General features: G+C 36.9%; 4 protein-coding genes across 5 annotated transcripts; 2 read left to right on the top strand and 2 right to left on the bottom strand.

Annotated features, from left to right (window-relative positions):
- Positions 1–61748: 61748 nt before the first annotated feature.
- On the top strand, positions 61749–79258 carry PRG4 (proteoglycan 4). Its single transcript, XM_080823879.1, has 13 exons — positions 61749–61758; positions 62329–62427; positions 65146–65268; positions 66537–66656; positions 69540–69686; positions 70263–70382; positions 71850–74537; positions 75176–75253; positions 76281–76417; positions 76891–77047; positions 77510–77707; positions 78188–78313; positions 79064–79258. The coding sequence occupies exons 2-13, from the start codon at positions 62355–62357 to the stop codon at positions 79159–79161; spliced, it is 4065 nt and encodes a 1354-aa protein (XP_080680005.1). The 5' UTR covers positions 61749–61758; positions 62329–62354; the 3' UTR covers positions 79162–79258.
- On the bottom strand, positions 79213–146370 carry TPR (translocated promoter region, nuclear basket protein). 2 transcript variants are annotated; one of them, XM_080823877.1, is made up of 52 exons: positions 146187–146370; positions 145524–145832; positions 143839–143943; positions 141353–141426; positions 139653–139749; positions 138418–138521; positions 137654–137818; positions 136867–136959; positions 136382–136462; positions 136216–136303; positions 135321–135461; positions 134812–134903; positions 134351–134548; positions 131935–132042; positions 130744–130970; positions 129730–129893; positions 128953–129086; positions 128718–128866; positions 127108–127270; positions 125728–125862; positions 124710–124850; positions 123647–123812; positions 122282–122448; positions 121149–121301; positions 120655–120771; positions 115243–115446; positions 114955–115139; positions 114405–114552; positions 110387–110524; positions 109945–110076; positions 108643–108773; positions 106913–107123; positions 105628–105771; positions 105100–105298; positions 103776–103981; positions 103511–103572; positions 101194–101402; positions 100161–100433; positions 99315–99463; positions 98235–98318; positions 94671–94871; positions 93710–93841; positions 93403–93493; positions 91175–91359; positions 89706–89774; positions 89497–89591; positions 86637–86743; positions 85360–85455; positions 85077–85233; positions 83040–83158; positions 80032–80127; positions 79213–79408 (listed from the first exon to the last, which is right to left on the bottom strand). In XM_080823877.1, exons 1-52 carry the CDS (start codon positions 146254–146256, stop codon positions 79353–79355), a joined length of 7320 nt encoding a protein of 2439 aa, XP_080680003.1. In that variant the 5' UTR covers positions 146257–146370; the 3' UTR covers positions 79213–79352. The 2 variants fall into 2 exon arrangements, with proteins under 2 accessions (XP_080680003.1, XP_080680004.1); XM_080823878.1 differs by lacking the exons at positions 141353–141426; positions 143839–143943; positions 145524–145832; positions 146187–146370 and having other exon boundaries at positions 138414–138521; positions 139653–139740.
- On the top strand, positions 146300–186086 carry ODR4 (odr-4 GPCR localization factor homolog). The gene is made up of 14 exons (XM_080823880.1): positions 146300–146604; positions 149145–149265; positions 152238–152375; positions 156049–156144; positions 158663–158769; positions 160446–160482; positions 161264–161404; positions 161943–162038; positions 163084–163149; positions 167312–167440; positions 168138–168234; positions 172931–173116; positions 182426–182536; positions 184104–186086. The coding sequence occupies exons 2-14, from the start codon at positions 149167–149169 to the stop codon at positions 184169–184171; spliced, it is 1371 nt and encodes a 456-aa protein (XP_080680006.1). The 5' UTR covers positions 146300–146604; positions 149145–149166; the 3' UTR covers positions 184172–186086.
- Positions 186087–208410: 22324 nt separating this feature from the next.
- PDC (phosducin) lies at positions 208411–217309 on the bottom strand (the record flags this gene model as incomplete). The annotated part of the gene is made up of 3 exons (XM_080824445.1): positions 208411–208935; positions 212396–212547; positions 217249–217309. 3 exons carry the CDS (start codon positions 217307–217309, stop codon positions 208411–208413), a joined length of 738 nt encoding a protein of 245 aa, XP_080680571.1.
- Between the last annotated feature and the right edge of the window lie 71049 nt (positions 217310–288358).

Below are 288358 nucleotides of genomic sequence, written 5' to 3'. Positions count from 1 at the left end.
ACAGGCTCCCTGACCTTCCTGATGGGGTACCCTCCACAAGTGGAAAGCAACATTATGCTTAATTTCTTCTCCACCAGCACAGGGTCAGAGCTCTACTTCTGCCTAATACAGACTCCGTGCTCCCTAATTTAAAAAAAAAAAAAAATTCTAATGGGGCAGAGTCAATAGAAGAAACAGAAAAATAGGGGTGCCGGTGTGGCTCAGTGGGTTAAGCCTCTGCCTTCAGCTCAGGTCATGATCGCAGGGTCCTGGGATCGAACCCCACGTTGGGCTCTCTGCTCAGCAGGGGGCCTGCTTCCCCCTCCCCCTCTGCCTGCTTCTCTGCCTACTTGTGATCTCTTTCTGTCAAATAATTTAATAAAATCTTTTTTTTTTAAATGTTAAAAAAAAGAAGAAACAGAAAGATAAAAAGTTAAATGACAATAAAGAAAATCTTTAAGGTCATCCAAATAAATATTTAAAGAAATGGTGAGAGAAAAAAATCTTTGGAGGAAATACTATCACATCACTGGCTGGGATCTATATGAATGCTCACATATTCATCACAACCTGTGCATGCTGACGTGCCAGAGACTGCCAGTTGATTGCTAAATAAGATCTTTCTGGAAACGCAGAGAGACGCCATCTCCTAGTTGCCCTAGCAGTTAAGTATTGCTGCATGACTGAGTCTTGCCAATGGGATGAGAGCAGACGATAGGTATGGCACTTCCGAAAATGGCTCACAAAACCCCCCATGGCATCTTTCATTTTCTTTCCCTTTTCTGGCTGGATGGGAATGCAGATAGCTCTCAGGGCAATCTTGGAAGTCAAGCAATAAAGATTTGGAAGCCATAATATGGAAGAAGCCCATGAACCCTGACCACCTCTTTCAGGAAGAGCTGGTTACCAGTCGGGTGACCAACTTGTTCCTGTTTGCCAGGAACTTGTCCAGTTTTAAAGCTGAAAATCTCACATTTCCAGATCCTTTTCCATTCTTGGCCAACCAGGACAGTAGGTCACTGTTACAGTCAGGAGCATCCGCATTAGAACGTTAGGTAAGCTGGATACAAGCTTTCATTAGGAAAATGAAATTTTCCCCACTGAAATTTGGGGATTTATTTGGTAAGGCAGCTTAAGTGTCACTTTGACTGGGACCAACACGTCAGGATGGTCAGTGGTGTTCCATACTTAGTAATGTGGAAGAAAGGCGTGACAGAGACATATAAAATCCTTATAACCGCTTGGTATGTCTGAAATTTTTCTCCACCTTTTGTTTTTTTTTTTTATGAAATCATGATATTAATGTTGTGTTTATACAAGATGATTTATGAGTTATAGTTTAATTAGTAGTTTGAATTTATCTGGAGGACCGATAGCTATTCTGTATTTATAGAAAAGAAATCATATATACACTTTTAAACTGCAGTTTAGTATTTATTTTCCCAGTGATATATTTCAATAGTCAAGGTACACTTTCTCCTTCCCTCCCCAGCCCCATGCTCAAACACGTACACAGCCACATACATTTGTGTGGCTGAAAACATATGTTATCTGGGGTGTTTGTTCACGCTAGCTTCTCCTTATCTATTCCCAAAATGCAAATGCTAGGGCCTGAGACAATAGTAGGTTACCTAGAAGTCAAGACTGTCATCCTGTAGGCTCCTGCCTCCAGAGACTCTCCTTATGCTTCAAAGGATCTGGAAGAGAGAGACCAGTCCATCCCAGACCTCTCTTGAATGGTACAATTATGACAGTCTCTGCTCCTGATTAGAAATTAGCCTTGGCAAATCATGTTCTAAAGTTTAGAAAGTTGCACACAAGCCCCAATCCGGATAAGAGCTTCAGCCAGCAGAGCAGAACAGTTCTCCCCACAAGTTCTCCCCATCTGTTTATGGTAGGGTACTCACACCCCTGTGCTATGTTCAGTGGGGGAACACCCAGCCAAGTCGGCCAGGGTCCCATTGATGGAAGTTCTTTCAATTCCCACTTTCCTTGCTGGTGTGACAATGTGGAAATTAGGGCTGTGGTAGAACCATGCTACATAACAGTAGTGAAGCTACTTTGGCCGAACACGAGGTAATCCAGAATGAGTCTCAGGATGGAAGATGCTGGGAAGAAAAGCACTCTACATGCCCAGAAGGCCATTCACATATTTGATCTAGATCTTAGGGATAAAGACAAAATCCTCTGCTACAGCTGCTCCTATGGGTACTAACAATGCTTTGGAAAAAGATAATCTCTCTAATGGGGTACCTGGGGGGGGGCAGTCAGTTAAGCATCCAACTCTTGGTTTCCGCTCAGGTCAGGGTCGTGAGATAGAGCCCCACATTGGGCTCCATGCTTGGCATGGAATCTGCTTAAGACTCTCTCTCTCTGGGGCGCCTGGGTGGCTCAGTGGTTAAAGCCTCTGCCTTCGGCTCAGGTCATGATCCCAGGGTCCTGGGATCGAGCCCCGCATCGGGCTCTCTGCTCCATGGAGAGCCTGCTTTCTCCTCTCTCTCTGCCTACTTGTGATCTCTGTCTGTCAAATAAATAAATAAAATCTTAAAAAAAAAAAAAAAAGACTCTCTCTCTCTCTCTCTCTCTCTCTCCCTCTCCCTCTGCCCCTGGACACCCCCCCTACCCCGCAATTGCTCTCTCTCTGTCTAAAAATAAATAAATAAACCTCTAAAAAAAAAGATAATCTCTAGTTTCACAGACTCTCTCTCTCTACGGGATCTGACCGTTGATATAGTGCCTATCGATTAGTTCACCCGACAATTCACCTCCACAACCATCTCCCTGAACACTTCACTCCAGGAGAACTGCTCGGCATTAGATCTGATGTTTGCTGCTTTCAGAGCTGAATTATCAACTTTTAAGTGCGCTCGTAGTACAACAGGGTTAATTCTGCCCTCTCCTCAGAATGAAGAGGGCTGTCCTCAACTATTCCAAGGTGGGTTCTGTCCTGCCCTATTCCAGTGGTGGAGACCTCTCTGGTGGCCAGCACTGCTGCTACACTTAGAGAAATAGACACCTGTACACGGATCAGCATGGGCTGAAAGCGTGTTGTACATGGATAATCTGTGACTGTTATAAGGAAGGGCATGTTTGCTGTATACGTGTGTTACTGGTTTGTATGAAGTACCTCAGCACTGTATGGACTTGAACTAAAGAAGATTCAGCCAGACTGTTCTACTGGGACAAGACAGCCACCCATTTTTCGGTCAATTGAAAGGACAACAGAGCTGAGTCACTCCTGGTGGAGAAACAGGGTTGATGATGAGCAGACAGACGCAGGACAAGAGGAGCTCAGAGGGAGAGGGGGTGTGACTCACTGGGGAGGTCTCACATCTCTGATCTCTGACACACTCTCTCTTTAGGGCTGGCTGAGCCGCTCCTAATGAGGAGATACGCGGGCAACTCATGGACGGAGCCTCTGGGAAATGACTCCTCTGACCAAGGGCGCAGACAAGAGCTGAAGAACGTGGGTGGTTATTGCCGACAGAAAGCCAGGCCCTCATTTAGGGACACTGATGACCCACAACGATCTTGAGGATTTCCCAAGAAGGGCAAACAGATGAAAAGGCAGAAATGGGCTATTCTCACCTCAGTTGCCCAAAACACTCCGTAGCTTGTGATATTGAAATTGTTTAGTTATTTGAAGCTGAGTACCTGTAAGTGAAAGTCATACTCTTTCAAGGGAATGAATTAAAAGCGTGATTTCCAGCACCACACAGCCCGACTTGCATCCTGTGGGGGTGCTGGGCAAGTTACTTATGTTCCATGGGTCTCAATTGCCTGATCTATAAAAAGGAAATAATCATAGTTCCTAAGGTCATAAGCCTGACAGTGAGATTTAAATATTAGTACATCTAAATTACTTCCTAGAATACCTGACACAAAGTCCTCATTAGCAATCAGTTAATTATCATCATCATCACCATCGTTTTTTGACGACTTTATTTATGTATTTGTTTATCAGAGAGAGAGAGGGAGAGTACAAGCAGGGGGAGCGGCAGGCAGAGGGAGGAGCAGGCTCCCCACTGAGCAGGGAACCCAATGTGCGACTCCATCCCAGGACCCTGGGATCGTGATGTGAGCCAAAGGCAGACCCTTGATTAAGTCACCCAGGCATCCCCATCATCATCATTATTGAGCATCTGTGTGCTATGGTAATCTATCTCCCAGGTTTCTGGGTCAGGGAGCACATATGGCTTAAGAAGAAACCAGAATAGTGCCCCTAAGTGGTACAATCAATTAAGCATCTGACTCTTAATTTTGGCTCAGGTCATAATCTTGGGGTCTGTGGGATCAAGCCCCCCCTCGTGCTCTGTGCTCAGTGTGGAGTCTGCTGAAGTTTCTCTCTCCTTCTGCCTCTGTCCCTCTGCACACTCGCTCTCTCTCTCTCTCTCTTTCTCTCTCTCAAATAAATAAATGTAAAGAAAAGAAGAAGAAATCAGAGGAGCCGATTAATCCCTAGAAGGCAGGTCACTTGCTCGACGTCTTTAGCGTAGATTGCTTAATCCCAGCCATAGGAGGATGTGGGCACCAGATGAATGAACAGCAGTAACCCGACCCTGATTCACGCTGAAAGTCTCTGGTGGGTCAATACGTGTGATAAATACGAACAATCAGTGGGTTGCCATCCACATGGAGAAGGTGAAAAGGAGGCAGGCAAGAAGTAGCAAAGAATACACAGAGAAAATCAGTCTTGACTAAATTATGACATTCCGCTTACACTTTCAATGCCCTCCTCCTTTCAAATCGGCACCTGACCCCACCCCTGACATCCCTTCCTGGCATCCTATGTGTGTAACTACTTTGTTGCTCACTGATCCCGAATACAGGGCCAGTCGATAACTGCACTCATTCCTTGTGCAGATTCTGCATTTAAAAAAATGAATCTCCTCCATGACCCAGATACTTCCCTCGCACCCCTCAATCACAGCGCGTTCTGTGGGCTCCGGTAGGCATCTCACTGTTTGGCAAAAGACATCACAGGGTACAAGTTCACGTGTAAACTTTAAATCATCTTCCCCCTCTGTAATAAAGTACAAGATGTTCCTCAGTGTGCTAAATAAAGTCTGCTGGATGACTCCAGAGATCGGGGAGGGATCCTGAATTCTCACAAAACAAGCCACTAAAATTCCAGTCTTTAAACTAAGAAATCATATATGAATAAGAAGACCCTTGGTGATCAAAGTCTCCCTTCCAAATAGTCGATAAAATCCTGTGCAAGAGGAACATCTTGTGCTTCATGAAAGAAAGGGAGAAGAGGAGAGGAGAGGAGAGGAGAGGAGAGGAGAGGAGAGGAGAGGAGAGGAGAGAGTCAAGAATGGGTCAGTAAAATAACCAACTACGGACCAGGGCCATGGTCTTTTCCTTTATGTTCAGTTCAACTCCATGGACAGGTGGCTACGTGTCTTTTATCATCATCCTTTAACAAGTTAGTTAAATATGTCACTGGATGTTGTCCTAAGAGGAAAGCAAACTCTAAGTGTAAGACCAAAGACACGAACAGTTTTCACCCCCACCTCCAACCCAGCCACTGATTTATGTGATACAGTTAAGGCTTCAGTCATCCCATAAGAGCCAAAGAACATTTGCTTTCCTCCAAAAGACTTCTTCTGTGACCTCAAGAAGGTCCACCTAGCCCCTCAGAAATAGGTCTTCTCTCCATCTCAAAACCTCCTAAAAGAAGCTGTGGCTCATGTTTTCAGGATCTGGCCATCCGAGAAGACCCTTCCTAACGAGAAGCCATGATTCTTCTAGTGAAACAGATCCCATTCACATAAGGAAGGGGTGATTTTAATATTCTCAAGCGATATACAGGCGCATATAAAAATTTCAAAACCTCAGTACATTTGCTTTTAAAATAAAGAAAAAAATGAGGGAGCGCCTGGGTGGCTCAGGGGATTAAAGCCTCTGCGTTCGGCTCAGGTCATGATCCCAGGGTCCTGGGATCAAGCCCCACGTTGGGCTCTCTGCTCAGTAGGGAACCTGCTTCCCCCACTCTCTCTCTGTCTGCCTCTCTGCCTACTTGTGATCTCTGTCTGTCAAATAAATAAATAAAATCTTTAAAATAAAGAAAAAATGAATTTTCTCTACTATAATATATACTATATACTATAATATATTTCTGTGTGTTCGCAGCTGACGAGATTTCCTCTTGGGCATATTGAGCTGTGACTTCCAATTCAGGACATTTGATTAAAATATGTCAAATTAAATTACTCACCATAATTTTCAAACTAATGTGAATTCCCTCCAGACACATTTTTATAATTGTCTACATTTGTTTCATTTCCCCCCTCTCCGAATGATTGGAGGTGCAAATCTCCCTACTTTATGGTTCTTCGTAAATGGGGAGGTACAGTTTATCCCCCCCTTCTATAATTGTGTGTCTTGTGTAGCAGAATGAAGAAAACCTGATTATCATTTTCAGGAATGTGAGTCTCCTCAAAATTGGCACTCCTTAAAGTATTTTTATGCCATAAAGTAGGTGAACAATCGGTTAATTATTATATATTGTATAAAGCACAGAGCTTACCCTCATACCCAGTGTTCCACCATGTTTGATCTGAGCAGCTCTGTAAATGCCTTACATTTATTAGCCCATTTAATCCTGAAAGTGGCCCTCTGACAAGGCAGTGTCATAATCTCCACTTTACAGATGAGGGACCTGACCCAGAGAGAACTGAGTAACTGCCCCGGTCACCAGCTCATCGCAGCAGAGTTGGCTTTCAAACATAAAAGTGGCTTGTTTTCTTTAAAGAGTTTATTTATTTATTTGAGAGAGAGTGAGAGAGAACACGAGCAGGTGGGAAGGGGCAGAGGGAGAGGGAGAGGGAGAAGCAGACTTTCTGCCAAGCAGGGAGCTCTATAAGGGACTCGATCCTAGGACCCTGGGATCACGACCTGAGCTGAAGGCAGACGTTTAACTGACTGAGTCACCCAGTTGTCCCTCAAGCATGTGAATAGTTTAGCATACAGAAGTCCCTTTTCTTTACTACCACACCGGGCTGCCTCCCTAAACTTGTATCATTTGACACCACCATTAAAAATTTCAAATACACAGAAATGATCTTGACATTTCTCTGTTGATAAACCTCATATATGCCCCCACTGATCCAAATGTCCGGGTGTTATACATTCTATACCTTCAACTCACCGTATGGCGTTTACGCTTGTGTAACTCTCACTAGAGAATCATAAATTCTCAAGGACAAAAACCACAGTTGATTCCTATTTGTTCCATCTTTTGCCCCCGTTTCTAACAGCCTTCCTTGACTGTGCTAGGATTTGTGCAATATCCATGCAGGAGAAGAAGAGGAGGGCGCTGGGGAGTCTGACGGGGTGGGGGATCAGCATCTGAGTGCTACCATCTAAGAGTATAGGAGTTCAGTTAGGTTTCAGTGAGAAGCAAGTACATTTATCCCAAAGGCCAAAGGGATTGTATTGTTGGAAAAACAAAGAGTTAAGAAAATGCAAGAATGAGGGCACCTGGGTGGCTCAGTGGGTTAAGCCACTGCCTTCAGCTCAGGTCATGATCCCAGAGTCCTGGGATGGAGCCCCGCATCGGGCTCCCAGCTCCGTGGGGAGTCAGCTTCTCCCTCTGACCTTCCCCCCTCTCACTCTCTTTCACCCTCTCTCTTTCTCTCTCTCTAAAATAAATAAATAAAATCTTAAAAAAAAAAGAAAGAAAATGCAAGAATGATATAAGACTGGACATATCATATACTAAATGTCATTCAGTCCTCTCCTACCCCACCAAAGCTGGAAAGAATGTAGGAATTCAATCACCTAAACTCTCCTTTGACAGATGTAGAAACCTTGGCCTGTAGAAGTGAAGAGACTTGTCTAGTTTCACCAACTGGCTAGTGATAAAACCAGGTACAGAAACCAACTCCCCTGACCTCCCACCAGAGCCACCGTATTACATCACGAAGCTCCTTTTCAGTCCGCCCTGCCTACCTGAAACCGGGCAGCTCCTGGTTTCCTGTTTAACATAAAGATTTCATTTTGTCACCAACCTACTGCTGCCCAGACCACTGAAATTGGAATCTGGAGTAAGAATCAAGTCATCGGTATCTGTTTTTATACATTTTTAAAGAGCATGTCAAGCTTATACGAAAGTGGAATTGAGTTCAATAGAAAAAAATCACTCCGTTTCATTAATTAGCCATCTTGCTTCATCTGTATGTGAGCTCCCTTCTTCCATCCCCTCCGGTTGGCTTTGAAGCAAATTCCAAATGTATGTTATTTCAACAGTAAATACTTAAGGACGCATAGGACTCTTAAAAAGCTAAACCACAATATCATTATCACATCTAAAAATATTCACGCTAATTCCTTGGTACTGGCAGATATCCAGTCAGAGTTAAAATTTCCCTGATTGTTTCACTAATGTTTTCAACAGGATCTGGGAGTGCCTGGGTGGCTCAGTCAGTTAAGCGGGGACTCTTGGTTTGGCTCAGGTCATGATCTCAGGGTTATGAGATCAAGCCCTAGTGGGTTCCCCATTCATTGCAGGGTCCACTTTGGATTCTTTCCCTCATCCCCCCCCTCCTTCTCTGCCCCTCCCTCCACTTGCACATGCTTGCTCTCTCTCTCTTTCTCTCTCTCAGATAAGTAAGTAAATAAATAAATAAAATCTTTAAATAGGATCCAAATAAAATCTATACCTTCCAATCATGAACATAATTTTTTAGCTACTCCTAATTTACAGGTTCCTCATCCATCAGTCTCTTCTTTCCATTCTTTTTTTTTTTTTTAAGATTTTATTTATTTATTTGACAGACAGAGATCACAAGTAGGCAGAGAGGCAGACAGAGAGAGAGTGGGGGAAGCAGGCTCCCTGCTGAGCAGAGAGCCGGATGCGGGGCTCGATCCCAAGACCCTGAGATCATGACCTGAGCCGAAGGCAGAGGCTTAACCCACTGAGCCACCCAGGTGCCCCGTCTTTTTTCCATTCTTAATTTGAAGAACCGGGTTGTTTTTCTGTAGATTTTCCCATAGTCTTTATTTTGCTGATTTCATCCTATAATATCCTCTGCCGTGTTTCTCTGTCCTTTGTATTTCCTCGTTGTCAGAAATCAGGTAAATCATCTTATTTGGCTCCAGTTTCAATTTTTCACAAGGATGCTTCATAGGTAGTGATGCATATGTAATGTTTGGGTGTCTGTTATTTTGTTGGTTGGTTGGTTGAAGATTTTATGTATTTATTTGAGAGAGAGCGAGAGCTAGAGAGATCACAGAGGGAAAGGGAGAGGGAGAAACAGACTCCTCACTGGGCAGAGAGCCTGACACGTGGCTCAGTTCCAGGACCGTGAAATCACGACCTGAGCCGAAGGCAGACGTTTAACTGTCTGAGCCACCCCGGTGCCCCTCGATGTCTCTCTTTGTGATGCTACTAACAACCATTGCTTAGACCCAGTAAGTCACTTGGGGTTGCAAAATGGTGGTATGCTAATCTATCATTCCTTCCATGACTATTAGCGGAAGAACTTTCATAAAGAGAAGTTCCCCTTCATTAGCTCTATAGTGACCTTGAGGACTATTTCATACAGGAAAAGCAAGAAAATGCTTCTTTGCCTTTATTTGCTTCCTTTAAAATGAGCAGTTGTTTCACTGGCAACTTCCAAAGGTGACCATTAAGTGGTGTTTTTTTTTTTGTTTTTTTTTGTTTTTTTTGTCTTTGGGCACCATTATTAGCCTGTGATGTCAACATATTTGATGTGCTTGAATACATTACAACTATTATCCTTATCGAGAGATTGTACCATCTATGGGTTGGTTCATGCTTTTTTTTTTTTTATATGACCCTAGTAATATATGAGAGTAGTGCTATCTTGCTTTTCACAATAAGGACAGTCTCATTTTGTACAGTGTCTGCCCAGGATTTGGAATCAGCCATTTTTATCAAGAAGCCCTGGTAACTTTTATTTATTTATTTATTTAAGATGTTATTTATTTATTTGGCAGAGAGAGACACATCTAGAGAGGGAACATAAGTAAGGGGAGTGGGAGAGAGAGAAGCAGGCTTCCCATGGAGCAGAGAGCCCAGTGGGGCTCCATCCCAGGACCCCGGGATCATGACCTGAGCCGAAGGCAGACACTTAAGGACTGAGCCACCCAGGTGCCCCGAAGCCCTGGTAACTTTTAAAGGGACAGAGGATTTAGAAGACTTCTGGCCCTGTGGGTATTCAATATTACTGGGGTGGCCTTTGTTTCAGGACCTTTTGGTGAACAGAGCTAGATAACACTTATTTTTAAGGTAAAACACATGTTCAATTCATACTTTTAACTCCAGGTCAAATTAGGACTATATGATATTTATTTAACTTCATCAATCTTAATTTATATCTTCTTTCTCTCCTGAAAAAAAAAATCCTTATTCTAAGCAACACCAACATAAATAAACCATTAAATTTATCCCACAATTACACACAACTGCACCTACAGAAATACCAACACTGCCAATAACAGTATGATTATTGAATACATTTTAAAATATTGTTACAACTGTTTTTGTTACTAGGATATATTACACTAGGAACCCACAGACACATTGCTGTGTTACAAAATCATTTGAAATAGTCCTTCCCTGTTGGTTATACCGCTAACTCAGTACACAACACTCAAGTGTTTTCCTTTGTTTTTATATTAGCGACTGATATTTTAATTTATGTTTACAAATATATCAAATATTTACATGATTTCAGGGGTAAATCTACACAACAAAATATATTCACATAAGCCTAGATTTTATTTTTGTTCCATCCACCTTATTCCCTCCACCTTCTTATTGGTAACTACATTTTTTTAATGTAATAGTTTCTCTTACTGTATACATAACATTAGTAAATATATTTACAAACATTTTTGTTTTCTTCTCTTTCTTAAATAAAAGAAACAAATATGAGAAAACACAAGTAAGGGACGCCTGCGTGGCTCCGTTGTTTAAGCATCTGCCTTTGGCTCAGGTCATGATCCCAGGGTCCTGGGTTCAAGTCCTAAGTAGGGAAATCTCTGCTCAGCAGGGAGACTGCTTCTCTCTCTGCCCTTGCTTGCGCTCTCTCTCACACAATCTCTCTTTCTTTCTTTCTGGCAAATAAATAAAGGAAGAAAGCACAAGTAAAGGTAGGTTGAACAAGATATAAAACTGATTTCTCTCTTTCATGTAAAAGTACATTAATGATTTGGTACAGCGGCTCTGCTCCAGAGTTCTCAGGAATCCAGTTCCTTCCAGCTCACTCTTCTCACATCGTGAGGGGCAGCTTTCATGCTCATGGCCCAAAACGGTATTATCTGTGTTCAGCAGCAAAATGGAGGAAAGAGGCAAAGGGTGCACATCAACTCTCTATTTTTTTCATGGTTATTTCTTATTTTATTGGACTGATGAACATCTCACCCTTCTGAGACGTAAAGCTAACATAGGACTAAGAATGTAGAATAGGAAAGGGGGAGAAGCCATCCACAAATTTGAGTCGACAAGAAAAGTACATAATTCTCTGGGTTGGAATCAGGGGGGAAACCTGTTCAGAGCTGAAGGGACGTCCTTGCTTTCTAACAAGAATTTCGTAAAGGTTCTACTAATACAAGGGTCAGTTTATGGAAAAACTCCATATAGCACAAAACCCCATTAGGCAGGGATAATGGGCAGGATAGAAGGCCTGGGGCAGTGGGGGCAGCTGCTCCACAGCAGGGATCGCTGGGCTGGCGGCCGCGGCTCAGGCCCAGAACCTGTAGGGAGGAAGAGGCTGGAAGAAGTCTAGAGGCAGAGGTTAGTGCATTCACCCAAAGCCCTGGATTTCCAGTCAGTCTCTAGGATGCAGATGCTTTCCTCACAGAACGTCAACTATCTCCTTAAAAAGAGTCCTGTGCACTATGGAGTATGATGCCTCCATCAGAAAGGATGAATACCCAACTTTTGTAGCAACATGGACGGGACTGGAAGAGATTATGCTGAGTGAAGTAAGTCAAGCAGAGAGAGTCAATCATCATATGGTTTTGCTTATTTGTGGAGCATAACAAATAACATGGAGGACATGGGGAGATGGAGAGAAGGGAGTTGAGGGAAATTGGAAGGGGAGGTGAACCATGAGAGACTATGGACTCTGAAAAACAACCTGAGGGTTTTGAAGGGGCGGGGGGTGGGAGGTTGGGGGAGCCAGGCGGTGGGTGTTATGGAGGGCACGGATTGCATGGAGCACTGGGGGTGGTGCATAAACAATGAATTCTGGGGCGCCTGGGTGGCTCAGTGGGTTAAGCCGCTGCCTTCGGCTCAGGTCATGATCTCAGGGTCCTGGGATCGAGTTCCGCATCGGGCTCTCTGCTCAGCAGGGAGCCTGTTTCCCGCCCGCTCTCTCTCTGCCTGCCTCTCTGTCTACTTGTGATCTCTGTCAAATAAATAAATAAAATTAAAAAAAAAAAAACAATGAATTCTGTTACACTGAAAAGAAATAAATAAAAAATAATTATTTTTTTTAAAAAAAGCGTCCTGTGGAAGCGCTACATGACACTTCAACTTCCATCCTACTGGTCAGAACAAACTAACATAGGCACCTCTATTTTGAGTGGCCATGTGCCCCAGCGAGGGGAGTTTATCAAAGTTGACAAGTGTACCAATAGGCAAAAATTCATGGTAATCCTATATATCAATAACAATGAGAAAATTCTATATAAAAGTTGCCAAATATAATATCAATAGACAAAAATTCAAGATAACCCTATGCACCAGTTATAGTGAGAGTATTCTATCTTAAAAAAAAATACTGTTTTATAGCATGCCTCCTCTATCTACCTCTCCTTGTCTTTGTTACTGTAGATCTGGCTCCTGTAAACACTTCTCCCTGGCCTGCAGGCACAATGTTAGCATTTGTCAACAGGGGGCACTAGTGGGTTACTATAAGGCATCCCAGGGGAAGAGCTTGTCCTCCTGGTTTTAGGGTACCTTCCTTGTTTCTCTATAGTTTGGATGTTCACGGTATGAAAGAAACTCAGTGATGCCCACCTTTCAACAAGTTTTGCTGGTACCCAAGGCAGCGACTTTTTGCCAGAGATGTGTGGGAGAAGCACCCACCCAGCCACCCACTGGTTTGTTGGGCACCTCAACAGCTAGATCCCTCCTTGCCAGGCACTGGCTCCCTAACAACCTGCTCACCTAGCTCAGTCTTTAGCTTCATTTTGAACTTCTCCACCATTCAGTGAGTCACAAACACTCTCCAATGAGAACTGATCTCAGCCTGGGGAGGAGAGCTCTTGTAAATGTATTCTTCCTTTTGAAAATTTCCCTAAGCCCTAAAGGTAATGACTGCTACCTACATTTGCTATTTTTGTATTGTTTAGAGTTCTGTTTTGCCATTTTTATATTACTAGTTAATAAATCTTTATATTAAATTTTCTTTTTTTACTTACAGTTCCGATTTCTATCTTCGGCATGAATTCTGACTGAGACAGATGGCAATGCAAATAAATTAAAACCCAGTAACTAATTCAACAAAAGATGTGCAAGATCTTTCTGGAACGGAACGAAAAGCAACTTTATTCAAAGACAATAAAAAGATAAAAAAATAAATGAAGAAAGAGATACCACGCTCATAGATATAAAGATTCAGGATATCATCCATTTTTCCCAAATAATCTATGGAGTCAATATAATTACAGGCAAAATATCAAGGTATATAAATATATTAGATACGATTAACTAAGTACAATAGATAAATACAATTACGTAAATATATGAGCTATAATTAAATACAATTAATAAATATAATTTAAATAGATAAATAAATATTTATGAATACCTACTACCATAATTACATGATTGAATAAATAGATAAATGGAGGAAAAGAGACAAATTTTTCATTCAGAATAATTCAAAATAATTTACATGGATACACACCCCCTCAGGAAGGTGGAATATAACTTCTCAATGCTTTAGTGCAAGTTCTGCTTAGTGACTTATTTCCATAAGGTATGGAAAAGGAGAAAAAAGTAACTTTAGAGTAGAGCAACTTGGCAAACACTACCTTTAGCCAGATGATCAAGGTTGACATTATCAATGATGAGTCCCGTTGATAGCATATATTCTTTTTTTAAAAAAATTTATTTATTTATTTGTTAGAGATAGAGAGAGAATGCAAGCAGGGGGGAACAGCAGAGGAAGAGGGAGAAGCAGACTCCCCACAGAGCAAGGAGCCTGATATGGGGGATTAATCCCAGGACCCTGGGGTCATGACCCAAGCTGAATGCAGACGCCTAACCAACTGAGGCACCCAGGCATCCTGAGAGCATATACTCTTGATATGATTTCACCTCTGTGATTGTCCTCCCTAAACCATAACCCTAGTCAGATCATGAGAAAATATCAAATAAAGCCAAATTAAGAACATTCTACAAAATGCCTGACCAATGCTCTCCAAAACTATCAAGGTCATCAAAATAAGGAAAGTTTGAGAAACTGTGACTGTTGAACTCACAGAGGAATCTAAAACAGATGACTAGGGGCACCTGGGGGGCTCAGTTGGTTAAATGTCTGCCTTTAGCTCAGGCCATGATCCTGAGGTTCTGGGATCAAGCCCACATCAGACTCCCTGCTCAATGGGGAACCTGGTTCTGCCTTTGCCTACCACTCCCCCTGCTTATGCTCTCTCTCTCTCTATCTGACAAATAAATAAATAAAATATTTTTAAAAATTCAATTTATTTAAACCAAAACCCTCCAAAAGCAGTTCATGTATTTCTCCCATGCAGACTTCTGACAATCACCAATATGTACTCTGTATACATGAGCTTAGCCTTATAAACATGTATATTTCACATATAAGAGAGAGCATACAGTATTTGTCCCTCTCTGTCTGCTTATCTACATAGTATCAAGTCATTGAGGTCCATCCGTGTTGTTGCAAATGGCAAGATTTCACTTTTTAATGGCTGAATAATATTCCATTGTGTATACATTTCTTTATCCATTCATCTATTAAAGGTCACTTAGGTAGTTTTCATACCTTGACTATTACAAATAATGCTGCAATGAACATAGGGGTGTGTATATCTTTTTGAGTTAATATTTTCATTTTCTTTGGATAAATACCCGGAAATGGAATTGTTGGACTGTATGGTAGTTCTAGTTTTAATTTTTTGAAAAGCCTCTATAGTGTTTTCCATAATGGCTGCACCAATTATGTCCCCACTAATAGCATGCAAGGGTTCCCTTTTCCCCACACCCTCACCAATACTTGTTATTTCTAGTCTTTTTAATAATAGCCATTCTAACAGGTGTGAAATGATATCTCATTATGGTTGTGATTTGCATTTACCTGATGATTAAGGATGTAAAGAATCTTTTAAAATACCTATTAGCCATCCATATGTCTTCTTTGGAAAAAATGTATTCAGATCTTCTGCCTGTTTTTTAAGTGGAATTTTTGGGGGGGTTGCTATTGAGTTGTATGAATTCTTCATGTGTTCTGGATATCAGCCCCTTGTCCGGTATACAATTCACAAATATTTTCTTTGATTCAATAGGTTGTGTTTTCATTTTGTTGGTAGTTTTCTTTGCTGTCCAGATGCTTTTAGTTTGATATAGTCCGACTGGTTTATTTTTACTTCTGTTGCTTTTGTTTTTGGTGTCAGATTCAAAAAATTATCACCAAAACTGATTACTTTTTTTCTGATGTTCTAATTCATCTTTTAGGCATCTATTGCAAAGTGACTGAAAATATTTACTCTTCGATTCTTGGAGGGAATATGCTTGAATATTAATAGTGATTACCTCTGGATGCAAAATTACAAGGGCTCCTGTTTTATTCTTTACACCCTTTTGTACTTTTCAAAAATCTCATTTAAGAGCATACATATCTCATACAAAAAGATGCTATTAATGTTTTTTATTAATTCGTTCAGTAAATATGCATTTAATATCTGCTCTGTCTAGACACTGGTGATTTGTTTATGAGCAGGACTGACACTACCCCTATTGCCTCAGAGCTTACATTCAAGGAGAGGAGACAGAAAATAAACACGAAAGAAAACCCTGCTGGCTTGGATGTGGGGTGGGACTGGAAGAGAGGAGTCAAGATGGTCTGAACAACTGAGACTATGATGTCATTTATGAAGAGAGGAAGAAAGTGTTTCAAATCATTGAGAGGTTATTGATCAAGTAATACGTGTGAAATACACACATGAAAGACAAGTGTCATTGGGATTGATACTTGGCTGAGGACATTAAAATATTATTTAATTCCCTACATCTCTCCACATCATGAAAAAAAATGTTTTTATTATAAAAATTTCAGTCTAGGGGCGCCTGGGTGACTCAGTCAGTTAAGTGTCTCCCTTCGGCTCAGGTCATAATCTCGGCATCTCAGGACTGAGCCCCAAGTTGGGCTCCCTGCTCAGCGGGGAATCTGCTTCTCCCTCTCTCTCCACCCCTCCCCCGCTCCTGCTCTTGGTCTCTCTCTCTCTTTTCTCTCAAATAAAATAAACAAAATCTTTTAAAAAAATTTTCAGTCTAATGAGTTAAGCACTATTTATCAGAAGAAAAAATTTTGAAAACTAAAGGATTTCTAAATCCTATAGCTCTTTGCAGCTTAGGATTTAAATTTATTAACTTGCCTGAGATGCTGAAAGAATTGGGTGTGCAAGCTTTTGAGAGGCATTTTATAGGGTCTCTTAACCAAACTCATTTTACTATCTACCCAAATTTTTACAAAAGCCCCAAGCATCCTCTAATTATAATTATTCTCTGTACCTCAATGTTGTATCTCAACCAATCTCCTTTTCATTTCAAAGGCAAGAGAGTACTTCAATATAAGAATCAGAATTTTTTTTAAGATTTAATTTTAATTTTTTTAAGATTTAATTTATTTATTTGAGAGAGAGAGTGAATGAGAGAGAGAGAGAAAGAGAGAACACAAGTGAGGAGGGGCAGAGGGAGAGAGAGAAGAGGATGACCCTCTGAGCTCAGACTACCCGGCTCGATCTCCAGACTCCAGGATCATGACCTGAGCCGAAGGCAGATGCTTAACCGACAGAACCACCGTCTTAAGATCTCATACCGTGTCAGTTACTAGTAGATTCATAACATTATTAAATATTAACATAGGTGACTGTGGCTTATCAGACATCAAATGATCAAATCATTTTTACACATGGTCACACCTAAGGAAATAACCTGTACTAACGTTCAAATAGAAAAAAAAATTTTTTATATCATTTTATGTGACAGTCATTGGAGTGTCTCTTCAATTTCACCCACACCATGGTCTCCCTTCTTCCCTTGCAATGCCATTCCCCCTCCCCATCTGCTCTGTAGTTGTTACTCTTTGTATTGTTATTCCACTTTCGCATACATCCTGGGGGGGGGGGGGCTCAGTCCCCTCACCGATTGGCCTTTGTTGACCCCTTTCCTCCTGATTGAGTCAGGTGCTGCCTTATCCATAGCGCTCTCCTTCGCTTCATCTCTCTCCTGGCTACATCAAACTTGTTTACCTGGCTGCGTCCGTTACTGATTACCAAAGTCCAAGGCACTGCTAGGGGCTGCACATACAGCGTTAAAGAAAATAGTCCCTATGTGCAAAACTTTTAAGGAAATAGAGCTTTTATAGTCCATCTTCACTGTTTTTTAGTTACATGAATAAATGAATTAATTTGGAGACTAGATAAAATCACTGTTATCACAGAGTTGGTCATAAAAAATTTACTTGGGTGAGCGTAATTATCCTTCAATACTAGTGCAGCAAAGCATAAAGAAGGCTCCAAAAGCTGAAAATTTTCCACGTCCATTGACCTAGAATCTTGAAGAAATTAAACCACACTTTCAATTAAAAGAACCAGAAAGCAATCAGAATATGAGAAAATGAGCTCTTCATAAAAATTGAATGTGCTTTTCAAAGTCCTGAAACAGTCTTTTTTCAGGTCATAAATATGTTCTGTTTTATTTTCACCTTTTTGTGTTTATGTGTGTATGTCATGCTTTTAAAATCAGTGCCATATGGTATAAAAACTCGTAACTAAGAAGTCAAAAACAGGTTCTAGTGTAATCACCATCATTTCAGATCTTTGAATGAGGTTCTTAATATCTGTTAAGTTTCCATATGCAGCAAATATGTTAAAGATATTTGTCCTTTTGTCCAAAAACAATGTGATGAGGTTTGGTTGACCAACCATAGGTATAGAAATCCATCAAAACTTGACATTGACCAGAGAAACATACTTTGCTGGAGGTAGAATATCATTGCTGTCTGTGGTAGGCACAATAATGGGCTCCCAAAGATGTACAAGCCTTAATTCCCAGAGCCTGAGAATGTGTTATCTTCTGGGGCAAAAGGATTTTCGCAGATCTCATTAAGAATCTTAAGATAGAGAGATGGTCCAGGTGGTGATGAGGATTTTCTCCTTGATCAAACTCTAGCTAGGCTCCTCTGAGCCCTCTTCCCAACTAAGCCTCTGTTTCTAACAGCTTGAGGCTACATCCCTAGGATGCCTCTAGCCCCCAGTTAAAATGCCTGCCTGAGAAAACTCAAGCTGACCAAAAGAATTTACTGTGTGTTCCAGCCAGCTCCTGAAGATAGAGCCCCCTGTCTTGCAGTCTTGATGGGAGGGGACGAGCCTAACTTTTCAGAGTGCTAGTTAACAAACCCAGATGGTCACGTGGACCAACCCTCACTTCCTGCTTCTTAAGATTTTCCATTTCCCTGACTGTGCGGAAGCCATTCCCCCACTTTCCTCCCTCAGTCTCCCTCGAAAACCTCCAATTACCTCTGCACAGATTGGAAAGGAGCTCAGCTCTTTCTCCTACCATCAGCAGTCACCGAATAAAATCTGGTTTCACGGCCTTAATTAAAGTCTGACTGCATTTATCTTTGACAGTGGGCCCGACATAAAATCACCAGGGTCCTTATGAGAGGGAGGGGGGAAGATCAGAAACCAGAAGAGGAGACACCCAAAGCAGAGATGGTGATCAGCTGTGAACCAAGGAGTGTAGTCATTCTCTACAAACCGGAGAAGACCAAGAAGGATTCTTCCCCAAGGCCTTGAGAAGGAATTCAAGCCTGCTGACCATGGGATTTCAGCCCCATAAGACCTTTCTCACACCTCTGACCTCCAAAACTGTAAGATAACAAATCTGTATTACTTTCAGACACTAAGTTTGCCGTGATATGTTACCTAACAGAGGTAGGAAACTAACAAGCCATCTGTGCTCCAAGATCAGCCCAAAGTGTGTTAATGTCATATAACCACCAGAAATAGGGGCTCCTGGGTGGCTCAGTGGGTTGGGCCTCTGCCTTCGGCTCAGGTCATGATCTCACAGTCCTGGGATCGAGCCCCGCATCGGGCTCTCTGCTCAGTGGGGAGCCCGCTTCCCCCTCTCTCTCTGCCTGCCTCTCTGCCTACTTGTGATCTCTGTGTGTCAAATAAATAAATAAAATCTTAAAAAAAAAAAAACAACCCACCAGAAATAGCCACCTTATGGATATTTGTGACCATGGACCATCTGGAACTCGTGGCGGGCTGGTATCAGCACATTTCTAAGGAGTATACCCTCAAGTAGGTCTGTGATTCAAAATTACGCATCTTTCTTTGGGAACACGCAATACATACTGGATACCAGAGAACTTGCATAAGACTGAGTGGAACTTCTTGACAGACATACAAGGGTGAAGTCATGATCATTTTTCTCAGCACTTTGAACAAGGCTGATTCATTTTTTTTTTTTTAAGATTATTTATTTGCGAGAGAGAGTGCAAAAATGAGGGAAGGGGCAGAGGGGAAAGAATCTTCGAGCAGATTTCCCACTAAGCACACAGCCTGACGCCGCGCTTGATCTCACGACCCATGAGATCATGACCTGAGCCGGAAGCAGCCCCAAGGCTGATTCATCTTTACTGAAATTGATTCCCTTCACAATTGCTAAGGAAAATTCTAACATATAACGCACTTTTAATTAGCTCTGCTCTTGGGGGCAATGTAATAAAATGATATACTGTCGGCCCAACACCAGCCTTCTTATAGAACCTTTAAAGGGCTGCTTGTGTTTGCTTGGTGTGCGGACCTATGGAACGGAAAGAATAATGGACTCTTCTCCCAGAAACAGCATCGAGAGACCAGGCAGGCAACAACCAACCAGCAAGTTGCATGTTACCTTGGTGCTGGAGGCCAGATTTCGATTTGATAATTCATTTTCCCTCTCTTGAGTTTATTTATTTTTTACTTTATTTTTTTTTAAGATTTTTAAACTTATTTATGTGAGACAGAGAGTGCACAAACGGGGGGGAGGGGCAGAGGCAGAGGGAGAAGCAGGTTCCCCACTGAACAGGGAGCCCATCGCAAGACTCCTGGGATCATGACCTGACCCAAAGGAAGATGCTTAATCGACTGAGCCACCGAGGCAACCCCCCCTCTGTAGTTTAGATTGCCTACACTCTTGCATTTTGAGGTGTTTTTGTTTGTGGTTAATCTTGAGAGGCAACTATATTATCAAATGCCAATATCCGCTCCTTTTCTGTTTTCTACTCGCTGATCTGATACATTTCCATAGTAAATGTCTTTCTTAGTTAATATGGTTCAGAATAAATATCTGGCCTAAATTTGCCCAGTCTTTCAGATGGCCATTCACATTCCCATTGATCTCATATTTCCCTAATACTCTTTATTTTTTCAATTAACATATAATGTATTATTTGCTTCAGGGGTACAGGTCTGTGATTCATTAGGCTTACACAATTCACAGCGCTCACCATGGTTTCTCCAATACTCAGGCTTACACAATTCACAGCGCTCACCATAGTTTCTCCAATACTCTTAAATGTATACTTTACAATCTCTAATATTTCTGGCCTCTCACAAAGAAATTTTCCCGAGATACACGTATAATACGGATTGTGCCCATTTCTATTCTGCTCCGTTCTCGCCGGCCACATCTGGGAGAAAATAACTGAAAAATCACTTATTTTCAGGACTCTTCCCAGTGTTAGTCTAAGTTCAGGGATATTAACAATTCAAACTGGATGAACGCTTGCAGCAAGGGAAATGGAAATTATATTTTTCTGGGAACTTCTATGTTGTCACCATTAAATCATACTGTGAAATGGTTTCAGATTGGAAAGATTCCATCTCCCGCAACATCGGCCCTGTGGCTCCAACTGGGCATTTTCCTTCAAACCATAAACTTTCTTTAGCTTATTTTACATTTCAATTAACTTCAGCAGGCAAATGGGTAAAGAAAAATATTATGTTTCAGCTGTAAGTTTGGAAGGGATTCTGTTGTGTCCCTTTGAGGATTTTGTAATGGCAAAATTGCATTGACTGCAAACAGCCCTTCTTTTAACAGATGTGCATGATACACATGGTTTAGGAAGGAAACGAATTATGGTCTGCAATCCATTTGTAATGAAGTAATGTCTCTAAAATGACCATTGACATCCTACCTTCTTTGGTGGCAAGTTTTGCAAAAGCAACAGCTCAATGAATAAATTGGTTACTTCAACTTGTGCAAGGTTTGTAACAGGTAATTCCTCTCATGAGTGTCTTAATGTTTCTTTAATTAAGGGCTGCATTCTAAATTAATTAAAGAGGACCCCAGAGGAGAAACATCGAGCTGGCAAACTTAATTATGAAGCCTTGGGGTGTAACAAGTCTCTAAAAGTTAAATTTAATAAAACTGGCTCTGCCTTTAAATAAATGCAAACACCTCTTCTAGAAAGTCAAATTAATTTGATTACTCACCGTGTTTGGGAGAGCGAAGCCCTGGAAAAAAACTCATTCTTGCTATGAAAGAGTTTGTAAATATGTCAGAGCTAGTTTGCTGGTTTTGTGAAAGAACTTTAAGGATAATAAAATAAAATTAATTTTTAAAAATTATATGGTATGGACTTGTGCTTCTAGGAATAACAGACCAAGACTTCCACCAAAGACAATCAGAAAATCTGGACAAAATCTTTTTGTAAAAATGGCTTGATGGGATCGGAGTTAATAAAATAGTGAAGAGTTACCGAGCTGGAAGCCAGTGGAGGACATAGGCCTGGGAAGGGAGCTGGAGTTTGGGGTCACTTTGCTCTTGGGGATGTTTGCCAATCCTGAGAGCCTCACACTTCACAGCCTCACATGGCTTGGGAAACAGAGAATGAGGTCCAGAGTCTACCAGAAGTGTCCTCCATGAACGTCTTTCTTCATTTTCAGAATGAGAGAGTTGCACCCTAAGATTGGGGTGAAATAGAAATAAATTGGCCTTCCGAGAACCTGAAGTTCAGCTTCGAATTATCTCAATGCCTAAAACTGGAATAATATGAAGGAGGCAGACAGAAGCAAACGTAAATCCATCCTGGAGGAATATTACATCTTCCTAGGACTCTTATCATCTCAAGAACTTTGTAGATATGAAGGCTGGCATCACCGAAAATAACCGGGCACATAAAGACTTGTGACATGAATAAAACTAGAAGCAAAAAACCAAATCAATGGGGACCTTCACAGAGTGGAATTACCAGATGTGAACTCCTAAAAGCTGGGGGAAAAAAGAAGAAGGAAATGTTTTGATCTCTGGGTTATTCCGGTGAGAAACACCAAATTGTTTTTTTTGGTTTTGGGTTTTTTTTTTTTTAAGGGTTTACTTATTTATTTGTAAGAGAGAGAGCGAGAGAGCACAAGCAGGGGGAGTGGCAGGCAGAGAGAGAAGCAGGCTCCCCGCTGAGCAAGGAGCCTGATGGTGGACTCCATCCCAGGACACCATGTCATGATCTGAGCTGAAAGCAAATGCTTCACCAACTGAGCCACCCAGGAGTCCCTGGAAAACCAAATTGTTAATGCATCTTTGCTTTCAGATTAGCCAATCCAGAACGCGTCCCCTCAACCCTAATCCCTCCTCAGAACCAGTCAACACTAACCCAAAACACCCCATGGTTTCTTCAAGTGGTTCTCCTTGTTGATGAACTAAATAAAAAACCCTAACTTTAAAAGTGTATTTCTTGTCATCTTTGGCTGGTAGCTTTGACACAATTCAGTGAAAGAGTTAGGATCATTTCCCTCCGTATATGATGAGAAAGTCGTGATGGCTTTCCAGCCATTGTAGACACAACAACTTAAGAGAAAGAACATGACATCTGATTTTTTTGAGAAGTGTGGGTCATCTAAATGATCTAGGGAAGTTTTAGACACTTAGTGCCTACTTATATATCTGAATAAGCTAATAATACAACTGTATAATTCAGTAATTCTTTTTTTTTTTTTTAAGATTTATTTATTTATTTAAAAGAGAGAGAGAGCATGCATGCACCTGAGCAAGCAAGGGAGAGGGGCAGAGAGAGATCACAGTCCTGAAGCTGACTCCCCACTGGGCAGGGAGCCCAGCACAGGGCTCAATCCTACAACCTGAGATGGTGACTTGAGTGGAAGTCAAGAGTCAGCCACTTAACCAACTGAGTCACCCAGGTGCCCCTATAATTCGGGGATTCTTAAAGCTATATATAGCCATCAGGTCCTGGAAAGAAACAAAATAATATGACATAGACACCAAGATCTTAGTGCATCTAACACAGACAATGAGGTCCTTCAAATTATATGCAAATTTTTTTATTTCATGTTTGAAGTTGTAATTTATCAACTGTAGGTTAAGAAAAAATTTGCCCTGGCCACCAGCTTATAGTTATTTACCTACATGAATGCTGAGAGGTAATATTATTTGATTTCCATTTTCTTAACTTTTGGGGGCTTCTCTAGCTGCGTGCCAGAGATAACATTCTCATCAGTGACTGCATACCAATAAAATCTGGGGTGATTTTCAGTTCATCCAGGATTGTGAATCACTAGTTTACATGTCTATAACCTAAAACAAAAATAGAAAACCTTGTTTAGGAAAATGAACTTTTTTTTTTTTCAGGTTAAATTATCCTGTTCTGTGAATTAACCAAATAACTGAAGCCAGGTTTAAGTCACAAGGACAATAAACATCATTTTTATAACCAAGAGAAAGGTGCCATGTAGATCAGATTTTCCACTGTTTTTCTTTTCATTCGACAAAGATTTATTGTGTGCCTACTGTAAGCCAGGCCTTGTGCCCTGGAAATAAGAGTCAACGAAACAGACATGTTCTCTCGAGGACTTTCTGGTTTAGAGGAAGAGCCAGACATTAACCAAACAGTCATACACAGAAATATTTAAGTGGCCTGTGACAAGTGCTATGAAGACACAGTACAGAGTCCTTCGAGAAAACACCTAGGGGGCACCTGTTCTGGACTGAAATGTCAGGGATATTTGAGTTTGAGATAAAATGTTTCAGTTGGAAGATTAATAAAGTGGGCAAGAGTCGCCCAGAAAAAGGAAAAAGTATGTGCAATGTCCCGTAGAAAAGTATAGGGTAATGCTTCTCGAACTTGAGTATGCACATATGAGTTGTCTGGGGGTTCTTATTAAAAGACAATAGATTTGAAATGCAACACAGGATAGAAATCAAATGTGAGACGAGAGAAATTAAAAATTTAAAAATTTAAATTAGTGTAATTAATTAGTTTAATTAATTAATTTAAAAATTAAATTAAGGGACGCCTGGGTGGCTCAGTTGGTTGGGCGGCTGACTTCGGCTCAGGTCATGATCCCAGCATCCTGGGATCGAGTCCCACATCGGGCTCCTTGCTTCGCAGGGAGCCTGCTTCTCCCTCTGCCACTCTGTCTGCCTGTGCTCACTCTCTCTCTCTCTCTGGCAAATAAATAAATAAAATAAATAAATAAATAAATAAATAAATAAATAAATAAATAAAATTAAATCCTTGACCTTTACAAAGAGGTCATTCACTATCTGTTCTATAAGGCTGTGTGTAGGACAGGGGTGCAGGTCCTAGAAATAATAGAAACGGGGGGAAAAAAGCAGTTTTTTATGGGATCCCTTTAGTTTCATGGTCTCATTGGGAATCTCTCAAAAACTTTTAGTAAACTTTTTTCTATATTGTTATATAAAAGATTTTAATGAATGGACTTTGTTTAGCAGTTAGTGGGTCCTTTTAATGAGATAAATCATGTCTCTTTTAAATTCTGGGAATGTTTTTCCCATTATTTAAGAATTATGTTCACTTCAGGAGCACCTGGGTGGCTCAGCTGGTTAAACGTCTGACTCAGGTCACGATCTCAGGGTTGTGAGATGGGCCGCGCTGGGCTCCGCACTCAGAGGCGTCAGATTTCCCTCTCCCTCTCCCTTTGCCTTTCCCTGCCGTCGCTCATTCTCTCTCTCTAAATAAATAAATAAGTCTTCAAAAAAAAAAAATGTCCACTTCATTATATCTTTTCTTCCCTGTGTGTCTTTTCTGTCTCTACAAACAGTGGAAATTTTGTCTTCCATGACCTTTTCTTTCATATGGTCTATATTTTGTCCTTTTGCACTGTAGCTGAGAGAAACAACTGATATGAATTATGAACATGACAGTTTTTTTCTCTACTGGGTCCAAAGATGCCACTACATTGGCCTTTAGTTTTACCTGTCAGATCTTAATTTGTTCAAACTCAAGCTGATTCTGTTTTAGAATCGTAACTCTGTAACTCCTTTTACATAACTCCAAAGACATCATTAATTGTATTTGTTCTAAATTCTGTTCTAATTGCCCTACTAACTTGTTTATTCAAGTATGCTTTCTGCCATTCCAACCCCCCCCCCCCCGTGGTGTGGCGTTTTGTAAGCAGAAAGAGTTAGGGGTCCCCTGAAAAAGAAAAAGAGAAGACAAAGCTTTCAGGACACAGAAGAAGTCATTTTAGACCCCCCGCTGTTTTTGTGATCTATGCCCAAGGACAATACTTGCAGAACTTCCTTAGGGGTGTTGGGAATTATTACAAAGGAACGTAAAAACCTCGGTGCTTAAGGATTTTATGGAAACAAGAAAAATGCAAAAAATAACAGTCTCTACAGGCGAAGAGCTAGCCTGACCGTATCAGACGTAAATCAGTAGTAAAACTCCCAGTGCTTTTTCAAAAGTAAAGATTGACAACACACATTCTGGGTCAGTTTTTGCAGAAATTAAACGCTGTGAGTACTCCAAAACGGGACTGACTGGAGCCAGAAAATTGATGATACTGACCTTGGCTGGCACTTGTGACTTTGATCAACTAAGACCTGTACTCTGTCAGATAGGAACGGCTTTTGCCCCAACTCTGTACTGAGGTCTCTTTGCCAAGCCCATTCATGAATATGCATGCACCCTGAGTTTAAAACTTCCCCAGTTTTGTTGTTTGGGGAGTCACAGCTTTGGAAGTTATTCCTTGTGATGTCTTTCATTTGCTGCAAATAAAAATTACTTTCTGTGAACCAATCCCCTTGGGATAGTCTCTATCTGTAACTCACCAAGGAGCAAACTCACATGAGTTAGGTTACATTTTCTCAAATATTTAATGATATGCATTCGTGTGCTCTTCTTTGCATTTAAGAATCTCTCCTAAGCTGTTCCGTTGTATCTCCATGGGCAGCCTGCTTAGGAAGAAGTGTGGTCTGCACTCACTTTGCTGAGAGTCCCATCCGTCTTGCGACCACAGAGGGGTGGATTTATAATTACATTTCAGATTTTTCCTTGCTTCATCATTCTTCACAGTTTCTGATTTCACCCTATTTCTTTTTTTTTAAAGATTTTATTTATTTTATTTTATTATTATTATTTTTAAGATTTTATTTATTTATTTGACAGACAGAGATCACCAGTAGGCAGGGAGGCAGGCAGAGCAGGGTGGGAGGCGGTGGGGGAAGCAGGCTCCCTGCTGAGATCTCAGGACCCCGGGATCATGACCTGAGCTGAAGGCAGAGGCTTTAACCCACTGAGCCACCCAGGCGCCCCATGATTCACCCTTTTTCTGATCCCCTTTTTATTTTTGAGTTTACTTATCTAGTAATAATTTGCCATTTTTTAGGGACTTTGATAAGACAGAGATGTAGCATGTATTTAATCTATGACCTTTAAACCAACTTCATAATTAATTATTCGACATTAATTTATGTTTGTGTTCCTCAATAGGACAACAATACATTATGTAGAAAAAGTGATGACTCACTTTTCTGTAAAGATAGATGTATAGAAGGATGGAATGGAATTCACAATCCAGAAATAGACATATACATTTATGAACAATTGATTTTTGACAAGGGTTCCAAGATCATTTACTAGGGAAAGAAGAGCATAACATATAGTACTGAGGCAACTAGAAACCACATGAAAAAAAAATGAAGTTAGAACCCTCCTTGACAAAAATTAACTGAACATGGATCAGTGACTGAAGTATGAGAACTAAAATCATAAAACTCTTAGAGGAAAATGCAGGAGTAAATCTTAACTAACTTGGATCTAGCTATGGATTTATCGACATGACACCTAAAGCATGAGCAACACAATAAGAAATAGATACATGAGATTTTGCCAAATGGAAGATTCTTGTGCACCAGAAGTCAGTATCAAGGAAGTGAAAAGACAGTCTTGCACAATGGGAACAATATTTGCAAATCATGTATCTGATATTATCCAGACTTTATAGAGAACTCCTGTAATTTAACAATAGAAAGATAAATAACTCAGTTTAAAAACGGGCAAAGGTTTTGACCAGGTATTTCTCTGTGCTCCAATCAGGTGGAGGCTGGAGGTGCGGGCAATGAAAGAATTCACTCAAAGCGGAACAAAGGAGATAGTTTATTGACTACACTGTGAGGGAGCAGCGAGAGACACACTGAGAGGAGAGGACAGCAGTGAGAGGACAGTGAGAGGACAGCAGAGTAGAGACTGCCTGCCAGGAGTCAGTGGTGGGGGCTAGCTTTAAAGGGGAAACTGTGGAGGTACGAGAAGGTGTGGAATTTTCCTTTATTGGTACCTGTGCCTGGCGGTAAGGAGCCCATTGGTCAGCTAGGGCCTATGGCTATTTTTTTTTTTTTAAGATTTTATGTATTTATGTCAGAGAGAGAGACAGAGATAGCAAGAGAGTGCAGAAGCCAGGAGGAGAGGGAGAAACAGGCTCCTTGCTGAGCAGGGAGCCCAACGTGGGGCTTGATCTCAGGACCCTGGGATCATGACCTGAGCCAAAGGCAGACGCTTAACCAATTGAGCCACCCAGGCACCCTGATTGATTGATTGATTGATTGACTGTTTTTGTTTTGTTTTGTTTGTTTTGGTTTGGTTTTGATTTGGGTTTTTGTTGTTGTTGTTGTTTTAAAGAGGGAGTGCATGCAAGCCGGGGGGGGGGGGGGGGGGAGGGGCGGGTACAGAGGGAGAGGGAGAGGGAGAGAGGGAATCTTAAGCAGGCTCCACATCCAGCTCCAGCTCCCAACCCTGAGATTATGACCTGAGCCAAAACCAAGAGTCAGATCCTTCACCGACTGAGCCGCCAAGGTGCCCCAAGAGATTTTATTTTGGACAAGTGGGAATGTTTTGAAACTATATAGAAGTGGTAGTTATACAACAATGTGACCACCCTAAATGTCACTGAATTGTTCACTTTCAAATGGTTGATTTATATTAAGTGAAATTCACCTCAACAAACAATGTTTTTAAAGCAGTGACTGGGGGCGCCTGGGTGGCTCAGTGGGTTAAAGCCTCTGCCTTCGGCTCAGGTCATGATCTCAGGGTCCTGGGATCGAGCCCCACATCGAGCTCTCTGCTCAGCGGGGAGCCTGCTTCCCCTCCTCTCTCTCTGCCTGCCTCTCTGCCTACTTGTGACCTCTGCCTGTCAAATAAATAAATAAAATCTTTAAAAAAAACAATTATAAAGCAGTGACTGATTTTCCACTTCCATTTCTGGACTAGATGGAGTAGACATACATTCTCCATTCTTCCCACTAAATGCAATTAAAAGCCCTGGATGTTATATATAAAACAAATATAATGAAACTCTAAAAGGTACAGAGAAAATGCCAGACCATGTAGGGGAACTCTGGATTGCAGAAACAACATGGCAGTCTGGTTCTTCAGTTTTCTTTTTGCTTCATGTGTCTTACACCAGGCAATGGAGAAGGAAGAAACTTGGAAATCCCAACAGTACAGATAAAAAAGCCCCCAACCAACCAACCAACCAACCAACCCAACCAACCAAAGAAAAGCCTCCTCTTTTTAGCCAAAGGACCAAGAAAGGGGAGCCTGGATTTCCACCTTCCAGAGAAGCCACTCTCCTCCTCATTGAGTGGTGTCAGAAGAGGTCTAGTGGAGTCAGGGCTGTCTCTGTGTGGTGGTAACATGGTCACCCCTTACAGAGTCATTAGGTCACGTGGGGAACAGGAATGACATGAGACCGTGATGCTCTTTCCAGGCAAGGTGAGATCACTGGAGGTCTAGCGTGACAGGAACACCCATCCACACCCAGTTGTAAAGCGGAGCCCTTCGTCACCCCATATAGCAATGGAATCTGGACCTCCATACCTACTTAGCAGTAATGCAGCAGCACCCTCGCCCCTCACCGGAGTCGTGTCAAAGAAAACCTGCTGAAACAGAAGGTGGAAGTGAGATTTAGAGTTTCATGACAGAAGATCAAAATGTCCAGGTTCAAACAAAAACCGCTTGTCATACGAAGAACCGGGAAAACCTCAACTCGAATCAACAGACACTGAAACCAAGGTGACAGAGATGTTAGAATTCTCTGACGGAGATATTAAGACAATTTTAGAACTGAAAAAATACAGGAACTTCAATAAAACACCGAATGGATATGCTCAACAACAGAATTGAGGGACAGAAGAAAGAATCGGCCAATGTGAAGACAGAACAATAGAAATTATCCAATATGACAACAGAGAAAACAGACTGACAAAAAGGGAAGAGGGCCTTAGGGGCCTGTGTGGGTATAAACTACACAAAAGATCTAACATTCATATCTTCACAGTCCCAGAAGGAGAAGACAAAGAGAAGGGTCCCAAAGGGCATTTGAAGAAATACTGGCTGAAAATTCCCCACATTTGGCAAAGAACCGGAAACTTAAAGTTTCTTGAAACTGAGTGGACCCTGAACAAGTTAAAAGAAAACATAGTAGAATATCTTCCAGATATAGGCTTGGTAAAGAGTTATTAGACAGGATGCCAGAAACATGATCTATAAAAGAAATGATTGATAAGTTGGATTTCATCAAAATGTAAAATATTCGCTCAGTGAAAGATCCAGTTAAGAGGATAAAAAGGCAAGCTAACGACTGAAAGAAAATATTTACAAACCACATATACTACAAAAGACACATATCTAGAATGTTCAAAAAAAAAACACCTCTCAAAATGCAGGAGTAAAAAAAAAAAAAGACAATCCTTTTTTGGACAAAAGACGTGATGTAGGAGCTGACAATACTAACTCCATCTTTGAGCCTCCATCTGGTTCCTGTTCGCGCAATGACTTCTCTCAGGACTATTTGTTCTGGGTCCCTGGGACATTAATACACATGCCTCAGAAATGGCCACCAAGGTGGGGATGGGGGAGGCTTGGCCTCCCAGGAATCTGTTAGAAATAGCATAAGTTTTCCCTTCCTGATGCATAGCAACTCCACAAGATCTAATTAAAGGCTAGCCATCACCTGGATGCATGCCAACCCTTCCAGGTCACTGCAGTCCCCCTTCCTCCCCACCCCTTATTCTATAAAATCTGTGGACTAGACTTTGTGGAAAATAGCTGTGCAGCTACATAGTTACCCTGAATAAAACACAGTGTAAGCTTTGCGGAGTCTCCTGCTTTGTTTTCTGGTCTCAACATGCCTTCTAAGTTTGAGGGATACTTTATTGTCCCTCCCCCACCTTCTAACACATAAAACGTTATTTTGCTGAAAAGAATGTACAGAAGTCAAGTAAGCACATGGAAAGATGTCCAAGATCATTAGACATTAAAAAAATAGAAATTATAGGGTGCCCGGGTGGCTCAGTCAGTTAAGCGTCTGCCTTTGGCTCAAGTCATGATCCCAGAGCCCTGAGATCAAGTCCTGCATCGGGCTCCTTGCTCAGTGGGGAGCCAGCTTCTCCCTCTCCACCACATGTGCCCTCTCGCATGCATACTCTCTCTCTCTCAAATAAGTAAGTAAAATCTTTAAAAAAATGTAACCATAAGGATCAGTAGATGTAGAGTACACTCTTCACTATGTATAATCTTTGCAATTTCCTCTGAATCTATAATTATTTTTAAAAAATGGTGACTGTAATTTGACAGCTATTTAATTTGAGGGAGCTTTAGTCATGTTGTCTAACAATTTAGCTTAGCCCTCTGGGACATTTGGTTGAAATTTGAATGAATTACCACTAGATGACACCATAGGTTGCATAACCAAACCATCAGACTCTTCCCTAAGGTTTGAAATTTATTTAAGCTTCTATTGTTTTTAACTATATCATTATTTTAGAATTTAAAAGATGGGACTCATAATCAGATAAAATTTTACTCTTTGTTTTTTTTTTTTTTTAATTTTTAAGTCATCTCCGCACCCAGCACAAGTCTTGAGCTACAGCTCTGAGATCGAGTCACATGCTCTACGCCTCCTCTCTGTTGATCTAAATCTCATTTTAATTATGTATTAAACTTTACAGATTTTTTTTTGGTTTTTAGATTTTTGGTTTCACTAAGAAAAATGTTTTTAGTAATAATAATAAAACTTTTATGCTTTAAAAAAGAAGTTTTTAGGGGTGCCTAGGTGGCTCAGTGGGTTAAGCCTCTGCCTTCAGCTCAGGTCATGATCCCAGCGTCCTGGGATCGAGCCCCACATGGGGCTCTTTGCTCCGCAGGAAGCCTGCTTCCCTCTCTCTCTCTGCCTGCCTCTCTGCCTACTTGTGATCTTTCTCTGTCAAATAAATAAAGTCTTTTAAGAAAAAAAGTGTTTAAAAGCACCTCCTTGGAGGTGCTACTCTGTGGCTATAATGAAAGATGAACAATGGCAAAAATATCACTAAAGAACTCTGAGAAATGTGAATCCTATGAGTTAAGTTACAAAACAGCCTTAGATCCAAGGGATCTGCATGGGTCTCCTCAATTTGCTCCAAGGGTCTAGAAGTGCTGTCAGGCCAAGTAACCCCACACCCACCTTTTTCTTGAAGGTATATCTGTATTGAAGTACAAGAGATATTATGTGAGGTGACAAATACATTCCAACCCCAAAACTTGGTTCTTGTTACGTTTTTCTGGAATGATCTCTTGCCAGATGTCCACCCCTTCACTTTATACAAGTCTCTAAAATGTCATCTACTCAGAGACGTCTTCCCCGAGGCGCCCTATCATAGAGAGCATGCCCCCTCACACACAAGCACCATATTTCTCTGTCCATGCTATTTGAGTTTTTTAGTTACTAGTACTAGTACTTTGGCATACTTTTTCCTCAGGGTAGGAATTTTGTCTAATCTATTCACCAATCCCATCTACCTACTTCGGTATAAGCACGTTAAGGAGATAAATGATCAAATAAGGGAGATACATGTGATATGAGTACGTAGTACATCTTGAATAATGGTCTACATTCCCAGTAAGCCTGTTCCTGGCGTCTTTTCCAGACATTTAAATATCTATCAGCAGGGGCATCTGGGTAGTTCAGTCGGTTGAGTGTCTAACTCTTGGTTTCGACTCAGGTCATGATCTCAGCGTTATGGGCTCGAGCCTCTTGCTGGGCTCCACACTCACTGGGGAGTCTGCTTGAAATTCTTTCCCACTGGCCCTTCCCACTCTGGAGCACACACACTGGCGCACGCGCACTCTCTCTCCAATAAATAAATCTTCAAAAAAATAATAAAATAAAAATCTATCAGCAAAACATGTCTTTTGAAACTCTTAATAGCTTAGTATTTAAAATCAGTGTTTTCAGTGAGTATAATTAAGCCATATTTTTAAAGGGCAAAGAATATCAAAACAGAGTAATTAGGTGTCAGTGAAACTTGTAAATTTATAAAAGATTTACAGCTTTAATTAAATTTTTATATTGACTTTACTTTCTGCCAGTAAAAACCAAAACAGTTTGGTTTAGCTTGGTCTTATGAAAAACACACAAATCTTTCTTAATATAAAATAAGTACAAATCAGCACTAATATTGCTTTTTTCTTCTCAGACAGGTAATATTATCACAATGATACTCCATAATATTGATATACAAATTTAACACTCATGCTTAACTACCACCTCCTCATCAATATATTCTTATTATATGTGGGAAAAATTATATTTTCAGTCACACAATTTTGTTATCTCTTTAGGAGGTCATATGTACACTGAAAAGTGAGTTAGCTTAAAAGGGGGGGTGCTAAGGAGTGCATGATTTATATTCTTAGACAAACCTTACAATTCTACCATTCAAGGAAGTTCTGAAAACACCATGCTAAATTACAGAAGGCAGACCCAAAAGGCCACATGTTGTATAATTGCAATATATAGTGTCCAAAATAGACAAATCCATAGAGATAGAAAGTAGATTCATGGTTGTCTGGGGCAGGGGCAGGGAGAAATGGGGAATAGTGAATAAATTCTAAAATCAGATAGTGGTGACGGTTGCACACATCTGTGAATACAGTTGATCCTTGAACAATGTGGATTTGAACTGCATGGGTCCACTTACATGCAGATTATTTCAATGAGTACAGTAAACATATTTTCTCTTCCTTATGACTTTATTTATTTTTTTTTTTAAGATTTTATTTATTTATTTGAGAGAGAGAAAGCACAAGGGAGCTGAGCGGGGAGCCCAACGTGGAGCTCGATCCCAGGACCCTGGGATCATGACCTGAGCCCAGATCATGACTGAACCTCCCAGAAACCCCTTCCTTCAGACTTTAATAACATCTTCATTTTTGTCACTTAGTATGACTATTCATACATCTTCCTGCAGAAATATTAATGTGCTTCTTTATCAGATGCCATCCCGGACCCTGCTAGAGGTGTTACCTATTACAGAATGGGTTCACTGTTGACTTTTCTAAGGTGCTAGAAATTCCGAGTTCTTAATTCTGAAACGCTTCAGGTTTCCGAGGTTTTTGAAGAACAGCATAAAACTGCATTATTACCAATAATCATTCACATAATAATAAATACTGAACTTTAAATGTGGTTCCCTTCTGGGGACCAGGGCAAAGAGATGCATGTTTAATAAAGAGATTAGGATGGCGATATCTGGCCTGAAAGCACTCTAGGTCCCCAGAACCAACAGGGACTAATGGACGATCTCTGCAGTTACCGTTATCTAAAGTTGGTTTGTAAACCAGGTTTGGTACCCGATTCACAGGAGTCAGACCTGTGCGGCTGACAACTCCTCCCCCTCCCATCTTTAATCTTGACCACAAAGAAAATTTATCCCTCCAAGAAATGCTTAGAAGGGGGCGCCTGGGTGGCTCAGTGGGTTAAAGCCTCTGCCTTCGGCTCAGGTCATGATCTCAGGGTCTTGGGATCGAGCCCCGCATCCGGCTCTCTGCTCAGCAGGGAGCCTGCTTCCCCCACTCTCTCTCTGTCTGCCTCTCTGCCTACTTGTGATCTCTGTCTATCAAATAAATAAATAAAATCTTAAAAAAAAAAGAAAAGAAAAAAAGAGAAATGCTTAGAAGTGTTATTTTTTTTTTCCTAAACACTCCTTTAATGGGACCAAACCAAAAACACACACTTGTACAATGAGTACTTCTAGTGTAAAAATCTCCACCATTGTTTGTAAGAAAGCCTAAAGTTTCTCTTAATGAGAAACCAGCGGGATGAAACCTGAAATAAAGGGATATCAGCATTAAGTCAATGGTTTGTTGTTGTTTTTTTCCTGTTAGAAAACAGACATTGTCAGATTATTCACTTCAGTGCTATCGTAAAACAACCTGTGGGTCTCTGAAGACTGTCAAGAGATTATTAGTAGCTCTTGGCCCTTGTTTTTGTAAATACTAGGTTGAGGGGGGAAAAAAAGAAAATACTAGAATGAGGTTTAGTGACAATAACAAAAATTTCAACGAGGTGAGACTTGTTGGGAGTTGAAAGATACAAAGGACCCCTGAAAATATATTTAAACCAAAATGGTTTGGGTACCATATACAAAGGCCAGTGGTTCCCGCAAATGGTCCCGGAACCAGAAGCATCAGCATTACACGCACGTTTGTTAGAAACGCAAATTCTTGGACCCCACCACGGTGTTTCTGAATCAGGAGCTCCACTCAGGGTCGGGGAGCATGATGTTTTAAGAAACCATTCAGGCAATTCTGATGCATGTTGACGTTTGAAAACCACTGGCCTGTGCGAATGTCCCCACATATCCCAAAGTACACTGGGAAAATATTTTTCATGTAGAAAATCAGGCTGCACACTAACTGCATCTTAAAGGCTCTGAGTAGGACTGCAGTGAAGGAAAAAAGAAAGCGCGGGAACCCAGGAGGACTAAAGCAAAACATTACGGTGCCCTCGGGGGCAGTTGGTTGCTTTCCTGGAGATATAACTTCAGTGTGCAGAGACCAAATCTGTTTTTCCTTTAAGCACTGTAGTAAAAATTATTTTTAGTGATAATTTGTGTTCTCTTCTTGCCTTGCTGGGCAGTTATTATTGGGCACATCTGTCCGCCTGCCTGTAATGGGGTATAGTAAGCTGCTCTGGTCCCCAGAGGGGCCCCACATGGCTTGGCAACCTCTTTCTATGGGAAGGCTTGGTTTCAGACTATTTTCCCTAAAGAAAAACAGGGATATGAGTCCAGCCAGAGACAAGCTGCAAAGACTCAGAAGCTGGTACAGATGGGGTTCATTAGCAATATTTGAAAAAGACCAAAGAAAGCCAAGAGGGGAACATTCTTCCTCTTGTTCACTCTCATTCTTCGTATGATATTCTTTTGTGGTATATCAAATGCACTTGTTGCCCTTTGAACATCTGTTTACAATTAAGGAAGCAATTAATGGTTGAAGAATCTGAGAGTCATACTGCGGTCTCTAAAACAGAAACAAAAACAAAAAACCCATCCTACTTCACACCGAGGCTCCAAACCTCAGTTTCAAACTGATCTTGAAGAAGTAAACCATCCCGGAGGCTTCTAAAATGGAACCCTAATTGTGCTCTATTAAGCAAAAAAAGTTACTTTCCGTGCTTAGCAAATGTAGAGATCAAGTTATACACTTGTGCCCTATCCTCTTTTTGTTTTTTATAATTATTTCTTGAAGAGTTTATTTATCTATTTGTCCGAGAGGAAGGGAACAAGCAGGAGGGAGCGGCAGGCTCCCCGCTGAGCAAGGAGCCAACGTGGGGAGCCTCGATCCCAGGACGCTGGAATCATGACCTGAGCCAAAGGCAGACGCTTAATGGACTGAGCCTCCCAGACGAGTGTTTACTCCTACGTTAGCTGTTCCTTTGCACATTCTCTCTCTTCTAACTTACATTGTACGGATCATGTGTTTTTACCGTGCTGCTTTAAATTTCTAGAAATAATACATAAGTCAAGGTTAATTTGCATTCTCCTCTTCATTCTTTTTTTTTTTTTTTTTTTTTTAATATTTTATTTATTTATTTGACAGACAGAGATCACAAGTAGGCAGAGAAGCAGGCAGAGAGAGAGGAAGGAAAGCAGGCTCCCTGCTGAGCAGAGAATCTGGATGCGGGGCTCGATCCCAGGACCCTGAGATCATGACCTGAGCCGAAGGCAGAGGCTTTAACCCACTGAGCCACCCAGGCGCCCCCATTCTCCTCTTCATTCTTAAAGATTAACCAAGTTCTGTTTTTTCCTTCAACATCCTTTATACTTTAGTGAATATTTTACTGATTGATTGATAGAGAGAGAAAGAGAAAGAGCACAAGCGGCAGGGACAGAGGGCGAGAGACTGTCACATGGAGCCCAATGTGGGGCTTAACCTCACGACCGATATCATGACCTGAGCTGAAACCAAGAATCAGTCGCTTAACCACCTGGGCACCCCATAGATTGGAGAATGTACTGTATCTGCCTCATGGCAGGCATCAGAGATACAAAAACTTATATCACTTTTATCCTAAGTACTAATAGAACAATTAGGTAGATAAACTATGCAATTATGGAAAATTCGAAGTAAGTAACACAATGGTGATATGAAGAAAGGAATGTGATAAACAACATTATCAAAATGATTTGCAATCAGATTTCATAGACAAAGACAAAGATTTCATACAAAGCTGCCTACGTTGTTTCTTCTTGACTTAAGATATAAATCGAAAGGAAGATGAAAGATGGAGAGATGCTTTGTTTAAATTTAATACGTTAGTGGCTCAAAATTAGTGCCAACCATATGAAGATGTAGTATCTATAATATGTAGGTAGCACTTTAAAAATCAAGGACAAAAGAATTAAAAAACCTGGTTGAAAAAAATTTTTAAATACAGGACCAGATAATTCACACATACACACACACGAAGACATAATAATGGCTTTATAATAGGGAATGATGTTCAACCTTACTTATAATTAGAGAAATGCAAATTAAAACTACACTTAGGTTGGCAAAAAATTGAAAAGCATGGCAATATATTCTGGTGGTGAGTATTGAGAAAATAAGCTTTTATATATTGCTAGTGGATGTTTTGAGGGAAAATTAGCAAATTCTAACAAAACAACATGACACTTAATTTTTTTAATGTAATTTTTTTTTTTTTTGAGTAGTCATCACAGCCAACCTGGGGCTTGAACTTACCACCCTGAGATCAAGTGTCACATGCTTTATCACTTAAGTGCCTCAAGCACTTAATTTTTTATTTAGTAATTTGATCTAGTTAATTCCAATTCTGGCAATTTACCCTGAAAATATACCACCAACAATACAAAAGAATTATGCATAAGGTTATTCACTACAGCATTGCCTATAATTGAGAATTGCTTACGTAGAGAACAGTGGTTGGATAAGTGATGGTACCTCTGAACAATGGAGTACTACACGACTGTAAAAATAAGAAGTAAGATCTCTATGAACATTACAGACTATTTTCCAAGATAATTGTTAAATAAAAATTCAAAGTGCAGGGGCGCGTGGATGGCTCAGTTGGTTAGGTGCCTGCCTTTGGATTAGGGCATGATCTCAGGGTCCTGGGATCGAGCCCCTGGTCAGTCTCCCTGCTCAGTGGGAAACCTGCTTCTCCCTCTCCCTCTGCCTCTCCCCCCTGCTCAGGTTTTCTCTCTCTCTCAAATAAGTACAATAAGTTAATAAATAAAATCTTTTAAAAAATTGAAGTCCAAATAAGTATTTGTAATATGAAGGGAGGAGAAATAAGAAAATATATATTTCTGCTGCACTGTGTAAATAAACAAAAACAAAGGATGCATAACTCTGAAACTCCTAAGACTGGTTGCCTATAGGGAACAGGGATAAACATGGTGGGAAAAGGGAAAGGGATGTGGGAAAAACAGAATCCCGCTGAAGGGGGATGTGGGAAAAACAGAATCCCGCTGAAGGGGGATGAAACTAACCTAATAACTTTTGATGAAGTGGGAACCAAGCTAACCTAAGTAACTTTGGATAAGAGTATATTTATTTTTTTAATTTATTTTTAATTTATTTTTTATGTCTTTTTTTTCAAAGATTTTATTTATTTATTTGACAGAGAAAGATCACAAGTAGGCAGAGAGGCAGGCAGAGAGAGAGAGAGAGAGAGAGAGAGAAGCAGGCTCCCTGCTGAGCAAAGAGTCTGATGCGGGGTTTGATCCCAGGAACCTGAGATCATGACCTGAGCTGGAGGCAGCGGCTTAACCCACTGAGCCAACCAGGTGCCCCTGGATAATAGTATATTTAAAGAATATACTCCAGGGTGCCTGGTTGGCAGTCGGTTAAGCGTCATGTCCGCTCAGGTCATGATCCCAGGGTCCTAGGATCGAGTCCTGCTTCGGGCTCCCTGCTCAGTGGGGAGTCTGCTTCTCCCTCTGCCTCATTCTTTATCTCTCAAATAAATAAATAAAAATATTTTAAAAAAAAGAAATAAAGGACATACTGCGAAGTTAAAGACAAAAAGAGCTACCCAGAAACACAGCATTCAGTTAGGAGATTTGTTTTTTGTAAGGATATGGGTGAGCACTTCAAACTACTTTATGTGTATTCTAGGAGTAAGCAAATAAGCAAATATATTGTGGATAATGAGAGCCAAGGTTCTATTGTTGGAGAGAGGGGTCACAAATAAAGAAAGGCTAAGAACAGAACGAACACTGTGGTGGTGGGTTGAGGTTGAAGGTATCAGCATGATCTCACGGTAGTAACACACATGCAGATGGATAGAGAGAGAGACGTCGTGTGTGAGTGTGTGTGTGATTTTTTCCTCTGGTTCTGACCTCTGAGAGGGCCTCGAAGCAAGGACATCCCAGCACCAAGGACCAAGGGGTATACCCAGTGCTCAGGCTTTGGTTTCTAAACAACATTCTCAAAAAAAAAAAAAAAAAAAAGAGGAAAATGAAGAGAAGAGAAAAGAAATGAAAGTAACTTACAGAAATGGTTGATTTGAGAGCTGCAGGAAAAATACAATACTGAAACATCCCGCAATGCGAGAAAGTAGGAAATACCCAAAGAAATGATGGGGTTATGTCTAAAGGACATGGAACCAACATGGAAGGATCCCCAATGGCCAAATGTGGGACAATTTGAATAATTACATAATGATGTAATAGAGTCTAATCCATTTAATCAAATAAGAATCCAAGAGTCCATTCTGAATAAATAGGAAAACTTCTCCTTCCAGTAGAATCCCAACTAATAAATGTAGAAGGAATGAAGAGATTGAACATCACTGTTTGCCAAGAACCACTATAATAATTGTTTTAGGCAGAGATCACCAATGGATGCTAACATAGGTGGATGAAAGCCTAATGAGAAACACAACATGTGGTCTTAAATTATTTCCTCACAAGAGACTTATTAATTACAAAGTTTGTTGTGTTTTTTTTTTCTTAAGTAATTTTACACCAGAGAAATCTGGCCCTAACCAAATACCCCTTGGGGTGATTCATGGAGAAGACTATATTCCTTCTGTGTTATTCTTGACAAAAATGCATAATCTGAACATAATCATGAGGAAAAATCAAGCTAACTCAAATCTAGAGGAATTCAACAAGATTACTGACCAGTATTCTTTAAAATTGTCAAAGTCACTATTTAAAAAAAAAAAAAAAAAACTTGAGGAACTTTTCCAAAGCAAATAAGAATAGGGAGACAGGACATGTAAATGCAATGACTGTCCCTTGGGTGCCTGGGTGACACAGTGGCTGGGCATCCAACTTGGTTTCAGCTCAGGTATGATCTCAGGATCATGAGATTGGGATCCCTGTAAGGCTCTGTGCTGAGCTCAGGGTCTGCTAAAATTTCTCTCTCCCTCTCTCTCTGCCCCTCTCCCTTGCTCTCACTGTCTCCCAAATGAATGAATGAATGAATGAATGAATGAAGGCAATATATGATGTTAGATTGGATCCTGGGCTAGAAAAAGGATGTTAGTGGAACAATGAAATAAAGCAGAAATAAAGTCTTTAAGTTAAATAACAGTACAAAATAATAATATTTCTTAATTTTGAATTGGTAGGGGCATAAGATGTTTACACTTAGGAAATCTGAGTGAAAGATATATGGGGAATCTTTGTATCATTTGGCACCTTTTTTTAATAGGTCTGGAATTATTTCCCATGAAAAGTCAAAAATATTTTTAAAGTAGTGCTTTTTATTGATAATTTTCTTTCGATAATATGTTGGAGTTACAAGAATGTACTTTTTTCTTCAATAAAGCTTCTTATTTTTTACTATCTTTTTTTTTTAAGAGAGAGAGAGCAGTTTGGGGTGAGCAGAGGGAGAGGGAGAGGGAGAATCTTAAGCAGGCTCCGTGCCCAGCACAGAACCCGACTCGCGGTTCCATCTCACGATCCTGAGATCAAGACCTAAGCTGAAATCAAGAGTCAGATGCTTAACTGACTGAGCCACCCAGGTTCCCCTAAAGCCTTTTATTTAATTAAAAAATGCAAATAATAACCATTTTAATTTTTGTTGGAATTGTCCACATTAAGGAAGGAAGGAAGGAAAAAAGAAAGTTTGCCATTACTAAAGTCAATGAGTAATAAATGTAGTGGCCCACAGGCCAGAACAGAATCCTGTGGATAAAATACAGCATATATTTCTTCTTCCTTATGCATTTAACACAGAGGATATAAATATTAATTGACTGTCGGTGACGGCCGCAAAGAGAAAAGAAGCCACAAAAAAAGTAAGGAGCAGTTTGGTGTAGGAAGAGTAGAAGGGTGGGGCCATTTCAGCCTTTTATCTTGGTGACCATGGTGGGTGCATTCACCTAATCAACAAATTTCTGGGCACTGAGGCCTAGGAGAGAACAGGGATAGACTAGACATGAGCACTGCTCTCAAGAAGCTCACATTTGTGGGCAGACAGGCACCTGGGGGGTTGGGGGCTTTTGGGGGAGGGGGTAAAGGAGGAGCCCTGTGTATATTGGCATACACAGGGCTACTGGAGGATACCTAACCAAATGTCCTGCTGGTGGAAAGGACATCTAAGTGGAAACTATAAGGGCCAGAATTCCTAACCCTACTCGAATCTTTTCCGCTTGTCATTTCCTTCATGATGACTGGTTGCCTCCCTGAATCTCTGTTCAACTTACCAGTCATGGTGAAGGTAGGATCAACCTTTACTGGGCCTGAGAAGGGAAACAACATACCCAAGGAAAAGTGGAATTGAGTGAGAATATGGACAACCGCAGGAACCAGAAAAGGCTCGGTATGGTCGGCGCAGACTGATAGGAGCGAGGCGGGAGGGGTGACCGTGTAAGGTGAACAGATGCCAGGGCACGGAGGACCTTATATTCTGTACTGAGCTGTTGGACATTATTCTGAGGACACGGGGGCACGGCTCTTTCCAGAGACTGATTGTATTTCAGTGTGTAAGTCCTCAGGAGTTTACAGTTTTGTTTACAGTTTTACAGTTTTGTTTACAGTTTTACAGTTTTGTTCACGGAGTGTACAGTTTTGTTCTCTCCGTCAGAGCAACTTCCTTCTGACTAATGCTGCCCTCCAAAATCACAGTGATCCTACCAATTTGCGGAGTTTCGTGGACTGCTCTGATGATTAGATGATAAAATCAAACATGAAGATCAAAAGAGATTGTCTTAGCTAAGGAAGATTCTTCTGCCTCGCACACCAGCACTCAACAACTCTCCCCAGGCTTCTTTCCTTCTGTGTTAGAAACTGGCTCTGCCTCTGAATCCAAGGATTTATGGTAAGTAAACATCTCCACTTCCTCACAAACATAATTGTGATGAATACTTTAAAAAAAAAATAATGGGATTTCCAGTTTCCACTTCTACACGGAAGGAGCCTAGAAGTCACTCCATCCTAACAGGTAAAAAGCTAAATAGCCTAAAAAATCAACTCTTTTTGGATTCATGAGAAGTGAGCTCACAGGACAAACCACGGTGCCCCAAATGGGAAAGCTCTATAAGTGAATACAGAGAATCGCCACTTACCAGAGCAGAAACCCTGAGCTGAAACCTCTGTGGGAAATAATACCAGCCCAGAAAAACCAGGACAGTAACTGACAAATCCTGGAGGCGCAGACTCCACAAGGTGACTAAGCTAAGGGAAGGGGGTAGGTTCCCATCCTTCTGTGAACTTTACCTTAAAGAGCCTGACCAGGTTGTCACAATAAATACTAGCAAAAAATCTTGTGCTACCCTCCGCTGGTGGGGAAAAGAAACCATTTGAAACAATTTTGAAATACACTAGAGCACTCTGTTCTCTTTCTTTCTCCCCCCCCTTCCTTCCCCCTCCCTCCCTCTCTCTCCCTTTCTTCCTTTCCCTCCTTCCTTCCTCCTTCCCTCCCTCCCTCCTTTCCTTCCTTTCCTTCTTTCTTTCTTTAGATGTATTTATTTGAGTGGGGGAGGGGCAGAGGGTGCAGGAGAGAGTCTCAAGCAGACTCAGCACTGAGCACAGAGCCTGAAGCCGGCCTCCAACTCACAACCCTGATGTCATGACCTGAGCCAAAATCAAGTTGGATGCTCACCCAACTGAGCCACACAGACGCCCCTAGAGCACTCTGTACGTACACTAGCTGCTCTCAGGAGAAGCTATTTAACCAGAGGGTTTTTGTTTTTTTTTTCCAGAGGGGTTTTATCAGAGGCTGACTGAGCCAGGGGAAGGGAGATACCCAACTCCAGCCTGTTCTAACCATCTTGTTCCACTGTATGTGTGCATTTGGGGGTGGAGGTTGGGGAATCAGGGAATCACGTGGGAAGTTCAGAGTCCAGAGGTAAAGGTTCACCAGAAGACTGTGACCGCATCATAAGACTACAGAGCCCTTCCTCTCCCCTGAGGCCTCATCATCACATTACTAAAAGCTTGTTTACAGCAGTTCCGTTTACCAAGGACATCATTTCTGGCTATAAGCAAAAATTACAAGATAGAACAAGAGACAAAAATACAGTCTGAAGATACAAAGCAGGTAGAACCAGATATGGCAGGGATGTTGGAATTATCAGAGCAGAAATTTAAAACAACCATGATTAATATGCTAAGGGCTCTAAAGGTCAAAGTAGATAGCAAAGTAAGCAGAGAACTGGAAAGAAAGAACCAAAAAGAAGTGGTAGAGATCAAAAACACTGGAACAGAAATGAAGACTGCCTCTGACGGGCTTATGACTAGACCCAACACGGCTGAGGAAAGACTCTTGGAGGTTGATCTGTCATTATACATACACTGGGGGTATCAGTAGAATCCTTCAAAATTGTAAAGCAGAAAACAAATACTGGAAGAAAAACAACAACAACAACAACATAGAATATCCAGAAGTATTGAGTAGGGACAGGCAGGGTTAGGCAGGGAGAGATAGGTGAGGGTCGATGCGATCTGGCCCACTAAAAATCCCAGAAATGCTGAGGCGTAATGAAACCAGAGATAAGGGAACACAACCAGACCAACTCGTTTGTCTTATACAAAGGAGAAGTAATCATGATGCTATCACTGGTGACATCAAAAAGATTTAAGTTCCCTGGTCAGTTTTCTATGAAAGACCAACCATAAAAGCCCTCAGGGGCAACCCATTTGGGATCCCTCTCACGCTCGAGAGCTTTCTTTCTGTTCTCACCATCGCTCGCTCCTTAAGTAAACTATCACTTCACTCTTTTGTGCCTGCAAGATTCATTCTTCGACTCCACGAGATAAGAACCCTGCAAACTTGCAACATTTGGGGGCAACTACAGAATAGGTAACATGCCCGTAAGAGGAAGAGGAGGAGAAGAAAGGGAGAAGGAACAGAAAAAATATTTGAGATAATAAATGCTTGAGAATTACCCCCAAATTAATGTCAGAAGCCAAAGTGCAGATTGAGGAAGTTCAGAGAATACCCAGCAAGGATAAATGTCAAAACAAAACAAAACAAACACACTATACCTAGGCATGTCGTAGTTTAAAAATCCTGAGAGAAGTCAGAGGGACAGAAAACCTTACCTACAGAGGAACAAAGGAAAGGATTCTGTCCGACTTCTCAGAACTCTACAGACAAGAGTGTGGAGTGAGAGTGCTTTGGAGGGTGGAGAGAAAACAATTCAATGCACTGTGGAATGGGGTAATTTTAAGGTTTCCAAACCGGTCAAGTGCAGAATCAATTCTGAGCAGCCCGACTGAAAAAGCATAACACCTCTCACAGCTTGATCCAAACGGACTTTCCATTCAGTCTTCTTACCAATTGCCACAGACACTTCATAAAATTACTCACTGGAGGTGGGAGTGTTTTTCAATTTTATCTCAAGGGTGTGCTCTACTTCACTGGAAGAAAAATCCGTTTCCATCTTACCTACCAGTGGTGTAAGATTCGTTGCAGGGATGCTAAATGCTGTTAACAACCACCATTGCCCCCTCCAACACAACTGAAGTGTTTTTCTTGTTAATTGCACAATCTAATGCAGAGGCTAGGAGAGGGAGCTTCCAATCCGTACACATTCAGGGAATCAGGTTTCTTCCTTGTGGTGGCTTGACATCACCTAGGACTTTGGAGCCCTCTGCTTTGGGCCAGATGAAAAGGGGTATATATGGCTTCTGCCCGTGATCCATTACAATGACAGGGCCACACCCAATCGTACAGAATGGTAGTCAAGGCAATCCAGCTGCATGCCCAGTGTCTCTCCTTTAATTTCTATGTGAGAACTTGCCTTAACTAGCCCCACATTTCTGATTTATTCCAGTAATGTTTTCGTGAGATGTTGTGAGAGTCATACGCTATCCTTTAGATATTGACTGGACATTGTCATGCCTTTCACATTCATATTACAAACCTTCTAATATATTTGTTTTCTCATAAGCTCTTTACTGTGTATATTATTTCGATATGGTGGACAAGGAAATGAGAGGTGTCATTAAAACCTTTTGAATACATCTCCTATGTCTTTTTCTTTTTCTTTTTTTAAAAGATTTTATTTATTTATTTGACAGAGAGAGAGAGATCACAAGTAGGCAGAGAGGCAGGCAGAGAGAGAGGGGGAAGCAGGCTCCCCGCTGAGCAGAGAGCCCGATGAGGGGCTCGATCCCAGGACTCTGAGATCTTGACCTGAGTTGAAGGCAGAAGCTTAACCCACTGCACCAGCCAGGTGCCCCCCTATGTCTTTCTCTTAGCAAAGAATTGATTTTACTGATTTCTGGAAGTGTTTGAGTTATATGCTACACTTGATGTGACTCAAAAAACTATTGATATTAAGCCATAAATTTAGCCTTCAACTTTCTAGCAAGCAATATGAATAGTTAAGTATTATTTGATCATATACAGATCCTAATTATTGATCATCAACATTATTTGGGGAATGGCTGTGGAAAATGGAGGAGAGGATGAGTGAGTTGGCAGGAGTTACTGAACACAAAGGAATCTCTTTTCTACTTCTTGTGAAATTATCACAAAAGTGCACCAACTTATACGAATGCTGTATGTACTGATTACATTTTTTTTGTGAAGGAGAAGAGCTTCATAGTAAAGTTTGACTCAGGTGAGGGTTGGATGGGGTTCCGGAGTGGGGAGAAGCCCAGTAAGATTCTAAGATGAAATTGTACAAGGTACCCTTGAACTCTTCTGATTCCAACCTACGCTTTTCCTTCTCTTCTTGAAACCCAAATTCTAACAGAAAATGTCATCTTCTTTCCCATGATCATCTGTTTAGTCTCTGAAGACAGTCTTTTTATTATCGAATTTGGTATCACATCAAGTAACTCTTAAAACTCACGCAGTATAAACAACAGTGATAATGAGAGGTAACGTTCCCTGAGTGTTCACTGTGCAGTTAGTATTATTCAAATGTTCCATGTGGATCACTACAACATCCTTCTAAAATTAAGTACTATTGGCAGAGACAAGTTAAAAAAATCACCCAAGTTCACAACAGTGAGTAACTGGCAGAGCCTAGAATTGAGTTACTTTTTTATGGGAATTTTCATATAATACTCTTCCTATCCACAGGGGCACTTTTCAATAGCCTTTAAAAGTTTACTACAGAGCACAGATTAGATTACAAATTCACAGTTCCCTGATAGTTCACAATGTAACAGAATGCCTTTTTAAAACTTATGTGGAACAAAACAAGTACCTTGCTCATTTTACCTCGTCTGTGTGTTATCATTTTGTTTACCCAGTTCCTACTAAATATGCCTACTTATTAGGGACAATGTCGTATATTTAAATATACAAAGTGTTCTGTTCTATCTGGATTTCTCTCCAAACTTCCATTCCTGTGCCGTATTTTATGATTATACAAGTTAACATTCCTAATGGTCAGAAACTTGACTCGTGTCGCTCCTGCTTGGTGTTGAATTGGTTACAAAAGAGCCGGGTTCCTTTTCCCATAGTTTAGAACTGAGGTGTGAAGCCTAGTTTAATAAATTCACACAGGCAAAGGCTGACATTGTAATTGCAGTTACGAGTTTCCATGTTTTTTTTTTTTTTTTTTAAAGGGGGTTTTCTTTACTTGAATTGGACATTTCTTAACATCTGAAAAAGACAGTTAAGGAAAACTACAAAAAAAATATCCAGGTTAAAATATGAGAAAGAGGGGCGCCTGGGTGGCTCAGTGGGTTAAAGCCTCTGCCTTTGGCTCAGGTCATGATCCCAGGGTCCTGGGATTGAGCCCCGCATCAGGCTCTCTGCTCCGCGGGGAGCCTGCTTCCTCCTCCTCTGTCTCTGCCTGCCTCTCTGCCTACTTGTGATCTCTCTCTCTGTCAAAACAAAAACAAAAACAAAAACAAAAACAAAAAACAAAAAACAAAACTTAAAATATGAGAAAGAAAACAGTCCTAATCTTGAGCTGGGCAGAAGTTTATGATCTAATGTGATGAGCTACTCCTTCCAAGAAATAAATCAGAAGTGTACTTGATAAACTTCTATGAGGTGAAGAGCCACTTCTGTTACACGCAGCCCTTGTCTCTCAGCCCTGAGAGAAACCTAATAACCTATAATCGTTAGTTCCTCAAAGAGTCTAATGAGTTTAGGCGAATCTAATCTAACTATGAGTTTAAACTCTCTGTTTTCCTATTAAACACCTCTACCGGGAGATGCATCATTCGGTCATTTTCTCAGGGAACATTTTCCTGGCAGCAGGCTTGAAATAAAATTTTGACTCCTTAGAATGACTTTGTCTGGGACATCGGTTTGGAGATATATTTTTTAAATCTTTTTTTTTAAGATTTTATTTATTTATTTGACAGGGAGAGAGATCACAAGTAGGCAGAGCAGCAGGTGGGGGGGAGAAGGCTCCCCGCTGAGCAGAGAGCCCAAGGCAGGGCTCGATCCCAGGACCCTGAGATCATGACCTGAGCCGAAGGCAGAGGCTTAACCCACTGAGCCACCCAGGCGCCCCGGTTTGGAGATTTTTTTTATTGGACTCTGTGATTTTTATTAAAATTCAAGTTGAACTGAGGGAGGTAACAAATTTTATTAGCTGCATTGTTGAATTTACTCCTTTCCTTTCCAAAGACTAGCTTTTGATAGGATAACTTTATAGGAGACCAGAGCCTCAGGACATTGATGCCTGAGGAGAGGAAAAGGAGGGGGGAGGGTTGCTTAAGGGAAGAAAGTATAAGATTCAAAAGTCAGCATAATTAGAAAACCAAGAGAAACGGAACGCAGTTTGATATGAAGTAGCTCTCTCCTACTCCTTGACTGTAAACCCTAAAAGTCAAGGGTAAGTTATGGAAGGCTTCCAGTTTATGGAATATTGCTTATTTAATACAACTTAACTTTAAAAAAACCCTAAATTTTCCTGTACATCCTTTATCGCAGGGTGTTATTTGCTAACTCCCTATGTACCGTACAAGAGCTAAGAAGAATGATTTAACTCTGATGTCAGCCCTCTGAATGACCGGAATAGTGTTGCCTTAGTCTATCTTGACATGAACTATAAAATGTATATTTCTGAAAATACAAAGATATTTTTAAATATAAGAAAACTCATCAATGTCACAAAAATGTATTATGTTATAATTATTTTTATTATAGTTATATTCGTTGTAATTATAAACTATGAATTATAACATAATCCCTTGACACACCAATCAGTCATATAGCTTTGATTCAAAAAGTAGAAAAGACACCTCTCCTGACTTCCTGGTTTTTCCAAACACAAACATTTGTCTGTGGAGAAAAGTTGTAGGTGGTATATATTTCCAGAGGGGTGTGATCAAATGTCCACCAGATGGCACTGTATCTAGTCAGGTCTTGGAGTGTCCTTATCGCCTTCCCTTGCTCAGCTCTATCCTGTTTCTACCCCACGATTGCTACCAATCTGAAATGTCCACTCACTATTCTTGTTCCTGGACTATCAAAGGGGTTGGGTTGCCTCCCACCTCCAACCTTTGTATGGAACCACAAAAGATCCTGAATAGTCAAAGCAATTCTGAGAAAGAAGGACAAAGCTGGAGGTATCACACTCCCTGATTTCAAATTGTAATACAAAACTATGATAATCAAGCCAGTATGGTATTGGCATAAAAATGGACATACAGATCAGTGGAACAGAACTGAGAGCCCTGAATTAAACCCATACGCATGTGGACAACTGATTTACAACGGAAGAGCCAAGAACATACCATGTAAAAAAAAAAAAAAAAAAAACCAACCATCTCTTTAGTAAGTGCTATATGAAATGTAGACAACCACAGGAAAAAGAATGGAACTAGACCACTATCTTACACCATATACAAAAATTAACTCAAAATGGATGAAATACTTGAATGTCAGACCTGAATCATAAAATTCCTAGAAGAAAACATAGATGGCAAGCTCCTCAGCTTCAGTCATAGGGATGCTTCTGTAGCTCCAACTCCAAAGGCAAGCGAAACAATGCAAAAAATAAACAAATACGATTACATCAAACCAAAAAGTCGTTGTACAGTGACAGAAACCATTATCAAAACAAAAAGGTAACCTACTCAATGGGAGAGGATTTCACAAATCATATACCCAACAAAGGATTGATATCCAAAATATATAAAGAACTCCTATGATTCAACAACAAAAAGCCCAATTAAAAAATGGGTGAGGATCCTAACTGACAAGTTTCCAAAGAAGACATGTAGATGGGCAACATTCACAAGGAAAGATGTTCAGCATCACAAAAGATTAGAGAAATGCAAGTCAAAACCACAGTGAGATATCACCACACACCAGTTAGAATGACGACCATCAAAAAAGACAAGAAATAACAAGCATTTGAGAGAATGTGGAGAAAAGAGAATGCTCGGGCACTATTGGTAAGAATATAAATTAGTGCAGCTGCTACGGGAAATAGCATGGAGATTCCTCAAAAACTTTAAGACTGGGGCACCTGGGTGGCTCAGTGGGTTAGGCCGCTGCCTTCGGCTCATGTCATGATCTCAGGGTCCTGGGATCAAGTCCCGCATCGGGCTCTCTGCTCAGCAGGGAGCCTGTTTCCCCCCACCCCTGCTCTCTCTCTGCCTGCCTCTCTGTCTACTTATGATCTCTCTCTGTCAAATAAATAAATAAAATCTTAAAAAAAACCAAAAAACTTTAAGACTGGAACAACCACACAATCCAGGAATTCCACTTCGGAGTATTTATCTGAACCATCCAAAAACACTGATTTGAAAAGATATATGCACCCTTGTGTTCATTGCAACAATATTTACAATAGACAAAAAATGAAAACAACCTAAATGTCCATCAATGGATGAGTGGATAAAAAAGATGTGCTCTCTATAACAGAATACTACTCAGCCATCAAAAGGAATGAAATTTTGGCATTTGCAACAACCTGGATGGACTGACCCTGAAACTATCATGCTAAAGTAAGGTAGATAAAGGCAAATGCTATATGATTTCACTCATAAAAAACAAAACTATCTCAGGATGCCTGTGTGGGTCCTCAGTTTAAGTGTCTGCCTTCAGCTCAGATCATGATCCCAGGGTCCTGGGATGGAGTTTCGCATTGGGCTCCTTGCTCAGTGGGGGGCCTGCTTCTCCCTCTACATGCTGTTCCCCCTGGTTGTGCTCTCTTTCTCTCTGACAAATAAATAAATAAAACCTTTAAAAAAAATCTAAAACCAGAGCAAAACAAACAAATAAAACACATATATAGAGAGAACAGATTGGAGGTTACCAGAGGGGAAAGGGGGATGAGGGGAGGGCAAAATGGGTGAAGGGAGTCAATTGTATGGTGTTGGATGGTAACTTTAAGTGGTGATCCCTTTGTACTGCATACAGATGCTGAAGTACAATGTTGTACACCTGAAACTTACAAAAGGTCATATACCAATTTTATTAAAAAAAAAAATGCAAGTTGAACCCAACTTTCCTTAATGCAATGAAACAGAAAAGGGATGTTCAGGTGAAATTCCAAGAGCAAAGGGAGAGGCATAGCAACTTCAGCCAGATGATATAAAGTGACCTATTACCCAAAAGCTGCTGTAGTTTGTCGACCGATTTCTCATTATCCTTTCGGTGAGTCACTCTGGCTGTCCGACTTCATTCCGGTTTGTAACAGTGCATCACTTATAAGAATCACCATCGAGAAAGAAGGAACTGGCCATAATCCATGAACAACAAATAGCCATTCTTACTTTTTCATTTTGTATTTCAAAATTTTCACTTTTTAGAACTGTTTTCTTTATATCATGATTAACTATTGTTTTCTTCAATGATAAAATAAAGTATAAACAACAACACCAAAAACCCACAATGATATCTCTCCAGTCCTAAGATACCTCAACCCAGGACTCTGGGTGGTAATGTCGTCTCATTATTCAGTTTCCTTAGAAGTAAAATATTAGAGGGGGGCCTGGGTGGTTCAGTAGGTTAAGCGTCCGCCTTTGACTCAGTCATGATCCCAGGGTCCTGGAACTGAGTCCTGAGTTGGGCTCTCTGCTCAGCGGGGAGCCTGCTTCTACTTCTGCCCTGCTTGTGCTCTCTCTCTTTCTCTCTCTCTCAAATAAATAAAATCTTTTTTTAAAAGAGTAGAGTATTAAGTAGTTCATATGTAGCTTCTGGTTTTGCCAAGGACCAACCATGACTACACAGACACACAAACACACACACACACACACACACACACGCATGCACACACACAGTTGACCTTCAAACAATGCGAGGGTTTATGGCACTGACCCCTATACAGTCGAAAATCAATGTATAACTTTTAGTACCCAAACTACTAATAGCCGACCGTTGACCAGAAGCCATACCGATAACATAAAATTGATTAGTACACATTTTGTATGTTATATGTGTTATGTACTGTATTCTTACAATAAAGTAAGCTAGTGAGAAGAAGATGCTATAAAGAAAATCATAAGGAAGAGAAAATACATTTACAGTTTTGAAAAAAGTCTGCAAATGAGTGGACCCGCACAGCTCAAACCCATGGTGTTCAAGGGCCATATATATATATATAACTTTTAAAGAATCTGCTTAACAAATTCATTGATATCGAAAGCCTTTGTGGACATAGCAGGATTTATTACCATTTATGTAAGGAACAGGGAAAGGAGGAGTTGCCGTGCACACACATAGCACCAGACTTAATAAATCTCGGTTAGCCAGTTGCTGTTTATCTAAATTCCCCCTTCAGTCCCGCCCTCATCCCATCAGAAATCCGGTCTCTCTCCCTCTTCCCTCTAACACGGCACTAGCTCCCTCTGCTTCCTTCTACCTTTTTTTTTTTTAAATGCAGAGTACCTGAGAGCTGGCCAGCTTTTACTTTGCTAAGGGCCTGTTAATTTTTTTTTAAAAAGATCTTATTTATTTATTTGTCAGAGAGAGCACAAAGCAGTGGGAGAGGCAGGCAGAGGGAGAAGCAGGTTCCCCACTGAGCAAGGAGCGGATGTAGTACCGGATCCCAGGACCCTGGGATCGTGGCCTGAGCCACGGGGGCAGACATTGAACTGACTGAGCCACCCAGCCCTCCAGCGCCTATTGAGTCTTATTCCAACAAGCCAGTCTCTCTCAGGAAGGCAAGTTGGGGGCTGCAAAATGAGACGTTGGATAAAAAATAGTAACTTTTCCAGATCATGATGTTGCATACTCGTTTCCCTACTTTCCCATGTGAAACTCATTATTTAAGATCCCCAAACAGAGTCATAAAATAGCTCAATTGGTTTTGCAAAAGTTTAAACAATTCCAAGTTTAGTTTTACTGGCATTCGTATAAATTACTGGGCTCTTTTCCCCTCTGGTATTCCTACCTGCCTCCCCCCAGATGGGAGATAGAGGATTCTGTGCAAGACTACGTCACCTATTTACATCGAGACTTATCTCTTTTTGGCCTTTCACTTCTTTTCACCGTTAAGTCCCCCCACATTCCTCTTCTACAAGAATCATGAGAGAGATAAAGGGTGGCAGACAAGAAATCAGTTTTTGGCTACTTGCCTCAGCTTGACTTTCTATGATCATCTGCTAACTTGCATATCTAGTTTATACTCTGCAACTTAAAAAAAAAAAAAAGAACCCAAGCAGACAGCAGGAGTGTTGTTTCTTTTTCTTCTTTTTTTAAAGATTATTTATTTATTTATTTATTTGACAGACAGATCACAAGTAGGCAGAGAGGCCTGGCAGAAAGAGAGGGGGGAAATAGACTTCCTGCTGAGCAGAGACGAAGTCTTGATCCCAGCCAAGGACCCTGGGAACATGACCTGAGCCGAAGGCAGAGGCTTTAACCCACTGAGCCACACAGATGCCCCAGCAGAGTTGTTTCAATGCTAAGAAGGCTGATTGTTAAGTTTTTTGAGTTCTAGGATCATTTGATGGAAGTCACCTGTTTCCCAGCACTGTTCCTTACCTTATCAGGTTTTTATAACCTGTTTTCCAAGGCCAGGGATCATATCCATCCATTAAGTCTCCCTTCTATAAATTCATACTATTGAATGGAAGAATAAATGAGGAGTGTGTGTCTTAGTACTAACTCATTTCCAATGTTGGGATAGGGAAAAAAAAAAAAAGGAATTTTAAAAATGCCTGTCATACAAATGACAATTCTACATTTTTATTAAATTCAACTTGATATTTTATCAAGCACTTCTTGTATGCAAGGTCTTTGCTAGGTCCTGGGGATACAAATGCATATGAGACAATTTCTTTGCCCCTGATGAATTAGGGATATAGACAGTAAGATAATTTGCCAATAGTTATCAAGAGTCATAAAGATGTTCCCACAGCCATTTGTTTTCAAGGTAAAATTCAGTACAAACTACATGAAAATAAGAACTCAATTGTAGCATTAATCACAAGCAAAAGAACTGGAAGAACTTGTATAGAGGTCAAGAGTAGGGTATAGCTAAATAAAGATTGAAATGAAATATCATCTTTTAAAATAATAATTGTGAAGACAAAATCAAAAGATTAACCCTACAGATATTCTACTCATATTTACTAAATTCAATTTCATTATGAAAGCATGCTCAATCTCATTTGTATAGTTAGTCGGACAGACTTAAGAACAAATATACTCTAAGAAGTATAATATATGGGGCTATATAGGGCCAGGGAGTGTATGGAAATTAGGAGAAGGAGAAGCTATTTCTTTTAAACAGACTGTAATTATACACTGGCCACTGAGAGAGGATGTTCCATAACATAATTCACAAAGTTTTGGGAGACAGCTCATTAAAGGCTGTGTGATATAAACATTTTCTTTGGAACCCAAAGTTTAAATTTATGCAGCTGAAGCTCAGACTGTTTCTATGACTTCTTCTAACCTCCAAAATAAAAAAAAAGTACAAATGACCTATATTTTCTGCACAGAACCCCTAATTTTCTTTAATGGAGAAAAATGCTAAATGTACATTTTTATTAAAAAACAGCCAAAAAATAGTCTTATGAAGACAAATAGCTGAATGAAATTAAATTATGGTATCTCAAGTACATAGAGTATTATATAAGAATTAGCAAGACAATTCTGTAAGTATGTTTGCTAATTCAATAAGTAAAAAAAAAATGAAAACTATAAATTATTGATCTGGAACATATTATTTATAAAATTTTAATTGCATAGGGACACATTCAAGAAGAGTATATGGGAATTATAACTGAAGTTTTTTCTTTCATCTACTAACATAGTTTTATAATTAGATAAAAAAGAAAACTACGGGCTTAGAGTTACTTGTCACATTCTGCTGAATTCATTATGACAGCCCATCTATGAAGGAGAAAGACACCTCTATCTTATAAGATGGAAAAGGTTTTAAAGATCCAGAGTCATTCAGTGTTAGAACTTGGCATGTAATATGAGAAGAAATTTACTTCTGTAGATGGTGTAAACTGCTCCCGCCATTTTCAGAGGAAAAGCTAGCAAACTGTCCTTATTTGTAAAGAGAAGAATACTAAAACTTACTTTGCTATTTTGCCTTGTTTTCTTTTTATTTGTTTGTTTAGCCCTAATGAGACTAAGTGCCTGGTACCTAGTCAGTACTCAATAAACGTGCACGGTTTGGTGGGAGTGATGCCCAAAGCCTGATTAGAGTCAGGGGTGGGATGCGGGGCACAACTGTGGCTTTGAGTTCACCTCCATCAAGGGCACAGCTCTTCACTATCCTACTTCAAGGAGGACTTGGGGAATCAGAAGATCTGGCCTCCATCAATGCCCCTGACATAAATGTTTTCTTTGGAGAAAGAGCAGAGTACAAATGAAAGAATGAATAAATAACCATTTGTTTCACTTCCTTTTTCCATCCCTTTACTTTTTGAGGTCTAACTGACAAGCAAAGAATCCAGGGGTTTGTAAATACCAAGGCACCCCTTCCTAGTCCTGGGAAAGGCAGAACAAGGGTTAACATTAGCAGTCACATGTCTTCGTTAATTCATTCAACCAACATGTCTAGAGCCCCCAGAGGTGTAAAGACCCTTTGGTGTCAAAGTTCATAAGGACCAAGAGAGGGGAGACATGTTGAGTTTTATTTTCAGTTTCTGATCGGGTTTTCCATATCAGGCTTACTTAAGTTTCATTGGAGCAAATCACTGAAAATATCCTGTTTCTTAATCCTCTTGACAGAAATTAGCCATCATGGCAGCGAAAGAGATTTTACAAGGATGATTATGCAATGTTATACGGATTGGCCAAAACTACATGATATTCAATCTCTTTGAAGAGCCTGGTGTTCCTGCTTTGGAATGACTCAATGAAATGTCCTCCACATGGTCTCTTGGGAGACCTCCCTCTTGTCCCACCTATCTGTGGTTCTTCAACCACACCCAAACGTTGCTCCCACTCTCCGAATTTCCCAATTCTCGAGTATTTGTCACCCTGAGTTATTAGAACACCCCCATTCACTTTCACACACTTAAATAGTTATGGGAAAATGAGTCATGTTGTTAGCTACTGGAAAATAAATCTGTAATGATTTTGTCTGGACTATCACAGAGTATGCTTCCTCGAATTCTGCAATCCAGGTGAGGTAGCCTGGAACCATCGAAATGCTGTAGTGATAAGAGCTAGAAAACAGAAACAGGAGGGCAAAGTGGCCAAGAGAAGAAAAACGGTAAACCGAAGTTGAACCGCAGATATAGACACCAATCACGTACAAAGCTACGCCAGCTGTGAAAAAGGCTACAAAATGAGTAAGATGTAAGCCTTCTGGAACCTAAAGAAGCTTATGACCTAGTGAGAAGGATGGATATTAAGTGTGAAATGCCCACTGAGAAATACAAACAGAGGTAGGAGCACAAAGTGAAGAGTGATTAACCCTGCAAATGATAGCATGTGGGGATGGAACTGGTTAAAATTGTGAACTTTGTAGTCAGAAAGGCCTGGGTTAAAATCCTTACTCTGCCATCTATTGGTTCTCTAGTTTTGTGATCTTAAGCAACTTACTATCTCAAACGTAGAATGGGTTTAATACTAATAATTATCTCATAAGATCACTGTGAGGTGCAATAAACTCACACACAGGTACTGTGTAACACCATAAATGGTCCACACATTCCCTATTGTTAGTAATTTATGACAATGGCCCATTAGGAAAAGCCTATATCAGGATGATTATAAGGTCTTTGTTTTATCTTCTATAGTTCAGTTCCATGCAAGAAGTCAGATTCTCAAGGTCTAAAAAGCAAAACAGGCAAAAAGTATGAAAAAAGATGAGCCAAATGATTTTGCCTACTGTCATGGTCTTCGTCTACTGCCCCTGGTCCCAGACACAGGAGCCTTCCGAGTCCAGATGACATGTCATGCTTCTGTGAAGAATTCCTTGGGTGGAGTTAACACTGGCTCATCCAGGTTTCCATAGCAGTTGGGGTCCAGCTCTTGAATCATACCCATAACCACAATCACAATACCAACAATTTATTGAGCACATGTCACTACTGTTCAATGTAATTCTCTCTTATCTCTGGTGCATCCCTACAATGCCAAATTATAATGGGAATGATGGTTCCCACTTTGCAGATAAGGAAACCGAGCACTAGCTACGTCAAGAGAGTTGTATAAGCCCACCAGGTAGATGAGGCTGAGATTTGAACAATGGTCTGACTGATGCCAAAGCCCAATTTTAGCTGTTCGCCACATTGCCTCCTCCTTGCTTTAAATGTCTTGCTCCCTGACCCAAAACTCTTAGGGACCAGAGGCTCTGCCTTGCACATCGATGTAATCTATGTATCTCCAGCAATTTACATAAGAGCTGACATGTAGTGAGCACTGTTTGCTCATCAAAAGAACTGAATGAATGAACAAATAAACCAATGAACTTTAACGCTCAAAACATTCAGTAGAGGGGCGCCTGGGTGGCTCAGTGGGTTAAAGCCTCTGCCTTTGGCTCAGGTCATGGTCTCAGGGTCCTGGGATGGAGTCCCGCATCGGGCTCTCTGCTCAGCAGGGAGCCTGCTTCCTCCCTCTCTCTCTGCCTGCCTCTCTGCCTACTTGTGATCTCTCTGTCTGTCAAATAAATAAATAAAATCTTAAAAAAAAAATTCAGTAGAGGCAACACATCTAAGTTTATGCACGGCTCAACATTCATCTTGTATCCTGTGATCCTGCTAAATTAATTTTTTACAGCTTTTTGTGGATTCCTTAGGATTTTCTGCATGTACACTTATGTCATTGGCAAGTAAAAAAAGTTTACTTCTCTCTTTCTAATATCAGTGGTTTATTACCAGTAGTTCATTCTTCACATTGTTGTACAGTGTCCAAATCAACTTTTAGAATACAATCTCTTAAGTATTTGGGAATTTCATAAGATTTCTATGTTAGGGTAATACCTAAGTTGGTATAATGAGAAGACCCCAAATTAGAGTTTTCCAAATAAAATGAAGATTTATTTCCTCGTATGCAACTCTCTTGAATAGTTCTGGGAAAGGGAGTGTCTGTGTGTCCCATAAATGGTACTAGTCCCTAGGCTGCTATCCTGGTCTGCGTGATCCAGACTGGTCTCCGAAGTCTGCCTTTTAGTTGGGAAGAACGGAGGAAAACAGGAAGTTCAGATGAAGCGATTTTCTGTTAGGAAAGTAGGGAGGAGTTGCGCCTATCTCTTCTAGTCACATTTCACAGGAGAAAATGCAGTCACCAGGCCACAGTAACTGAAGAGGAAGCTGGGCCATGTAGTCTCTAGCTGGGCAGGTAGAAAAAGGTAGAAACACTCAGGAGCAATTATCAGACAATTATCAGCACTCTTCAAGAGCCAAGTGCCGTATTCCTTTTCTTACCTATTGTAAACTTGGATCAACATCCGGAAAGAAAACCACACCTCTTTCCGGTATGCGGAAATGCCATGAGCAGAACGGACAGAGCAAGTCTCCAAATCCTGGTGGCTATTCCCTAGGAGAGGACAGCGAGTGACTCCACTTCCAGAACCCTCTAACAGCATTGCGGGCAAAATTAGGGCAATAAAAAGCAAGCTTGCATCTGTGGTTTTCCCCTGGCATGCTGGAGTTTTTCCTAGGCTTCTGCTGGAAGAAAATGAAACACATCAAAGATGTGGAAAGATGGGAGGAAGCCATGAGGAACAGACGCACCGGCTACAGGCCGAAGTGACAGCTAATGGCAGGGATGGAGACGGAACACAGCAAGGAGAAGGCACAACAGTCTGGGATCATTTAATACAGAGCAAATATCCCTAAGCACCCTTGAGTGTTTTCTGAAGGCCTCGCTGTGTGGCTGCCAACTACCGCCAAGTGATGTTTGTGAGGACGGACTGTGTGGTGGTCCTCTCTAGAAGATGAGGATAGGATCCCGTATTACTTACGTCGTTTCCATCTCTCTTTCCTCTCCTCTCCCCAACTCCCCTTACCAGAAACCAAACTTAGGATAATTTTTGTCCCAGTTAAATGAGATGTAGGCGAATGCTTAAAAAAAAAAAAAATATACACACACACACACACACACACACACACACACACACATGTATGTGTGTGTATATATGTATGTATATATTTATATAGCTTTAATGAGAAAAAAAATCTCAAAGGGGGTCCCTATAACCTAACGGAATGATTGCTATGTGCTCAGGAAGAAAGGTTAAATGGCCCAATATTCACAGAAGGATGCATTTAGTACAGTTTATAAAGATATAGTTAGTAGATAAAATTAAAATGCTTCAAGTCCCAAGGGCAAACTTTACTTACCCAGATAGCCTCCTTACCCAATAGAATTATGAAAATCAGGTATTGATAGGTTAAGCCTCAGGAACTTGGCATTTAATAGAGGTTTTCATTCTTTTCCATGCTTTATTATGCAGAGAAAACATAGTTGATGAAAATGTGTTAATGGATATGTTTAGAGTAATGATTGGTCATCACTGTGTGTGTGTGTTTTGCTTTATTTGTTAGTTTCCAATGTCAGAATAAAACCTGGGCTGAAGAACAAGTGTTTCTGGAGCAGATTTTTCGATCAAGTTAAGAACATCATTTGCCGTCATTTCAAGAATTTGTCCAAAGGAGAAAAGTGATAGTGCAGATAGCTCTAAAAGGCAATAACGAGAAAGCAATTTATATTTTAAGAATATGTGTCTGTGTGTATGTGTGTTTATGATATTCTTGGTATCCTCAGCATTTTGAGCAAATAACAAGGGAACACTCTGTGGAAAGTCTGACTTATAAAAGCTACAAAGCTTCTGGCTTCCCTCCTTGGCCTCAGGAAAGCAAAAAAATGGGTTCAGTTCCACCCAACAGGATCTTTCGTATGTCTACTCTACTGATTAGTGATTTTAAGTAGCAGAAAGCATCTTTAGCCAGCTTCAGCCTCAGAGGGGGGTCTGGCATAACAACATAGAGCGAGGAGGCATCTGGGTCTCAGGGAAAAGGAGCCAGCAAAACTGGAAAGCTGGCAGAGCTCTGCCCGCCTCTCTCGGCATGACTCCTTCCTGCATTTGCACCTCTCGGTTCTCAAGGATTTTCTCTGCTTCTTCAGACAGAGACAAAAGTTGACCTGTTAGAGGTCTACCTAGACAGACTTGTCATGTCTGAATCACAATTCCAAATTTCCAGGGTAGGAAAACATATTGGCCCAGTTTATTTGAGGTTTCTATCAGCTCTGGTGGGTGTGGTGCAATCACATGTGTTGAAGTGGCTACAAAGGAAAATCCCCTAAAGATGGAGAGGTATTTCCCAAAGGAAGGAGACGATTTAGAAGTGAGCAGACAGTCTCTAGACTGTCCTCTTACATTATATATTTGGCCCAGAATAAGCCTTGTGGGAACAAAAGCGATGCTTATAATCTGTCTTAACAAAGGTCACAATCTCATAAACCCGCATATATACATGAAGGCGTAAAAGTTACTAGTATGATTAAGGACTGAGTAATGGCTTTGACCAAAAGGGACTGGATATAGTAGAGACACAAGGGAACTTTCTTTATTTTTTTTATTTAAATTCAATTTAATTAACATATATTATTTGTTTCAGAGGTAGAATTTAGTGATTCATCAGTTGCATACAACACCCAGTGCTCATGACTTCAAGTGCCCTCCTTAATGCCCACCACCCAGTTACCCCATCCCCCCACCCGCCTCTCCTCCAGCAACCCTCAGTTTGTAGAATCATGGGGGAACTTGCAATGGAAGGACATGGGTTCAAATCTTAGCTCTGGCTCCTACTCCTTATATATCCTCAATGGGTTAGAGATGTTTCATTTGTGGCCTTCATTTTATTTGTAAACCGTAGAGGATTCTATTTTACTCAAAGGCATTTTGTGATACTTAGACGCAGTACCTACCAAATATCTACTACACTAGGGCTATAGCTGTTTGGTTGGACGAGTACGTGGTAAGAGCCAGAACTTCGGTAAAGCACTAGAATACATGCTGGCAATGGAAGGAAGGCACAGGCATTGGTTGTCCTTGGGGAAACCATGGTCTGTGGCCGTCGGAGTGGGCAAGAGACAAACAGATAATTGCCGTGAAAGGCAGTACCTTTGTTGACTGTGATTCTGGATGTGACTGGGGTTGATCTGGGAAGGTTCAGGGAGGTAGTATGACACAAGCTAGGCCTTTCACAGGTAGATAGGATATTTTTTCCTTAAAGATTTATTCATTTATTCGAGAAAGAGAGAGAGCGAGCACAAGCACACACGTGAGGGGCTGAGGGAGAAGAGAGAGAACCTCAAGCAGACTCCACACTGAGTCTGACGAGGGGCTCGATTCCACGACCCTGAAGTCATGACCTGAGCCAAAAGCAAGGTCAGGCACCTAACCAACTGTGCCCCCAGGGGTCCCAGGAGAGAGCATTCTGACAGGAACATTTCCTATCAAACTGAGGTAAAACCTTGAACAGAGCTGACTTAGCTCTGCAAGATGAGAGTTGACATTTTCTGGGGTAAGGAAGCTAAATTAGTCATTTCAAAGACCATTCCCAAATGCTGCTGTGCTTAAATGAAGGGGGTAAGGGAGAAATCTACACTTTTGAAGCAGGGTTTTTCTTGGTAGAGGAAGCTGAGAAATCCACAGAGTGGACCATCCACTTCCGGGCAATTAGAGCGTATTTTCGGTGCTCAGTGAAAATGCAAACACTCAAGAAACATATATTTGGTTTAATCGTGTAAGTTAAGAAAATTTACGCCACAGACGAACAGTAGGTAAGTTTCAAAATCACTCTTTGTTAGATTTAGCTGTGGCCGGGGGAGGTGGAGGAGGATAAAAAAAGGAAGAAGGGACAGCAGCGTTTGACTACTCAGACACCGGTGCTTTGATATGCTGGTCAAGACTTGCCAGGACTATTTACCATCTCAGAACAATTTGTTCATTTCACTCAGAAATTAGAAGTGTGTTTTGGCCAATAATTCTAAATTTATTTTGTAGTAGTCATTTTTCTTAATGGAAGTGTTTTCCAGATGTTGCCTAAGTCTAGCTGTCTGGGCCTTCTTCCAACAAATGAGGAAAGTTTGATTTCATAGGTTGTCACTGTTGATCCTGTCTAACCTTTGGACTAATTGGTTCATCCCAATTTATTTGCACTGATATATAAGACTTCCAGGACACTGGAAAAACTCATTATTGCTTTTACGGGTAAGTGTCAAAGTTAACTTGCTTCATGGAATTAAATGTGTTTTCAATTCAGTAGGGATATGCTTTAGTCAAGGAGTTTGAAAAAGGTTTATAAGGATAGTAGTAGGAAAGTTTTGAAAAGGACCACAGCTCGGCAGTACACCTGTTGGAAGCTCATAGGAGAGTTAAGGGAAAGCTGGAATGGTCACTTCTGTGTTTGTCAAATTACACTTTACTGAAGCTGGTTCTTTTTTTTCCCAAGCTGGGATTTAAACCTTGCACTGTAAGTATATGCTGTAGTTTAAATAGTGTTGAAATCAGGCTGTTTTCCATTTGCGGGGATTCAAAAGTATTAAAGTGGTCGGTAACATGATCGAGATGGTGACTTAATGATTTTTTCTGCATCTGATTAAATCTAATGGCCAAATATTTGTGATAGAATTAAGGCTGATCATTTTTAAAAGTCTTGTTTCAAGAGTGGGATGGTTTTATCATTAAATCTCCTTTTAAAAATTACTAAGAGTAAGTAACACAGGCATAAAGTAGCGGTGAGATTAAAGAGCAGTTTTGATACTTTTCTTTTCTTTTCAGTGAGGGCTCGGTACCTGGAAACAGCCATGGAGTGGAAAATACTTCCCATATACTTGCTGCTACTTTCTGTTTTCTTGATTCACCAAGTTTCTTCTCAAGGTACCTTAACCATCAAAGAGACGTTTATTTAACAGCTGCTGCTAATCATTCTGTTTTGACCATTATGACAACAAAAGAAATAGATTTCTAAAGACATGTATTTGTTTGAGCTTAATGTACAATTTTAAAATTATGTGAAGCAGATGTGGTATATTTTATAAGCATTTTGGAATTCTCACGTTTTTCTGATGTCTTATGAAATCTTTTAAGTTTTGAGTTTTCCTGTAGAATAATTTTTGTGCTCCTTATTTTTATGGTTCTTCCAAAATTTCAACAAAACACAGACACAGGATACAACTGTGCTAGTGTGATAGAGTATCATTAGATGAACTGAAAAGAACAATGTTGAAATAACATGTAATTTTTGCTTCCGTGTATGATAAATTTAACTAGTCTTTTACATCACATAAATTATTGATGATTTATCATGGCATCATGTAGAACTAGGTATCATGTAACAATGAATATTTACAAAGTTTCAAATGGCTTTGTATTAATCTTGAAAGTTCTGTCTTTCTTACAAGAACTAGTCATCCAGATATGGACTTACACTCACATACATGTCATCTTATATATTATGACATTGAACTACTCAGTCTTCCAAAAACAGTCAGTCCTGGATGAACAGTCCTTGCTACTCATTTTTGAGAATGTGAAGATAAATTCAATGCAATCACCTTAGCCCAAGTCTCTAGCATGCGATCAAAGTTGATGAGTGACAATAATACCAAGTGTTGGATCTTTGTTTCCTTTTTTTTTTTCTTTGATAAGCAAAACAGGAGAAAAGAAAAATCAAGGTGCAGGATTATTATGGTGAAATTATATTTATAAAATAGACACTTCCAGGAAAATAGTTAAAATTCCCACCAGCCTAAGCATGAGAGATAGCTGCCTGCCATGGACATAGTTTCAGAATCACTTAGATAAGATGGAAAAACACATGAAAGCAGACGTGAATATTTAATAAGGAATGATGGCCACCGTGTATCTCTAGACTCCTCTGCTCTCTTGTGATGTATGATTAGGCTCACAACACTGAGAGCATTTCCTAAGCTACCTTTCCTCTGTAATAAGATCAGTTGTTCTCTAAAATGCTTTTACTTTCCTTTAAATGAATGAATTTAAAATTAATTAAAATTAACAACAATAAAAGGAGGACAGTCATTTAATCTATGAAAAGAATTGCACTTCTTATAAAGGTAACTGATGTCCTATTTCAGAAATCTGCTAACTACAAAAGGATGGCCTTTAATGTTGTGTTTGTTGTCTGCTTGTCTTGCCTTCTCAACCTCTTCTCACTCTTTTTCCTTTATATATATAATATATGTATTTATATACATACACTATATATGCATTGTATCGTGCACATATGTATGCAAAAAGTTGTGAAGGTTGTCCTAACATTTACTATTTTCTTTGTACACGAAGACTTAAACTTCCCCGGACTCATTATTTTGAGATTTCTCCAGTGTGGTTCAACTTCCCCGTATGGCTTTAGGACAGTGCACCTGACGGTTTCCATTCCAGAGATGGATTCCATTGTCACATTTTTGTGGTTATTCTCTCAGGAAGGTGTTTTCCAAGTGCTTCTTTTTTTTTTTTTTAAGATTATATTTATTTATTTGACAGACAGAGATCACAAATAGGTAGAGAGGCAGGCAGAGAGAGAGGAAGGGAAGCAGGCTCCCTGCTGAGCAGAGAGCCTGATGCGGGGCTCGATCCCAGGACCTTGAGATTATGACCTGAGCCGAAGGCAGAGGCTTTAACCCACTGAGCCACCCAGGTGCCCCTTCCAAGTGATTCTTAAAAATCCATTTGAGGATCATTACACTTTTGTTTGTATTTTCATTTTGTTTTACCCAGAATAACTCTGACCTTTATACTCAAGCCCAGGTGCTAATTGAACAGTTAACCTATTTTGTACCTGCTGTAGTTGTGGTTGGAAGCATGTGACTTCCTCAGCATTTAAAGAAAGCGGTTATCCTCACGAACGAAAAGAAGAGGAAGCCTAGGGAAGTTGTTGCTGGCATGATCAGCTTGCTTTAAACTCAACATGAGAGATGAGAGACAATGTGATTGGGTGGACAAAGTGTGGGCTTTAGAATCAGAGATTTCAGAGTTCAGATTCTAGGTGACCATATAGTGTACTATCCAAATCAGGACATTTCTGAGAGTGAAAGAATTCAATATGAATAATTAATAGGTATCAATTGACCTGTAATACATATATCCTGGAAGTCTTAACTGGGTGTCCCGCTGGTTATTAAAGTCTCTGTGTTTCAGCTTCCTTATCTCTCAAAAGGGGCTACTAATACTCTCCTGGCAACATTTTCATAAACATGAGAGAGAACGTACGACTTAGTGCCCAGCACAGAGAGGCTGAATAAAGGTCAACTGGTCCTCCTCTGTGGCCGCCTCAGGAGAGCCGTAGCTGCCCCCCTTCCCCCAGGAATGTCACCCACTTTTTGCAAAACCGTTAACTTTGCCTAATTTTCAAAAGTGTATTTATCTTCTCACTCAGTGAAGCATAAAGTGGCACGATCAAGGTCACGTAAGCGATCAGGCTAAGGTCCTCTGGACCCATTGCTGCCCATCATTCCCGACCTTTCCCAATGGATAAAACTCTCCCTCGCCAAGTGGCTTTATCCCCCCTCATGAGATCTCTTCCTTCCGGGGATGCGGTTTGGCCATGTTTACGCTAGTGTTGTGTAATTTTAGATTTACCGAGCTGTGCAGGGAGATGTGGGGAAGGGTATTCTAGAGACGCCACCTGCAACTGTGATTATAACTGTCAACACTACATGGAGTGCTGCCCTGACTTCAAGAAAGTCTGCACTGTGGGTAAGTCCCGACAGCTAGTGTCTCCCCCGTCTCGCCACACCGTTCCGGGAGTCCCCTCGCACCCCCTTGCTGTGCTGTTTCCACGTTCTTGTGCTTCTTTTTGCTCCAGTGCCTTTCCCTTCCTCGCATTCATGTTGCAGTGTGCTGTACCTAAGGATGGTATCAAAGGTTGTGCCTCCGGGGGGCGGGGGAGGGGGAGGGTGGGGAGGGGAGCCTGGAAATCCGTCAGGTGCACAAGGTTGTTGACTAGTCCCAAGCAAAATGTCTTCTTTTAAATAGAGAATACTGTGACTCTGGAGTCACTAAGTAGATAGCAGTGAGGAATTACTCACTACCAATCAGAGATGTAATTGCTTCGTGTTGGGTTTCTTCAAGAGTTTCATCAAAAGAATCCATGCATATAAAATAAGCTTATCTACTGTAGGACTCTTTGATAGGAGAATGTTCTAGAGTACCTGAAAAAGGGCGCTTTAAATATGAAGCAAGCGTGTTTCATGAGGAGTTTCAGTTAGAACCCAAAGGCTCTGAATTGTAAAGTATGAGTGGTATTTCCCTTGAACACATTTTGGATCATTTTTTTTTGACACAGGGACATTTCATCTCCAACTTTTGAAAATTGTGATTAAAAGTGGTTCAGAGTTATGTTCACTTTAGAATTTGCACATGAAGTTGATAAATATATTGCTGTACAGTTATGTGTCCTATAAGGTAATCACTTTAAAGAGGCCTTGGTAAATGAATTTCTAACCAAGGCTTGTTTTGACATGAGTAGGCATAATTCATGCCACGGAATTAGGCTGAAATCTTTCAACTCTACACTTTGCTCAGTTTGTCAGATAAAAGTCTCTGCATTTTATAAATGATTTTTGAGCCCAAACAGGGACCCATCCATGTTAAGCCAGCTCTTTGGAATATTGTTGTGAGGTCCGAAAGTTCCTTTAATAAACATCTATTACAAAGTGGTGGTGCGAGGAGGAGGGTGGAAGGATTTCATGTGAAGGGTTCCCACCTTCCCATCGTGCATATGTGAAATGACTGAGACAGCACTGGGGTGTCTCTTGGAGCCTTGAAGGGCAAGTAAAGCTTCTTTGAGTCATCATATTTCTTGGCTTCTCTACTCGGAAAACCACCTGTTTTCCAAATTCCAAATGAAAGACTCAGAAATACACTTCCGGAACTCTAGTCGGCTCTCAGGTGGGGAATGGTGATCAGAACGTGGGGGTGGCTGCAGATCAGTAATCTGTAATGTTTTGTTTTGCTCTGGGTAGAGCTTTCCTGTAAAGGCCGCTGCTTCGAGTCCTTCGCAAGAGGGAGGGAGTGTGACTGTGACTCAGATTGTAAGAAGTATGGCAAGTGCTGTCCTGATTATGAGAATTTTTGTGGAAAAGGTAAGCATCATGGTGCCAATCAGCGTCTCTCAGCATCTCTCTAGGCCACAAACCTGCACACCTGCCTTAGCTTCGCTGATGATGTCTAATGTGCACTCCACCTAGGGACTTGCTTTTACTAACAGCCATTTCGTTTTAATTTTGCTTCACCAAGAGTGAATTAAAGAAGGAACGCCTCTTCCAACAGCACTGCCTGGCTCTGGGAGAGCCAGAGATGGCTGGTTAAGGAACAGAGAGGATAGGGGCTGATTGGACGTGCTTTTTCCTCCAGTGTGGTCCGATTTCAGGTGAAGTCAATGGTAACAAGCTCACTCAGTGACTTCTTGTCTCATCCTAATGGTGCTGACCCCACAAAGTCAGTGGTGCTTTGAGATAGCTGTATTTTTGGTTTTAGTGTTTTTGAGTGTATATTGAATATATATTGAATAGTGTATATTGACAGAATGACACTTTCAGTTTCTCCCTAAACTAGTCAGTTTAGGAGTTAAAGACATTAAATTTATAGGCAAATTTATAGGCAAACCTATCAAGTTGTTAACCTTCTGTTGTATGTGTCTTCTCATCTCTGCAGTCCATTGTCATCTCTATCTAAATCCCTCTGTGTGATAGAGTCAATAAAAAGGGATATTGTTCCATTTTAAAATCTTCTTCTCTGGTTATAGGTTCTAAAGGAATACTCTGAGAGTATAACAAAACTCTTGAGAGTTTCCCCCAAAATTAAATAAATAAATATACAAAAAAAATAACAAATTCCTTTCCTTTACCAAATGTTCACTCTTAAATTCTCCTTTAAAACAATATTTGTGGAGGTAAAGGTGAAAATAAGCATTGCTTGCATAATATCATTTTATTTAAACAAGGCTGTACATCCTGCTTCCTTTGAACAGTGGAGAAATAGGGTAAAAAACGGTTAATCAGCATAGTTGAGGGCTCTTTCTTAACTGTTCAATGTTTTCATTGGACGGCATTCCAGAAATGATGGAGACTACACCCACATAATCAAAAACTCGGAGCGCAGAGTTCCTGCAGCTCTCAGATGGATCTCATGATGAAGGATACATATTTGCTCAGTGCCCTGATAATTGTTTTGGCTGCGAGACAAAAAACCAAGACTTTATTTTGGGCAGAGGATGGGTGGGGAGGGAGGATAGTTAGAGAGTGATGAAGCATTGCAAGGACATGTTAATAAAGACAATGCTTTATGCCACCAGGTGGTGGGTCAGATTACCTGAGGCTTACGTGCAACAGAAAAATTGATGAAGGTCTTGCTTCATTTACAGAATTCACAAAGACAGGGTTTCCATTGAAAAGGACGGAACCACCCAGAGCTTCACTACTTCATTTTTTTTTTTAAAGATTTTATTTATTTATTTGACAGACAGAGATCACAAGTAGGCAGAGAGGCAGGCAGAGGGAGAGGGGGAAGCAGGCTCCCTGCTGAGCAGAGAGCCCCATGCGGGGCTCGATCCCAGGACCCTGAGATCATGACCTGAGCCGAAGGCGCCCCACTACTTCATTTTTTAAAAATAGCAACCAAACTATCTTACCAGTCACCCCTTAGTTGTTTCAGGTTTGCTATAGATACTGTTTATAGGCATCTATGTATTCCCAAATTTTAACTTTTCAAGAACTGAAGAAATGTAGGTGAGAAAACGGTCCGAGAGGTTGTTTGGCTCAAGATCACTAGCTAGGGGGCACCTGGGTGGCTCAGTGGGTTAAGCCGCTGCCTTCAGCTCAGGTCATGATCCCAGGGTCCTAGGATCGAGCCCCACATTGGGCTTTCTGCTCAGCAGGGAGCCTGCTTTCCTTCCTCTCTCTGCCTGCCTCTCTACCTACTTGTGATCTCTGTCTGTCAAATAAATAAATAAAAAATCTAAAAAAAAAAAAAAAAAAAAAAGATCACTAGCTAGTATGGCAGAACTGGTTCTCAAATTGAGCTCTTTGGTGGGGGAGGCCGAGGAAGGAGTGTGGTCGTCAGCTCCTAGAGACTGCACTGGCCAGAGTTCCTAGGGGACGTTCGGCAAGAGCAGCGGGATTTATCAGGACTCTCTATTCAAAGCGTCCCCACTGTTCTCTGCTTTCTTATCTTTCAGAAGTCCTTCTCCTTTTCTTCTGGTTCCTAACGATCAAACCATGTCCCATGCCTTCTCTTCTAGACATAAAAAGGGTAGACAGATGTGAGAGAAAAGATTTCAAAGATGCACACCAAACCATTGACGGTTGTTTAACTTGGGGAAGGGCCACAGATTTTGAGAAAGGTGTAATGTGAAGGTGTGAACTTTTTTCAAGAGCAACTATTCATGTAGAGCTTTTGTAATTAAAAAAAAAAAGGTGAATTGGCCTCGTTTGATTTAAATGAATATGAAAACAGGACAAATGTGATTATTATATTCCTCTTCCTGAGAGCACAAACACCTGTCGTTCACAAGCAGTTATTACTTCCATCAACACAAAAATTGGCAGAAGAGATGGAACTGAGAAAGTCAAGTATGTTTTAGGCCAGGAAATAACCTTCAGAAATCATCATCAGAATAAACATCTCAATTTGCAGACAAGAAAACGAAGTTCAAGAGGGAGTTAGCTCATTTGCTCAAGGTCACAAGGGTAGCACCCTGCAGGTCTAAGACTGGAATTCAGGTTTTCTGACCCTTTCTGAGCCTTTGCCCCTTGTCATAACTTATAACAATTTCAGAACCAGTATTTCCTAGCAGCGCATCTTTAGAATTAATCACTTTGGAGTAACTAGTGTTAGGCTAAGAGCCTGCCTACGCTGGTTTTCACCAGCATTGATTCTTGAAGCCAGGTGCATCCGTGCCTTCCACAGTTAAGAGTTGCTGATGAATGTCAACAGGATGTTAACCCACCTGTCTTGCTTGGCCTCAGTGCATAATCCCACATCACCATCTTCAAAGACTGCACCTCCACCTCCGGGAGCATCTCAAACCATCAAATCAACAACCAAACGTTCACCCAAAGCACCAAACAAGAAGAAGACTAAGAAAGTGATAGAGTCAGAGGAAATAACAGAAGGTAGGAAGATGGCAGATGTCATGAAAGGTTTTGAGAGGGACGAGCTGTAGGTGGACTACTTTTTTATAAGACTTTTCATAGAATAAGGGAATCATGGGAGTCATGAAGGGCTCATTACACTTTTTGAAATGTGTTTTTAAGTCAAAGTTTAAGCCAAATTATAAGCCCTCAGCTGTTTATTTTTCTTTAACCAAATTATAAACCATCAGCTATTTATTTTTCTTATAAGTGAACCCAGCATGGGTGTAGGTTAAAAAAATCAGAAGAACCATAGCTCACTGGAAAAAAAAAATACCAGGTGATTTTCTGCAGAATAATTAGATTCTGTGAGAGAGGGGAAAGTTGAGAGAAAGTAAAATAGTTATATTACTAGTATCTATGATGAGCTTAGCTACCTTACTTTTTAACTGACAAAAGAAGAGTTGATTATATTACTGATAAAAGCAAAACAGGGAGGTTTGTAGCTCAGTAAACATTATTTCTTGCTGTATTTGGACTGGCGGTTTTCTTTCCTTTTTTTTTTTTTTTTGCTTTAAATTACAGTTGGTGTGATCAACCTTTTTATTTGATTTATAGAACATTCTGTTTCTGAAAATCAAGAGTCTTCCTCCTCTTCCTCTTCCTCTTCAACTATTCGGAAAATCAAGTCTTCCAAAAATTCAGCTGCTAATAAAGAATTAAAGAAGAAGCCCAAAGGTTTGAGCATTGATAAAGATCAAAGACTATATCAATGCCATATTAATAATAGTTACCTAAAGGCAATGTGTGTTGGAACAATGATTTGAGGACATTTCAGTACTTGGGGCGTGTATAGATTTGTAAAAATTATTGTGGAAGATACTAATGAGAACTTCCTATAGAAAATTAGTGCAAAGCAGCTAAGAAACCATTCTTTAAACAAAGGATAAGAAGATGCTAGAGAAGCGACTCTGGAACCACAGATGACACCAGAGATGTTCGGTTTTGGTTTTTGAGTTTACTTCCTGTCCACCTGATCCATTTTTCTTTCTTCTTCTCTCTCCTTGTTCCTAATGTTATTTTTCCTTTAATTTTTCCTTATTTTGCAAACATTTATATGCTGCTTTAAGTGCTTTAGAATATTAATCCATTAAAGCTTCATATGAATCTCTGGGAAAGCCAATATTATTATCCACATTTTACAGCTCCTTTTTATTATTTTTCTAATAAATTATATGCCATTTTGGCTTTTTTTTTTGGTAGTAGAGAATGTACTACAGATTAGGCTATTACCTTCTGAAAAGAGATTCCCTTTGTTCTGCTTTTCATTATTTCCTGAAATTCTAAAATATATTCTCTTTCTCCAGGAAATACTGATTTTTGGATACTGGAGTTTTGAAGAACTCTATTTCCTGGGTGGTCATTTCCCCTGAAGCCTTTTCTCTGGCTGAATACCCAAATACATAGTCTTTGAATCATCCAGAGAGTCTTGCACACCACAGAAGTGCAGTCCATGTTTGCTAAATGGAACTCATCTCAGTGATGAGCTCATGATGCGCTCTTTGGACTCTGAAATTCACCTGTGGGGCAGCTGCTAAAACAGAAATCCTGTTTTAACAGGATTTCTTTCGCTGCCATGGCATCCTAATCTCCTCTCTGTATCCCCTGGTGGGCTGCTAAATTTAGGTGCACCCAGGAAAGAGAGCCGCTAACAGCCATGTGTATGGACCCAGAGCTCAGTAGGGACCATTGGAGTGACTGGAGCAGATTCCTGGGGTGTAGTTGTAGAGGCCTCTGAGGCAACTGGTGCAGTGAATTTACAAGATGTTGGAACTAGGTTTCCAGGGGGGTGGACGGGTCACTGAGCAATGAGAAGTAAGAGGAGTGGAGAAAGTGAGGGGCAAAGAGCATTCATATAGAGATGAATTAGTGTTGTTGATCATGTTGGTAATTTCCAAGTTGCCACTTGTTTCTCTCCATTAATTGTATAGACTTTAACTTGTGCTTTTCACCCCTTCTCATTAATTCCCCAAAATAGCCCAATCAGATCAAGTTCAGTAGTCACCATTTTAAAATAAATTAATAGACATATTATAGGTTAGCAGTTTGCTTGGGATACACAGCTAGTTGATAAGGATGGGATCTTTAGGTCACTATTGAAAAGAAAACTACTCAAAAATAAAAGATGTGTATATTTTTTTCTAGTAACAGATAACAAGAAGGAAAAAACTCCTAAAAAGAAACCTACCCCAGAACCACCAGTTGTAAATGAAGTTGGAAGTGGACTGGATAGCGGTGACATCAAGCTCACCCCAACTCCTGACACTCCTACTACCCAAAGCAATAAAGTTACCACATCTCCCAAGATTACAACAGGCAAACCAATAAATCCTAAACCCAGTCTTCCACCTAATTCTGTCCCATCCAAAGAGACACCTTCAAAACCTAATAAAGAGACAATAGCTGAAACTAAAGAGATTTCTTTAACAAAAAAAGAGACTTCAAGTGGAACAAAAGAGAAGACTGTTTCAACTAAAGAAACACGAAGTGCAGAGAAAACACCTGCTAAAGATTTTGTACCCACATCCAAAGCTCCTGTTAAATCTACACCCAAAGCTGAAACTACAACCAAATCCCCTGTTCCCACCACCAAGGAGCCTACACCCACTACTCCCAAAAAGCCTGTACCCACTACAACCAAAGAGCCTGCACCGACTACCACCAAGGAGCCCACACCCACCACCCCTAAGAAGCCTGCACCCCCCACTCCTAAGGAGCCTGCACCCACCACCCCCAAGGAGCCCGCACCCACTACCACCAAGGAGCCTGAACCCACCACCCCTAAGAAGCCTGCACCTACCACTCCTAAGGAGCCTGCACCCACTACCACCAAAGAGCCTGCACCCACCACCCCCAAGGAGCCTGCACCCACTACCACCAAAGAGCCTGCACCCACTACCACCAAAGAGCCTGCACCCACAGCCCCCAAGGAACCTGCACCCACTACCACCAAGGAGCCTGAACCCACCACCACCAAGGAGCCTGAACCCACCACCACCAAGGAGCCTGAACCCACCACCCCTGAGAAGCCTGCACCTACCACTCCTAAGGAGCCTGCACCCACTACCACCAAAGAGCCTGCACCCACTACCACCAAAGAGCCTGCACCCACAGCCCCCAAGGAACCTGCACCCACTACCACCAAGGAGCCTGAACCCACCACCACCAAGGAGCCTGAACCCACCACCACCAAGGAGCCTGAACCCACCACCCCTGAGAAGCCTGCACCTACCACTCCTAAGGAGCCTGCACCCACTACCACCAAAGAGCCTGCACCCACCACCCCCAAGGAGCCTGCACCCACAGCCCCCAAGGAACCTGCACCCACTACCACCAAAGAGCCTGCACCCACCACCCCCAAGGAGCCTGCACCCACAGCCCCCAAGGAACCTGCACCCACTACCACCAAAGAGCCTGCACCCACAGCCCCCAAGGAGCCTGAACCCACCACCCCTAAGAAGCCTGCACCTACCACTCCTAAGGAGCCTGCACCCACTACCACCAAAGAGCCTGCACCCACTACCACCAAAGAGCCTGCACCCACAGCCCCCAAGGAACCTGCACCCACCACCACCAAGGAGCCTGAACCCACCACCACCAAGAAGCTGACACCCACCACCCCTGAGAAGCCTGCACCTACCACTCCTAAGGAGCCTGCACCCACTACCACCAAAGAGCCTGCACCCACCACCCCCAAGGAGCCTACAACTACCACTCCTAAGGAGCCTGAACCCACTACCATCAAAGAGCCTGCACCGACAGCTCCCAAGGAACCTGCACCCACCACCACCAAGGAGCCAACACCCACCACCTCTAAGAAGCCTGCACCTACCACTCCTAAGGAGCCTGCACCCATGGCCCCCAAAGAGCCTGCACCCACCACCCCCAAGAAGCCTGCATCCACTGCCCCCAAAGAGCCTGCACCCACCACGCCCAAGGAGCCTGCACCCACCGCCCCCAAGAAGCCTGCTCCAGCTCCTCTTGAGACACCTGCTCCAACCACCTCAGAGGCCTCTACCACAACTACCACCATGGAGCCTCCTTCCACTACTCCCAAGAACCCTGCTGAATCAACGCCTGCAGAACCCACACCAAAGGCTCCTGAGAACAGTCCCAAGGAACCTGTTGTACCTGTAACCAAGGCTCCTGAAGTGACCAAACCTGAAATGACAACAGCTAAAGACAAAACAGAAAAAGACACACATACGAAACCTGAAATTACAAGTGCTGTACCTAAGATTACAACCCAAGAGACAGCAATTCCAACAGAAGAGACCACTGAGTCCAAAACAAGTACAACCACACAAGTAACTCCTATCACATCGTCCAAAAGTACTCCTAGAGCAACAACTCCTGCACCCAAAGAAATGACTACAACAAAAAAGACAACTACAATGGAAGAGACTGTGAATAAACCTGAGGAAACCACAGCTGTGCCCAAAGATACAACCACGAAACCTGAAGTGTCAACTTCCAAACCCCGAAAGCCAACCAAAGCACCAAAAAGGCCTACTTCTACCAAAAAGCCAAAAACAGTACCTAAAGGGAGAAAACCAAAGACTACAGCAACTCCCCCAAAGATGACTACATCAACAATGCCTACATTACACCCTACCTCTTCAGAGGAAGCCATGCTCCAAACTACCACCAGCCCTAACCAGAGACTTAACTCAGAAATAGTTGAAGTAAATCCAAATAAAGATGCAGATATTGCTGGAGAAAAACCTCACATGATCCCCAGGCCCCCTGCATTAACCCCTATATTTATCCCAGGTAGTGGTACCTTGGTGAGAGGATCCAATCAAGACATCGCCATCAATCCCATGCTTTCAGGTAATAAGCATCAGTTATGTCCAGTTTTAAAACTGGTAATGTTAACTTAAATTTATCTGGGCCAGAATACCCTGAGTTAGTATCTCACTATTGATACGTATTATCTTACAGAGTTTTACAGTTTCTCCGTAGGTAAGCAGAGGAGTAATCACCGTAAGATTATTTGGTCTTTGGAAAATCGAATAATAAGGAATTTAGTGCATTTGTGTCTATATGCACAGATGGTGTACAGAATGTCAAAAAAATTTAGTTGGGAGTGTATTCTTATAAGAGCACAATGCAAGGCAAAAGTCTGCAACATTTTTCTCTTTTCCAAACCAATTCCAAAGGGCAATCAGAACTGAAAAATGAAGTTTTGTGTTGGGATCAAACATCTAGTAATTATCTAATTTACATGAAGATCAGGTAACCTGGCCCATTCCAATTTTTATACATTACTTTTTGAATAATATCACCTTTAAGTAAAACAATTATGAAACATGGCTCTTCTTTTTCTTTCTGAAATATGCACACCTCCTATTAGCCCTTTCAACAGCTTAGGAAAATGTAAACAGAGGAAACAGCCCTGTGGGAGGATTTGAAAAGAACATAAACTCTTTTCTCATTTTCTTTTGTATCGGCTTAATCTTTTGTTTTAGATGAGACTAATTTATGCAACGGTAAGCCAGTAGATGGACTGACTACTTTGCGCAATGGAACATTGGTTGCATTTCGAGGTGAGCTATGCACATATTTTTTCTTCTGCCCATCATTTTATTCTTGGCATTTATGAGAACCAAAGGAGAGCGGAAGCTTGGGTTGAGCTTTCTGGAGGGGAACCTGACTGATGAACTTAACTCACACAATATGGGAACGTGATAGTAATTACCAAAATACAGGATTAACAGAATTAAACACATCAGAGTAGCAAAACAGCTTGAACTGATACTGCTAAATTTTTTCTTTCCATTAGTAATTAAAAGGTAGTTCAAATTTTAATTTCATATCAAGTGACATGATATCCAGGTTTGTATTTGTATTCCCTGCTGTGTTATATGAAAATAACATCTTGGGGCGCCTGGGTGGCTCAGTGGGTTAAAGCCTCTGCCTTCGGCTCAGGTCATGGTCCCATGGTCCCAGAGCCCCCGCATCGGGCTCTCTGCTCAGCAGGGAGCCTGCTTCCTCCTCTCTCTCTGCCTGCTTGTGATCTCTGCCTGTCAGGTAAATAAATAAAATCTTAAAAAAAAAAAAAAGAAAATAACATCTTGATTGCAACGTGTTCAAAAGTGCTACATCCTGTGGGAACCTAACAGGAGAACAGCAGTTACTTCATGTTGCTTCTCTGCCGGTCCAGTCCTCTTATACTTAGATTAAATCCGAAAGGAAACAAATCAACACTAGCACGATAGAGGCCAAAGAGATTTTAGCAGTCACTGAATTATAACTCAATTCTAAAAGATAAAGAAATGGAGATAAATGCCTTTCTGTAACTCACAAAGCCAGAAGGATCTTTCTAGAGAAACTGTAAAAGTATTTCAAAGGCTATACTGAACTTCAGACCTGAGAAATATCTACTCTCAGAAATGTTCAAATACTAACTTCTGTACTAATCCTCACAGTGTTGACTAAACTTGTCATATAATGTGTGTTAACACACTCTTTTTTAAAAAATGATGAACTAATTAATTTTTCATTTTGGTTTCTTTTGGGATAAGTTATAGTATTCATTCAGTTTGGAGGCTGATCTACCACTTTCAATTTTAGGTCATTATTTCTGGATGCTGAGTCCATTCAATCCACCATCTCCACCTCATAAAATTACTGAAGTTTGGGGTATTCCTTCTCCCATTGATACTGTTTTTACTCGATGCAATTGTGAAGGAAAAACTTTCTTCTTTAAGGTAAGAAATCCGCTGAGAGAAATCAGCAACTAGCTATTCTTCATCTTAAGAGCATAAATCAGCTTAACCTCCACTTTAGAAGGGTCTTCGTATTTTTTTTTTAAGATTTTATTTATCTGACAGAGAGAGAAAGATCACAAGTAGGCAGAGAGGCAGGCAGAGATGGAGGGGGAAGCAGGCTCCCCGCTGAGCAGAGAGCCTGACGGGGGACTTGATCCCAGAACCCTAATAGCATGACCCGAGTCGAAGGCAAAGGCCCAACCCACTGAGCCACGCAGGCGCCCTGGGTCTTCATATTTTATTAAACTATTCTATCATCAAAATTTAATAAAAAGCTAACAACTGGGGAACATCAAAGACCAATTTATTCACTTAACAAAGTTAAAACTTTCCCCCTATATTTACATTTAAGAATGAATCCCTAACTTTTCTATTCCAAGATGTTAACACTACTTCCTCTGTTAAATCAACAGGATTCCCAGTACTGGCGTTTCACCAATGATATAAAAGATCCCGGGTACCCCAAACAAATTGTAAAAGGATTTGGAGGACTAAATGGAAAAATAGTGGCAGCTCTCTCAATAGCTAAACACAAGGACAGACCTGAATCTGTGTATTTTTTCAAGAGAGGTATGTTTACAATAACTGACAAAATTACAAAAAACTTCTAACTGATTTGCCTGGGAAATTTTATTCAGTATTTTCATTTATTACTGAGTTTACTGTCAAAAGATCTTTAATGGCTATAATTAAATTGCTTTCAATGAAAAAACTGAGGATAGTAAAACATATTCAGAGCTCTCAGCATGCAAATTACAGTTTCACCTGAATTTTCAGGTCATTATATAAAGGTCATCATTTAATTCAAACAAAGTTAAATAAATAATTATGCAATTTGTTGGTTTTATTCATTCAGCAAGTTCTTCAGCATTTAGCAATTATTTTACCCTTGACTATTAGCCATTATTAATGTCTGGACATACTTTATGAGAAACACTGATCATTTCCTCTACCTTGTAAAAGCTCTTTTCCACTTTTCTGGGGGATTAAGCTTAGTTTTCTCATCACATGTGGTTTTCTACTACATAATAGGTGGCGGTGTTCAGCAGTATATTTATAAACAGGAACCCATCAGAAAGTGCCCTGGAAGAAGGCCTGTTATCAATTATTCAGTGTATGGAGAACCAACACAGGTTAGGAGACGTCGCTTTGAACGTGCCATAGGACCTTCTCAAACACACACCATCAGAATTCACTATTCACCCAGCAGAGTCTCTTATCAAGAAAAAGGTAATGTTTCTTCCTGCGTTAAAAATTCTTACACATTAAATAGATGTCATACAGTTTATCTTACAGAATGAAGCTTATTGAATATAAATAGTGACTAAGTAGCCCCAATAATTTAAAACTTAGTGACTCAAAACATCAATTTGCCTCAGTGAATGACCAGATCAATATGTACATATTATTTTTCTGTGAGTAAAGAATGCAATTGATTCAGGTTTGTTATTTGTAATAAATGCCATGTATCAAATACCTCTTACCAAGAACATCACATACAAATCTACAAACCTCAGCAGAGTCCTAACAGGTAGGTATTTGTACCATGTCAGAGCGGGCAAAAACTGAGGCACCTAAGTTAAATAAGTCACCCAACATAACAGAGCTACTCAGTGACCACACTGGGAGTCAAACCCAGATCTGTCTGATTCTTATGGCTGCTCTTCCCTACAGCACATTGTGTTTAGTCCGGTATCTTTAAATCTACAGGTTTCCTCCATAATGAAGTTAAACTGAGTTTACAGTGGAGAGGATTTCCAAACGCCGTTACTTCAGCTATAGCACTGCCCAACATCAGAAGACCTGATGGCTATGATTACTACGCCTTTTCTAGGAGTAAGTTATTAAGCAACTTCTTAGCTTCCTAAAGATGTGCTCTAATCTCTAAAACATGAATATAACCAAAGCAAAAACAAGTGTTCAATGGTGACTAAAGGTGAGAAGTTAAACTATAATACGTATTCTAATTGCTCTGAAGAAGACAGTTTAGATTTTCACTTTACTTTTAATTAAATTGAATGGGCTGTGATTCAGTTCTGCATTATCCTTCATGAGATTAAGGCCTATTTGATAAATCATCCAATTATTTGAATAAAACTGCTACTAAAACAATATTTTACATTACCTGTGGCATTTAACGAAGGTCTTGGGTGCCACAAAATACTATTTGAATCATTTCACAAGTCCTGAAGACCACAAAGAAGTTTTTAAGAAACCAATTGTTTTTAATTAATAAAAATTAAATTATGTTACTTGGAGCACTTTTCTTTGAAAAACTCAGAAATCTAAGTTATTCTACTTAAAGGATAAAACTGAAGTAAATTATTGTTTTTTAGACTTAGTTTTTCTCAAACTCTTACGTTGAAAAAGGAGAGTTGAACCTAATTTTATAGAAAGCTGGTGACAGGTCAATCTGTCAAGGCAATTGTTTTTGTTTTTGTCAGAAAGTTCAGATTAATTAAGACAAACATTTCTGATATTAAAATGATAAACACTATCTTTGAGTACAATAATCAACACAAACTTTTTTTAAGTTCAGGTGTTTTGTTTTCTTTTTAATTAAAAAATGATTTCTCTTCTACTTAGATCAATACTATAACGTCGATGAACCCAGCAGAACAGCAAGAGTCATTACCACTCGTTCTGGGCGGAGCTTATCCAATGTCTGGTACAACTGTCCTTAGACCCACGGGCAAAGGAAGAGTCAACTAATTAAATGAAGAATGAAAAATTTTGACATTGAAATACATTTTATTAATAAAGAATGTTGAGAGAAGCATACCAATTTAAATACAAAATGTTTTTAATCTCGACAATCATTACACTAGAACAGGCTTGAGAATCTTATTCACAATTATTACAGTTTACAGGACATTTAATTAATATTTCCTCTATTTATTCCTCCTCTCCCTCCCATTGCATGGCTCACACCTATAAGAGAAAAAAATAACCAAACTGAATGCATCTTTTAAGAAGTTACTTCAAAACTGGAGTATTCACTTACCCTAGGTCACTATAAAAATTGCTTTCAATATCAAATATCTAGATATATAGATATAAAACTGTGTTAGACATTTCACACATCTTCAGTTGAAAATTATTACAATTAGATTAATATTTTCATGGCATGAATACAATCTCTAAGGGTTACATCAGAAAACATGGGGATATTAACATTTTTAATTTTTTTGAACTAGTTAAAGTCACAAAGCTTTATTCTGTTGTGTAAAAAGTGTAACAACAACAGGCAGGGATGTAACAAATAACTATCTAGTACTGCAACACTTTAGCTTCTCCAAATCTTATTTTGAATTCAAGGAAGAAATGAATAAATATGAAATATAAGCACATATTCATTATATAACTATAGTTTACAAGTCTTTCTGCAAGAAGCTTACAGATGAGTAAATATCACATGCTCAATGTATAGTTAATCAGTCCTTGGAACATTAAAAAAAAAACTAGATACAAGTTAGAAGCTTAAGGATTAGAAAACTTGTTCCATGTATTGCTATCCTACATCCTATCATGTAATCAGTATGTCAGAAATTTACCTCTCTGTCTGTTAAACTGACGGCCACGGACACCTTGTCTCAATGTTGTCTGAAGTCTTACTCGTCTGAAAGGCTTTGGTTGACTACTGCTAGTATCTAAGAAAAAAAACCCCAAACATTAAAATATAAGAAAGCAAATTAAAAAATAAGAAAAGCATTTATAATGGCAAAATCTAGTTACTAAATGAATGCATGGATAAAATGCAGAGGTGTCCATTTATTTTCAATATTTAAAAGTTGTTTGACTTTTAACAAGAGATTTAACAAACAAAAAAAGGGATAAAAAGTGAAAAAAATTTTATTAAAAAAAGTTCTTGATTTTTTTCATTCATTTACTGCACTCATAATACATATTCACTTGGTGCCTATCCACGTATCACTGTGCTAGCAGGCAGGGACTACAATAAAAAAACTACGTTTATCACCTCCCTCAGGAAACAACAGACCCCTACATATGATGTGAGTCAAATCTGAATCCTCTTTCCCAGACACCCCAAATCCAATCATTAGCAAATCTTGCCAGCGCGAATTTAAATACATATTCCCCAATCTGACTTCTCACAAACTTCATTCTACCATCCTGTCTGAAACATCCTTGTCCTTACCTTGAATTTACAATATCCTCCGAACTTTCTCCTTGTTTCTGCTCATTACACATTTTCAGTCTCTTGTTTACACAGCAGCCAAACTGATACTATTAAATCTTTAAGTAAGAACTTCTCACCACTCTGTTTGAAGCCCTCTAAAAGCTTTCTAAACCCACAAACGCCAAAGCAATTAAAATGATCTACTGGGCCTCTCCTCGCTACCCCCTTCCTATGTGCTGCTAGCCTGCCTCTCTGGCCTTACTGTACTCTAACCACACTGGCCCTCTTGCTGATCTTGAATATACCACCCGCTGCCTTATAGATACCTGCTATAGATCTCATCTGGAACACTCCTTCCTCAAAAAACTGCACAGTTTTGCTCCCTTGCCCTTTCTAGTCTTTACTTAAAAGTCATTTCCTTGGTAATACTTTCTATCAAATCACCTGGGACACAGGAGGCACTCAAATATTTGCTGACCAAATGAACAACTGTTCAGATGAGGAGGCTTACTGTTTTATAAAGATTTTTAAATTTTATTTATTTGACAGACAGAGATCACAAGTAGGCAGAGAGAGAGGGGGGGAAGCAGGCTCCTTGCTGAGCAGGGAGCCCGATGTGGGTCCCAGGACCCCGGGATCATGACCTGAGCCAAAGGCAGAGGCTTTAACCCACTGAGCCACTCAGGCGCCCCTGAGGAGGCTTATTGTTTTATATTATCAAATAAATTTAAAGACATTTTAATTTTACAGAAACCGTAAAAGGGAACAAAAACCGTATTTTCTCGTGCAAGCCTTGGTAAGATGTAACATTCTACTGTCAAAGATAATTTTCATGCAGGGCGCCTGGGTGGCTCAGTGGGTTAAAGCCTCTACCTTCGGCTCAGGTCATGATCCCAGGGTCCTGGGATCGAGCCCTGCATCGGGCTCCCTGCTCAGGGGGGAGCCTGCTTCCTCCTCTCTCTCTGCCTGCCTCTCTGCCTACTTGTGATCTCTGTCAAATAAATAAAAATAAAATCTTAAAAAAAAAAAAAAGATAATTTTCACGGGATATCAGAATATCATTGGGAGAACAGCATTTCAGCAATTGTATTACTAATAACTGACAATTTCTTGCTGAGTATAATGCATTGAGTTATATAATTTATATACATTATTTCTAATCCTGACTGCAAGACTAGTTATGATTATCTGTATTTCATAATAAAATAACTGTGCAGACAAAACATTTAAAGTTACTAGCTGTTAGCTAAGGTAGATGTGGGATCTGAATCAATGGATAGCGGCTTATAGGCTGCTGTGTCAGGGAAAAGCAGCTGATAGGCAAGAGAGATCTTGAGATAGCAAAGTCCCATGACTAAAGAAAGTAATAACTAAGCAGGTCTTCCATAGAATGTGAAGGTTCCATGGCAGAATTTGAGAATTACTGCTATAAATAATTCGAAATAATTAGTGTGGATGATTGGGTACTGTATTTCTTCAACTAATAAAAGTAATTCCCTACCTACAAATTTTGAGACAGATAAGCTAGTATAATGTATTGTTTAAGAGTGGAGTCTCTGAAGCCAAACTTCTTGAGTTCGTATCCTTGCTTGACCATCATTTTTTTAGCTATGTATTCACGTTTCTGTGCCTCAATTTCCGTATGGGTAATTACCATATTGGGTTGATGTGAGAAGTGAGTGAATATATGTAAAGGGCTTAGAATGCGGTCTGACACATAGTCAAGTGCTCAATAAATGTTAATTATTTTTTGAAAGTACCACAGAAATAATTTTTATTGTAGAAAAATACATAAAATAATCTTTTTCAAAGTTAACTTCAAAAACTTGAAAGCCGAACTTAGAAACTATTTAATTAGTAAATTTCAAATATATTTTGAGTAACAGACCTCCTACCCTTCAACTCTCCAAATCAAATCTCACGTAAGAATCCTAATATGTAGAACAAATAACAAGAAACTCCTTTAAAGAGGCAGGAAACCTGAAGTACTGCTCCTTAGCTGCCCTCCCACTGACCCATCCCTCACAGCCCTGTGGCACCTCTAGTACAACCAAGTCTTAAAACTACATTTCCTTTAATACAATACAATTTCCCTTTGAAATAAACCATTTTTTTAAAAAAGATTTTATTTATTTATTTGACAGACAGATCACAAGTAGGCAGAGAGGCAGGCAGAGAGAGAGGAGAAAGCAGGCTCCCTGCTGAGCGGAGAGCCCGAAGCGGGGCTCGATCCCAGGCCCCTGGGATCATGACCTGAGCCGAAGGCAGAGGCTTTAAACCCACTGAGCCACCCAGGCGCCCTGAAATAAACCATTTTTAATTCAGGGGAAAAAAAGAATGATCTCTTTGTTACTACCAAAATCATCTTTTGCAAACAAGTTTGGTGTATCAGTTGTGTTGTACTCAAGAGCAGGAACTTACCTACAGAAGAGCTGGATGGAGGATCCTGGCTGGTAGAAGGAAGATCTGACTCATCAGATGCCTGAACAGGTTCTTCTTCCTGCTGGCTATCAATTTCTAGGCCTGCTTCGGAACTAATACTAAGAAAAGAAAACAAAAATTGATTAGAAAATACAAAACTGATCCTTGAGATATCCTAAATTGTTTCTAAACTTTTTCTGATACAGTTTATCACTTAAATAAAAAACTGTAGACTCTTAATATTGGTAACTGTTTATTTATTTTTAAAGGAGCAGGGGAAAAGACAGCTCAAATTGCTTTTCCTTATTCCTCTTCTCACTAGGACATGTTCCAATTTTAGTTTTTATTTCCCTTTTTTGTTATTTTTTTCTTTTTGTCAACGGATGTATACATTCTTGACAATATTTGTATGAGATATATTATACAGATTTTTGAAATCTCAAAACAGTTTTCTAGGAAGGCAAAGTACTAAAATAACTCACAAGTCTCAATTAAACAACCTACCACTAACTCACCATGGGCTCTAGCCCAGATGAGACATGCTGCGGGTACGTGAATTCCTGGCTCAACAGCTGTTAACTCTCTCCCCATTCAATAAAACAGTCTCTCTCCCATTCAATAAAGCACATCAAAACACAAGTAAGGGAAAGAATCGTCCAAAAATAAGTTCAATCTGCTCCAGTTTTGTCATCTGCAAGCTTCAGGGCAGTCATTAGTAACAACGTCTGTGAAAGATCTCTCTCTCATGACTACCTGCTGAAGTTGAGAAGTGCTACTGAAGGACAAAGTGCATGGAGCTGAAGTCACAGGTCAAATCCAGTCTAAACCAGTTACCAGTGCCCTAAGCAAGTTATTTTAACATGTTCTGAGTCTGAGCTTTCTCACTGTAAAATGGAATACTTTGCAAAGATTTTGTGTAGGTTAGAAATGACATATCTTTTTATTTACTTATTTATTTGACACAGAGAGAGAGAGAGACAGTGGGAGAGGGAATATAAGCAGGGGGAATGGGAGAGGGAGAAGCAAGCTTCCCGCTGAGCAGAGAGCCTGATGCGGGGCTTGAACCCAGGACCCTGGGATCATGACCTGAGCTGAAGGCAGATGCTTAATGACTGAGCCACTCAGGCGCCCCAGAAATGACATATCTAAAGTGACTTGCATACATGATATAAAATTAATGGCAGCTGGTATTCTTAGCAGGGTCTGTAGTCCCCCCAAAACTAAGCAGCACTCTGTTAGAGCATAATAATGGGCTTGCTTTTTCTCCTCATATACTAGAATTGGTCTATAATTATGCAAGTAAATACTGCTAAATAAAACAAAATCTTTGAGCTCTACCTAGCAAATCTGTTTTCTACTTCTAGCTGTGCCTCTACATAGTCCAACTTTTTTATTTTGTAAAGAATTAGGTTCTGCTTTGAAAGCTAAATACCAAGACCAGTGTCTAGTGGTTCTTTGCATGAAATAACTCTATACCCGTTGACTTAAAAAAAAAAAAAATCCAGAAGCTGTGTCATAAAACACTTCTTTTGTTAAACTTTGTTTATAACTGATGTGTTAAAATGCAATCAGATCTTAAAAACTACTAGAAAATTTCTAATTTTTAAGAAGTTAGTATTTCAGACATCAAGTCCTAAATGCACATAAAGAAAGAGTAAGTGAGGTTCACTTGAGAGCCCACTACAAAATGGAAAGTTAGTCATTTCCTAATTTTCACAGAAAGACTTCTTTCTTAGAGAAAGTTCAAGCAGTTACATGAATTGAAAGGTATCAGTGATTTTAAAGAAATCATTTTTCTAGACTACATCATGTAATTTTCAGGGCGATAAACATTTCAAAAATTACTTGTCTGCTGTAATAACATCCAAGCACTAAGATATATTTCTATATGCAAAAATTAGTCTTCCAAAATGTATGGCTTGGTTTATTTTTGTAATGGGATGCTACTAAAAATACAGCTCAACAAACTGTTTCCTGGCTAAAGGAAAACAAGTGTCAAAGTCTAAAGAAAGCAGAAATTATAAAGTAAATACCAACCCTTCAGATTCTGCCTCCACAAATACTTCATCTCCATCATCACCTGTTGCTGTTTCATTTGTGGTGGATAAAGTGCCAGTGGATGTTGTCACCATCGGAACAGACTGAGAGGCATGCTCTGAAGCATCAGATGTGGTACTCTCAGTAAACACGGTCACTTCAAAATGAAAAGAAAAGAATACTTTAACTTGGTGGTTTACCTAATTTTTAGCCAGAAGGTGTCACATGGTTTTCCATTTTACCACTAAAGCACATAATCTATTAGTCTGCCTGTGGTACCTACCTGGGGCTGCTACTTGTAGAGGGGTAGTGGGAACACTTCGGCCACCTGACTCTTCTTCATGAGCTAGGAAGAGGGGTGTTTCATACATTCCTAAACCTAAAGACAATTCTAAATATTAATGAATGATTGAAAGAACACAGAACTGTCAATATGCCAGGTATCTGAAAGAAAAACATGCAATCAGTAGACACCCAATTTTGCTGAAGCCCACTAATTCGCCCATCAGGCAAAAATCAATCTTTCAAAAATATAAACGTAATTGAAACACATCCTTTAAGTTTATAAACATTCAGTATCCTTTGAAAAAATACCTAAAATGCTGCTCTTTATGGGTTGATAAAAGCTAACTTTATTGAGTACTTAACTATGAATCTGGTACCATGTTAGAGTCTACTCACCAGAACTATAAGATACTACTCTTCCCCTTTTTGCTAAAGAAATTGGAATTTCTAGAAGGTTGACTAACTTCCCCAAAGTTACAAAGGTAGTAAATAGTAGAATTCCAATTCAAGCCTAGATTTGTCTTCCAAGCCTTAATTGTCCTATAAAATAGAGCCATACAAAAATTTAAATTTATATAAAAGATATATGACTTATATGAGGGCCACAGATTAATCTTTATTTGGGGCTTATTGGAACAGCAGTATGCGTTCCTCACTCACTTAATAAAATGCCATATAGCTTCCCACAAATCTACCTGGTTATATGGATGCTGACTGAGGATTAAAAGGTAATTAATTCCACGAAGAGCACTATTCATGTTCAACAACCAACTACCATTACTTAATTTTGGGGTCATTTTATTCCACATATTTTAAGTATTTTTTTTTCTTACTTTTAATGTTCGTGGAAAATATCTAATTAGTTTTATACATTTAACTAGGAATGTTAAGTATCAAACTAAATATAAAATATGCTGCATTCCTTCCAACAACTTTAAAATGGCTCATAGTACCTATGTATTTATATTGGTTCAATAAATTTTCCTAAATACTTAGTAGACATATGACACTGTACTAGGAGCCAAAAGAGATAATAAATGTATAAGCTACTCTTTATGCTCAAAGAACTGAGAATTTCATTGAAAAGGTAAGATTTATATGTAAAACAACATTGAACATGTTGTAAATATAGCTTCTCCTATAAATCTGCATAGGAATTAGACACCAACTTAAAAAAATTTGTATTTGCTCACTTAAAAAAAAAATCCCATCAGAATAGCTTATTACTGAATATTCATGAACCCGGGAGATCTAAGCATTTATTTATCTACTTACCTCCTTGAGAAGCAAGCTGGCCAAGATCAGAGTGACTTGAACTTGTCTGTGGCATATCTTCAGGCGGCCCAAACCGGAATCTAGGGACACCAGCAACCTGTGGGGAACTAAAGAGAAAAAAATGAACTTAAGATAAAATTTAAAGTTACCTTGTTTAAACCACAATGAGGGAAAACAATACAAGAGAAGGAAGAATAATCATAAAGCAGGAAAACAAACCAGACTGAAGTAAAGCTGATACAGAAATCCTTGTAATAATATTCTCAAAATATGAGTTGTGAATGAATTTAATAATATTACACATGATTCATATATATGCAATTTACATGTAACTTTCAGGTCTCTTGAACTATGCCTCACATTTCCTGAATCTGCTGGATATCTAATTCCATGTAGATACACTAAAAACAACACAAATCTAAAATGAGATGCACCAGAAAAAAAGAGAATGAAGTCGTAAGACAAAGTTTTGTCTTAGTTTTCACTGTTGAGTCATAGATCAATCAAGTCACCTCTAGCCCATTTCTTATCTGAAAGAGCTCACAAGATGGTTCCCAAAGTCTAGAAAAATTCTATTATTAGCTGGCTAGACACCTGTTTTCCCCTGTTCTACTAACACTGGCATCCATCTTCCCGCCCACAATCTAGGATATAAGACAGCATTCTCTCTCTTTGCCCACTCCCGACCCTACCTTTCTTCACTACCCAGTCACTAATGTTTATGGATTTTTATGTCTGTAATTAACTCTTTATTTTCTTTTCCACATCAACATTATTGCTTTAGTTAAGGACATTCTCTTTCAGGTGGATTTTAAAATTTATTTTCATAAAATTATCCTACTAGAAAAGAATCTTGCATTCTGAGCTATGCAAGAATCTGCTGACTGGCTGTCATTCAGAGCCTGTTTATTGGTGTCTGCTTCTGACAGGCTGACTTCCAGAAGGGAGGGGCAGACAGTGACTGTGAAACTGTGTTAATCAAGATGAGTTATGGTTAACTGCACAAGTTTAAAATAGGTTTTGATAGGGGCACTTGGGTGGCTCAGTCAGTTGAGCATCAGCCTCTTGGTTTCGGCTCAGGTTGTGATCTCAGGGTCACGGGATCGAGCTTCGTCTCAGGCTCTGCTCTTGGCGTGGAGCTTGTCCTTCTCCCTTCCCCTCTCTCCCTGATTCTGCGTGCACATGCATGCTCTCTCTCTCAAATCAATAAATAACCTTAAAAAAAGGTTTTGGGGTGCCTGGGTGGCTCAGTTTGTTGGGCATCTGCCTTTGGCTCAGATCATGATCCCAGTCCCATGTCGGGGCTCCCTGCTCAGCGGGGAGACTGCTTCTCGCTCTCTCTCTCCCCCTGCTTATGCTCTCTCTGTCAAATAAATAAATAAAACCTTAAGGAAAAAAAAAAGGTTTTGAATGTCTGGCTATATGTTACCATATACTACAGAACAATCAATCTTTTCCCAAGTTTGTGGAAACTTTTTCATTCTGATACTCAATTACATCTTGGTATACAGCTAATACTTCAGCCACAATTAAACGTGTACTTCACACAGAAAGCTTTTTTATCCTTTAAAAGTAGTCGTATAGCATAGTTAACTTAGGTTCTAAACCCAGACCGACTGATTTAAACCAAAAACTGCCACTTTCTGGCTGTCTGAACTTTGACAAATTTGTTAACATCTCTGTGCTTCCTAATCTGTAAAACTGAACATTAATGATGTCCACTCTCATAGCTATAAAGATTAAATAAACTGATTCATGGAAATGTTCAGTAAGTGTCAGGTGTTCTTTTCCAAGACTCAACTCAATGTTATCCTCATTAAGTCGTCTCAGATTCCTTCCTTCTGACTGCTGGAATAAATCACTTCTTTTGTCTTAAGCCTATTGCTTATGCTTTTATTCTTCTAGATTGTTTGGGTAACAATTCCTTCCTCATATGCTTGGCTTTTGAAATAATATCATCTTATCACGATCACTGTCATTACCAACACCTTCATCAACATCTGCACGGCATTTACTATGTGCCAGGAAATATTTTAAACATGTTAGCATAAATTGAGTTCATTTAATTCTCACAACTTACATGGTAGGAATTATTGTATTATTATTCCCCTTAGTAAAGGAGGATACTCAGGAATAGAGAACCTAAATAACCTGATTTAACCTGTAAGCAGTACAATATTCTGACTGTGAAGTCTGTGTATTTTTTTTGTTGTTGTTGTTCTTTTAAAAATTAACTGAGAGAGAGATTGCAAGCATTGGGGGGAAGGGCAGAAAGAGAAGCAGACCAGAAGACTCCCTGCTGAGCAGGGAGCCCAATGTGGAACTCAATCCCAGGACCCCTAGGATCACGACCTGAGCTAAAGGCAGACACTCAACCAACTAAGCCATCCGGGTACCCCTGAAGTCTGTGTCTTAACCACTGTTATTCTGCCTTTATGTTTCAAATTCCTGATGGCAGCAACTATATTTCATTCACCTTTTTTTTTTTAAGAGAGAGAATGAGTGCACAGTGCATGAGCTGGGGTGGGGGTAGGTGTAGGGGCAGAAGGAGAGAGAATCATAAGCAGGCTCTATGCTAACCCTGGAGCCTGACACGGGGCTCGATCTCACGGCCCTGGGATCATGACCTGAGCCGATATCAAGAGTCAGACACTTAACCCACTAAGCCACCCAGGTGCCCCCACTTCACTCACCTTTATATAATTTTCCCCAACACTATATCCTCAACCCTCCTATCACAAGTGCTTAGTACACAATAGAGGACTCAACACGTAATGAATCTACCAAATGTAAAGAAACTGACAGGGAAATAGGAAGAAAATTATTAGTCACAAAATGTGTTTCTCTTTCATTAACTTACTGAATTGCTTCAGCAAATCCATCAGTACGATGTGGCACCACAAGAGTTGGAGTACTTGGAACTGTTCTGTCTTCATCATCAAAAAAATGCTGCTGCTAAAACAAAGACAGAAATGGGGGAATAAACAAGTATGACAGAAACATACATATGGACTATACACTTATTTGCTAAACAAATGAGTCACTTCTACATAATGGGTAGATAGTTACCATGCCACCAATTCCGGGAGTCAACTGAAGCCCCCGTCCAACAGACTGCCTCCGAGTCATCTGAATTCTCTGTGTCAAGAAAGGAATCACATTTGTTTCAAGGAATCAGGCAATAAAACAAGAACCAAGTACCAACAGATACAGCTTATTACAATGGTAACAAGAGAACTGAAATGTTAGCAGATAATACAACCATCAGGATATCTTCTCAGGAAAAATTGCTAATGTTTGCACTAAAGAATTCTGTATTAAATAGTGATAAATTTTTGGGCACGTGGATGGCTCAGTTGGTTGGGCAACTGCCTTCAGCTCAGGTCACGATCCTGCAGTCCCAGGATCGAGTCCCACATCGGGCTCCCTTCTCAGCGGGCAGTCTGCTTCTCCCGCTGAACCTCCCCCCTCTCATGCTCTCTCTCATTCTCTCTCTCTCAAATAAATAAAATCTTTAAATAAATAAGCAAATAGTGATAAATTTTTAATCATATAGACTATATAAACCACCAAATATTTTTTACTAACCAACACAAAATATTAACCAATACTTAAAACCAATCTCTGATCCTATTTTATTTGTATGTAACTAATCTAGTTTCTATTTCCTTAACCTAAAACATTAGTTAAGTATGCCTTTGGATCTTAAAGCTTAATTATCCTTTGGAGTTCAAACAGCAATACTGTCTTCATATAAACTGTTTCTCAATTTGGACAATTCTTAATTGGTAGATTTGGTATATTTTGCAGGATCCACACACAATCCATTAAGACTTTGTATTTTTAAAGAATGAGGTTATTTTTATCTGTGGTATTTTAGCAGAATCTCACTTGGCAGCTTTTAGTACACTATGTTACAGGATAAGACTCAAGCTAAATTACTAAAAGCTTTTGTAGTTTTCCTGCTGTTTCTGCAAGTTTCTGATTAAGAGATGTCCAACCGTATTATAAAGGGTGCTACATACTGAGGGTCATGCATCCTTTCCTTAATTGTAAGAGCGGAAGTTAACATGCACTACTGAAAAATAATGAGAGAAAAAATGTCTCTTAAGCAGAACAGAAATTTCTTTTTGAAAACAACAACAAACAAACACACGCACCTTAGAGAAAGAAACCTTCAAAACACATGGTAGTTAGCTGATAAAATAAAATTTACTTTAATTAAAATCCAAGAGACCCTTTTTCTTTTTTAATCTGTACAAAGAGTGACCGGATCTTTATTTGCTAGAATTGTAACTATTTCAATTTATACACAACTTTTAGTAAGCCTTGCCCTTTCCAAAGTTCACTTTACTTAGGAAGTAAACTAAACTACTGCTGTATTTCAAAAAAATAAGAGATACATTTCAGTTCAAAAAAGTTTATAAAAATACGCTAAAACATTAAAACATTCACTTAATTTCTGGAAAAAGTAGTATCTAATGCAAAGAAGGAAAGATAAAGCCAAGATTTTTCAGACTGACTAGTACTTTTACTACCTGAACTGGTGGCCCCAGTTCTTGAGGTGGAGCATGAATGGTGAGTCGTGGTGGAAGAGGGTGTGGGGGGCGTCTTGGAGACTGAGGTGCTCGAGGAGTCTGTCTTTCAGATGCTGATGATGGCTGCTGTTCTCTAGAAATGTCCTGGGAAAAAGAGGACTCTGCAGTACCTGTATTACCTTCACCTACAGGAAAAGAGAAGCTTATTTTGAACTATTAAATTTACCACAGAATAACTGGGACAATTCCCTAGAGGTATAAATACCACCACTAGGAATGTTCACCTCACCAATACTTTCAGAAGGAAAGAAGTGAGGTGTGGAGAATGGGAGTGCAATTATCAGCTGTATGGCTTAAGGCAAGTCCCCTAACCTCTTCAAGTCTATTTCTTAGGTTGGAATGGAACCAATTAAAAGATAATGTTTGTATTCCAGATTTCTTAAACTTTGAATTTCAGTGGTTCTTCACATGTCTAGGTCTTCTACATACATGCTAGAAACAACAGAAGCTGTCTCTCACTGTGAAAGTAGGCTATCAGAATTTAGTGGTTTTACAAGTCTAAGGTCTGCAATCGGATTCTGGCTAACCTCTACACCCAACACGGGGCTCAAATTTATAACCCCAAGCTCGAGTCACATGCTCTACTGACTGAGCCAGCCAGGCACTCACTCTCACATTCTTAACTGGTACCTAAACTGATAAGCTTATTATAAGAATTGAACACAGGTGACCCTTGAACAACATGGCTTTGAACTACACAAGTTCACTTTCAGGGGATTTTTTACAGTACATACTGTAAATGTATTTTCTCCTCCTTATGATTGTCTTAATAATGTTTTTTTTTTCTCTAGCTTACTTTATTGTAAGGTTACAGTATGATAAACTACAAATACGTGGTAATCAACTATTTTAATGATATCAGTAAGGCTTCTGGGTCCATAGTTGGCTATTAGTAGTCAAGTTTTTGGGAAATCAAAAGTTATATGTGAATATTTGACTATGCAGGGGGTTTGGAGTCCCTAACCCCGCCACTGCTCAAGGGTCAACTGTAATTTAATACAAGTACAGTTGCTCAAGAAAAGCATTCTTTTTGTAACTTTCTGGCAATATACCAAATCCATCCACTAATTTAATTTTATCCAGAGCATTGGGCCTATTTTTGCATGACTGTAAATAACAAAGTCTTCAAAGGGATTCAATGAGCATCTACTGTATGCTTTGTATATGGGAAAAATGGCTATGAAGACTAGCCCCCCAAAAACTTAACTTTTAGTGATAATACCAAAGGAGGCAAAAAATACTTCCTCCTGTATCCCGACTATATGACACACACAAGATGTTTCTTAAATCCACAAAGTGTTTTATAAAATATAAATTATAGGCCAAAGTATCATTAATCTTTCTCCTTATGTCCCTTAGAAAGCAGTACTATTTTTTAGTATATGGATTAATATTTTTTTCTTAAAAAACTTTAAAGTTGAAAGGTTGCTTATACCCTTGCTTTATCTTAATTCAAAAAAGCATGTACCTTGCATTCTTATACACATAGGCTTATATGGAAACTCAGACACACTGTTTTCTCAACAGTCTAAATATATAAGGTTTTACTATGTTACCATTTATGATTTTAGCTCAGTATTATCTGTAAAATCAGAATAATATACCAGATGATTACCGACTCCTTAAAACACATTTTAAAAAGATTCTAAAATAAAATTATTTTCTATGATTTCCATAATCCTTTAATACCTAACATTTCAGTGAGGTCTGGACTCATCCTTTCAAATATTTAACAAAAGTATGTCACAGTGATCAAAATATCTTTTATTCAGTGGAAAACCAGTCAACCAGTAAAGCTCCAATACCCATAAACCTTCAAATGTGGGCTTGATTCAGACCTCTTCTGACTGTGAACTGCTAATACTGCTGTTAGAGGTCCCTAATTTAACTTATCCACTTAGTAAAAAGAGAAGCAACACATTGTACTTAAAATACTTTACAGATTTCAGAATGCTGGAATCTTAAAGAAGCTTGATGTATTAGAAAAGACAGTATGACTTCAGAGTGATAAATATAGTAGACTTTGTAAGATATTAGTAGCAAAACTAGAAATAAGCTAATCTCTTGCCAATTTACTGAGTGTTATTTCCTACATAATTAAATGCAATCCTAGTTTAGAAGACACTACAAGAAGCATTCAGTTAAAAAGAGATGAGAAAAGGTCTCACCACTGTTTTGAGAATCAGCAGCTCTCTGATTACTTTCACCTCCACCCATACTTTCTTCTGTTTCTGTACCTGGATCAGTCCCATCACCACCCTATAAACAAAATATGGTGACTAAGAGCAAATAAATCAAACAATTATCTTAAAACATAATAACTAAACTAAACCACAGTAACAACAAACAAAAACCCCCAAAGGTATAAAAAGTTTGAGTGTTCTGAGAATACAGGCCTGTGAATATCCTTGGAAAACATTATGTTTTCTACCAAGTTCTTGAAGAAAGTGGATGATCAAAATTCTAGCCAGTTACCTCAGCATCATCAGCTTCATATCCATCATTGCCATCTGCACTACCGGTGCCTTCATTACTGTCCTCACCCTCATCTCCCATCCCTGTGTCGTCTTCATCATCATCATCATCATCTTCATCCTCCTCATAATCCTGGTAGACAAATGCCCAAGTGAAAACAAAGATCTTAGATGTAGCACACATATTCTGTACTTCTTGATAGCATATCTAAAAAGTTCAATGACACACCAGGACACAGGAGCTGTCTCGAGAACTGTATGGAATACATTCAGTGGCAGCAAATATCAAAATTGTAAGGCTTACTGGAATGAGTACAATAATCATCAGTTCTGTATTCTAACTGTTCACATGAGATCCGTTCAAAGACTAAAGCTCCTAAATGTCCACAAAGTGTCAGAAGCCACTTTATTTCTAAATTTAAAGGGTAGCATCAAAGAAAACAAATAATGAAATTATACTACACTATGAGCTTTTAAAAAACATTGATTAATGAAAGGTTCTAAAATGAGTGGTTGTCAATATAGGTTTAATTCCCAAAATAAAATATAGTTTCACTTAAAATATGCTTCAATTAGCAAAGAAACAACAACAAAAAACCCTCCATTATTTTTTGAAAAAAATTATGGGACTATATAACAAAAAAACCTTACTCTCTTCTTATCTCTAGAAATGATAGAGCTTATAATTAAATCCAGTCTCTTATCAATAAGATTTAAAATTAAGTTTAATTAACAAATTTAGCAAATCCTAAAGGGCTTAGCAATTAAAAAAGATGGATTTTTTTCATCACTTGTTCTACGCTCAATTTCATTATAAAATGTTAATTTCAGAACTATTTGGATAAAAAAGGCAAAATTATCTATTTAAACTGACAGGGAAGCAGATGTTACTGGTTGATGAATTAGAAGTTGTAAGGATTTGAACATTTCATCCAGCAGTTTAAAAACAATGGATGATTTACCTCATGTTCCCCATCATTTTCATCATCATCCTCTTCTTCATCATCACTGTCAATCACAATGACATCATCTCCTTTGCCCTGACCATCTTGGGATGAAGTTGTTGTCTGCTGATCTGACTGAAGGGGTCCAAGGTCTATTTGTAGAGACTGAGAGGTTTCTTCACTGTCTTCCATTGGAGTATAATCTCCCTGGGTAACTCCCTTTAAGAGTAACAAAATGAAAACTTAAAAATTTAGAATGTTAAATATACCTAAAACTACCAGTGAGATACTGTGTATCTAAGACAGAAAAATACTTGTGGACTGGTAGCATTTTATTTTTAAAATATGGTTTTAAAAGCAGAATTAGAGTGGGTGGCTCAGTTAGTTGTCTTCAGCTCAGGTCATGGTCCTGGGGTCCTGGGATTGAGCCCAAGAGCACCCTGCTCAGCAGGGGTCTGCTTGTCTCTTTCCCTCTGCCCTTCCCCACCTCGTGCTCTCGCTCTCTCTCTGAAGTAAATAAATAAAATCTGTTTAAAAAATTAAGAAAAAAAAAAAAAGGAGTAAATTTGAGGCACCTTTGTGGCTCAGTTTAAGTGTCCAACTCTTGATTTCGGCTCAGGTCATGATCTCAGGGTCATGAAATTGAGCCTGGCATCAAGCCCCAAGTCAGGCTACACACTCAGCACAGAGTCAGCTTGAGATTCCTTCCCCCTCTCCCTCTGCCCCACCCCTCATACTCTTTCTAAAAACAAATGAAAAAATCTTAAAAAACAAAAAAGGCAGAATTAATTTGAAACACATGCTAAAGAAAATAAATCATTGGATTTCTTTACTGTCTTCCTATAGAAGAATTATTAAAAACCTCACTGGCTAATCACTAAAAAAGAAAAAAAATGCATATATATATGTAAATATACATCATATATTTACATACATAAATATAAATATAAATATAAATATAAATATAAATATGTGTATTCAAAACTACCAGGGGAATACTGTAGATCAGTATTGTTCAAAAGAAAGATATTGTCATCCACAATGTGAGTCATACACATGATTTTAAATTTTCTAGTAGTCATTTCAAACTTAAAAAAGGAAACAAGTGAAATTAGTGTAATGATATTAATAGATACAAAATATCTCAATATGTTATCAAACTAAAAATTACTATCAGATATTCTACCTTTTAAAATTTGTAATTAGTCTTTAAAACCCAATGTGTATTTTTTTTTTTAATTTATTTATTTGGTAGAGAGAGCGAGCGAGCACAGGCAGACAGAGTGGTAGGCAGAGGCAGAGGGAGAAGCAGGCTCCCTGCCGAGCAAGGAGCCCGATGTGGGACTCGATCCCAGGACGCTGGGTTCATGACCTGAGCCGAAGGCAGCCGCTTAACCAACTGAGCCACCCAGGCGTCCCCCCAATGTGTATTTTATACTCACAGCTTATCTCAATTCAGACTAGCTATATTTGAAGTGTTCAACAGCCGATGTGATTAGATGACAATGCAACTGCAAACCAATGTCAGAAAAAAGAATATCCATGGGCCTGCAACTTACTATTATTAAAAAAAAACTTTACTCCCCAAACCAGAAATAGTCTAGGAAACACACTAAACAAAATAAGCTATTACTGCTGTAAATTTACAAAGGCACTTCTCCTCCTAAAAACTCACTATTCTAAGCCTTCAAACCACATTAAAGACATCAGGAATGAAAACAATTCTTTGTTTAATTCATCCTCATAATTCCATCTTGTTAGCTACTGAAATAAACTGTAATTTAAAACTTTATTTTTGTTATTTACTATAAAAAAATTAAATGTCTGCTTTTTAGTTAAGCACATGGCAATCTATTTTTTGTACAAGCTTGAAACAAAGTCTTATGAACTCATTCATAAAGATTACATTTGCTGTAATGGAAAAAAATGAGCAATTCATGATATAATTAAAAATGGGCTTCAAAGGGACGTGCTTATTTCAAGAAAAGCAACACTTATAAAGAACATCTGCTTCACTGTCAGAAAATCAGAAAAACGAAATGTTACACATTCAGTAGATAGTGCTAAAAGTGGAATGGAAGCCAAATGGTACTTCTGAGTCATAGACAATTTTGCCAATCTCAAGAAAAAGCTTTGTAAAGATTTTAGTGTAACTTAACCAAGTCTGTCAATAAATTAGAAATTCACATATTATTTCAAAACTGTTATTACACTTTTCAGATACGACACTCTGAAGGATACATGAAATAGAGGTCATTTAGAGTACTATGCATTCATCTCTAAGGTCTGGTTTTCTGTTCTTAGTCGAGGAAAATTAACTTAAAAATTAATGCATCTAAGAAACTAAAATTCACTTGCAATCTATGGTTGCTTATAATTAGCTTGAGATAACTCCTTAATTTCATACAGACAATTTTAGAATAAATGATCCTGAAAATTAATCCAGCAAAAACTCTTTCAGGGTAAAGAGCATAACTAGACAGCCTGAATTCAAGTTCCAGTTTCAGCGCTATCAGAACTTCGGTATGTTACTTATTCGACTATTAGTTTCTTTACCCATACAATAGGGCCGTTAAGGATTAAGTTTGTTAATAAATGCTAACTTCTTAGAACACTTGGCATACACAGTAATGAGTATATTAGTAGTAGTTAAATAATGAACTGAATTCTCAATTAGTGTGGCAGAGTGGATGAAAGAAAAGTAAATAATGTTTTGAGCACCTAATGTGTGGCAGGTACTATTTTAGGTACTTTATAATACTAAAAATCATGTTATATTATTCCAACAGATAAGGTGACTAAGGCTTAGAGAGAATCAATGACTTTCCGTAGTCACATAGCTTCTAAGTGGTATAGTCAGGAATGGAACCTAATGGTTTGTAGCTTCAGAGTCTACACATTTCCCCTAGTGAGGGTGCCTCTGGAAAAGCCTCACTTAGAGTTCAGAAAATTAAAAAAATACACAAGTGCATTTCCTTTCATAGGTTATTTTAATTCAGTAAGAGAAGCAAGAGAGGGGAGAGCAACAGAGGGCCATCAAGGGGCACTATAGATTAACTCAAGACTCAGCCAGCACTTATACCTCCAAATAATCAATGGGATTAATCTTTACTCATGATGACTCTTGGCTTGCCAAAATCTGTACCAAGTATAAACAAAAAAATTTATTTTTAAAAAGATTTTGTTTATTTACTTATTAGAGTGCGTGTGCACATGCATGAACAGGGGCTAGGGGAGCAGTCACAGGGAGAGGGTCAAGCAGACTCCATGCTAAGCACATTGCTGGGTCAGTGTATAATTCTCATGACCCTGAGGATCATGCCCTGAGCCGAAATCAAGAGTTAGATGACCAATGGACAGATGCCTAATGGACTGAGTTAAAAAAAAATTTCTTTAACGACGTTTCTAAGGCAGTATACTAATTAGGAGTAAAGCAAAGCAGAAACTGCGATGGTAATTCCAATATTCCATTAAGTTTAAAAGCATCAAGTTAAAAAGAAGTCCAAATAATGTTTCAATTTGTCAAAGCAAATTTCATTCATTAAAAGCAACAATTTGCTATTTTAAATATGATTTACTTACTTCTCCAATGGAATCTTGAGAATCTTGGTTATATACTTGAGTTTCTACCTCTCCATCAGTACTTTCTTCTGCCATAACTTCTTCCTGAATCGTAATACACAAGTGTGTTAACCAGACCAATTCACTAGATGAGGGATCACCTGCTCAGCTAGTTCTCTCGATAAAATAAAGCTTCAATCTCTAATTTTATGAAGCAGTATAATATAAATGTTCTTACATTATATGATATAATCAATCACATTCCTCTTCAGTATGAACAAGACTTACAAACACTAATTAAATACATGCTAATTATATTAACTGAGTAGTCTTAATGTTTTGGAGTAAAACTTAATTCACTGCAATTTCAGCTTCAACAAAAGCAAATAAAGGGGATATAGCTTTGGTTAATCTGAGAAAAAGGCAGACAATGGTTTAAAATGTTCATGAAACTTGGGGCGCCTGGGTGGCTCACTGGGTTAAGCCACTGCCTTCAGCTCGGGTCATGATCTCAGGGTCCTAGGATCGAGCCCCGCATCGGGCTCTCTGCTCAGCAGGGAGACTGCTTCCCCCCTCTCTCTCTCTGCTTGCCTCTTTGCCTACTTGTGATTTCTCTGTCAAATAAATAAATAAAATCTTTAAAAAAAAAATGTTCATGAAACTTAAACTCTTTATTCTTTGAATTAAAAAAACACCCAACTTTGAAGTGGAATACAAACCAAATTTTTATAACTGTGTTTTGTTTTAAGAGAGAGAGAGAGAGAGAGAGGTCAGGGAGAAGGAACAGAAGGAGCAGGGAGAGAGAGAATCTTCAGCAGGCTTCGCGCCCAGCATAGAGCCCAAAGTAGGGCTCGATCTCATAACCCTGAGAGAGTTGAATCAAGAGTTGGATGCTTAACTGACTGAGCCACCTAGGTGTTCCGTAACTGTTTTTTAACTGAATTGACAAATAGTTAAATTAAAGATATACTAAGAATCAGAAAAAAATGTTGGCAGCAGCAACAACACCTGAGCTGTCAGTTGAAACTTCAACATGAGTTTTTTAGGTAATGGAGTCTGGTCCATTCACCTAATAATGTTGTAACTGAAAAAGTATTTTACCTCAGTTCCTACAGGGGTTACACTTTTCAACTTCTTTGGAAGAGGCATTTCCACTGTGTCATCAGAGACTTGATCCGATGCTTCTATGGTGCTATCCTCTTCTTCTTCACGTGTCCGTTTAGGCAAAGAAGAACTTGGGGTAGCTGACACTTTGAAATTACATAATTTAAATCTTGAATCAGAGGATGATAGTGAACTCAATGAGACAAAGTTAATTTTTGAAATATTTTGGTCATTTAACTAAAGGAAGACATAGTAAACACTTAACTGAACAGTTCAATGTAATTTACTTCTGCTAATATCTGCAAACAAAGGGCAACCTAAACTCTAAATCAATGGTCTTATAGTGTCAATTTCACCTGTGATTAGTAAACGCCATCAATTTTACAGCAATGCATTCGATTCATTGTGTAGTGATATAATTGCAAAGTTTACATAAGCCCTTCTATAGTTATAAAACCCAGGACTCCTATGATAACAAAACTTTTATTGTATGTTTAAATTTGAAAATCCTTATATGGTCCTCTCTTACATGTCTTTTTCTCAGAACCTGTATTAAGTTACATATAATGTTATGGGGTTGTATCACTTTAAAAATCAGTCAAAATAACTGGAGAAGAAAGATCTGAATGATGAAAATGAGTGATCTAGTAATAAACATGAAATCAAGTGTTAGGAATCCATTTGTCCTTTCTAACACCTATTAGAAAACAAGTATATCCAAAGAATACTCAAGATGTGTATTTTACATTCAAGAAACTATAAATGCACAGGTCTACTCTAACTTCATTTTAAATTAAGCTTCCCCCATAATAAAAATCAATCAATCAATCAAACCAAGCTTACCAGTGCCAAATACTGCTGTGGAAGTAGAAGGCCGCTCAACTGGTGAACTTTGAACAACCTCTACTATGTTGGGGGACAGCTCTTGATTTGCAGGCTCAATCTGAGGATGACTCTGCTGGGTGGGCTGCACAAAAGCTGTAGCCTGTGTTTGCTGCTGAACAGTTAAAATAGGCTGAGGGATAGAAGGCTGGACATTAGGACTAGTAGAACGGACAGAACCACTTGTGCTTCCAAAAACTGGAACATGTTCCACAGGCCCTTCTGACTGCATAGCTGAAAAATAATTGCAATACTTAATGTATTAAGTTTTCTATTCCTAGCAAAGCTGGATTTTCCCTCCCTACTGTGTAACTGGTAATGTTTCGCATAGTTATTTGTGTACATATCTCTTACCATTCACTAAGCAAAAACAGTATGAGTAAGCATAATGTATTATGCATTTTTTGTGATGCCTATGGGCCTGCTACGGTAGCGTGTATATGGTGGCATAATTAAATAAATATCTAAAACTCTTTCTAAGATTTTATTTAAGTTACAATTAAATAAGATAAATAAATCAAAGAAGCTCAAAGACAAATTATAAATTTTTATTAAGCATCAGTAATGAGTAAGAAGCTACCCAGGGGAACAAAGTGGAAAAAGTCAGACAGCTTCAGTGAAAAACTGGTCTTGGGTTGAACCAGTGTTTTTTGTACGGTTTCCCAAGGTAGATTTCATATCATTGTCTTTAACCATTAGAAGTAGAACTGCTGGCCTTAGAAAAACATGCTGTATACTTATAAATGTGTTATTTTCCTCCTCCTTCAGCTTCAAAATGAAGCAGAAAGGAAGGGAATGGAAAGAGGGAGGAAATTCACTGCACTAATGAGTATCCTAGGAGTCACACCCTTGAAAATATTAACTACCCACTTTTACTATATGTTTGACTTTAGCTTTAGTGGAAATCTCATTTATCCTTGAAGTTGCTATCATCTTCTCATAATAAATCTAAATAAGCAGTCAATCCATTCAGATCTGTTAGCATTTTACTTACCTTCCTGTGATTCTACTTGCGTAGTGGGCATCACTGTAGCTGTTGGGGTAGTAGTAGGATTTGTAACAGTTGCGGGTGTGACCATTGGGCGGATACTAGCTCTGGGTGTTGATTTATTTCCAGCCATTGCTGCAGCTGTCACTTTACTTGGAGTAGACACAACAGGAGTAGGCTTGATATTGGCTGTTGGTGGGTCTGATGTGCTGGCACTTATAGAGGGGAAAATGTAAGAATAATGATTCATAAAAAACTACTATAAATATCCCTTATAAAGTACATATACTTTATAAAAAAAAAAAAAACCCCACCACATAATCTTAAGAAAGAATAAAACTGGAGATCATGATCCCAGATTTCAAGATATATTATAGTAATCAAAACAGTATGGTACTAGCACATAAAGAGAAACAATACCAATGGAACAGAATAGAGAGCCCAGAAATAAACCGATGATTATATGGTCAATTAATCTATTAACAAAGGAAGCAAGAATTTACAATGGGAAGTCTTTCAGGACTTGGTGTTGGGAAAACTGGACAGGTACATGCAAAAGAATGAAACTGGACCACATTCTTAGACCATACACAAAAATAAACTCAAAATGAATCAAAGACCTAAATATGAGACCTAGAACCAGAAAAAGCCTAGAAGAGAGCACAAGCAGTAATTTCTCTGAAACTGGCTGTAGCAACATTTTTCTAGATTATGTCTCCTGAGGCAAAGAAAACAAAAGCAAAAATAAACATTGGGATTACGGCAAAATAAAAGGCTTCTACACAATAAAGAAACAATTAACAAAACAAAAAGACACCGTACTGAATGGGAGAAGAAAACAGAAATGATGGACCTGATAAGGAGTTAACATCTAAATTAAAGAATTCATTCCAAAAAAAAAAAAAGAATTCATGCAATTCAACACCAAAAAAACCCCCAAATAATCTAATTAAAAAATGGGCAGAAGACATGAACAGATGTTTCTCCAAAAAAGACATACAGATGGTTAATAGATACATGAAAAAATGCTCAACATCACTAATCATCAGGGAAATGGAAATCAAAACCACCATGAGATATCATCTCACACAAGTCAGAGGGCTAGTAACAAAAACACAAAAATTAACAAGTGTTGGCAAGGATGTAGAGAAAAGGGAGCCTTGTGCATTGTTGGTGGGAATGTAAATTGGTGAAACCACTCTGGAAAATAGAATGGAGGGTCTTTAAAAAATTAAAAATAGAATTAGCATATGATCCAGTAATTACACTACTGGGTATTTACACAAAGAATATGAAATAGGTGAAGGGGATTAAAAGTACACCTGTGATGAGCAACCAAGTAACATACAGAATCACTGAATCACTATAATACATCTGAAACTAATATAACACTGTATTTTATCTATACTGGAATTAAAAAAATAAATTAAAAAAATAAATCAATAAACCAAAAAACACTGAGTTGTACTCTTTTTTTTTTTTAATTTATTTGACAGAGATCACAATTAGGCAGAGAGGCAATCAGAGAAAGAGAGGGGGAAGCAGGCTCCTCACTGAGCAGAGAGCCCGATGAGGGGATCAATCCCAGGACCCTGAGATCATGACCTGAGCCGAAGGCAGAGGCTTAACCCACTGAGCCTCCCAGGCGCCCCAGTTGTACTCTTTAAGTAGGTGAATTGCGGGGCTTGTTAATTATATCTCATTAAAGCTTTAAAAAGGAAAAAAAGGCACCATGTGTTTCTTCAATAAATGTTCAGCAAGTATGATAGAGATATAAACTCAAACCCTATTAATTCTATTTTTCCAAACGTGCTTTGGGTACTTTTTGCAGATTAAAAAAAGATTATTATAGAGTATAATTCTATATTTTTGTTCACTAAATATTTTAAAACTCTTACTGAAGAAGTTTTGAATTTAAGCATTAAAAACTATGCAAGAAATGTTCTATAATGGTGCATCCTGACCAAGTAGAATATACTCAGTTGTTGATTACTGAATCCAAGTCTTAGCCTAGCTTCCTAAATTTGTTATCACGTAACATCACAGAGAAAATCAGTAGCCTCTTAGAAGTCTAAAAGATGAAAGATATCTTGTTTTTTGGGGTCACAAAGCTCTACCTGACGGGAAAGTATGGTGAAAACAAGAGTTCTGGAAAAAAGGGTTGTTAACTATATGGTGCAGTTCTGCACAAATAGCTCTTTAGTACGTATTTTTATAATATAGATTTGTTTTCTCCTCGAAGATCACTAACTCTTGCTTTAAGTTTAAAAGAAACTTTAAAAGAAAAAACAGATTAACAAACTGTGAGAGAACTAAAACTCACATTCCTCTTTCACCAGAAGCTGGAGTTGTTTTCAAAGTGATCTGTCTCTGCTGTTCTGGGACCTATAAAAAGAAAACGATGGATTATTTTGCCTGCCCTACAAGAGTTCACTAAACAATGCCATCAAAATATTTTACTTTTATTAATTCTCTCTGTATACTTTGTTTAGCCAAAATTCACTGACAAAAGCTTCTAAATCACCAGATACTTTCAAGTAAAATGTACAAGGACAGAATGATTTATTTACACAGAATTAGCCAACCACCTTATTAGTAGGTTCTTGAGGCTCATCTCTCTGCTCAAGGTGTCTTTCTTGATGCTCTCGGAGTTCTCTTTCTAAGCGACTAATTCGACCTTCATACTGGGATTTAAGAGCAGTCATTCGAACATCCAATTCATCTTTCTGCTGATCTAAGGCTCCATTCCTTTGTTTAAGCTCCTCATTTTCTTTAGTTAACTGATCTTTCACACCTAAAGAAGTAACCACGTGATTCTATTAATATTATAATCAAACACTGGAAGTAAAGAACATTTGTGTACTTCAACAGGTACACTGAGATTGTTATCAGATTCTATTCCTGAGCTTTAACATCTACAACTAACTGATATACAATATATCTGAATAAGCAAAATTCTAAACATATCTATATTTATTACTCCAATATGAAATGTATCTACTGCAACATAAAAATTTGTAACTTTCTCTAAGATCTCATAAAGATAAAGGATGTTCATAAACTGCAGTCAGAAGTCCTTTCACATGGCCTTTACTATTTCAACACATTATTAAAATACAAAGATATTATAAATCGTCAAATATTCATTTCATATATCTAAAGCACATACTAAAAATAATTAGGTAACTTTTTAAAATGAAATAATTGCTGAAACACTATATTACAGATCATTTAAAAAATTGCTTACAATAAAACCTAGCTGACTGGTCATTTTATTTACCCACTCACTAAGCAGAACAGCAAGCAAGGTGCAGTAAGGTCCAGAACATTATAGCACTGGGCCCTTCACAAACTGGATATGATGTCTTCCCCGAAGGGCTGGAGGGGCCCTCAGAGAAGTGAGGCAAGTAAAATCACTGGGCTGGTAAGATCCAATGCCATCTAGGAGTTTACAGAAGGCCTCTGAACAGCACACTGTGGACCCAAAGATCACCAACAGAAGGTACTAACAGTTACACAACAAAGCAGAAGGCCAACAGTACTTCCTATTACTAGCCAACAATTAGGAAAGCTTTATAAATAGATGAGGAACAACCTCATCATTTGAAAATTCAGACTGTTCTAATTCTGCGTCTAATTAAATAAGCCTTATATACATTTTAAGTAGCCTCCATGCCCAGTGTGGAACCCATGCAGGGCTTGAACTCACAACCGTGAGATCAAGAGCTGAGCCGAGATCAAGAGTCACTCAACCATCTGAGCCACCCAGGCATCCCACTCTAGTATTTAAAGCACACACACAGAAACCACTTCATAGTATTTACTTATTTCTTTCCCATTTAAATTTTAAGCCTGCATCAAATAACCAACTTTCACTCTCAAGTTCAAACTTCAGCATATACAGAAATTTACCAGCTAAATGTGCAATCTTTGACTTTGCAGCTACTATGGCCTTTCTTGTTTTTTCTTCCTTTTCAGTTATCTGCTGTCGGAGCTGCTCCTCTTGTGTGGTTCTATCTTGAAGATCCTGACGGAGTCGTGAAAGCTCAGACTGAAGCTGCACAGTCTGTTCCTGCAGATTTCTTGCTTCTGCCTCTTTTTCAGATAATGTCTTTTAAAGAAAAGCAAAGTATTCACCATGTAATTCAATCAAATCAATATAAACTGTATGTCAGACAGAATTAAAATTTAACTTACTAATCTACTTATTTAGATTAAATGGAAGTATAAATGTAAAATGGTGTTCAAACCACCATTAAAGTAGATACCTGATGACTGGATACTATTTATATACACAAATAATTCAGGTAAAAAGGATAAATATGCATAACAAAGATTACATATTTCCATTGACAAGAGAGAGTATTTAACATATTTCTTCTAGTATTTAACAGGCAAATAATTAGGGACATGTACTCTTAAGTACTCTCACACTCATACCTTCTGCAGATTTTCTACTTGACTCTCTAGTGATTTTGCCTTTGTTTCAGCTTGATTGAGGGTATCTTTGAGCTCCTGCATTTCTTGGACTGAGACATGCTGTTCCTGGTGGTCTCCAGAGGACTGAGCCGAGGTCTCCATGACCTAAGAGAACAAGCAGTAATAATACACTTTCACATTTATACTTAGTAATTCCACTTCTAAAAGTTCATCTAAGGAAATAATCACAACTACACAAAAAACTTACCTTAAAGAGTATTCATAAATGAACTTTCTACGGAATAACTCTACTGCCTGAAAGTAAGGTTATTAGTTAAAGAAGTTAGGGTCTTCCATACAACTGGATATTAGCCATCTAATCAAAATGATACTGCATTGTAGATGGATGTCTGACACAGAAATGTATTTTCACAGAAATGAGTAAGGTGAAAAAGCAGGCTACAAAAATGATCTTATTTCTTTGGAAAAACACATTACATACACGTTAAGGAAGGCATACTGAAGTACTAATAGCAGTCAACACCAAGGGGTATGAATTTTGGATTTTTTTTTTTTTTTTTTTAAGATTTTATTTGACAGACAGAGAGGAAGCAGGCCCCCCGCTGAGCAGAGAGCCAGATGCGGGGCTCGATCCCAGGACCCTGGGATCACGACCTGAGCTGAAGGCAGAGGCTTTAACCCACTGAGCCACCCAGGTGCCCCCGAATTTTGGATTTTTAAAATATATTTTCTAATCTAACAGGTGCTAAACATGTAATTAAGTCAACATATAAGTTTTTTTACTTTGGGGAATTAATTTAGATCCAAAATGTAGTAAGAACTAAAAAATTCTTTTTGATAGATGGTTAATGTACACTATTGATATAACGCTATGAATAAAGCCTGATTAATTATAAAGAAAAATCATTCTTTGGATATATATAATTTTATATAACTCAGCAGTGAGTTACAAGAACAGGTTTGAAAAAGGGCAATATTAAAGACTGGAAAACTGAACTAAAAATACCTAGCATTTATTAAAATTTCTTTATGAACTTACAGTGTAATCTGAGGCATATTAAAGAGCAAATCTTAAAACCAAATAAAGATATCAATATAAACTTAAACTCATGTTCACAATCTAAAGACCAATAATAAAAATAATAAAGAAATAAGACTTTCAGGAATCATTATATATGTGTGTAAAGTATATAAGCCAAAACTGTGTATGCCAAAAATTACATATATATATATATACATATATGCACATATATATATAGAGAGAGAGAAAATTACTTCAAAATACCTTGTCCTGTTGTGCTTTAAGTTCTTCATATTGAGTCTTGTATCTACGCCCAATCTTCTTGACTTGAGTAATAGTTTTGACTTTTTCTTGGATATCAATTATTTTGGCATCTAAGTCCTTTTGTATGGTTTCCTTTTCACTTCTTACTTTATTTAAGTCTTCCTTTAGACTCTGGATTAAGTTCTGGTTGTTGGTCAAAGATGCATTTGATCTAAACAAAGAAAAAAATGGAGTAAAGGAGAAAGATAAATATAGGAGACTTTTTTCAAATTTTAAAATCCTTTAATTTATATTACCATATGCTTTAGAATGTTTGGTATTTTAAAATACTAAAACACATACACACTCCAAAAGATAATTCATTAAACGATGAATTTGTGGTTCTTTAGAAAGGTTTTATTCCCTTACTGTAAAGGCATACATGCCCACTTTAAATAAGAGAAAACCTGAGCTACCAATGGCTAATTAACATGCACAACTTTACACAGTAATCAAATGTTAGTACACAGATTTTAATCTACTTCCTGATATCAAATCTATACTCTTTCTACCATATTGGGTGTTGAGAAAGTAAGTGAGGCTTTGCAGTCTTTATCACATGTTCTTCCTTTCTTACAATTTAAAAATGTGAAAATCTTTCTTAGCTTACAGGTTGTGCAAAAACAGGCATTTAGGTTATAGTCTGCCAACCCCGTATTCATCATAAACTGAATTTGAGGGCAGATGACCTGAGTTAAGAGTATGGGTTTAACAACTATTAATTGTGACCTTGGGTATGTTTTTGAATCTTTAGTTTCCTCATCTCTGAAATTAAGTATTATCTTTCCTACTCAAAATGCCAGACTGTTATAAAAAAAGAAAAGAGAATATAGATGAGAAAAATTCGTAAGTTGTCAAGCTTTATAGAAGTAGGGAATGACATAAACAAATGACATAAAAACTTTAAAAAGGTAAACCAGAAACATCAATATTAATATTAAATTCCTTAACTTGATTTTTTAAAGCAAGCAGACTCCTGGCTGAGCATGGAGCCCAATGTAGGACTCAATCAGGACCTTGGAACCATGACCTGAGCTGAAATCAAGAGTCAGATAGATGCTTAACCGACTTAGCCACCTAGGTGCTCCTAAATTTCTTAACTTTTAAAGGACAATAGTTCACTGTAAGTTCATTTAAAGAAACTTTTTTTTTAAGATTATATTTATTTTTTAAAGATTATATTTATTTGAGAGAGTGAGCGAGCAGGGACAAAGGGCAGAGGGGAAGCAGACTCCCGGATGAGTAGGAAGCCTGATGAGGACCTTGATCCCAGGACCCTGAGATCATGACCTGAGTCAAAGGCAGACACTTAACTAACTGAGCCACCCAGATGCCACCATTAAAAAAAATTTTCTAAAAACTTCTGTTATTACACACTTCCAAATACTCATAAATATACAGTAACCAAAAGAAGAAAAACCTAATTGCAGAAGTTATTCTGCCTATTCAGAAACACTTTAGAACCAAAGGTACAGATTTTTAAAAAATAATCATATATAAAGGGCATAAAATTAAATTATGGTTTGCTTGGCTTCAGAAGTAAAAAAGGGAAAGCCACATGTAAGGGCTCTAGCAAGTTTCATTTTTTCTAAACTCAGGACGCACCTGGAGAGTCAATACATAAAGAGTAGAAATAAACTTGCTTAAGAATTCATATAATAATACACAATTTAAGGCTTCTTTCCATTTACCTTGCTATTTCAGCTTTAAGTCTCCCAATTTCTTCAGTCAACTGTTGAATACGCTTAGTATGAACTTCCTTTTCAGAAAGGAGCTTCCGATATTCTTCTGTATCTGGATCTTTCTGTTGACTTACTAGATGCTAGAGTAGCAAAAATGCATAATATGGTTTTATAGGTTTTATGAAACGAATGTGCTGTAAAACTAATGTGCTAATAAAACACCATTATCTAATTACGTTTACGTAAGATGCCTGATATACATGGTGATCAAGCACCAAACTACAAAATAAGATTGAAACTTTGGTCTATTTAGCTAAAAAGCCTAGCCAAAATGGAAAAGGGAAATAAAGTAAATGTCATTATGCATATTTTCTCACAATTGCAAACAAATATTTCAAAACAGTTACAAAGGAGCCAAATAAAGGCATCCAGAGAAATTATAAGCTTTTAATATTAAATATCTACTTTCACTAAAGTGACATTTATAAGAAAAAAATGTCTATAAATCATTATAATTGAAACAAAAGTAGGAGGATAATCCCAAGTATAATTGATTCCATTAGCTAGGAAAGAGAGCAGCGAAATTTAAGAAATATATCTAGATTTGGGACGATCACCCTCCTTTCTTGATTCTTCAGATTGCTTGTGTGACAAAAATAGGAATAAATGGGCTCTAAAATTTGACAATCCTACACAGATAATAATAGTCACTATTCTAGACCATTTTCTTTTCCTTTTTTTTTTTTTTTTAATTTTATTTATTTATTTGACAGAGACACAGCGAGAGAGGGAACACAAGCAGGGGGAGTGGGAGAGGGAGAAGCAAGCTTCCCACTGAGCAGGGAGTCTGATGCAGGGCTCAATCCCAGGACCCTGGGATCATGACCTGAGCTGAAGGCAGCTGCTTGAAGACTGAGCCACCCAGGTGCCCCTCTAGCCCATTTTTGAGGTGCCAGGTGACTACTTTACAATTATTAAATTTTTTGTAAAATGAAAAGTAGCATTATATCTTCATATTTACAAATGAGAAAAACAGGTTCAGAAAGATTAAGGAGCTCTCACAAATCACATAACTAGTATCTGGCAAGGCAGATTTCCAACCTTTTGTTTTCATCTAGAGCTGGAGTTTCTAACATTTCCTGTGAACAAATCTTTTTAAAGCGCTTCAATAAACTAGACAAATCCATTTTATTATGCACAAAAATACTTTAGAAATAACGTAAAAACACAAATTTGGAATTTAAGGAAATTAGCCATTTTCTAAAAAAAATTTCCCTTTTACTAATCGTGTCCATGTTTAACTGCATTTACCTGGTTCCGTGCTTTCCAACGTTTGACATCTTCTTCCAGTAACTTCTTCTCTGCTTGCAACATACCGCTTTTCTCACTCAGCTCGGCATTTGCTTCTTGTAAGGGTAAAATATCTAATTCCAGTTTCCTTACCTGAAAATAGTGACAGTATTTTTTTTAACAACTCATGTAAAAACTCTAATATTATTTTTTTATTTCTTTTTTTTTTAAGATTTTTATTTATTTATTTGACAGAGACCACAAGTAGACAGAGAAGCAGGTAGAGAGAGAGGAAGAAGCAGGCTCCCCACCAAGCAGAGAGCCCAACGCGGGGCTTGATCCCAGGACCCTGAGATCATGACCTGAGCTGAAGGCAGAGGCTTTAACCCATTGAGCCACCCAGGTGCCCCAAAACTCTAATATTATTAAAAATGACTTTGTTCTTGATTAGTAAGTTCCAAACCTTTGCTTGCATCTGCTGTAGATCCTGTTCCAGCCTCTCTTTCTCTTCTCTTAACATCTTATTGGTCTCCATCACTACATTCATTGTTTCAGTTTTCTTCATCAGTTCTTCATGCTGGGCCATTGTTTTTGCAGTTACCTAAAGATTTCAAACACATGTGTACAGCAACATCCAACATTTGGTGAAGACCTATCTTTTCCTACCATTTCTAATCTTCCCTACAAAAAGTAAAAAGGATTTAAATGTCAGCTTTTAAAATGGAAATTTCTGAAATTTTCCCATGTTTCTTTTTCTATGATGCAAGCTAATGACAGAGTTTAAACAAATGCAAGAAATTGCAGCGATTTAAGTGAAAAGATACAAATCCCACCAACAAATAATCAGTACTAACACTGGGTAAAACATCAGTCCAGATCTCTATTGATCTTCCCTTATCTATTCTTTTTCTTGGTATACTGAATTTATTAATAGTTTTAAAATGATGTTATTTGTCCTCAGTCCCCTCCCACCTTGTCCAGAAATTCTTCATTTCATTCAGTTGTTTCATCACTTTGGTTGTGAGCAACTTTCCTGAGTATCTGTTCAATTGTGAGGAACTTCTTTTCTGTTCTCACTGGGTATAATTATCTATCGTTTACACATTACTTTATTCCCTCAGCATTTTTAAAGCTATGACTCAGGCCAAAGGACGAAGTTACAGCAATGAATCAAAAAAAGAAACCACGGGCCTTCCTCCCCATTCAACTGGAGCTGTTTTCCACAGGAGTACATTTTCTAGATACACCTTGTAGACCTCAAAGTACTAGAAAGGAAGCTCCCATTCAAGAGCAATTTATCTTGAGATACTGCAAATAATACTAATTTTTTGTCCATTTGAAATATATGCTATGCTGTAAGAAATTACCCTGTCAAATGTAACCACTATCCATAAAGTCGAACTTCTGGGATCAGGAAAGTATATTTAAATTGATTCCCATCATAACCAGTGGGACACATCTAACTCAACTGTGAATAGACACATCTCACAATCACCTTGCTGCTGATTATATGGCCTAGGGTCTCTTGCCTTGTCCCCTCTTCCTTCCATTGCTTCCCTGCCTCTCTCTTTTCCCTACAACAGTTTGGGGTGGCTTGCTAGAGGAGGTGTGAAGGTTTCAGGTCATAGGCTGTGGGGCTACTGCTGGGTGTGTGGGGGTGCTCCAGATACACCCGATTTCTTTTTTTAGGTCTGAAATAATGCCTACCACCCCCCTAATGCTACTGTCCTTTCTCCACTTCCCACTATCACCCTTGGCCAAAGCACAGATTGTAATCCCCTCTCTCTCCTCTGAAATTGACCTTTGGTGAGGAATTCAGGGCTTTGCCTGTATTTTTTCCCCCACCTTAACTGAGGGATGCTGCTTTTTCCTTCCTCCTCAAGTGCCTTTGTGCATCATCACCACTTCACTTTCCACGACACTTCCTTGCTTTGGACAGAAGCCATCATATAAGGTTGGAAAGTCTCTGACTTCCCGTGTTTAGTTTTAGAACATTTATTCCCTCTCCGCCAGCCTTGGAATAAATACTGGGTCCTTAGCCCTGCCACCCTCTGGGGTCATCGTTGGCTGATGTGGTTCTTTAGCTCAGGTTTTGATGAAGTGAAAAGAATAGTCAGGGGTTCTCAGACCGGCCAGCTCTCAAAGTTCTTGGTGGTTAAACTTGGAGAAAAGCCACAGAAGAAACCTATAAGCGCACATGTGCCCTCTGAATGAACTGTTTTCTTTTCCTATAATTGCTTTTGCTTTTAAAAATTGAAGAAGTTTTTTTTTAACAGAGTTCTCATTTGGTCATCCCTGTAATCCATTTGAGTCTAGTTTAGAATCTGACAACTAAAACAAAAAGAACCTTGAATTTGGTGCATACTTTGGTTTTGGTGCTGCTGCTTCTCACGGTCCTCAGCAGGGATTAAGAAAGAACTCAGTGTGTGGGGCACCTGGGTGGCTCAGTGGGTCAAAGCTTCTGCCTTCGGCTCAGGTCATGATCTCAGGGTCCTGAGATCGAGCCCCGCATCGGGCTCTCTGCTCAGCGGGGAGCCTGCTTCCCTTCCTCTCTCTTTCCACCTGCCTCTCTGCCTACTTGTGAGCTCTGTCAAATAAATAAAATCTTTAAAAAGAAAAAAAGAAAGAACTCAGCGTGCACGGCAGATGCCTAAAACTGGTGGGCCTGATGTCTTGGCAAATTGCTGCTTTTTCCCTTTTTCTGTTCAAGACCAGTAAATGCTGAGATGAGGATGCATACTGAAATAAAAGCCATTGCGTTCTAAGTTTTTTTTTTTTTTTTATTTAATGTTTAAGACCAGCTTTTAAAGCAGCAACTATCAAGTCCGAAAAGCAACTGATGTTTCCATTAATCTTTTTCTCAGAGGAAACCTTAGTTCTAACGGCTTAACATCTTGTAAATAAAGTTTAATGTAACAGAATTGCATAAGCAGCCTTTTCATCGACAGACTACTGCCTGCTTTTAATGTAATTAAAAAAAAAAAGTATATGCTAAAAAAAAAGTTATGGCTCAGCATTGCCATCCTACTTTTAAAAAAATTATTTATGTATTTTAGAGAGAGAGAGAGAAAAGGAGCATGCATGTGCAAGTGGGGGGAGGGGTAGAAAAAGAGGGGGAGGAGAGACTGACTCTCTGATGAGTCTGACATGGGGCTTGATCCCAGGACCCTGAGATCGTGACCTGAGTTGAAATCGAGAGTTGGTCACTTAACTGACTGAACCGCCAGACGCCCCTTGCTTCAGAATTATTTCTGATATAATGTGTTACTTTTTGCCTCTTCTGATTTTGTGTAGGTGTTGGTTTTCCCCTAACTTTGTCAGATGGGTGTTTCCTAATATTTGCCTGAAGGAACATTAAGTGAATATGCAATCTTTTTAAACACCCTGATTCTGCTCTTTTTCCTCCAAATGTTAATGTCACAGAATTGGAGGGTCTGTTTACTTCCATGATGAGATGTTTGAATTGGATTGTTTCCTCAAGATGTAATTCTGAAGCTTTTCATTTCTGTATGAAAAATAAATCCCATAAATCTACTCACTTTCCCCTGGGTTTCAACACTTTTTCTCTAGCAGCCATTCCAACAGCCATTACAACTCTCAATCAGTTAAAAGAAGATAAATGATCCTAGGTCTTAATTTCCTTCCTTCCAGATGTTAAGTTGTATTACTGCATATCCTCAGAATGAGGGCACTGCAATTATAAGCTTTTGGGCAGTAGCGTAGGTTAAGGAGTTGAGCTTGGGCTATGACCATCCATTCACTACTATATCTCCTTTTCCTTTCCTGGTTGATAGTTTTGACTATTTTTTACTCCCTTGCTGAGGAAGAATTATTCTGTAGCAATTTCTATCTACAACCCTATCCAAGAATAATTACTCAGACATAAACATGACAACATAATAATAAAGATAACTGAAATTTATTAAGTACTCACTATGCACCGGACACATTTCTAAATGCTTCGTGTACTTTATCTCACTTAATCCTTATTATCATCCCAATATTACAGATGAGGAAATTTAAGAGCAGGGAAATTAATATACCTAAGACACACATCTAATAGTATGAAGCTAGAATTTAAAACCATGTAGTCTGATTGCCACTAGTCTTTTATCATTATGCAGTATCACTGTTATAATAATAATGTTTTAATAGATTATGAGTTTAGGAAAAGCACTTATTTCAAATTAAGTTTTATGTCCTAAGAAACAAAAAATGAGCTCTCTTTTGACTTAACAACTGCTTTCTTTTTTTTTTTTTTAAAGATTTTATTTATTTATTAGACGCACAGAGAGAGATCACAAGTAGGCAGAGAGGCAGGCAGAGAGAGAGGAGGAAGCAGGCTCCTTGCTGAGCAGAGAGCCCGATGTGGGGCTCGATCCCAGGACCCTGAGATCATGACCTGAGCCGAAGGCAGAGGCTTAACCCACAGAGCCACCCAGGCACCCAACAACTGCTTTCTTAAAGCTTAGGATACATACCTGGACTTTCTCTCTTTCAGCATTTAGACTATCCTGCAGTTCCTGAAGCTCCCTTTCTAAAAGTTCAACTCTTTGTCGATAACGCAGACTCTCAACCTGAGCCACCTCAAACCTGGTTTCGGCAATTTCTTTTTCTCGTCGTATAAATCTGTAAGAACACGTAAGATTTTATTTGAATAAAAAAAAATGCCAACAACACAGCATTTCAAAAGTTAATTTTGAAGATGACAAAAACCACTGACTTTTATAACTATTTTTACATCTTTTAATAATGAGGCTTCTTAAAATTATAACAGTGGCTTTACAAATGTGCATCTTTAAAATACTCAAAGGCATTTAGTTTTTCAAAGAATCCACTCAAGTTCTTACTATCAGATTTAACTTAACCATTTCTTTAACTTGGCATATGTCTAAATGTCAAAAATGATCACTAAGGGATGGAATGGGCTTTATAAGTAAATAGCTCATAACCCCCACTTCCCTAATTTATGCATTTATAGTTGCATTACACAGTTGTTGATATACCACAGAGATGAAGCATCGGATTTACCTGAGAATTTCTAAAATTTGTTCTTGAGATTTTCCTTCCTCACTGAGAGATACATTCAAGGGACCTTGTACACCTTCTTTCACAGAGGCAACAACTTTGTCACTTAATTTTTCAATCTGATCATGAAGTAATCTGTTTTGTTTCTCTAGATCTTCACAGCGAGACATACACTTGGCAACTTCATCCTGTAAACAATAGTCTATTATAATAGCAGACTTTCCAGTGTACATTTAAAAACCCCAAACCTTTAAATTCTCCAGAATATTCTATCATGACCTACAGTAATACCTTTAACATTCTCTCTCTTTCCTCCCAAGATGCTTTACACTCCAATAACTGTGATTCTGCTTTCTGGGTTGTTTCTTCCAAATGCTGACGGACTGATGCCATTTTGGAAACCTGTTCCTTGGCAGCTTGCAGAGCTTCAACATCAGCAGCATGTAGCATCAATTCTCTCTCATACTTATTCTGAGCTTCCACAGCTATTTTAGCCTGTAAGAAATTATTCCTCCATTGATACAGATTAAAAACTCATAAGCCTAGTCAATATTTTCTGAAAAGATGCACACTATATTATTTATAATAACAAAAGACAACCTAAATGTACCAAATAGGAGAATAAGTAGAAGTTATACTGTACCTATTTCATGAAATATATGCTGCTTACAAGAGACCCATTTTAGACCTAAAGACACCTACAGATTAAGGGAGGGGATGGAGAAACATTTATCATGTAAATGAAGTCAAAAGGAAGCCAAAGTAGCAATACTTGTATCAGACAAAACAGATTTTTAACCGAAGACTACAAGAGATGAAGACAGGCACTGTATCATGATCTCCAACAAGAAAATCTAATAATTGTAAATATTTATGCCCCCAACATGGGAGCACCCAAATAAATAAAACAATTAATAATAATCATAAAAGAACTCATTATAAATAATACAATAATCGTAGGGAATTTTAACACTCCACTTACATCAATGGACAGAACATTGAAGCAGAAAATCAATAAGGAAACAACTGGCTTTGAAATGAAACACTGGACCAGATGGACTTAACAGATATATTCAGAACATTTCATCCTAAAGCAGCAGAATACACATTCTTTTTGAGCGCACATGGGACATTCTACAGAACAGAATCTTATCTCATGCTAAGTCACAAGTCAGGCCTAGACAAATACAAACAGACTGAGATCATACCATGCATATTTTCTGACCACAACACTAGGAAACTTGAAATTAACCACTAGAAAAAATGTGGAAAGACCACAAATACATGGAGGTTAAAGGGCATACTACTAAAAAATGAGTGGATCAACCAGGAAATTAAAGAAATTTAAAAATACAGGGGCGCCTGGGTGGCTCAGTGGATTAAAGCCTCTGCCTTCTGCCCAGGTCGTGATCCCAGGGTCCTGGGATCGAGCCCCATATTGGCTCTCTTCTCAGCAGGGAACCTGCTTCCCCCCTTTCTCTCTCTGCCTGCCTCTCTGCCTACTTGTGATCTCTGTCTGTCAAATAAATAAAATCTTAAAAAAAAAAATACATGGGAACAAGTGAAAATGAAAATACGATGGTCTAAAACCTTTGGGAGGCAGCAAAAGTGGTCCTAAGAAGGAAGTATATAATAACAAGGCTTACCTCAAGAGGCAAGAAAAACCTCATATATGCAACCTAACCTTATACCTAAAGGATCTAGAAAAAGAACAACAAATGAAGCCTAAAGCCAGCAGAAGCAAGGAAATAATAAAGACTGGAGTAGAAATAAATCACATAGAAACAAAAAAACGCAGTAGGACAGATCAATGAAATCAAGAACTAGTTCTTTAAAAAATTAATAAAATTAATAAACCCTTAGCCAGACTTGTCAAAAAGAAAAGAGAAAGGACCTAAATAAATAAAATCATGAATGAGAGAGATCACAACACCACAGAAATACAAACAACTGTAAGAGAATATTATGAAAAATTACATGCCAACAAATTAGGCAATATGGAAGAAATGGATGCATTCCTAGACATATATAAACTACCAAAACTGAAAACAGGAAGAAAGAGAAAAGTTGAACAGACCCAATAACCACCAAAGAAACTGAATCAGTAATCAAAAATCTCCAAACAAAAGTCTAGCCAGATGGCTTCCAGGGGAATTCTATCACACATTTGAAGAAGACTTAATACCTAAGTACCAAAAAATAGAATACCAAATACCAAAAATACAGAAATGGAAGGAAAACACCCAAATTCATTCTATGAGGCCAGCATTACCCTGAATCCAAAACCAGACAAAGACCCCACTAAAAAGGAGAATTACAAGCCAACACCACTGACGAACACAGATGCAAAAATTCTCAACAAAATAATAGCAAATTGAATCCAACGGTACATTAAAAGAAACATTCACCACAATCAAGTGGGATTTATTCCTGGGTGGCATTGGTGGTTCAATATTTGCAAATCAATCAAAATGATACACCACATTAACAAAAAAAGGTTAAGAACCACATGAACCTCTCAATAGATGTGGAAAAAGCATCTGACAAAGTATGACATCTATTCATAAAAGTCCTTAACAATGTAGGGATAGAAGGAACATACCTCAATATAATAAAGGCCATATATGAAAACCCCACAGCTAATATCACCCTCAATAGGAAAACCTGACAGCTTTTCCTCTATGGTCAGGAACAACACAAGGATGTCCACTCTCACCACTGCTATTTAACACAGTACTGGAAGTCCTAGCCTCAGCAATCATACAACAAAAAGAAAGAGAAGGCATCCAAAGAGTCAAGGAAGAAGTCAACATTTCACTACTTGCAGATGACATGATAGTCTTACAGAACACCCAAAAGACTATCAAAAAATTGCTAGAACTGATACACGAATTCAGTAAAGTCACAGGACACAACATCAACATACAGAAATCCACTGCATTTTTATACAATAATAAAGCCACAGAAAGAGAAATCAAGGAGATAATCCCATTTATAATTGCACCAAAACCCATAAGACACCTAGGAATAAACCTAACCAAAGAGATAAAAAAATCTGTACTCTGAAAACTGTAACACTGATGAAAGAAATTAAAGATAACAAAAAGAAGTAGGAGGGGATTTCATGCTCATGGATTGGAAGAATAAGTATTGTTAAAATGTCTATCCTACCCAAAGCAGTGTACACATTTAATGAAATCCCTATCAAAATACCATCATTTTGGGGTGCCTGGGTGGCTCAGTGGGTTAAAGCCGCTGCCTTCAGCTTAGGTCATGATCCCAGCGTCCTGGGATTGAGCCCCACATTGGGCTCTCTCTGCTCAGCAGGGAGCCTGCTTCCTGCTTCCTCCCTTCTTTCTCTGCCTGCCTCTCTGCCTACTTGTGATCTGTCTGTCAAATAAATAAATAAAATCTTTAAAAAAAAAAAACACAAAAACCATCATTTTTCAGAGAGCTAGACCAACCAATCCTAAAATGTGTACGGAACCAAAAAAGACCCTGAATAACCAAAGCACCCTTGAAAAAAGAAAAGCAAAGCTGGAGGCATCACAATTCCAGATTTCAAGCTATATTGCAAAGTTGTAGTCACCAAGACAGGATGATAATGGAACAAAAAACAGACACATAAATCAATGGAAGAGAACAGAGAACTGAGGAATCAATCTACAACTAGGAAAGAACATCCTATGGAAAAAGACCCTTCAACAAATGATGCTGGGAAAATTAGACGGCCACAAGCAGAAGCAGCAGAAGAATGCAACTAGACCACTTTCTTACACCATACACAAAAATACTCAAAATGGATTAAAGACCTAAATGTGAGACAGGAACCATCAAAATCCTCAAGGAGAACAAAGGTAGTAACCTCTCTGGCACTGGCTGTCCCAACTTCTTACTAGATAGGTCTCTTAAGACAACAGAAACAAAAGCAAAAATAAACTTTTGGGACTTTATCAAAATAAGCTTCTGCACAGCAAAAGAAAGTAAACTAAAAGGCAACCTACGGAACGGGAGAAGGTATTTGCAAATGACTTATCTGATAAAGATAAGTATCTGAAATACGTAAAGAACATATCAAATCCAATACCCAAAAAACAAATGATCCAGTTAAAAATGGGTTTAAGACATAATGAATAGACATTTTTCCAAGACATACAGACGGTTAACAGACACATGAAAAGATTCCCAACATTACTCTCATCATTAGGGAAATAAAATCAAAATTACAATGAAGATATCACCTCACACTTGTCAGAATGGCTAAAATGAACAATACACGAAACAACAGATGTTGGCAAAGATGTGGAGAAAGAAGAACACTCTTACATTATTGGCAGGAATGCAAACTGGTGTAGCCACTCTGGAAAATGGTATGGAGGTTCCTCAAAAAGTTAAAAGTAGAACTGCCCTACAATCCAGCAAATTGTACTACTAGGTTTATCCAAAAGATAAAAAAAATACTGATTCGAAGGGACACTTGCACCCCAATGTTTATAGCAACATTATCAATAATACCAGTATTATGGAAAGAGCCCAAATGTTCACTGACTGATGAAAGGATAAAGAAGATATGGTATATATATACAACGGAATATTACTCAGTCATAAAAAAGAATGAAATCTTGCTATTTGCAACATTGTGGACATTATTGTGCTAAACGAAACAGGTCAGAGAAGGACAAATACCATATGATCTCACTCATGCGTGGAATTTAAGGAAAAAAACAACTGAACGTGGGGCCAAAAAAAAAAAAAGGCAAACCAAGAAACACACTCTTAACTATAGAGAACTGAGGGTTACTGAAGGGAAGGTGGGTGGGGGCATAGGTTAAATAGGTGATGGGGATAAAGGAAGGCACTTGTGAGGAACACTGGGTGTTGTATATAAGTGATAAACCCCTAAATTCTACACCTGAAAATACTATTACACTGTATGTTAACCTACTGGAATGTTTTTAAAAATTGGAGAAAAACAATCTCCACCACAAAAACAAAGAAGAAATACTAAAGAACTGTTCAAAATGAAACTTATGAAGACAATGTAGCAATCTGGAGGAGGTTTTATGAAATAAAGGCTAAGTATAACTCAGATATGTAAAAACACACATGCATACAAACTAAAAGTCAACAAAGGGAAATGAGAATAATTTATTTTAATATTGAATTATGGATACATTCATTTTAATTTCCAACATTATTACGTTTGGCAATAAACCAAGAATAACTCATTTTCATCTAATTACTTTGAAGTACTTTCCTCTATATTCAATTTTTAAAGTAATCTTCGTACACACACACACATACATATACTATATACAAGTTAAGCAATAAATGTGATGACCACCATTTTGCAACCCCCCCAAAAAACCCTGTCATGAAATGAATGGTTATTCATATACTACCCAACTTAAAAATGAGAACATTATTATCACCTTACTTGTATTCCTTTCCCATTCTATTTCAGTTTTATTCTCAGTCGTATTTTTATATTTTTCCCCATTTGTGAAGACTGATTTGTGATTCTTGCACTATTTACTTTTAGCCTTGACTTTTCAGCTGATCTTCATCCAAGTTCCACAATAGTGTAAATAACTGCCTTTCTGTGAGGTTCACCCATCCCCAAGATGTATTAATATACTCCAAGAACCGTTCCCTCGGATCAAATCTCATTTATCAATAACTGGCTCCAAGATCAGCACTTACCTGTTCCTGACAGTCACGTCTGGCTTGCTGTTCATTATTCAAAGCTGTGCCAGCTCTCTGAAGAGCTTCTTGTACTTCATTCTGAACGCTGTTGAGTGTTTTCTTTAACTCAGATAACTAAATCAGAAGAACATTAAAACCAGAGTTAACTGCAAACTTATTTTACAGTAAAGACAGATTTTAAATATCCAACTAGTCCAAAGGGACTTCTTACTAAATTTAAAAGGTAACTTGATATTATCTGCACAAACTTTACAGGTCTATATTCACTAGAATACCAATGCTTGGGCAGAGGCTTCTAAAAAGCAGCACTGATACCTACTACCATAAAGTAGTCTAAAATTCTCAAAAGAAAACACATACAGACCTAAAAGCAGACTAACGCACGAAACTATTATTCAATGTGTTTAATCAGTATCTGCTGAGATGATACTAATGAGCTATTCAAATCCTTACACACACAAAGGACTGATACGATTAATAAGCCAATTTACCTGTTGTTCCATGCTCTCTATGGCTTTTCTCTTGTCATCCTGAAGTTCCTGCTTTTCCTTCTCTACTTCCATCAACTTCTTTTCCAACTGTGTCTGAAACTCAGCTGACTCTTTTAAACGAACTTCAATATTCTTACGTACTTCTTCTGTCACCTTTACCAACACCCAAGTAATAGGATACAAAAATTATATACATTTAATATTAAGAGTTTCTCTAAGTCTAAATTAAATTTGAGAAGTACTAAAAATTAACATTTGCCTTGTATTAAAAAAAAATCATCAATGCTGATCAAAGAGTTTAAAAACAGCATTTAAAATCTTAAGTTACCTCTTAACTTGGCTACTGGCCATTTTTCTTTTGAAGTGAAATTTCCATTTCCCCATTTCTCTCTCAATCCTCATATCCACTTGCTGCCAAATCTGTCCATTCTACCACTGAAAGGTTTTCTTCCCCACATATCTTGATTTTCATGATGCTAAGCACCAAAGAATCTTTTAAAACTGTGACCCTAGACTATTACAATAGCCATGGAAACAAACTCAATCCTCCAATCTACTGTGCATTAATCTAATTAAAACAAATTCTGATTATAATTATAACATGTTGAAAAAAATCAAGAGCTCTTAATAACCTAACAGAATACAATTTAATACGATGTTCAAAACCTTTCCAATTTGGTACTTGCTGTATTTATAATTCTATTTCTCTTTATTTCACTTCACAGAGTCAATACGTTAGCCAACCTGTCCTCATCTGAAGTCTTTTTACTTGGCTGAGGGTTCCTACTATATGGAACAGTCTTCTGCCTTTGAATATCCAAATGATACTGTCTTTCAAGGCTGTGAACAAATGCCATCTCTCTTGTGAAGTCATGCAGGAGACCACTTCCTTCCCATTCACACTAACATCGATCTGTACCTTTCTTACAGCAATTATACTCTCCTTTGTTTTATGAATTTTGTGGGTTTTATTTTGTTTTATCTGGCTTATTAGACATAAGTACTTTTAAGGTGTAAGAGGTAAACACAATGACATCACTTGAACTCACATTTACTACAGTGCTTACCCACAGCAAGCTCCTAATTAAAAAAATGTTAAGTGCATTCAAAATGAATTTAAAAATTGTATATACCTGTTTTTCCTTGTTAAGAGATTCTTCTAAACTAGTAACCATTGCGCGATACTGTTCCACATTACTAGTACTTGTTTTGAGTCTCTCCTTCAAATCATTCACCTGCTCTTCTGCCTGCCTTAGCTGACTCAGAAGATCATCCACATCTTCTTTGCTGGTAGGCTGACCTAAAAGATTTAAGAGCTTTCTTACAATTAACATTTTAAATGACATTAGAGATAACTATTGTCTAAGAATTAGTGAAATTAGATTAAGGCTCAAATGAGGAAGGATTTACCTTAAAAGTATATTTCAACCCATGCTAAATACCAAAATAAAAATAAGTATTTTGCCAGGATATTGTTATTTCTTCTTCAAAATATCAAATATTTGAAATCTGCTATTATAAATATTTAAAAGATATTTAAATGAGAAGAATAATAAATATTTGCACTAAACTGAGGGAGCTACTTGAAGATACTACCAGGTTTTAAATTTATTATTCAAACACTGCTTACTCTAAAACACTGAACACTTAAATCATTCAGTCCAATTTTCATTCTAAAATCCATGGGAAAGGAAGAAATTGCAGACTGAAAAGGATGTTTTCTTATCATATATCTATAAGAAGGCACTACTGACTATTGAAAAACTATATATCCACTATATCTTTATATATTATGTACACGTATATACATAGACAAACACATATATATCTTCTTTTAAGATTACCTGGACTAAAGGCTTTGCATTTGAAATGGTGTATTCATAAAGACAAGCGTAAGCTAATGAAACAAATCTTTAAACTAAGACTATCAATGAACAATGATTATGAATACTACTCTAACAGAGACCAAACAAATCAATTATTTCTGTAAATGAGTCTTATTATGGTTTTAACAAGGGAGAATGAAGAAGTTAAGTATTAACTCTCCTCAAAGGAAACATTTTTAAAGTATCAATAAATGGTTTCAACAACTGGAAAACTAGAGCATACCTTGGTCAGGTGCCATACAGAACTATTCTGAATCTTGTAAGTCTGCACATTTACTAGTTTAAGCCTAAAACTAAGCTTTACTACATGAGAATAAAAGGGTTTTTTTCTCTTTTGCTACTATCCACAAAAAACAGGCTATTTACAAGGTATGTTATCAGCCTAAAAAAGTACTTTACTGGGGTGCCTTTGGCTCAGGTCATAATCCCAGGGTCCTGGGATCAAGCCCTGAGTGACGCTCCCTGCTCAACAGTCTGCTTCTCCCTCTCCATCTGCCCCTCTCTCCTGCTGGTACTCCCTCACTCTCTCTCTCTAGCTTGCTCTCTCTCAAATAAATAAAATCCTTAAAAAAAAAAGTAATTTACTATCAGCCTACTTAATTATTGATTTACCTTTACCAGTTCTCTGTGAGGACTGAGAAGCAAGCTGTACTTCCATATTACTGAGATGTTGTTTCAATGTACCAATTTCCTTTTGAGCATTTTTTAATAGTTCTTTTGTGTTAAGATGAAGATTTGTCTCAGTATCTAGCTGTCTCTTTGTATCTAAAAGTTGAACCTAAAAAGAAAAATACATTAATCCTGCAAACACTATCTTTAGGTTCTTAAGTTATCAGAGGTTCACATTATCTTTTTATAATACTTTAAACTCTGGCCCAGATAGAATAATATAAACCAAATCTGAAATAACTGGAAAAAAAAATTGTGTGATACCTGAGACAGGAAACAAAAGCAGCAAACCCCACAAATTCCCTAGCTTCCTGACTTAGGAAGGTCCAGGCTTTACCACAGGGAAATAAGGGAAATAAGGCAGAAGCCAGCAGACTCCTTGAATTGAGGACATGTAACTGAGAGTACAGGAAGAATAAATTAGCTCAAATTCCTCAGACAGAATTCTACAGAGAGCTGCACAGGTAGAGTACTCTGGACATTTGCAGAGGATCCCTCTTGAATATTCAGCAAAATAGTCATTAGTGTATACATGTGAAATTACCCTAGACAGGGTTAAGAATCACCCAAAGGGACTAGAGTGAAGAGTGTCTGGTGCTCACAGAGAGTTAGGAATAATGCCCGTTACCAGCAGCCAGACTGAAAACACTCAATTCATTGGACACTGGGACAAGTATTCAGGAAGGTCTCAGCTTAATAGTAGAGAATAATTAGTTATAGACTGAGCGTTGCTTTGGGCCTACCTAATAAATCATAAAGAGCAACACTCAAGAGAATCAAACTATTTTCAATTATTGCATCACAGAACAAAACCCAGGATTTACAGGATTATAAAAATATCTAGCACCTAAGAGGATAAAACTTACAATGTATGGAACCCAACCAAAAATTACTAGGTACACAAAGGCAAGAAAAACTTAACAGCTTGAAAGAAGTGTACCTACATACCAGCTTCACTTCTGGAAATAAACAATTTACGGATATTCATAATACTAAACAGACTCACATCCAGATTTCTAGTAAGTGTATGCCTTTGCTCCACCTCATTTTCCAGCTTCTTCTTTAGATGAGATATCTCATGTTCCAGTTTTTCTATCTGGCTACTAAGCCTTTGTTTGGTTTCTGTTTCAGATCGCTCTAATATTCCCTAAGGTAAAAAAAGATTTTTGGTTATGCTTAAGAAAAAAGTTAAAAAGCAATGCAAAGAAAATTAAAGGCTACAGGATTACAACCCACTTCTACATGAAGAGGTTAAAATCTAGAATATTTACCAAGAGTCTTTTGACATTTATCATACTAAAATATCTGTTTAGGGGTCCTGGGTGGTTCAGTCAGTTAAGCATCTGCCTTCGGCTCAGGTCATGATCCCTGAGTCCTAGGACTGGGCCCTGCATTGAATACTCCCTGTTCAGCAGGAAGTCTGCTTCTCCCTCTGCCCCTCACCCTGCTCTTGCGCTCTCTCACTCTCAAATAAATAAATAAATAAAATCTTTAAAAATATATATCTATTTAATAAAGAAAAAAAGAAATTTAATAGTCACTCAGATTTCCTGACGTTTTGAAAGAATTAATCTTTTTAAAAAAATTTTATTTATTTGTCATAGAGACAGAGAGCACAAGCAAGGGGGAGCGGCAGGGAGAGGGAGAAGCAGGCTCCCTGCTGAGCAAGGAGCCCGACATGGGACTTGATCCCAGGACCCCAGGATCGTGACCTGAGGTGAAGGCAAACACTTAACCAACTGAACCACCCAGGCATCTCTAAAAGAATTAATCTTATAAATAATTAAATTACATAGGACTCTATAAATATAGATCTGAGGATGAAAACTGCCAAACGCAGTTTCAATCATCTGTTTAAAGGTTTTATTTCGAATACTGACATGTCCTGATAAATCTCAAAGCTCAATTATCATCATAATGCATGACAAAAGTAACAGAAAATTTTTCTATTTAAGAACCCAAGAGGATTCAATGTTAAATTTAACATCAAGAATTTTTTTCTAGAGATGTTTTTATTTGGTTACCTGAATTGTTTGCAGATTAGTCAGCAGCAAGTTTTGCCCTCTTTGTTCAGCTAATAAAGACTCTCTTTGCTGAGAAAGACGGACTTCTGACAATTTAAGCATTTCTTTTTCCTTTTTCAAGTTTTCTGCTCTTACCTTGAGGCAAATACAAGTAAAAGAAAAAATGCTGGAAATAATGTGTCAAATGCAATAATACCATTATAAAATTAAAAAGAATCTTCATTACCATGTATTTCTTAATATTAATTAGAGACAAGGTCATCTCTTCATTATACAAGGATTTATAACTCTCTGAAGTTTCATGTATTGAAATATGAAGCAAAAGTTATTGGGACTATCAATAGATCAAAGGAAAAAATCTTGTAATTACCACAGATACTTATGATTTCTCTGCTCTTAACAAATCAGATATTAAAACAAAAAAAACTAAAACGTCAGAGTAAAAGAAAATTGCAAAATTTTGCTATAGTCATACCTACATACTACTAAATTATGCATTTTGAATCCTAGCTTGGTTTCTAAGTACCTGTTTGAGAGTGCTGACTAATTTATTCCAACTTTTTTTTCCTCATAAAGAGTACAATCTGATTCTCAGATTTGGCAGGCTGCTCTGAAAATCAATTATCCTCAAAGTATTCACATTTATATAATAAATCATAAACAAGCAACCACAAAACTTCCTCCACTGGTTTGAAAAAGTGACGCCTCCATTCCCCACAAATGAGTGTGAGTACATTAACAATGAAAGAATGTAGCCAGTAGAATTAGAAAACCTAGGTTTAAGTCCCAACCAATCCATCTTTTGCTCTCCTAAACAGGAAATCACTCAACTTTTGAGTGTTTCTCCACAGGTAAAATGGGGAACAATGGCATCTTGCTCACAAGTAATGGTCGAAAAGTTGTGAGGTTAATTTTATAAGAAGGTAAAATGTTATATAAAAATTCATCAAAAATCCAGTATTTAATTGAAAGTACTGTCAATTTCTAACAAATTTGTATTCATGTGGAAATTCAGAAATACAATTTAATGCTAATAAAATTTTTATACTGTCCTTTATCAGAAATGAGCAAAAATGAATGAAATATTCCTTTGTTTTTGCTGTAACTGGAGAAACGGCGACTTACAAATTTAATATGAAATGGAAGACTTGTTAGGAAGTCTTAGGCCAAAAAATCAAACTTTTCCCAGTTTAGTTTTGATAGAAACAATCACTGGATTGATGCACAACTGGCTATCTGGAAACTATGTAATAAGGACTTGAAATCCACAAACCTCTCCAACATCTGCATCATGTCAACCAGTAAAATCAAAGTAATAACTAAAAAACAAATGTCAAATGAAATTTATAATGCAAATCAGATGAGGGAAATTGGTCTCACTTCTGCAACAGCTAGCTTTTCATTTGCTCCTCTCAAATCCTGCGTCATTGTATTGATGATCTGTTCCTGCTTTTGAGTTGTTGCAGTGAGTTTCTGATTTCTCTCATGTAGGGATGTGATTTCTCGACGATATCCTTCAACGTTATCTTGTAGCATTTCATAACTTATGAGAGAAAAAAATTTCTATAAGCAACTAAAATACTATATTCTAGGTTAGTTCTTTAAAGTTCTTTAAAGAACTTCACAACGGCTTAATTTCACCTGAGTAACACTATGAGGGGTGTCTGGCTGACTCAGTCTGTTAAGTGTCTGCCCTTGGCTCAAGTCATGATCCCAGGGTCCTGGGACGGAGCCCCACACCAGGATCCTTGCTCAGCAGGGAGTCTCCCTCCATCCCTCCCCCTCTGCTCATGCTCTGTCTCTCACCTTCTCTAATAAATAAATAAAATCTTCAAAAAAAAATTTTTAAGCCAATATGGAAAAGAGTAGTTTGTATAATAATGTAAAACCTTCACCTCCAAATTTAATAGTTAAATTTAAACTCTGAATAAGCTTTAAATCTTTAAATTCTACTTTCACGCTGAATTAACTTTTTTTTTAAAAAGATTTTATTTATTTATTTGACAGAGGTCACAAGTAGGCAGAGAGGCAGGCAGAGAGAGAGGGGGAAGCAGGCTCCCTGCTGAGCAGAGAGCCCGATGTGGGGCTCGATCCCAGGACCCTGAGATCATGACCTGAGCCGAAGGCAGAGGCTTAACCCACTGAGCCACTCAGGCGCCCCTGAATTAACTTTTTAAGCTAATTCAATTATAAGAAATTTAATCACATTCAAAATAATGCCAATATAATGTTGATATATCAAACATCCACCATGATACAGTATGCAATTTAAGGTATTTATGGATGGTTAGAGAGGGAGCGCTGGAGATCCTTTTAGCCTCTCTAATTCTTCTTAATTTCTTACGTTTCTTGAAAGCTTACAAAATGGCTGGCTACAGCTATCAGCATAGAAAAAAGAAGGTGCTTTTACTTGGAGTATCAAATTGTTGGAGTGTATGGAGGAAAACTACCTGCCATACCCTTATAAAAACATAGTTTCTTATCCTGTAGTATATATAGGATAAATTTTGTCCTAACCTGCTAAACTAATAAGTATTTAATGGATCTACTAATAACTGCAAAATGAGATTTACTATTATTCCTTTATAAATGACCAAAAAAGTAAATTTTCCCAAAATTAACTATCTACTACTTGCTTCTCTTCTAGAGAAGACTGAGTGAAATTTGTTCATATACCTCTCATTCTCTGATGTATTTATAAATAATTAAGTCCTATAAAAACAGTACATCCTTCAATCTCAGGAAGGAAAACTAGCAACATTCCTCACATCAACTTCAACTTTCTAAATAAATAACTATCTGGACTCCTTAGGAATGCCCAAGAGAATCATAAGCCAATATTAAAAAAATGAACCCCCACAGCTCTTCTCACCCTAGAGTATGGTCCACAAATAAGTAACACTCTTGCAAATTAATCCTTTGATTCATTTGAATACTGAAGTTTGGATTATTTATTTAGGCTATTAGTTTTTGAACAACAGAAAATTTACCGTTTAGAAGCAAAGTCTAGTTGTGTAGAAATTTTGGTGTTTTGTGATCGCAAATCTGTAATTTGATCCTGAAGTTTTTCGAGCTGCTCATTTTGTAGTTTTTCATTATCTGCCTTTTCTTTTTTGTAATTCTCAAAAATTTCCTGCAACTAAATATTGGATACGTTATTAAAGATGACAACCTGTGTTCTCAAAGAACCTAATCCAAGATAAAGTTGTAATGATGTGGTCTCACCTGTTTAAGGGCAGCCTTGGCTTCTATGGCCTCTGCTGACTCAATTACAGACACTGAAGCAGGAGTGGAAGCAGTCTGGGATGTACTTGAACGTTTTGGAGTTGACGCAAGAGAAATATCATCTAAGCTTGAAGCTTCAGAAATGTAAACAGAATGATATAACATTTCTCTCATCACAAATATCACTACCAAAATAAATAAGTTAGACTTATTTAAATGAAATGGTAAGATTGCAGAGATCATGAGAGAAGGCATCTACTAAACAACCTATTAAAATTATAGTTGGATTTTGGTTAGAGACAATATTCGCAGATGAAATGTTAAAACTTAACTAAAAGGGAGATGTAATGCAATGTACAGTATGGGAGTATCATCAGTGATAATGTGATAATTCCATATGGTGACAGAGGGTAACCAGACATCGTGGGAATCATTTCATGTTGTATGGAAATGTCAAATCCCTATGAGGTACCCCTGAAACTAACAGCATATTGTGTGTCAATTATACTTAAAAATACATAGATACAGCAATTCATAGACTCTAAGATACACATTTTTCAACAATGGTCAGCATTTCTTCTTTTTCAGTCATACCTAAAATAACTGTATGTTTTAGAACTGGTGATGTTATGATCAACCATATGGTAGTTCAAATTGAAGTTACCATTCAGTAGAGTGGACAGTGCTTATGATGTTGCACACCTATTCTCTAATATACATTTAAAAATATTTCCCAAAACTATTTAAAATTTTTTAAGATAATATATGAAAACCTACCTTGCAAAGGAATGGCAACTCCTGTTGTTTGTGACAACAAAATACGGTACATGTCACGCTGACGAACTATGGAATCAACAAGCTGCATTTGATGTTGTCGTGACTCACGGAGTTGTTCTAATTCAGTGAGGGCATTCTCAAGTTTTAGCTGCAGCTCAGCAATTCTGTAGAAAAAGAAATCAGTGTATTTCCCATGACAGACTGAAAGGCAATTGTAATTTCAAATTACCAACTGACTAATAAGCACTTTACCATCTGTCATATTAAGAATAATATTTTTGCCTTTCTTATCCTTTCTTTCTTCTGTCGGTATTGTAAGAACCACTTTTAAAATCTTCACCACACAGGACTCAGGTACTCCCCGAAGTCATCTGAAAAATCTACTTGCAAAAATCAAACCAATTCCACTCAATCCAAACCCCAGTCTTCTTATATTTGTAGCCATTGCTCTTTCTCTAGCACCACTTTTTTGGAAAAAATTTTTAACTATGCTTGAATAATTCCTACATTATCTTCTCCACGAAGTCTGATCTGTTCCCTTAAATCCAGGCTAGGTCCTCTACCTCTACATTCCTAATGATAGGCTTCTATCCATTATAGCATTAATCACACTGAACTATTATCTACCATCTATTTTATTCTTTTTTTAAGATTTTATTTATTTATTTGACAGAGACACAGCCGAGAGAGGGAACACAAGCAGGGGGAGTGGGAGAGGGAGAAGCAGGCTTCCCACCGAGCAGGGAGCCCAGTGTGGGGCTCGATCCCAGGACACTGGGATCATGATCTGAGCTGAAGCCAGATGCTTAAAGACTGAGCCACCCAGGCGCCCCTACCTATTTTATTCTTACTATCAATCTCATCCACAAATTGAGATCCCAGAGAGTAAAAATTTTTTTTTTGTACCGTTGCTCAATTTTTTTCCCTCCTAAGTCACTATATTCCCAGTATACAGCACAATTAGGGACACAAAAGAAATACTAGCTAAACAAATCAAGGTAGTCAATTGCTTACTTGCATGAAGTTGTTTCTTGTTCCTCTCTTTCTCTGGTTTCCCCAAGTTCTCTAAGGGCCACTAAGAGACGTTGATTTTGCTGTTGAAGTTCTTCAATATTTCGATAAGATACTAGATGCTGTGATATTACTTCAGATGAACTACTTATATCAGCAGAGCTTACTTCCTCATCACGAATTACATGGTTACCCCTTGCTTCTTCAAGTTCCATCAAAAGCACTCTAATCTAAAAACAAAGTTTTAATATGTTACCAAATAGTATTGACTTTGATTCTGGAAATGTTTATAACAGAAATTTGCAAGTGAAAATATTACTTTATGAATACCATCAGTTAGTATTAAATGATTTTAAAAATATTAAGATTGTTTCAGATATTAACACCCAGAAAAATTTTAATGGGAAAAATTATTTTTCATTTCTATTGAAGTGTATAAAAAAGGCTAGTACTTTTCAAAAAACTACCAATTCATGATTCTACAAGTATGACTCCATTTTTGTAAAACAATGACCAAATAAAACACCAAGAAATATATACCTATGTGTGCATATGCTTGCACTTGCACACTTATGTATGTAGCATATGGTGGGGCAGAAGGACAGCATGAAGAAGATTTAATTCAACTCATATGAAGTTTTTATGTATGTGTTATGTATGTATAAATTCACACACCAGAACAAGGATAAAATATATGAACAAAATAGTTCTATATTTTCTGACTTGTTCAGTTGAAGAAAAAAAATTGGCAGAGTAATCTATAGGCATGGTTTTATTTTAGTAAAAACAAAGGATGCTTACATATGTTCGTGAATGCACCATATATATATATATATATATATATATATATATATATATGAAAAAAGACATGAGAGAAAATACACCAGTCTGTTAACACTGGTTATATTCTGGGATTTGGGCAGGGGACAGAAGACTTTTATTTATCCTTGAATTATTTCATTTATTACAACCAGTAGTTACAATTTGAAAATTTATCAAATACTTAAAAAAAAAAAAAAAAAAGAAGGCCTATGAGAAAACAAAAAACAATGACTAGGTTACAATGCTTCTACAGTCATAGTCCTAAGTGATGAGAATTTCATATGCAGTAGTTCTACCTTAGATACCCAGACTTAAACATTATTGGGCAGTCTATTTAGGAAAAAAATAGGAAAAGAAGCAGAAAATTCTAACCTGTTGTGAAAGATCTTTTATTTGTATTTCCATCCTTTGATTGTCTCTTTCAAGCACAGATGAATGTTTGTTAGCTTTATCAGTGTCCTCCTGCAATCGCTGAATCTCCTTTAAAATGCAAATTAAAGTGAAAATTCTACATACCCTTCTAAAATCTATGCAAATGAAGCAATTATATGAATAACAAAAATATACAGTGCCCAAATACTATAGTCAACTGATAAACTAAAAACGTTCTATTTATGATACAGTAGTTATTAAAGAGTAATTCCCCACAAATATGAACGCATATTTCTTAGTATCTCAAGTACTGCTCATCATTGTTTATCACTATATACAAACAATGGAGGATCTGCCACTTGCCTCCAGATTAACTGTAAATTACAATCTTACAGCCACACCAAATTAACAGTTTATGTAAAATGATGTCACAGAAATACTCTCAAAAGCTGCATTACTGAGATGAAAATAAAGGACTATAATACAATGCCAATCATTAATACACTACTTACATAGAAATAAACATCAAAATAAACAATGTTGGGTAAGGTGTGTAAGACTTGATTTTATAAAAAAGGAAACAGGAATTTATTCTAAAACTGCAGCAGTCAATGTTACAAGGCTGTTAAAAAGATATATTATATGCAAATCTCTGTTAGTAAGTTCTGCATCCCAGTATCACTAAGGATTTAGGGGCACAGTTTAAAGGAAACTGATAAAAAACACAAAATATGTTTGAAATCTTATGTTTTATCTCAAATTCATATAAATTTTGCTTCTTAATGAGCTGTTTTTACATTATAATGTCTTAAATACTATCCAAGTGAAAGATGGCTCATATTTATGCTGGCGTTTCAAGTATCTTGAGTACACTGCCCTAAAGGTATTCATACGCCAATTTCAGTAGAAACAAGTATGTGACAAAATGAAGGAGGCATATATTCATGAGAGATGGCAGTGTTCAAAACGGGATTAAGTAAGATGCTAAGGAAGAAATAACTTGGTTATAAAACTCTGAACATCAAAGAATCTAGACTGGAGGACACATGATGTATGTTACAGACAGAAGATTCTGCTATAAAGAAGATACAGAAATTATCTAAATTCTTTGCTAGTTTTGACAAAAGTATGTAAGGGATTTTTATTATTATACCTATACATTAGTGAAAAAGGAACAAATAGTTTTTTTCCAAAATGAACACCTATTATCATTTGAGCCTGAAAGCCCTTGTACTTCACTGTTTTCTTTAGACAATAAGCTCTAGGCAAAAACTCTCAACATTGAGAAATTTGGAATCTAATTATACCCAAGGGACCTCTTCTCAAACCACAGGGTTGGGGGGTGAGGGGAGATATTAAAACCAACAGTCTGTCAAGGCAAGCCTGTTAGGTGTCATATGACTCAGGAGAAAAAGACCATTAGATATAATATACCCAGATTTAAACTGACATCTGAATCGTAATAGCAACCACAACAAAATTTTAAGTTTCAATTAAGGATACAACTTATTTATACTATTTTTTCCCAGGTGGAAAAAAATTAATCAGTTTAGAACAGCAGACACAAAAGGTTACTGAATTTTCTCAATAAAACTTGTTTAATAAATCTTGAGTTCTTCATAGAAAATAAGTATTAAGTTGTACCCTAAAAGCAAAATTATGTCAATATAGTCTTTTTAAATTATTATCTAGTAAAAAGGAATCTTAAGAGGTAAGATATTTATGAATATCCTTGGTACTCTAAATTTGCAAAGGAAGAGTAAAAAAATAATGTATATAAAAGTTTGCCGAATTGTGAAATGTTACAAAAGAGGAATTCTTCCCTATGGTCAAACAATGTTACCATTTCTAGATAGAATATCAGAACTGTCCGACAAAGAATACTATGACAATTTTACAAGAGTTCTATTACAAAGAGAGTTGTTATTTTAATTTGAAGAATAGTCCAAGGAGATTTGGCTATTCAACATCCACTACAAAAAATATCTCTAATGTCTTAAAAAATTGAAAAGGCTCCCATAGTTTTAGCTGAATTAGAACACTTCATGATTACAGGTGTTTAATAATGTAGAATTACCCTATCACTGAAAAACTTAATTAACCTCTTCTGACTCAAATACTTTATTTTTTTAAGAGACAGAGAGAGGGGGAAAGAGAGGGAGAGCAAGTGCAGGTAAGCAGAAGGAGGCGGGGAGAGAAAGAGAATCTTAAGCAGGATCCACACTAGCTGGGACCTGATGCAGGGCTTGATCTCACAACTCTGGGATCATGACCTGAGACAAAATTGAGTTTGGACACTTAACCAACTGAGCCACCCTGGTGTCCCATAAATAGCTTAATTCTAAGAAAAAATTACCTCTCAAATAATTTCTCATATATATTTTTCCCACAGTTCAAATTTAAGAATGGAACCAACCTTCATAGCTTGTTCAAGCTTAACAGATAAACTTGCCACAGCTTTCTGTGCACGTTCATACTCCTCACGTTGGCGTTTCAAAATTGGTGCTTTGGCTTCAACTTCCTTCACTATTTCATCCAGATACTTATTAATTCTTTTATTCTCTAGTTTCTCCAAAAGCAACTGATCCTGAGTTTCCACATAAGCATTATATAGCTGAAAGGAGAAAAAGGGGCTGTTTCAAATCTAAGCATAATAACAGAAGCATATAATCAATCTAGCTTCATAATCAACATACAATAGAACTTACATAAAATGGAAATGTTTCCTATCTGTGGTAAGAATCAGGAACCAAGAAAGCTTTTCTAAGAATGATCCATTAAGCATTAGATGATTTTAAGAATAATTTTTCTGAGCATTAAAGTTCAGCAAACTTCCTTTTGCTGAAGGAAAATAGTAAGATTTAATACCATTCTTACCTCAGTTAATTTCATGCCCGGTTTCACTATCTTCGCTACAGCTGCCGCAGTAGGAGACATGGCTGCAAGCTCTTCTTCAGATAGTATGGCTCCTGTGCCAACACAGAGAAATCTAGTATATTTCTGTAGTATTTCACATTCAAGCCAGTAATATTTTTCCCAAGACAAGTAAACGGGACACCTACTAAGCATTACATATGAATTCCTATGCAGATTTTAAAATAGGACTTCAAATTTCATGTAACATAATCTAATTCTAAAAATCATGCAGTAAGAATAGTTAAAAATGTTCTGGAAATTGACACACAATTATGTGTGATCAAATGGTACTTATATTTGACAATATAGTAGAGATATGAATAGGTATTAATTTTATACCAAAAAAACTGGATGGAGTTTCCTATTATCACAATAAGATAGATAAATACTATCAGTGGAAATTAATGAGAACTATGTAGGAAGTCATAGTATTTCATTCAAGTCATTATTAAGCATCTATTAATCCATACCTTTACGTTTTGTGGCAGAAAGCAGGTCATTTGCATTCTCTAATTCCTTCTCCAATTTCCCTATTTTGTCAAGCATTTCTTTTTCCATTTGATCTTTAGATTCCTCCACTTCTAAAAGATGATCTTGTATTGCTTTATTGGCTAAAAACATTTTTAAAGACAGAATATCCAAACATAAAATTAAAATATTGGCATTTGTAAGATGTAACAGCATAGTCATTACTCTTCCCTTCAGCAGACTTTAAATTCTAGACAGGCTATGGTTGCCAGTTATCCTCCAAAAGCTCTTGCTTTACTTGTAATTCCTGAAATGTCCTGGCCTGCTAACTCTATTTCTCTTTTTGATGTCTCTTATCCATGGGGAAAATAAGGGAACTCAAAGTAAAAAAGTGGCTCAAAGTATCTCTTTGGTTTTATTCCAATCTTTAGTCTAGAATACAGAAAATCACTAGAAAAGATCACATCAACAACTTATATTACCCCAGCAACAAAACAAAACAAAACCCTCAAGAAACCCAAAACCAAATACATTTAAAAAGAACACATGAAAATCAAAGACTTTAAAATATATGGATTAAGAGCAAATCCAAACTATAAACCCATATGTACTTATCAAAGTCAATGTTTCATAAATGGAATTAAAGTTTCCTTTTAGAAACCAGACCATATATAAGATTTTAAGACAAAAAAAACTTAGAAAAACAGTGACTATCTGTATTTTCAAATATCCTACCTGCTGGAAATATAATACAAAGTTTCTTATTCCAAGATCCTTTTTCTATACCAATTTTGTCTCTAATAAGATTAATCTAACTTCTAACAATCTACACAGAAGTAAAGAAAAAAATACCTTTTATCTAAAAAAATAATCCTCTCATAATTAAAAAAATCTTACCTTCTCCAGCTTCTTTCAAAAGTTTGTGTAGTTCATCTACTGCTCGGGTCAGTTCATTGCTCTTTGCCTCTGAGTCATCGGCAGCACTCTAAAATTTAATCTTAAAAAGTTACTGGACATCCAAAAATGCAATATTAGGACACTAAAATGTGTGTTGGGCATTTACCTTGTATAGATTAGAGAGCTTTATGTGAGCATTTAATTCATTGTGGAATTTCTCTTCCATACTGGCCTGCTGTTCCTTGGCCTACAAAAAAGACCCAATTATAGCAGACTCATCTGAACTGAATTTAGAATGCTTATCAAAATTTAAGATAAAAAAATCCAATTTTTAAAGAGAAAAAATTAACATCAGCTTTCAGGATAAAGATGACTTAATGATAAAATATTACTGATATTTTTATCTTAAAGTGCAATACTTCAATGATATTAAAGTTAACCATACTTATTTTCAGACAGTACTTTGGATATAGCATGTGCTTGCCACTCCTGAATCTAGATATTTCAGCTTAGCTACAGCATATGAAAGTGTCCTGGCCATTTTATGGCGCCAGAAAACAGTTCAAAACATGAAATCATGCAAAAAATTATAGCCTCATTAAGTGCTTTAACATTTTTATAAAAGAGAAATTTTAAAGTGGTCATCTCCACCTCTTTCAGTTTGGTCAAGAGCTCTTCTACATGTTTTTGAAGATTCTCATTTGATGTTTTCAAGCCATTCATCTGTTCTTCCATTCTAGAAACCTAGAAATAGAAGAGTTGGGTATAGAAAGAATGTTATATTAGCTAAAATCAGATATAAAGTTTAGCTGCCAAGTGAAAGCAAAATAATGCCCTACACCCAAAAATGGGCTTCACATAAAACGTGCATACTTAAGAAAATGAAAAATAATGGCTTATAGAACAGCACATTTGGATTTAGCTAACAAAATTTACCACCACTTCTAAATGTATCTCAATGATATATCAAAAGACCGTAGATAGTATCAAAATTCATCAAAGAATATCTTAAAGTATTTATTTAAATGCAATTGGTTCATTTCCTAGGCCAAATGTTTACAAATTATGTCTTCCAAGTTTCTAATATAATACATTTACTTCGGTACACCATGGAGTACTTTTTTTTAAAAAAAGATTTTTATTTACTTATTTGAGAGAGAGAGAGAGAGAGAGCGCATGCGCGCGACAGAGAGAGCGTGAGCATGAGCTGGGGGAGGGGCAGAGGGAGACAAAGAGGGACAAGCAGACTTCCCTCTAAGCAGCACAGAGCCTGTCTTGAGGCCGGAACCCCAGGACCCCAAGATCATGACCTGAGCTGAACTAAGACGCTTAACTGACTAAGCCATCCAGGCACCCCTCACCATGGAATACATCTGTAATAAGCTGGTACACAAATTTAAGTTTTAACCAAAATGAAAATGCAATTTCACTAACTTACCTCCTCTTTTTTGTTTTCAAGATTACATTTAAGCTCTAAAATCTCATTTCCTTTTTCTCTGCCAAGAGCCAGAAGTTCATCAGTTTTAGTTTTTAACTCTGTATTCAGCCATGTATTCTGATTATGTAACAACTCCTTCTCTTGCTCCAAGCGTTTTTCTCGATACTAAAGATATCCAAGAACATAACATTTAGAGTTAAAGACAATATACAGCTAGATAAAAGATTTTGCCTGTAGCTAATGAACACAAGCAGAATCTTAACAGAAATAAATATTTGCATGCATTCTTAACAGAAAATGGATGGTCAGATAAGAATTATAAGAAACTTAAATATCACGTAAACAAATAGTTCAATTAAAATTGTCTTAAGTTTTAACTCTTTCCCTGGCATTAAACAAAAACAAAAACACAGCTTTTAATCACTTTACAGATCACTTGCTTATACTTAAAATTTAATTTAGGTGCATTTTAAAAGCAAAAATTTACTTTAGGTGAGGTTTTTTTGTTTTTTGTTTTTTTTTAAGATTTTATTTATTTGCCAGAGAGATAGAGAAACAGAGAGAGAGAGAGAGGCAGGCAGAGGCAGTGAGAGAAGCAGGCTCCCTGCCGGGCAAGGAGCCCGATGTGGTACTCGATCCCAGGACGCTGGGATCACGACCTGAGCCGAAGGCAGCGGCTTAACCAACTGAGCCACCCAGGCGTCCCTACTTTAGGTGAATTTTAAGCAAAAATTGTATTTTGTGCATTTGAAATTGTTACTTGCTTTAACAGAAACATCAGAAGCTTGAAGTTCATCCAGTTTTAACTGCAGATCACCCTTTGTGGTATTGCTTTCCTTAAGTTTTTCATTTAGACGTTTATAATCCTCTAGAAAAGTCAGAAAAGAATTTGAAAATAATGACTAACGCTCAGAGGAACCAAACATCGAAGAAGCATCTCTACAAATACAAGCATTTAATACAAGGTAAGCAGATCTCCTTAATTTGTTTTTGTCATACTTAGTTACAAATTTAATTTTGGCAAATGATAAGCCAAATATGTGCACCGAACCAACCATGTAAATTATACTGGTTATTTTATTTTTAAGTGCAGTATCTTAAGCTAAACATACAAATTAACATTAATTTTCCTGATATAAACCTACAGATCTATTAAAATTTCATAAATAGCCACTGTTAAGTTAAAAAGCAGTAATACATATAAACATCTACTCAAAACAGCCAGAATATTACATGATTAATTTTTACTATATTCCTACACTGAAGTTTTTATAAAAAAAAAATTCTTTTAATTTTATCTAACCACTAACTGATCAACATCACCAATAAATATTCTGAAATAACTTAACTGAGGCTGGAAAACTGTAGTTACCTAATTGAGTATTACCATATAACAACATAAATAGCTGAAAATTCTATTAATAAAAATATTCAAAAATTTTATAAAAGGAACGAAAGGGAACTTGATTCCATTACACTGCTTAAGAGTCAAGTTAACCTTAATATATCAACTACATCATATACTATATACTTTGTATCTATCCTACTTGTATGTATTAGCTAGCTTATATTCCTGCCTAACTCCTTCAGTCCATATTTTTAAAGACAAGATTTCCTTTCAGGTTCTTATACATATTGAATGTTTATGGACAAGTTATACCAAAAAGTGTGTCTGTGTTAGCCTCTACAACTGAACACTTAAACTGCTTCCAATTTGATATTATAAATAACACTGTAGCAAGTATTTTAACATGTAAATCTTGGTCCAAGTTACAACTTCTTAGGTATTTTTCATTTGTGTATATTCGTCTAGACACTTCTTTAAAACCTTGATAATGATCTAAAGATAAATGAGTATGAGACACAGTAGGATATTACATTGAACTATATTCTGCGCTATGACAAATACCAGCAACAGAAATGGACTGGGGATTAATTCCTAGCACTATTAGAAGAGAAAGGAGAGAGTGGAGTTAGAGGCTAAAGTACTTCTTCATACCTGTTAAATATTCAAGTTCTTGAGATAGTCTCTCATTGGTTCTAACTAAGTCTCTTTTCTCAGCTTCTAATTCTTCTTTTGTCCTTGTAAACTGGCTCTATCATATAAAGGAGAATGTGTTTAAATTAAAAAACTGTGTTCAAGTTCCAGCACAGAAATGTCACTTTATTTAACATTAACTGTAGTTTAAGAATGGTTGGTTTTCGTTCTCTTATAACTTAATACATCAAGAAATTTAAAAATTACCTGTAATCTCAACATTATTTATATTTTACATTTTTAAAAATTATTTTTCATAGGCTTATGAAAAAATTTCTCACATTACTATTTATCACTTGGAAGTGTTCTCATTACTTAAACATGCCTTTGTAGAAAAGACATTAAATTTAATTTTTCGCTGCCATAAAATGCAATTTTAATGGATAGCACTGTATTTACAGGCTGAATCAAATTATTTTTCAAGAAAGAGACTTAGAAATGAAATTATTTAATTATCCATTTAATTAAATTATCCATTTAATTAAATTATTTAATATATGTTCATATAAAATATATAATTTAATTATATTATTATTTAATATATTTTCTCAAACTGCTTTGCAGCAAGACAATGGCAATCAATATGCTTTGATTCATAAGTGCCAATCTCAAGCCACTCATGCCAGAACTGAAGATCATTCTTAAAAAAGGACAAGAAAGAAATCAACGTTAACATGGGGAGATGAAAAATAATTACCTTATTGTTTTATCTGCTTTTTCTGATCACAATTGAAGCAGAGCAACATTTCATATTGTTGCTGACCATTTGTGCAGCTTCCTATTTTTTTTTAATTCCTTTGCCCATTTCTCCCTTGAATGATTTCTCTTAAGAGTATGAAAGCAGCCAAGGATCCAAATAGTCATATTTCCAAATAGTCATATTTTAATTGAAAAAATACTTTTAGTGGTTTGTGTTTTAGTTCTTTTTATGCAGAGAATTTTAAATTTCTATTGGATTAAGTTTACCACTTTCCCCTTATAAGTATCTTTTATACATCAAGTACCTTTAATCTCAAATCAAATACAAGTTTTTGTTCTGTTTTTCCAAACGCAAATTTCTAAAAAGCAATGGCAAGAGTCTGAAGTTCTATTTAGAGAATCACTGAGTATGATCACTTCATTAAACCAATGGGTGAACAATCCTTGTGATCACATCCAGTATGTTATCACTACTCTGAGGAAATGAATTCCGATATGAATTCATCCAAATACCCAAATGAATCACAATAGCTGAAATAATGCCTGAGCAACATTAAATATTAATAGAGAATTTCTAAATTTCTAAAAGAAATGAAGGATAACAGGTAGGTAAGTGATGAGTGGGGGACAAATAAATCTATGAGTATCTCTCCTACTTAACAGTTCTGTGGCACTTCACTTACAATGTGAATTTTTAAAAAAATCACCACCCTAATAGCTATAGCGTTAAAACCAAGTTTTTTTTTTTATATTAAGTACCAACATATTCTGATGAGTAAAAGAAATACCTAATCAATAAACATATAAATTTATGGTCCAATTAAGGAATTTATATATATGCATTTCGGATAGTAGTTTCTCCTAATAGAACATGTTTCACCTTCCCATTAAGTAACACAAAACAGAATACTTCCTCAAGTATCATGTTTATAGTTAGCTTTATTCATAGGAATAACTTTTACCTGAATGGCAATATTGCGATCCTGAGCAACTTCGAGTTCTTTATTTTTCTCAGTTAGTGACTTCAGTTGATTGTCTGGATAAAAGGAATTTTATGAACATATACACATAAACTTAAAAACTACAATGACAGTTTTCATCCAACTGCCACCCACATACATGTTTTAAAATGAAGAAACTGAGTCTCAGAAAGGCTGAGTTACAGAACACAGTATTCCAAATTCATGAATATGCCAAATTTACTCCTAAACCAAAATTTTTATATTTTTAAAAAAGATTTTATTTATTTGAGAGAGAGAGCACGCGTACAGAAGCAGTGGGAGCAGCAGAAAGAGAGGGAGAAGCAGGCTCCCTGATGAGCAGGGAGGTTAATGCAGGGCTCAATTCAGGACCCTGGGATCATGACCTGACCTGAAGGCAGACATTTAACCAACTGAGCCACCCAGGCACCCCTCTTATTTATTTTTTTTAAGCATCATGTCCAGTGTAGAGCCCAACACAGGGATCAAACTCAAGACCCTGAGATCAAGACCTGAGCTGAAACCAAGAGTCGGATGCCCAACCGACTGAGCCACCCAGGTGCCCCAAGACCAGATTTTTAAATATGCTATTCCTGCATCCAAAATCTTATTTGTGATCATTCTAACCAACATTTATAGGAAAAAACATATACAATTATCACTTCAATAATTTTTCAATGACTCCTCTAAGTCAATCATAACAATGAATTATATTTGCAAATCAGAAGAGTAAAAACAAAACCAAGATCAACAGACTAAATAAATTTAAACTATATAAAATGTATACAAAGTAAATAACAACAATGGATAATTGTGATTCAGCTTGTTTATCGCTCTAAAAAGAGCCTTCAACATGGAGGAAAAAAAAATTATGCTTGAAACTGAACTATCAATCCCAACAATCTCCACTTATAATGGTCTACCTCCCCTTGCACAGCTTCTTCTCTAAATGCATGCAGATAACTAGGAAGAATATACTTTCTGAAACACACCTATGTTATGTGCTGGCAATTTAATAATATGTCATCACTACTTCCAATCTTTAGTTCTATTTAAACAACTGGCTTATTATAGGGGAAAACCCTGCCAAATTAGTCTGAATTTTCCATTTTGCATTAATATTATTTACTGTTTTCCAAACTTATAGATCTGGAATGATAAACTGAAAAAACACAAACATAACTGTATACCCCAGAAAGGCATACTAGATATGTGTCTAGGTTTATCCTTATCTTCTCCTCCTCCCTCTTCCATACTGCATAAAAGAAGCTATAATCATGGTAATTTTCCTGAAATTCTTTAGCACCTCAGCTCTACAGACCTAGTTATTATGCCAAGGCAGAACTATATACAGATAATGAACCAGATCTAACTACTCGATAAATTACTTATGCCCTCATTACCTATGTGTGTATATATCATTATACATATTATACATATATTTTAAAAATTAAGTGCTTCAAAATTAGCTGGAAAAAAATTATGACCTAAATAGTTGATGGGCACTGATGTAGTTAAGAAAAAAGGCTGAAATGTTAACCATTCTTTTATAAGTTTCCTGTGTTCCCAATCAAATTAAAAATCCAGCTATATCTAATAACAATATTATGCCCCCACTCTATAAAGATCTTTTCTGACATTTGCTTTCTCCCATCATAAGCAAAGCACATAATATACATCATTTTCCTGAGAAATGCCAGGACCTTTAAATAAGATCTTGTGTATCTTCTAGAACTTAATGATATAAGAAACTTATTAAAAAGGAAATTACACAGGGCACCTGAGCAGAACAGTCTGTTAAGCATGTGACTCTTGTTTTCAGCTCTGGTCATGATCTTAGGGTGGCGAGACTGAGCCTCACGTGGGGGTCCACGCTCAGCTCTGCTTACAATTCTCTCGTCCACCCCTTGTATTCTTTCTCTAAAAATAAATAAATCTTTAAAAAAAAAAAAAAGGAAATTACTCATCTTTCCCAAGAAACAGGTCTTAAAGAGGAAATACCCTGGAATTCATAAATACTTATAAAACAATAATAGTTCAAACATAATAATGAAATTAATAGGCTTTAATCTTCAACAAATTAAAAATAATTCTCTCCTTAATTACGTTTTCAGTTGCATAATGCATTATGACTTTTGAAAAACGCTTTCAAACAACTCTCATTTGATCTGCTCAGTTATGTAAGCAGATGGACAGGTGGTTCCAGCCATTTTGTATGTCATGATTTACATATAACAAAAGAGCTTTTATAGTAGTCAGAATTAGAAACCAGGTCTCCTGACCATTAATTAAACCTTATGTTCTTAATGAAGTCTTTACCATCAAGTGAAAACTCCAAATACCACTATAAATGAAAACAACAACAATCAGTATTTTCATAAACAGTAAATCAAGTTTCCAAAGCATGCAAAAAAGTGCCTAAAGATCTCCACACTACAAAAATAAAATAAGGATGTAAAAATACTTACTGAGCTTCTCTAGGTCAAGCCTCAAGCTTTGACACTCTCGGGTTTCATTCACAAGTCTCTCCTGACTGTGGGACAGCCTCTTTTCTATCTCAAAATACTGTTGTTCTTCAGAAGCAGAGAAGAAAATAAAATCAAACACACATGTACACACAGTCAATATGCTACTTATTTTTAACAATGTTATTTTAGTATTTAAGACACAGTATTTGAATTACACTCCAAATAAGAGAATTTGAGTAAAGATAAATAGAGCACTGAAAGAACTTTAACATTTCCAACTGACTTGCATGAACATAACAAAAGAAAGACCTACAGGGATTTTCCAACTTCTATGTCTGTTCCACAAGACTGAAATTCTTCAAGGTAGGCAACATGTCTAACTACTTATCTCTGTATTTTCCCCGAACATCAGTAGACATTTTAGCATAAAGCAGACACACATACAAAAAAAACCCCTTATTAAATGGAGAAAAAAAGGTTTAAAAACTGCTTTGTTTTAAAAGGTTCTGTCGAGGGTGGTTGGGTTATGGACATTGGGGAAGGCATGTGCTATGGTGAGTGCTGTGAAGTGTGTAAACCTGGCGATTCACTGACCTGTGCCCCTGGGGCTAATATTATACATTATATGTTACTAAAAAATTAAAAATTAAAAAAAAACCTGAAAAAAAAGGTTCTGTTGAAAGACTCAAATACCTAAAAACATAAAATAATTAACCTTATGTAAAAAATGAGTTAACTTTACAGGGGAAGGACTGAGTGTGTCCTGTTCAGCACAGTATCAAGCACAAAGAAGACAGTCGATATTTATGTATAAGCTAATGAACAATCGCGTTGTATCCTCAGTGTTGGGATTCAGAGAATTACTTTTTGACACCAATTCCGCTTGATAATTACATTTTTTGAAGTGATAAGGTATTCATAATTTTCAATCAGTTTAGCAAAAACAGCAACATACCTCCCTCGCCCCCAGGTAAACCAGGACAACTAACAGTTTGTATTTCACTAACGGTAGTTACTATGATCTTAATCTTTCTTACCGGATATTCAAGTTACTATTGTCGGTAACTTTCTTATTTGAGGGTCTACTGTAAGTACCTATCAACGGGCCTTTAAACTCCAACTTTTAGAGAAAAATCCGATGGATCAAACTCATTTACGTTCGCTGTGTTTCCAATGCTGTCTTAGGCGCCTACTCTTTTATCTGACCATTTCGTCACCTAAACAGCGCGCAGGACTGAAAAACAGAACTAAGTGCGCGAAGCAGTCAATTAGACAAACACCTCTGAAGGCAGGTGTGCAGAAAAGTGAGCGGAAATTACCAGCAAAGCAACATAAAGATAGGGTACTCCAAGTTTAGAGACAGGCGTCGCAGACTCTCGCCAGCCCGGAGTAAACACACCCAGATCTTCACAATTTCTACGTGCCGAACATTAAGTGTCCCTAAGTAAGACCACACTAATTACGAAGGAAACGGAACGAAGTGTAAATTCCGTTTAAAACAAACAAAAAGGTGCCTTCATTTCAAACTGTGAGAGTAGATAAAAGAAGGCCTCGGGGCGGTCTAAGGAGCCGGGGAAGTGATGCCACCAGGGAAGTCGTAGGCAGAAAGCAAGCTCCAAGGGGAGACCAGCCATCGCTAAGGAGTCGGGCCCAGCATCAAGAGCGGGAAGAGCGTCGCCACTTACCACTCTCCACCTTAAATTTCTCATGCCGCCCCTTCAGGCCATCGATCTCGGATTGCTGGTCAGCAAGGAACTTCTCAAGTTTGTTCTGGACGGACTTAGGCAGCTTGTTCAGCTCTGTACGCTCCAGGACTTGCTGCAACACAGCCGCCATGTCGATCGGGCCGGAGGCCGCGGGGCCAGCAGCCGGTGCAGCAGAAACCGAGAAGAAAGGCGAAGACCAAGAGGACCCAGAAGCCTGGGCGGCCGCCTCGGCCACCTCGCTCCGTGGCTCGCGTGCGCCTGCCCGCCGGAGACTCCCGCGGCGGGACCCTGGGAAATCGAGTCCAGCCTTAGCGCCGGCACCAAACGCGCCCGCGCCCGAAATGCGCGCGCAGTCGCCGGAAGCTGGGCACCCTGGGAATCCGAGTTCAGCCGCGGCCTCTGACCCAGTCTGATTTCCGGTTCCCCAGTCCACCCGCCTCAGGCCGCGCGGGCCTGTGGGAAACGTAGTGTTTTTCTCAACCCCTTCTGTGAGCCTGATTGAGCACCGCCCATTCAGCTTCCTTTTTTTTCTCCCCGCCCCCCCACGTTCTCCTCCCCCGGCAACATGACCACTGTCCGCGAGGTGGCGCCACAGAGTACTCGTCAACTCCCGTCCCTCCCGGAAAAGCAAGGCGGCCTTACCGTCAAAGCTCCGGGATGTCATGGGTCGTCCTCTTTGGCGGCTTCTAGACACTGAGCCACTAGAGGGCATCGGTCCGGGCGGGGCTGGACGGCAGGAGCCGGGCTACCGCCACGCTCTCAATGGCGCCCGGAAGGGGGCGGGGTGGCGACCGCAGTCGCTTTGGCTGAGGTACTGCGGTGAAGGAAGGGGGGCAGCGTGCGTCATCAGACGGCGCCACCCGACTCCAGAGACCCTGGGTTTGAAGTGGGAAGTGAGGTGTGGGAAGTTTGTCGCTTTCTGATGAATTCAGTGGCTGGGGAATCTGTACCCGAGGGGAATCTGGCCCTCGGAGGATTGTACTTGCACCTTAAGTCCCCTTCTGAGAAGGACTGACAGTTCGACAGATTTGTCTGTCACGCGGGCACATTCTGAGCGCAGGTGAGTCAGCCTACGGGTGTAATACGTGTATGTGAGGGTTGAGTGTGTGCGCTCGGGTTCAGAGAGCCTCGTCTTGAAGGAAGAAGAAAAGGAACCGAGTGTAGGAAGCATATGGGCAGAGCCTCGGGTACCCCATTCAAGGCCAGTTATGACAGAACTTACTTCAAGACGGCGTACTTAGATGCCTTTTGTATGTGGCGGGGCGGGTGACAATGAACCAACAGGAATTGACGGAGCCTGTTTCATTTTTCAGGGGGAGGACTTAAAGTAATGCAGGAGGACTTTGTAGCCTTTGTTTTTATGTTTTAAGGTAATACTGTAGAAAGTGCTACCATATGCTTATATTTTCAAGATGGAAAAACCGTTGTAACAAAAGTTTTAAAACACATTCTTAAAAACCGCTTATCACCTTGCCCCCGTCATAGAACTGCTTGTTTCCAGGTTGTGACTCTGTGACTTCTATGCTGCATCTGTAGATTATTTCATGTTTAATTATTCTTCCGAAAGAATTCTTAACTTCTTCAGTGATAATAAAGCAATTCCCAATTCATTCCCTCTTCAGTTCCCACAGTAGCAGCCCTTTTGTGGGTATTATTAAGGACAAGTTGATTTCCCCCCCCAAAATATTTTATATAAGCACTTTAATTAAGGTTGCTGGTATGCGTAGTACTGTACTATGCCCTTGGCTCACTATTACTGATCTGCTGTTTGGAAAATGCAGATATCCTGTACTGGGAATCACAGTCCTAAAACTAGATAGATTTTCAGACTTGCCTGACTCAAAATCTTCATTTTGTAGACTAGGGAACCAGAGTACAAAGAGATTGAATTGTCTCAAGTCGCAATGCTTGGACAACTTGCATAGCTTATGTTGTCCCACAACGCTTCAGGATAAATTGAACTGTTTTAGGCAACTATGTTGTCCCACAACGCTTCAGGATAAATTGAACTGTTTTAGGCAAGATCTGTGTTTTTAGTAGTGCCCTTTGTAAAGTATGGTTGGCTATATTTTAAAGTTTTGAAGAAGCATTAAAGTAATATGATTACTGGATGACACCTTGGAAAAATAAGATTGAGAGGTTATATATAACTTTGGAGTCACTGTCACTGCTTTTTCTCTCAATAATTAAGAATTATTAAGGCAGAAGGAAAAGGAGTGGAATAGCGTGACGAAGAAGAGGGAAGTTTAAAATGTTAAGGCACTATTAAAAGTGGAAAACCTTTAAATTTATAGTGGCATTAGTGATTTAGATAGATAGTGATTTAGATTAGTGATTTAGATCTAGACTTAGTCTAAAAATAACTCTTGTGCAAACCAAATTTACTTGCAGTTGTTGGAAAAGAGCTGGGAAGAAATTGAATGCATTTTGAGACAAAACTGAACATACTCTTTGAAAAAACAACATCCAGTAGGCAATTTCAGACTGGAACCAGTTCTCTGGGCTTTACTTTTAAGAGTAATGCAAAATCATTGTGATTGGCAGTTTACTTTACTGGTGGCAGATATACCACCCTACCTCATCTGCAATTGCCTTGACTTTGTTGTACTAAATAAGACTGAAACTTTTTGCACAATTGAAATGACTATTATTTCTATTCAAAATGCTGCAACTGTTGTTTACAAACTGGAGAGAGAGAAGGAGCACAGGAGTGCAGAACAGGACCACCCTTTGTAAACGTTTAACTGAGGGAGGAGGTATACATTCCTCAGCATGAACACAGCCCTTAAGGGCATGGATTCTAGGGCGAGACTGCCTGAGTTTAAATCCTACCTGAGTTTAAGTTCCACCTTTGCCATTTACCAGCTTTGTTGCTTAGGCAAGTTACATTTCTTTTCTTCCTTTTGGTTTCTTCATCTATAAAACAGGATTTATAATAATAGTACCTACCTCCTGGAGTTTTTGTGAACATTACAGATGTTACCATATATAAAGTACTTAGAAAAAACTCTGTAAATGTTCATTATTATTGCACTGCTGCTTATCGAATCCCGTAATTCTAATCGTGCTGTGAGTTACTCAAGGCCATAGGTCAAGTATTATTCATCTTTGTGCCATCCCACTTGCCACAATTTCTAGCACACAGTAATTCTTCATAGTATGCTTATTGAGTAAATGAATTTGGTCTCTCCCTGCTAAGAGCAGTTCAGAAATTGTCCTCTTTCCTGTTTTAGAAATGATTACAATAAGGCTCAGGAATAGACTATCAAAAATGATACAACCAAGAAGTAGTAAATAAATTAGGTGTGTTGACTAGTAGGTTAGCATTCTCTCCCTTTATCTTAGATAATGGAAGTGAGTTTTATCTTTTATGGCAGCTCTAGTTGATTGGTAGTCGTTTCCAGCAGCACTGTGTTGAGAATTCTGAAGCTACATTTGAACTTTGCAGGAAAGAATACCCTACCTAACAAGCGATCTCTGCAAGGCATGGGATAGTAATCAGGATGGTACTACTTCTGTTGCTATATAACCCCCATGACAAAAACATTGCAAATTATATTTTTACCTAAAAACAGCGTGTATCTTTTTCTTGTAATTTAGGAGATTGAATTAGTTCCTGATAATGGGAAGAACCTACATTGTAGAAGAGACTGTTGGCCAGTATCTTTCAAACGTAAATCTTCAAGGAAAGGCTTTTGTCTCAGGTCTTTTAATTGGACAGGTATGTATCTTTTAGTTCATTTATTGATAAAACAAATTACTTGTTTATTTAAAGTTAAAATGTGCTATTTAACTGTAAGCTCAAGGTTAGGGAATGGAGGAATGGAATGTAGAAGAACTTAAAATGGTCTTTGAGGAAAAGTGTGGAGAAGCAGGACAAACCTAGCCCAGGTTTGCTTAAGTCAGAACATATTTCCTTTTGACAATGTAAATGTAACTCATAATGTAGAAACTCCAAAATTAGAATTTCACTGATCAAATTATGCATATTTTATTGTCTTTCCAAGGGTTTTATACTTTCTTCTAATATTTATTAATACCTGGTTGTCTAATTCTTTGCAAAAGTAGTTTTTGACAACTTTGTTCCCATTGTTTCATCTCAGTCTTGTGGCAATAGTGGTCATGTCTTTTGTTACATGCTATGGTAATCACTCATCTTACTGAATTTTTTTTAATGTTGATTCAGTGGAGAGAGGAAGAGGGAATAGAAATTTGCAAATAAAATAAACGTTATTTCCCTTTTGGAATTAATCCTTAAAAATCAATACAAAATGGAACAGAGATTTGGGCAGTTACTTTAAAAAGCATAAACACCTGCTGATTTAATACAGTTGAAGAAAAATGTAATCAGCAGGGAGGATAGGTTAGCAGTAGAAAGCAGTAAAAAAAGGAGAGTCATGAACAAACTGGCTATGCCACCTAAACACTATTTAGGGAAGAGTACACTGTGGCCCAAAGATTTGATTTTGATACCTAGTAGCAAAAATAGTTCTATTGTGACAGTTTTCTTTCTGGATATTTTATCATAATGCCTTACAACCTTCAAATTGCATAATTAACTTCTCTTGTTCCGATTCTACCCAGATTTTGAAGCTACTTCCTCCTATAATTTTAAGCCGCATGTTATCTGCTTATAAAGAATGTACTATCAAGAAGAGTCATGTGTATACCCTTCATGGTATTCTTGTTTTCAGCATCATTCTGAATGAGCTTAGTTAATGTCGTTCTAGCCCTGAGAGTCCAGGTCATTCTCAGGGTTTTCACAAATGTGATTTCTTAACTTGTAAGACGGACCGCATACCCTGTCCTGTTCACCCAGGTAACACTACACTATGAGGCCTCTCCTTAGACAGCCAGACCACCCGTCTTGCTAATAATCTGAACTACTTTTTTTTAAAAATTTAATTTATGTATTAGAGAAACAGAGCATAAGTGGGGGGGGGGGAGGCCTAGGGAAAGGGAGAAGCAGACACCCCACTGAGGAGGTAGCCCAACACTGGCCTTGATCCCAGGATCCCTGAGATCATGACCTGAGCCAAAGGCAGCCGCCCAACTGACTGAGCCATGTAGGCTCCCTGAACTACTTTTTTTTTTTTTTTTAAAGATTTTATTTATTTATTTGTCAGAGAGAGTGAGCACAGGCAGACAGAGTGGCAGGCAGAGGCAGAGGGAGAAGCGGGCTCCCTGCTGAGCAAGGAGCCCGATGCAGGACTCGATCCCAGGACGCCGGGATCATAACCTGAGCCGAAGGCAGCCGCCTAACCAACTGAGCCACCCAGGCGTCCCTCCCTGTACTACCTTTTGACTGAGGTTACTTGCATCCAATATGGGGTTCTTTTTGTTAGCAACTTTTTATTTAAGCTTTTATATTTCCCTTTATTTGAAAAAGTTTAAGGGAATAAGAGTCTCAGAGAAAGGCATCTTAGTAAAGATAAAAGATCAGGGAGAAATACCCTCTTCCAAACTTGTCTTACTTATATAGGCTGTTTCTAGAAATTGGCAAAACTACCATCTTACAAACAAGTCTCCCACAATTTAGGGTTTTCCTTCCATGATTTCCTTATTCTGCCTTTTCATCCCTTCCAGTATGTTTCTTCTTCTTTATCCCAGGGTTCATCACTTTTTTCTTCTTTCCCTCAAGCTTGCCTGTTTCCTGCTCTCTGGGTCATTTTCTTTTTCTTTTTGAAGTCATGCTTGCTGGGGCACCTGGGTGGCTCAGTGGGTTAAAGCCTCTGCCTTCGGCTTGGGTCATGGTCCCAGGGTCCTGGGATCGAGCCCCACATCGGGCTCTCTGCTCAGCGGGGAGCCTGCTTCCCCCTCTCTGTCTGCCTGCCTCTGCCTACCTGTGATCTCTGTCTATCAAATAAATAAATAAATAAAATCTTTAAAAAAAAAAAGTCATGCTTGCTTAATCAGCACCTGCCTTTTCTTGTGTGCATTTGAATGTAACTTTCTGGAAATAACTTTTGTAGAAATAATTTCTCTCCCTTTATTTTCTATCCCAGGGTGACACTCATAGTGGCAATTTCAGGTCATGTATGAGAATGACCCCACAATAACTGGTTTTATTTGCCTTATTTTTACTTTTTCTTTATAGCAAACTCTCACTGTAGTGAGACTGAGCCATTAAAAGTTCCCTGAATTTATATATTCAGATATCCCACCTTTGGTTACCATTTAAGTGCTATTAAAACTGAGGAACATTAATCTGATATCACTTCAATTATATATCCCACATCCCCATTGCTTTTCTGTGGACACACATATACAAGTTCCCTACTACCATTGTTTTGATGTAAGTAAGAAACACAAGGTCTTTTATTGCTTTATTTTACTGAGTTTTTATATGTGCTGAACGATGCAATCTGTTCAGATTATCTAGAAAATAAATATAACTAAAAATTGATCAAATATATTTTAGTTGCAGTATAGTACATTGACTCATCCAGTAAGCTGTTTATAAGGACCATTATATGATTCATATTGAAGATACCCAAACAAATATGGAGGTGATATTAAGTATATAAATAAATGATGTGTGAAGGAAACAATTTGGTTTCCTTATAGATTCCATTATAATATAAGTATTAATAATTTAAGCTACTATGAATATTACTGTTTTTGCATGTCATAAGAGCTTTACATTCTTCAATCAGATGTTACTCTAATAAGCTTTTCTAATTTGTTTTTAAGTGTTCTTCACAAAAGGATTATATCATTCTTGCCACTAGAACGCCACCCAAAGAGGAACAAAATGAGAACCTCAAACATCAACAAAAAGCTAAGTTGGATAACTTGGATGAAGAATGGGCCACAGAACATGCCAACCAGGTTACCATATTTGTCTTTTTATATAGTTAAGTTGTGCTTTATTGACCAACAAAACAAAAGCACTTCATCCTCAGGTTACTAGACTAGGACTTCAGAGTACTCATTTTTAAGTTTTCAAAACTTGCATAGTATATCAGTGATAGAAGAATTTTTCTGTTCTGTTTTGTCCATGATTATATTTTTCATTTGTTGACTACTTGTGTCTAATTTTAAAAAGCATTTTTTACTTGAGGTTAAATAACCCACCCAAGATTACATAATAAGTGATGGAACTGGGATTTGAACCCAGGCAGTCTCATTTGAAAGCCTTTGATTTTATATGCTATGCTTTTCGATTGTTAACCTTTATGCTTTTTAATGTTTAAAAACCTTTATGCTTTTTAATGTTTAAAAACCTTTATGTTTTTTAATCTCTTTTTGTTATTGGCCCTTTAGCTTATTTCCAAGTGTTCTATATAATAATACTTATTGATAATAAAGTTGCTGGTCAGATTGTTTCAAATACTTAAGTACTGAGAGAATAAAATGATGGTTTGGTTAGGTTCTTTTTAATGTCCTTAGAATGTATGTTGTAACCAAAGTGAAAGACATTACTACAAGAGAAATGGGGTAAAAGTAGGAAAGTGCTATAGGAATATAGGATGCTGAATAATTAAATACCTGCCGATGGCTGGAATCAAATGGCTTCAAAGAAGTTTCTGAACTTTAAGATGAATAGGACTGTCAGTAGAAGTCAGAGAACACATTGAACACACAAAGGACAGTATGAATAAATGACCCAAAGTTATGAAAGTTAAGGGAAGGAGTTGGGGCAGAGCAAGCAATTGGGTATAATTGAAACACAGGTATGTAAAAGAATGTATTTAGACAGAAGGCTGGAAGGGGCCAGTTTATAGATGGTTTTGGAGTACCATCCTAAGAAGTGAGGAATTTCTTTGATAGATAGTAGCTCTGTGGTAGGCTCTCAGAGCTCCCTATCTTGAGAAGCAATTAATATGATTGATCAGTAATTGAGAAAATTATTTCAATATCTTGATATAGTGTAAATGGAAGGTGGAGAGACTGAACATCATTTACTGTGATAGTTCAAAAAAAGATGATGTGAGCTCATACTAGACTTAGTTTCATAAGGGTAGGTCACATCTGTTTTGTTTACGACTATATCCTTAGTGCCATGCATACTATTTCCATGGTTTACAAGAATTCCAAAATGTTGTGCCCGAGTTTTCGCGTCCGAGAGACCACCAAGGAGCCAACACCGATGCAATCGCACGAGGGTTTGTTTGGCAAGCTTAAGCTTGGGCCCAAGTGTACCCGATACAGCGGAGTAGGGACTTGGACCCTGAACCGGATTACAGTCAGAGTTTTTAAAGGCAGAGTGGGGGTGGACTTGGCGGTAGATAATTGGGCCACGACTGCTGGCTCAGCAGTAGGTGAGGACAAAGGGGATGTTCAGAAGGGCTATCAGGGTAAAGAAGACTGTCAGGATATTGGAGGCCTGGTTATTATCAAGTCAAGGCTGATTTTCCCTCTAATGAGGCACTAACATGACGACAATTGGGAGTTTCCTGGTGAAATGTCACATTTCTCCTATCAGGTGTTCTTGTTAGTGAGATTTAGGTTTAACTTTGTTTCCATTTTTTTCCACCTCAGCCTCCTTCAGTTTTATGGAGGGGAGGGCGATGTTAGGGCTAGATGTTAGTACAGCCTTGTTTTTCTTGGCCTCCACACAAAATATTGAATAAATGAATGCATGAATTAACTAATGCAGTGAGCTAAAATTTCATTGCCAAAACACTGTGGTCACAGAGCTAGTAGCAAGATGATTTAGGGATCAAGTAGACTGGGAGTGAGGAGCATTTGAGAAAGTAGCTAAAGATGACAGATTTCTAACCTGGATGTCTAGGAAGATGGTGTTGGCCTTCTCATAGGAGGAAACAGATTTGGGAGTGGGTAAGAGGGAATGCTGAGTAAATACACTTAAAAGTAGTCATTGAATGGATTATGTCAACTAATAAGAAATGTTAGAGTAAGGTAAAAGTAATCATTTCCATCTCCCATCAACTTTAAATTTTTCAGAGAGGCACATGTTTATCTGTAGGTGTGTATGTGTTTGTGATGGGGGTTGGTGTGTAGTAAAAGAATCTAAGAAATTTTTAACATCACTTTCTAATGAAAATATTAAATATTTTAAACTTAAATTCCCAATGGTTTCTAAATAATTTTGACTCCGGTTTTGTTTTTTGTTTCTCATAAAATTACATACTTATACAAATGTATATAGCATATATATACACATGTGTATAGAGAGATGTATGTCACATCTGTATGCACACAAAGAAAACTTGTATAACAAAGTAGGTTGACTTTTTTGCCTCTAGAAAGAAACGGCTACTTTTATGTGTTGGTGATTTTGAAAATATGCATATTTCCATACTAAATATGGAAACTTTGTTCTTTATTTATATGTCAAGCTTTGCTTTATATGTGCTACTATAATGAATAGAATTAATGAAATCAGAAGGAAACACAAGGAGACACAATGTAAATATATTCAGGTATAGACTATGGTATCTAAGAAGATTTAACTTTCTGATCAGTTTTGTGTGTGTGTGTTCTATGTACGCACACAAAAAGCACTTTATCTCTGAGTTTAGATGGTGGAAAGAGGTTAATGTGTTATTAGGAACTAGCCACAATCACTTGAAGATAAATAACATATTATGGAGGACAAATTGGTAATATGGGTCAAAAACCTTAAGAATAGGCATAACTTCATAAACTAGTAATCCACTTCAAGAAATTGATTCTAACCAAATAATTCCCTGAACACAGAAAGCCTTGCTAGCATTTTTACAATATTATTTTAAAGAAAAATTGGAAATAATATTTATACCCAAAATAATAAATAGGTGTAAAAAATTGAAGTAAATGTGAAAAATAGGAAACAATGGATTTTCAGGTCAGAGCCCCTCTCTTTAAATCCCAGGCTTCCCTTAAAGAACTTCCAGACCATCGCACACAAGTAATGATAAGTTCCATGGGAAAACTACACCAAAGTCTTGTGGGAGTTGGGAGATCAAAGTATCAGGGAAGGCAGCTTCCTCAAGCTGACCTTGAAGTATTCAATAGAGTTCAGATACATAGAAGGTAAGGGAAGGTTAGTGTAGGCTGAGGGAGCAGTCTGAATGAAGGTATAGAGTTAGCCAGATATGTGTATGGTATTTCAGGGAAAGTAATGCCAAGTGAGGCCCTGAATATCAGATTAGCTAGATTTTAGAAAGTCTGAAATACCAGTAGCAGATAAATTTATATATTATTTAGGTGACAGTAGAAGCCATTAAAAAAATTTTAGAAGATATTTCAATCTGTGATCTCATGAGAAAGGAGTAAAAGGTGTCATTATTAATGGTATTAAATGGCTTTAGTTATAAAGGAAAAAAATTAAGGATACTCTTGGAAGATTGTTTATATAATGATGCCTCATTCCTCAGGTTATCAACCATTTCTCAATATTTTAACCCATTTTTCAAAGCTCCCACCTCAATGCTATGCATATAGTTGGGACCCAGTGAGTGTTTGTTTGCTGATTTAATATTTAGCTTATCAAACACAAAATATCGCATATAATGACAAATGCTTATCTTAACTGCTACTATATTTCTATTTTTAGGTTTCCAGAATGCTACCAGGGGGACTTTTAGTTCTTGGAGTATTTATCATTACAACTTTAGAAATGGGAAATGATTTTCAAAATGCCCTGCGTAGAGTAAGTCTGAAATATTCTATTTTTAATCAAAGCTATATATTTTTTAAAAGCTTTAAGTTTAAAGATAATTTTTTACTATTACAGGACAAATTATAGTGGTTTAACAGTTTTTCTTGTACAATAGCAGTATTCTGCTAGAACTTCCTTCTAGTTCCATGTGATTGCTGTAATGTGAAATTGACAGATTTTGTGATTCTACACCTGTTCCATTTTCTCACGATTCTGAGAGTAAAACATAATCAGATACTTATTCTATATTCCTTGGCAGAGTGTTTATCATTAGTCACCTCTTTTTTTTTTATTCCCATATCAGTAAATTGGGTAACATAGTCTGTAAATAAATATGAAGGTCTACAAGCTGTTTCCCCTTAAGTCCAAATCAAAAGCAAACTTTGTGCAGGCAGCTTTCATCTCTTTTAGCACTCAGGATCCAAAGGAGCCTTCTAAAAGTTCTTTCCCACCCCGAGAGAGGGGAACCCTATAATCTTGAGAAGCATAAAACCCCACAGAATCTCCAAAAAACATTTTCTGGTGTGCAGCCAATAAGAATCACAGTTTCTACAGATTCTTCCAGTTTTATAACCTTTCCTGTCAAATGTCCCACATTAAATCTTTGTAATTTGTACCTGAGGGAGAAAGGGAAGAAAATGAAAATATTCCTGTCCCTGGCAAGTTACTTAAATTTCTGCTGTTTTTTCCATTTTAAATAAACATATCTTTGACAGTTGTTCATCTTCTTTGACATTTTGAAATATCATCTAAATGTATGTGTTTTTAATCGCATTGGTTTTGCATCCTATTGTGGTTGGCACTGGATTGAATCGGGTGAACGTAGCCTCAGTGCTAGAGAGATACAGTTGGTCCTCTTTCCTTTTCCTTTTGCTTTTGTATCATTTTGTTCCTAACAAGCAAATAAGATTTTAGAAATACTGTATTTCTAGGCCTGTGATGGTATTTTTTTAAAAATTATTTATTTATTTATTTATTTTTTAAAGATTTCATTTATTTATTTGACAGATCACAAGTGGGCATAGAAGCAGGCAGAGAGAGTGGGGGAAGCAAGCTCCCTGCTGAGCAGAGAGCCGGATGTGGGGCTCCATCCCAGGACCCTGGGATCATGACCTGAGCCAAAGGCAGAGGCTTTAACCCACTTAGCCACCCAAGCACCCCTATTTATTTTTTAAATTTCAGTGTTCCAGAATTCATTGTTTATGCACCACACCCAGTGCTCCATGCAATACGTGCCCTCCATAATACCCACCACCAGGCTCATCCAACCTCCCACCCTCTGCCCCTCCAAAACCCTCAGATTGTTTTTCAGAGTCCACAGTCTCTCATGGTTTGTCTCCCCCTCCAATTTCCCCCAACTCTCTTCTCTCCATCTCCCCATGTCCTCAGTGTTATTCCTTATGCTCCACAAATAAGCGAAACCATATGATAATTGACTCTCTCTGCTTGGCTTATATGCTAAGAAATGCTGTATTTCTAAAGACATTATTGAGTTTCTGTTTTCTGACTTTACTTCTGCTGCCTATAGTGAGGAACTTTCTAAGAAGTAACCTTATAAAACTAGTGTCTCCCGTAAGGTCATTGTTGAGAACTTTGTTATATTACCTACTATCACCTTTGAAGAAATTTCTTCTGATATCATTATCAAGAATGTTGTGCCTCTTTTCAATCAGTTGTGTTCAGTTTATGGACCATGTGAATTAGGTAACAGATTCGGCTTGTCCCTGTGTACATTATGATTAGGAAGTGTAGAGTCAAATTTAGGACCCCTCTACTCATATCAAGTATGCATTTCTATAATTCTTACTTGTGACATAAATGTATGTCGTTATTTCTGATTTACTTCCAGTTTGCTACTACTGTATTTTATATGTACTTACATAGTGCCTTACATGTTTTGTGGTAGTTCCATAAGAATTCCCAAATAGGTGACATGCTTCATTTTTGTAGATTAAAAATCACTTGTCATTTCTCATTCTAATTAAAACAGTCTTTATTCTATACTTCTAAACTTAAATGCTAATTACCCCAAATTAATTCCTCATGTCAGTTGATAAATGACAGTGATTTATATTTTTATATTTGGAACCCAAATTTTATAGATTCCTAAAAATGGAATTCAAAATGTTAATAATAAGTTTCACTCTTTGTTTTGAAGAAAACAAAATTTAATGATAGAATCATGGAATTTTAGGGGCACCTGGGTGGCTGAGTGGGTTAAAGCCTCTGCCTTCAGCTCAGGTCATGATCTCAGAGTCCTGGGATTGAGCCCCGCATCAGGCTCTCTGCTCAGCGGGGAGCCTGCTTCCTCCTCTCTCTCTCTCTGCCTGCCTCTCTGCCTACTTGTGATCTCTGTCTGTCAAATAAATAAATAAAAATCTTAAAAAAAAAAGAATCATGGAATTTTAAAGCTCATTGGGAGTTCAGAGTCATTATAATTATCTTTTTCTGCACTTACTTTTGTTCTCTTATTTTGCATTAAATTGATGTGTGTTTTGTTCCCTTTCAGCTAGTATTTGCTATGGAAAAATCTATGAATAAAAGGAGATTATGGAATTTCACAGAAGAGGAGATCTCGGAACGAGTGACACTTCACATTTGTTCTTCCACAAAAAAGTATCTTTTATTTAGAAGTTTATATTTAAAAGTATATGATATCAAAATAATATTCTGCAAGTTTTTTTCCCAAAACATTAATTTATATTGTATTTTTTAAACTTTTTTTTTTAAAGATTTTATGAATTTATTTGGCAGACAGAGATCACAAGTAGGCAGAGAGGCAGGCAGAGCGAGAGGAAGGGAAGCAGGCTCCTTGCTGAGCAGAGAGCCCGATGTGGGGCTTGATCCCAGGACCCTGAGATCATGACCTGAGCCGAAGACAGAGGCTTTAACCCACTGAGCCACCCAGGTGCCCCAATTTATATCATATTTTTAAAACAGGTGTAATTTGGAAGTTTTTTCTGTAAATAATACATAATCAGGACTGCCAACAATAGTAAGAGTAACAATGGCTTTATTTATTTATTTATCTTTTTAAAAACGATTTATTTATTTATTTATTTATTTGACAGATCACAAGTAGGCAGAGAGGCAGGCGGGTGGGGGAGGGAGGCAGGCTCCCTTCTGAGCAGAAAGCCTGATGAGGGGCCTGATCCCAGGACCCTGAGATCATGACCTGAGCTGAAGGCAGAGGCTTAACCCACTGAGCCACCCAGGCACCCCGTAACAATGGCTTTAATCATGTTTTAGGATTGTTACAGAGTTTGAGAAAGGTGGCAAGGACTGGGGTTTACCAGCCAGCTACCCCATTTTTTAATGTTCAGTAGGTCCTCTACAGAGAGGTCAATGCCAAACTGACAGCTTAGGCAAAATAATGACTAAAAATAATGGGTAGTTCACCTCCAAACTGAACTGGACAGTGTAGGACATCCAAGAAATTTTTATGTCTTTAGCCGAGATCAAGTGATACTAAAAGCCTTCTTAGGATTCTTTTCTCTACATCTTTCAGGGACAAGAGTACCTCCTAAGCTGGAGCAGCCATACCAGGGGAGCGAAGTGGTGCAAAGAACCAGTAAATTAGGGCTTGAAAAGACAAAATTCAAAAACTGATCATTCCTGCAGAAGCTGAGCTTGTAACTCCTGTGGTATTTAAGTTTTATGTACACTGGGCCTTTGACCCAATGAACATTTTCAGACTTGACTGCATTCAAAACAGCACTCCTATTTGTTTCATTTATTTATTTGACAGAGAGATAGAGAGCACAAGTAGGAAGAGCGGCTGGCAGAGGGAGAGGGAGAAGCAGGCTGTCCACTGAGCAGGGAGCCCGATGCGGGACTCGATCCCAGGACTCTGGGATCGTGACCTGAGCCAAAGGCAGCTGCTTAACTGACTGAACCACCCAGGCTTCCCAGCACTCCTATTTGTTATAGAGGATGTGTATTTGAGGAAAATTTTGCAAGTGCTTACATTCTATTCATTGTGATTAGCAGGATTTTAAGCAATAGGGAATAGTTTAAAGCACCACAAGTTTTATAGTCAGAGCGGTTTTTGTGTACGTATATATTAGTTTATATAAAATGTGAATATGTATATGCTTATTTACAAGTTATGTATGTATTTGTGCAAACATACATATAGATATATATGTGTATATATTTTAGTATATGAAGTATGATTTTATAAAAACTCTTGGGTGCGTGTACTTTATTTTTATTTTTTAATGGCTTATTTTCTTTTGATCATCAAGAATTACTTCTCTTTTTTTGGTTATTTCTGTCCTTAATCCATAAAGAATATTTTGTCGAACTTATGATATCCATGATCCAAAGGTAAGAAAAATTGCTTTTTAAAGATTTTTGATTTTTGTATTACAAAGTATTTTTAAAATAAAATTAAGTTGTTTAGCTTTAATAATTTTTGGTGCTTTCATTTCCTATCAGTGTCCACAACCAGCTGTACTTTTTATTTTGAAGTATGATTAATTTCATTACAAGCAAGGAAAATTTTTTTTCATTGTTCAATTATTTTTCTTAAGCCCTCTCTGCCTATTTATGCATTTAGTATTATTTCTGAGAGGCTAGTAGTAAAAGCATCTGGGCTTTTGGTAGTTACATTGCCTAGTAAGCAGGCTGCCTACTACAAGAATCCAGACTAAAATTTTGCTATGGTGTCTAAAAACAATATGAAAAAGTAACTTCGCAGTATTGTGTTAGCAAGGATAGGACAGAAAGGAGAACATCTGGCACCTGATAGTCACTCAGTTGATTATTTGCTTCACACAGAAGCTTCCAAATTGACATTGTTGAAGTTGCAGCTGAGAACCAGAGGACTTGTCAGAATTCTGCATGAATTATCTGATTCTTTTCCACCTAGCACTAGGGGTTGGAGTTGCCAAGGCTGCCTGGAATGTATTAAAGAATAGTGAATTTAATGCATGATTTATTTCTATTTAGTTTTAACCTGTTGCCCTGTGATGAAAGAAGTTGGCCAAATATGTTAGATATCAGTTTATATGAGTTATTAGGTTGTACATTTTATGATATTTTATTGATCCATGTATTTTACCTAAATCACGTATCTTATGTTTTTTCACCTTCCCCACTGCTAAAGAGTTCAGCAAAACCAGCAGATTGGAAGTATCAAAATGGACTATCAACTTCATGGCTTTCATTGGAGTGTATAGTTCATATTAATATTCATATTCCGCTGTCTACCACTTCTGTCAGCTATACTCTGGAGAAAAATACAAAGGTATCAGGGCAAAACGAATTTTCTTTAGAATTTTATTTGACTGTGATCATGTAGTTATTAAGCCTCTTAAGTGTGTGATATGAATGTTATTTGGGATGAAGATTAGAAAAACTATTACTTAATATGGCTAAGTTACCAAAATTTGGGGATATACTTTTTTGTTGTTGTTTATGAGACTGAACAAAGTCAAGCATAGGGAATATAGTCAGTGATATTATAATAACCGTTGTATGGTGATAGATGGTAGCTACACTTGTGAGTATAGCATAATGTATAAATAAGTTGGATCACTATGTTGTATACCTGAAACTAATGTAACATTGTGTGTCAACTATAAGCAGACATTTTTTAAAAACATATGAAGGAAAAAAAATATATGAAGGAAAAAAATGGCAAAATATTAACTCAAGAAATAGATACCACATTACTGATTACCACATTAACATTTCAGTATATTAGGTGGAAAAAAGTGGGCCCTAGGGAGATTAATTGAAATGACATTATATCTGAAAGATATCCATGTTGTGTTCCTTTTAAGAATGGACTTGCACGCTGGGCTAAGCAAATAGAAAATGGTGTTTATTTGATTAATGGACAAGTTAAAGATGAAGATGGTGATCTGTTAGAAGGACAGGTGAGTTGAGAGAATATCAGCTTACTAATGAAATTATTTGTGCTTGAAGAAAAATAGAAGATGACTTTTTTTTAGTTCTTGCCTTCCTGAAAACAGTTTCCATCTACCTCTTATTTCTAAGGTCTTTTCCCCGCCTGCCCCCTAAGGTCTTTTAAAGTAAAGGGCAAATAATAAAGTAAAGGGTTTTTTCAGAAAATGGAGATATTTCTGAATTAATTGGAATCCTAAAATCTGAAGAAAGGAGTGTCCTCTAACTTCTAATTTCCCAATTGTAAACTGCTTGCTTAAACTTAAAAAGGTACATGTTCGGGGCACCTGGGTGGCTCAGTGGGTTAAAGCCGCTGCCTTCGGCTCAGGTCATGATCCCAGGGTCTTGGGATCGAGCCCCGCATCAGGCTCTCTGCTCAGCAGGGAGCCTGCTTCCCTTCTCTCTCTCTCTGCTGCCTCTCTGCCTACCTGTGATCTCTGTCAAATAAATAAATAAAATCTTTTTAAAAAAAAAGGTACATGTTCTACTTTGATAGCAGTTTAAAGACTGAATTTGGCCATTTTATAGAAAGAATCTATACAGGCTTCTAAAATAGCTTTGATATATCTGAAGAGGAGCTTTGGTGATCTCTCTCTTTAGTGCGAGGGTCAGTGAACTTTATGTAAAAAAGCATATAGTATGTATTTTAGACTTTGTGGGCTACAAGGTCTCCAGCAATTATTCAACAAGCAGCCACAAATAACGTAAATGAATGATTTTGATGGTATTTTGTAAAACTTTGTTTACAAAGACTAGAGGTAGTCTGGCTTTGACCTATAGGCCACAGTTTGCCAATCCTTGTTTTAGAGGAATAAAAGTAGGGAATTAATGGTTTTTAAGAGTACACATTGATTGATAGTACACAAAGTGACATATCTATAGAAAAGGCCAATATAAAACAAGTGATAAGATTTTTTTCCTCTAAGTTACTTAATATATGTAGGATAGTTCCTAAATTGTCTTTCGTATTCTACTCCAGTCTCAGTAATCTAGTTTTTAACTTTTGTGTTTTTTCAGAAAAAATCTAGAGGAAATGTTCAAGCAACTAGTCATTCTTTTGATGTCAAAGTGCTCACACAGTTGGTAAATATTTTAAAATACTTATCTGATACTTATCCCATTTATCTAAAATAATTTATTTTTTAGAATAATCACAATGAAATTGTTTGGGTTTTTATATTTATAATTAGAGAGTCAAAGAATTTTAGAGATGTGACATGTAAAAAATGGTTCTAGGAAATTTATTTACAAGAAACATTATTTTAATAAAACCTATTTTGGTCTTTTGCCTCAAGGCTATTAAAATTTTAGCATCCAGTAGAGAGCAATTTAAAAATATATGTGTATTTCATGTATATAACATGTATATATATAGTGTATACATAAGAACATGTATATGTATGTGATACCTTGGGTTGTAAGTTTTATAAGCAAATTTTAGTTCCAACGACTTAAAAAGATGTGTGCACAGATGTACCAGGAGTTGTCATATACTCAGTTTTGAAGTGTATTTATACCTCCTCTGATTTGGTAAAAATCACACATTATTAGCAATTTTATATTTGTATATGGTTGTTTTAAATTATACGTCTCTTTTCAGAATTGAAAGTTGGATATCTTGAAGAATAAAAAGTTAAGGCCACTAATTATTCCCAAAAGTATGCATGCAGAACAGGATATTTTTATGTATATTTTATAATATACATATATATATATAATATACATATATATATAATAATGCAAATATTGTATATGTTTTTAACTGAGTAAAATAGACAACAGTAATTTGCGTAAGAGGATATTTTAATTTATTCCTTCTCTGTGTTTAGCAATAGAGTATTTACTAAATTGTCATTGGACTTAATGCCATTCAACTTAATGTTCTCAGTTTCTCTTCTCAGTACCTTTGAGTTTAGATATGTCCTTTGTTTTAAAACTATTCCTGTACCTAGATGCTTTTTACTAGATATGCTTACATGACCTCTTGGTTTTTTAATTTACTTAAGATTATTTTTGTGGTAAAATTGGAGTTGGTAGATGTGTAGACTGTGGGAAAATAGGAGAGATATTATGAGAGATAATATTATGAGAGATAATATTTATTATTATACAGTATAAATTTTTTTATCAATCATTCTACTGGTCAGCGAGCTGGAAACTTTAAAATGACTAATATGTAATAAGTAGTCAATAAATATTTGATGTCACTTTCCTCCTCAACCTCCATCAAGTCTTGTTGAATCTTACTTTGCATTGTTAAGTACATCTTTTGTTTTCCTTATGGACTTATAGCCACTAGCCTTACAATGTTATTATTTTACCTGTATTATTACATCTAACTCTTAACTGGTCTCTATCTATTCATTCTTGTCCAAAGTGATTCTTTTTCTGAAACTCCTGATACCTTTGTTTGTATATCTCTTGGAATATCTTCTATATTTCTAATGTATCCTGCATATAACCTCAGATTATCCTATCTGAATCACAGTTTGCATTCATTCACTTGTTATTTACTAATTAGGGTTTTTTTAAAGTATTTATTGACTATATATAAGGGTTAGGCACTGATTGTGTTAGTGTCCTTGTTTAAAATTCCTTAGGTGCTCCATACTGACTAGTTAGAAGAGTCTAATTCAAGACTCTTCATAGCCTCAGCATACTTACTCATTAATTTCTTAATTACTATTTCAGAGGTTTACTTTCTGTGCCTTTAAAATCGTGTTGATTTTCTGAGCCATGTGTCCCTTTTTTTTTAACTTTATTTTTTTCAGTGTTCCAAGATTCATTGCGTATGCATCACACTCAGTGCTCCATGTAATATGTGCCCTCCTTAATACCCACCATCAGGCTCACCCATAATCCCTACCCCCCTCCCCTCCAAAACCCTAAGTTTGTTTCTCAGAATCCGCAGTCTCTCATGGTTCAGCTCTCCCTCTGATTTCCCCCAACTCCCTTCTCCTCTCCTTCTCCTAATGTCCTCCATCTAATTCCTTATGCTCCACAAATAAGTGAGACCATATGATAATTGATTCTCTCTGCTTGACTTTTTTCACTCAGCATAATCTCCTCCAGTCATGTCAATGTTGATAAAAAGTTGGGTATTCATCCTTTCTAATGGAGGCATAATATTACATTGTATGTATGGACCATATCCTTTTAATCCACTCGTCTGTTGAAGGGCATCTTGACTCTTTCCACAGTTTGGTGACTGTGGCCTTTGCTGCTATGAACGTTGAGCCATGTGTCTTGCCAGTGCCATCTTTTCTCTGTCATTCAGACAGTCAGAATCCTGTCTGTACTTTTAAGATCTACCCCAAGTGCTACCACTTACGTAAAGTTTCTTTTGGTCATCATAACCAGAGGAATCTTTTCTTTTCCAAAATACCATATCATCGTCACAGAAATTCCTCCACTTATGACCAAGTTAGGTTCCCAGAGTCTCTTTGTAAACTAGTTTGTTCCTAAGTCCAAAGAAACCAAGAGGAGGGCTCTCTGCTCAGCAGGGAGCCTGCTTCCCTTCCTCTCTCTCTGCCTGCCTCTCTCCTTACTTGTGATCTCTGTCTGTCAAATAAATAAATTAAAAAAAAAAAAAAAAGAAACCAAGAGGAATTGACCTTTGTAGAACACACGTACATTTCTACCAGAAAGGAGTAAGTTAATCCTTATATCTTTTGAAAACTCTGTGTGTTCATGTGTGTGTGTGTAGGTGTGTGTATGTGTAGTCTGTAATATATAGCCTTGTCCTTTTTGGAAAATAGTGCCCTAATTTATAAGGGCACTATTATATGTTATGTTATATTACATTATATTATATTATATATTATTATATTATATATTATTATAAATGTGTTATATACTATAAAACATATGTTAGATATTAAATAGATAAAATAGGGCATTATGTTCCAAAATGGAATAGTTCATCAATAGTAAAATTCTGCATAGTGAATAAGGGAAGTCAAGTACTCTTCCTCCACCCTGAGCTTATTGATATATTGATGATCTCTACAAGTATCATAGGAAGCTTATTCTAGATACAATATGAACATTATCACTCTGCTGTTTGGTTTGATGAAAGACATTTTTAAACAGACTTAGAACCTTTTGAACTATTCAGTCTGTGGCAAATTTTCTACCAATAAGAACTTAACTATGTTTAAGTTTAAATTCCTAAAAAAATACACACACACAAAACAAACTAGCTCTGCTTGAATTACATTAGGCATTGACTGTTCATGTGCTTTCAGTAGTTACAGATTAAGTCCTTCAGTTTCTTCACCATTTTTCCTCTTCAGTTCCTGATTATTCTTTATTGCAAAGGCACATATGGCACTATTCACAAGTTGCAGGACTTGTTTTGTTCAGAATCGACCCTATTTATTCTAGGTATACTTAGAATTTTTATTTTTGCCATGTCTCATTTGCGGGGTATCTTTTTTTTAAATTACAATTTTTGTTTCCATAATGATTTTATAGGCTTCCAGTAGTACTTTCACTGTCTTAATGCTCTCCTTGTTTTGGCATTTATTAAAATAATAAGGTTAAAAATATCTGTGAGTCATCTTGAAACCAAGCATGAATTAACACTCTTTAGATTACAGAAGAATGAGATTGTAAGGTGGAAGTGTGACTACTTACAACCACTAATGTCATTTTCTGGTGACAACCACAGTTGACTTGCCTTTTTGCTGCTGGGGAACATATAGCATTACTTTTAGCCTATGGGAGTTAAGTGTCAAAGGTGTATAAATAAATGAGTGTCTTTACACTGCTTATCATTTTACCAAATTTATCACAACTTCTGTGTTCCAGTTATTTTTGTGTAAATCTTATATTGTATATCTTGTATCTCCTACTCGATAGATGATATACTAAATATATATATATGTATATATGTCTTCTTTATACATCTTTTCCTCTTAGCAGTATATGAATAATCTGCAAATAATATATTTTTAGTGAATATGTTAAATAAGTAATGGCATTTCATATGGTCATGTTAGTAAGAAAAGATTTCAGATGTAGTTGTGTTTAACTTCAGAGTACATTTAAAATACTCAGAAAATAATATATAACTTAGTAAGGAGGAATATGAAGGCCTCTTAATAATTTATGGGAAATATTTTCAAACACTTGGTTCAGTCAAAAATTTCTGTCTCACTTCATGAAATGGCTTATATAATGTTTAAGTGTTTCATATAATTAATTGTTGGCTATTAGAACTTAAATAGATTTTGTCTTTCAGCTTCTGAATTCAGACCACAGATCCACAGCCACAGTCCAGATCTGCAGTGGCTCTGTAAACCTTAAGGGTGCTGTGAAATGCAGAGCCTATATCCACAGCAATAAACCCAAGGTTAAAGATGCTGTGCAGGTACAAAAGGAATAACTGGTATATGAAAAACAGAAGCATGTTAATGTAACATTCAAAAATCCTAAAATATTTCTCAATCTCAGATTTCATAATTATGGATTTGATTTTAACTGATAATCAAGTCCCAATCTATTGGCTAGTCCAAATATACCATGTAATTGGTCTCAAGATTTTCATATGTAGGATATCTGTTTCAAAATGCCTTTGTTAAACTGATGATTATACAAATTTATTCAGTGCTCCACAATTGTGATATATTAGTGCATTTGAAATCATTTCTTTGGCAGGAAATTAAACTTTTTAAATAACAGGAAAAGTATTCATCGGAAATACTATTAGGTAGTATTCTATAATCTGGATATTCAGAAATTTTAAAAATGATGACTGGCACTTTTATCATGGTTATACATTTCCAAATTTGAAACACTAGCAGTATTTCTTTAGATGGAAAATTTCATTAATTTATTTGGTTTTAATTATTTAAATGAAGGTGAGGCAAATTTGCTATTAAACTGTTAATGGGTTGGTAAGCATATTAAATAAATGGATATTAAAAAATGGAATGATGTATCCGTTATTTTGGTGGATATGATTATATAGGAAAGTCCATTATGTTGGGGGAGGGTGGTAATAAAATAGTGTAAATCTAAAGTAATGGGTTTTATTTCTTACTGTAATTTGTTTTGTTTTTTCATAGGCAATGAAGAGAGATATATTGAATACAGTTGCAGATCGTTGTGAAATGCTATTTGAAGATCTGCTTTTGAATGAAATACCAGAAAAAAAAGTTATGAGTATAAAATTAAGAACATTTTTTGCGTGTATTCAGTTGATAGAGTAATAGGATGTCAAAATATAATAGATACGTCATCTTTTGTAACTACCCAGATCTATCTTTTATGACAATATGGCATCTTTACTTTTCTTAGTGAATAAGAATGAATTTTCTTTTTCAATTGCCATCCAAAAAAAATGTTTGGAACCCCGTATAATAACAAATTTGTCAACATTTAACAGTCTCAGGGAGGATTTTTTAAAAAAATTCTGTATAAATTTCTGCCAGAATGGGTAAACTATGTTAATATTTTATTTTATTTTATTTTATTTTTAAGATTTTATGTATTTGAGGGAGAGAGGAGAGCACAAGCAGGGGGAGCAGCAGAGGGGGAAGCAGGCTTCCCACCGAGCAGGTGGGGAGCCTGATATGGGGCTCGATCTTAGGACTTTGAGATTATGATGTGAGCCGAAGGCAGCCACTTAAACTGAGCCATCCAGGCACCCTTTTATTAACATTTTAAAGCTAATATTTTTAATTAAATCTGAGATTTTTTAAAAAATTATTCAAAATAAAAATATCTATTAGTTTAAGTATTATATAATAAATTTTAATAGTTATTAATTGTGGCATATATGGAATGGATCTCTCTATTCATACTAAATTTTTTTGAGTACTGATTTATATACTCACTATTACTCTAACACTTTATTAGATTTAAAAAAGCCTGGGACATGGTGTTTTAACCTTTTATATTATTCCATTTTGAGAAGTGTAAACTATACCATTTCCATAATTTGTATTAGTAATAATTTTTTTACACAAAAACACAATTATAATACTGAGTATGCTTCTGGAAGTTACACGTTTTTCTCTGCCTTCCTACCAGTCAGGTTTGAGTGCACTTGCAATTCACAGTTGAATATATACATAATTGAAACATATACATTAGCTTATTAAGGGAATATTTTTATGTTAATAGGAAAAACTCTATGTAACTGTATAATTAACTTCTTGTTACCTATACTGATAGATAGTATATTAGGTTTGGTGGACTAATCACAATCTTTTTTATATTCCTAGTGTGATAGATTAGTATAATTGCCAGATTTAACATTTGTCCTTCCTATACTCACAGATAACCCTGAAGCTCCATTTACTAATAATATATAGTTTTTCTGAGGCATGAATTTGAATCTTACATGCAGCAATTAGATTGAGATTTTTTTTTTGGGAAGTATGTAAAACTTGGTCAGTCACCCATTTAGCTTATCATCCTCCTGTCAGGGTGGCCTTGTTTTTACTACTTAACTTTGCGTATGTGGTAACTCTTTGTGGTGCTAAACATTACTTCACTTACTGAGCAACAGTATGGGCTACAACTGAACTGTGAATTTTAGGATTTTCAGAGACATGGAACTGTACTCACTGTTAGTGCCAAACCTCCCCTATTACACACATTAGTTCAATACTCTGTTCCATTTAACGGTGCTTAGTAAACTGGTATTATATGACTGTCTTGGTATTATTTTATACTGAGTGAGCTAGTATTTTTAAATTTTTGCTGATGTTCAAGCAATACAATTATTTCTCACAGCAGTTGTGATACTTATACATTAAATTTGATGTATTAGAAATTAAGGTTATCATCTAATGTTACCCGAAATTTTTTTTAAAATAAAAATTTTCACTGGTAGTTGAATGGCCTTTGAGGCCTGTGTGAAGAGAATGGTCAGTATAGTTTGTTGGAATGGGGCACCTGGGTGGCTCAGTGGGTTAAAACCTCTGCCTTTGGCTCAGGTCGTGATCCCAGGGTACTGGGATCGAGCCCCACATCGGCCTCTCTGCTCAGCAGGGAGCCTGCTTCCCCCTCTCTCTCTGTCTGCCTCTCTGCCTACTTGTGATCTCTGTCAAATAAATAAAATCTTAAAAAAAAAAAAATAATGACTAACATACTTGGTTGGGTTCTACGTCTACCCTGCAACTAGCAGGGTCACTTTAGACGAATGATTTAGTCTATCCAAGTATCCATTGTCTTACCTAAAAAACAGGGATTACAGTAGATACTCTTTAAGGTTGTGAGATTTAAAAAGATGATGTTTGTAAAGCCCCTAGTACAAATTGGTAAGCTATGTGTTTAATAAGTGGTAGTTACTATTATATTGGAGATGATAAAGAATGAGACTTACTTGATGGTTGTCTTTAAAATTTCCTAACTTTAATTTTGGGGAATTATATCATTATATTTCAAAAAGAAAGCAAATATAAATACATATATTTTTAAACTTTAGTAATAGAATTATTTCAGCAACATGTTAGTTGATCTTAAGATATCAAGATAAAAGAATAAATTGCAAGTGTAATAATACAAACAAACAAAATTTGAAGTTGAACATATATATATATACCAAATTGTTAGATTTTAGATTTGGTCTTTATTTTACTTGGGTCATCTTTCTTCTATATAGGTAAGATTTTATAGATTTGTAATATGGTAAAATGTAGAATGTATGCCATGAAATTAACCTGAACTAGAGTATTTTTGCATGCCTAAGGAAGTCTGCAAAGGGCATATTAACTTTACATTCCTAATCTTTAAAATAAACATAATCTGAATTCTGGCTATCCAGTGACAATAAAAATGTAAGAAGTCCAGTCATCCCTTAGCTTATTATGGTCTTCTCCTTCTCAGATTCCCCTTAAGTATTCCAGAACTTCTCCCAGCCTGCATTTAATCTTGTCCAACTTACTCTCAGCAGATGACTACTCGTTGTGAAAATTGAGGACTCTTACCTTCTTCCATTCCTATATTCATATCCATCCATACCATTTGTCCTCTGAGAACATAATTGTATTCCTCTTTGCCTTTGGTCATGATTTTGCTCTCTGGATGGCACTTCTCTTTGTTTCATACAAATGTCTATTTATCCTTCAAGAATCAACTCCGATATCAACTATTCTACACAGTTTTCTATAATACTCCAGTATGAGTTAGGATTCTGTTCTTAAGCAGTAAAAAACCAATTCTTACATTACCTTGAATTTTTTTTCTCTGTTTTGAACTTACTCAGATAGTGTTTAACTAGATGCTCTGCTGTGGGAACATTCCTAAAGGTTTCTTAGAATGCTTTATGAGGAGTTTTGTTTTGTTTTTTTTAATAAGATCCTCTCATTTTTAACCTCAGATCAACCAGAAAACCTGATTTTATTTAGCTACTAAATGGCTAATTTAACTTTTTAACTTGAAAATTTTAAGTTCTTTTTTTCAGTGAGTAAAATTATTGCAACATTGCTTTAACATTTGATTTTATATCAAGCATATTTATTTCTTTTTCAGGAAAACTAGAATAGAATAATGCACTTTGAAATAGTTTTAAAATTTTGCATGCCAATTACATATACATATTGTAGTCATCTTTGAAAGTTTTTTTTTTTTTTTTTTTTTTCATCTTTGAAAGTTTTGAACTTAACCTTTTTTAGGAAACTATAGACCAAAGTAAAATAATACATTCCTAATTTCAATGGGTAGACAATATACATGCTACAGTAAAAATTGCAGTAATATAATTTTATAGCTAGGAGGCAGTCTGGTCAAAGAGTAAAATTCTTCTCCCAGTTTTCCTATGACAAGCAGAATCTGGCAGGAATGCATAATTTAAGTCATAGCATTTTCTGTGACACTTAAGGCATTCTTCATCATCTTCTGTTTGTAATTGTGTAGAGCTACCATTAGTTTGACAAGGAAATGTAGATTGCTTTTAAGTGAGCCCTAGTTTTCTACTTGATCTTTTCATTGGCAACTTAATCATATCCATTGCTGAAAGAGGTGATTCTTTACACAAAATCTCTTTGTTAATAGTTCAATAGGGTGATGGTGTTGAACCAAACAATAATTACATGTTTATGTAGAGCAGTGACAATGTTAGAAGTTGGGGGCAATACTGTATTTTATTTTGTGAGTATTCAAAGAATGAAATATTTATTGTTTATTTAGCTTCAGATTATTTTTTCTAAGGATACTTTAAGGCTGTTTACAGAAAGGTATTACAATTTAGCAAGATGAAAAATATTAGCAATAAGAACAAGGCAAGAGGAAAATGAAAAAGAAAGAAGGATAGAGTTAGTAGTAAGAGTAGTGTACAAAACATGTAACTTGATGTCTTACACATGCTTGATATGGGGGGCTCGGTCTGTAAGATGAAGTCAGCAGTAAGATTAGAGCAAAAGGAATGCTGTTAAATTGTCCTATACATTTGACATAGGTGGGCCACTAATTTGACTCCAAACTTGCATGAAGAAGAGAAATATTTATAAAATGCAGTGCTTGTACCGTGAAACAAGAAAAACAACAATTTCTGAGAACAGGGACAAAATTCTCCCGGGTATTCCTTCATAGGACAGTGGAAAATCCAAGAATATATAACTTAAAAGAAAGAAAGAAAAAAATAAAAAATAATAATGTATAAATAACAATGTCCTCACATTGAAGGCAGTGGTTAATTTTTATTTTATAGGAGTATCATTTAGTCCCTTACAGAGGCCAGGGGTGTTGAGGTAAAGCAGAATTCAGCAAGAGCAGTTCTGTGTCTGATCAATTAAGACATGAAAAGGCCTTTTGGGTTTTATTTTTATTAATATTTATTTCATATACAAATATATCATGGATGCTAGTTACAGACCTATCTAAATATTGATAATGTTCCTTCTCCTTTTAGATTCTGAAAAAGAGTTTCATATCCTCCCTCACCGAGTTTTCGTCCCCATTCCGGGATCCACTGTAATGTTATGTGATTATAAATTTGGTGATGAGTCAGCTGAAGAAATGAGAGACCATTTTATAGAGATGTTAGATCATATGATTCAAATAGAAGATTTGGAAATTGCAGAGGAAATAAACACAGGTAATTGTATGATGTTACTTAAGAACCTGATTAGACTTTTGCTAGATGACCTTTAAGGCATCTAGTTTATCTTTACATTTCTTTAACATTAGTTCTGTTTGATATTTTTGAGGCGTTTAAAAATGTGTCTGTTTAATTTCTATAGATAGAAACATACAGTCAGTGTTTTCCTGGAAAATTCTATCAAAATTTAAGTTGCTTAAGGTTTTTCTAAGCCTAGCAAGTAGATCTTCATAAAACAACTTCAGCTTTAAATAGGTGGAAATACATAGCTTTTAGGTATTTCTTTTATTTGTAAGAAAAGTTTTCTTAAAATTCACTGTCTTAATTAATCATTTGGTTAAGCATTTTTAAACAGTTTATTAGCCATCTCTTCGATACTAGTGGGCTTTATTTTCTTACCCCTTCATATAATTGGGATACCAAGCTGAAATTGGCAGTTCCAGACATTAGATCAAGATTATTTTTATAGAGCATAGATTTGCCATACTATCTAATTATGTAACAGTTTCTCCTCCTAACCATCACTTTCACATTTGACCTTACATTCTATTTGGAAAGCTGCTTTTATTTTGTTTTGCGTTGCTTTCCTTTTGTTTTGTATCTAATGGGAGCAGGTTATGAAAACATATCCATAAATAAGTAAGTTTATGACAGACTTCCTTAAACATTTATAAATATGCGTTAAAAGTAATTATTTGCAAGTATCAGTAAATACTGAGTGTGTAGCTGTTTATCAAATTTAAAATTTCTGATATAGTAGGAAGTCTTTAGGTTTTTGAATATGGAAGTTTATAAAATTTGAATATAGCAATTTTTAAGTCTTTTCTGATTTCTTAATTATTCTTTTGTGATTTAACTAATTCCTGCCTCCCACCATTAGAGTATTTGAGTCAGACTACTCTTGTTACAATAATAAGTAAGTATTTCATTGGCGAATATCAAGTCTGTCAGTAAAATCTTAGGTTAGTTTGACACTAGTGAGTTTATTTTTTTTGTTTTTTTTCCAACAACCCCAGGTTAGTGTTAATTATGCTGTGGAACAGTAAGCTTGTCTTAAAGAAAAAAAAAATACTTTAAAATTGCTCAGTATCGGATGTTAAAACAGCAGCTGTATTAAAAAAAAACTATTATTGGGGCGCCTGGGTGGCTCAGTGGGTTAAAGCCTCTGCCTTCGGCTCAGGTCATGATCCCAGGGCCCTGGGATCAAGCCCCGCATCGGGCTCTCTGCTCCGCAGGGAGCCTGCTTCCCCCTCTCTCTCTGCCTGCCTCTCTGCCCACTTGTGATCTCTGTCTGTCAAATAAATAAAATATTAAAAAAAAACTATTATTACTAATTTTTTTAAAACACTTTATTTATTTGACAGAGATCACAAGTAGGCAGAGAGGCAGGCAGAGAGAGAGAGAGGGGGAAGCAGGTTACCCGCTGAGCAGAGAGCCCGATGTAGGGCTCGGTCCCAGGACCCTGAGATCATGACCTGAGCCGAAGACAGAGGCTTAACCCACTGAGCCACCCAGGCACCCCAAAAACTATTATTTTTTAAGAGATAGCTATAGTATATTCCCTAACTGATAGATACTTTGAAAGTAAACTGGTAAATATGTTTGCTGCTTTCTGAAAAATGTTTTCCCAGATTAGTGGCCACATTATCTCTGCCAACCAGATGTAGAGTCATCAGGTAGGGATTTTTGATTATTTTCTTCACTTTTGTCTCTAGTGCCTAACAATAGTTCTTGACTCATTCTGTTGTTGATAATCTGAATGAATTTTATGTGAGATCATTAGAGTTAATATAGTCCATTTTCTTTCTTTTAACATTGAAATCTGTATTCCTAGGAGATGGGGACTTAAGCTGTATTCTTCCTTATCCTGAATACTAGTCTTCCTTCCTATAACTAACACCTTATTCAGTAATCTGGAGCTGAGTACTTTTTTATTGAGGCCATGCTTTCAATTTGAGGACAACTATCATGCTCTAAGTATGTTGAAGTCAAATATTTGTACAGTCCTTTAACTGATCTCTTTCTTATAGTTACCAGACCTCATTCTTTCTTACCACCTTGTTTGTCTTCTTATAGATTAGGAATTTTAAAACTGGGCTTCCCATAACCTTTGGGATAATAGCTTGCTTTCAGGAGGTCCACAAACCACTTAAAAGTAATGATATAATTTTTTCTGGGTAAAGATCTGTAACTATTAAAGGGTTGGTGACCTAAGAAAGATTAAAAACTATTTCTTTAAATATACTTTGGTTTGTCTCTCTGAAAGGCATTACCCCGAATTCAACCTAATACTCTAATAATATTATTAGCTATTATTTATATAGAATCTGCTATGTATAGGCGCTGTTTTAAGAACCTTACAAATACTAAATCATTCAATTCTTATAATAACCCTATGACATAGATACTATTCTAATTCCTTTCAATGGGACCTAACCAACACGGACTGTAGAACTACTACCTTCCATGGTCTAGATATTTATTTTAGTATGGCCATCTTCATTGCATCATTCAAAAATTTTTTTGACTTAAATGAATGATGTTACATTATCCTGGTTTAATTTCATCTTGTTTCTGTCAGTATAATTTCTCACTTCTTGGCTAGAATCTTGGATCTGTTATCATAATAGATGGTTTTCATATTCTTTTTGAATTACTTGTCACTTTTAGTGTGTATTACATTCATGAGAGATTAAAGGGTATCACTGTATACAAAACTTGACCCATTCACAAACTTACTTTACTTTTTTTTATTTTTTGACTAATTATTTTTGTAGCTTACTTTAAAAATTAGATATGAAAGTGTAAGGAGAGATTTCATTTAGATTTTACATATTTTTTTAAGATTTTATTTATTTATTTGAGAGTTAGTGACAGAGATGGCGAGAGAGAATAGAAGTGGGGAGGAGAGGGAGAAGTAGGCTCCCCACTGAGCAAGGAGCCCAATGTGCAGGGCTCCATCTCAGGACCCTATGACCATGCCCTGAGCTAAAGGCAGATGCTTAAGTGCCTGAGCCACCCAAGGACCCCTGTCAGATTTTTGATAGTACGTACCTAGAATGTTTATCTCTCTATCTGAGCCCCATACCTCAAACATGATAGGTATTCTTAAATATTTGTTAATATTTGACTGATACATACTAAATAGGTCATTTTTTGGAAATTAGAGTACATCTTTTTGTCACTTATTTTATGCTTGAAAAATTGTAAAGTTTACGTCTAGCCAGATACAAGGTTTTTAAGGTTTGTCACTGAACATGAACATTTTTTTTAAAGATTATATTTATTTATTTGACAGAGAGAGAGATCACAAGTAGGCAGAGAGAGAGGGGGAAGCAAGCTCCCTGCTGAGCAGAGGGCCCGATGCGGGGCTCGATCCCAGGCTTAACCCACTGAGCCACCCAGGCGCCCCGAACATGAACATTTAAAAAGGGTATGATAGTCACAGCCCTATGGTGATATAATTTAGAACATTATAAGGGGCATAAAACATTTAAAACATATTACAGTATGCAGCACTAGACATGTTAATTTTAGTTTATAGGATTTAGTATGTCTATTACATATTTATTAAGCATTTGCTCTGTTCAAGGCAATGTAATAGGTAAAAATCAAAGACCAGATTCCCTTCCTTAAGAGGAAATTTCCTTTCCTGATTTGGAAGATAAAATATGTATGCACTATTAATTATGCAGAGCATGTTGTAAGGTCATAAAAGTAAGAATTTAACATTAATGATTAAAACCTTAAAGTTCCCAGTGATTTTGTTAATTATTCAATGAGAAGAAAATATTTTGACTGTAGGTTAGCAATAACAATCTACAGTAACCAGATTTTAACATTACTATTTTCAGTTTTAGCAAACTGTTTCCATTTTCTCATTATTTATTACCACTGCATTATGTTTCCCTTTAATTGAAAAATAGATGTCTGTTGTATAAATTGATGCTCTGTATTCAGTGGATAATCCCAGATATATTAAAAGCTCCATAGTTCTGAATGGTTCTTGGAATTCTTTGAAATATCCTTGCAAATAATTAAAAAACTTATTTATAACTCAAGGTAATATACTTCTTAGTTATTATCAAATTTTAATGCTATTCTCTAATAAATTGTTTTTATCATTTATCTGTATACTAAATATATATATATATTTTTTTTCCAAAGATTTTATTTATTTATTTGGCAGAGATCACAAGTAGGCAGAGAGGCAGGCAGAGAGAGGGGGAAGCAGGCTCCCTGTTGAGCAGGGAGCCCGACACGGGGCTCGATCCCAGGACCCTGAAATCGTGACCTGAGCCGAGGGCAGAGGCTTTAACCCACTGAGCCACCGAGACACTCCTGTATACTAAATATATTTTAATCCTGTTTTCGCACCTTTCCTTCAGTAAGCTTTATCATTAACACCGTACCGTGTTAAATATTAGTATGAGCTAGTAACTGAGGTATTTAAAACCCACTTTTTAATCCTAGATGATATATAAATGTTCATTAGTCTTTTTTGTGGATTTTGATTTTTCTAAGTTTTTAACATTGGGACTTATTTATATATTTCACACTATATTTTAAAATTATTTTCTGTCTTTTTTTTATGCTGGTAATCTAGTATAGACTTAGATAAACTGAATAGGGAGAGTTTAATATTACAAACACAAAGGAAACAACACAGCAACTTGTGGAAAGTTTAGGTGTATATACTTGAATGTATGCTGTATCAAACTTATGATCTCTAGATTATATATTTTTCTAGTATTATATGATATATTAAAGATACTACTTTATTATGTTAAGTATGCTTCTTTAAGGACTCTTCCCTGTTTTTGAAACATATAAATCCCATCTGAGTGATTGATTGATTACTATTTTTGACTGCCTATTATGTATTACGCATTAGGGTTCTAAAGATGAAATATACAGTCCTGACTCTCAAGAAGTTCACAGTATAGAGAGAAGTACAGAGAAATGGGCTACTCTAAATTAGGTGATTAGTTCTGTAGTAGAGGGATGAACGCAATTATCAGAATGTTTAGCACAGGGATTATCCTTATATGGGATTAGAGAAAGTTTCTGAGAGCAGGTGACATTTGAGTTCATTTTGAAGGATGAATATAGTAAAAGTAACTAGGCTTTTCAGGAATTGAACGCTGGCATCAGTTGTATTGTGACCAAGCATATGACTTGTGTAGAATTGTATTAGTTTTGTTTTTCAAGTATTTGTTGAATTAGAAGGAATGATTTGGTAATTAGCATATTTTTTAGGGTAAAAACACATTTTAAGAGAAAAATTAAGTGATTTTTCATAACATCCTATTTGTTTAGAATTATATTCATTTACTCATTCACTTCTTTACTCATTCATTAATTACTCAAAAATGTATTATTTTGTTAGTAATAAAATAATGGATTGTTAATATTTATTTACTCAAAAATATTAGATGCATGATTTTATGAAGATAGTATTTTAACTGAGTCCAGGTATGCTACCTATATCTGTGTAACTTTAAGTCCCCTCTAAACCCCAACTTCTCTTGAGGTTAAGGGAATTTAGTACAAATATTAGGGAAAATACCTTCTAAACAAAAAGAGATACATAACTGTAAGGTATTATTAACTAGTATTATAAAACTTCTAAATAATGAACTTTCTGAATTATAAAAATATTAACATTAAAGTATAAAAATAATATTTTATAGTATGTATAGATTTTCCTATATATTTGAAATTAGGGTTTTCATATATAATAACCTATAAAAGGTGGAGTTCAGATGTTCAAGTTCAAAAATTGAAATCAATTTGTATCTATACATTTAGGGTTATTAACTTGTTATAAGAATCTGGCTTATTTTCTAAGTATTTGATACTATTATCTGCTGATTGTTCTTTAATTATTTCTGTTCTGTAATATACTTGCCAAGTAGTTGCTATGTTTGAAATACATATTTTGCCAGGTAAGTACCTTAAAATAACATACTTTTAAATGACTTAAGGGATGAAGAACAATTTGTTTGTCAAAATGACTCACTTAAGGTGAGAGGTAACTATGGTTTTAAAATTTCTTAGATGCATTAGTCATCTACTAGATATTAAGTTAATAATTCAGATGTACTTTATCTACAGTATCAGCTAAAAATTTGAAGACACAACTTTAGAATCTGGTGAAACTCATCTTTGTCAATTCTGTCTTGATATCAGAACTAATTTATTTTTGTTGTTTGGTTAAACATTGATAACTTAATTATAAAGGAAAGGGCAGTAATCAAGAACATGTATTTTTATGACTAAATCACTTAGTATAGTGAAATCTCACTACTTCAGTATTCAGGGATGGGGAAGAAGACAACTAAGGAGTTAAAGTCCTAACATTGTATTTTAAGCATCTAAATAGTCTTGCCTAACTATCAACTATCATGAAATTGAACCCATTTACAATTTAGCATTCATTCATTATTGCTCTTGTTTTCTCTTTTGTTGACAGTTGCTCAAAAAGGTTACTTTCTCACATGATTAATTTGGGGCTTGTCTGAAGTTAAAATTACCTGGTTTTAAGGAATGTTTAAGATCTAATTTCCTATTGAATCATATGTTATTTGCATTTAAATTTCAGACACTAGTAAAACGACATCGCGTCTGAGATTTGAATTAAGATCCCAGAAGCTCCCACCAAAACAGACATAAATAAATTGTTATGACAATGTCTTAGTCATCCTTGAAAAAATGCTCTGCTTCAGTAAAATTATCTGATTTGTATCAAATCAATATGATTTTGTAATCATATTGTAATCAATAGAGCAATGAAATGTCTTTTTTTTAATATAAGTAAATTACTTGTCCAGAACATTTGACATACTAGAGCATGACTTTTGTATATATAACAATTCAATATTAAATGTATAAGTAATATATCATGATAAAACCATTTTTGTGCTCTTTAAATACAAGTACTCAATTAAAAAAAAAAGAGATCCTATAGCAAATAGGTGTAATTCATGCTTCACCCGTTATTTTTATCTGTATTTGTTGTCTGATATAAAGATTTTAGTGTCCCCCAAAAAAGTTTTTTGGTACTGATATTTACTAATAGAAAAACCAAAATTATGTGTGTGTTAACATGAATAAAACTGTACTATTGATTCAACTTTTTGATCTATAGATAAAGTTAGGGGAAATATGAAGCTGGTAGGCTAATGTAATCTAGACCTAAGGTGTTATAGTCCTTAAGAAAACTAGAAACTATGGAAATATAAAAGACTGAGTGGTTCTAGAGATAGTTCATAATGAGAATATTTGGCTTTTGCAACCAATATGATATGGCAGAAGAAAAAGAGCAGAGTGTTTTATTTGTTTTTAAAGTACTTTAATCATATGCTTGAAGAGGGGAAAAAGGAATGGTCATACCCCTAATTCTAATGAGGTAGTTACTAAAGATGATTTCTGAAAATGACAGTAAACTTTTATTCATGGGAAATTGATAAAAATTAGGCAGTTTTTTTTCTTTTTCTTTCATCCATTTTGGTACCACAGATATGTGTCTCAATAAGTTTATGTATCATACTTGCAAGTTATATTGAAATGCAGAGATGTCTATAAGAACATTTTAAATCCAAGCAATAAGCTCTTTTACTTTGAATTTAAATGGTAGCATTTACTATCTCCACTCTGTGGTTCTCTTCTCTTCTCTGTAAATAGAAGGATCAACATGGAGTAGATGCTTTCAGACAGCTCCCTAGAGTTCTATAGAACAGCATTTGATTACCACTTCTGAGGGAATAAAGGGAGTCTGGCTTGAGGAGCCCTCTGTTCTTGCTTTAGCCAGCATAATTCTGTTTTAATGCTGGGATTTTCCGTCAGATTCTTTAGCACTAGGGAAAAAAAAATGAAAACCACTGGTCTATCCAAGGATGTTTTTAGTTCAAACACTTTTAATCAGTGTTAAATAAATACAGCTAAGCTAATCTACATAAATTATTGCCAGCATAATGAAACAGAAAGAGAACTTGTATTTGAATTCTCAGTCTGCCGCCCATGACCGTCAAATATGAACTTAACTTTCCAGGTTTTATTTTCCATCTGTAAAATGAGATAAGGCGATTGTCTTGTTTAACGTTGAGTTGTTCTAAGGTCAAATTTATGATCATATTTTGCTTGTATACAGTTGACCCCCTTATTTTCAGAGGATAAATTCCAAGAACCCCAAGGGATGCCTGAAACTGCAGATAGTACCTTTCTATATACTGTGAACTCCCTATATACCATGCTTTTTCCTAGATATGCGAACCTGTGATAAACTTTAATTTATAAATTAGACATGATAAGAGATTAAAAACAATAACTTAAAAATAAAATAGAAGTTATAACAATATACAGTAGATAAAAGTTATGTGAATATGCTCTTTCCCTCAAAATATCTGATTGTATTTATACTCACCCCTCTTGTGATGATGTGACATGATAAAATGTCTCATAATGAGATGAAATGAGGTGAATGATACAGGCATTGTGATGTAGCATTAGGGTATTGTTGGCCTTCTGACGCTGTGTCAGAAGTGGGATCATCTGCTGCTGGACTGCAATTGACTGCAGGTATCTGAAACTGCAGATTAGTGGGGGGACTACTATATTTCAAATTTCAGGTTAGAGCCAGCCAGCAAACTTTTTCTGTATAGGGCCAAATGGTAAATATTTCAGGCTTTATGGGGCACTTAAAGTCTGGCCCATGGGGCAGTTGCTAATCCCCGCTTTTAATATTAGTATATAATTATTTGAAATTATTGTCAAGCCATCAAAAAGGATGATAGAAATTAATTCCAATTAAGAATGAAGGTTACCCTGCTCATATCTGGTTTGTTTTTTGGTATCAGTTTATTTTTACTACCATATGGTAAACAAATTACTTGTTTACTGTGTTTGCTATTATCGATAACTATCTTTAATTATATTATCTATATTATCCATAATTATCTATCTTTATATTTGTTACTATTTGTTTACTGTATTTGTTATTATCTCCCATAATTTGTGGGAGTCATTCAGAACTAGCTCTTTGGCTTTTTGGTTTCAGTCAGTTATAAAACTATATACAGTATTTAAAAAATTGTTCCATGAAATTTAATTCACCTACATTTATTCCATTTATTCACCTACATATATTCTATGAAGTTTAATTCACCTACATTTGATAATGAGCAAATTAATTGTGTTGTAAAAAAGTCAAATTGAAGGAAAATGGAGCCCATTGTATATGTTCCTTATGATGTTCTTTTTTAAAACTCATTTTATTTAGGATTGATTGTTGTTATCCTCTTGTAGCTTGTATGAGTTACTCTGTGAATACTGAAGCTTCATTGGACAACACAGATGATGAACAACCAAAACAACCAATTAAAACTACAATAATATTGAAAATTCAACAAAACATAGGTATTTAATATCTTTTATAAAATTGAAAAGATGGTACTTCGGATTTGAGTTTTCTCATTATTTTAAAATTATTTCCATTACATTTTGCTTTCTCAGATATGCTAGATTAAGCCCGTATTTATTGAGTATTATGGAAGGTGCTAGACCCTGGAGAAGAGATGGAAAGATTCATAAATAATGCATTATTGCAGTTGCCCTCAAACATGACACTTCCTTTTTTTCTTTTTTTTTTTGGTGTGTTTGTTTGTTTTTAGAGGGGGTAGAAGGAGCAGAGAGAGAGAGAGAGAATCTTAAGCAGGCTCCATGCCCAATGCAGAGGGCTTGATCTCACAAACCTGAGATCATGACCTCAGCCAAAATCAAGATTTGGATACTTAACAACTTAGCCACCCAGGCACCCCACTTTTTGTGTTTTTGCAAGAAAAACTGAGTTTCAGGAATCAGTTATTATAATTGGACCAATGCCTTCCAGATTGGTATTCTTTGAAGAACTGCTATTGTAAAAGATTTTGATACGTGTTCTATGAAAAAAGTTAAATTCAAGTCTGGAAATTCGTAATGAGCTTTGAATTTTAAAGGCTCCAAGAAGCATGGCAATCACTTCAACGTTGTTCAGATTTACTGGTTAAAGAAAATGTAGACTGTTAAGGGGAATGCCAGTTTGAGAAATGCTTTATAAGCATTAAGACTTTTGACTGAGAGAAGTCAGAAGATCTTTCTTGGCACTTTCTTATTAGATAATTACCTAAATTCTTTGTACTGAAGTGCATATGTATGTGTATGTCTGTGTCTGGACTGCTCTGTCGGTTTTGTTTTGGTTAACTTAAAATTATCAGGAAAAAATAAGTAGAACTAGAAGTTACCAACACAAACTTACTAATTCTTAGATTTTATAATGGTAGAATCTGAGTTTTTTAGTTTGAATAGTTACACAAATGACTCTGCCTTGTCATGTTTGAGACCCACCACCCATTGGGACTGTCTTTCGGTTTAAGCCAGCTAGAATGTCAGTGTGGATATTTATAGAAACCTTTTAAAGTATGTGTGAGGGGCGTCTGGGTGGCTCAGTGGGTTAAAGTCTCTGCCTTTGGCTCGGGTCATGATCTCAGGGTCCTGGAATCGAGCGCCCCCGCATCGGGCTCTCTGCTCAGCAGGGAGCCTGCTTCCCTTCCTCTCTCTCTGCCTGCCTCTCTGCCTACTTGTGATCTCTGTCAAATAAATAAATAAAATCTTAAAAAAAAAAGTATGTGTGAGTTTTCCTCTCAGATGTGTGTGAGTGCACATGTGTGTAAGAGAGATACTTTTTTTTTTTTGAAGGTTTTGGTAAGTGGCAAAGTACATGATTGCCGGTCCAGCCTTTGCCATCTATTCAACTTAATGCTGTATTTTCCTCATAAGACTTAGCTGGCTTTTAATACATATATATGTGTGTGTAAGCATATGTGTTTATGCAGGTGTATCTTGTTGTTTAGGCCCATTGGTTGCCTACATTTCAGAGCCTAGGATCAGTTAAGCCTTTCTTTTGCTCATCCCATTTCCATTTGTTTTGTGTTTGTTTTACTTGTAGGTGTGATTGCAGCGGTTGCGGTTGCAGTCCTTGCTGCGGGTATCTCCTTTCATTACTTCAGTGATTAGGGTGAGACACAGCTTCCTGATCTACCAGAGAACATTGAGCAACCATTATGAATAATAAAGATTGCAAACAGTTCATCTGCATTTAAGACCAGAGCAGCTACCTCTGCTGCCATAATGCCTGTTAGGTTTCTGACTAAAATGAAATCACCAGCTGCCTTGTTTAGCCCTGCTTATATTATAGATGGCTCAGGCTTCCAAAAATAAAGTCCTGCATATAGATGGAAGTTGCATGTAACAAATCCTTATTATCTATTTTTTAAAATGTTCAAAATGATGGTTTATTTTCATAGATTTTAGTCCTATTGATCTGGATCACATATTGATCAGGATATTAAAAATGTGAATAGTCAGAGTTGACTGAATATCTTAGTCATAGAATAAATGAAATTTCTACAAAGTGGGGCAACAACCTGTTGGCTAAGTTCATACTCTAGGACTTTTCTAATGTATACTCAGTTCCGAAAGACTGATCAAGTTCTGGTCAAAGGGTAGAAAACCTTTCCAAAAAGGTTTGAATTATTAAGGATTACCATAAATTGTGTGTTTTCTCAGATTAGAATATCATACCTGTTTTAATATATTTAATGAGACTTTACTTCTAACAGTGCATTATACTAGGTACTGCAGAACAACAAAATCCTAAATAAAATCTATTTTTGAATGTATTAATTAGGTCAAAGAAAGTAGGGAAAGTTTCTGAGAATCATACCTCTATTTTTACTCACCCACAAAGATGAACGCATTTTGAGTTGGGAATTCCGAATACTGTTTTAAGCATGCAAGTGGACAGTGGTTGCTCAGATGGCAAATACTAATTACAATACATTCATATGCTGGTTGCCTTGGACTAGAAACAAGGAGATGAATCTGAATCTGAGATGCTGTCCTAGCCAAGACAGTTGAAGTGGCTACTTAGTTTATAGTATCCTATAACTCCTGGCAGAAGCAAGATATAGGCTCAAGATTTCCATGGCTTAAGATAAAGCAATATTATGACTAGACTAGAGATAACCAGGTGCAAAGTGAAACGAGCGTGAGAAAGAACCTATAGAAATAATAAACTTTGAATTCAGTTCTCTGAAGTCTCATCACTGCCATCGATGAAAGATGGAATCACAGGCAAATCTAAAAAACAACTGCTAAAAAAGAAAAATAAGTTACTTGAAATTAAAAAAAAAAAGAACCCTCAGACATGTTGACTATTATATTAGACTTAACTGAAGAGACAATAAATAAACTGGAAGTGAGATCTAAAGGAATTACCCCGTGCACAGCAGGGAGAAACAAGGAGCTAGAAAATACAGATATTTAAGAGAAATTTAGAGCTATGGAGAGAAGAATTACAAAGACTAGAAGTATTCGGAGGGAAGAATAGAGGATGGAGCAGTGTCAATATTTGAAGATAACTGTTTTCCATATTTGTTGGAAAAACATGAAGTCGTAATTTCAGGAAGCACCGTATATTTCAAGCATACATGGATCAAATCCATGCCTAACCCAAAGTAATGTGACTGCAAGATACCAGACACAAGATTTTAAAAGCATTCAAAGGAAGAAAAAGATAATGAAGGCAAGACAGTCACGTACTTAGTAGGCTTCTCAATAGCAACAAGGTACCCAAAGGAAAAGCTAATTATCAACTTGGAATTTGTGCCAAGCAAAACTGAAATGTTCAGGTGAAAACCAGATTTTTGCCATCAACGGAACTTCAGTAAAGGAAGTGCAAAAAGGATGATCTTCAAAAAGGAAAAATGTTTCCACAAGGATGATCTGAAATTGAACTGGTGAACAAATACAATGATAAACATGTAAATCAAAAGTGTTATTAATATAAAACAGTCATAATTAAAGAAGTGTTTATAAGAAGTAAAATTGTATATAACTGTAAAATGAAATAAACATTTTATGCAACATGAATGTGGACTTCTAAAATAGGATATAATTGAAAAACTGGATAGTAGTTTTTAAGATGGGAGGAAGATGATTAGAATTAAAGTGTTTTGAGGTGCTTTCATTATTCAGAAAGTGGGTTAAGATACTATTTAACCTTAAAATGTGTTATTAAAATCTCAAGAGTTAACTGCTAAAATAATAGATATAGAATGAATCGTTGCAAAGGGAAGTTTAAAATAGTGGAACAGGAAGACAGTAACTTGGCACAAAAGAAATTAGGAGTGGGGGAGGAACAAAATTAGTAAGAAAATAGTAACAGGTCAAGTAATGCTAATTAAAATAAAGATAAATAAACTAAACCCGGTTCAACGAAAGATTGATTAGGTTTTTAAAATCAGCTGTGTATAGGCTGGATTTTTTAAAAGATGAAAACACACAGGCAAATAACAAAATTTGTGTAGCTTTAGTGATACTAAATCAAAATTAGATTTTATGGTAGTAGTATTAAAGATGGAGAAGGACCCTAAATAATGATGAAAGGAAAAATTCACTAGAAATGTATAACTATTTTAAATTTGTATATACTTATAAAATGACCGCGGAATGTATAAATTATTAGACTAAACCAACAAACTGAACAAGATAGATTTCAGCAGTTCTCAATTATTGATAAATAAACCAAGCCAAAGAGTGAATGAAAACACAGATTTGGATAATGCAATCAACAATATCGATTCAATGGACAAATTTAAAATAATCAGCAATTAGAGAATATTCTTGAACATTTTATATTAGCGATAATTGACCATGTCCTAGGTGTGAAATAAGTCACAAAGTTTTAAAAATCAGTATTAAATGGATAATCAGGAATAAGAGGTCAGTAATAATAAAGGTTAAATTTTTTAACATCATATATTTACAAGTTTTAAAAACTTCCTGGATGAAAGAAGAAAAATAAATACTTAGAATCTAATTATAAGTACCACATTTGGAAAAATTGGGCTGTGCAACAGAAATAGTACCACAGAAAATTAAATGTTTAAATTAAAGAAAAAACATAAGTATGTAACCTGATGTTGAAGCAAGGAGATACAGGCAAGGGAAAAAAAATCAATGCATTAGAAAACAAAAAGTCACAATGTCAAAGTTGTTTTCCTGACAACAATAAAATTGGCATAATTGAACAAGAAGAACACAAGGCACAAGTAGACGAAAAAAAGATTGAAAAGGAGTCCTAACCCATAGATAAAGCAGAGCTAAAAATGATGAACTTCTTAATATAGTTGAAAACTTAGACAAAATAGATCAAGGTTTAGAAAAATGCAATTTTCTTCAATTGTCCAAAGAAGAAATAGGCAAGCTACGTAGACTTATTCAATAGTGTTGAATAGTAAGTAATTTTTTTTGACAGAACATCTAGCCCACATCTACAGATGTTTCTTTTTCAAGGACCATACTATTTCAACATTTCATACAAATTCTTCCAAAGACTAGGTAATGAGGGAATATTCTTCCGCTCTGATGAAGCCAGTATAACGTCTATTGATACTAGAATCATACACATTCAGTAAGTTACAGACTCATCATGCATAGTAACATGTGAAAACCAAAAGCACTATTGATAAGCTAAATGCAACATTATATAAAAAATGATAGTGCAGCAAGACTAAGTTATATATATACATTAAAAACCAGGAACTCAATAAGGATGCCTATTTTATCACCACTTCTATTCATCATTGTACTGTACAAATAACAAGCAAAAGACCAATCAGAGGGGCGCCTGGATGGCTTAGTGGGCTAAAGCCTCTGCCTTCGGCTCAGGTCATGATCCCAGGGTCCTGGGATCAAGTCCCGTGTCAGGCTCTCTGCTTGGCAGGGAGCCTGCTTCCCTTCCTCTCCCTCTGCCTGCCTGTCTGCCTACTTGTGATCTTTGTCTGTCAAATAAATAAATCTTAAAAAAAAAAAAAAAGACCAATCAGATATTTTAAGAGAATGTGACTGAGCACATGAAAAGGTGTTTAATCTCATAAAGGGTCAACTAAGACCATGGTGAATACCATTTTACATCTAATAGATTGAAAAATAAAGAAATATGACAGTATCAATGAAGATGTGCATCAAAAAGACATTTATAGGTGGGGTTATAAACCAATAACACAGTTTGCCATAGAAAACAATTTGGCATTATCTTGTGAAGTTAACCATTTACATTGTCTAATACCTGACCATTTTGCTTCTACATACATACCTTAGAGAAATTTTTCCATAGGTGACCAAGAGCACATCTATGAAAGTGTTCAAAGCAGCCCTGTTTGTAACCACTCAAATGTTCATTGACAAGAGAATGACAAATAGATTGTGGGCTTTGTACTTTTATTTAATAGGAAGAATGACCCGAGAAAGCAAGTCTCAGGAGCCCACACGCAGTATAATAGTTTTTATAAAGTTTGAAAACAAGCAAATCTAAACTACATTACACAGGAAATCATAACACTTTCTTAGAAGGAGTGATACCAAAATTCAGGATGGTACTACCATTTCTGTTGGGACTGATGGCAGAGCAGGAAGGCAAGAAGGAACAAATGAATAGATGAAACATTATTAGTGATGTTTTAGTTCTTGAGTTGAAATGGGTTACTTGATCTTCATTTTATTCACTTAGTGGTATTAACATATGTATTATTTTGGTTGTCTACTGCTAACAAACCACCCCACACTTAATTGACCTAAAACAACAACCATTTAGGGTCCCTGGGTGCCTCAGTCAGTTAAGACTTATTCAATAGTGTTGAATAAGTCAGGTCATGATCCCAGGGTGCTGGAATCCAGTCCCACTTTGGGTTCCCTGCTCAGCTGGGAGTTTGCTCCTCCCCTTCCCTCTGCTCATGCTTTCTCTATGTCTTTCATGTGTTCTCTGTATCAAAATAAATAAATAAAATCTTTAAAAAAAAATAAGACAACCATTTAATTTTTTCTCCCCAGAATTCTGAATTGACAGGAATCATTCGCTTGTTCTCCACGTGGTGTTGGCTAGAGCTACAATTTTCTAGGAGCTTTACTGGGTTTGAATCATCCAAAATAGCTCACATGTTTGGCAGTTGATGCTGACTGTCAGCTGGGAACCCAGCTATCATACCTAAGTTTTCTTCTGTGTGGCCTCTCCATGTGACTTGGGGTTTTTCCATCAGGGTGCCTGGGCTTCGTCCTGTCATGATAATTGGGATTCAAGAAATAACATCCCAAGTGTGAGCATTCCAAGAATAAAGAAATAGGAGCTTTGAGTCCTTTTGAGGCCCTGGCTTAGAAGTCTCAGAACATCACTATATTGTATTGGTCAAAGTAATCTATAGGAACAGCCTAGATTAAAGATGGGGGGGGGGGGACTTTTACCTCTCAATGGGTATGCTTTTATGAGAAAGCATATGGCAGCCATCATTGGAGATTATTATTATACCATGTGCAAACAGCAGTTCATGTTCTTGACATGTGGAAATGCATTCACCCCCTCACAAGACACCTTAAAGTTGCATCTAAATATGTCATCGGATTCAGATCCAAGGCTCATAATCTCATCATTTAAATCCATTTCAGGTAAATATGAGCCACCTTTACTGCAGTTCTTCTCAATATGAAGATGTGTGAGCTAAAGAAACAAGTTTTCTTCCTCATACTCATCTAGCAAACAATAGGAAGACAGGCAATAGATTTCTTGTTCGAAACGGGAAAATGGGAAGTGCAAAGCAGGAAATGGTCCATAGCAATTCTGAACTCTAACGAGACACAAACCTCTCATTCATCATGATTCTAGGAGCAGCGAGTGTATGATATGTAGGGTCTAATTCTCAGCCCTTGGCACAGAAGTCAAATCTAAGATTTCACTCTACTCTGAGTTGTCCTTTTCCATGAGAATGGCTTGCTTGAAGTTGAATAGCTTTCTCAACTTGCTTCCTGATTTTCAAAGATTGAAGGCCCAGAACCCTTTCTTTTATTTTGAAATCTCTTCCTTTTATGCCAAACTTATGTAATTCCTTTAAAAATATTGCATATTTTCTATGAGTCAAATTATGATCCACTCCATTCAACAAAAGGCAAACCTACAAATCTGAGAGTGGCCTCTCCCTCTACTTTGAGCTAAATGTCAGGATGCTGAAGGACAACATCCTTAAGAATCTTAGGTACCAATTGGCTCACTGAGTGGATGGACTATAATACATGCTTATATGATTCTTAGAAGTCTTTTTTGTCAGCTGAGAGATCTTTGAGGCACTGGCTTAAATATTTCTGATGTCTTAAAAGTTATTACAGTTGCACCCTTGATTGTAACTTAACCTGATGCTATATATTTTACTTGTAGTTCTCTGGAGTTGACCATTACCCAGAGGTAATGGTCATTTCATTTCCTCCTTGAGAATTTCTTGCTGGCTGGAAAAGGTGCTCAAGGCCTTTATATTTCCTACAGCATTTGCTTCAAAACGAAACAGTTTTTTACTTGTTCATCTCTCTTTTTCTGTATTTGATCCTTGCCAGCTAAAAGTCACTTGTCATTTTTAGTATTCTGCCTGGAAAAATCCTTGGAAATCTCCTGGAAATCTCCTTGACCAGATATACAAGTTCATTCAGTTACTTCTTCCCCTTAGTGATTTCCAGGAGTTCATTAGTTCTACCTTTCACATTACTACAAGTGAAAGTACCTTTCATAACAAGCGTTGCCTTTCCGTAACAGTTTCCTCATTGCTTTAGCCAACTCTCTTTCCTGAAGTCCCTAAAGCCTTCATCTCCTGCTCAGTTCCAAATTTAAGACTGCGTGTTTTGGTTTTGGCCCAGTACTACTGTTATTTCTAGGTACCAGTTTCTATTTTGGTTATCTCTTCATAAAAATCTCAAAACATATTGGCATTAATCATTTTATTAGTGGTTTCATTAATCATTATTATTTATTTATGATTCTGTGGATAGACTGGGCTCAGCTGAAAGGTTCTTCTGTTCCACATGTTGTTGCCTGGGGTTTTAATTACCTAAGGGCTGTGACATCCAAGATAGTTCATCCACGTGGTTGGCAATTTATCTGCTGATTCTCCATATAACCTCTCCATAGGGCTTAGGCTTCTCCAAGCATGGTGGTTGAATTAAAAAAGAAAGAACCCCTAGAATCAGTGTTCAAAAAGGAAGTGGAAAATTGTTACTCCTTAAAGGACTGGGCTCAGAAATCCCAGGAGGCCATTCTTCTGTATTCTTTTGGTCAAAGCAAACAGGCCTAGATTAGATCCTATAGGAGAGAGGAAAGAGGCTCATCTCTTAATGGAGGAATAGCACATACATACAGTGAGGGAAAGAATTGATGGCATTCATCACAGGAGATTTATTACACATACATTCTTTAGTATATGTCAAATACATGAGAAAGAGAATTTTAAAAAGTTCTCTAGGGAAATAGTTAACTATTATTACTCTAAAAACATAATTTATTTATTTTTTTTACCACAATCTGCCTTTTCCAATAGCACCCCTGTCTCCTTTCTGTTTTGACATATTTGTGGGTAAATAAATGTCTTTCCCTTTTACCTGTACCTATTATGCTCAAAGGACAGTAGGTTCATAGCCATATTACCAAAATAGTTGGGAATAATCAAGCTCTATTACAATGTGTATTTGTTTGACTTTTACCTAAAATATTTTTCTAAGTATAAACTAGCCAATGTACAATAAATATCTAGTAAACTATTCTTGATTTCTGACTTTAACCTAATAATTATATTAGAAATATGAAGTATGTTAATAAATAGTCACTAAAGGTAGTCAATGAGTTCTCATATACTTCATAACCTATTAAAAGGTAAATTAATACTTTAATAGGTTTTGATTTATTGGCTAATGACAAGTGATAAAAGTGGAGTTATAAATGACAATTGTTTGTCTCTGTTTTTGCCTTTTCTAAAGTGTTTTCACATACATTATCTCAGTGGATTTTTACAACACTTGTGTGTGAGCAGGGCAGAGATTTGTTTAATGGATCCAAATTTGGTGGATATAAATGAAGTGCACATTATTATGTATTATATCCAATGACACAGAGTCTGAAGAATAGACATTTGAGTAATCAGATAATCAGAAATAGATTATTCCTTCTTTTTTCATCTTTGTAAAAATATTCTGTAAATATTTTACATACTTAACACCATCAAATGAAGCTAGACTTTATGCTGTTCTGTGGAACTTATGAAATTCTGATTCCAAAGAGACCTGTAGAAAAAGTCTCGATCTTTTAAGAAAAGATCTTTCACTCAATTTGTTCAGTTTGTTAAGGAGACCATTTGTTTATTATAGAATTGTGAAGAGGAACTTAATGAAATGGATGAAGGTAGTTTAATCAGCTCTTACATTCTATTTTAGGCAAATCCAATTTAGTTACAGATACACCAGATGCCTGGCCCATGATTTAAATTCTGAATGTCAGAAAGCTAAGACAATGGACTGCAATATTTATATCTAAACAAAAATAACAATGTTTAAAAAATAATAATCCTATGCTTTCAAGTTAGCACTATGGAAAACATATTCTAAATTTTAATTCTAAATTATAACTGAAATAATAGCTAATGATTATGGAGAGTTGATCTGTATGTATAGATCTTCTAATTAAGAAACAACACCTTGTAAAGTCACTTAATCCCTTTGCTCTTTAGGTTAGAACAAATTAGAACATAAAACTAACTCTCATATAGAGCTTTACAACTTATACAATATTTTCATTTTAACAATTCAGAGACTGAGGTGAGCTTCAAAAAGTGACATGCTAAACCCAATGGTGGTGCATATACATATTAAGGGGGAATATATTAATGAAAGGGAGTGACTGAGTATGTAGAAGCAAGAGGAATGATTGCACAGAAGCAAGAAAATGAGTTTAAGATTCCTGAGGATACTCTAAAGCATAGGTAGCTATTGGCCTCGAAAGAAGGAACATCTAATATAATAGCTCAGAAAGTGAAGAAAATTGGTGTAAGGTTTGGTAGTGCAAAGTTGAAGATTATCTTATCTGATGCCTTCAGATTTCTATGAAGTTGGAAAGGTCATCTGCTGAGAGGAAAGAAAGAGAATAAAGAAGATTTCAAGGAATTGTTGCCAAGAATTGGTGATCAAATTGACCAAAGATATTGGGATTACCAGGCAGTGTACCAGTACAGTCTCATTTGAAGTTAGTAATAATAAATGAAAGAAATTGTGTGATTTCCCCCCAGTAGTCTGTCTTCTCAGATTTTTTTTTTTAAAGTGATTTGTAGGTCTTGTCTAAAAGATAAGTTGAAACCAAGGAAGAGCTAGAAAATTAGGATATTGGCGAGAATATTACTCAAGAATATTATTTAAATGATGAACCATGAAATGTAAGCTGAATATGAAAGGAAATGAAGAGATGGAAATGGGGAGGGGGTAGAGAGAGAACGAGAATGCCTTAATGAGTTAGAAATGTAATGGAAAGAGAGAGAGCAAGAGAATGCTTTAATGATTTGGAAATGTAAAAAGACAAATGTGGTGGAAATCTAGAAGAAATCAAAGACCCACATTTTTATAGAAGTTGACAAGTAAGGAGACATGATTGTGATCATAAGTAAAAATGCCTAGAATGGTGATTTGGGAAGAAATAACACAGAGATGATAGCAAATGACATGAGTGGATAAGGTGAAGTAGGTTATTGAAGGTCAAGAGAAGAGGAAGTCAACAAAAAGAAAGTTCAGATTATGGGAGGATGGTCTGCTAAAATAATGATAACACCCAGCGTGATAAAATTTGAAGCATAAAGGAAGGCTGTGTGAGTAGAGTATCTAGTTTTTGATAAATGAGGGAGGATGATTAGAGGGTCAGTTGACAGTTACAAGAACGGAGAAAAAGTGATACAGACAAATAGAATGAACCTTTTAAAAAGTACATATGATTTTTTACAGAAGCAAGTAGTAATAATGATCCAGAGTAAAGGAGAGTGCTAAGAATGATATTTGGGTTTTTGAAAGAATAATCACTTGAAAGTGATGAAGGGAAGGTATGCCTTCTTTGAAGAATGAGGTTTCAGTTATGGAAGCTATGGAAGGCATGTTTGGGGAACAGTTGAAAGTAGGATGCCTAGGTAGCTCAGTGGGTTAAAGCCACTACCTTCAGCTCAGGTCATGATCTTAGGGTCCTGAGATCGAGCCCCGTGTTGGGCTCTCTGCTCAGCAGGGAGCCTGCTTCCTGCCTGCCTCTCTGCCTACTTGTGATCTCTCTCTCTCTCTGTCAAATAAATAAATAAAGTTTTTTTTTTGTTTTTTTTTTTTTTTTTTTTAAAGAAGAAAGTAAAGGGAAGTGAGCTGCTTTTAGAGAGGAAGGGGAAGTGATGTGGGTATGGTAGAGTATTATGGCAATGGCAAGTTGGGAGCGGGCAGGCAGTAGTGAGAGGGGCAGAGATGGGGGGACCTCTCCCTCTTGGATGTTTCTTGTAATGAATGCAAGGTTAATTATACTTTAAGATTTAATGTCAGTGATTTTGAGGAGGTTAGATTCTGGGTCCGTTGATCAGAGGACTCACTCAGACTAAGTGAGTAGTTACTACTGCAACAAATTTTGATAGCTGCACCGATATGGCTTGAAGGTGGGAAGAGGCACAGTCAGTAATGCCAGAAACTAGAGATAGCAAGGCCAGGGTAGGAGCATAGTCTACAGTTAATGAACTTCAAACATTCAGTCTTACATCCCAGAGATAAACACAACTGGGTCATATTTTACCTTTTACATACACTGTTGGATTCAATTTGCTAATACCTTATTTAGAATTTTTGCATCCAAATGAATAAGTGACATAAGCCTGTGATTTCCTTTTCTCATTTACTGTTTTTCTAATTTTGGAAAATTACACTATCAAGATTACCTTAGTTGAATTAAATCAGTTGGTGATTATTCTCTCTCTTTCTGCTCTCTGGAAAAGACTATATAAAATGATCAGTTTCTCATCAGTTTGATAGGGCTAACTTATAAATACATCTGTATCTGGGTAACATTTTGTAACTAGTTCTCTGGTTTCTTTGCTTCTACAGGATTATTCAGACTTCTTTTTTTCTTAAGTCAATTCTGGTAAGTTATATTTTTCTAGAAAATTTCCCATTTTGTGTGTTTTCAAATTGGTTGGCATTAAGTTGTTCCATAATTTTTATATCTTTTTAACCTCAGTTATCTGTATATGTCCATCATTTTACTTCCAACTTTTCTGTGTCCTTACACTTTAAATGTATCTATTCTGAACAGCAAGTATCTGGGTTTTTTGAAGGTCCAAATTGATAATATGTGCCTTTTAATTAGGGACTTAAATCATTTATGTTTCTTGTTACTATTGTTATATTTGGAACAATTTCAACTTTAAATTTTCCCTTTGAAACTGAGGAGAGTAGTAAAATAACTCTAGTTTCAAATGAATAGCAATTCAGTGCTATTTCTCCTCAGGAAAAGTCAAATGGTGGTTTAAAAGTTTTCTCTATTCCCCCACCAAAGTGAAAACCACAAAATAAAATTTGTAAATAATTTTTTTTTAAATGCTCAAAGTATGAAAAATGATAGGCAAAATGGCATCAATAAAATGTATTTATTTATAATAAATGTAAATGTACAGCTATGGTTTTCTGCTTCTAAACTTCTGTGGGCTTTATACAATTTATTAGTATTACATCTTTGTAATTCAAGTTACCTAGCAAGTTCAATTTCATGTGTTCTTATTATTGCCTGTTGAAAGTGCATTAATTTGTTAGAACAGGAACCCTGTAGAGGAGATAATTATGTCTTGTCAGCAATGAATAAATGTCAGCCTTAAAAATGAATTATTATTTTTGAGATAGCATGATTAAATCAAGATAGTATGTGCTTAGGGATTGGAATGGGGAGTGGACATTCTGAGAAATAAAATAGCCTAGGTAAAACATCAGGTTTTATGAAAATGATTTTTTAGAAGCATTGTCTTATATACTATGGAAAAAAAAGCCCTGAAAGATTAAAAAAAAAAGACTTTGATACTTGTTATAGATAAGAACCTGAAGATAAAATTTAATGTTTTCTTTAAATGCTATTGCCCAAATAAGGAAAATCCACAATTGAAAACTGAGTTTATGTACTTAGACCTGTTCTCTCTATCAGGGCCATGGCCACCATATTGATTTTGGAGTTGTGAGACTTACTGAAGCTTTATCTGGATTCCAGGTAATTTTTTTTTTCCCCTGAAGAATTGACATATGGACATGAAATACGTTAAGACAGATCTTCTAATTTTAGGCAATCCCAAATTTGGCTTTGTATTGATGACTGGTAAGTAAGAAGTATAATGTCATGAGAAGAGCATAGGCATTAGAATTTGGAGGCCCAAGGTTAGGTTCTGACTCTACATTTTACCAGCTGTGTAAACTGAGACAAGTCAACTAACCATAAACACCTTAATTTCTCCATCACCTAGGTTAATTAACTCATTTAGTGTATGTATGGGGGGCAGATCCTTTCACAGTACATATGTATATCCAGTCCTCATGTTGTATACTTTAGACATCTTACAATTTTGTCAGTTATACCTCAATAATGCTGAAAAAAAAATTGTCTCCATCCTTGAACAGGACATATTAAAACCATTGCTCTGCCTACCTCATAGAGCAACTGTGAGAATCAAATGAGATAAAGTATATAACATTATACTATATATAATATCAGCCATGGAAATGGAAAAAGTGTTAAAGAGGTTTGGTTGAGAAACTGGAAGTGTAGAACGTGTGCATTGAAAGCAAAGGATGGAGATATTTGGAAGGATAGACAGCTACCCTTCATCAGAGAGTGGTATATTGAGATTGAAGATTTCAAAAAGGGAGTTGATAGTGAAATAACAGGAAGAACTGAACAGAGATGACAGTGTGTGTTAGCTCACTAGAGGGGCATGAATGGAGAATAATTTCTTCACTGAAATCCAATCTCTGCTGTGTCCAGAATATAAGACCTAAAACAGTAATACATAAACAAAAGCAAGATCCCGTGTCTTTCAACTTCAGGAATGTGTGCTCTCCTAGATTATAAATCTTTTGGGAAGGAAAAATGACTATATCTTACTCATTTTTATCACCCTCTTTCTATTATTTAACATATAATTCCTTATATGTATTAGACACTCAAAACTTGTGGAAAATGTAGTAAAACAAGGAGAAATCAAACTTTCATCATGAGATTAAAGTTTACTAGATATATTTCAACAACCAAGTAAATGATCATGATTATCTTTTATAAAAAATTCAAAATTCTGTAAGTATCTTTCTCATTTGTGTGTAATATTTATTTCACATGTCTGTTTATAGAACTGATTCAATTTATATTTATTGTGGTCTCTACAGTCCATTTGAAATGGCAGTTTTTTGGGATATCTTTCATTCAATTCAAATATATAGAATTTTTAATAAGATCCTTATACCCAGGAATGTGAGTCATGTGTTTGGGATAGATGAGTTGCATCCCACCTTCTTCATAAATTAGCTTCTATTTACAGGAGCATATCTTTAAGATCTTGTATCTAGGTACTGTATACACCATTTTACTTTATAGGTACCTACTAGTAATAATAATGATAATAACAAACATTTGAGTAATACTTACATGATAGGCACTGTTCTAAGTAGTTTACATGATTCACTCATTTTTTCCTCACAGCCCTATGAGGATGTGGTATTATTATCCTTATTTCACAGATGAGGAAACGGGTACAGAGATGTTAACTAACTTACCCAAGATCACAAAATTAACCCCAGAAGTCTGGTACCTGTGCTCAGGATACTAACCACCACTACAAATATAGACATGGATATAGATATAAACATAGATGCAGGTATTAACTATTTCTTGTTTAAGTGTCTGTTTTCTTTACCTGAAGCTCCTTAAGGTCAAGAACACTACATGGCACATTGAAGCTTATCCATAAATATTTCAGGAACAAATGAATGAATGAGCTTCACACTTACCAAGATAATTTTACTGTTCCTTAAAATTTTCCTATTATTTTAATATTACTTTACAACTGACACTGTTGGCGTCTTTCAAGTCTATTCCAGTTATTATTTGGGTGGTTTCTTATGAGACATGTTATGACATTTTAGACCTTTACATTTAAAACTTCATTCTTTTGCCGAGACAAAAATGATCTCTTCCTCTCCTCCTGCCAAATATAAAAGCAGAGTGAGTGTTTACAGGAGGGGGGTTTGTAATCCAGGTTTTCTGCAGCAGCGGGTTTCAAATATTCTAGTCAAATCCTGCCTTTTGTTTGACTCTTCCTGCTGAGTGTTACCATCAAAGCTCCATTCTGGCCTCCATTAGTCACCAAGTGCTTATTTTGAGAATGGTTGCTATCATCACATACTCTCTACACAGGTGCCACCTAGTTACTTTTGTTTTGGCAATTATGGGTTAAATACATTCCTGGGTTTAGTCCTGCTTAAGCTTGCTAGCTCTCTATTTTAAATTAATGCATGGTTAACACGAGAATAAAGCTTTCATTGAAGGAATCTTTCAAAGCACTCATTTTTATTCTTCTTTTCCATAGATGAATCTTCTTTCACTGTTTAGCTATGCTCTTCTACCCCTGCCCTGCAAAGCTGTACTACATTGTAGTTTATAAAGACTAGTGATTGAGAAGAACTTATATTTTATTCTTAAAATATTATTCTCTTTAGAGATACCCATTTCACTATCATTCCTCACTGCCTTGCCCAAGTATTTACTTCCAGCTCATTAATTAATGTCAATCTAAAAAGTCATTCCACTCAGGAGTGTTTCCATTAAAAATATCTCATATAAGGATCCTGTTTTCTTGCTAAGACTTTTTGAGTCCAGTAATTCCCTAATAGAGAACTCTGTAAAGGATTAATAAGTTTGTTTGCTAGAAGAAAAGATGTTCGACTTTTTAAAAAAGTTCTTATTTTATATGTAATTATCCTGTGTTTCTCTCTCCTAGCACTTTTTCCTCTTTGTGATATGTCTAGAATTTATCAACTTAGAAACAGGGTTTATGATATATGTTTTAAAACTTAGAAATAGGCCATGAGGTATTTAAAATAGACACTTCGTTCATCTTACTGTCAGTGGGAGCAATGTTTATGTGCAGGTGCACATTTTATTTCATTTTTAAATTTTTTATTTAAAATAATTAACATGTATTATTAGTTTCAGAGGTAGAGGTCAGTGATTTAGCAGTATTATCTAACACCCAGTGCTTATTACATCACGTGCCCTCCTTAATGTCCATTACCCATTTACCCTATCTAAACACCTCCTCCCCTCTAGAAACCCTCAGTTTATTTTCAATGATAAAGAATCTCTTATGGTTTGTCTCCTTCTCAGATTTCATCTTGTTTTGTTTTTCTCCTCTCGTCCCCTATGATCCTCTGTTTTGTTTCTTAAATTCCACAAATGAATGAGAACATATGATAAATGTCTTTCTTTGATTGACTTATTTTGCTTAGCATAATACCATGGAGTTCCATCATGTCATTGTAAATGGCAAGATTTCACTTTTGTGATGGCTGACTAATATTCCACTGTGTGTGTTTGTGTATTCATAATATCTTTTTTATCCATTTATCTGTTAATGGACATCTGGGCTCTTTCCATAGTTTGGCTAATCTGGAGATTGCTGCTGTAAACATTGGGGTGCAAGTGCCCCTTTGGATCACTATATTTATATCTTTGGGGTAAATACCCAGTAGCACAATTGCTGGGTCATAAGGAAGCTTCATTTTCAACTTTTTAAGTAACATTCATACTGTTGTCTAGAGTGACTGTACCAGCTTGCATTCCCACCAATACTGCAAGAGAGGTCCCCTTTCTCCACATCCTTGCCAACTTCTGTCCTATACTTACTTGTTAATTATAGCTTTTCTGACAGGTGTGAGGTGGTATCTCCTTGTGGTTTTGATTTGTATTTCCTTGATGCCAAGTTATGTGGAGCATTTTTTCATGTGTCTGTTGGCCATTTGGATGTCTTCTTTTCAGAAATGTCCGTTCATGTCTTCTACCCTTTCTTGATTGGATTATTTGTTCTTGGATGTTGTGTTTGATAAGTTCTTTATAGATCTTGGTTACTACTCCTTTATCTGATAAGACATTTACAAATATCTTCTCCCATTCTGTCAGTTGTCTTTTGGTTTTGTCAATTGTTTCCTTTGCTGTGCAAAAGCTTTTTATCTTGATGAAGTCCCATTAGTTCATTTTTGCCTTTTTTCCCTTGCCTTTGGAAACGTGTCCAACCAGAAGAGGTTGATAGTCAAAGAGGTTGATGCCTGTGTTCTCCTCTAGAATTTTGATGGATTCCTGTCTCACATTAGGTCTTTCATCCATTTTGAGTTTATCTTTGTGTATGGTGTAAGAAAATGGTCCAGTTTCGTTCTTCTACATGTCACTGTCTAATTTTCCCAGCACCATTTGTTGAAGAGACTGTCTTTTTTCCATTAGATATTCTTCCTGCTTTGTCAAAGATTAGCTGACCATGGAGTTGAGGGTCTATTTCTGAGTTCTCTTTTCTGTTCCATTGCTCTATGTGTCTGTTTTTGTGCTGGTACCATACTGTCTTGATGGTTACAGCTTTGTAATAGAGCTTGAAGTCCAGGATTGTGATGCCACCAGCTTTGGTTTTCTTTTTCAACATTTCTCTGGCTACTTGGGGTCTTTTCTGGTTCCATACAAATTTTAAGATTATTTGTTCCAGCTCTGTGAAAAAAGTTGGTGATATTTTGATAAGAATTGCATTGAATGTGTAGATTGCTCTGGGTACTGTGGACATTTTAACAATATTTGTTCTTCCAATCCGTGAGCCTGGAATGTTTTTTTTCCATTTCTTTGTGTCTTCCTCAATTTCTTTCATAAGTGTTCTATAGTTTTCTGAGTACAGATATTTTGCCTCTTTGGTTAAGTTTTTCCTAGGTATCTTATGGGTTTTGGTGCTACTATGAATAGGACTGATAATTTGATTTCTTTTTCCTCTGTCTCATTGTTATTGTATAGAAATGCAACTGATTTCTGTGCATTGATTTTATCTCCTGTCACTTTGCCAAACTCCTTTATGGAGTCTTTTGGGTTTCCCACATAAAGTATCATGTCATCTGTGAAGAATGAAGAGTTTGACTTTTTCTTTGCTGATTTAGATGCCTTTTATTTCTTTTTTGTTGTTTGATGCTGAGGCTAGGACTTCTAGTACTATATTGAACAACAGTGGTGAGAGTAGCCATCCCTGTAGAGTTCCTGACCATGGGGGAAAAGTTCTCAGTTTTTCCCCATTGAGAATTATATTCACTGTGGCCTTTACACAGATGGCTTTTATGATATTGAAGTATGTTCCTTCTATCCTTACACTGTGAAGAATTTTAATCAAGAAAGTATGCCATACTTTGTTAAATGCTTTTTCTGCATCTATTGAGAGGATCATATGGTTCTTGTCCTTTCTTTATTAATGTAGTGTATCACACTGATTGATTTGCAGATGTTGAACCACCTTTGCAGCCCAGGAACCAATCCCACTTGGTCCTGGTGAATAATCCTTTTAATGTACTGTCGGATCCTATTAGCTAGTATCTTGGTGAGAATTTTGGCACCCACGTTCATCAGGGATATTGGTCTGTAATTCTCCTTTTTGGCGGGGTCTCTGTCTGGTTTGGGGATCAAGGTAATGCTGGCCTCATAAAACGAGTTTGGAAGTTTCCCTTCCATTTCTAACATTTGAAACAGCTTCAGAAGAATAGGTATTAGTTCTTCTTTAAATGTTTGGTAGAATTCCCTTGGGAAGCCATTCAGTGCTGGACTCTCTTTTGTTGAGAGATTTTTGATTACTGCTTCAGATTCCTTGGTGGTTATGGGTCTGTTCAGGTTTTCTATTTCTTCCTGTTTCCATACTGGTAGTTTATACATCTCTAGGAATGCATTTATTTCTTCTAGATTGCCTAATTTCTTGGCATATAGATGCTCACAATATGTTCTTGTAATAGTTTGTATTTCTTTGGGGTTGGTTGTGATCTCTCCTCTTTCATTCATGATTTTACTTATTTGGGTCCTTTCTCTTTTCTTTTTGATAGGTCTGGCCAGGGTTTTTATGAATCTTGTTGATCATTTAAAGAGCCGCCTCCTAGTTTCATTGATCTGTTCTACTGTTCTTTTAGTTTCTATTTCATTGATTTCTGCTTAAAGCTTAAGCATTGTTAATTCTCTTCTCCTGCTGGGTTTAGGCTTTATTTGCCATTCTTTCTCCAGCTCTTTTACTTATAAGTTTAGGTTGTGTATTTGAGATCTTTCTTGTTTTTTTTTTTTTTTTTTTTGTTTGTTTGTTTTAGAAAGCCTTGTGCTATATACTTCCCCCTTAGGACTGCTTTTGCTGCTTCCCGAAGGTTTTGAATGGTGGTGTTTTCATTTTCACTTGTTTCCATGAATTTTTAAAATTCTTCTTTAATTTCCTGGTTGAGCCATTCATTCTTTAGTAGGATGCCTGTAGCCTCCATGTATTTGAGTTCTTTCCAAATTGCCTCTTGTGATTGAGTTCCAGTTTCAAAGCATTGTGGTCTGAAAATATGCAGGGAATGATCCCAATTTTTTGGTAATGGTTGAAACATGATTTGTGACCTAGTATGTGGTCTGTCCTGGAAAACGTTCCATGTGCACTCAAGAAGAATGTGTATTCTGTTGCTTTAGGATGAAATGCCCTGAATATATCTGTGAAGTCCATCTGGTCCATTGTATCAGTCAGAGCCCTTGTTTCTTTGTTGATCTTCTGCTTAGATGATCTGTCCATCTCCTGTGAGTGGGATGTTGAAGACCCTATATTGTGTTATTATCAATGTGTTTTTTGAATTTTGTTATTAATTGGTTTCTATAATTGGCTGCTCCCTTGTTAGGATAGACCCTTTAAATATGATATAGTATCCTTCCTCATCTCTTATTACAGTCTTTGGTTTAAACTCTAATTTGTCTAATATAAGGATTGGCACCCCCACTTTCTTTTGGTGTCCATTAGCATGATAAATCGTTTTCTACCCCCTCACTTTAAAACTGGAGGTGTCTTTGAGTCTAATATGAATCTCTTGCAGAAAACATATTGATGGGTCTTGCTTTTTTATCCATTTGGATACCCTGTGTCTTCTGATTAGAACATTTAGCCCATTTACATTGAGTAACTATTGAAATATATGAATTTAGTGTCATTGTATTACCTGTAAAGTCACTGTTTCTGTTTATTATTTCTGTTCCTTTCTTGTCCATGTTATTTTTGCGCTCTGTCTTCACTTAAAGGATCCCCTTTAATATTTATTGCAGGGCTGATTTAGTGATCACAATTTCTTTTAGTTTCTGTTTGTCCTGGAGGCTTTTTATCTCTCCAATTTTATATGACATCCTAGCTGGGTAAATTATTGTTGGCTGCATATTTTTCTCATTTAGCACCCCGAATATATCATGCCAGTCCTTTCTGGCCTGCCAAGTCTCTGTGGATAGGCCTGCTGCCAGTCTAATGTTGCTACCCTTGTAGGTTATGGACCTCTTGTCCCTAACTGCTTTCAGGATTTTCTCTTTGTCTCTGAGATTTTTAAGTTTCACTATTATATGTTGGGCTGTTGACCTATTTTTATGGATTTTGACCAGGGATACTCTGTGCCTCCTGGACTTGAATGCCTGTTTCCTTCCCCAAATTAGGGAAGTTCTCTGCTATAATTTGCTCCAATATACCTTCTGCCCCACTCTCTCTTTTCTCTTCTCCTGAGATCCCAAATATTCCAGTATTGTTTCACTTTATAGTAATACTTTTCTCTTAAATTCTCCCCTCACAATCCAGTAGTTGTTTATGTCTCTTTTTCTCAACTTCTTTATTCTCCATCATTTGGTCTTCTATATCACTAATTCTTTCTTCTGCCTTGTTTATCCTAGCAGTTAGAGCCTCCATTTTTTTATTGCACCTCATTAATAGCTTTTTTGATTTTGACTTGATTAGGTTTTAGTTATTTCATTTTTCCAGAAGGGGATTCTCTTGTGTCTTCTATGTTTTTTTCAATTCCAGCTAGTATCTTTATAATCATTATTCTGAACTCCAGTTCCAACATCTTACTCCTATCCATACTGATTAGGTCCCTGGAAATCAGTACTGCTTCTTGTTCTCTTTTTTGAGGTGAGTTTTTCTGTCTTGTCATTCTGTCCAGAGAAGAATAGATGAACAAGAGAACAAAATACCAGAAGGGTAACAACAAACCCAGAGAAATAGATGCTAGACAAATTAGAAGAGATCCAAAATTGAAAAAAAAAATTTTTTTAAAGAGAGAATATAATCAGAGAAGTGAAAAGAACAGAACAATGCACTGGATTCTGTGTATATTTTGGTCTGTTTGTTAGAAAACTAGATCCTAGAATAGTAAAGAAAGAAAAACATATATGTATAAAAATAAAATTAAATACAATCAAAGGACAGAATGTAAGTGTAAAAATGAAAATTAAAAGAGAAAAAGCAAGGAAGAAAGAAAGAGAAGGAATATAAAGAGATAGGTGAACAGAATAGAGCAATACACTATATCCTGAGTGTATTGTGGCCTTTGTTAGAAGAAACTACATCTCAAAATTGTAAAGAAAGAAAAACTTACATATATACAAAAATAAAATTAAATACATTGAAAAGATTGTAACTTTAAGGATGAAAATTTTAAAAGACTTTAATAAACACAAACAAACAAAAGAAGAAAAGGGAGAAAATATGATCAGAAATGTAAAGTGAAGAGAGCCATACACTAGATTCTGGGTGTATTTTGATATCTTTATTAGAAGAAACTGCATCCCAAAATTCTAAAGAAAGAAAAGCTCACATATATACAAAAATAAAATTAAATAGAAAGGATAGAATGTAACTGTAAAAATGAAAATTAAAAAAAGATTTGAAAACAAGCGCTGATGAAATAAGAAAATGGTTGAAAAATGAAAGAAAAAAATAATTAAAATTGAAAGACTGAAGAATTGTGGGGGAAAAAAACCTCATGAATTCTATATACTATTTTTCCCTATCACTGGAGTTTTGCAGTTCTCTATGATCAGTAAACTTGGTCTTAACAGGATGTTCTTGCTGATCATCTCCTTGGATGGAATTCCACCACCTTTGCTAGGGGGCTAGGCTAAGTAAAGGTTCCAGATTGCTCTATGTGGCTTTAGTTACCTGAAGTCTTTCTGTGCCACTTTAGAGGATGAGAAAGAAAATGGTGACCTCTCAATCTCCAGCCCCAGAACCCAGAGTTTGGGGCCCCACATTTCAATGCACCCACAGGGAAAAAGCAGTCAGTCACTCCTGTCTCCTTGGTCTCCATCCACACTGTGTACTCATCCAACCTGCAACCAAGCATTTCTATTTCAGGCATGCAACTTCATTTCAAGTCTCCAAACTCTTAAGACTCCTGAGGTGTGCACCCATGCTGCTCCTCCTGGGGAGAAATGGGGAATATTATCACAGTTCTGCCACTCTCTGGGCCCCTGCTTGGAGAGCAGTCACCCAACTGTGTCCCAATTTTCATTATATGGCAACCCTGAGCTGAGAGCTGGCTCCTGGGCTTGCTATTGCAGCTGCCTTCCCTGCTTCAATGCCTGGGAGCTCTGCCATAATTAAGCACTCCCAGTCTTCCTGTGATCTCAGGGATCCTGAGACCACACTGTCCCACCCAGGATTCTGCCTTACTTTGCCACCTAAGCACCTTTCAGGCAAGGACATCCCTCACCAGAGCAGACTTCTAAAAGTTCTGATTTTGTGCTCTGCTGCTACATCACTTTCTGGTGCCAGCTTTTGGAGGCTCCCTGTTTTATCCTCCCATGGTTTATCTTCTGATGATATATCACCTTGGATTCATTTCTCCACACCTCTTACTGTGTAAAAAGCAGTTGCTTATCTATTTGTAGAATTGCAGGAATTCTTTTTTTTTTTATTTCCTTTCAGTGTAACAGAATTCATTGTTTATGCACAACACCCAGTGCTCCATGCAATACGTGCCCTCCATAATACCCACCACCTGGCTCCCCCAACCTCCCACCCCCTGCCCCTTCAAAACCCTCAGATTGTTTTTCAGAGTCCATAGTCTCTCATGGTTCACCTCCCCTTCCAATTTCCCTCAACTCCCTTCTCCTCTCCATCTCCCTATGTCCTCCATGTTATTTGTTATGCTCCACAAATAAGTGAAACCATATGATAATTGACTCTCTCTGCTTGACTTATTTCACTCAGCATAATCTCTTCCAGTCCCGTCCATGTTGCTACAAAAGTTGGGTATTCATCCCTTCTGATGAAGGCATAATACTCCATAGTGTATATGGACCACATCTTCCTTATCCATTTGTCCGTTGAAGGGCATCTTGGTTCTTTCCACAGTTTGGCGACCGTGGCCATTGCTTCTATAAACATTGGGGTACAGATGGCCCTTCTTTTCACCACATCTGTATCTTTGGAGTAAATACCCAGTAGGAATTGCAGGAATTCTTATCTTAGATCTCCAGTTGAGTTCACAGGTGTCAGAATGATTTGATAGCTATCTAGCTGAATTCCTGGGACCAGACAAGACTAAGGTCTCTTACTCCTCTGCCATCTTGGAATATGCAGTTGCACATTTTAGACTGGTGATGGAAAGGTGAGGCAGGGCCTGTCTTATAACTTCTATTTTTTCAGGGCACCTGGGTGTCTCAGTTGGTTGAGCATCTGCCTTTGACTTGGGTCATGATCCCAGGGTCCTGGGATAGAGCCTCTCATCGGGCTTCCTGCTCCATGGGGAGGCTGCTTCCCCTTCTCCCTCCTGCCTGCTGCTCTGCATGCTTGTATTTCTCTCTTTCAAATAAATAAATAAAATCTTTAAAAAAATGATTTATATTTTCTCAGTGAAGTATGAGGAAGGTGAAGTGCTTGGACTAGGGAAAATGGTATGAAAAATTTAAGGAAAGAGAAGATACAAAATCTTCATTTAGTATAGTGGAGACTACAACTTGTGACAAATGTCTGATTTGAACATTCGTCTGCCGGGGGGAAATAAAGAAATCTGTTTGTTTGTTTTTTTTTAAGATTTTATTTATTTATTTGAAAGAGTGAGAGTAAGGAGGAGAGAGGGCATGAGCTGAGGGAGGGAGAGAAGCAGACTTCCCTCCTGAGCAGGAATCCTGATGCGGGGCTCAATCCCAGGACTCCGGGATCATGACTGGAGCTGAAGGCAGTTGCTTAACTGACTGAGCCACCCAGGTGCCTCAGGGAAATCTATTTTAAGCAGACTTCCCACAGGAACCAGTTTTGGGGGATGTCTTCACCATGTCTTCAAATATAGACCATAGTGCTTCAGCTCTCACTCACCATTATTTTACACTATGATTCAGACCCCTAGAAGTTTCTTTTATCTTGCTCTACAGTTCAGTCATGATGCATTTAAAAACATTTTTCAAATTATATTTTGTTTTGCATTTCCATTTGTTCATGTAGGAGGAAAATTTTCCCAGTGTTTTCAAGGGAAACACTTGAATTTCAAGGGAAACTTCTCCAATTTCAGTTTCATCATTTATAAAGTGCTATCCACTTGTGGAACTGTGGTCAAAAATTATACATTGTATGTATAAAATCCTGGCCCATAATAGACAATAAAAATGATAGTTGTAATTATGTCACTACTAAATATTCTTTTGTCCATAGACTAAAACTTTTTTTTCCTTAATATGGTTAGCTTCTGAAGTTGCATTTTTAAAAAAACTACCTTTTTTTATAACTTTAATGTGACACAAATTTTCAAAGTTTCTTATAAGATATAAATATGAATATATATATGCATATATATATATAAAATGTAAAATACCTTACTGAATGATTTTTAAAAAAATATTTTGGGTTGTATAATGTTTTTAGGGTCCTGATAATATAGTACTTGAGAAAGAACAGAATTCAAATAGAAAACTTATTTCCTCGTGAAACTTTATTCTTATCACATGAGCAAAATTATGATTGATAATATGATTTTAAAAGTCCAAATAATACTACTGAGGAAAAGACAAGGAGTAAAAAAGCCAACACATAACTTGAAAGGGATTTTTGAAAAACATCACAATATTATCCATATCCTCTTTGACTACTAACATGTTGCTGAAGACTACAATATTTTGTAGTAAAGCCTTCTATGCATTTAAGTAAATAAGAGATGCCAATCAAATAATTTTAGTGTCAATCTTTTTTTTTTCTTACAAATTAAAATAGCCACAGGCATACTTTATGTTCTCTAAAGGAATATGGATACTACCAAAATCAATGTTCAACTTAGAGAAATATGAATGTTGACATAGTGACTCTTTATTCAGTATCTTCTTCCATGTTGGTCTGATCTAGGGCATGTATCTCTCTTTCAGGTAGTAATCCATATTCATTTAGGAAAGACTCCACATCCCCAGAAAAAAATTCTTCAGCAAATTGTTCTGTAACACTGATAAAATTGCTTATGAGTTCCCCACCTTTGTAGACAAGCAGTGTGGGGAGTACCTCTGAGGAAAAGCGATCCCCAGCACCTGTATTAGAAGCTTTTATTTTACAAAACTTGACCATAGGGTATTCAGCTGCAAGGCATGTAAAGCTACTGTTTAGAGCATCACAACCCTTAATACCATCTTCATAAATATGAACAACAATTGTGGTGATTTTCTGCTCCTTTCCAATGGTTTCCAGAAACTGCTCTCCAGTTTCCAGCTCATACACAAACCCATATCTAGGCCCAAAACTCAGCTTCTGGTGCATATCCTGCATACACTGTTTACGGTATTTACGAAGACAGTTTTCATCTTCTTTGTCTCGGTGAATTAATTCATATTCTTGAATGCTCATCTAGAAGTAGACAAACGAAATGATTGAGATAACTTGGTCAGAAATTTATATTCTTTTTTTACATTTTTAAAAAGATTTTGTTTATTTATTTGAGAGAGAGAGCATGCGTGTGCACGAGTAGGGGGGAGGGGCAGAGGGAGAGGGAGAAACAGGCTTCCTGCTGAGCAGAGCCTTCTGCAGGGCTCTATCCCAGGACCCTGGAATCATGACCTGAGCCAAAGGCAGACGCTTAACCTGAGCCACCTAGGTGCCCCCAGAAATTTATAATTTTTAGACATACCAAACCCATTCTCAAAGAGTTTGTATTTACTGTTTTCTCCCCACTACCCTATTTCACTCCTGGTGTGAAAGTCTTTTCCTCCTTCACTACTTTCAAGGCTTTGTTCAAATGTTACCTTCTTTGATTATACTACCTCAAAGAGTTCCCACACCATGCTTTCTATTCCTAATATTAGTTTATTTTTCTTCATAGCAACAAATACTACCTGACATTGTGTCATGTACTTATTTATTTCATAGTAGTTTTTATAACTGATATGTCCTATGGGGCAAGAATTTTGTATCATTCATCTCTCCTCATTATCTGCTGTAGCATCTGGCACATAATAGGAACTCAGTAATTATTGCTTGATTAAATTTATGGCTAAATATTGCTGAATGTGGTTGAGCCATAAGGTGGTTACAATCTCTGTGAGAAAAATGTGCCACTTAGCTACCCATCACTTTGGGTGAAAAAAATCCACCAGGGTCTACTCTGAAGTGGCTTTCATAAAAAATAAAAAGGCATACACACACAATTTAAATGTACCACTAACAAATGCCTTTAGATATTAATGTCTCCTCCACAAAAGTTCTTTAAAAGATTATATCCCTAAAAATATATGTCTTATCACTTACTGACTTTTTGGAATATATGGGATGGAATTCAAGCAAGAAAGATTTTACCATTATTTGGAGCTCATCAGATATTCAAGAGGTTGATGCTGGGTCAGCAGCACCTGAGAAATTCTGGTAAAAGTAAATTTTGGAGCACCACCCCAGATATACTGAATTAAAACTTGTATGTATGAGGCTGAGTGAGCCATCTTTAAATGAGCTTTAAATTACCTGAAGGTAATTCTTATCTACTGGTTTAGGCTAAAGTGAGAAAAGACTTAACTTCTGTCTTCCAACACAGCTACTTTCCACTGCAGCTGGAGTATAAAATACCTGCAGAGCCTTTTAAAATAGCTACATCATTATTAACTTATTCCATAGAATGTTAAACAGTCTCCTCCTCCACCAAAATACATATATACATATGTGGGAGATTGTGTGATTGAGAGATGTGGTGCCGCCAGGACCATAGAAGTTAGATGGCTCTCAAGGGGATTCTCTGCTGCTGCTTTGCCATCAAGTAGCCTCTCAAATAGCAACTGCTGATAATTTTTAAAGTGGAGGAGAATTGAGAAGACAAGAAACTAGTATTTATGGAAAAACTAATATGTCTTTAGGCACTTTGCATAGGTTATTTTACTCAAATCTCACAATGAAACTATGAGGTAGGTATTATTACTCTCACTTTATAGATGATACTAAGATTCAGGTTAAGTAGAAATATCTTGTTCTTTCATTAATTCCTTCTCATTTCTGCCTCTTATATTTGTTTCCCTAATGTCCTCATTCTTTTCCCTGTCATATTACTTTTTTGCTTTAAGATAATTCTCAATTTTATTTTTTAACTCTAAAAAAATTAGATGCTTTATATAACTTTTAAGTTGCTACCATAGTACTGTTAATTTAACAGACTGAACCATAAAAATATTGTATCAGTATTGTAATACTGATTTACATATGCATTTGTGAAATCTTGTTCCAATCACATATTCAGGTGTTTAGGCATTCAGATACATTTCTCAAGCTTAACCTGTGCAACACTTTCAATAATCATAATGTCTCTCATTTGTAGGGTATTTTACCTGTTTCGAATATTTTCATATTTATTTTCCCTTCACATCTTTTCAAAACAAAGAGAGGATGTGTTGTTGCAATTCTTCAGATGGGAAAAGTTAATTGACTCATCTGTATCATGTAGTTGTGTCTGTGAAGGAACCCAAATCTGGAAACAAATTCTTTTTTTTTTTAACTCTTTTTTTTTTTAAGATTTTATTTATTTATTTGACAGAGAGAGATCACAAGTAGGCAGAGAGGCAGGCAGAGAGAGAGAGAGGAGGAAGCAGGCTCCCTGCCAAGCAGAGAGCCTGATGTGGGACTCGATCCCAGGACCCTGAGATCACGACCTGAGCCGAAGGCAGAGGTTTAACCCACTGAGCCACCCAGGCACCCTGGAAACAAATTCTTAGACTTGAAGATTTTTACAATGGCCAGAAGCCTAGAACCAAGTATGTTTCCGATGTAGTCTGTCTGTTGAGAATCAACATACAACTCATACACATTGGTTTGGAGATATATAACCCACTAACATGATTCCCCAATGGAAGTCACTTAGTGAGTTTTAAATTAATATGAGTGATGTTGGGGTGCCTGGGTGACAAATTGGGTTAAGCCTCTGCCTTCAGCTCAGGTCATGGTCTCAGGGTCCTAGGATTGAGCCCCGCTTCAGTCTCTCTGTTTAGCAGGAAGTCTGCTACCCCTCTCTTTCTGCCTGCCTCTCTGCCTACTTGTGATCTCTTTCCCTGTCAAATAAATAAATAAAATCTTTTAAAAAATATTATTGTTGTTGTTATTGTTATATAAATAATGCATGCTAATTATAAGGATTCAAAACCACTAAAAGCTAAAAGCAGGAAGTAATAAATAGTGAAATTCACCACTCTAATACTCTGAGATAATCTCCATTAACATATTTTGACATAGCACATGGACATACACATTATATAACAATAAGTGAGATTTTTAAAAAAATTCTGCTTTAAAAATATCTTGATACCTTTAAAAAAATGTGGCTTATTCTGCTTACCTTCTTTCTCCTATTTGGAAAAGGAAGTTGAGATCTCTCAACCAATTCCACTTTTCTAAATAACCAATATTGTCAGGTTGGTGAATGTCTTTCCATACATTTTTCCCCCCCATACTTTTCTATATAGTTCATGTAATTCTATAAGTGTAAAAATATATACAGTGATGTGTTTTTCCCCTTTGCTCTAGAGAATGAGATAATCATATAACTTAAAATACTCTGTATCTTGCTTTCTCATATTATAGAACTGCCTGTAAGTCAGCTCGTGTATTTGTAACTCATTCTTTTAAGAGCTCCTATATATATATTTTTTAACATGGAATACCTTCACAGGCATTTACTTCATTTCCTGGGGTTTTTTTGGGGGAGGGGGTTGGCCAACATAAACAATATCATAATAAATATTTTTGAAATATATCTATTTTATATCTCTAAAGTGATTCTTTACAGTCATTTAGACTGAAAACACATTGTAAGTTATTACTACTGACTTTTCCTTACCTTTCTGCTGAATCTTTCTTTTAAGTCTTTGCTATTTCTATTGTGAGGAGAAGACATTTGTCTGAGAATCTCCTTCTTGCTAGGTGGAACTGAATCTCTGTCTTCACTCTCTAATTTAAACTTTCTCCAGTCATTTATTACTCCTTTGGGTCCTGGAATAAAAGAAAAAACAAATTGTTTCCCTCTTCATTTTCAAAACAACTATTTATACAATTAAAATTTGTATAAGTATCACCATTGGGATAGACTTGTCATCTTCTGTATCATTTAAAAAACCTTGCTTGCGCTAGAAATGCCTGACTGCCCTGCTCATAAAAATGTTTTCCCATGTTAATCTTGTTAGATGGGTTTTGGCTAAGAATTTCTCTGAAACATCTACATTAATGAAAATACAAATTATGTACTTTCGACTACTGGCAAAATTTGAGGGTAAAGATATTAAAAATTTAGAATATATAGGGGAATTAGAATTTTAGAAAAATAACACTTTTATTAAATAAGAAGGAAGCTTCAGCAATAATTCAGCAATAATCTAGAATTGGCACCACACTATCAATAGGGACACTAGGATTATCGGGGAAACAAATTGAAGTGATATCAAGATCCAGAAAACAACAATAGCACATACAAAACAACCAGTGAGTGAAGACCTGACTTCAATTAACAGAACTAAGAAGGCTTTAAGAAAATTATTACATAATCACCCAATTCCTTTTAAGATTCTAAGAACCTTTTACAAAGGAGAGGAAGGGATTTGCAAATTTAGGAAAAATTAATTAATTCAAGGATGATCCAACTAGAATTCAGATGTTCAGTTGTCCTGGTAAATAATAAAATTTCTTGGAAGGTCAAAATTCTTGGAAATATGGAGTTTTAAATATCCTTCACTAAGGATTAGCCATATCTATACCTTTAGTATTATATGTGTGGATGTATTCTCTTTCTTCCACATATTTCTTAATAATTTCTTAATTTATATAATATATATATTTTTTCTTTTTTTTAAATTTAATTTCTTTTCAGTGTAACAGAATTCATTGTTTATGCACCACACCCAGTGCTCCATGCAATACATGCCCTCCATAATACCTACCACCAGGCTCCCCCACCCTCACAACCCCTGCCCCTTCAAACCCTCAGATTGTTTTTCAGAGTCCATAGTTTCTCATGGTTCATCTCCCCCTCCAATTTCCCTCAACTCCCTTCTCCTCTCCATCTCCCCATGTCCTCCATGTTATTTGTTATGTTCCACAAATAAGTGAAACTATATGATAATTGACTGTCTCTGCTTGACTTATTTCACTCAGCATAATCTCTTCCAGTCCTGTCCATGTTGATACAAAAGTTGGGTATTCATCCTTTCTGATGGAGGCATAATACTCCATAATATATAAGGACAACATCTTATCCTTTCATCCGCTGAAGGGCATCTTGGTTCTTTCCACAGTTTGGCGACCATGGCCATTGCTGCTATGAACATTGGGGTACAGATGGCCCTTCTTTTCACTACAACTGTATCTGTATGCTCTTGGATCAGAAGAATAAACATTGCTAAAATGTCTGTCCTACCTAGAGCAATCTATACTTTTAATGCCATTGTGATCAAAATCCCACCAGTATTTTTAAAAGCGCTGGAGCAAATAATCCTAAAATTTGTATGGAATCAGAAGAGACCCCGAATTGCTAAGGAAATATTGAAAAAGAAAAACAAAACTGGCGGCATCACGTTACCTGATTTCAAGATTTACTACAAAGCTGTGATCACCAAGACAGCATGGTACTGGCATAAAAACAGACACATAGACCAGTGGAAGAGAGTAGAGAGCCCAGATATGGACCCTCAACTCTATGGTCAAATAATCTTCGACAAAACAGGAAAAAATATACAGTGGAAAAAAAGACAGTCTCTTCAATAAATGGTGCTGGGAAAATTGGACAGCTATATGTAGAAGAATGAAACTCAACCATTCTCTTACACCGTACACAAAGATAAACTTGAAATGGATAAAAGACCTCAACGTGAGACAGGAATCCATCAGAATCCTAGAGGAGAACATAGGCAGTAACCTCTTCCATATCAACCACAGCAACTTCTTTCAAGAAGTTGTCTTTGTCTTTCCTTTGTCTCCAAAGGCAAAGGAAACAAAAGCAAAAATGAACTTTTGGGACATCATCAAGATCAAAAGTTTCTGCACAGCAAAGGAAACAGTCAACAAAACAAAGAGGCAACCCACGGAATGGGAGAAGATATTTGCAAATGACACTGCAGACAAAAGGCTGATATCCAGGATCTATAAAGAACTTCTCAAACTGAACACACACAAAACAGATAATCATGTCAAAAAATGGGCCGAAGACATGAACAGACATATCTCCAATGAAGACATACAAATGGCTATCAGACACATGAAAAAATGTTCATCATCACTAGCCATCAGGGAGATTCAAATTAAAACCACACTGAGAGGGGTGCCTGGGTGGCTCAGTGGGTTAAAGCCTCTGCCTTCGGCTCAGGTCATGATCCCAGGGTCCTGGGATCTAGCCCCGCATCTGGCTCTCTGCTCCACAGGGATCCTGCTTCCTTCTCTCTCTCTCTCTCTCTCTCTCTGCCTACTTGTGATCTCTCTCTGTCAAAAAACAAACAAACAAACAAACAAACAAAAACCAAACCACACTGAGATACCACCTTACACCAGTTAGAATGGCCAAAATTAGCAAGACAGGAAACAACATGTGTTGGAGAGAATGTAGAGAAAGGGGAACCCTCTTACACTGTTGGTGGGAATGCAAGTTGGTGCAACTACTTTGGAGAACAGTGTGGAGATTCCTTACGAAATTAAAAATAGAGCTTCCCTATGACCCTGCAATTGCACTACTGGGTATTTACCCCAAAGATAATATATATTTTTAATATAAAGTTACTTATATTAAAATTATAGTCAATCATTGTTTGCTGTTTACTTGTATTCACCTTTCAGATATGTTTTCTGTATATGCAAAATATTCATGTGTATAGGATGTGTTTATATGTGTAGAAAATCCGTTTTCTCCTTTTTTTTAACAAGTGGTAGGATATTACAGATGCTTTTTCTTACCTTGCTTTTCTTAATTCATAATATAGCTCAGAGATTTTTTCATATACATACGTAAAGAGATTCTTTAAAAAAAAAATGGAGACATAGTATTCCATTGTTAGATATTCATTTGCTTTAAAAAGTTTCTTGTTGATGTATATTGTTTCCTCCCCATTTTTTCTGTAATAAAATCCTGAGTGAAGAACCTTGCACATCCATTTTTTTTTTTCAATCCATGCAGGTCTATCTATAGGTTGTTGTAGTAAAATTGCTTGGTCAAAAAGCATGTATATTTCTAATTTTGAGATTGCTTAACTACTCTTAGGAGGTTGTACTAGTTTACATTCCTACCAGTAATGTATGGGATGCCTCGTTTCAAAGTGTCTTATTAAACATTTTACTTTTACAAAGAGTGTGGAAAAAAATGTATCTCACAATAGTACTAACTTCATAAGGGCTATTTTTTCAATTGTCTGGCCTATCTTTTGCTTATTTCTCCACTTGATTGTTGTTATTTTTCTTATTGATTTGTAGGTACTTTCAGTATTTATTAGGAAATTAACTTTGTCAATTGAATTGCAGCTGTTTCACCCCATTTTGTCAAATGTTTTTTGAAATTTGCTACTGATGACCTATCAAATAGCAGACATTTATTTTCTTCCTTCCCTCCCTCCCTCATTTTTATAGCTAAATTTATCAGTCTTCCTCTATGGTTTCTTGGTTCTATGATACTTAGAAAGATACTCTTCATATTATTGTTATAAAATGAATTCCTAGGATACCTGGGGGGCTCAGTCAGTTCAGCATCTACCTTCAGCTCAGGTCATGATCTTCAGGTCCTGGGATCAAGTCCAGGTGGGGCTTCCCATTCAGCTAGGAGTCTGCTTGTCCCTCTCCCTCTGCCTCTACCCCCACTCGTGTTCACTCACTCTCTCTTAAATAAATGATAAAATAAAATAAAATAATAAAATGAATTCCCATGCATTTTGTCTAGTACTCATGTGAACGCATTCAACTTTCTGACTAAATTTAAAGGCTCCATTTCATATTATTAAAAGAGAGAGGAAAATATTATTTAATAAGATGCAATAGAGTTAAACCCCCAACCTGTTATTTTTATTTATTTGTAAGTGTTATTTATTTTTTAACTGAAGTAGAGTTGATATACAATATTATACTAGTTGAAGGTATACAAAATAAGTGAAGAAGCTTAAGAGGTACAAACTGAACTTTTAAGCTGACATGCTATTTGATTTTTAAACTCTTAATAGTGGCATATATACAGTCCCATACAATTTAACAGATTAGGAAAACAGGCTCTGGATGAAATGAATTGAAATCTTAGGTTTTCTAGAGGAATACTGAAATCCATTTGATTTAAGAATGTTTTATCATTTCTTTATTTTTTTCATATATAAAAAATTAAAATTAAAAACTGTACCTTTTGGTCTAGTATTGCTTACAATTGCAAGGAAAGTTCACAGTGGGGGAAATTAGAGAGGAAAGAGCTTAATTATAGTGTAGAAGAGGCTTATGATAATTGTGTAGTAAGAAATTCTCAACATTTAGTGTTTTTCTCATTCTTTGACATCTAAATAAAACTACTCTAAGACTATTTGATTTCACATTAATTTTCCCACTCAAATATTTTTAAATGATTCCATCAAACCATTCAAAGATATTACTTAAATTTCATACTGAATAATGGCAGTAAGAATATTAGAGATATCCACATTTAATTTTAACTTAGTAATTTTTTTTCTTCTGGATTTGCTTTACCTGTATGTGTGGCCTGTCCTTCAAAGTCTTCCTCCAAACTTTGGCTTTTGGCTTCTTCCATTTTAGGGTTTGGATTTGATATAATCTATAGCATGAACAAAAAGATAATCTATAAATAAACAAAGAACAAAGAACAAGTCTAAAACATGAGCAAATATTTGATATAATCTATAGCATGAACAACAGATGAATGCTAGTGTGTATGTATGTATATATGTGTGTGTGTGTATATATATATATATATATATATATTTCCTATTATTCTCTTGCTGCCAGTGTCCATGCCGAACTAGGAGTTCTCACTAATAAAGTATTTAGTATGTTTCTGTCTCCTTGTAAAAGGACATTAATTTAATGTTTGTATAGTTAAAGATATTTTGACCTAAAGATTTTACATAATTTGTAATTTGTTTTTACTTAAAAAGCCTTTAGTTTAAGTCTATGTACTTAATGAACATTATTTATTATTTGTTTTTTAATTTTGTTACCAAATATCATACAATTATATCCCAATATTTTATATAACACAATTTTTAAAATTAATAATTATTATATATTTACTATGAATACTTACTTTATGCCAGACATTGTTCCAATTACTTTATGTGTCAAAAGTCATTTAATTCTCATGTAGCTATATATGACAGGGACAATTATTAACACCATTTTACAACTGAGGAAGCTGAAGCACAGAGAGTTTAAGTTATCTGTCCATGATCACATAGTAAATGGTAGAGCAAGGATTTGAACCTAGATTTAATTTTAGAGCTAAATCTTAAGTCATTATACTCTTATGAAAGTTAACATATTGTAATAGAGTCATTTTTGTCAAGGTTTAAGAAGTCCTACTTCCGAATTGGTATTAAAGAATAACAATCTAAGGAACAATGCTATTCAAAAACTAACACCAGAACATCTCTTCATACCATAAAGCAAGTTTTGGTGACATTACTCACCAAGAAAATGATAACAATTAGTAACTATACCTATAGAATTTTGACTAAAATATGTCACAATATCTACCAAAAGCACATGGAATTTTATTCATAGAAAACTCCTTGATGCCATGATATAGAACCTATTTATTCTTCATTTACATAAATATAACTTGTTTGCTTAATTATCTTTCCATCATTTGGAAAACTCTATTATTATACAACTAATACATTCCCTAAGGGGTCCATATATTTGTGATTTTCTTGAAATTTCCACATCAGCTGGGTTGTCTATTTAGTGAAAGACAGAGTCCATCTTTACCTATGCCTTCATTTGAGTTAGAGTAAAAAGACTGGTGAAATTTACTACTGTTTACTACTAGGGAACCAATCAACAGAAAAACAAATCAGAAGACACATATTGAAATATGAGGCATATCTGCTGAAAATTCTGTGGAGGAAAACACAAGTTGAGTATGATTAGCAATTGGAGTTTTTGATCTGTTAATATCCCCTGTCATCACCTCACTCTGGTGTTTTCAGATTTTCTCAAATAATTATCTTTTTAAAAATTAGCATCAGTATCCTAAAATTAATTGAATTAGTATTTGGAAGGTGCTTAGATCCAGACACAAGATAAATGCTGTGTGAGTCTGTAAAATAAAATAAAGAATATATCTTTAATGTTTGTATATATAGTGTTAAAGGTCATTTTAAAACTGTGATTAACATTTGGTTTGCAATGATATTAGTAGTAGTTTAAAAATTCCATGCCTGCTTTAGGTTAAAGGATTTAAAATAACAATAGGATTATTAAAGACTTTAGGTGATAATAAACACATCTGTGTGTGCTTGGAAATTGGTGAAGGACAAGAAGATAGAAAACTCCACCAAGAATTACTCTGGTTCAGTAGTTATTGTATTTTCCAACTTACATATTATAAAAATATTTGTTGTTTTTCCTTCTTGATTTTAGACAGTTATAATACTGTTTCAGTTAATAAGATCTCTGTTAAGTAAAAATTAGATTTTGACAGAATATTATTCATTTAAAAGGTTACTAAAAAAACTCTTTAAAAGCAAAAGTAGGGGCACCTGGGTGGCTCAGTGGGTTAAGCCTCTGCCTTTGGCTCAGGTCATAATCTCAGGGTCCTGGGATCGAACCCGCATCAGGCTCTCTGCTCAGCGGGGAGCCTGCTTCCCCCTCTCTCTCTGCCTGCCTCTCTGCCTACTTGTGATCTCTCTCTCTTTCAAATTATGAATAAAATCTTTAAAAAAATAAAAATAAAAACAAAAGTAAAAAGTTAATATTTATGATACATATTGTTTAAAAAATTAAATAAAATGTAATTCTACCAGGTTAGGGTTTTATTTTCCTCTTCGTGTTGGGTTTTAGTAGTAATTTAAAATAATAGCTGAGGGGCACCTGGGTGGTTCAGTGGGTTAAAGCCTCTGCCTTCGGCTCGGATCATGATCCCAGGGTCCTGGGATAGAGCCCCACATCAGGCTCTCTGCTCAGCAGGGAGCCTGCTTCCTCCTTTCTCTCTCTCTGCCTGCCTCTCTGCCTACTTGTGATCTCTATCTGTCAAATAAGTAAATAAAATCTTTTAAAAAATAAATAAAATAATAGCTGATATGGGATAACATTTCTCAAACTTTGTCCTTAAAACTCTAACACCTCCCAACTATGGTTTTTAATTACTAAGAAATAAAATGAGACAATTTTAAGTGATTCTACTTGTAATTTTTGTTTCACACATAATAGTGATGATCTAGAATAGAAAGGAAGTGATAAAATTCTTAAACATCAGTTTAACATTATTTATAATGAAACATTAGTTAACTACATTAACATTAGACTAATTCTTAAACATTAGTTTTAAAAATACTCTATAAAAACCCAAATCCACTCCTAAAATATTTCATTATTGTTATTACCCTTGTTCACATGATACTGTGATGATGACATCTGTTACCATCTTAAATCTGTTGATTTGATCTAATCAGAATATATAGTTTAAAATTGACTTGTACATTCTCAGTGCACAGGAGAAGAGCTTTGCTTTCAATACTAACTGTTGTAGTTTACTGGTAGATTTGCAAAGACTGGGGTCATCTCATCACTGTGCCCTAGACTGACTTCTCTCCTAGCATCCACAACAATTTTATAGGACTTATCTCTACATTCCTTTTCCCCCACAACTAAGTTCTTCTGAGGACAGAAACAAGTTTTTACTTATCATTGTCTTCTTATAATTATTTCACATGTTGTAACTACTCCAGAAATGATAGCAGCCATTTTTAAAGAATGTACTGTGTGCCAGGTACTTTATACATTCTATTTGTAATTCTCACAAAATTAGTATCTTCATTTTTCAGACATGGATTCTCAGGCTTCAGGAGATTCGGTGACTTGCCAAAGCTCACAGAGCTACTATGGAGTATATTGGGCCAGCGTTCAAATCTGGATTTCTCTGACTCTCAAATCTCAAAAATCCTTATTTTTTCTACTCTGTCATTACCTCAATAAAATGCTTGCTGAATGAATAAAGTAACCAAATAAACAAGCCCAATTTTTTGTATAGGCATTAAAACCAAGGTGAGAATATGAAAAGTAATGGAGCAACAAGGTACCATGTCCCCCAAATCCTTGAGATAGTAATTATTTGAATTTGATAAGTTATTTGATATGTTTCTCTGTTTTGGATTAAACCTCATTAGTTTATACTGAATGTTATCTGAATAGATTTTAAATGACTGATAATGACTGAAATGATACAAAAGAAAAAATGGCTTTGTCTACTGTAAGTTCTGGACAGTCATACATGTGCATTGAGATATTATTGTCAGTCTTATGTCTTATGTCTCTGCATCATTTATATGCAATAATGTGTCAATTATGTATCAAACTGAAACTAAAAATGCAAAATTATGGAAACATTTTACTTAGCTTTGTATGGAGATTTGTGCAGCAAAGTAAGATATGTCACTCATGGACTCATAGCGACCATTTAAAAATTAATTATATATTCCAAAGAATGGTATTTGAATTTTTAAATGGAATTAAAGCAACAGTTCTATTGCTTCAGCAATCTTTAAGATCAATTTCTAAAATTAAGTCTGTTTGCTTCTTAGTGCTCTTATTAGGTAGCCCATTTTGTATAAAAATCTTCTCAATGTGTGGAATGTATTTGAAAATTACCACTTCAGTCTTTTAAACTACCACTTTTCTATTTGTCAAAAATCACATGTAAACATAGCTTCCTGGTATGTTAGTCTTCTCAGGCTGTTATAACAAAATACTACAGACTTTTGAGGCAGAAATTTATTTTCTGGAGTTCCTGGGTGGCTCAGTCGGTTAAGTGTCTGACTCTTGATTGTAGTTTAGGTCAGGATTTCAGGGTTGTAAGACCAAGCCCCTCATTGGGCTTCGCACTGGTCATGGAACCTGCTGGAGATTCCCTCTCTCCCTCTCTTTTGCCTGTCCCCACCTCCCACCACAAGAAATCGTGTATCGCACAATTTCTTTTTCTCTCTCTAAAAACAAAACAAAACAAAACAAAACAAGAAAATAGAGTCTATCTCTTGGTTTGCCTCTCTCTTCCCACTGCCATGATTGTTTGTTTTGTTTCTTAAATTCCACATATGAATGAAATCATATGGTATTTTTCTCTCTCTAACTGACTGATTTTGATATAAATCAAGATTCTGTGTCTTGATCTGTGCTTTATTAAGGGTATCACACTGTATGCTGCTCAGCCTTTCAGGGTTTCATGTCCTACCCTTTTTTACCTCTAATCACATATCTCCTTAGGTCTGTGTTCTGCAGTGCTTTCCAAGGTGACTGTGAACTAATCTGATCAACTAAGCCCAGGCTAATGTTCTCACCAGTGCTAATATATTGATGTCAGATGTTTTAACCCGTGCCATGACTATTTTCCCCAATGTCATACTGGACTCCTGGAGAAAACAGTTTTGCTTTTCCCTTATTATTAAAAAAAGTGGCAGGAATTTCACATCAAATAGGCCTGACAGCACCATGTCAGAGCATAGGAATTATTACTAGGTTTGCGGAGACCTCCATTACCTCTCAAATCATAAAGACAGCTCCAATGATTTCACCCAAACCATAATTTCTTCTTTCTCTATCCCACTCCTTTATTTGAGAACTGGAGATTTTAGTAAGACTGACATATGGTCTTAGGTTCAACATCAGTGTAGAGGGAATTTTAGACCTCATACTAGATCAGTTAATTTCTTGAATTACTCTCCAGTTAATTTATTTATATATGTCTTCTCCTCCAAGGAGTAGCTAAGCTTCTTGTGGGCAGGAATCATGCATTACAACACTTCCAAGTGACATTATAGCATAATGATTAACAAATACATAAACACTTGGGTTCAAATCTAGCTCTGTCAGTTATTGGCTATGTGATCTTGAGGAAATCATAAAAACTCTGTGCTTTAGTTTTCTTATTTGTAAAATTGGAGTAATAATAGTGTCTACTTCAAAAGACTGTGAGAATTAAATGATATGAAATGTATTATGTAAAGTGTATAGTATTTAGTTGTAGAAACTTAAATAATGTTGAGCAAAATTGATAACTTAAAAATTTAAAATACTCAAATAAAATATTTAAAATTAATATTAGATGTCAAATTAATATAAATTTTATTTATGAATCCATGCATATATGCACTGCTTATGTCTAATTATCTCTTCCATGGAAAGAATATCTCTGTGTGTATGTATGGGTGTGTGTACACAGTCATGCATGTATTGTACTTTATCTCAAAATTGTTTTATATTCTCCTATCTTACTACTGACTGAGGCCCTTTATCATAATATTTTGATTTGCTTCTGATAAGGTCTGTTTGCCACAAGGCATTTAAGAATGGGGAGATTTATTACTAAAGGGGAAATTAATTTAGAGTAATGAAATACAGGCTAATAAAATGTACATGAAATTGCTTGAAAACAATAGTAACAATATTTTCTGAAAATATGTGCATAAGTGGGAAATGGCAGATGGTGATTTAAATTTGTTTTCCCATTTGGTATTTATGTCATTATGGTTTATATGTATTTTCTAAATTTTATACTGTTTAATGGAGGAGGACTTTGTGGAGACAGAACATTAAGGATTTTTGTTGCCACCTTTAGTTGTTAATTTGGGAGTAAGTCAATTTTTATATTTTTTTAATCATCATGAGAGTTTTCTTTAAAAATAAACCCCCGGAATTATGAATGGATTATGGGAAACACCATCCTCAGAATGACTGTAACAAATTAATGCAGAGCAAATGGTTGACATTAAGCAAATGTTAGTTTTCTTTCCTTTACATATAAAACACACCCCTTAATACTCTTGAAAACATCCCTTTATTACATTTACCCTCCCTAGCATCTAAAGTCCATAACAACTGGAATAGAACTGTGATAGAAACTTTGATATAAGTTACTACAGAGCATATATAATGTTTTCTTGGCTCCTACACTTCTCAAGTAGTTTTGCTTTTTTCTACAAATGAGACTGAACAGGTAGAAGATGTTAGGAGCCTTTTAAATGATTTGTATGTCAGGAATGCATAACAAATGGCAGTCTTCTATTTGTCTACCATTATTATCAGTTACAAATATTCTGGGAAAATGTAAGCTTCCAAAGTATAACTGAATTCTTGCTCCTAGTAACAGAAAAAGACATTAACCTATTCAGGTTTACTCTTACTGCAGACAGACATTTTCTTAATTGTTTTGAAGCAAATAGAAATGTTAGAATTTTGCTGGGAAATTCAGAGCAGATATCTTGTTTTGAATATCTCTATCTTATAAATACATTTATTTTAGTAACTATTATAATTTCACTATAGATACTTTTATGACTGGTTCATATATATTTTGGCAACTTATATAATGTCAAATGCAGTTTCTACACAGAATATTTAGGCAAAATATTTGACATGAGGAGTTAGGTGATCTCTCAAATTTTTTTCTAGATTTAATGTTAGGTGATTCTAAGTAGCATGTATAATGGCCAAAAATACATATAATTTAAAATGGATGCTGTAGTTAAAGCTATTTTTGCAGTTAATAAAAATATTTCATGCCAAAATAGTGAGAACATTTTACTTCATTCATTTTCATGATGCAAGCTATAAAGCTTATTAGTAATCATAAGCACCTCTACAGTGAGGCAAAATAGAAGAAATATAAAATCAATCAAAAGAAAATTTTCATGTAATTTATAAATATCAACACACTCCCTGTACTTTTCTTTTAAAAATATTATTTCTGTGCCATTAAATTTTTGAAGTAACCTGAAACAGACATTATTATCCCTACTTTCAAGCTTAAAAAAACACCCCCCCAAAAAAACAAAATGTAATATTAAATTAAAAAACAACAATAAACCAAGAACACACAATTGGTTAAGTGCCTGGTTCCAAATCTTAAACTGCTTTAGCACTGAATGTAATACTCCTTTCACAGCTTTGGCATCAAATCTTCAAATACAAAGTGCAAGGAATCATCCTTTCTTTCCTTCAATTCTCTCTTCACTCAAAGGGAAGAAGGAAGAATTTTAAATTTTACAATTAATTCCCTTTCCACTGTTTTATTTTAATTGTCTAGAATATCAGACTCAAAATTATGGTTATACCCTGAATTTACATTAGTGAAGATGACTAGTGCAAATCTCTAAGAGGGAAATATACCCAGAATTTGTCTTTATAGTTAGATAAGTCATTACTTAATGTTACTTTGAAATACTTCAAAAGAACACACCATATACATGCTCAGTGAAATCATTATTCTTTCCCTTAAGGTAAAAGTTTAAAAATTATATCAAGAAGACTACCTGCAGAGTCGCGGTTTGGTTCTCTGTGCCTGGTATCCTTGATTATGTTCAGTGGATGAGAATCCTGTTTACTGAACTCCACTTGAACTTGGATAGGTGTAAGCTCAGATTTAAGATCCTTGAATATTGACCCTTGCAGAAATAGCTCTGAACAAGTAATAGGATTGACATAAGAGAATTACAAAGCCTGTTCATTAATAGTAAGGCAAAGACAAACTACAACAATGAAAAACTTCAAATCCTGAGGTAAATACAATCTTTGTCCACCTATTTTATGTTATTTGAGAAAAAAAAAAACCAAAAACATTATCTCTTTGCAGCATGGACTGAATATCTGTTCTCAGAAATTCACTTGCCATTTTCTGAAAGAAAAAAACTAGTTTTTCCGATCAAGAAATTTTCTTGATGTATTAGTAGAAACTATCCTTTTCAACCATTGCATTTGTCATGGTCCATTTTCCTCTTAAATTCACTAAGCTATTTTCTTCTAAATTTTGGTGCCTTGAAATGCTTTGTGGATTAAAATCTCTGCTATTCTTTCTTTATTTTGTTTGTTTTGGCAAAAAACAAAACAAAACAAACAAACAGGAAAAAACCTTTTGCTACAGGTTTTTTTTTTTTTTTCTTTTCTACAGGTTTTTAATAAAATATCAGGTTGGCTAAGTCATTTCTGGGTCCGTTTGCTTCCTGCATTTTGAAGTTTGATTTGTGTTTTTTTCCTTTTCATTTTCCCTGTTGTTACTGGTTTTTACCATTATAAATCCTTTCCTGCTGTTTTTAATGGAATATAAGGATGTGGGGAAAATAGATATGTTCAATTTGCCTTTTCCTAACACCTTTCATCGTAATGGCCAAATTTCTCATCCAACATTGACAAAGTAGGGAATTTAACTTATTTCAAGCTTAACGCTGGAAATTTGTAATTAGCAAGAGGACAAATATAGAAGAGGCAATTAAAATGAAAACAACTAAATTCATTAATTACAAGGTTTAATCATATATAGCTTTACCTAAAATTTTTAAATAGATCTTTGTGCAATTTTAACAGTGATAGTGTCTAAACACACTTTAATATTTATATCTTATTTTAAATTAATTTAGCATTTATGTACTTTTTGTTAGCAGGAGGAAAATCACACACTTTGGAACTTTGTTAATTTGTGTATTTCATGTATGCTATATATTGGCCTCCATATATAGATTTTCAACAGTTTTTCAGGGAAGTTCACATTCAGTTGTATGAACTGAGTGTTTTCTCTCTAGCTAAAGAATCTAGTATAATCATATGCTACAACAATGTATATTTAAAAGATGCCTTCTGATGGAAAGTGTACAGAAATTTTGTTTCAGTTTGATAAAAATGTCATAATTAATGGGTCTTACATTCAAGGTAGATGTTTAAGTTTCTGTCAGTTATAACTAGGAACCTTATAGTCAAGAATGTAACATTTGCACAGTTATAGAGGCATATGGTAAAAAAAAAAAATCCCTATAGCAATACCTATTCCCACCTGCCAAACACATATATTTCCTTACTTAGGTTTCTACTTTGTGCTAATTCTGGCACTAGTTTACTGGAGGGATTTTGGAAGCATAATGGACATCACACATTTGCCTCCAATTTTGACAGAAATTCAGTTCATTTGCACCAATTATAGATCATGAAACTTGTCAAAAAGAGTCAATGATTGGGGCGCCCAGATGGCTCAGATGGTTAAGTGTCCAACTCTTGGTTACAGCTCATGTCATAATCTCAGGGTCATGAGATTGATCCCCACATTATGCTCCCCATCGGGCTTCCCACAGGTGTCATTATTGGTCTCCACATCAAGCCCCACAGCAGGTTCCATGCTCAGCTTAAGACTTTCTCTTCCTCTCCCTTTGCCCCTCCCCCTGTTCTCTCTCTCAAATAAATAAGATAAATCTTAAAAAAAAAGGAGCCAAACTCATAAGGTTCATTATTTCACATATATGATTCCTGATTTATGTAGAAATATTTAAAAGTAGTAGAATTATATGAGATTTTATCCAATTTTAAGGATACTGAAATAATGTCACTTTACAAAGGAAAACCATTATACATGAGCTGAAAATGTCTTACAAAACAGGGAAAATATTAATAATTAGCATATTCTCTGAGTATTCACCTTGCCATGTGAAGTATTAAACATTTATTTCATTTAATTGTCACAACAGTCCTCTGAGGTAGGTCAAGTATAATTTTACAAATGAGGAAACAGTTCTAGGGCACCTGGGTGGCTCAGTGGGTTAAAGCCTCTGCCTTTGATCCTGGAGTCCTGGGATCCAGTCCCGCATAGGGCTCTCTGCTCCGCGGGGAGCCTGCTTTCTCCTCTCTTTCTGTCTGCCTTCTTCTCTGCCTACTTGTGATCTCTGTCAAATAAATAAAACCTTAAAAAATGAAAAAAATTTTTTAAAAAAATGAGGAAACAGGTCTAAGTAGGTTTTGTAACTTATTCAATTTCATGAATTTATAACAAGTATTTGTGAAATGCCTAATATTTGATAAACACTCTTCTGTGGACAAGGTATGCAGTGGTAAAGAAAATAAAGTTTTTGTATTCAAAACGTTGACAGTATGTCTGTGAAAATCCAGGCTTGGAATTCAGGTATGATTTAATTCCAGGGCTCACACTATTAACCAATAAACTCTCTTGCTTAGGGCAGATTAAACATCCTTTAAAAAGAGGAAAATATAGAATCCTCTTTAAACCCTAAACAGTCTCCACTGAAGGTTTTCTGGTGCCAGAGCTGTCATACATATCTACCTTTCTGGTTTTTTTGAGGATGAGTTTTATTGAAAAAATTCAAAAAGCTAACATCATACTAAATGGGGAAAAACTGAGAGCTTTTTCCCTAAGGTCAGGAATAAGGCAAGGATTTCCATTCTCACCACTTCTATTCAACGTAACTGGAAATCCTAGCCACAGCAATCAAATGACAAAAAGAAATAAAAGGCATCCAAATTGGTTAGGAAAAAGTAAAACTTTCTCTATTTGCAGATGACATGACACTATATATTGAAAACCCTAGAGTCTCTACCGAAAAGCTAGTAGAACTGATAAATGAATAGAGTAAGATTGCAGAAGACAAAAATCAATGTACAGAAATCTGTTTCATTTCTATAAACCAATAATGAGGCAACAGAAAGAGAAATTAAGAAAACAATCCCACTTACAATTGCAATGAAACCATAAGATACCTAGGAATAAACCTAACCAAAGAGGTAAAGATCTGTACTCTGAAAACTATAAAACATTGATGAAAGAAATTGAAGATGACACAAAAAAATGGAATAAAAATTCCATGATCATGGATTGGAAAAATAAATAGTTAAAATGTCTATACTACCCAAAGTAATCTACACATTTAATGCAATTCTTATCAAAATAACAACAGCATTTTTCACAGAACTAGAACAATTATAAAATTTATATGGAACCAGAAAAGACCCTGAATAGCCAAAGAAACCTTGAAAAAGAAAAACAAAGCTAGAAATATCACAATTCTAGACTTCAAGATCCTACAAAGCTGTAATCAAAACAGTGCACAACTGGCACAAAAAAAGACACATAAATCAATGAAACAGAATAGAAAGGCCAGAAATAAACCCCCAACTATATGGTCAATTAATCTTTGACAAAGGAGGAAAGAATATGCAATGGAAGAAAGATTCTTCAACAAATGGTGTTGGGAAAACTAGACAGCTACCTGCAAAAGAATGAAACTGGACCACATTCTTACTCCATATATGAAAATAAGTCAAAATGGATTAAGGATCTAAATGTGAGACGTGAAACCATAAAAACCCTAGAAGGGAGCACAGGCAATAATTTCTCTGACATTGGTCATAGCAGCACCTTTCTAGATATGTCTCCGGAGGCAAAGGAAGTAAAAGAAAAAATAAACTATTAGGGCTATATCAAAATAAAAAGCTTTTGCACAGCAAAAGAAACAACCAACAAAACTAAAAGACAGCCTACCAAATGGAAGGAGATATTTGCAAATGACATACCAGATAAAGGGTTGGTATCCAAAATATATAAAGAACTTATACAACTCATCACCAAAACAAAAACAAAAACAAAAATGAAAACAAAAAAACAACCCACAAATAATCCCATTAGAGAATGGCAAAAGACATGAACAGACATTTCTCCAATGAGAACATATACATGGCCAACAAACACATCAAAAGATCCTCAACATCACTCATCATCAGGGAAATTCAAATCAAAACTAAAGTGAGATATTACCTCACACCTGTCAGGATAAATAAAATAAAAAACTTAAAAAACAGCAAGTGTTGGTGAGGATGTGGAAAAAAAAGAAATCCTCTTGCACTGTTGGTGGGAGTACAAATTGGTGTAACCAATGTAAAAAACAGTGTGGAGTTTCCTCAAAAAATTAAAAATAGAACAACTCTACAATCCAGTAATTGCACCACTGGGTATTTGCCCAAAAGATAAGAAAACACTAATTTGAAGGGGTACATGCGCTGCTATGTTTATTGTAACATTATTTAAAATAGCCAAACTGGGGGGCCTGGGTGTCTCAGTGGGTTAAAGCCTCTGCCTTTGGCTCAGGTCATGATCCTAGGGTCCTGGGATTGAGCCCCGCATCGCATCAGGCTGTCTGCTCAGCATGGAGCCTGCTTCCTCCTCTCTCTGCCTGCCTCTCTGCCTACCTGTGGTCTCTGTCTGTCAAATGAATAAATAAATAATCTGAAAAAAAAATAAATAAAATAGCCAAACTATGGAACTATGGAAAGAGCCCAAGTTATCCATCAATAGAGGAAAGGATAAAGAAGGTTATAAAAAAGAATGAAATGTTGCCATTTGCAACATTTAATATGGATGGATCTAGATGGTATAAAGCTAAACAAAATAAACCAGAGAGAGACAAATATCATATGATTTCACTAATATGTGCATTTAAGAAATAAAACAAATGAACAAAGGAAAAGAAATAGAGAGAGAAACAAAAAACCAAACCAAAACAAAAAAGACTTTTAACTATATAGAACAAACTTATGGGTTACCAGAGAGGTGGGAGGATGAGTGAAATATGTAAAGGGGATTAAAAGTATACTTACCACAATGAGCACTGAGTAATGTAGAGAATTGTTGAATCACTATATTGTATACCTGAAACTAATTTAATACTGTATGTTAACTATACTGGAATTTGTTAAAAAGGAGTTAAAAAATATGGATTCCTTAAAAAATAAAGGACAGCTATATATCCCAGCCCTAGGAGAATGGAATGGTAGTTCAGAAGCTTGGAGGTTACAGTGCTTCTCTAAACACCTTAGCAGTCAATGTCTACTGATATTCTGCTGATATTGTTCAGTTTTCCATGGCTCCTTCATGGCCTTGATTCTACTTCCAAACTTCTGTCTATAGGAATTCTTTAAGTTTTGACACCTATTGATATAAACAATAATTTCCCTGTTGTTTTGGTGTTCCTAACATAATATTATGAGGTATTCTGATTGGTTTAGCATGAACCATTTTGCTTCAAGTCACTTTATTGTTCAAAAGACATATCTTCAAAAAATGATGCTTGGAAAATCAGATATTCACATGCAAAAGAAGGAAACTAGACCCCTGTCTTATGCCACCCCCCAAATTAATTCAAAATGGATTAAAGACATATGTAAGACCCAAACTATAAAACTCCTAGAAGAAAACATAGGAAAAAAGCTTCTTGTCATGGGTCTTGGCAGTGATTTTTTTGGGGTATGACATCTAAAGCACAAGTAACAAAATAAAAAAATTAACAAAAAAATTACAAAATAAACAAATGTGAATACATCAAACTATAAATCTTCTGCAGAGCAAAGAAAATTATCAACAAAATGAAAAGGCAACCTATAAAGTGGGAGAAAATATTTATGAATCACACATCTGATAAGAGGTTAATATCCAAAATATTTAAGGAATTATAGAACTTAATAACAAAAGATCCAAATAATCTGATTTTAAAAATGGACAGAGGACCTGAATACTCATTTTTCCAATTTACAGTCCCACCAACAGTGCACCATATCCTTGCCAACACTTGTTATTTCTTGTTTTTTTAGTACCAATCCTCTGACTTGTATGAGGTGATATCTTATTGTAGTTCTCATTTGGATTTCTCAAAAGAAAACAAGAAAGGTCCAAATACACAACCTAAACTTATAAGTAAAAGAGCTGGAGAAAGAATGGCAAATAAAGCCTAAACCCAGCAGGAGAAGAGAATTAACAATGCTTAAGCTTTAAGCAGAAATCAATGAAATAGAAACTAAAAGAATAGTAGAACAGATCAATGAAACTAGGAAGCGGCTCTTTAAATGATCAACAAGATTGATAAAAACCCTGGCCAGACCTATCAAAAAGAAAAGAGAAAGGACCCAAATAAGTAAAATCATGAATGAAAGAGGAGAGATCACAACCAACCCCAAAGAAATACAAACTATTACAAGAACATATTGTGAGCATCTATATGCCAAGAAATTAGGCAATCTAGAAGAAATAAATGCATTCCTAGAGATGTATAAACTACCAGTATGGAAACAGGAAGAAATAGAAAACCTGAACAGACCCATAACCACCAAGGAATCTGAAGCAGTAATCAAAAATCTCTCAACAAAAGAGAGTCCAGCACTGAATGGCTTCCCAAGGGAATTCTACCAAACATTTAAAGAAGAACTAATACCTATTCTTCTGAAGCTGTTTCAAATGTTAGAAATGGAAGGGAAACTTCCAAACTCGTTTTATGAGGCCAGCATTACCTTGATCCCCAAACCAGACAGAGACCCCGCCAAAAAGGAGAATTCCAGACCAATATCCCTGATGAACGTGGGTGCCAAAATTCTCACCAAGATACTAGCTAATAGGATCCGACAGTACATTAAAAGGATTATTCACCAGGACCAAGTGGGATTGGTTCCTGGGCTGCAAAGGTGGTTCAACATCTGCAAATCAATCAATGTGATACACTACATTAATAAAGAAAGGACAAGAACCGTATGATCCTCTCAATAGATGCAGAAAAAGCATTTAACAAAGTATGGCATACTTTCTTGATTAAAATTCTTCACAGTGTAAGGATAGAAGGAACATACTTCAATATCATAAAAGCCATCTGTGTAAAGGCCACAGTGAATATAATTCTCAATGGGGAAAAACTAAGAACTTTTCCCCTATGGTCAGGAACACAACAGGAAAGGCCACTCTCACCTCTATTGTTCAACATATTACTGGAAGTCCTAGCTGCAGCATCAAACAACAAAAAAGAAATAAAAGGCATCTAAATCGGCAAATAAAAAGTCAAATTCTCACTCTTCATGGGTGATGTGATACTTTATGTGGAAAACCCAAATGGCTCCATGCCAAATTGCTAGAACTTACACAGGAATTCTGCATAATGGCAGGATATAAAATCAATGCAGAGAAATCAGTTGCATTTCTATAAACTAACAGTGAGACAAAGGAAAAAGAAATCACGGAATCAATCCTATTTAAAATTACACCAAAAACAGTAAGATACCTAGGAACAAACCTAACCAAAGAAACAAAGGATCTGTACTTAGAAAACTATAGAACACCCCGGAAAGAAGTTGAGGAAGACATAAAGAAATGAAAAAAAACATTCCATGCTCATGGGTTGGAAGAACAAGTATTGTTAAAATGTCTATGCTACCCAGAGCAATCTACACATTCAATGCAATCCCTATCAAAATACCACCAACTTTTTTCCCAGAGCTGGAACAAATAATCTTAAAATTTGTATGGAACCAGAAAAGACCCCAAATAGCCAAAGAAATGCTGAAAAAGAAAACCGAAGCTGGTGGCATCACAATCCTGGACTTCAAGCTCTATTACAAAGCTGTAACCATCAAGACAGTATGGTACCGGCACAAAAACAGACACATAGAGCAATGGAACAGAATAGGGAACCCAGAAATGGACCTTCAACTGTATGGTCAACTAATCTTCAACAAAGCAGGAATGAATATCCAATGGAAAAAAGACAGTCTCTTCAACAAATGGTGCTGGAAAAATTGGACAGCCACATGCAGAAGAATGAAACCACACCATTTTCTTACACCATACGCAAAGATAAACTCAAAATGGATGAAAGGCCTAATGTGAGACAGGACTCCACCAAAATCCTGGAGGAGAACACAGGCAGCAATCTCCTGGACCTGGGCTGCAGCAACTTCTGGCTAGACACTTCCCTTTGGAGACATCTCCAAAAGCAAGGGAAACAAAGTAAAAAATGAACTATTGCGACTTCGTCAAGATAAAAAGCCTTTGCACAGCAAAGGAAACAATCGACAAAACCAAAAGACAACCGACAGAATAGGAGAAGATATTTGCAAATGTTTTATCAGATTAAGGGCTAGTAACCAAGATCTATAAAGAACTTATCAAACACAACACCCAAAGAACAAATAATCCAATCAAGAAATGGGCAGAAGACACAACAGACATATCTCCAAAGAAAACATCCAAATGGCTAACAGACCCATGGAAAAATGCTCCACATCTCTTGGCATCAGGGAAATAAAAATCAAGACCACAATGAGATACCACCTTACACTAGTTACAATGGCTCAAATTAACAAGACAGGAACAATACATGTTGGCGAGGTTGTGGAGAAAGGGGAACTCTCTTACACTGCTGGTGGGAATGCAAGCTGGTACAGTCACTCTGGAAAACAGTATGGATGTTCCTCAAGAAGTTAAAAATAGAGCTACCCTATGACCCAGCAATTGCACTACTGGGTATTTACCCGAAGATACAGATGTAGTGATCCAAAGGGGCACCTGCATCCCAATGTTCATAGCAGCAATGTACACAATAGCCAAACTGTGGAAGCAGCCAAGATGTCTTTCAACAGATGAATGCATAAAGAAGATGTGGGTTCATGTATAGGATGGAGTATTACTCAGCCGTCTGAAAGGATGAATACCTCTCACTTACGTCAACATGGATGGAACTGGAGGGTATTATGCTAAGCAAAATAAGTCAGTCAGAGACTGATAATTATTCTATGGTTTCACTCATCTGTGGAATATAAGGAATAGCGCAGAGGATCAAGGCAAAATGAAGGGAAAAACTGAATGGGAAGAAATCAGAGAGGAAGACAAACCATGAGAGACTCTTGACTCCGTGAAACAAACTGAGGGTTTTGGAAAGGTATGTAGGTGGGGGGATGAGGTAACAGGGTGATGGGCATTAAGGAGAGCATGTGATGTGATGAGCACGATGTTACATGCAAGTAGTGAATCATTGAACATTATGCCAAAAGCTAATGATGTATTAGAATATAATATAAATAATAGAATATAAATAAAAATAAACAACAACATTGTGGTGGTTGCCAGAGGGGACGAAGTTGTGGAGGGGATAGATGAAATAGAAGGGGATTAAGTAGTACAAACTATTTGTACTCTCATGTTCATTGCAGCACTATTTACAATAGCAGAGATGTGAAAACAACCTAAAAGTCCCTCAGTGGATGAATGGATAAAGAAAATGTATATACATACAATGGAATATCAGCTTTATTAAAAGGAAATTCTGTAATATGTGACAACATCAGGACCCTGAGACTATGACCTAAGCTGAGAGCAGAGGCCTAAACCACTGAGCCACCCAGGTGCCCCTGGAATATATATTTTCTGCATTAGTTTAGCCAAAATGTATTGAAATGAATTTATGTAAAAAAAAAAAAAACCTTTTGCCAAAAGGGACTCTAATTGTTTCAGAGAGTTTTTTCTTTATTTGATCAGTTTGATATGACACTGTCAATCTAGTCATCTAAATCTGCATCTCAGTTCTAATGATGCCATCTGCTTAACCCCTTAGACCATATCTCAATTTGTACTGAGATACTCAAGTATCTCAGTATCTATAAATCAATCTTTTTCATGTTCAAACATAGGGGATTTTTAAAAATTTATCTCTGTGTTGCTTTGAGTCAGAGGATGTAGTCTTTTGATAAAATTTAAAATTTGTTGAGACTTGGTTCATGATCTGGTGAGTGTTTTTCCCTATGCTTGAAAACATTATTTTCTGCAACTGTTGATGGCTACATTTCACATATGAGATCAAGTATTTTTGTTTTTTGCTAGTTGTTCATATTTCCTATATACTTTTTGTCAGTTTAATCTTTTATCACAACTGTAATTACAAGTGTAATATTTTATCTTTATACTTCAATCAATATTATTTCAAGTCTTCATTTTTTAGCTGTACATAAATTTAAAATTGTTAAATCTTCCCATTTGATTGCCATTTATCATATATAGTAACAATCTTTAGGTGTAACAATTCTTTTCTGTCTTAACATCTATCGGTTGTTTTTGCTTGAGATGTCTTTTCTATATTTTTTACTATTAATATCCTCATGCTTTATGCATGTCTTCTATAAAGAGCATAGACGTATAAACTATCTTTTTATCCAACTTACTTATGCTTCTTTTTTGGTTAAAAAATTTAATTCATACAAATTTCTTGTGATTACTGATATATTTAATATTTATCATCTTCATGCTTTTCATGTGTTTTGCTTTTTAATGACATTTTTGTAATACTATTTTTGCCTTTCTCACCCATTTCCAAATTTCCCTTCAGTTCACTATGTTTTCTCTAAACCACTCTAATTCTTTCTCCTATATATATTTGACATTCATTATTAAAAATATCTTTTACTGGGACACACTGGGGTGGCTTAGATGGTTAAGCGTCTGCCTTCTGTTCAGGGCATGATCTCCAGGTCCTGGGATCAAGCCCCACATTGAGCCCCACATCAGACTCCCAGCTCAGTGGGGAGTCTGCTTCTCCCTCTGCCTCTGTCTCTCTCCCTGCTCATGCTCCCTTTCTCTCTCTGTATCTCTCCATCTCAAATGAATAAATAAAATCTTTAAAAAAATCTTTTACTGAAATATAATTAAAAGGCACACATATTATAAGCTCAGTACATTTTCACATTTTGCCAACAGTCACTACTTTCCCTTCTCAGAGAGTAACCATTATCCTGACTTCTAACATAGATTTTATATTTATAATATATATGTATATTGTGTATATAAGAAATATACATACATAAATGAATGTAAAAAGAATGTTTAACTTTACTCATAATATGAGAAATTAAAATTATAGTAAAGTACCATTTCTCACTTATCAGGTAAGCAGAAATTTTAAAAGCTTGGCAACATAGTCTATGTGGGTAACAGGAACTTTTATACATTACTGATAGGAATGCAAATTGGTATAAAACTTACAGAGGCATATTTGACAATACATAACAAAGCCACATAAACTCTGATCTTTTGACTTAGGAATTCCACTTCTAGACATTTACCCTGAAAATATATCTCTAATTATGTGAAAATTAATATGCCGAAATTTATTCATTGAAGAAATTTTTTGTTAGCTGCACAATCTTGTAAACAATATGTGTCCATCTATGGGAGATTGGTTAAATAAACTACAGCATATTTATACAATGAAGTTCTTTGGAAGTTTATAGGAGAAAGATCTTTGAGGCTGATATGGAGTGATTTGAAGGATATATTGTTTAGTGAGAAAATCAAATTAAAAATTCCATGTTGCATATACTATTCTGTCTTTTGTTTAAGAAAGGAGATACAAGAAAATATATAAGAATCTGTTTCTTTTTTTATTTTTTTTAAGATATTATTTATTTATTTGACAGACAGAGATCACAAGTAGGCAGAGAGAGAGGAGGAAGCAGGCTCCCCGCTCAGCAGAGAGCCCGATGTGGGGCTCGATCCCAGGACTCTGGGATCATGACCTGAGCCGAAGGCAGAGGCTTTAACCCACTGAGGTATGAAGGAGTGAATCCTCTCTAAGTATAATTTTTCATACAGTTTTGAGTTTCCTATTCATGCTAATATTTTACATACTCCAAATAAACCCACAAAGTAAATTAGGTGTAAGAATGAGGGGAATCTAAAACAGAGTACAAATATAAACAAGTGAAACTTAAGTATTTCAAATGAAAAAATACAGCCATGTTGAAGGTGGGCAATGATGAGACCAAGTAACTTTCAGATACAATATTTTGAAAATATTAACCTTAGAATAAAGACTGAAAGAACTGTACCCAAATACTGAACTCTAGGCAGTAGGATTGTTTACTGTAGTGTTGCAAGTTGGCAATCTGTTACTATTGTATGTGTTTTTATGGATTGCACAAATAAGTACAGATCTTTCTTGACTTGCATAACCGCGGAACAGGGTTATGTCCTGATAAACACATTGTATTAAAAATATTGTAAGTCAAATATGTATTTAATACAGCTAACCTACCCAGCATTGTAGGTTAACTTAACCTAACTCAAACATGCTCAGAACACTTATATTAGCCTGCCATTGGGCAAAATCATCTAACAAAAAGTCTACTTTGCAATAAAGTGTTGAATATCTTATCTAACTTATTGAATAGTGTAATGAAAGTGAAAAAGCAGAATGTCATATAGGTACAGAATTGTTGTTAATGTTATTGTGATTCTGTTGCTGTGTTAATGGGACAAGTCACCTTGTGATTCTGTTGCTGACTGGGAACTGTAGCTGGCTGCCACTGCCCAGCATCATGAGAGAGTATCACACAGCATATCTATAGCCCAGGAAAAGATCAAAATTCAAATTTAAAGTATAGTTTCTACCGAATGCATATTACTTTTGGACTATTAACCATAAAAAATATGTATATTGTTAAGTTGAGCCATCGACCTACATTGAGGGCAATAGAAGTCCAGTTTCTTAACATTGTTGATATGAGTACAGCTATGCACTGGGAGAAGATTAGCATGAAGCCATTGATATTGGATTGGCATTGAGGTATTCCCATGAGTTCATGGCTTTTTCTATATCTATGCATCTGTGTGTGTATGTGTGCATGTATGTATGTATGTATGTGTGTATCTACCTATTATCTAAGTGTATGTGTGTATATAAAAATACATATACATACATTTCCTAGCTGTGTGTATTGAAGGTATAGAAATGACACTAGTAGCAGTGAGTACACTTAGTACCCAAACCTTGGTTTCTTATTTTTTCTTTTTTTGTTTTCTTTTGTTTTTATTTTATTTGAATTCAATTAGCCAACATACAATACATCATTAGCTTTTGGTATAATGTTCAATGATTCACTACTTGCACGTAACATCCAGTGCTCATGAACATTGGGATGCAGGTGCCCCTTTGGATCACTACATCTGTATCTTCGGGTAAATACCCAGTAGTGCAATTGCTGGGTCATAGGGTAGCTCTATTTTTAACTTCTTGAGGAACATCCATACTGTTTTCCAGAGTGACTGTACCAGCTTGCATTCCCACCAGCAGTGTAAGAGAGTTCCCCTTTCTCCACAACCTCGCCAACATGTATTGTTCCTGTCTTGTTAATTTGAGCCATTGTAACTAGTGTAAGGTGGTATCTCATTGTGGTCTTGATTTTTATTTCCCTGATGCCAAGAGATGTGGAGCATTTTTCCATGGGTCTGTTAGCCATTTGGATGTTTTCTTTGGAGATATGTCTGTTGTGTCTTCTGCCCATTTCTTGATTGGATTATTTGTTCTTTGGGTGTTGTGTTTGATAAGTTCTTTATAGATCTTGGTTACTAGCCCTTAATCTGATAAAACATTTGCAAATATCTTCTCCTATTCTGTCGGTTGTCTTTTGGTTTTGTCGATTGTTTCCTTTGCTGTGCAAAGGCTTTTTATCTTGACGAAGTCGCAATAGTTCATTTTTTACTTTGTTTCCCTTGCTTTTGGAGATGTCTCCAAAGGGAAGTGTCTAGCCAGAAGTTGCTGCAGCCCAGGTCCAGGAGATTGCTGCCTGTGTTCTCCTCCAGGATTTTGGTGGAGTCCTGTCTCACATTAGGCCTTTCATCCATTTTGAGTTTATCTTTGCGTATGGTGTAAGAAAATGGTGTGGTTTCATTCTTCTGCATGTGGCTGTCCAATTTTTCCAGCACCATTTGTTGAAGAGACTGTTTTTTTTCCATTGGATATTCATTCCTGCTTTGTTGAAGATTAGTTGACCATACAGTTGAAGGTCCATTTCTGGGTTCCCTATTCTGTTCCATTGCTCTATGTGTCTGTTTTTGTGCCGGTACCATACTGTCTTGATGGTTACAGCTTTGTAATAGAGCTTGAAGTCCAGGATTGTGATGCCACCAGCTTCGGTTTTCTTTTTCAGCATTTCTTTGGCTATTTGGGGTCTTTTCTGGTTCCATACAAATTTTAAGATTATTTGTTCCAGCTCTGGGAAAAAAGTTGGTGGTATTTTGATAGGGATTGCATTGAATGTGTAGATTGCTCTGGGTAGCATAGACATTTTAACAATACTTGTTCTTCCAACCCATGAGCATGGAATGTTTTTTTTCATTTCTTTATGTCTTCCTCAACTTCTTTCCAGAGTGTTCTGTAGTTTTCTAAGTACAGATCCTTTGCTTCTTTGGTTAGGTTTACTCCTAGGTATCTAATGGTTTTTGGTATAATTTTAAATAGGATTGATTCCTTAATTTCTCTTTCTTCAGTCACATTGCACCTGATTTCTGTGTATTGATTTTGTATCTTGCCACATTGCTGAATTGGTGTGTGAGTTCTAGATAACATCTTCAGTAAAAGGAACCAGTGCTCCTGGGGAAAGAAATAAAGGCTGCACCAGAGAAACTATAAAATGAGCCTAGGATATCATTTTATGCCAAAAATTATGAATGCTCAAAAATCATTGGGACATGCCAAAAGTACAGAGAAACAAGCTTGAAAGGGGTCCATTGATCATATTTGGGACAATTTAAGCATCAAAATAAATAATGATAATAACAGATTATAATCTGTAGAATAATATGAAGTTCTGGAGTATATATAAATAAGTGAATAATGGAGAACAAAAAACCCCTCTTTACAGTAAAGTGCCAATCAATATATAAGGAAGGAAGGAGTTAAAAATCACCAGTAACCACACTGTAATTTTTTAAACTGCTATAAAATGATCAACATTTATTATCCCCATGATTCTGTATGTCAGAAATTGAGGCAAGGTACAACAGGGATGGTTCATTTCTACTCCACCATGGCTGGGGCCTCAGCTAAGGTGGCTCAGAAAAATGAGGATGACTGAGGTGGGTTGACTGGGGATAGATGTCTGGGATGTTGGTTCTTATGCCCATGGCATCTGCTGGGTTTATAATTCCCCAAAATGGCAGCTTCATTCACATGTCATATGTTGCCTGGTTTAAAATAGCCAGAGCTGGGTGATATCTTCCTCTTTCTGCACGTGACATTCTCAAGACAATCAGATTTCATACATAGCATATGATTTTCTCCCAGAGCAAGAGTTGCAATAACAAGTTCCAAGAAACTCAGGAGGAAGCTGTAGAGCTTTTTCTTTTTTAAATATAAATTCAATTTAATTAACATATAGTGTATTATTAATTTCAGAGGTAGAATTTAGTGATTCAGCAGTTGCACATAACACCCAGTGCTCATTCCATCAAGTGCCCTCCTTAATGCCCATCACCCAGTTACCATGGGGTAACTATCCACCTCCCCTCCAACAATCTTCAGTTTGTTTCCTATTATTAAGAGTCTCTTATGGTTTGTCTCCCTCTGTTTTTGTCTTATTTTTCTTTTCCTTCCCCTATGGTCATCTGTTTTGTTTTTTAAATTCTACATGTGAGTGAAATCATATGATATTTGTCTTTCTCTGGATGACTTATTTCACTTAGCATAGTACCCTCTAGTTCCATCCATGTTGTTGCGAATGGCAAGATTTCATTCTCTTTGATGGCTGAGTCATAGCTCATTGTATATATATACCACATCTTCTTTATCCATTCATCTGCTAATGGACATCTGGGTTCTTTCCGTATTTTGGCTATTGCAGACATTGCTGCTATAAACATTGGGGTGCATTTACACCTACGAATCACTATGTTGGTATCCCTTGGATAAAAGCTGTAGAACTTTTTACAACCTAACCTCAGAATTTCCAGAATCTCTTTTGCCACATTTTATTGGTCAAGAAAGTCATTAAGACAAGGTCAGATCAAGGACAGGGCAGGAATAGGCTCAGCCTCTTGATGGGGAGTGGCATGTGCATACAGAGAGAAGGAATTAATGGTGCCATGTTGGAGCCAGGTTACCAGAGTGAATAGTATTCTTTAGATTTTTTTTTCACTCAGCGAGACGTCTCAGAGAGCTCTCTAAATCAGTTCATACAGATCTACATCACTTCTTCTTATTGTTGCATAGTATCTACTGAGATTTTACCACAACTTATTTAAACATTTTTGCCTTTAGGGACATATAGGTTATTTCTATATATTCTATTTTAAAGTCACTCTTAAATATGCTTATTTTTGTTTATATTCCAGTATTTCTAAGGTTAATGCTAAGAAGTGAAATTTTTACCATCAGAGCATATGAACATATTGAACAGACACTATCAGCTTGCTTTCTAAACTGACTCATGTTGTTTATATTTCTCCATGAATGCATTAGAGTGCAAGTTTTCCTGCAAATTACTTGATACTATCAAACTTTTTAAGTGCATGCCATTTTGGTGAAAAAATGGTATCTTACTCTTTTATTAATTTCTATCTCATTGATGATATGAATGCTTACTCACCCTTGGATTTGTTCTTTTGTGAATTGTCTGTTCCTGTCATTTGCCCATTTTTCCATTGTAATTATGTTTCTATTTATTTGCAGAAATTGTTGGTCTGTGCTGGATTCTAATCCTCTTTCTCTTAACTGCTCAGAACAGGTTTCGGTGAAAGCCAGGATCCTGGCTACATGCATGACTGGAGCTCAAATGCAGAGGGAGGTTCAGAGCTGTGAGGCTCAGGCTCTGTAGTCACTGCACCTACCTCGTTGTATTTCAGCATGAACCAGAGTCCCAAAGATTCCTCAAGTAAAACCCCATCCTTGAAGTTGCCAGTTACACCATCCACAATGTTTCTAAAAGTATGGCTCCTGATTGGTGGCCTCAGAATCACCTGGGTGCCTATAAAAACACAGGTTCCTGAATGGTGTCCCACATCTACTGTATCAGAATTTTATGGAGTATGTCTAGGAACCTATGTTGTTAACTAGCTATTTATGACTTACCACTGAAGTATGAAAATCACCACCCTTAGCACAGGCCAGAAATTTATATTAAGAGTGGAGGAGAGGCGACCTGGGTGGCTTCAGTGGGTTAAGCCTCTGCCTTCAGCTCAGGTCACAGTTTCAGGGTCCTGGGATCGAGCCCCACATTGGGCTCTCTGCTGAGCAAGGAGCCTGTTTCCCCCTCTCTCTCCTCCTGCCTCTCTGCCTATTTGTGATCTCTCTCTCTGTGTCAAATAAATAAATAAATAAATAAATAAATAAATAAATGCAGGACAGGCGACCTGGGTGGTTAAGTGTCTCCTTCGGCCCAGGTCATGATCTCAAGGTCCTGGAAAAGAGCCCTGAGTCAGGGACCCTGCTCAGTAGGTTCTCTTCTTCTCCCTCTGCTCCCCCCCCCCACCATGTTCTCTCACTATTTCTCAAATAAATAAATAAAATCTTGGGAAAAAAAAGAGAATGAAATTTGGAATAATATGCCCCTTCTCTGGTCTGCTATGGGAAGAAGAAATAGAACCACATAATCAGGGGCACCTGGGTGTCTCAGTCCATTGAGAATCTGCCTTCAGCTCAGGTTATAATTCTGGGGTCCTGGAATTGAGTATTGGGCTCCCTGCTTTCCCTCTTCCTCTGCCCCCATCCCTTACTTGTGCTCTTTCTCTTGCTTTCTCTTTCTCTCTCTCTCTCTCAAATAGATAAATAAAATCTTTTTTTAAAAAGATTTTATTTATTTATTTGACAGAGAGAGATCACAGTAGACAGAGAGGCAGGCAGAGAGAGAGAGAGGGAAGCAGGCTCCCTGCTGAGCAGAGAGCCCCATGCGGGACTCGATCCCAGGACCCTGAGATCATGACCTGAGCCAAAGGCAGCGGCTTAACCCACTGAGCCACCCAGGCGCCCTAGATAAATAAAATCTTAAAGAAAAAAAAAAAGAACCACATAATCATAGAACCAGATATCTCCGAGATCACCTAATTAATCTATTGACTCTTAAACCTACTTGGCAATATTCACCCAAACCATTACGTCAGAGTTTCTGAAGATTGGGTCAGATATAAGATTTGTAAAATAAATGTTGTATGTATGTTATGCACCCAGAATCAAGAACCACTAGCCTGAACCTAACTCTTTACAGTAAAGGAAACTCGGGCCAAGTGAGTTTACATCATTTGTCTGGGGTCTTACAAATTCTGCTGGCCAAGAACTTATCTGTCCTGACCAGATGTCCAGTGCCCTGTATTGTTTAATAATTCCTCTGGAAGGTTCGATTTGGATTGGAAAGCTGGAAATACTTTGAGAGTGAATTGTTTTCATAATATTAGTAAATGTTCTTTCCTAAAAATAAATTCTGTGCTGATTGTCTATATTTCTGTAAGAACTAAAAGGGAGGAGCTGCCAGACCTCTGACTATAGCAGAATCGCTGGCAGGAAGCACAGCTGTAATTACACATACAGCTCTCCCCATTAACTGTTTTTTCCTCAAGTGGTTTTAAAAACCAACCATTACACATTTCTTCATGAGTAACCAATCAGGACCTGAATATTTGTATTTTTTACAGCATCAAACTAGTATGTTCTTAGAACCATCAATTGTAATATTTCATTCAAGTAGAATTATCAATGGATGCCAAAACTATTGTGGGACAGTTTGGTGGGGATCAGGTTGTCTACAGAGTGTCAGGGTATCTCCCCCAAAATTACTTACTCATTACAAAGAGAAAAATAAATTACAGTGGAGAAACCTGATAGAAACCATCTAAAGAAGTGATCAGTCACCATCATCAGCGATGAGACAAACTGACATCATGTACTTTCTGAGGCTGATAAGACAGAACATCAACTCCTGTGGAATTCTAACCAAAAATGCATCTAGTCTGTATCTAGTCATGAGGAAATGGCAGACAAAAGCAAAATTGAGGGACATTTTATAAAGTAGCTGCTTTGTCATTAGAGGGTTGTGAAAGACAAAGAATGAAGAACTATTTCAGATTAAAGAAGATTAGAGATGTGGCACCTAAATCAAATATGTGATCCTGGATTCCAGAAAAAAAGGTTTACAATACTACTTGGCTCTACTCTTAGACATCAGTAAGACAACTGATGAAGTTTGAATAAGGTCTGAAGACTTGATAATAGTATTGTATCAGTATTAGTCCTCTGATTTTGACAACTATATTGTGATTATGAAAGAGAAAGTTCTTGTTCTTAGAAAAAAACACATCGAAGTATTTTAATGTAACAAGACATCGTGTCTGTAAACTTACTCCCTAATGATTCTAAAGGAAAAAATATGTGTAAAAATACATACTCTTAATTTTTTGTGACTTTTAAATTAAAAAACATTCCACACATCCCTTAAAGTTGCAAAGGAACTCTAGTATATTCTTCTCCCAGACGCTGAAGTTTTAAACTTTTTTTCCCTCCAATTTTTTGTTTAAATTCCAGTTCGTTAACATACAGTGTGATACTAATTTCAGGTGTAGAATTTAGTGATTAATCATTTACATGCAACACCCAGTGCTCATTCCTACAAGTGCTCTCTTTAATCCCTGTCACCTGGTTCAACCATCCCTCCCCTCCACCTCCCCTCTGGTAATCACCAGTTTGTTCTCTGTAGTTATGAGTCTGTTTCTTATTTTGCCTCTCCTTCTCCCCCCCTTATATTCATTTGTTTCTTACATTCCGCATGAGTGAAATCATGTGGTGTTTGCTTTCTCTGACTATTTCGCTGAGGATAATACTTTCTAGCTCCATTGTTACAAATGGCAAGACTTCATTTTTTAATGGCTGAGTAATATTCCATTGTTTATCCATTCATCCATTGATGGATATTTGGGCTCTTTCCATAATTTGGCTTACTGTTGTGGGGTTTTTTGGTTTGTTTTTTGTTTTCGTTTTTTTAAGATTGTATTTACTTGCTTGAGAGAGAGAGAGAGAGAGCAAGAGCACGCAAGCACAAGCAGGGGGAGTGGCAGGCAGAGGGAGAAAGCTCCTGAGCAAGGAGCCTGATGTGGGACTTGATCCCTGGACCTTGAGATCATGACCTGAGCCGTAGGCAGACATTTAACCTACTAAGTCACCCAGGTGTCCCTAATTTAGTTATTGTTCATAACGTGATAAACATCGGGGTGCTTGTAACCCTTTGAATTACTATTTTTTTGCATTTTGGGGGTAAATATCTAGTAGTGCAATTGCTGGATCATAGGTAGTTCAATTATTAATTTTCTGAGGCCCTTCCATACTGTTTTTCAGTGTGGCTTCACCAGTTTGCATTCCCACCAACAGTGCAAGAGGGTTCCCCTTTCTCCACATCCTCACCAGCACCTGTTGTTTCTTGTGTTTCTTATTTCAGTCATTCTAACAGGTGTGAGGTGATCTCATTATAGTTTTGATTTGTATTTCCCTAATGATGAGTGATGTTGAGCCAGTTGTTAGTGTTTTATCACACTTGTATAATTATTCTCTCTCATCCTATTCTTACAAATTTAGGTATGCTAAAAATGATCTCAAAATAAAAGACCACAAAAATTAAGAGTAAATACCTTTTACTTCTTTTTGCTTGCTAAGTAGGTAGCATAAAGTACTGGTTAAGAACAATGTTTTAGTAAGAGATGTCTTAATCAAGTCCTAGCTCTTTTGTTTGTTATTATGACATTTTTCTCTGGGCTTCAGTTTTCTAATGCATAAAATGATGACCTTAGAGCATTAGTGTGGGACTCTAATGTATGTTAACTGGTGGCACTATTAATCAGCACATGATAAGGAGATGATGTTATTATTTTTGCCTCTTCTATTTTGCTCTTTTCTATGTATTCTTCTTGATGTGATTATAACAATTTCAGTGCTTAGTTTTAAAAACCTTATCCTTTCCTTTTATCCAGGGTACTCAAGACTCATTTCTTTTTCTTTTTTTTTTTTAAGATTTATTTATTTATTTATGTGACAGAGGTCACAAGTAGGCAGAGAGGCAGGCAGAGACAGAGAGAGAGGGAAGCAGGCTCCCTGCTGAGCAGAGAGCCTGATGCGGGGCTCGATCCCAGGACCCCGGGATCATGACCTGAGCTGAAGGCAGAGGCTTTAACCCACTGAGCCACCCAGGCGCCCCAAGACTCATTTCTTTTGTGGGAAACTAGTTTAACTAGTTCTCAGATATCTATATTTTGAACTTTGAGGACTAGAAATACATACCTTTCTAGTGAAGTACTCATATTATTTTTCTGTTGGGAGGCTGTTATCTGATTTTTCACTTTGCATTTTGAGTCTATAGTTTGGAAACTGCTAGTAAAATTTATAATTTATGGGACCTATACATATTTAAAAGTCAAATGTGGAAAAATAAGTAGAAAATGTTTGTTTTATTGGGTTGGATTTTATTTCTTTGAGCTATTTGTTTCTTCTTATTTGGGCTTACACATGTGACCAATATAAAAACAACATCTAAGAGTTATTTTATTGAATTAGATAAATATTTACTTATTATTACCATTATAATACATTGTTAGCTTACCAGGACTTGGAATTTATTAAACCTCAAATCGCTGCTGGGAAAACTTGTGGGAAAAGGGCAATTACACATATTGTATTATATGAAACACTTCATCTGGAAAAGAGGAATCCTCTGTATTAGTAAAAATATTACTCATGCAATGGGAAGCACTTTGTGGTTCAACTCTAGAACTGAGCAGACATTAAATAGAGTCATAAATGTATAATTCAGCTACTCTACCACAGTAATTTATTCATTGAACTAATAATAGTAAAACTATTAATAGCCCTTAGATCACATTGCTCAGTGGTGTTTCTCCTTTATATCTTTCTCCTTCTCCTCTTCTTTCTTCTTCTTTTTTAATTTATTTATTTGACAGAGAGTGATCACAAGTAGGCAGAGAGGCAGGCAGAGAGAGGAGGAGGAAGCAGGCTCCCTGCTGAGCAGAGAGCCCGATGCAGGGCTCGATCCCAGGACGCTGAGATCATGACTTGAGCCGAAGGCAGAGGCTTTAACCCACTGAGCCACCCAGGCGCCCTCCTTTCTTCTTTTAAACGAAATTATATAACAACAGTTTAATAGAAACAACTATTGGTAATGGGTGACTGATAAAGAAAATGTTACATAAGAAAATAGAAGTTTATTTTTTACCCCCACCAAGAATGATAAAACTTAGGAAAACATACATTTGGTGTTGTTTTATGATATCTAAGCTCAGTGAATAAAGAAAGCATTTACTTGGAAATAATTTACCTGACATTCTCTTTGTTATACTTATTATTTCTAGATTATACTAGATTATTAGCTCTTCCGTGGCCAACGCTGTGCTGCAATAATGCCTTGTACATAGCAGGATCTTCATATGTATTTGGTATGGTAAATCAATACATGTTAGCAAAAATAATCTCAATTATATTTTACTATAACGAATAACTTGGAGCTGATGATTATTTCTTAAATCATTGGCCAATGACTTGCTTATAATCCTCACAACCAGCAAATTATTGAGTAACATCAGGAATGGTTTCAGAAATGAAACAAAGCGTATTATTTTGATGTTGGCTAATACCATTAGTATACCCATATTGGAAAAGTTGGATTAAATTAAAAATACTAATAAAGCTGGAAAACTTCCAGAGAAATGATAATTAATATAAGGTGATTAGAGATACTCATGCAAAAAATATTTTTCATACAAAATATTTTGAATAGACTCTTAAGAACTGGAAAATTATTACCTTAGAATAGATATATTTGTCATGTACAAAATCTTGAAGGCTGTAGGCCTAGTGAATATGGACTTATTCAACATAACACCCTAAGCTTGAAAGAAATAAATTTAAGCAAGTTAATCCAAGGAATTTTCTTTACATTGAAGTTAAAAATCTTATGGGATTTGACCTTGGGAGATAATTAAAGGGGATAATTATCTGGTTTAAAGACTTTCAAATAAAATCATTTTTATTTGGAAAAATCATAACAAATTTGGATTAGAGGTGTTTAAAAGGTGTAATTTTACTTTTGTAAACCTAAATCATGATAGCCATTTGAATTGGTACTTCAAACTGGAAGCTCAGAATACAGTCAATGTCTGAGGGGGGGAAACAATACAATTCCTTTTCAGATTTTACTGGGGATAGCCTAGTGCTTGGTGGACTCTGGAGCCAGCTTGTCTAGGTTCACCACTTGTGTAGCCTTGACTGAATCGCTTAACATTTCTGTGTTTCTAAAATGGGAATAGGTGCATTAATCCATTTAAGTGAGTTAACCCAAATACACAAATTTGCATATAGCAAGTGGACAATAAGTTGATACTGTTATTTTCTCTCTCATATTTATGCATTGTGTTACTGAGAGGAACTGTGTTTTCCTGTGTGGGCATTGACTTCATTTCCATCAGGAATCTCTCTTCTAATTAACCTCTGAGTTGTAGCTCCAGTTGTCAGCTAAGCATCAGCAATATTTTGTGGCTTCTAATCCAAGGAACAGTCTTGAAGATTGAAATAGGAATGGTTTATGATTCTTGGGTACTGTTTTCTCATATTTTGTTTGTATGAGATTTTATTTACAAAGTTTTGTTTTAAAAACATACTTTATGCCTTATGTAAAATAAATATTGTTTTGGGGCACCTGGGTGGTTCAGTAGGTTGGGAGTCTGCTTTTGGCTCGGATCATGATCCCTGGGTCCTGAGATCAAGCCCCATATCAGCTCCCCGCTCAGCAGGGAATCTGGTTCTCTCTCTCTGCCCCTCTCTCTGCTTCTGTGCTGTCTTTCTCACTCTCACTCAAATAAATAGATAATTTTTTTAAAGTACTGCTTTAATTTTTCTGAATGTCTTACTTCATTCCTTCTCTCCACACTAAATATTTCACTCCACTGACTTCTTGCTTGCATGGTTTCTGAGAAGTTAGATGCAAATCTTATCTTTTCTCCCCTGTAGGTAAGGTGTTTTTGTCTTTGGCTTCTTTCAGGATTTTTTCTTTATCTTTGATTTTCTACATTTTGACTAGGTGTAATTTTCTGGGCATTTATCTTGCATTTGTCCCACTGTTCTTGGATATTCTGTTCTGGTTTACCCCTCACACCTCAGTGTTTTTTTCTCTTTGCTTTTCAGTTTTGGAAGTTTCTGTTGACACATCCTTAGATCTTTCCTCAGCTAATGAGCAAACCAAAGGTTTTCTTCATTTATGTTACAATGTTTTTTATCTCTAGCATTTCTTTTGAGTATTTTTTAGAATTTCCATCTCTCTACTTACATTACCCGTCTATTTTTCCATGTTGTCTGTTTTTTTCATTAGACCCATTAGCATATTAATGATAGTTGTTTTAAATTCTTTTCCAATAATTCCAATATCCCTGCCATATCTAAGGCTAGTTCTGATGTTTGTGTTGTCTCTTCAGACTGTGTTTTTTGTCTTTAAGAATGTCTTGTAATTTTTTCTTTTTTGCAAGTTAGATATGATGTACTGGGTGAAAGGAATTCTCATAAACAGGCCGATAGTGATGTCCTGATAAGGTGTGGGGGAAGGGAAGTGCGCTATAGACCTGTGATTAGGGCTATGTTTTTTTAGTGAGCCTATGTCTCTGAGCTGTGAACTTCACAAGTGCTTCTTAGTCATCCATTCCCACATTTTAGGTGGGTCAGATCTGGGTGGGGAGTGGAGTTGAATATTTCCCTTTCCCCACATGGAAGACCAGAGGGGGTCAATTAGGCTCTGATAAAACCCTAATGGGTTAGGCTCTGGCAAAATAGTTTCACTTGAGCCCAAGCCTTGTTAAGAAGAACAGAATGCTCTGGCATATTTCAAAAATGGTTACTTCCCCTCTCTCCCTGCCAGAAACTGAGAGGAGTTTTCTTTGATATTCACTGAGAGAACCTGATAGAGAGCTCCAGGAGGTAAAACTCACAAAAGTGGGGGGCTACCTGGAATTTCTAACTCTTAGATTTGTTTAAATTGAGTCTTCGGCAATTTGTTGATTGAGGTTCATATTTTCCTATTGTGGCACTGGTTCCTAGATAATTCTTCTGGTGGGTTTCTCCTCTAGTTAATTGTGATTCTCTTTCTTCACTGGTGTGTTTCTCCAATTCTGGTGGCAGTGGTTTGTCCTGTGACCTCACTTCTGTTTATAAAATGTAGCCATGTAAGTGCAATGCTGTCTCACATTCCTATTGTTGCTATAACAAATCATCACAAACTTTCTGGCTTAAAACAACAGAAATTTATTCTCTTACAGGTGTAGAGACCAGAAGTCTGAAATGAGTCTTATGGGGCTAAAATGTGTCAGTAGGAATGATTCCTTCTAGAAGCTTCCAGCAAGAATTGCATTTCTTGCTGCTTCTGGTTTCTAGAGGCTACTGACATGTCTTGGTTTCTGGCCACATCTCTCCAATCTCTTCTTCAGTTATTACATGGCCTTCTTTCCTCTGTAGTCAAGTCTCTCTCTGCCTTTCTTTTAAAAGGATAATTGCAGTGGCATTTAGGGCCTGCCTTCCTGGATTATCCAGGGAAATCTTCCCATTTCAAAATTCTTAACTATATCTGCAAAATTCCTTTTGCCATATATGGTAATATTCCCAGATGCTAGGGATTAGGACCTGGATATCTTTGGTGGCCCTTATTTAGTCTACTACCAAAATGTTTAGAAATGTGTTATATCTTCTGATTATTAAATGTAACTTGAGCAACTTTTATGAATTGACAGCACTGGATTTCATTGCAGGACAGAATGAATAGTATTGAAGAACTGTACAAGAATAACTTCATAGGTGCTACAATATGTTATTTTTTTGACTGACCAAAATGGTAGTTTAAATTAAACACTCAATTCTAAAAGCAACAACAAAATAAATTGATATGTGGAGATTTTTTGAAAGGATAATTTATTTAATTTAGAGAGAGAGAGGAAGTGCAAGGAGGGGGAGAGGCAAAAGGAAAGGGAGCGAGAGAGAATCTCAAGCAGAAAGCAGACTCCACACTGAGCACAGAGCTTACACAGGGCTCAATCTCACAACCCTGAGATCATGACCTGAGCTGAAACCAAGAGTTGGATGCTTAACTGACTGAGCCATGAAGGCACCCTCTGCAGATTTTGATAGACGCTTGGTTAGGAGACATTTGTATTTCTCCAGCATATAAAGAAAGATTGGTGAGGAGCTCCTATGTATACACAACCAAAACAGAGAACGTCTTATTTTCAATGAGAGGATTGTTCTTTTTCTCTTCCATATACACCCTTCTGGACTGTGTTGCCATTCTGGAATTTTTCAATTCAAATTTTAATTTAAATATCATATCCAAATAAAGCATTTTAGTACAGAAGATGTGAAAGGAGCATGTCAACTGATTTGTTCAGGATCTTACCTCCATTTGGAATAGCCTTAGGCCTTAAAGACTCTGGGTCTGGTCAAAGAATCAGAAATACAAAGCTGGAAATGATGAAAGTGTAGCGGCACAAAAATATAACACTTCAAAGTATTTAAGGAGAAAAGTATCTTTTAGTGGGTATCTCTGGAGTTTCAGGATAATCACTGAAAAACAGCCTTTGAAATGTCTGACGAAACAATGAAAATAACTTCAAACTTTATGAATAGTTGAAAGTTCGGTTTAAATGAAAGCTGTTTCAACTTCAAAATACTGAATTTGGCAACAGGAGTCTGTAATTACTACCATCAGATGCTGGGGCCCCCAAACCACCGTCATGTTAAATTAAACCCTCTGAATTCTGTGTTGTTCTTTCTGTTGCTTTATGTGGTGGAAAAAAGAAAGTTCAGATAGTTATGGCAAAGACTGGGTGATCGTCTTCATTGTTCACATTTTTATTTCAGTGAGCAGGTCCAACATAAATATTTAAAACTTTTATTCTCCTATAGGAGACAGAATTTCCAAGCAAGGCATTTTTTAACAGAGGCATTTTTTAATGTGAGAGCCCAGACTGTAACTAGAAGGCAGTGGTAGGTATCAAATAAGGAAAGAGAATCACCATAAAAACGGCAATGAAACTATAGAGATGTGAAGACTGGACAGTGTTGCTAACTTGGAAAGAGCTGAATTTTTTAAAATACCTTATTTGATGTATTATCCATATGACCTTTTTAAAAAGCAAGATAAAAGCAGACTCAGAACACATCACCATAGAGTCATATGGTATGAAGTCAGTCTACCCTCCAATGATGTCATTGCTGGTTTCAGACATTCTAGGAAAAGACTATGTGGATAGATAAATGTACATTGTGCCCTCTGGTTTTATGGTATCAGAATTCAGACTACATAAATGATAATTTGTTTATGTCTGCTCTTTGTGTTAAATTAAAAGAAGTTGGATTGCTTAGACAACCAGTGTTTGGCTTGAATGAGTTTTTTAAAGCAGTTAGTATTTATAATGTAATGAATCACACTAAAAAATTTCCCTTTATGAAAGAACAAAAAATCTAAGGCAACAGTAGATTACAGATTGACTAAAAACAGACTGAGTGATTAAGAGGTTGGGCTCCAGAGCCAGACACACATACACTTAAAATCTGGCTATGTCACTTACAGCAGTGTAACTTAGGTAAGGTACCTAAACTCTTCACACACCAATTTCCTTGTTTGTATGGTAACAGCAGCAACACCAGTCACGATAATAGCAGCACGGATTTCATAAGTGTTTCGTGAAAAATGTTGATGATACGTATGAGCTTCATAATTGTTCAGTGAATGGCAGTAGGTGATATGATTATTGTTGCTGGATAAACTTCATGCTTCAGGTTCCATAGACTCTAGGGCTCTATTCCCAGCAAAAGGATGAGAGGAATGTATTGTGAGATGTCATCAGCTGCAAAAGCTAAGTAAATCTCTTTTTGATGTTATCCAGGGGCCATCATTCATAGCTTTTGCCAAACTATTGTTAATGTATTTTTATTTTCTATCTATAGTGTGTGTGTGTGTGTGTGTGTGTGTGTGTGTGTATTCAAGAGAGGGAGAGCGAGCGAGACAGCAGGATGGGGCAGAGGGAGAGGGAGAGAGAAACTTTGGCAGACTCCATGCTCAAGGAGGAGCCCTATGTGGGACTCAATCTCACGACCCTGAGATCATGACCTGAGCTGAAACCAAGAGTCTGATGCTTAACTGACTACACCACCCAGGGGTCCCATATAGCAGATGTACTCAAAACAACATTTCCTTTTATCTGACTTTCAGCCACTCTGAATGTAAAGCATCTTTCCTTCCTTAGGACTTTATGATGTGGGGAATAAGTCCGAGTATACTTTCTAAACTATTCACAACTGAAAAAAAAAAAGAAAAAAAACCTTATTTGAACCTTACTGTGTTCTAGGTACCGTGCTGGACCTTTTACGTACTTCATTTCAGTTAGTCTTCAAAATGGCCCTATGAGATAGGAAATGTTATTCTTTAAAGAGAGAATTTGAATTTCTGGATTCTAATCATATTATCCCTTAGGCAACAATGTTCTCAATGTTTTCAGTCAGCAGTCATATAAGAGCCTTTTTATCTACTATAGTTTTTTGTGTTTATCTATCCATTAAAGGCTGTGTAGCAAACTGGTTGAGGGCAAGCTGTGAATTATGAGAGATCTTGGTTCTAATCCTGACCCCAGACTAGTGTAGACCTTGGGTAAGCTGCTTAACTTTTTTGGGCATTTGTTACTTCACTTATAAAATGGGACTGATGTTACCTACTTCACAGATTTATTTCAAGGATTAAACGACCGAATTCATATAGAAAAATGTTGGAGTAGAGCTGGCTCATAATAATCTCTCATTTAAGGATAGTCATTATTGTTTTTTTTTAATTGATATATAACTGACACACAATGTTACCTTAGTTTCAGGTGTACAACATAGTGATTAGACAACTCTATATGCTCATCACATCTGTAGCTGCCAGGACATCATGCATAGTATTACAATGATAGTCATTAGTTTTTATAAATATGCAATGAGCCACTGATGGATAAATTTCACACACACACACTGCTAGAGACCATAGGAAATACTAAGCTAAAAATGACATGCTTATGGTATTTGGATTTAATATTTGGTGAAAAAACAACATGCATATGTGAAAGAACTGCCTTTTTTTTTTTTTTTTTAGAAATGCAACAGGACTTTATAAGGGTATAGGAAATAGTGATAAATTCTTAGAGTTGGAGTATAGCTCAAGTGAGAGGAGGTGGAGAAAATAGTTTTGAAAAAGACAAATGTTACTATTTGGAGAAGGGAGGAAAGAACTTTCTAGATTCAAGGAACAGCATGACTAAAACCCCTGGGCAATGGAATACAGTACTCAAGAAATAGTAACTATTAGGTATGTGGTGTGACCAGAGAACAGTTTATGGAGACATCAACTTAGAGATAAGTCTGAAAGACAGGTATGAACTACATTGTGAAATGTTTTGCTAAGGACTTTTAATCTCGCTGCCCTGTTGTTCAGAAGATTCCTCCATTAGGAATGTGGAAAGTACATTTGGAAAGGTGAGGCAGTCGGCGAGAACAGTTAAAACGTTGTACAGATGATTTAGTTGAAATTTGATAAATCCCTGGATGAGGGCAGTGACAGTAGGAATTGAAGAGAGGAGTGAATGACTATAAAAGACATTTCAGAGCTAGAAGCCAAAGGTATTCATTAATTAATGGCTGTGGTGGGAGTGGGGATGATGAAGGGGTCCAAGATGATGTAAAGTTTTAAACAGGTGGCTAGAATGATAGTGATAATATTCACTGAGCCCAAATGCTCGTGAAGGGAGGTTTGGGGACAGACTGTATATAAAGTCTTTTGGGTAGGGAGTCCAGGTAGATTGGTCTTAAACGTACATGGAATTTGGACCTGGATGTTAAGCAAAGAGTCCAATTTTGGATGTAGAATAAAATTGTTATAATTGGCAAAAAAAAAATATAATTTACTTGGAGATACCCTTGAAAATACCAGGCAGTCTTTTGAATTCTTAGTAAAATGTCCCAAATCTAGGTGTATAAGACACACATACTCTCTGCATAATCTGCAGTGTATTTTAGGTGGAATACATCTGTTTAATACTAGACTGTTATATTTTGTTCTGAGCTGGAAGATATAATTTTTTAGATTAAGAAGAGGGTGTAGGAGGGTCAGTGATTCTGGAATTCACTTCTGCAAATGCTTTGACAGAACCTGCTTTATCAGCGCATATTAACCCCACCTGCTAGGGCGTTTGCTTGATTGGCAGTCTTGTAATCCTCTTGTGAGAATTAACTGGGCAGCTTTAACTATAAATAACATTCATTTTTAAGTCTGAGATACAAAGTATAGTCATGGTGAGGAGAGACCTTCTAGCCTAATGGTTTTTTTTAAATCCAGGGTTAGTCCCTAAAGCATTTATCAAGCTTTTACATTCGTGTCACATTTCTAACATCTTAAGGCTTTGTTCATGAAGAAATCAACTTTTCTTGAAGGAAAATCTTTGGATTTAGCTTATTATTATTATTATTAATATCATTATTCTAATGCTTAATGAGGTAACCTTGAATCACTTTGAATAATTTACAAAACCCTTTCACTGATGTGGTTTCATTTTGAAATCTCAATAATCCAAGTGGAGGGAGAGTCGTTACCATTTAATAGATGAAGAAACAGACCTCAGAGAGGTTGTGTATCTTGCTCAAGATCACAGAGTCAGTAAGAGTTGGACTCAGGACTTAGACAGTAACTTGACTCCAGATGGGTTTTTAATTCCTAGAGACATGTCTCTACTTTTACTAGTAATATTTATAATCTAATATTTAGTATTCCTCCTGTTAGGTAGTCATCTTAAATGAATAGCCTATAATAATATCGTACTTTTTCTCTTAAAAAGTCTTCCAGTATGGTAAATGTGCTACTAAAATGTGATCAGCACCTTAGGAAAAAAATGCGTGTTTTCATTCACCACGTTGGTAGTGTCAGGGTTGTAAGTTCTTGCTTGACTCTTCCTTTCTTCCTTCCTGTTTTATGAAGCTGTGTGTCTATGTTAAACTTAACTAAGTTACAAGCAATTTTTCAGCTATAATTGTAAACAACACCTATTTTGGTTTTATTTTCAAAACTCATATTATTTTAAGTGATGGCATTTAAATTACATTAAAATTAAAAGCTTTAAGTGAAACGTAGAACTGAGATTGAACAGGAGGTGTAGGGAACAATAAGGTAACCAAATACCTGTTGTTCACATCCAGAGTCTGTCCTGATTGGCCAGAGTACCACCTTCTGGTTTTTAAAGAAAATCTTTTGAATATCATCTTTAGGGATTAGAAATAGAAAAATTTAACCTTTACCTAAAGTATGTTGTCTTTTAAATAGGGAGAAGGACAGGGACTAAAAGAGAACCCAGCGTAGGCGGCTGTGCTGCCCTTTACTGGAAAGAGCAGCAGAGCCAGATGAGACTGTTTTCTTTGCCATGTTTCGGATGCTAGAGCCATGCTTCATAAGTACAGATACTGCATCAATATTTCCTGTGGAAAGAACTATTATGATACAAGTATGTGTGTAACCCAGACAAGGAGGTTACCAGAAAAGGACCAACTAACAATTCTCAGATATGCAGACAAACAGAACTTATTTACATTATCACTTATTTGGCATCTAGTACTCATTTTTACAGTTTGGGAGAATTAAAATTAGATTTTAGGAGTCATGACAATTCCTTTTCTTTTGTTGGCATACATTATTTCAATTATATGTTTCTTCTCTTCCTTTTTTTTTAAACATTTATTTAGTCTATTCTAAACATTTGAAGACATAAAGTAAATAGAACCTTTAGAAATATATCTTGTCCTTTCCTTATCCTGGCTGAGAAGGGATCGAACAGTCTGTTCAATATTTAGCGGAGGCTTCAGCTTTTCAATATCATTTGGTATTTCTAAATGCAGAATGTTTTATCTGGAGAAAGCGAGAATTTATTTGTGGCAAAGTCATCAACTTTAAAGTCCTATAAAAGAAATGTGATCATTCTACACTTCGTTTGCGTTGTTTAATCTTGAAACTGGTAAAAAAAAAATTTTTCCCCTTCTTACTGGACAATCTCTATATTTTAGTTTTGGTCAACAAGGCCAGTCCCACATAAAATTCTCAAGTGGTCCAGGTTTTATGTTCAGCTTCCTCCCCTTTCCCTTTCAATGTTTGGCTTCCTTCGCCTATGTGCTCTCCCTTTGCTCCCACCTCCACAGCCCACACTGGTTGTTCTTCCTTGGCGTTCCCATATGCTTTGGAACATTCTTCTATCCTCCTGTCCATTCTACACTACCTGCATCTTCCCCTCTTCCCTTCAAGGTATTATTTACTGCTTTCCTTTTGACAGTAAGTATTCTGATAAACTAATCCGTGCTGAAGAATTTGTGATTTATAGTGTCTTATCTCTCTAGATAATGTTGTATTTTGATATTTCAAAACTGGACTACCAGAGAAACTACCAGAGACATCATATTGTAAGTAGGAAAAAAATATCGGTGGCAGTCATCCTAGGCTCTGGGGCAGACCAGTTTGAGAAATAGTTTTGAGCCCTTTGGCTGGCCTCAGATTTACATTTCCCAGGGAATTGTCTATATCAACAAGCGTGGAATTTTGTTGCTCTGTTTCTATTTTTTAACTCTATTCAATGAGACTATCATGTAAAATTATGATCAATGAGGAATTTCAGCCACTGCCTTTGCAAGCCAACAGATTGTTTATCAAGGAGAGAAAGGGAACCCTTTTGGAGACCCACCTTGGGTTTTGTTGTGGGGCATGATCTCTACTGTTACAGCTAATCAATGCAGGCTGTTTCCATATTTATAATTATGAATAGAGGATTCAGTTTAGTGTTCTAAATTCCATGTTCCAAGATTAATGTTAAAGAGATTTAAAAATGGCAGGCCTTGTTAAGTTGTAAAATTAAATAGGTAAATTACATACGCCCTGGGAGAAATTTCAAGATTTTTCCAGTTTTTGAAAATATAATTTTCAATGTAACATACCAGCTTTCTCTATTAGTACGTTGAGTTCACAGGGAGAACGTTTTTGACATTTCCTGTTATCACATTGTAAATGCATGTAATACCTGTAAATACAGTGTTATAAATAATTACACTAACTGAATAGTCTCCCACTTGGTACATTTCTTCTATGAAGTAAGTTAAGGACATATGAAAACTTCACTGGCTTTTCAAGGTCACAGATAAAGTGAAAATGTTCAGTGAAATCTTAGCACCTCTAAGTTGGGCTTCATAGTCTCTGCTATGAGTCTATTCTACTTGCAGTTCCCAATGTCTGTCAGGTGAGGGCAGCATAATCACACACAGGCCAGCTGTCTGGTTTGACCTTGGATCAGAGACCTGATTACAAAGGAAACCAAACAGCTGGAGAACTTGTAAATAGTCATTTTTTTTTTTCCCACACATACTGCTCAACAGATTGAAACACAAGGTAAAAACATTAGAACAAATATACTTAAGAATATTTTTCTGTGATTGAAAATCCTTATCAAAAGTATATGTGGGGACGCCTGAGTGGCTCAGGCGGTTAAGTGTCTGCCTTTGGCTCAGGTCATGATCTTGGGGTATTGGGTTGAGTCCTGCATCCTCCTGCTTCTGGCTCTTTGTTCAGCGGGAAGCCTGATTCTCTCTCTTCTGCCACTCCCCTGCTTGTGCATGTTCCCTCTTACAAATAAATAAAATATTGAAAAAAATATGTGATTTACATTAGAAAAATAATTTGTGGGTGCCTGGGTGGCTCAGTGGATTAAGCCTCTGCCTTCCACTCAGGTCGTGATCTCAGGATCCTGGACTCGAGTCCCGCATCTGGCTCTCAGCTCAGCGGGGAGGCTGCTTTCCTCTCTCTCTGTGCCTGCCTCTCTGCCTACTTGTGATTTCTCTGTGTGTGTGTCAAATAAATAAATAGGATCTTAAAAAAGAAAGAAAGAAAGAAAAATAATTTGTAATTATGAATTGAAAACTTAAAGTTTAAAAAGGAATACTAGAGACAGAGACACAGAACATTCTCTTTCTGTTGGAACCATTCAGAGCAGTTAAGTGTTGGGCACCAGTGTCAGACTACTTTGTCTTAACCCACCATAATATTTTGGCCTGCTACTTAACATTTCTATGCCTTAGTTTCCTCAAATACAAAAGGGAAGGAATCATAGTATGAATTCACAGAGTTGTTCAGGATTAAATGTGGTAATACAGGGAGATAATTTGAATATACTCTACACATAAATGCACTGTACGTGTTAGATTCCACTATATGCATAAAGTAAATGCTAAAGTTTTCAGTTTAAAAGAACTTAAAATATCAGAGTCCAATGCACAAGAAAGAATTTGAGTGAGATACCTAGTCTGTATTTTATGTTATTTTGTAAGAGGGATCCTGGGGAAAAAATATGTTTAAAGGAGCTATTTAAGAAGAGGGGAAAATATTGAAGAGAGAAAGTTTAAGATTTATTGAAAATTAGGGAAGAGATGCCATATGTGCTTATACAAAGTGGAAATTTTTCTTCTCAAATATTTGAACCCTTACTTTTTGGTTGGTAACAGAGTAGTGATTCTTTCCTACTTAGGAACTTACCCATTATCTATGAAAGCAATATCATAGTAAGAGTCTGAAAAGTTCTTTTGAAAAAAATGATAAGATTGGAGAAAGTCAATCTAATTGAGTTTTAAATCCATATTCAGTAAGCACTTACCAATAACTTAGAGCTTAAAAGAGCTTGAACTTTCTGAAGACAGACCTATATCCAGGAAAGTGAAACTATACAATGCCAGGGAGCCCGGGCAGCTCAGTAGGTTAAGCATCCAAATCTCGATTTCAGATCAAGTCATGATTCCAGGTTCCTCAGATCGAGCTCAGGGTGGAGCCTGCTTGAGATTCTCTCTCTCCTTCTCCCTCTGCCCCTCCCAACTCGTGTGTGCATGCACACTCTATCTTAAAAGAGAGAGAGAGAGGAAGAAACTATACAAGTGCCAGAGTGCATAAGGTCAGGGCTTAGAGAAAGAAGAGAGAGAGAGTTAACTGTAATGATTAGATAGTAGGACTGGAAGTAGAATTTGAATGTGGCCTTAAATATTGGTTGGGATTTGGAGAGGAAGAGGAAGTAGAAGACCTAGATGGGTGTAATGGACTGAATTGTGTCCCTCACCCCTCCCATTCATATGTTAAAGTCCTAACCCCTGTACCTCAGAATGTGAATATACTTGGAGACAGGGACTTTGAAGAGAGACATTTAACATGAGGTCATTAGGTGGGTCCTAATTCAGTATGACTGATGTCCTTTTAAGAACAGGAGATGCTAGCCTCTAGAAATGAAAGAAAATACATTTCTGTTGTCTAAGTCACTCATTTTGTATAACTTCATTGTGGTAGTCCTAGTAAACAAACACAGTGGGGGAAATTATAACCATACGTGTGGAAGCAGAAATATGTATTTCCCTGGAGGAGAACTAATAAGAAAATAGTGGTTTGATATTGAATTTAGTTGGTTTCTTAGAGAAGCAGTGTGATATGATACTGTCCTGAAAAAGGTGAGACTTAACTCAGCAGGTCTGGTTAGACGTTTGGAGCAGAGGTGGAATTATGAATGCCCTGTCTTCAGAAGTTGAATCTGGCAGTTATGTGAGAGCTTCCATCAAGCAAACACTGAAAGTAAAGCCATATATGTGATGAAAGGGATCTGCCCTTTGCAAAGGAAGGGTGGGTTTTCCTATAACTTATAATCTCATGTATGAGTGGACAGTACTTGATAGCAAAGAAAGGAACACCTGAATGCATTAAAGTGGTTCTAAGCCAGGTTGACCAGAGTAATAGTGGTACCACTGATAATGCAAATGTTCTAAAACCAGACCTTGTCCCATAGGAGGTAATGAGACAAGCTGGAGTTCGAGCTAAGACTGCAATGTGTAGATGCTAGAGCAAAAAGAATGGGTGAAATCTATGTAAATGTGTTTAAAAGGGCAGAAAAACAAACAGGATGGTTAAGGGACTTTTAAAAACAAGGATGTGTACTATATAATTTTACAAAGATGCCTACTATGTAATTTTAAGTCATTTACATTCCTACACTGTAAGCATCCGCTGTTGCCCCCCAAACTACAGTAAAGTTTGATACAACCACAAATGCTTTATGTGATTAGTTTTGGGAAAATGTAGGACAAAGGTCTGTGTTTCATGTTTGAGTTAGTGCTAAAGGCAGAAGAGAAAGAGAACATCCACAGAAGATAATCAAGTAAAATAGAATGTTTACTGAAAACATAAGCTCTGAGTCAGAGGTAACCAGGAGAAAGAATCTTTAACTCTCCTCCCTATTTAAAAATCCCTTAAGACATGAAGGAGGCCCACTCCAACATATAGGGATTGGAGTTCAAGAGAGTCAAATTATATTTAGATCTTGGAAGACAGACTGCTTACAGTTGGATTATACTTTGGTGTCAGCATCATACAGTGTTGACTATCTGAACTTTCCCTGTCTTTGGTTAGGATAGATATTTGATGTGTCAAAATGTGCCCAAAGAGAAGACTTGGGAAGAATAAAAGAGGCTGTCTTCAAGTATCTGAAGGGATTTTCTGTGGAAGACAGATTGGATTGGGTTTGTGTTGCTTCAGAAGGAAAGCTGTATGGAAATAACAGAATTTCAGTTGAGTATGAAAACTAAAATATTCTAGTTGGCTTCTGCTAGTGACTTTACCACATCATCATTGCCCTCAGTCTCAGACAAAATTCAAAATTCAGATCTTTCCATCACTACCATTCCTTTCTTAAAATGTACAACCAAGTAACCTATCTTGTCAGCTTTTTTTTTAAAATGGGTAGATCAAATGAAAATAATTATCACAATATAATTTGTATAACATAACATAACATAACATAACATAACATAAATTATATAACAATTTATGTCAGAGTTATGTCCTTGGCAAACTCTACCCTATGTGCTTACAGTTTCAATGTTTGTATGTGACAGACATATTACAGGACCCTCAAGAATCAGAAAAAAAAAAAAAAGACCAAGGTGGCAGTGATTTATTGAAATGCCTTTCTTTTCCAAGGAAATCACTTGTTTCATAAAAGTACTGCTAATGAATTCTATTCAATTGTTGACTTTAATTCAGAGTAGTTTCTTTTTCCCCATCTCCCATTCCTACCACTCCTGGCGCTCATGGGGGTTGTGAATTCCTGGCATTAGAAATAACAAGCCAAATCTTCAAACTTTAAATAGAAGGTGAATTACATGATTGATCAGAGGCCAAAAATCATAGCCTTTTTGTTTGTTTTTATTCTTAGCAGAGGCCAGACAATGGACATTGACCATATGGGTTACTAGAAATATTGCCCAAACATTTTAGCTGGAAAAACAATGGAATAATTAGTTTCTTTTTCAATACTTCAGAAATTATTATCTATGAAAGCAGTATTAAAATAAAGATCCTGGAAAAGTTTTTTAAAAAGTTTAGAAAGAAAAAGTAATGTAAGTCATGAGTCTTTTTAACTTAGAATGCTATCTAATAGTTTCATTAGCGAATACAAATTACAAAAAAGGAAGAAGAAGAAGAAGAAGAAAGTATCAGTAGTGAATATGAGCATGATTACCTAGAAGTTCTTTGAAGGATGTCACCATCAAATGAAACCTGAATTATAGAAGGTCCAATTTGTGAAGATATCATTGTAGGTTGACCCAAGAAAACCTCATGAAAGGAGTTGTAGCTTAGTTGGGTCTCAAAAGAAAGATAAGGTTCTTTGAAAGTTGTACACATTCTATCATTTAGGACAGGGTATTTCAACTGTAGCACTATTGAAATTTTGGACTGGATAATCCTTTGTTTGGGGGGCCTATCCTATGCATTATGGAATGTTTAGCAGCCTCCTTGACCCCTTGTCCCTGCCCCTTGACCCCCCCATGTTTTACTTTCCTATTTCAAATAGATCTAGTGGTAACACTCCTCCCTACCCTAAATTGTGACAACCAAAAATGTTTTCCGACATTGCCAATGTACCATGGTGGGGGGGAGCAAAATTGTCCCTGGTTGAATATCACTGACTTAACCCACAAAGGATAGTCATGTATAATTAGAGAAATTGTCTTCATTTTGGTATTTTCACAAAGAAGAAAGGGAATAATAGTACAATGTTAGCATATTTAAAGAAAATTGGCCAGTTCTTTGGAAGACCTGGCTTGGTTCATTCTCCAGGTGATGTTGATCAGTCCTAAAAGAGTTACACCAGAAAACGCTGACGGTCGGGGTACTTTGGCTCTCACAGAAGAGGTGTCATAAAATCTTATACCTGTTTTCCTGCGGGCCCAGTGATGACTGTACTTTTCCTGAGCTTCCCTGAATAGTACATACAGACACAATAATTTCTGATGATTCATTAAAATTACAGTTTAGGAAATACGAAGCACATTAAAAATATACTTTAAGCCGACTCATGTTTTACTTTCCTACTTCAAATACCAAGTGAATTTATACTTTTTCCATTTTCATCGATTTCAATAAAATTGTTAGACAGCGTTAGTCATATGCCCAGACGAATAGTAGAGATTATGACTGGCTTAGATTGACGAGGCAGCTCTGGGTAGCTTTTACAGTTTATACTCAAAGAATGATGGGGGGGATAAATGGAGACTTAACTAAAGGTGAATAGTTAACTTGAGAGAATTAAAATAAAATGGAAGGAAGGTCAGGACAGCATAAATATTTGTAGATACGCATGAGATGCATTGGATACATTCCCACTTTTATATCTGATTTCACAGACACTACCAGAATTTCATAAAGGAAATCACTTATGGCTTATTTCTTTAAATCATTACACTCAGACTTTGGGTGGATTTTGCCAATTTTAGCTAAAATCACATATTAAAACAGAAACTCTGGTCCTTATAAATTTGTTTACCAAACATCTCTTAAGTACTTACCATGAGTCAGACACTGTGATGGAAACTAGATACTAATGACAATAAGGATCAGCCACACTGGGAGGCAATCCTCAAAACTTTACAAGCTAGCCAAAAGGAGAGTCACACGAAGAGCACATGGACAATGAAATGTCACAGGTAGTATACAATGGGGCCACAAAGGAAGGGGAGATCAGTTATACAGGTATATGACAGGAAAAATGGGGAATGATGTCATATTCCTGCCAGTACTATCACGCTGTGCCCTTGCCAGCATGGAGGGTTATTTTTTAGAATATTTTGTTGATTTGGCAAGCAAATCTTGTATCTGATTTCAACTTGCATTTATATGTTGTAGAGGTCAATTTTTATATATAGCATGTTTTCCACTTGTATTTTCTTTTAGTGAACTGTCTGTTATGTCCTTTATTGTCATTCATTTTTTCTATTTTTTTATAAACATATAATGTATTATTAGCCCCAGGGGTACAGGTCTGTGAATTGCCAGGTTTACACACTTCACAGCACTCACCATATCACATACCCTCCCCAATGTCCATAACCCCACCATCCTATTGTCATTCACTTTTAAATTTAGCACCCTCAACCTCTACCTTCCCACTCCCACAAGTTCACATACACACATACTCACACAGAGACACGCTGAAACCGCTCAGGCAAATCTCGCCCGAAAGAACCTTACTTCTGTATCCAATCAATTGGTTTTATGTCTCACTTTAATGGACGTCTAGTTGACCCCTTTTCTTCTTTAAAAATCCCTTGTCAGTTGTTTTATTCCTTAATTTACATCTCCAGTCATCTTTGCTCAGCTTTTATTTGTGGGACCCTCTTGTTTTGTACATCCCTTAATGCTGTTTTTGAGGACATCGTCTTTTTTCTATGTCTGCATCATATTCCTGCTTCTTTCTTCATGATCACTTTTACCAACTTTGTGCATTCTCATGGCTTTAACTATCAGCTCTGTATTGGTGGCACTCAAATTCTCATCTCCATCCCAGAACTCTTTCTTACTTCTACTCTCACATATCCCACTGATTACTGGACAGTTCTATAAGGATATCTCACATGCATCTCTCTTAACAGGCATGAAATCAAAGCCATTCTTACTCATGTGTCACGATTCAGCTGATGTACCACAAATCTAAGAAGAATTGACTGCTCTCATCTATACCTCTATAGTATCTTATATAGTCTTTAAGAATATTCACCATATTTTTTTCTGTCCTTTACTAGACTATAGATTCCTTAAGGAAAGATTTGTATCGTATCTTTGTGTCCCCAGTGCATGGTACAGAGTAAGTGCTATATATATATATACATATATATATATATATATATATATATATATATGCATCTTTGGTTGTCTAAAGAGTATTCAGATCACAGTAAGTGATCATCCTATTGTATTAAAATACACATGGAATATTATGTTCAATTAGGAGCTCAAAAACTTGATGCTTTTAAAAGGACATGAATGAACAGGAGTATATCAGGAGAGTGATCATGGATGCTAGAAACCAGGGCATGGGTAATAGTGTCTGTATAGCACCCAGGGAACACCACTGAAACCTTTGAGAAATTTACTTCCAGTGTTCTTTTCTACACATACCATTTTTCATAGAATCTATTGTTTTACATCCTGCTTTTTTACTTAACATTGTACCATTGCCATTTTCCCATGTTATTTATTATTCTTTGAAAATATGATTTTTAGTGGTACATAATGGTCATAATGTTCTATTACATGGATTTGTTTAGAATCCATTTTTGTAATCTCTCAGAAGTTAGTACCAATTTGGGGCACCTGGGTGGCTCAGTCAGTTAGGCATCTGCCTTCAGCTCAAGTCATGATCCTAGGATCCTGGGACTGAGCCCCATGTTGGGTTCCCCACGCAGCAGGGAGTCTGCTTTTCCCTCTCCTTCTGCCCTTCCTCCTGCTTGGGTATTCTCTCAAATAAATAAATAAAATCTTAGAAAAAAATAAGTTAGTGCCATTTTTATCTTGTGAACCTTTATACTTTTTTGAAGTTTTCATGCACAGGAACATGTATATATATCTCTAATGGTTAATAGATATTGGAGGCTTTGGATATAGTAGTTATGATGCTAACCACATTACCACTATTATTTCATTTGGTTTCCATAGAAACCCTAGAAACTAGATGTGATTCATCCCCATTTACAAAGGGGAAACTGAGGGTTAGAGAGATTATGTATATTGTCCAAAGTGATACAATTGTCAAGTAACAGAATAGGGTTATAAACAAGGGCCTTATTATGCCTCTAGAGGGTGTATTTTGTCTGCCATGTCATGCTCCACCCCCTACTAGGCTCCTATATCAACTCTGTAGTATCTAAGTAGGTAAATCAAGTTCTGTAATGGAAGAAGGGCTAGTCATTTAATTAAGGAGTGTTTTTTTTAACATTGATTTATTTATTTGAGAGAGAGAGAGAACGAGTGAGCTCAGGGGGGAGGGAGAGAATCCCAAGCAGACTCCTCTCTGAGTGCAGAGCCCTAGAGCCCTACGTGGAGCTCGATATCACCACCCTGAGATTACAACCTGAGCTGAATCCAAGAGTCTGACGGTTCATCAACTAGACCACCCACATACCTCCTTAATGTTGTACCCGAGTTTTTGTGTCCAAGAGACCACCAAGGAACCAACACTGATGCAATCACACAAGGGTTTATTTAACAAGCTTAAGCTTGGGCCCAAGTATACCTGACACAGCGGAGTAGGGACTTGGACCCCGAGCTTAGTTAAGGCAGGGGTATTCATGGGTTCCTGTTACTAAAGCAGGGTGGGGATTCCTGTTACTAAAGCAGGGTGGGGATTTCTGAACCAAAGCAGGGTGGGGCTTCCTGTTACTAAAGCAGGGTGGGGGTCTCTGGAACTAAAGCAGGGTGGGGGTTCTTGTTACTAAAGCAGAGTGGGGGGGTCTCTGGAACTAAAGCAGGGTGGGGGTTCTTGTTACTAAAGCAGGGTAGGGGTCCTTAGAACTAAAGCAAAGTAGGGGAAAGTTCAGCCCTTGGGCACAGGGGTCTGAGATGGCTGCCGGAGCTAAGATGGCTATACTTATGCTAAGGCTAAACCCGAGGTGGGATGGCCTTAATTTTTCTCAGCCTCCACACTTAAGATGCATTTGAACACGCTACTCACAAAACATATACTCTTTTAATTCTCTGTTCTCTCTGAAATGGTGTTCTAATACAGTATTTTCTATAAACTATTATTTTCTCTTCTGATCTTGTTTGGCCCCTGAAGCCAAAAACAATTCTTTTTATAGAAATGAGGATTGGTTTTTAGTGGCCAATTGAAACTTAGGATCTGTACATTTTAAGATGTTCCTAACTTTAGCGAAATGTGCTCTCATAAATTGAAATGACCTTTCCAAATGTTTTCATCGGTAGATTTTGTAACTTGCTTAAATGTTCATTATGCTTAATTTGTACCCAAGGCTTATTACAGACATTAGTTTAAAAATTAAATTGCATTTTCTGTTTAAAACGTATTTTTTAAAAAGTCCTTAAAAGATAAATTAAGGCAAGCATGAAAGGTAACTAATCTATATGATAATTGGATTATCAAAGTCTAAAAGACAGATAAATAGGTGTGCCTGACTGGCTCAGTGGGTTAAAGCCTCTGCCTTCGGCTCAGGTTGTGATCCCAGGGTCCTGGGATGGAGCCCCACATCTGGCTCTCTGCTCAGCGGGAAGCCTGCTTCCTCTCTCTCTCTGCCTGCCTCTCTGCCTACTTGTGATCTCTCTCTCTGTCAAATAAATAAAATCTTAAAAAAATAAATAAATAAAAATAAAAAAATAAAAGATAAATAGACTGATAAATCAAATCCTTTTGATTTGGAATTTGTGATAATTCAGACAGGATTTGGACCTGGTCTATTTGTAGAAAGAATTTACAAAAGACTTAATAAGTAATGTTAATTATTATACTCTTATTTACCTAAAACAGTTTATATATGCTCACTATTAGCATTTCACTGTTAAAATTAGATATCATGTATATTATTGAAAATATTTTATAAAAGACTTGATGATTAATCTTTTTATCAATTAGCCCAATTTAGTCAGGTTTTTACTATTAATTCCATATTTTCAATATGCTGTAATTAAATTTTTGGTATGTACTTAAAAGGAATTGTAGTGGGAAAAGTGGTAGGTGAGACTCTAGAATCCTCAATTTTGCTGTTGTAATTATTAATCATAGGACAGAGGGTAAAGCAGTAATCATTTATTAATACAACCAAATAGTTGATACTTTTACAGTAAAATGAAATAAGTAAGATAATTCCCTTGCATTTCTTAAGTTGCATTCTGTGTTTAGGTTGTAAATGTGACCTGAATGCTGTGTCCTTTTCCAACATCAAATAGAAATGAAAAAGACTAAAATATTTATACATTTAAGTCTTAACCAGACAATTGGTTGTCTTAACCTGATAACTGAGGCCTTATTCACTCAATGTTCTTCACTGAGACAAATAACTTTGAGAGAGATTACTCTTAGTAATTGTAATGGCTGTGAAAAAAAAAAAATGGTCTCTTGAAAAGGTCAAGGAACACTTTACATGCTATAAGTTTACTTTCCAAAGGTGGTTGGATGCTTAAACAGTGTTTGAGATGCCTGTAAGCTTAACTCACTCCTTAAGGAACAGATGACTTTATTACTGAAGTCATAACTGTAAATAGGCCTTACTAGTCTGCCTTTTCAGTAGGAATGTTAAGGATTAGAGCAGTGGTTTACAAATTATGGTATTATATCAGTCACTTGGAAAGCTTGTGAAATATGTAGATTTCTGGGATTCACCTGTCAGGATTCCTCTTCAGTAGGTCTAAAGAGGGACCTAGAAATCTAAAAGTTTAGCACGTATTCCAGAGACTCTGATATGTATGTGTCCAGGGTCAAATTTTGTTAAATGTTAGGCAGTGCCGTGAATCCCTAGGATGGGCCGTTACATAGCTCATTGCTGGTATAAAGTGAAATTTTTGCCTTTATTGACGACTGCATAATAAAAGATTGTTCAGGGCACCTGGGTGGCTCAGTTGGTTGCCTTCAGCTCAGGTCATAATCCCAGGGTCCTGGGATCAAGTCCCTCATCAGGCTCCCTGCTTGGCGGGAAGCCTGCTTCTCCCTCTACCACTCCCCATGCTTGTGTTCCCTCTCTCACTGTCTCTCTCTGTCAAATAAATAAATAAAATCTTTATAAATAAATAAATAAATAAATAAATAAATAAATAAATAAGATTGTTCATATGGAAAGCTCTTAGCTAGAGCCATGGAATCTTGAAATCAAAGTTATAGGGAAGCTTAAATTTCATTTGGTTCTTCTAAATTTTTGCTTAGTTCATTTTTGGACATTTCTAAGAATGAAGATTTATCCAATCCCCATGGCTATACAAACTCACTTTGTTTTCAGCATTATAGCATTCATTCATATAGTAAGAGGAAATTTGTGCTGTTTGCATAGCCATTTATTTTTTCTGAAGCAGGTAATGTAAATAGTTTTTAGATTTTTAAGTTACTATTAAAAAATGAAGAGAGAAAAAACTAAATAAAAAGAAAAAAATGAAGAGAGAGGGGCGCCTGGGTGGTTTAGTTGGTTGAGCATCTGCCTTAGGCTCAGATCATGATCCCAACATTCTGGGATAGAGCCTCACATAGGGCTCTGTCCTCAGCAGGAGTCTGCTTCTCCTTCTCCCTTTGCTCCTCCCCTTGCTCATGCTTGCTCTCTCTCTCTGCCAGATAAATAAATAAAATCTTAAAAAGAAAAGAGAGAAGTAAAATATCGCTTTTACTTTATATATTAATTAATTTATTTAAGATTTTATTTATTTGACACATACACAGAGAAAGCACAAGCTGGCAAGCAGAGGGAGGGGGAGAAGCAGACTCCCTGCTGAGCAGGGAGCCTGATGAGATGCTCCGAGCAATCCCACATGACCTGAGCAGGAGGCAGACGCTCAACCAACTGAGCCACCCAGGTGCCCCAACTTTTAAATCAAAAGGCATACTCCAGATTATGGTTGTGTCAATGGTGTGAGTTTCCCAAATTAAGGTTGTGTCAATACTATAAGGTTAGCAACATTTATGAGCTTAGACTTACATGTTGCCAAGACTGATTCATTTAAAATCTAGAATTCATAACCAAAAGTTCTACTCAGAATCAAAATTCTATTCTATATTTTCCTTCTCCATCAAATCAGAGGATTATAAATACACAAACATCCTCTTCCAGAATTTGTTTTATTCTAGAACTGCTATATGCTTGTCAAAAATATAAAATTAAGATTGCCTAAAACTTAATGAATTCTGTTTCCACGTCTTGTCTATTCCATTTCCTTTACCTGGAATGCACGTCTTTTCCTTTAGGAAGGTTTCTCATCTTCATTTCCTATCATTTTGATTATTCTTTTCTCTTTCCCACAGTACATTTTATTCAATACAATTCAAATTATCCTTTCAAATTTATATATATGAGATATATATATATATATATATATCCATTATATATATAATTTTTCTCTTCCACTCTCAAGGATGAGAGTCAACTCTTTAGTTTCCTTTGTTCTTTTTATTCAGGGAGAACAATATAGTTTTACTGATTGAACAACAGAGCATTTACAGCAAGAACTGTGTGCTGTGATGGGAACCTGTGGAAGCAGAAGGGAAAGGACCTACTGAATAGCATCTCATGTTCTGTAACTTATAGAAGTAAAATCAAGCACTACTAGCCTTGTTGCCAAAAAAGCAACTGATTTTCAAGGAGGCAGTGTTGGCTGAGTGATCCAGGATCTAGGATCATGATGACCACAGGAAGGAGAGCTGTGAGAGCAGGTTGGGGGTTGGAACGCCTGCATGTTAAGACAGACTGGTTTAGAGAATACTCATTTCTGTCCTCCCTGAACTCAAGGTGGTTGTTTTTCCAAACTTTGCAGAACCCAAGCAGGGGTCCACAAGGTTTCTTTGATAGCTACTTCCCTTGTTAATTTCGTAGGTGTGTTCATGTTCCTGGCATAGGTATTTTTTTAATGCAGTCTCCAAAGCCATGAGTTAAGGATGTTGGAATGTCTAGCTTTAGTGAAACTTTGTGAACCAAGGCTTCATAGGGCTGCTACCAAAATTGGAATTTCCACTTCCCAGAAAATGTTTTGAACTCTCTGAAGCTTTACTCTCTTACACTATTTTTCTTTCTCTCACAGCAGTTGGCATGTAGTAGATGCTAAGTACTTGTTGAGTTAGATGTTTGCCTATTTTGAATTTGCTATACTTCAAATTAATCCAAAATCTTCTTTTGTAAAATATTCTCCTAATAGTCTGAATTGAAAATGAGATGATTAAGATGGTAATCAGATTTATAATCTGAGCATTGTAGTCCAATATTAGTATTATGCATTTTTCTTTGTACTGCATCCAAAACATTGTAGAGTTATCCAGATCAAGGGTATTTTCTTGGACTTTAGCCATTCTCTACTTTCCTGAATCTAATCTTTTGGTCTGTGAGTGATATTTGCAAAGCTTAAAAGATCTTTGTGAAGTAATAAGCTTAGATAATACATGCTTTAGAGAAACATATGACGCTGTTCTTAAGAATTCCTTAAATTCAAGCCTTTCGGTTTTGTCTTGATTAATTCAACAATTTACAGATTAAGCTTCCTTATTTAAAAGGAATATATACAACTGAGAAAAAGTGAAAATTGTATGGCAAAGCACACACACAAAAAACTGGTAAAACAGTTAAACTGGTAAATCTCATCAGGTTTCAAGTACTGTGAGGAACCAGTGCATCAGTTTCCAGAAGAAGCCATAGGCCAAGGGAGAGGATGCAAAACTCATTAGTTACTTGGAGCAGGAGCAACTTTTCCCCTTAGGGCAGCAAAAATCCCCCTTATGAAAGGTTTTCCCTACTCCCATACATTTGGAAAAGGGGGGAGGAAAAGAGGAAGTAAAGAAATGGCAAGGAAAATTTGAAAGGAAGCAGATGGAGTTGGTTCCGACTCAGTCTGTTTTCCATCTGTAAGGGAGAAGCTCAATTATGCAACTGCCTTATATGTCCCTGGGAGAACTTAGCATAGCACCTAGACCTACAGTGATGAAGCAATGAGGTCTAAGTTTTCTCTGTAATATTGTAAATACCATGACTAGAAATGTTTACCTCATGCACCTATACCTAAACATACACTTATACACAAACACACCTACATACACAGCTACCCACATACACATGTACACACACCTACGTACACACACCTACATACACCTATGAACATAAACACACATGCCCCTATGTCCACACAGACACAAACACATCTGTTTATGTACATGTATATACACATGTGTATGTATTTTTTATCATCCAACCCCCAACCCTTGCCCATAAAGAGTCCAGCCCTTGCTTAGCTAAAATACCTTTCATTTGCAAGAGAAAGGGTTCTTTCTATTGTATGAATGTGTGTGATATGTATTATATTCTATATCTGAACCGTTTTTACTAGTTGTTCTACTGATCTCAAGGCCCTGATTTTATAATGTTGAATTGTAGTATTAACATTTCCAAGTCTGCTTCCTTCTTAAAATAAATAGCTATATTTCCTTGGACTTAGAATGATGATGTAATAACTAGTAGGATGGGATCTGCCTGTTTACTGATGGTAACTTGGCTTCACCTTGACTCTTTTTGTAGGTTAAAAGTGATCAAATAATAACAATTTTGTATAATTAAGTCTAAACATTAATTTTTACTTAGTGATATCATTTTGTTTGCCTCTTAAATTCTTCAGATATTCTCTTTTCTTTAACCATTTTCCCCCAGATAAAGGCTTGGGTTTTGGGAGATCATCTATTTTTGATGAGGCCACTATGTATCGATGAAACAGGAAATTTACTTCTTAATTTCTTATTTCTGGGACAGAGTCTGGAGGATCTTTCCCTTCTTGGCCTGTAGCTGCTCTTTATAACACAGATAGCTTCAACATGGTCATTCAAAGGACGTTTGTGGACCCTGTCTATCTTCATCCTGGGAATGTGTTCCGTCAGAATCTTGATTTTGAATACCTGCAATATCTCCAGGCACGTGTCGCATTACATACAGACATGAGTTTTCTTGCATTCATTCTATCATCTGAGAAGTCCTCGCAGAAATCTCATCTTTCTCATTCATGTCATCCTCATGCATTTGAATTTTGGAAGTAAACATTTTGCCTATCTGTGTCCACATTCCTGCCCTATAGTGGGGCGAAGTACTATTCTGGCATTGTTCTAGGAGTGGACAGTTACAAGCTTGGCTCATTTGGCTCATTTGGCTCATTTGGCTCATTGGCTCATTGGCTCATCAAGTTCAAGATTTGATGATAGCAGCTGGTGTTGGTGAAGTTTATCATTTTGGAGGAGGAGAGGATAGAGTCTGATTATACCTTTTTCTTGCTGCAGCAGAGGACTCCCTGGGGGTGAGCCTCTTCTAAAACTTGAGTACTTGGGCTCTGGGTTCTACTGTTTTGTGGCTCACATCTGACATTTCCATCATTCCCATATACCCAATCTCAGACATCCCTTGCTCAACTGGTCTTAACAGCCTTAGAAAGTGCTTTACTGAACGCAGAGAAAGAAGGAACATTATTTTCCTGAATAATAGAATCTCTCGGGGTATGATGCTTAATTTTATATATTAACTTGGCTGGACTACAGTACCCATATAAATGTGGTCATACCTTATTCTGGATATTTATGTGAGGTATTTTTGGATGAGATTAGCATTTAAATTGATGGACTTTGAGTAATGCAGAATGCTCTCCCCCAGTCAGCTGAAGGCCTGAATAGAACAAAAGACTGACTTCCTCTGAGCAAAAGGGAATTCTGCAGTAGATGGCCTTCAGGCTTGAACTGCAACACATCTGCTTCTTCCTGAGTCTTCAGCTTGATGGCTTTCGGATTTGAATCACAGTATTGGGTCTTCTCTGGATTTCTAGCATGCTGGCCCACCCTGAAGATTTTGGACTTGCCAGCCTCCATAACTGCATGTTCTTTAAGATAATTACCAATTTCTTAAAATAAGTCTCTTTCTCCTTGTATATACATATCCTATTGGTTCTTTTCTTTAAAGAGCCCTGACCAATATACAGGGGATGGAAACCAATGTTTATTTAGTGTGGGTGTGTGTCTATACATATTAGCTCAGAATCCTCAGGCAACTCTAAGAAGTAATAGAGATTCAAAGATATTATGGAACTTGCCCCCAAATATATAGAAAATGACAGGCTCTGGTTTGAATTGAGGTTTGTATCATTCCCAAGTGCCTCCAGCTACACGCTCCTACAGGGAAAAAAATGCATTTGATAAGTGAAGACTTCCTGAGTTCCTAGAGTAACCTAACATAATAAAATCATAAACCTTTCTTTCATCAAAGACCATATCATCGGGGCGCCTGGGTGGCTCAGTGGGTTAAAGCCTCTGCCTTCGGCTCAGGTCATGATCTCAGGTCCTGGGATCGAGCCCCACATGGGGCTCTCTGCTCAGCGGGGAGCCTGCTTCCTCCTCTCTCTCTGCCTGCTTGTGATCTCTCTCTCTGTCAAATAAATAAATAAAATCTTAAAAAAAAATAAAGACCATATCATCCTCTCTTTTTCTCACTTCTGTAGTGCACAACTATCTTTTTAGGTATTGTCATTGCCTGGCATCCATTCTTTTCCCTAGTAGAACTTGATGTCTTGGAGGATTTACCTCCTTCCACTGTGTATAATCATGGTAGGAGGTAATTTCAGGCCTATGCCTCTAATAATGAAACTCAAAAGGCCAGACCATACCTCTCCCACTCCTGGGAACTGCTGGTAGGTGAGCTTGTGTTCTAACTTCTGCTAATTGGAAGCTTTCTTCCAAGACTTTGAAGTTTGAGCAAGTGGTGTAAGGACAGAGAGAATAGCCAGACATCTTTCAGGGCAGAAATAGCTATTCCAGCTTTAGGATAATTGCTTCCTCGTGATTTTTCATTCCTTGTTTTCTAGACCTCCCTTGGTTTCTTTCTCATGCAAGTTTGGTCCCCTAACTTCCTGTTTTATCTGCATGACCCCAGCAGCCTTCCAATAAATTTCCTTTTTTAAAGTTAGCCAGAGTCAGTGTCTGCTGCTTCAACCAAGAAATATGAATGATGAGGAATCTCAGAACATAGATCCTCAGGGAAGGGTGATATATCAAGTACAGTGTCCTTTGATAAAACAGCTATGTAAGTTATGACCTGTGGTCATTGGGAAAAACAAATCTCAATAAAAGATAAAGTTTGGGGGCTTGGAATAGTTTCATGGAACAATATAAAGAGTGTGAGGAATTCAGGGATGGCATGGTAGGGAGGCTCTTAATGGGATTGGATGAATAATGACAAAGGAATTATTGACTCAAAATATTAAAGTGGGGCGCCTGGGTGGCTCAGTGGGTTGAAGCCTCTGCCTTCAGCTCAGGTCATGATCCCAGGGTCCTGGGATCGAGCCCCACATCGGGCTCTCTGCTCAGCAGGGAGCCTGCTTCCTCCTCTGTCTCTGCCTGCCTCTCTGCCTACTTGTGATCTCTGTCCAGTAAATAAATAAAATCTTTAAAAAAAAAATATTAAAGTACCTGCTTGAAAAAGTTGATGTAAACTGAGGGGACTTTATATGAACACATTGAAAGAATTTCTTATATCTTGTACCTACTGGATTGAGATAGCCAAGAATCAGACTCCGTGTTTAACTGCCAGTTGAGTTCAGCGTTGAATTCAAAGTCAGGATAGACTAGGTTGTGATAACAAAACAACAGCTTTAATGGCTTAAAACAATAAGGGTCACTTATACTAAGAATCCATTGCAGGCTTGGTTGGTAGTTGTGCTCTGCATCCCCTCACCCCAGGACTCGGTTAATGCAAGAGGCACTATCTGGACCATTGCTGGTGATTGTGGCAGAGGGAAGGAAACAAAGTATGACAAATTGTGAAGTAGCTCTTAAAGTTTTGGAAAGGAAGTGGGAGACATCACTTCCACTCATATATATTTGGCCAAAGGAAGTCATATGGACTTTCATAATTTTGAGGGGGGAATGAAGTATAGTTTTTCTTAGTATGAGAACTAGAAATAATTGGTAGAGAGCACTAATGACAGCTATTAGAACTTTGCTAAATTCCTTGTATGAAAGTTAAGACATCCATTTGGGAAAAAAAAATGATCTAGAGCCAGAGTAATTTGAACCTCCAAAGTTTTTCTTGATAGAGAAGTGATTCTTCTCTATGTATTGTCTGAAAAGCTGTTTTCTTTCAAGCTTGTAGATACCTACATACCTTCATCTGAGAGAGGTCACATTGAGAAAGAAGTCAACAGTCTTCCTTATGCCCCACATCTTCTCATACATAGACTGTTAATTAGAGTAATACCCTAGCATGAGTCCAGAGTCCAAAATTAATATTGGAAAGTAAAATGTTATACAACAAAATAATGGCAGGCAGGAACATGCTGATGTATATTAACCCTAAAGTGGGAAATATATGTGAAATAGATTTTGTAGATTCTTGACTAAGGAGAAAACAGCATAATTTTAATTTTACTAAATTTGTCAGTATGGTTCATACACCAAAGATTCTATATGAAATAGACAAGCTGAGTAGATTGTAACTTTTTTTTTCTGGTCTTAGTTAACACACATACACAAACATACTTAAAAATGGGTTCAATAGAGAAAGTTGGATGTTAAGTGTTAGAAATATTTTATTTTAGAAATTGTAGGAATGGCCAGATCTAGAGGGTCTACATAATAGTCTCTTCAACAAACACCTGAAATACATATTGAAGAAAGTATGAGTATCTTTTAAAAAATCTGTTTTTAAACAACTGTTTAAAATAATTGTTCTCTGTAGGCCAGAAAGGCTGCTATGAAATATTTCATTGAAAATGAGCAGCACCATGGGGGTGGCTAAGACAAGGCAAGACCGTAATAGGCAGTAGGACTGGCACAATCATCAGACTGGCCTGTCTGGAAGAGCTATCTGGCTATGACTACTTGATTATGAATGAGCTCCCTAGGAAAAAATTGGGAGTGGAACAATCGCATAACATAAAACGAAACAAAAACCCCTGGTCCAGTAAACAGAGGTCTTATTTAAGCCAGGAAAAGAGAAAGTCATGATCACATCCCTTAGCCAATTCCCTAACCTAATTGTTTACACTATCGGATCCCCTTGAAAAAGGAAAGACCAGACAACTTTGGTGTCAGATCTTGCTGTAATACTGAAAGAGCCGTTTGGGAGATGCCAAGATATTCCCACCAAAGGGAAAAACAACTTGCTGTGCTTTTAACCCTGAACCGCTAAGAAATAGTCCTAATAATTGGCATGCCTTGGAAGAAGCAAAAACGCACTCTCTGTATCCTGCTTTGGCCATTCACCAGGAGACAGGAAAAGCTGCCAGCTCTGATGGAGGCCCACAGCAAAAGGTGCCCTAAGCAAAAAGTGTAAACTGCTATTGAACTATTACTAACCTATATTCATGGCTGAACAGAGCTGAGAGTGAAGGAAGGGAGTGAATGGTTGTAAAGTGTAAGACAGTATGAGCAATCACACATGCACATAATTTTTCTGGAAACATTGGCAGAAGGCTCCCTATTTAGGAGTACATGTTATCTAATTTGAGAATTCATAGTGATCTTAATTCCTGAAATTTTTCTGATGAATAGAGAATTAGAGCCATTTGCTTACTATGCAAAATAGAAATAGCCAATAAAAGCAGAGGCTGAATATCCTGGCTTGAACCCTTGATAGTCTCACAGCTGCATGAAACTTTCACATAGAAATTAAGGACCCAGAATTGTCTTAGCTTTGCTTGTAGTCTCTTTCCAGCCACAACTTTTTCTTACTAAAATAAAATAAGAGAAAATCTGATTGAAACAATATGAGAAAGGAAAGAATAATTCCATTCATATAAATAGAAACAAGATTTTTAGATTTATGTATTTGAAAGAGAGAAAAAGCAGAGGGGAGAGGCAGACAGAGAGGGAGAGAGAGTCCCAAGCAGACTCTGCATGAAGCACAGAGCCTCAATTTCATGACCCTGATATCATGATCTGAGCTGAAACCAAGAGTCAGTTGCTTAACTGACTGAGCTACCCAAGCACCCTTAGAAACAAGATTTCAAAACAAAATTTTACCAAACCAAATTCAATAACATATATAAAGGATCAAACATTATTGCCAACTGGGTTATATCCCAAGAATGCAGTATTGAAAAATAAGTTGCTGTAACTTACCACATATGACCTTTATAATCTATGCAAATAAAAACATTTGTTAAAATTCAACATCCAATCATGAATAATTAAAATAATTAAAAGTATGAGTATAGGGAAACTTCTTTAAGTTAACAAAGAGTACTTACAAAAACATCTCACAGTTGATAGTAACATTTTAAAAGACTTCCTGTTTTTGACCCACAACCAGGCAAGGATGTTTGCTATCATTGTTTCCATAAAACTCTTCACTAGATACTTTAGAGCACATAGAGATGAAAACAAGCAAAAGGCATAAGGACAAATAAAGGACAATAAAAGTGATATTATTTATAGATGATACATTTTGAGACCATATTATTTGTGCACACAATATTAAAATTGCTGTAGTTTCCTTTTCTCATTTTGTCCTTCTTTTTCTAATGTTTTGACTTGAAGTTAACTTTTAAAAATATTTATGTAGCTAGACTAGCTTTCTTTTAGTTAGAACTTGCATGGTATATCTATTTTGATCCTGTAACTTTCAATTTTTTCTGTAATTTTATAGTTTAGTTATTTTTTTAACATCATATAGTTGTGGGTTTTTTGTTTTTTGTTTTTTGTTTTTTTTTTTTTTTTTTTGGTTAGCCATTTGTCCAGCTTTAAACTTAAGGCATTAGGTTATGTCCATTGAATGTAATTACTGATAAAATTTTTGCCTTGTATGTTTTGCTTTTATTTATCCCAAGTGCTTATATTTCTTTTCTTTATTTTTCAATTTGTCAAATTGGTTTTTGTACTTTTATTATTTTTCTCACCACTAGTTTGGAAATAGTTGACGTAGACATCAAGCTCTTCAATTAATACCTTAACACCCTAAACTACACTTAATATTTACAGTCTGGCATTTTAATATTTTTTTTAAGTGAGCAGATATTATTATTACTTTTTAATACAATTGATGTTTACTTAAATTTGCTCATATATTTGTAAATTTCTTTGTTCTTTACTATTTTCTGTATCTCACACATCCATCTGGGATTACTTTCCTTGTGCCTAAATTTCATTCTTAAGAATTTCATTTAGGGAAAGCCTGCTGGTGGTAACTCTCTCACCTCCATTTTTCCTGTAGAAGTCTTGATTGATGGTATCTTCCCCATTACTTTGGAAATAAATGATATCTTCTTACTTTCATCGTTGCTGATGAGAAGTAGGCTTCAAAGTAACTGTGGCTCCTTTAACAGTAATTTTTTTCCTGACTGATTTTTGAAAACTTTTTATTGTTTTTGAGTTTTGATATTTCATCATGATGCATTTAAGCATGTATTTCAACAAATTATCTTTTGGGATTTGTTGGGCTCAAATCCCCCCAAATAATTTGAATTTGTGGTTCTCTCTCCTCAGATTGGTAAAATTCTTGGCTTTTATCTTCTCAAATCTTAAACCACTTCCACTTTTGCTTTCCCTTTCTGATGGTTTTCCAACCAAACAAAAGGATATTTTCATTGTCTTCTTCACACTTATTATCTTCACTTTTGCTTTATTCCATTTTTTATTTCATTTCTCTGTCCTGTCTTCTGGATAATTCATTCTAATTCCTCTTGTAGTTCACCAGTTGGGTATTTCTTACATTGTATCCAGTCATGGCCGGCTCCATCCTTTGGTTTATTTTTTTTTACACATAAAGAAAAAGTTCATTCTCTCTTCTACCTTCTCTTTCCTCTATTATCAAACTGAAGTAATCGATGTTGAGTTTGGTGTGTAACCTTCCATACCTTTTTCTGTACCAGACAAATATATATAGATACATAGGGTCTCTTTTTTAAAAAAGACTTTTTTTAAGAGCAGCTTTAGGTTTACAATAAAACTGAGAGGCAGGTACAGTGATTTTCCACATACTCCCTGCTCACACACATGCATAACCTCCCCCAGTATGAACATCACTCATCAAAATGGTACACTTTTTTACCAAGGATGAACCTATATTGACACATTATAATCACTATAAGTCTATAGTTATAATTATATAGATATATTATAATCAAATATAAATCAGATATAATAAAATACAAATCAGATATATAAATATATAGATATATTATAATCACTATAATCACTGTAAGTCTATAGTTTGCCTTAAGGTTCACTCTTGGTGTACATTCTATGGGTTTACACAAATATATAATGACATATATCCATCATTACAATACAGAGTATTTTCACTGCCCTAGAAATCCTCTACTCTGCCTATCCGTCTCTCCCTCCTCTTCCCCCTTCCCCAGCCACCACACCTAGCAACTACTGATCCTTTTATTGTGTCCATAGTTTCGCCTTTTCCGGGATGTCATATACTTGGAATCATATAGTACATAGCCTTTCCAGATTGACTTCTTCACTTACTAGTATGTATTTAAGATTTCTCCATGTCTTTTTGTAGCTTGTTAGCTCATTTTTTTTAAACATTCAATAATGTTCTATTATCTGAATGTACCTTAGTTTATTTATCTATTCACCTACTGAAGGATATTATTAATATGCTGGAAAAGGCTGCTTTCAACTCCTTTGGGTAAATAACAATCCACTATTGCCAGATCATATGGTAAAAGTTTAATTTTGTAAGAAACTGCCAATCTGTCTGTCTTCTAAAGTAGCTGTTCCGTGTTGCGTTCCCACCAGCAGGGTATGGAAGTCCCTGTTATTTGTATTTTTGTCAGCATTTGGTGGTGTTATTGTTCCATATTTTGGCCATTCTCATAGATGTGTAGTAGTATCTCGTTGTTTTCATTTACATTTCCCTGATGGTCTTGATGTGGAGAAACTTTTTGTATGCTTGTTTGCCATCTTCATTGCTTTTTAAAATTTCTCTTATTTTATTTTTCACTCTAGGATGTTCTGTTTGGGTTTTTTTCCCCCTTATCTGCTATGTCATTTTTTATGATTTCCTGTTTCCCATACATATTTGTAAGTTTGTGAGTTATTTCCTTAAACATGTTTAGGGTAATTCCTTTAAAATTTGTGATTGATTCTTCCAGAGTCTAAAGGCTTTCATATCTGTTCTCTTCTGTCTTGTTTCTGCAACTCCAAGAATAGTGCCTAACACCTAGAGTGCCTTCTCATAGCAGTGTCATAATAAAATTTGTTGAATGAGAAAATTAATTCCCATTGCTTGCCTTTGTTTCGTGTTTTTTTGTCTACCCCTCCTGTTTTGTTTTTTTTGTTATATTTACTGCATGTGAGTTTATAGCTTTTGCTAATTTGGGGATCTAATGCTTTCTTTACCTCTCCAAATGGAGACTTTCTTCCAAAAGCTAGCCAGTGAACTTCCCAATGTCTTTTAATATATTCAATGCTTAAAAAGTGTTGGCTTATTTTCAAAATTTATTGAATAATTTTCATTATTTTTAGCAGGAATGTTACATGAACCTAGCAAATCATCAGAAATCAGAATTAAGAGGTGCCTGGGTGGTTCAGTTGGTTAAGCATATGACTCTTGATCTCGGCTCAAATCTCAATCTCACAGTTGTGAATTCAAGCCCTATGTTGGACTGCATTCTAGGAATGGAGCCTACTGAAAAGAAAAGAAAAGAAGTCAGAATTAATTAATACCTTAACCCCTTCCCAAATATAAAAACCTCAAAACACCTTAACTCTATTCCTCCATACTATGCTAATTAGCCTACTATGTCCAGGATTTTATTCTTAGTCTTTCTTTAGTCCTGTAAATTCAACATTGCTCTTTCTAAATTATATAGTCAATATGTGGTTTGATTTCACACATATTAATTGCTTTATTTGTTTTAGTGTAGATTTCTCAATAATAAAGATTGTCAGTTTTGGTTAATCTAGGCATGTTTTTATTTTATACATTCTTGAAAGATAGTTTTGTGTCTCAACAATTTAAAGAAATTATCCCATCTCTCTGACTTCCTTCATTGCTGTTGCTATCATTCCAAACATTATTCCTTTGTATGTAATCTCATGTTTTCAGGATTTCTTTTTAATTTATTCTACTTGGAATATATTGTGATTCTACAGAGATTCATGCTTTTATCATATGGCAAGAATTATGACTACTATGTGTTTAAATTTTGCCTCTCCTTTCTATTTTCTTATTCTGGAACTCTGTCTAGGTCTGTGTTAACCTCTTTCTGTCCTCCACATGTCTTTCATATCTCCTGTATCCTTATCTCTTGGTGATGCATTCTGTGTAATTTCTCAGTAATATCATCATTAACTCTCTGCTGATATGTTTACTGCTTAACTATTGATGGAGTTTTTTTTTTTTAATTTCAGCAGCTGTATTTTCATTTTTTTAAAGATTTTATTTATTTATTTGACAGAGAGAGAACACAAGTAGGCAGAGAGGCAGGCAGAGAGAAAGAGAGAAGAAAGCAGGCTCCCTGCCTAGCAGAGAGCCTGATGCGGGACTCGATCCCAGGACCCTGAGATCTGAGCTGAAGGCAGAGGCTTAACCCACTGAGCCACCCAGGCGCCCCTGTATTTTCATTTTTAGATGTTTCACTTCCCCTCAAATATATGAGTTCATAGCTTTTAATTGGTTATCTTTGTGATGGAATCTTTTATTTCTTTAAATATTTCATATATGTTTACTCAAAACTTCTAAGTCCATCCTCTTCTAAGTCTGTGCAGGGGTCTAAATCTGTTCTTTATTGTTTTTACTGACTGTAATAATCTTAACTGCTGTTTTCTTTGTAACCCTTAAATTTTATCAAATTGCCTTATCTTACTATGTGGCATTTCACTGGGGCTAAATTAGGCAGCAGTTCCAACAGAGGGAATCTGCATTGTGCTTTTGCTGATACCCATGGGGTTCCCACAGCTAAGGATCATTTTAGTTCTCTCTAAGGATCCTGGATCACCTGGGAGTTAAGGTTCAATTCAATGCTTACTTGCTGTCTTAAGGCTCAGTATCCCAATAGTAGTGCCGCTGCCAGCATTTGCTCTCAGATTCTCAGGGAAATCCAGTCCCTTTTGGCTGTCTGCTACTCCTAGCTCCCAGCTCTGGCCACAGCTAACTCTATCCACAACCACGCCTCCTGCCAAAAAGACACTAAAAGAACTTCCAAAACTGCTGTAAGACTCAAGATACCTCAAACACCTGTCCTGTCCACAGCTTGTAATTCTGTAATTCTTATTCCACATGAGAACTAGAAACAAAAATTATAAAGTCAATACTTAGTCTTGATTTGTAAGCAGAGAGGTATCTGCACTGTTATCAATATCCTTCTCTATTGGGGACATTGGGATTAAAACTACTCTCAAAATTTGTTTCATTCATTAAGAAAGTCAACCTATATTTTTGGACTGCCACCTAAGTGCCAGGCTCTGTGTTTGTTAGGCACTCAATAAATACCAGGTAATTTGACTTTATAAATAACATTTTATTTTTCTATTTTCCAGTCTTTCCAGTTCTTATTGCCATTTCTAACTTCTCTACCTTGGACCATGGTTTTATTGTATATTCCTAGTCAAACAAAAAAAAAAATAGGAAATTTAGAAGCAGTCATTAGTGATGAAAGGAAGAGATGATTATGTAAAAATATATTCACTTCTAAAAGAACAAATGGATAAAATGGATCAAAATCCCAAATTATTAACAAACTACTTCAGAAGTAAATTTGAAAGTTTAGTTTTCAAACAGATCAATGGAAAGCTATTTAACTTGTGATGTAGCAGATTGCTCATGTGCTCATTCATTCAATAAATGATTACCAATGCCTATTATTTGCCAGGCACTGTAATAGTAATAAAAATAAAATAGTTTCTGTTCCTGCATAGCTTACAGTTTAGCCAGAGGTACAAACTATACAAACAATAGCAATGAAAATGAAACCGGCCATGAACAAAACGAGGAAGTACAGGGAGATATGTATATAGAAGCACATAGGCTAGTCTGACAAAAGAGAGGGGACATGGGGCACCTGGGTGGCTCGGTGGGTTAAAGCCTCTGCCTTTGGCTCAGGTCATGATCTCAGGGTCCTGTTATCGAGCCCCACATCGGGCTCTCTGCTCAGCGGGAAGCCTGCTTCCCCCTCTCTCTCTGCCTGCCTCTCTGCCTACTTGTGATCTCTCTCTCTGTCAATTAAATAAATAAATAAATAAATAAATAAAAGAGAAGGGACAGTGAGAAGTGTGGGAGAAAAGATGTGCAAACACCAGTAGGCAAGAAAAAAATATCTTAGCAAAACAAAGAGAAGTTATAAGTGATGGAATGGAAGAGAATGCAGGGCTGTGTTTGGGACAGATGATGAAAGATGAGTCTGGAAAGATGAATGAATTGAAAGCAGTGTTGGACATTTTTTATTTATTTTAAGAGCAATGGAGAGTCATTGAAGGACTTTGAGCGTGGAAATAAATGGGTTAGGTTTGCATTTTTCAAAGATTCTTTAGCTAGAATGTGAGAAATGGAATGGTAGAGGAAGGGAAGTCTGGGAAACCAGGTAACACATTTTCAGTTTTCAGGTGAGAGAGAATTTTGCCCTTAAAAAATTAATGAGGATGAATATGAAGGGAAATGGATGGACTCCACAACAATTTAAATGTGCTGCTTAAAACCATAAAAGACTCAATCTCAAAAATATGTTTATTATGGGATTGGGAGGGAGACAAACCATAAATGTGCTGCTTATATGGAAGTGAGATGGTTAAGGAGAAGGACAGTTCAAGAGGTGAGTCTCTAGATTTGGCTTAATCAGCTCTCTCTAGGGGACAATAGTTGCAGCTGGGAAATTTGGATCTTTGGAACACATGGTCCTTGCTGCCAACCAAGCTTCCATAAGTATACTTGTGTAGAGAAGGTCTCCTTTGTTTCTTGTTTCTGACTCAGTGAAGAGAGAGGATTCTTTATTTGCTCATCCCCAACTGAAGAAGGAATGCTGTCTCCAAAAGGGCAGTAAGTAGAAGCAAAAAATCAAGTTGTCAATTGGACTTGATAGAGATGAAGGAAGGACAAAGGAAGATTTGTGGATGGTTGTTACCCAGGAGTTGGGGAAAGTCGGGATCCCAGCTTGAACCTAAGTTGAGATCACTGCTATGTAGCTATATCTGGTGGGACTTGTACTGATAGGATACGTCCATGAGAAGCCTAGAAGCCTTCCAGAAAAGAGCACATCCAATGCAATGCTAAACATTACAGGAAAAAAAGGTGAATCAGAGTACAGGAAAATGTCTTTTTTATGTCTTCAACGTCTTTTTTACAAACTCTAGAGCTAGAGTGTGGTGGTTAATAGCAAAGTTTCAATAATGACTTTACCACTATATAACCCAGTTTCCTTATTTGTAAAAAGATAACTTCCCCACTTATCTGATAAGATGGTTGTGAGGATTAAATGAATTGATATGGGGGTACCTGGGTAGCTCAGGTGGTTAAGTGTCTGCCTTTGGCTAGGGTCATGATCTCCAGGTCCTGGGATCGAGCCCAACGTTGGGCTCCCAGCTCAGCAGGCAGTCTGCTTCTCCCTCTCCTTCTTCCTGTTCCCCTGCTTGTGCTCTCTCTCTCTTTCAAATGAATAAATAAAATCTATTAAAAAATAAAAAAAAACAAATGAATTGATATGTACAAAGCAGTTAACATTCTCAGACACATAATGATTCAATAAATATTAGCTATTATTATCATGATTATTGCTTTACTTAAGCAATTCATAGACTTCTAACCTGAGCCTTGAGGTGGAGATGAGGGTGACAAGGAGTAGATGAAAATATAATAAAATAATGGTCTTGACTAAAATCTTGCTAATATATTAGGGCACAAGAATTGTCAAAAAACGAGCGTGTGTCATTCTGTCAGACATGGCATGGTATATCCGCTGGTGCAGGCTGGATCTGGGAGGTGGTGGCTTACACTGAACACCACACACAGATTCCACATAGATTCCAGGCAGTGGGCCTCCCTGAAGGAGACCTGGTTCCCAAAATGTAGGTCAAGGTCATCCCTAGATCATGTTCCCTTGCTGTTTTAACTTCTACTGTTTGTCATATGATATTTAGTCTCAGAGAGGCATATTACCAATAAAAAAAATAGTATGACTTATGTTTGAATTAGCAAATAAGGTATTTGGAAGCATTCTGAGTAAACTCTCAATTGTGTTCCTGCTGAAGTACGTGAAGTACATGCCACTTGCTCAGTAGGAAAGACTTCTGGCAGACTGACAAAATGAATCATCACTGAAATGTATTCAAATAAAATTCGAGAGCAGAGCAAGGGATGGCGTCTAACAGGAAATAAGCCCCATGGGTCATTCTGAGCTATAACTTTTTCAGTGTGTCTGTATGAGTTTAAGTTTATTTGAATAATACTAGGATGTACTGTATTGAGTAAGGGGAAGACTTGCCTGTAACATACGGGAAAGTTTTCTTTTATCACTCACCCAGGTTTTATCATCTGGTTTTTCACTTTTTATGCAAGTTTTTTTTTCCCCCTTCATGTTAAAATAATTTTGGTCAATATTTTTTTCAAGATATGACTAACTTTTACTTTATTGTTTTTAGAAAAAGTCCGGGAGTCACAATTACTTTTTTTTTTTTTAAATCAGACTAGACCCAGTCTGCGCAAAATTTAAAATTCATCTGTTATTTTCTTCTGAAACTTGACAAAATCATCCAAATTGATACCTTGTAGTCTTCAGCTTTCAAGGCACTTTTAATAATCCCCTTTTAAAGTCTGTATCCAGAGAACTTCTTTAAAAATTCCAGTATGGGCATATAATTTCCCTGCCCAAGACCCTTCGGTGTTTGTTTGTTTTTTTTAAAGATTTTATTTATTTACTTGAGAAAGAAAGAGAGGGCACACCAGTGGGGAGAGGGACAGAAAAGAGGAAGAAGCGGGCTCCCTGCTAAGCAGGGAGTCCGATCAGGACTTGATCCAGGACCCCAGGATCATGACCTGAGCTGAAGTCTGTTGCTGAATGCACTAAGCCACCCAGGTGCCCCCGGACTCCAGTTTCATCCTTTGACCGTACCAGGCCTGCTCCAGTGTGGAACAAACAGCCACTGCCACTCAGACTCCCAGTCTGATTCCTCTTTGTCTCTGTACTCCAGGTACACAGGACTGACTTCTGCTCTTTAGTGTACAGTCTTGTTTCCAGATCAGATACTGAAAACCCAAATATAGGCAGAGGCAGATTAATGTAAAAATAGATTAGCTGTAAGAGAGTAAGGAGAGGGGTCTCTGTGACAAACCGGAGGGCACATACTTAAATGAAAGTAGGTGCTCCTTGGTTTAGCTGTTTGCTGCCATGTGTTAGATCCTCTCATTTTTCAAGAAATCTGGAAATTTCTTTTTTTTTTTTCTCTGTATTCTTGAAGTTCTTACTGTTGGCAACTAATTTGTTTAAACACTCTGAAAGTCAACAAATCATGTACTGCTTTCTGTTTTTATTCCTGTAAGCAGCCCATCTGTTAACTCATAAAGACACTATTTCTTTTTATTATTCCCTCTCCCTGGCCTTAGGCTCTCACCCCTAAGGCCATGGATGGAGATTCCCTCCATCAGTTAATTTCCTTGCTCTACAGCTTGCCCAGCCGCCTTGACAGTTCCTTTTGTAACTTTCATTATCCTTTTTTGAGTCACCATAGTTATTAGACTCCTATGAATTCCATGAAGTTTGGACCATTCAATCTTTTTTATTGTATCTAGAATAATATTTTCATATCTAGATATGAAAGGCTGCTCAGTAAATATTTGTGAATCTAATTGAAACAAATTACAATGTTATCTTCATTATATTTATGTTAGGTGTATTATCCTATAATATCCCCATTTTATAAATTGAGAAATTATAACACTGTGGACTTAAAATGATCCCTTTGAAGTCATTCAGCCCTTAGTAATAAATTCAACTTCTGACTCAGAGATCATAACTCGTCACTGGCCCATGCTACATTTCTTAGTAATCCTCAGATTTTTGTAATACTGCAATACTGAAATCTTTGACCACTATAAATTCCTTAGAATTAATTCTGAAAATATATTTGAGTATTTGTTATACAAACAGAGTGAGGTCAAAAGGAAATCTAGGAAAGCAA

The sequence above is a fragment of the Martes martes genome (genome assembly GCF_963455335.1).
Source record: "Martes martes genome assembly, chromosome: 15".
NCBI lineage: Eukaryota > Metazoa > Chordata > Mammalia > Carnivora > Mustelidae > Martes > Martes martes.
Note: the sequence above shows the minus strand (reverse complement) of the source record. Positions and strands in the feature narration are given on the sequence as shown.

Coding starts and splice junctions, on each gene's coding strand:
- PRG4 (XM_080823879.1), top strand. CDS start 62,355: ATGGAGTGGAAAATACTTCCCATATACTTGCTGCTACTTTCTGTTTTC. Junction 62,428..65,145: donor TCACCAAGTTTCTTCTCAAG/GTACCTTAACCA, acceptor GTGTAATTTTAG/ATTTACCGAGCTGTGCAGGG. Junction 65,269..66,536: donor CAAGAAAGTCTGCACTGTGG/GTAAGTCCCGAC, acceptor TGCTCTGGGTAG/AGCTTTCCTGTAAAGGCCGC.
- TPR (XM_080823877.1), bottom strand. CDS start 146,256: ATGCCCTCTAGTGGCTCAGTGTCTAGAAGCCGCCAAAGAGGACGACCC. Junction 100,434..101,193: donor GCAAGTAGAATCACAGGAAG/GTAAGTAAAATG, acceptor ATTATTTTTCAG/CTATGCAGTCAGAAGGGCCT. Junction 80,128..83,039: donor TCCATCCAGCTCTTCTGTAG/GTAAGTTCCTGC, acceptor TTTTTTTCTTAG/ATACTAGCAGTAGTCAACCA.
- ODR4 (XM_080823880.1), top strand. CDS start 149,167: ATGGGAAGAACCTACATTGTAGAAGAGACTGTTGGCCAGTATCTTTCA. Junction 158,770..160,445: donor ATTTGTTCTTCCACAAAAAA/GTATCTTTTATT, acceptor TAATCCATAAAG/AATATTTTGTCGAACTTATG. Junction 168,235..172,930: donor ACCAGAAAAAAAAGTTATGA/GTATAAAATTAA, acceptor TTCTCCTTTTAG/ATTCTGAAAAAGAGTTTCAT.